The 275,660-nt window shown below is 38.9% G+C and overlaps 43 protein-coding genes, 3 long non-coding RNA genes and 1 pseudogene across 70 annotated transcripts; 20 read left to right on the forward strand and 27 right to left on the reverse strand.

Moving 5' to 3' along the window:
- The first annotated feature begins 7,903 nt into the window (after positions 1-7,903).
- LOC116189179 (apolipoprotein A-IV-like) lies at positions 7,904-12,202 on the forward strand. Its single transcript, XM_031518731.1, has 15 exons — positions 7,904-8,186; positions 8,681-8,808; positions 8,900-8,971; positions 9,055-9,168; positions 9,492-9,560; positions 9,667-9,723; positions 9,846-9,899; positions 9,967-10,029; positions 10,170-10,232; positions 10,362-10,526; positions 10,625-10,780; positions 10,906-10,986; positions 11,089-11,150; positions 11,266-11,397; positions 11,816-12,202. Exons 1-14 carry the CDS (start codon positions 7,979-7,981, stop codon positions 11,348-11,350), a joined length of 1,377 nt encoding a protein of 458 aa, XP_031374591.1. The 5' UTR covers positions 7,904-7,978; the 3' UTR covers positions 11,351-11,397; positions 11,816-12,202.
- Positions 12,203-12,323: 121 nt separating this feature from the next.
- LOC116189180 (protein CUP-SHAPED COTYLEDON 2-like) lies at positions 12,324-13,934 on the reverse strand. The gene is made up of 3 exons (XM_031518732.1): positions 13,613-13,934; positions 13,259-13,530; positions 12,324-13,050 (listed from the first exon to the last, which is right to left on the reverse strand). The coding sequence occupies exons 1-3, from the start codon at positions 13,791-13,793 to the stop codon at positions 12,679-12,681; spliced, it is 825 nt and encodes a 274-aa protein (XP_031374592.1). The 5' UTR covers positions 13,794-13,934; the 3' UTR covers positions 12,324-12,678.
- A 965-nt stretch (positions 13,935-14,899) lies between these two features.
- LOC116189182 (AIG2-like protein D) lies at positions 14,900-17,050 on the reverse strand. Its single transcript, XM_031518733.1, has 5 exons — positions 16,629-17,050; positions 16,459-16,531; positions 16,092-16,184; positions 15,427-15,510; positions 14,900-15,214 (listed from the first exon to the last, which is right to left on the reverse strand). Exons 1-5 carry the CDS (start codon positions 16,784-16,786, stop codon positions 15,071-15,073), a joined length of 552 nt encoding a protein of 183 aa, XP_031374593.1. The 5' UTR covers positions 16,787-17,050; the 3' UTR covers positions 14,900-15,070.
- A 240-nt stretch (positions 17,051-17,290) lies between these two features.
- Positions 17,291-21,422, reverse strand: LOC116189177 (pentatricopeptide repeat-containing protein At5g24830). 2 transcript variants are annotated; one of them, XM_031518728.1, is made up of 7 exons: positions 21,282-21,422; positions 21,032-21,186; positions 20,737-20,916; positions 18,796-20,455; positions 18,169-18,380; positions 17,961-18,034; positions 17,291-17,883 (listed from the first exon to the last, which is right to left on the reverse strand). In XM_031518728.1, the coding sequence occupies exons 1-4, from the start codon at positions 21,285-21,287 to the stop codon at positions 19,033-19,035; spliced, it is 1,764 nt and encodes a 587-aa protein (XP_031374588.1). In that variant the 5' UTR covers positions 21,288-21,422; the 3' UTR covers positions 17,291-17,883; positions 17,961-18,034; positions 18,169-18,380; positions 18,796-19,032. The 2 variants fall into 2 exon arrangements, with proteins under 2 accessions (XP_031374588.1, XP_031374587.1); XM_031518727.1 differs by having other exon boundaries at positions 17,291-18,034.
- A 440-nt stretch (positions 21,423-21,862) lies between these two features.
- On the reverse strand, positions 21,863-26,424 carry LOC116189178 (cryptochrome DASH, chloroplastic/mitochondrial). 2 transcript variants are annotated; one of them, XM_031518730.1, is made up of 13 exons: positions 25,919-26,424; positions 25,400-25,539; positions 25,124-25,318; positions 24,768-24,893; positions 24,606-24,680; positions 24,308-24,424; positions 24,181-24,227; positions 23,945-24,021; positions 23,760-23,835; positions 23,587-23,656; positions 23,383-23,506; positions 22,681-22,730; positions 21,863-22,440 (listed from the first exon to the last, which is right to left on the reverse strand). In XM_031518730.1, exons 1-13 carry the CDS (start codon positions 26,343-26,345, stop codon positions 22,219-22,221), a joined length of 1,746 nt encoding a protein of 581 aa, XP_031374590.1. In that variant the 5' UTR covers positions 26,346-26,424; the 3' UTR covers positions 21,863-22,218. The 2 variants fall into 2 exon arrangements, with proteins under 2 accessions (XP_031374590.1, XP_031374589.1); XM_031518729.1 differs by having other exon boundaries at positions 24,606-24,686.
- A 3,658-nt stretch (positions 26,425-30,082) lies between these two features.
- Positions 30,083-31,493, reverse strand: LOC116189211 (putative RNA methyltransferase At5g10620). Of its 2 annotated transcripts, XM_031518773.1 has the most exons (7): positions 31,359-31,493; positions 31,223-31,254; positions 30,858-31,000; positions 30,677-30,743; positions 30,491-30,568; positions 30,266-30,411; positions 30,083-30,181 (listed from the first exon to the last, which is right to left on the reverse strand). In XM_031518773.1, the coding sequence occupies exons 1-7, from the start codon at positions 31,411-31,413 to the stop codon at positions 30,142-30,144; spliced, it is 561 nt and encodes a 186-aa protein (XP_031374633.1). In that variant the 5' UTR covers positions 31,414-31,493; the 3' UTR covers positions 30,083-30,141. The 2 variants fall into 2 exon arrangements, with proteins under 2 accessions (XP_031374633.1, XP_031374634.1); XM_031518774.1 differs by having other exon boundaries at positions 30,858-31,083; positions 31,223-31,417.
- Positions 31,494-31,564: 71 nt separating this feature from the next.
- Positions 31,565-36,064, forward strand: LOC116189212 (protein FAM32A-like). Of its 8 annotated transcripts, none has more exons than XR_004152356.1 (5): positions 31,565-31,700; positions 31,815-32,008; positions 32,172-32,326; positions 32,713-35,000; positions 35,254-36,064. XR_004152356.1 is itself a non-coding variant. In XM_031518777.1 (4 exons), the coding sequence occupies exons 2-4, from the start codon at positions 31,852-31,854 to the stop codon at positions 32,978-32,980; spliced, it is 384 nt and encodes a 127-aa protein (XP_031374637.1). In that variant the 5' UTR covers positions 31,565-31,700; positions 31,815-31,851; the 3' UTR covers positions 32,981-33,179. The 8 variants fall into 8 exon arrangements, 2 of the variants coding, with proteins under 2 accessions (XP_031374637.1, XP_031374635.1); XR_004152358.1 differs by having other exon boundaries at positions 32,172-32,225; XR_004152359.1 differs by lacking the exons at positions 32,713-35,000; positions 35,254-36,064 and adding exons at positions 32,420-32,542; positions 32,635-32,669.
- Positions 36,065-38,996: 2,932 nt separating this feature from the next.
- Positions 38,997-41,262, forward strand: LOC116189210 (patatin-like protein 2). Its single transcript, XM_031518772.1, has 8 exons — positions 38,997-39,148; positions 39,266-39,389; positions 39,494-39,675; positions 39,787-39,976; positions 40,098-40,259; positions 40,356-40,658; positions 40,777-40,949; positions 41,079-41,262. The coding sequence occupies exons 1-8, from the start codon at positions 39,012-39,014 to the stop codon at positions 41,152-41,154; spliced, it is 1,347 nt and encodes a 448-aa protein (XP_031374632.1). The 5' UTR covers positions 38,997-39,011; the 3' UTR covers positions 41,155-41,262.
- An 8,625-nt stretch (positions 41,263-49,887) lies between these two features.
- LOC116189017 (flowering-promoting factor 1-like protein 2) lies at positions 49,888-50,532 on the reverse strand. Its single transcript, XM_031518499.1, has one exon. The coding sequence runs from the start codon at positions 50,460-50,462 to the stop codon at positions 50,130-50,132; it is 333 nt and encodes a 110-aa protein (XP_031374359.1). The 5' UTR covers positions 50,463-50,532; the 3' UTR covers positions 49,888-50,129.
- A 12,382-nt stretch (positions 50,533-62,914) lies between these two features.
- Positions 62,915-63,596, reverse strand: LOC116189086 (flowering-promoting factor 1-like protein 2). The gene has a single exon (XM_031518615.1). The coding sequence runs from the start codon at positions 63,529-63,531 to the stop codon at positions 63,211-63,213; it is 321 nt and encodes a 106-aa protein (XP_031374475.1). The 5' UTR covers positions 63,532-63,596; the 3' UTR covers positions 62,915-63,210.
- A 12,011-nt stretch (positions 63,597-75,607) lies between these two features.
- LOC116189009 (protein ACTIVITY OF BC1 COMPLEX KINASE 1, chloroplastic) lies at positions 75,608-80,830 on the forward strand. 2 transcript variants are annotated; one of them, XM_031518491.1, is made up of 14 exons: positions 75,608-76,050; positions 76,415-76,621; positions 76,722-76,811; positions 76,928-77,074; positions 77,161-77,325; positions 77,424-77,564; positions 77,660-77,839; positions 78,280-78,475; positions 79,085-79,212; positions 79,302-79,373; positions 79,471-79,583; positions 79,677-79,824; positions 80,119-80,188; positions 80,334-80,830. In XM_031518491.1, exons 1-14 carry the CDS (start codon positions 75,724-75,726, stop codon positions 80,396-80,398), a joined length of 2,049 nt encoding a protein of 682 aa, XP_031374351.1. In that variant the 5' UTR covers positions 75,608-75,723; the 3' UTR covers positions 80,399-80,830. The 2 variants fall into 2 exon arrangements, with proteins under 2 accessions (XP_031374351.1, XP_031374352.1); XM_031518492.1 differs by having other exon boundaries at positions 75,666-76,034.
- A 1,995-nt stretch (positions 80,831-82,825) lies between these two features.
- Positions 82,826-89,421, forward strand: LOC116188257 (elongation factor 1-alpha). 3 transcript variants are annotated; one of them, XM_031517491.1, is made up of 12 exons: positions 82,826-83,136; positions 83,246-83,340; positions 84,134-84,298; positions 84,789-85,010; positions 85,165-85,242; positions 85,763-86,166; positions 86,275-86,385; positions 87,091-87,578; positions 87,760-87,928; positions 88,265-88,504; positions 88,590-88,724; positions 89,123-89,421. In XM_031517491.1, the coding sequence occupies exons 2-12, from the start codon at positions 83,250-83,252 to the stop codon at positions 89,246-89,248; spliced, it is 2,229 nt and encodes a 742-aa protein (XP_031373351.1). In that variant the 5' UTR covers positions 82,826-83,136; positions 83,246-83,249; the 3' UTR covers positions 89,249-89,421. The 3 variants fall into 3 exon arrangements, with proteins under 3 accessions (XP_031373351.1, XP_031373353.1, XP_031373352.1); XM_031517492.1 differs by lacking the exon at positions 84,789-85,010 and having other exon boundaries at positions 82,827-83,136; XM_031517493.1 differs by lacking the exons at positions 84,789-85,010; positions 85,165-85,242.
- A 955-nt stretch (positions 89,422-90,376) lies between these two features.
- On the forward strand, positions 90,377-93,722 carry LOC116187632. 2 transcript variants are annotated; one of them, XM_031516481.1, is made up of 4 exons: positions 90,377-90,564; positions 90,983-91,979; positions 93,191-93,230; positions 93,400-93,722. In XM_031516481.1, the coding sequence occupies exons 2-3, from the start codon at positions 91,135-91,137 to the stop codon at positions 93,225-93,227; spliced, it is 882 nt and encodes a 293-aa protein (XP_031372341.1). In that variant the 5' UTR covers positions 90,377-90,564; positions 90,983-91,134; the 3' UTR covers positions 93,228-93,230; positions 93,400-93,722. The 2 variants fall into 2 exon arrangements, with proteins under 2 accessions (XP_031372341.1, XP_031372342.1); XM_031516482.1 differs by lacking the exon at positions 93,191-93,230.
- Positions 93,723-93,904: 182 nt separating this feature from the next.
- On the reverse strand, positions 93,905-96,747 carry LOC116187631 (cytoplasmic 60S subunit biogenesis factor REI1 homolog 2-like). The gene is made up of 5 exons (XM_031516480.1): positions 96,472-96,747; positions 95,435-96,019; positions 95,160-95,329; positions 94,789-95,007; positions 93,905-94,302 (listed from the first exon to the last, which is right to left on the reverse strand). The coding sequence occupies exons 1-5, from the start codon at positions 96,574-96,576 to the stop codon at positions 94,143-94,145; spliced, it is 1,239 nt and encodes a 412-aa protein (XP_031372340.1). The 5' UTR covers positions 96,577-96,747; the 3' UTR covers positions 93,905-94,142.
- A 2,002-nt stretch (positions 96,748-98,749) lies between these two features.
- On the forward strand, positions 98,750-103,987 carry LOC116187832 (protein KAKU4). Its single transcript, XM_031516792.1, has 12 exons — positions 98,750-99,098; positions 99,595-99,662; positions 100,569-100,684; positions 100,764-100,879; positions 100,981-101,096; positions 101,191-101,379; positions 101,553-101,859; positions 101,962-102,036; positions 102,284-102,326; positions 102,639-102,715; positions 103,169-103,265; positions 103,339-103,987. The coding sequence occupies exons 1-12, from the start codon at positions 98,843-98,845 to the stop codon at positions 103,631-103,633; spliced, it is 1,755 nt and encodes a 584-aa protein (XP_031372652.1). The 5' UTR covers positions 98,750-98,842; the 3' UTR covers positions 103,634-103,987.
- A 427-nt stretch (positions 103,988-104,414) lies between these two features.
- LOC116187833 lies at positions 104,415-109,357 on the reverse strand. Of its 3 annotated transcripts, none has more exons than XM_031516794.1 (13): positions 109,234-109,357; positions 108,975-109,014; positions 108,172-108,220; positions 108,022-108,070; positions 107,695-107,765; positions 107,420-107,478; positions 107,201-107,293; positions 106,661-106,718; positions 106,272-106,408; positions 106,141-106,197; positions 105,846-105,943; positions 105,215-105,429; positions 104,415-104,836 (listed from the first exon to the last, which is right to left on the reverse strand). In XM_031516794.1, exons 2-13 carry the CDS (start codon positions 108,984-108,986, stop codon positions 104,769-104,771), a joined length of 966 nt encoding a protein of 321 aa, XP_031372654.1. In that variant the 5' UTR covers positions 108,987-109,014; positions 109,234-109,357; the 3' UTR covers positions 104,415-104,768. The 3 variants fall into 3 exon arrangements, with proteins under 3 accessions (XP_031372654.1, XP_031372653.1, XP_031372655.1); XM_031516793.1 differs by having other exon boundaries at positions 109,170-109,352; XM_031516795.1 differs by having other exon boundaries at positions 108,172-108,231; positions 109,170-109,352.
- Positions 109,358-111,118: 1,761 nt separating this feature from the next.
- On the forward strand, positions 111,119-117,317 carry LOC116188062. 3 transcript variants are annotated; one of them, XR_004152182.1, is made up of 3 exons: positions 111,119-111,495; positions 111,780-113,852; positions 114,574-117,317. XR_004152182.1 is itself a non-coding variant. In XM_031517178.1 (2 exons), exon 2 carries the CDS (start codon positions 112,188-112,190, stop codon positions 113,421-113,423), a length of 1,236 nt encoding a protein of 411 aa, XP_031373038.1. In that variant the 5' UTR covers positions 111,515-111,672; positions 111,780-112,187; the 3' UTR covers positions 113,424-113,967. The 3 variants fall into 3 exon arrangements, 1 of the variants encoding a protein (XP_031373038.1); XR_004152181.1 differs by having other exon boundaries at positions 114,577-117,317; XM_031517178.1 differs by lacking the exons at positions 111,119-111,495; positions 114,574-117,317 and adding an exon at positions 111,515-111,672 and having other exon boundaries at positions 111,780-113,967.
- Positions 117,318-118,176: 859 nt separating this feature from the next.
- On the reverse strand, positions 118,177-122,307 carry LOC116188478 (E3 ubiquitin-protein ligase MBR2-like). Of its 2 annotated transcripts, XM_031517863.1 has the most exons (7): positions 122,062-122,307; positions 119,711-120,649; positions 119,479-119,626; positions 119,341-119,388; positions 119,166-119,264; positions 118,922-119,086; positions 118,177-118,542 (listed from the first exon to the last, which is right to left on the reverse strand). In XM_031517863.1, the coding sequence occupies exons 2-7, from the start codon at positions 120,625-120,627 to the stop codon at positions 118,393-118,395; spliced, it is 1,527 nt and encodes a 508-aa protein (XP_031373723.1). In that variant the 5' UTR covers positions 120,628-120,649; positions 122,062-122,307; the 3' UTR covers positions 118,177-118,392. The 2 variants fall into 2 exon arrangements, with proteins under 2 accessions (XP_031373723.1, XP_031373722.1); XM_031517862.1 differs by having other exon boundaries at positions 119,479-120,649; positions 122,062-122,306.
- A 7,644-nt stretch (positions 122,308-129,951) lies between these two features.
- On the reverse strand, positions 129,952-130,740 carry LOC116189054. Its single transcript, XM_031518579.1, has one exon. It carries the CDS (start codon positions 130,561-130,563, stop codon positions 130,183-130,185), a length of 381 nt encoding a protein of 126 aa, XP_031374439.1. The 5' UTR covers positions 130,564-130,740; the 3' UTR covers positions 129,952-130,182.
- A 9,688-nt stretch (positions 130,741-140,428) lies between these two features.
- On the reverse strand, positions 140,429-141,339 carry LOC116189337. The gene is made up of 2 exons (XR_004152379.1): positions 140,916-141,339; positions 140,429-140,734 (listed from the first exon to the last, which is right to left on the reverse strand). It is a non-coding gene; the product is annotated as an uncharacterized LOC116189337 (long non-coding RNA).
- Positions 141,340-142,092: 753 nt separating this feature from the next.
- LOC116189652 (54S ribosomal protein L24, mitochondrial) lies at positions 142,093-144,032 on the reverse strand. Its single transcript, XM_031519410.1, has 2 exons — positions 143,724-144,032; positions 142,093-142,774 (listed from the first exon to the last, which is right to left on the reverse strand). The coding sequence occupies exons 1-2, from the start codon at positions 143,918-143,920 to the stop codon at positions 142,348-142,350; spliced, it is 624 nt and encodes a 207-aa protein (XP_031375270.1). The 5' UTR covers positions 143,921-144,032; the 3' UTR covers positions 142,093-142,347.
- Positions 144,033-144,600: 568 nt separating this feature from the next.
- Positions 144,601-146,994, reverse strand: LOC116189093 (F-box protein AFR). 2 transcript variants are annotated; one of them, XM_031518622.1, is made up of 2 exons: positions 146,740-146,994; positions 144,601-146,120 (listed from the first exon to the last, which is right to left on the reverse strand). In XM_031518622.1, exon 2 carries the CDS (start codon positions 146,072-146,074, stop codon positions 144,944-144,946), a length of 1,131 nt encoding a protein of 376 aa, XP_031374482.1. In that variant the 5' UTR covers positions 146,075-146,120; positions 146,740-146,994; the 3' UTR covers positions 144,601-144,943. The 2 variants fall into 2 exon arrangements, with proteins under 2 accessions (XP_031374482.1, XP_031374483.1); XM_031518623.1 differs by lacking the exon at positions 146,740-146,994 and adding an exon at positions 146,252-146,724.
- Positions 146,995-148,654: 1,660 nt separating this feature from the next.
- LOC116187527 lies at positions 148,655-150,678 on the reverse strand. Of its 2 annotated transcripts, XR_004152082.1 has the most exons (5): positions 149,950-150,678; positions 149,572-149,625; positions 149,286-149,439; positions 149,088-149,133; positions 148,655-148,980 (listed from the first exon to the last, which is right to left on the reverse strand). It is a non-coding gene; the product is annotated as an uncharacterized LOC116187527 (long non-coding RNA). The 2 variants fall into 2 exon arrangements; XR_004152081.1 differs by having other exon boundaries at positions 148,658-149,133; positions 149,950-150,675.
- A 1,272-nt stretch (positions 150,679-151,950) lies between these two features.
- Positions 151,951-154,019, reverse strand: LOC116188297 (putative peptidyl-tRNA hydrolase PTRHD1). Its single transcript, XM_031517564.1, has 2 exons — positions 153,629-154,019; positions 151,951-152,897 (listed from the first exon to the last, which is right to left on the reverse strand). The coding sequence occupies exons 1-2, from the start codon at positions 154,001-154,003 to the stop codon at positions 152,715-152,717; spliced, it is 558 nt and encodes a 185-aa protein (XP_031373424.1). The 5' UTR covers positions 154,004-154,019; the 3' UTR covers positions 151,951-152,714.
- A 1,589-nt stretch (positions 154,020-155,608) lies between these two features.
- Positions 155,609-156,990, reverse strand: LOC116188298 (guanine nucleotide-binding protein-like 3 homolog). Its single transcript, XM_031517565.1, has 2 exons — positions 156,483-156,990; positions 155,609-156,149 (listed from the first exon to the last, which is right to left on the reverse strand). The coding sequence occupies exons 1-2, from the start codon at positions 156,740-156,742 to the stop codon at positions 155,765-155,767; spliced, it is 645 nt and encodes a 214-aa protein (XP_031373425.1). The 5' UTR covers positions 156,743-156,990; the 3' UTR covers positions 155,609-155,764.
- Positions 156,991-161,803: 4,813 nt separating this feature from the next.
- LOC116189150 (probable WRKY transcription factor 17) lies at positions 161,804-163,849 on the reverse strand. Its single transcript, XM_031518694.1, has 3 exons — positions 162,985-163,849; positions 162,348-162,473; positions 161,804-162,243 (listed from the first exon to the last, which is right to left on the reverse strand). Exons 1-3 carry the CDS (start codon positions 163,704-163,706, stop codon positions 162,066-162,068), a joined length of 1,026 nt encoding a protein of 341 aa, XP_031374554.1. The 5' UTR covers positions 163,707-163,849; the 3' UTR covers positions 161,804-162,065.
- Positions 163,850-170,537: 6,688 nt separating this feature from the next.
- Positions 170,538-172,308, reverse strand: LOC116189071 (probable sarcosine oxidase). The gene has a single exon (XM_031518601.1). The coding sequence runs from the start codon at positions 172,054-172,056 to the stop codon at positions 170,788-170,790; it is 1,269 nt and encodes a 422-aa protein (XP_031374461.1). The 5' UTR covers positions 172,057-172,308; the 3' UTR covers positions 170,538-170,787.
- A 5,586-nt stretch (positions 172,309-177,894) lies between these two features.
- LOC116188926 (EG45-like domain containing protein) lies at positions 177,895-178,860 on the reverse strand. The gene is made up of 3 exons (XM_031518378.1): positions 178,650-178,860; positions 178,212-178,494; positions 177,895-178,082 (listed from the first exon to the last, which is right to left on the reverse strand). Exons 1-3 carry the CDS (start codon positions 178,771-178,773, stop codon positions 178,076-178,078), a joined length of 414 nt encoding a protein of 137 aa, XP_031374238.1. The 5' UTR covers positions 178,774-178,860; the 3' UTR covers positions 177,895-178,075.
- A 5,341-nt stretch (positions 178,861-184,201) lies between these two features.
- LOC116215863 (EG45-like domain containing protein) lies at positions 184,202-185,285 on the forward strand. Its single transcript, XM_031551658.1, has 3 exons — positions 184,202-184,412; positions 184,539-184,821; positions 184,919-185,285. The coding sequence occupies exons 1-3, from the start codon at positions 184,289-184,291 to the stop codon at positions 184,923-184,925; spliced, it is 414 nt and encodes a 137-aa protein (XP_031407518.1). The 5' UTR covers positions 184,202-184,288; the 3' UTR covers positions 184,926-185,285.
- On the reverse strand, positions 185,199-189,472 carry LOC116215862 (lycopene epsilon cyclase, chloroplastic). The gene is made up of 11 exons (XM_031551657.1): positions 188,974-189,472; positions 188,289-188,460; positions 187,769-187,904; positions 187,559-187,669; positions 186,873-186,975; positions 186,602-186,745; positions 186,398-186,505; positions 186,216-186,312; positions 185,987-186,115; positions 185,663-185,795; positions 185,199-185,571 (listed from the first exon to the last, which is right to left on the reverse strand). The coding sequence occupies exons 1-11, from the start codon at positions 189,265-189,267 to the stop codon at positions 185,406-185,408; spliced, it is 1,593 nt and encodes a 530-aa protein (XP_031407517.1). The 5' UTR covers positions 189,268-189,472; the 3' UTR covers positions 185,199-185,405.
- A 3,936-nt stretch (positions 189,473-193,408) lies between these two features.
- Positions 193,409-195,075, forward strand: LOC116188117 (protein ALP1-like). Its single transcript, XM_031517274.1, has one exon. It carries the CDS (start codon positions 193,503-193,505, stop codon positions 194,937-194,939), a length of 1,437 nt encoding a protein of 478 aa, XP_031373134.1. The 5' UTR covers positions 193,409-193,502; the 3' UTR covers positions 194,940-195,075.
- Positions 195,076-195,289: 214 nt separating this feature from the next.
- Positions 195,290-199,517, forward strand: LOC116188116 (serine/threonine-protein kinase 38-like). Its single transcript, XM_031517273.1, has 14 exons — positions 195,290-195,423; positions 195,784-196,042; positions 196,224-196,398; positions 196,539-196,622; positions 196,716-196,957; positions 197,340-197,589; positions 197,677-197,756; positions 197,849-197,933; positions 198,051-198,182; positions 198,284-198,397; positions 198,594-198,641; positions 198,779-198,863; positions 199,084-199,144; positions 199,233-199,517. Exons 2-14 carry the CDS (start codon positions 195,843-195,845, stop codon positions 199,234-199,236), a joined length of 1,560 nt encoding a protein of 519 aa, XP_031373133.1. The 5' UTR covers positions 195,290-195,423; positions 195,784-195,842; the 3' UTR covers positions 199,237-199,517.
- Positions 199,475-202,093, reverse strand: LOC116188118 (pre-mRNA cleavage factor Im 25 kDa subunit 1). The gene is made up of 7 exons (XM_031517275.1): positions 201,540-202,093; positions 201,399-201,444; positions 200,754-200,847; positions 200,594-200,667; positions 200,414-200,500; positions 200,208-200,318; positions 199,475-199,810 (listed from the first exon to the last, which is right to left on the reverse strand). Exons 1-7 carry the CDS (start codon positions 201,707-201,709, stop codon positions 199,736-199,738), a joined length of 657 nt encoding a protein of 218 aa, XP_031373135.1. The 5' UTR covers positions 201,710-202,093; the 3' UTR covers positions 199,475-199,735.
- Positions 202,094-203,524: 1,431 nt separating this feature from the next.
- LOC116188276 (60S ribosomal protein L18a-like protein) lies at positions 203,525-205,811 on the forward strand. 4 transcript variants are annotated; one of them, XM_031517524.1, is made up of 5 exons: positions 203,525-204,596; positions 204,695-204,799; positions 204,956-205,085; positions 205,173-205,290; positions 205,404-205,811. In XM_031517524.1, the coding sequence occupies exons 2-5, from the start codon at positions 204,703-204,705 to the stop codon at positions 205,461-205,463; spliced, it is 405 nt and encodes a 134-aa protein (XP_031373384.1). In that variant the 5' UTR covers positions 203,525-204,596; positions 204,695-204,702; the 3' UTR covers positions 205,464-205,811. The 4 variants fall into 4 exon arrangements, with proteins under 4 accessions (XP_031373384.1, XP_031373380.1, XP_031373383.1 ...); XM_031517520.1 differs by having other exon boundaries at positions 203,525-203,851; XM_031517523.1 differs by having other exon boundaries at positions 203,526-203,751.
- Positions 205,812-206,396: 585 nt separating this feature from the next.
- Positions 206,397-209,977, reverse strand: LOC116188275 (uncharacterized membrane protein C776.05). Its single transcript, XM_031517519.1, has 8 exons — positions 209,666-209,977; positions 209,455-209,574; positions 208,789-208,846; positions 208,589-208,689; positions 207,977-208,072; positions 207,802-207,895; positions 207,443-207,680; positions 206,397-207,063 (listed from the first exon to the last, which is right to left on the reverse strand). Exons 1-8 carry the CDS (start codon positions 209,972-209,974, stop codon positions 206,697-206,699), a joined length of 1,383 nt encoding a protein of 460 aa, XP_031373379.1. The 5' UTR covers positions 209,975-209,977; the 3' UTR covers positions 206,397-206,696.
- A 2,649-nt stretch (positions 209,978-212,626) lies between these two features.
- On the forward strand, positions 212,627-215,602 carry LOC116188303 (vacuolar protein sorting-associated protein 2 homolog 1). The gene is made up of 5 exons (XM_031517568.1): positions 212,627-212,902; positions 213,469-213,599; positions 214,046-214,150; positions 214,379-214,639; positions 215,242-215,602. The coding sequence occupies exons 1-5, from the start codon at positions 212,866-212,868 to the stop codon at positions 215,377-215,379; spliced, it is 672 nt and encodes a 223-aa protein (XP_031373428.1). The 5' UTR covers positions 212,627-212,865; the 3' UTR covers positions 215,380-215,602.
- Positions 215,603-215,935: 333 nt separating this feature from the next.
- LOC116188304 (RING-H2 finger protein ATL39-like) lies at positions 215,936-216,696 on the reverse strand. The gene has a single exon (XM_031517569.1). It carries the CDS (start codon positions 216,597-216,599, stop codon positions 216,045-216,047), a length of 555 nt encoding a protein of 184 aa, XP_031373429.1. The 5' UTR covers positions 216,600-216,696; the 3' UTR covers positions 215,936-216,044.
- A 7,532-nt stretch (positions 216,697-224,228) lies between these two features.
- Positions 224,229-228,079, forward strand: LOC116188653 (mechanosensitive ion channel protein 10-like). The gene is made up of 5 exons (XM_031518139.1): positions 224,229-225,993; positions 226,209-226,332; positions 226,504-226,797; positions 227,183-227,385; positions 227,530-228,079. Exons 1-5 carry the CDS (start codon positions 224,606-224,608, stop codon positions 227,786-227,788), a joined length of 2,268 nt encoding a protein of 755 aa, XP_031373999.1. The 5' UTR covers positions 224,229-224,605; the 3' UTR covers positions 227,789-228,079.
- A 2,241-nt stretch (positions 228,080-230,320) lies between these two features.
- LOC116187865 (mechanosensitive ion channel protein 10-like) lies at positions 230,321-233,994 on the forward strand. Its single transcript, XM_031516863.1, has 5 exons — positions 230,321-231,893; positions 232,131-232,254; positions 232,370-232,663; positions 233,040-233,242; positions 233,387-233,994. The coding sequence occupies exons 1-5, from the start codon at positions 230,494-230,496 to the stop codon at positions 233,646-233,648; spliced, it is 2,283 nt and encodes a 760-aa protein (XP_031372723.1). The 5' UTR covers positions 230,321-230,493; the 3' UTR covers positions 233,649-233,994.
- A 371-nt stretch (positions 233,995-234,365) lies between these two features.
- On the forward strand, positions 234,366-234,978 carry LOC116187868. The gene has a single exon (XM_031516865.1). It carries the CDS (start codon positions 234,453-234,455, stop codon positions 234,825-234,827), a length of 375 nt encoding a protein of 124 aa, XP_031372725.1. The 5' UTR covers positions 234,366-234,452; the 3' UTR covers positions 234,828-234,978.
- Positions 234,979-235,192: 214 nt separating this feature from the next.
- On the reverse strand, positions 235,193-238,416 carry LOC116187866 (replication protein A 70 kDa DNA-binding subunit A). The gene is made up of 2 exons (XM_031516864.1): positions 237,911-238,416; positions 235,193-237,071 (listed from the first exon to the last, which is right to left on the reverse strand). The coding sequence occupies exons 1-2, from the start codon at positions 238,168-238,170 to the stop codon at positions 235,412-235,414; spliced, it is 1,920 nt and encodes a 639-aa protein (XP_031372724.1). The 5' UTR covers positions 238,171-238,416; the 3' UTR covers positions 235,193-235,411.
- A 4,653-nt stretch (positions 238,417-243,069) lies between these two features.
- On the reverse strand, positions 243,070-243,426 carry LOC116187878 (protein ELF4-LIKE 3-like). Its single transcript, XM_031516875.1, has one exon. It carries the CDS (start codon positions 243,424-243,426, stop codon positions 243,070-243,072), a length of 357 nt encoding a protein of 118 aa, XP_031372735.1.
- A 2,778-nt stretch (positions 243,427-246,204) lies between these two features.
- On the forward strand, positions 246,205-249,654 carry LOC116189096 (pentatricopeptide repeat-containing protein At5g50990-like). Its single transcript, XM_031518627.1, has 3 exons — positions 246,205-246,396; positions 246,914-247,070; positions 247,170-249,654. Exons 2-3 carry the CDS (start codon positions 246,962-246,964, stop codon positions 248,690-248,692), a joined length of 1,632 nt encoding a protein of 543 aa, XP_031374487.1. The 5' UTR covers positions 246,205-246,396; positions 246,914-246,961; the 3' UTR covers positions 248,693-249,654.
- A 5,455-nt stretch (positions 249,655-255,109) lies between these two features.
- On the forward strand, positions 255,110-256,290 carry LOC116187879 (transcription factor MYB1-like). The gene is given in 4 exon segments (XM_031516876.1): positions 255,110-255,541; positions 255,859-255,894; positions 255,897-255,987; positions 256,164-256,290. Coding segments are annotated over 4 exon segments (384 nt in total). The 5' UTR covers positions 255,110-255,411.
- Positions 256,291-261,555: 5,265 nt separating this feature from the next.
- LOC116187880 lies at positions 261,556-263,104 on the forward strand (annotated as a pseudogene).
- A 324-nt stretch (positions 263,105-263,428) lies between these two features.
- Positions 263,429-264,513, forward strand: LOC116189423 (stress-response A/B barrel domain-containing protein UP3). The gene has a single exon (XM_031519080.1). It carries the CDS (start codon positions 263,524-263,526, stop codon positions 264,328-264,330), a length of 807 nt encoding a protein of 268 aa, XP_031374940.1. The 5' UTR covers positions 263,429-263,523; the 3' UTR covers positions 264,331-264,513.
- Positions 264,514-270,690: 6,177 nt separating this feature from the next.
- LOC116187508 lies at positions 270,691-272,460 on the reverse strand. The gene is made up of 2 exons (XR_004152076.1): positions 271,591-272,460; positions 270,691-271,483 (listed from the first exon to the last, which is right to left on the reverse strand). It is a non-coding gene; the product is annotated as an uncharacterized LOC116187508 (long non-coding RNA).
- Between the last annotated feature and the right edge of the window lie 3,200 nt (positions 272,461-275,660).

The raw sequence follows: 275,660 nt of genomic DNA on the forward strand, positions 1-275,660 counted from the left end.
CCCCCCCCCCCCCCCCTTTTTTTTTCCCAAGAAAATTCAGTTAATTTTATGCATCAAGAGATCATGTGATTTCGATGGTTTGTGGTTATCACTCTTGCTTTCAGTAATTACTTTTATTCCACTCCATGTGGGTTTCCCGTGTATTCAAATATCAAAACCCGAATGCCAAATCTCGACGTCCATTCCAAATCAGATTCATAGACAATATATAGCTTGGAAAGGTTATATCGTTATATAGACCATTCTATGAGATGCATAGTTGTCTACGTACATAGATTCTTTGATTTACGCATAAACAATCATGGATTGGAAGAATTTTTGTTCCATGCAAGTTGAAAAGACATACGGCCTTCATCATGTGTCTCTCTCACACTCGAAAGTAGAAGACAAGCGGAATGTATTAGTAACCGTAATTGTGTCGCGTGATGCATTCACCGCCCCGATAGGAATGTTGTGTCCATACCACAAGATGCGTGCAACCTAACATTCCTTCATATTGATCTGTCTTATATCATGATAATTACGCCGAAAGTTACAAAGAATCATATCCGAAAATTAGGTTTTCTCCTATCAGTCAAGGTTTTACAAAAAACGACTGCTCTTGCCGGCTCTTCTTGATTGATCGGCTTGTCGTCCCGACACATAGGTTTTCTTAGTCGTCGATTAGGGAAGAGGAGAAAGAAAAAAAGAAAAAAAAAAAGGACATGGTCCACTTTATGAGGAGATGAATGGGGAGAAGATGCTCACAGGAAGGGCAACGACAAGACAAGAGCCCCCCCACTCCTCTCCCATCCCTTTGATGCCTCCCTCTACTAAAAGATGTTCATAAAAGGCAAAATCCCCACCTCGTCCTTCTTCCCTTATCTCCTCCCCTTCCAATATATATGACAGCTACTTACTTGCACATGTACATGCTCAGTTATCTTACTCGACCACCGATCCATCAATCGATATATGTTGCTATTATATGTCGATTTGGTGTAAAGTTATATGTAATCACATGGCGAGCAGAAATACGCCTGTCGGGTAGAATCAGACCTACTGCATGCATCTCCCTGCCAATCTAGCGGTAGGCCAGCCATGCCTCTAAGCTATAATGTGATGACACACACTGAATGCAGACTAGGGTCCACTAACGGATACAGCCTCCATGACATCAAACATGCCAAACATGTGATAATTGTACGATGCATGTAGGTCGGGTAATTACTATATAATAAGGGCTTTTTTATGAGTTAAAAAAAAAAAAGAAAAAAAAAGCTCATTGTTCCGAGCTTGTTTGCGCGTCAGCTTCCTATTAATGGCACTCCGTAAAAGCACAATCAACTTGCAAATACTATCCAAGTAAGGATGACTGTATGAGGTTGCTATTTTCGTCTATGTCATGAGACCCGCATACATATTCCCTTCCAACCTTATGTAGGCCCCAGAAATCTCGGCTATGGGCCTGTCCTAATCCCATACTGCCATCCCACATGGACTGAATTTACAAACGAAGAAAAAAAAATCATATAAATAATAACCCCATAAAAATTTAGAAAATAAAACCAAAATTATGTAATTTTGCATGAATTAAGATGCTGCGGAGCTGGAATTGGTCCCTCGCAGATAATGTATGGATCGTTAATGTTCTGACAACGACGAGCTTGAAATTGATACTGAAATTTCTTCCCGAACAGTTGTCATTTGTTGGAATAACTCCAAACCGAGGTATTGTGATAGGCTTGTCCGAAATAAGTCCTTAACAATTTAGACAGGATATGGTACTTACTTTCCGACGCGTTACACATGCTCCAAGAGTAGCGGATAAATGTTCATCGCGTAAGGTTGGGATTGGGGAATTTGGCACGATGTGCTGTGATATGGAGGGGGCCGGGGGCGGTGCCTTTTTCCAATCGATGCGGCCTTTGGCTGTCAATGGCGGCCACTTGCCCCTTTTAGAAATCTTTTGTGATTGAAGATTGCGTTTGATATAATCTGATTCCTCCCCGCCGTTGGAATATGAGCGGCTACCATTTGCCCATCTCAAGCCACCCTTATCAGCTATAAATATAATACCCAGTCCTCCTTTTCATACACCCCCTCCTCCTATCCTCTTCTCATGTCGATTCCCGGAGGTCGACCACCGAAGGGAAGACGATGGTTTCACGCAGTGGAGATCGGTGTTCGATGAATGTGTTTGAAGGTGGTTTGGTGCGGGGGTCTTGCATGAAGAGGGTTAGAGGGTTGAGTGCAGCCAAGGATGACTTGCCGGCCGAGCAGCAGCAACAAAGCAGCTTGAGCTAGCACATGGCTTGTTCTATCGAGCAGCCCGGCAGGTTGTCCTTGGCTACACTTGGTTCTCTCCTTCTCCCGTGAGACCTACCTTGCACTCTTCCGTAGCATATGCCTTCGGTTTCCAGCAGCACACAGGACCATGGAGTGCACATGGAAATCGAAGTCTTGCCCAAAAACTATCCTCAATGCTACAGCTAACATCAGTCATTCATGGCTCTAAACGTACCGTTTCTCGGATCGTAGCTATTATTATTTTCATGTAGGTTTTTTCCGAGACTCGTCGTTTGAACTCATTTAAGTTATAAGGTACATGCACGTCATGACTTAATTAATTTGTTTAGTGCAGCGGCTTTGTCGATCGGGTATGACTATACAAAGGTAATGCATTATCATTCTTTCCTCATTGGCAGCAAAGGCTATGCACTACATATCGTACACACGTTAACCATAATTACATGCAGCTAATGCATGTCATTATCATACGTCCTTTGTTTTTTGTTTTTTATTGTTTTGAAGGAAATAAAGCAATAACCCCATAATGTCGTTTCTCTTTCCATGTTCTATTAAACCACGCCATATCAATTCGTACAGGAATTCTATGGTTGAGACTACTATCAGGATCAAGTAAGTCAGTTTTATACTGATCACGAAATTCTTTCAGTGAATTTTTAACTTTCGTACTGCAAATAAAGTTAACGTTGTACACACATTAACAACATAGTTTGTCAATTACGCCAAACCACGTTGATTATCACTATAATTAGTGTCTTTGTTGCAGCTCTTTTTTGGGAGCACAGTGAGGCCCAAATCAAAGCAACTTTTGCATGAAAGGACATGAAGGAGAAGGCGATCATGATCATGGCCCGATAATTTAGTGAAGGCTCTGGTATATGTTCTTCTCCATTGATGTAATTAGAGTCTCGTATGAGGGCCATATGATTTGAGAATTACTGCGTCCGTGATGCACGGGCGTAAAATCAATAAAGCACTTATTGGAAAACGATGTGAACAAAGCCGATAAAAGCTAATCAAGATATTCAATAAGTATCTTAAATATCTCTATTAAAAGCAAAGCTTATCGTAATGGGTACTATCTTATCTCATGGTAATTATATACTGTGGCGAATAAAACAAAATTTATTGTGCATACAATGGGCACAGCACCGAGACTACCAAAGAAAAGATGGCGCAACCATGACCCTGCCCGAAAAATATCTAACAGCCAAAAAAAAATAGGAAAAGAAAAGAAATGGATAAGCTCTAGATAATATATTTGGACTCGATTCTAATGCCCTATTTGAATTTCTAAACACTTAATTTTAATTTTAATTTTAACTTTAACTCAACACACTAGATAACAAAAATACACATTTCTCAAATCAAAATTTTTAACTTTAACTTTAACTCAACACACTACATAATAAAAATACACGTTTTCCAAGTCAAATTTATAATCACATCTCATTTGTCCCATTTTCACAATTAAAATCAAAATAAAAAATAAAATTACTTTAACTCTGAATTAATCAATGATACTTTTTAAGTTTAGATAGCTTCTTTTTTTTTTCTTCCTCATTTCTCGGTCCGTGGATTAAAAAATTTTGGACCATTCCTCGAATTGTGTGTTTGAGTCGTCATTCTGACTAGGGGGTCATGTTGATCTTTTATGTAGAAAGAAAGAGCTAGTATATATAGGCTAATTAATTAAGTAACGATTTTTCTTCTAGTTATTAACAAAAAGTATAATCACGTGTTTGGTTTCAAAATTAAAATAACTTTGATTTTGATTTTGATTTTGATTGTGGAAAAGGACAAGTGAGATGTGATTACAAATTTGACTTGGGAAACGTACGTTTTTGTTGTATAGTGTGTTGAGTTAAAGTTAAAGTTAAAATTTTTTACTTGAAAAATGTGTATTTTTATTGTGTAGTTTGTTAAGTTAAAGTTAAAGTTAAAATTTTTTATTTGAGAATCCAAACGGGGCCAATATTCAACCTCGAACGAGTGCGGTTGCCTCAATCAGCACCATACTCTTCACATGAGATCGTGAAGACCGTTGAATATATATATATATATATATATATATGGGTAAATTGCATTGGTGGTTCAAAATGTTTTACAAATGTTTCATTATGATCCAAAAAGTTTTTTTCGCTACATGATAGTACAAAATGTTTCAAAGTTATTTCATAATGGTACAAATCGTCAATTGGCCCTAACGCCGTTAACATTTTGCTGACGTGGCGCGTCCTATGTGTCACTTTTGTTACGTGGAACTAATCATAGTGCGCCACGTCATTTAAGAGAAAATAAAATTTTAAAAAGTCCCAAATAATACAAAAAATAAATATAAAATATAAAAAAAGAGTAAAAATTTTGAAAAAATAAAAAAATATTTTAAAGTTTTCAAAATTTTAAAATTATTTTTAATTATTTTTTAAATTTTTAAAATTTTTTTAAAATACAATAAATAATACAAAATACAAAAAAGAGTAAAAATTTTGAAAAAAAATTATTTTAAAATTTTGAAAATTTTGAAAATATTTTTAAAAAATTTTAAATTTTTTAAATTATTTTTTTATTTTTAAAAATAATTTTATAAAAAATTTTAAATTTAATATTAAAATTATTTTAAATTTAAAATAATAAAAATTATTTTAAATTTTAAATTAAAAGTTTAAAATTGTTTTTAAAATTTGAAATTATTTTTAAAAGTTTTAAAATTTTTAGAATTATTTTAAATTTTTCGGTCACGTCATCAATGAGGTGACACGTAGTAAACACGTCAGCGTCGGCTTGACGGCATCAAGCTCGAGTTGACGGTTTGTACTATCATGAAACAACTTTGAAACATTTTGTACCATCATGTAGTGAAAAAAACTTTTTGAATCATAATGAAATATTTATAAAATATTTTGGACCATCAGTGCAATTTATCTATATATATATATATATATATATATATAGCCACGAGCATCACAAGAACCAGAATTTTTTGCTCCAAAACATGTGATATGGATACCGATCTCGGATAACACCGTCCTTACTCACAGTCCGGCTTCTGACTCATAGGCTATTTGCAATCGGCGTTGCAATCGGTTAGAGGGTCCACTTACATGGGACCATTCCACATGTTCGGCCCAATTTCTGAGCCCGTGAAATTATAGCTAAAGAGGCCCATTGCTAATGATCATCTGAACAATGGGGCAATCCTGTCAACATATATGATTCAAATTCAACCTTTCTTTTATAACTATAGATATAGATAAATAAATACATTGCTCGATCTTGTCTCAGTCAAATAACTTTTGCAATTAAATAATTTTCAAGAGAGGAAGTGTCCAAAATGGAGGGCTTGAAAGATGATTTTTCTATATGTTGAAATTGAACTTACACAACAAAAAAATTCTATTTCTTACCTATGTTATTAGCTTTTAAAATATTTATTTATTTATTTATTTATTTGTGTGTTTGAGGTTTGAATTCCCATCCCAAAGAGGTCTTCCCTTTCTATGCCTTCCCTTTTAACTTTTGCTGGCTGTCCCTCACCTACCCACCTATCATCATCCCCCCACTTTCTCATTCCTTTTTCCTTCTTTAATTAAAGAAAAGAGAAATCTTTAAAATGAAAATAATAGATCTACATCATCTACTTTCTCATTACAAGCTCTAGGCACGTTAAGATTTGAGATCCTTATGACTAGCTACAATTTGAAGGAAATCGACTGCCTGGTGAAAGAAGAGATGGCCTCTCTTCTTATACAGCCTGAAGTTTTTCTGAAGAGTTTCTCATGTATCACTTTATCAACAATAATTAACTATTATATGCTCTATTACATTCGTTACAAGTTCGAGAAAATTTCCAGTATTGCAATTTGGAGCTGCTCCATGCAATCATGTACGGTGATCGCTATCTGCATTGGATCTAGATCTTTTTTAAAAAAAATTTAACCGATAGTTTTGACCCCATTTGTATTCGATAACTTTAAAAAAAAAACACTATCTCTTTTTTGATTTCTAAATATCAATTGAATAATGTCGTAGATAGATCTAAGCCCAAGAATGAGAGTTTAAAATTGGAGTAGTGTGAGACATGTGATCAAAGTGGCCAGCCAGCCAGTCGTGTAGAGGGAAGGGAGCCAATCTATCTGTCTATGCTGATGAGCTTCCGTCGGCCATTCAGACGGCCATTAATGGTCGCCTTCCTCACCTACCAATGCCACCTTTCCATATTTTACTAATTAATACCCGTATCTTTTTTTTCTTTTTTTTAATTCTTAATATCGTAATTATCCCATTAATGTCATTCAACATTAACCAAACAAGAAAAGGACAATTTTTATCTTTCACGGTTTCAAACCCCGACACGGTCTTCTCCCCAAAAAATTTAAAAAAATGCGTCCATCTATTAAAAGAAAAGGAAAAAACACTTTATTTTTCTTTCTTTCCTAGAATCCTATTACACCCTTATCATTACACCATTCATAAGAATGAAGGGAATGGAGAAAATGGAAAAGACTATTCTTCTTCTTCTTCTTCCTTTTGTTTTGTTAACTTGGGGTTTTCAAGCTTCGCTTGACTAATTCCCGAACTCCGTGAACTCTTGACGACGCAACGAGCGGATAATCACTTCAAAAACGTTTCGGTGGCTCCAAGGGGTTTCGAACCCGAGATAGGGCGAATACATAAGCTCCTAATTAACTATTAGGCCAAATCCCTTGTTAAAGATTATATTTCTTCTTTTCTCAATCGGGTAGTCAACAGAGAAAAAGGAAAATTTTGTCGGTGTTTACACGTTGAAGTTTATATGAAAGCTTCTACATTTAAAAGTTTATAATGCATCTAAAAAACATTTGGAAGTCTCTATTTTCAACTTGTTCCGTTTCACATCCTAGTATTGGTTGTGGAAGTCTGTACGGCTAGTGGTACGAGTTATTCTATTCAAAGATGAAATCTCGTCAAAAAATTTAATCGATTTGATCATGCTGCATGTCGTGCGGCTCGTAGATAACTTTCTGAATCATACCGTACAAGTTTTTACTGGTCAAATTTCCGGGTGCAAAATGAAATCAATCAAAACATATATATAATAACAAACCCGCAAGTATACATATTACGCTGTCACCTCATCAAAATTAAAATCGTCTTCTCTCACGCTAGTATCGGAATTCTAGACGCTCTTATGCCATAATGTCATAATCTTTATATTTTTAATATTTTTAAAATGTAAAATGATATAATTTCAATGTATACTTTCCTCTTAAAATATTATACCCAAAAAATTCTAGCATCATTATACGCTATATATTTTTTATACAATAGCTTAAAAATATCAGTAGTCTATTTAGAAAAAAATTATTTGATAAATAGTTCTCATGTATATATATAATTTTTAAAAATTATTTATTAGTTTCCATGCAAAGCACAAATATTTATTTAGTTTCAATTGAATGAGAAAAAATGAAAAGAAAAAAAAAGTTTTGTTTTGATAGACAAGAAAAAAAATAACAATATATTTTTTTTTTCTGTCTTTGAACTTGGAACCACCACGTAATAAAAAGGACTGATGGGCTCAGAAGAAAAAAGGAAAAAAAATCAAATCAAAATAAATAAATATCTAATAAACGAAACAAAAACCTTTGGGGCAAGTTTTCTTTCTTTCTTCCTTTCCCCCTCTCAGTCTCTCTCCCATTCTCTCTCGATGATCTCCTCCTCCTCCGCCATGGCGACCTCGAAGTTCACGCTCTTATCCCTCATCCTCGTCGTCGCCCTAATCCTCACTCCGGGGATCAGGGCCGACGCCGCCGCCGCCGATGAAGGAGGGGTCGAGGCCGTTGCCGCCGACGGATCCGATTCCTCTGCCCTGAGGGCCGAGCTCGGCCAACTCAAATCCAAGATCCACTCCCTCGGTTAGCTCCCTCCTTCGTTTCTCTTGCTAGTTTGGCTGTAAAGTTTCGGGTTTTATAAGGTACTTTGACTGTCTATTCTATTCTCGTTTTGGCCTCGGTTGAGTGCGAGTAGATAATTTGCTTGTGTTTTGGTCTTGGAATTGGCTTGTTGGGACGTAATTGAAGAGTCTTTTGCCCATTTTGTATGGCAATGTCCATCCAAATCGGTCTCTGTCACTGTTGCTCTCCTTGGAATTATCGAAACTTTGCAGGCCAGTTATCGTACGGACGAGTTGTTTTGATTTGCACTGAAAAGTTTGAGTATTTTGGATCAATGCTTAGTTGGGTAATGGAAATGCCAATCAAGGTTCGGACTTTTTGAGCAAAGAGGAACTTGAATCAGCTTGGCCTTTCTAGATATGTTACAGTCTTGTCTTGTCTGTTTCCTCGTTGGTTGGTAACATTCTTTTCCGACATTGGGTTTGCTCATGTCTGAATGGCTTTTGGTGGTGCAGAATCCCTTGTAGATGAGAAATCCCGAGAGCTGAAAAGCAAGGATGAGCTGATAGCGGAGAAGGAGAAGCTCCTGCAAGATAAGTTGGATAAAGTAGCATCCTTGCAGGATGAGATATCGTTGCTGCAGGTAATTGCAACTACTACTTCTGGTTTATAAGTCGCTCACTTACATATGGTTTGTTCTATAAAGAATCGTTTTACCTTCTGTTTTCTTGCAGAAGAAGGGAAAAATGGACGCTGCGGAGCAGGTCGGAAAGGCTCATGCACGGGCTGGTGAATTGGAGAAACAGGTTACATATTAAGTCATGTTTTGCACCAATTTCCAGGAGAACTACACCACAAATTATTGACATTGTCTTCCCTTCGAATGCAGGTTGACAAGTTAAAGAAGGAATTAGAGTCACAGCAAAAGGAGAAAGGAGCTCTGGAGACTCGTGCAGCTGAAGCCGAGAACAAGATCCTTGAATTGAACTCGAAACTAGAGAAAGTGAGTCTTCTTTCCCCACAACCCCCCCGGTTTTTAATGAGTTCATGTGACAATTTTCTTCCATCTGATTTTGTAAAAAATATAGATCTTTTATGACTTTGATGGAGCCTTGAGCTTAGACAGTTAAACCTATACCATATTCCACACGAATTCATGATTATTATTTTAAACCCTTGCATTCAATCATCCGGAGAGTTGTATGTTTCTCTAGAGTACGTTATTCCCTCATCCATGAGCATAAGTTTTAAATAATGAAATTTTGTTCTAATGAAATTATGTTCTACTAAGGCTTTTTATTATGGTGCTTATTCTCTACGGAACAGCTTCAACGGACTAATGATGAGCAGAAGGCCAAGATTCTTAAAACTGAACGAGTGCTTAAGGTTGCTGAGGTATGTGAGCTGTCTGCTATTTGTTTGTGTTTAATAGTTGTAATGTTTCATTTGGATGCGTGGTTTAGAAAATATGGGTACTCATTATCTCTTTTGTAATTTCTAGGAAGAGATGGTGAAGGCAAAGTTCGAGGCATCTTCCAAGATAAAAGAGCTGTCAGAGGTATTGAATTCAGTTTGTATTACATTATAGGGTGACTGACTGGTGTAACCTCTTCAGAAATGTATTGTACTGTTGCTCTAATGTAATTGCTTATGATTGAATGATGGTGTGTCTCTGTTCAGGTCCATGGTGCATGGCTTCCTCCTTGGCTTGCTCTGCACTGGAAGTGTCTTCAGGTAAACTTTCTGTCGAGTTCATACAATATTCACTGTCATGTTATCTTAACTTATCATTTATTTCCAGTCCTCTGCGGAGAAACATTGGAAGGAGCATGGAAAGCCGGCTATGAATCTGATGATGGAGAAGGTACTATTTTTCTATTGCCCATATAAATTAGTTCCTCACTTTGCGATATGCTGAGGTGCCGTAGATCCCATTTTAACCTTCAAACTTTCTTGGTTCTTGTTAAGCTCTGACGGAGTTCTCTTTTGTTTGAATTTGCTCAGACCATGGAGAAAAAGTCTCAAGCTGAGAAATGGGCCGAACCACATATTGAGACAATTAAAACTGTAAGACATCTTGTATCTCAGCTGATACGGATTTTTGTGCATCTGTATTGAGAATGACTTGATTTCAGAACTATCTAAGGTACTTTTCTCATTCTTCTTATTTAATTTCAATTATTTCTACTGCTTCAGAAATTGGTTCCTACAATAAAGGAGCAGTGGGTGGTGGTCACAACTTCTCTTGAACCACATGTGAAGACACTGACTAAGAAATCAGTTGAGGTTTATGAGACATCCAAGACTGCCATCACTCCTCATGTGATCCAAATCCAACAGGTTGTTGATCCTTACTACCAGGTATACCTTCTTCTAGATGCATGACTTTTTTTTTTTTTTTCCATATTATTATACTTGGGCACAAATCCTAAAGCTCTGATCTTTGTTAATGCAAGTAGGAAGCTAAGAAGATCGGCAAGCCATATATTGATCAGGTGGCGACCGTAGCAAAACCTCATGTGGAGAAGGTGAGGGTAACTTTGGAGCCCTATACCAAGGAGGCAGTCCGTGTTTACAGCAAGTTCTTGGAGTCTGCTTCTATTTACCACAAGCAGGTAGTTGAAGCTCTCAACCCCCAACCCCTGAAAGGAGGGGAAAGAAGTCGATGTCTCTATTATTTTTGCTGTTACAATCTATGAGTTGTTTAGTATGTTAAGAGTATGTTGTTACCTTGTTTAAGGCGCAAGAACATGTTCGAGGGACACTGAAGAAGCATGAACTGACCAGACCTCTTGCGACTAAGGAGTTTGAGTGGTTTGCGGTATGTCCTCCAAGAATTATGCAAAATCTCTTGCAAGTGCTTTTCCTTCTTGCACACTGTTTTCTGACTTTCTGTTTGGTCCTATTGAATTACCTTTTCTAGGCATCTGCACTGTTGGCGCTTCCAATAATCTTGCTTTCTAGAATCTGTTCAGCCCTTTTCTGGTGAGTCACACAGATGAGTATAAACAGAATGGGCTAGTTTTGTGTGTGTTTCTCGTGAAACATACATATTTTTTGGGATAAGTAACTTAAAATTGTTTTAATCTGTACTCTGTAGCAAGAAAGCGAGGAGACCTGGTCGACATGGCCATTCGCATCATGGAAGGAGAAAGGCCAAGCGGGGACACCCCGACAACAAGTAGAGAGCTTTGAGATTGTTCTCAAGTTCTTCCATTGGCACCTTTTACAGGTATTCCCAATATATTGTGGCTGGTATTTTCAGGCGTGTTCAATCCCGGGGAAGATATCTCTGTTTTTAGCTTTTTCAAGGGAATAATGGAGAAAAACATGTTTGGCAATGACCTGTGCTACACAAAATTTCCTTATTGTTAATGCTTCCTCTGGTTGTTTTTGTGGGGTGGGTGGGGGGGTTTGTGTTCGGTGTGGTGGGGGTGGGGGAACTAGAAAATGCTGGAAGAGTTCTAGATTCCTGGAACCCACAGTTGAAATTTACTTCCTCACTCTACTTAGACCTCTGAAAGTATATTCCATAAACACCATTTCCAAACTTGTAAGCATGATTGTATTATAATTATGTACATATGAATATCCAGATAGTTTGGACCGGTTTATAATCCATCATTTGGAATTGTGTTTGCTTTCTCCAGGTGGGGGGTGCTGCTCTTGGAATGGTTTTTTTTTTTTTTTTTCTTTTTGGAGCTCAGATCATCTCCTTGTCGACTACAACAGTTTCCTTTTTGAAGCTCTCTCATGCCCGTTCATTCTGCGGAGAGAAAGTTTAGAACCTTTTCACACGACATAGATGCATAGGACATAAGTAGAATTTCGTGTAAGTTATATACTGTTGTCATATGGTTAGTGTCTTAGCACTGGTATCTTGGTGTGCAATATACGATTTTTCTCTTTTGGGATCTGCTCTGCATTGTTCTTTGTTAGAACAGATCTTGTGCCCTTTTGCACATTAATTTATTGCCCACACTTTAGTGGAGTTTATGGACATAAATCTTTTTTGTTACTCAGGGTTTCTTGATTAATCATCGGTTTGGTTTGATGTAATGTCCTGAGAATGGAATGTAACAGTCTGCAAATTACTCTATTTTCAATTCTTCATTCCGAATGCGATATGATGAGTTTGGCAACAGCAAAAGGGGAACAGAATCCAAAACAGTATTCAGCATCTATATCTGGTGATTGGTGAAATCATAAGTTCTACTGACGACAGTCTTAAGCTGGAAATAATCTTCATGTATGCATAGCTAATCAGAAACTGAAAGATTCTCGAGTTTGCCGAACAAACTCGGGACTATGCCTTCCCGCTTCAATATTGCAACCCTTTCCATCCCCTCTTTCGATTATCGATCCATAAATTGAAGCTGGTGATCTTTCGCCTTTGCCAACTCCAGGGCGTGTCAAGATAGCTGTAGGTCTTAGCAAGTACATATAAACCTTCGTGATTCTGGGGGAATCGTGTATCTCATGCAAGACCGAGCTCTCTTTTGCCTAACGACTATTAGTTCAACAGGAATGAGGTCCAGTAAGTATGAAGATCGACAGAGTGTTCGAATCCCAAGCGTCCATTGCTTTGCCCATTATTAGCAATGTTCGGTTCTTCGACGTAACCCATCTCTGCATCGAACGGACTTCCAGTGAAATTGGAGGAAGCAGCAGCGTTCGATAATGTTGGATTTTGTGGTAGCTTCAGAGCTGGGATCATAGCCCCCAGTTCCACGGTTGTATTCGTTTTCAGCCCCCCGAATGAGGAGCTTCCAAGAACGAACGACTCTGGATTCTTTATAAGTGCTCCAATCCCAAGCTCATAGCTCGGATTGCATTTCTTCGGTGTACCGCTCTTCTGGAAGACACGGCAGATCACCCATTCTTCCTGCATACAGTAATCCACAGAAGGCCAGGTTATCAATCGAGGCTCCAATATCCTTTCGTGCCTCATTAGGACCAAGTCAATCACAAACGTTGTTCAGAAATGCATTTACAATTATCAAGCTCGCAATAACCGACTGTTCCGATTTTACGGGTTTGATGCCGCAAGATATCACCTTGCAGGAGAGGTCTAAATGCAGAACTCATGTTACCTTGGCAGAGGGGAAAGTGGGCTTGGAATGAAGGCGGAACTCGTGCATGACCCAGTTGGTCTTCTCTCCTCGTGGAGCTCTCCCTCGGTAGAAAACCAGCGTCTTCTTCATCCCGATCAGCTCCGACGTGATGCTGTTGAAGATCTCCTTGTCCTTCCCGGTTGTTTTCCAGTAACCGGTTTTGGTCGCTCGGTTTGTCCTCACTCCTGTCGGGTACTTCCTATCCCTGTGGCTGAAAAAGTACCACTCCTTTTCTCCGATTTTCGCCTTCCCTGGTCGTGAAAACAAACAGGTACAAAATATCCTATGAATAAACGAACCGTCCGGATAGTCAGATGAGCTGAGACACATCACCTGGAAGGTCCCATGGCTCGCATTTGTTGAGATCGACATCAACTAGGGCCGCAGCTCCCGTCGAATTGGGATGGGATATCTTGCTGATGAGGTAACAGGTCAGAAGCTCCTCGTCCGTGGGGTGAAACCGAAACCCGGGAGGCAACATAGTACCATTAGTACCACAACCATCTCCTTCCATGTTTCCCAAAACAAGGAAGTGAAACCAAAGACACTGCAAAGATGTCTTGTTGGGGCAATGCAAAGGAAAGATTGGAAATTTAAGGTCTGTCAGGACAGAGAGGAGAGTGCCTCTCAAGTTCTCAACTGCTTTGGGTCTTCACATACAAGTTAACATGCTATCTAGCTACTTCCAAATGCTCCCCCTTTTATAGCAATAATAATACTTGCTAATCTATATAATTATATTAATACATTCGTATAAATTAATAATCGAGATATTTGAGTCTCATGCCGAGCACGGGCAGCTTCCTACGTCACAAACGGACAGATCTCAGAAGAATTATGAGGTAATTAAGGATCTGACGTATAATGAGAATGAAAAAGAGACCACAAGAATAACCAAATGATTATAATGGCTGATATGTGAGTTTAAATGCTTATTGGCATAATACAATTGAAGCAGGTCGACCGGAAAAGGAATTACCGATGAAGAAACTATTCTTACCGGACCTTTTTGTAGTAAAATTAACAGTGATTGAAATAGTTTGAGTGTGAATGAGATAATAAGGATATCGTAACAGACGTTCTGTCCCTATAATTCACTCCAATTCCAATAATACTGCCATCGACTGATTCACGCAATATCCTCGTTTAGATTCGAAACCAAACACGACCTTGCCACGTGACAGCTTTGACCCTTGACCGCAGCCAGCCACTGGGGTGATGCCATGTGGATGGTCAAACTCCGTGCGGAGAAGCAGGAGATCAAGGGAAAAATAAGACCGTTCCCCGGGATTCCCTTCGCCTCTGTTTCCTTTGGCTCCATCTTCATGAATAATGCTTCATCGCAAAGTCATGAATCAAGCACGACTTCGTCGTTAAAAGCATCTCGTGTTCGGGATAGCTGGATCTCTTATAACATCGACAGACTGTCACGCAACTTATCTCGAGTCCTTGATCTTGCATAAGTCCATGTACATGTAATGCAAGTGAAGGGAATTACGCATTTGCTTCATACGAGCCTTCCACGGAAGAATGATCATCATCATCAGACAGAGAAAACAAAGATGCTAGGGGCTGAAATTGGGAGAATGAACTCATCCCGTGCTGAGCCAAGAATACGCATAAGTTAAACGCATAACGAAGATATTGTATTAAAATCACTGCCTCAATGTGGTCTCGTCATTATTAAGCGGTGCCATTCAGTATCCGAACTGGCAAGAATGAAGGGGGAAATAATGATCCCGAAGATGGTTATTTCCAACATGGTTTAGAATTTACACTTGATAAATGAAGTCAAGATGCCGGGGAATCGTTGCCATTCTTCTGATAAAAGGTCTCATAGGTTGTAACTCTGGTCTTGGAGTCAGGCAACTCAAGCTCCTCTATGAAACCTGCTGTCATCTTGATGAAGTCCTCCATGTGCTTCCTCGTCCATTCCTTCACGTTTATGATGGAAAAGACAAATAAACATCACAAATGAAGCGAAAGTGAGAACTTGGTTTAGGCGCTCAGACTGAAAACACAAACGGACAACACTGAGCATAAGTCTCGACCTAAGCGGGCAAAACTAACAGTGCTATGGAAGCAGAAACAACTTACAAACATCGACCAACTAAAATAGACTACGTAAAAGAAACAGGAAGAGCTACCTTGAAATCCCACTCGCCATACAAGTTAGGATCAGAACTGTTGCTCCACACATAAGCTGCAGCCCTCAACTTTTTGGAACTCTCCTGCAAAATTTCCGATTTTCACCCATCCAGAAAGGGTTGCAGATAGTGCAAATGTCAATACATATCGAAAAAGTACACACCGAGCAGAAGTCAATGCACATGACTGCTTAATATTATCTGATTCCAAGTACAGCAACTTTCTTTAACTTATTTTCAGTAATATACCCAGTCATTTCAGCCAAAAGTAATATACACGGTGATCTTTCTTATTACTTCTACGCGAAAGAAACTTAGGCGACTGACTAGTTGCAGCCCAAACAGTCAATTCCAGACCAACCAACAGCTCAAGATTTGCATCCAAAGGTAGAATTGTACTGTAAACTGGACAGCTCCTACTCGTTTAAAGAATTCCCGTGCTATCTCTATTTGAAAGAGTAATTATTGTAACTATACAAAGAACAGAAAGCAGCTAAGATTTTGCAAACGAATAGAGAGAATTCGATCTTAAACAGAACAATGAACCGAAAGCAGCTCAGCTTTTGCAGGTAGCATTTCCCTTGCTGCCTTTACTTGCAAAGATGTTTATTACAGCTGAGCATTGAACAGAAAGCAGCCAATCGGAAATGTAAAATTGAACTCACCACCAGTGTGACCTCCACATCTCTCCTATCATACTCGACATCCTCGAACGTGTCTAAGATATCTAATTCAGGATTGGTGATTCCCATGAGTACCTGCCATTACGAAATTCAAAGACAAGATGAAACAATCAGTTTACTTGATACAAAGATCACCATAGCACAATCATCGACCCGCGCTCCAAGCTGATAACTACTACTCTCAATCTCTGCCAATAATCCTAATCTTTGATCGAATTTCGAATCCCGGTAGCTGAAATGACCTTCAAAGACATATCCTTTGAACATGAAAACACGAAAAAAGACATACAAAGCCGTGAAATCCTTTCGACACAGAAGGAAATGGAGATGGAGATGAGCATGTACCGACCCTGCCGGTGACGCTCTTCTTCTCAACGGGGAGGATTGCCGGATAAACTCGCCCTTTGATGCTGAACCTGTGACTGCGCATCGGAACAAAAAATCCATAAGCCTCGGATAGAAACCAAGTAGCTGTGGGCGGAGAGAGAGAGAGAGAGAGAGAGAGGAGTGAGGACGGACAAGTCATGGAGGACGGCGGGGGACGACTGAGGGACGCGATTGAGGAGGACACGGACGACGTCGTCGGCCAGCAGGCTGCCGTAGACGAAGACGTTGTGAGCTCCGATTTGTTGACCGGCGCCTGAACCTAAAGACGCTGCTGCTGCCGTCACGTTCATATTCGACTCGCACAGCCAAACTCCGCTGAAATGTAGAACTGAAGATGATGCGACGGAGATGAGGAGGAAGAAGAACGATTCCCCTTCCACCGCCAAACTCTCGCTGCCGGCTGAGGAGAAGAACCAGTCGGATTGCGGCAGCGGATGGGGAGTGACTGGCCGTGGTAGAGGACGAGGACGAAGAATCGGAATCAGCAGGACGGTTGGAGGGAGGAATCTTTGACGAGGGATGTCTAAATTGCACTTTGCGCCTTGAAGTTTCTCATTTGTACCAACTCGCACCTCCAACTTTGTGTCCCGTTGCGTCGACTCCCTCCACCTCGTTGTGCGATGTTAGGGTTGGGCTCATTTCACAATCCCAAAGCTTCGCATACCATCGATTTATAACTAAGACATTTGACTCGGTTGCCAATTTTGTACCTTTCGCAATAAATTTGTACATATCTTACACTTATTTGATTCATAAAATACAATTAAACTATGAAATTACTTTTTCTGCAAATCTTAGATGATGTCACGGATTTGATAGAAAAGTAGGAGAAAAATCCTATACTCCAATGCACCAATTCATTGCATATATACAACCCCGGATGCGCGGCAGTCCAAAACTTCAAGTTCGTGGGTGCAAATTGGTGCAGTCGCAAAGTTGAGGGTTCAAAATGGTTAAGACTTGAAACTTCAGGGTGAAAAATCTAATTTAACCTATTGCCGCTCGATTTGCCGCCTTGGGCAGTCGGAAATCGCCACCACGTCCGCCTGCAAACGTTTTTGTTTAAGCACCCATGTCTTCCTTTGCTCCTTCAAGAAATCTGGCCTTCAAGCTTCCGACATGTTCAACCAACACTTACGGCGCTTCGCCTATCGTCCATAGGTGCTTCAGGCCACTGGAACCAGAATTCCTAGTAGTAGAGGCCACAGTTACTCGCGTTTCCTCGACCTGACTCATGATCTTGGAGATATCATTATTCTGTGGAAACAGTGTCACCTTACGAACTATGATGCTATTTGGCGCCTCCAGCAAATGCTGGTACTATTTTATTTAGGTAATTCCTGTTATTTCCTTTGTGACGGAATGCGTGTTCGTTCATCACCTCAACCTGAAAAGGAACATCACCCGACTCTATAAACTCATCTCATGTTTCTAAAGCTACTAACGAGAAGTAGAGAGTTCCACCATGGAGCTTTTCAGTTAAAAGCAGTAGCATTCTTGCAAGCTGCATGAGAAGTCTGCATATGAGGTCCCTCCATCTGAAATTAAAAGCCACATGACTGTTATCGCTGCTTTCAAAATGCGTGCTATCATATAGCAAACATTTATACAACCAATAAATTCATCACATACGATTGCTGGTTAATTGATATATATTACAGGATATACTTACCCTACTGCTGACAACAATTATGTGAAGTTGACCACCTTTCTGAAGTGCTGGGAGCAACTTGTTTCCATCTGGGATGATCATGCACCGATTGGAACAGGAGAATTCCAGGCTACATAAAGATCGGTCCGCATCATTGGAAGCATGCCCCTTATACATTATTTCTCCCAATTGAAAGAGCATTCCTGACTGTTGGTTTTCTCTCTCCAGGATAACTGTACGATAATAACATAAAAGATCACAACGATCAGCACCCAGAGAATTACCGCATCTCAAGAATTTAAGCATCATGAAAAGGCAATTAAATCAATGGCCCTTTTTTGCTATACTGGTATGAGCACAGTATTATAACATGCAATAGCAACTGAGAGGAATAAATTGAAATCAACATGTAACTGATGTAGGCTTTCTTGAGTAGGAGAACAACAGAGGAAAAGAAAAAGATAAACAGATTAATGGTCATAGCTTCGTTCAATAAATATACAGCTCGAACACAGGTAATAGTGATGATATCCTGATTTCAGACAATGCAGCATGACCTTCGGAACAAGAATGCCACGATTTTCAAGAATCTACCATTGAAACTCTACGGACAAATGAGCACAAAATAGCATAAAAGTAAATGCATACCTATGAATAAGTAGACATGGAGCAGGCAGATAAAACCCAATCAGTCACCGCCAATTGTGGCTGAAAACCTTCAAGCATGATGCTAAGATTTCCAAATCACTGATGACTTGCAAGAGATGAGAAAATCCAAGTTTCTAGCATAAAAAATGGGTCTGAGTAATTCTTCACCTCCACAACTCAGACGTGAAGAGGAAACTCAATTAGACTGCAGCAGGTCAAGTTGAGGTAAAATAAGTATCAATTGGACCTCGTCATCCACTTGTGATAGAGGTTAATTGCCTTCTCATGCTGCCACATTCTGCCATATGTGTTGAAAATTATCTTGAAAGGAACATGATCAATTGGGATACCCGATTTGCCAAGCTGGGTGAAAAGCTCTTCTGCCCGATCCATATCACCTCTAATACAGTAGCCTCTAATTAACTCTGAATAAGTAATCACGTCAGCTTGACATCCTGTTCTCCGCATCTCATCATATAACTGAAGTGCAGAGCTTATTTCCCCTAAATTACAGGCATTGCCTATTAACAAATTGTAGGTTACCACATCAGCAAAAATACCCTTCAATTGCATCTCCTTTTTGAGTAAGCAAGCACCATCAGTGTTCTCTTTCTGCAGTTGTGCTCGTATTAATGCGTTATAAGTAAACACATTGGGTGCGATACCAAAAGCCAGCATCTGGTCCTTAATGGAGAATGCTTTATTAATATCTCCAGACCTTCCATAGCCGTCAATTAAACAGTTCCATATAAGTGGATCAGGCACCATTGAATTGTCCAACATTTGCTGCAGAAACTCATTTGCTCTAATAGCATCTCCTTGAATACAAAGACCTTGAATGATTGTTTTGTATGAAATCTGGTCTGGAGGAACTTCGCTCTCTGACATTAGATTGTGTATGTCAGAGGCTTCAGAAAAGTTTCCTTCTTTGCAAAGGCAACTTATGAGGGTATTATAGGTAAAAACATCAGGAAGAAACCCCCTTTTCAGCATTTCACAGAATGATGCATATGCATGTTTTATCTCCCCATTCGAGCAAAATCCATGGACAAGGACATTATATGCAACTAAATCTACCTTCTTGTAATCCCTGGACATCTTATTCCATATATGGAGAGCTTCAACCATGTTTCCATTCTTAAAGAAACCATCCATCAGTATAGTTAAGGTTATTAAGTCCGAACTGACACTATCACCATCTTCATCAATTATCTTCCCAAGAACCTCCCTAGCATCCTCCACAAGGCCTCTATTGCAGAGAGCATGCACGAGTATGTTACAAGTGATTCTGTTGGGCTGAACCCCAGCATTCACCATGTAGGAAAAGAGGAAGAGAGCTTTATCCACGTTACTAGCGAGACAGTAACCTTTGATATAACTGTTGTAGGTAACACAGTTGGGGTGGGGACCAATTTCTTGCATCTCCTCAAAAAGCGAATCTGCCTTCTCCAGTTTGCCACTTTTGCACAGTCCATTCATGAGATAGTTGTGAGAAACTACATCAGGAACTACACCTCTTTGAATCATCTTTTGTCGGAGCCATAGAGCTGCCTCCACCTTACCTTCCGCACACAACTTCCTAAGAGTACTGAAGTGTTCCCTATAACCAGCTCGGGAAATGCAAGCTGCATCACTAGTCCCCACAAGTGATATGCTTCCCCTGCAAAGTCAGATAGCAAACCGAAGTATAAGATTCAACAGGTTAGAAACATCAAATTGCAACGTCACATCCTCAAACCCCAAAATAAAGCAAGATGGAATTCACAATGAATAGAAATTTCATCGACAAATCCTGGCATGAGAAAAGACTTGTTCTTTTCCTTATCTATCAACTCAATGCGTCTCAATAAAGACAGCCCTCAGAAACTCATTAATCACCGTCTCCATCAGACCAGAGCATTTGGTTCAAAATTCAAACTTTTCCGCACCGAAGAAGCTAACCTCATTGTCCTAAGCCGTTCCAGGCTGCCCTTGAGCAGACCATCCAAAGCATTGTAAACAGCCTGCGGATCTCCCTTCCCCCCTAATCCCCCGTCTCCCGAAAACCAATCCTTGGTTTCCAACCACCATTCAGCATCATCATCTCCCGCCGTATCATCGAACTTGTTCTGCGAACTAACCCTTCAAGGAGAAAGTAGACGAGTTAAGTCTTATTCTATTGAGCTGAATAAGCAACAAAAAAAAAATCTTGTTCCAAACTTTGGATCAATTCCAATAGAGTATGAGAAGGAGGTGCCTGGAGCTGGGATCAATGCAGGCTCTCGGCGAGAGGATATCGGCTACATTGAGCTTGATTCTGTCGAGGGTCTTGTCGATCAGACGGAGGAGGAAGACTTGGGCGGACAAAAACAAGGAAGGAGACGATTCCCCGCAAGCGATTGAGAATGACAGCTGAGGATTCGCACGGAGAGATGAAAGAATCAGAAGAAATCAACGGAACAAGAATGGAAGAAAAGGGTTTGTTTGGGACTGAAGGGTTCACTGACAGCCATTGAAGTGCCCTGCGAACCGTCTCCGTAGCTGCGTCTTCTTTGAAGTGAAACCAACAATGGAGGCTCGAAGCAGGCGAAAGGGAGAGGCAAAGGCTGCCCTCAGTTCTTGGAAAAATAATTGGTACAGTTTTTGGCCCCTCAACTTGTACTTTTTGAACTTTTATCCCTGAACTTTGAAGTTGAATCTTCAGATACAAGTCCGGTTTTGGGAAGATTTCACACCTCCATTGGATCGAGTTTGCAGGTAATTCGGATTGGATTCCTTCCCTCTTGCTAAATAATCGAAGTTCTCTTCGGCCTCGGCCTAGATGAAACAGAGTATGCGAATCGGAGCAATCGAATTGTTCACCATAGTAAAAATTTATAACAATCAATGATTGTGATTGATCCAATCTAAACAGACAAAATCTCAATGTGATTCTTTCATGCAACATAGCAGCATTCGAACTTCATTTCCATTTCATTCACTCTCAGTTCTCTAATATTTTCTTCTTGTTTTGTGCCAGTTCGACGACTTCAAGTCAAGGAAATTAAGATATATAAATGGCAAAATGGAGGGAGAAAGAATAAGAGAGTTAAACTAAGAATTGAACAAGAATTTGCATATACTTTCCTCTGTAAGAAGATTGTACACATGATGAGAATCGTCCCCTTCCTTTCGCGTTTTGATTCTTCATATTGTTCATCACAAACACAAACATATTCAAATGGAATAGAACGATGATACTGCAGCTAAGGAAGGTGAGTTTTTTAGTCGGCATAAGTTGAGTCATCTCATCTCGCAGTTCATCCATTTTTCTTGATCTGGAGCCCAGGCCATGTATGATGCATTGGACCATAAAGAACATCCCAAGATGGTCCCATTTTGTCGATTCCATATGTTCCGAGCCGCCTTGCTTTCATTCTTCCCCTTAGTTCCTCTTAATTCTTTCTATCTCTGGTGGCTTCTCATATGTCTTCTCGTCGTCGAATCCCTTTGTCTAGTTGTTCGGCTCGGGTTCCCACTCTGGTGTCCGCGCGTGTTTCCAAACTTGAGTTGTACAATTTGTGGAATGTATGAGTTTCCAGGGAAGTGCCTTCGGTCTTTCGGCAATGATTGTAATTGAGGCAACCAAAAAGCCACATATTCCCCCTCGGGGTCGTACGTCTGCGACTGAAAAGAAAGAAATGATATGCACTTAACAAATTTCCTGATACCATCCCATTCCAAACTCGGACCTCTAGATGACTCCGGAGTTTCGACCAACTAGATCAAGAACTAAGAAGGCCACGAGAAATCCTTTCATTTGATAATGGGAGGCTCCCATCTCACCCGTAAAGATCTTTTTATCTGTAGAGCCCTTTATTCTTCTTTAGGAATACAAATGAAAGTGTCAAGCAAGAGGAAGCAAACCTGTTTCGGGATGCTGAAGTAACGATCCTCTCTGGGGTCATTCCCGACTCCTGTGCACAAAGAACAGAATTCATTACTATAGCTGAAAATTTCAGTTGAGAATATTAATCCTATATGGAAAAGATGCATCAATATCCATTGGTTTAGAAACCATCACTTATTAGCTTGAACTTCTAAATGAAAATCCATAGCATATATGTTGCGTGCCCACGCAACACCACGCCAAGCCTAGTATGTCCGAGAGTAGCCAAAAAGAGTGCCTTGTGTTAGTCCCCCTCACTCGAATATGGAAGATGAGCCCGATTTGAGGTCAGATGTTGAGAGCGGGTGTTTAATTTAAGAGCACACGATAACACGTAGGCACAAATAGACCATACGTTGCACGTGAGGACAAATGTTTGAGTTATTAACCCACATGAAAAATATGTATCAATATTCATTAGTTTATATGAGACTTAGTAACCGAGTACAGAAGATGAGCCCGAAGTTATTCCGGCTCAAGGTCAGCTGTTGAGAGAAAGTGTTTAAGTGTACGTGACAATGTGTAGGTAGAAATAGACCACACGTTGCACGTGAGGGCTAATGTTGAGGATATTGGGACTATTTCAAAAGATTGCAAGATTTCATAATTTACAATAATGACCATCCTAAATCACATACAGATGATTGAATGGATGCGAGAAACAAAATGAGTAGTATCACCTGCTCCATACGTCCAATTCCCATAATTAGAACATGGATCATAATCCAAGAGGCATGTCTCGAACCATTCAGCTCCCATTCTCCAATCAATGCCCATATCACGGACGAGAAACGAGCACACAATCTGTTGCAAATGACTTTCAAGCTGAATCACACTAGCCAACACAAAACAATAGTAAAAGTACCAATTTTTCTTTTGCTTACTTGTCTTCCTCGATTCGACATGAATCCTGTAATTGAGAGTTCGAGCATATTTGCATCAATCAGAGGATACCTGAGCATTAAGCAAGTGATGATAATGTAAGACCTGGATTACGGGAAACCAGAAATGTTATAGAATTCTTCATGGTTATCAATGCAAGAACAGTTCATTGTACCCGGTACGACCCTCTCTCCAGCTCTCGAACAGTTTTGGGTCTTGGCTCCACTTATGCTGCACTTTTCTCGGACCGCCTGGAAAAAGACAGTAAAGTATTTGCTCATGGTAGCGATTTACATATGGGAGAAGACTTCTGCTATTAATGGACTACATCAAGCACCAACGAACAGAGTAAAGACTAACCCAAATGAAATAGTGAGTTCCCGCATTTGATTGAAAGGAATCTGAAGTAGTCCCTCCATATCAGTTCAAACAAAACCCTGAAGCAAGGAAGAGACACCTCGATAAGAAAATGGTCTGACAATACGCAGATCACAACTTCAGAAGCATGAGAGTCTGATAATTCAAATCAATGCAAAGAGATGTGCTATATAACGATGGATATCTGCACATATATAAGAGAGGAAGGAAGATCGAACCAGTATGTGGAATCATTTGCCTGCCTTTCCTTCTCGTATCTCTTCACCTACATTAAGGACACAAAATCTCAACCAACATTGATTTCAGTGGAATAATATAAAACGTGCAGTGAGTCCTGAATGCAACCTCTTCATATATAAATCTAGGTGAAACGCATCCTGTGGCAAGCCATGGAGAGAATTTTGTCGAGTAGTCAGCCCCTAACATCCCATTCCTCGTATTCTTGTACACCCGTAGTAGATCCTATGCAAAACACCCAGAATAACACTTTCAACGATTATGTTGCTCTTAGCAGAAGTATAAGAGGTTGAGAAGCCATACGAAATATGTTGGAAGGAAGAATAGTCTCTTTCCATCACACATCACTTCGTGAACTGAACGGGAACATGATTTATTTACGAGTTGCAATGGTAATTTCGGTTACCTTCTTCCAGAAGTACTCAAATACTCTGCCCAGTGCTGCACTTTCGCCACCCAAGAATCTTATTCCCTTTCTGACCTGCATCTACTTGAACAGTCGATCTTAATCGTCTTACAGAGGCACTACTAACTTGCAATTTATTTCACTCGAGAATATTTGACTTGCCTTGTCAAATTGAAGGCCAAGCTGATCAATTGTAGGAACAGAACCCCAGTCAGTGACACTAGGTGTGGGTCCGAGTAACTCTGGAACCTTCACACAACCTCGGACTTTGCATTTAGATTCAACGGACTGCAATTATCATGATTGTCAAAAGGCAATTCTGAGTTCTCATGGGAGTCGATGCATATAGAACTGATCCTTTACCGCAACATCGTGTGAGGAGGAACTGATGCTCTGAAGCAGGTGAAGTTGTGGCCCACACAGCACGTTGTATGGGCCGTAATCGGTTCTTCCCACACCACATTATCACGAGGAAGGATCAGTGAGAACTTCCCTATATAAAATAGAGACATACATACCTTACGAAACTGAGTATATACATCAGGTAAATTCTCTGGATTAAATGGTAGGTCATCTATGTGGTACATAGTACTTCCCCAGATAAGTCGCAGCTTCGGATTCTTCGAATTGGGTAGCACTACTTGCTGCAGAGCTTTATTTACCCGTTTCTCGACACTCAGTTCCTCACTGCAAGTTTCTTGCTGGGCATACACCTGACTACAAAAAGAACTGTGAGGGCATGTTTGGCATTACCAAAATTAAACCGACTGCTAGCAATAGTTTAATGGCTCAACTGTGTGTGCCCCATATGCCTTTGCAACAGAAGGAAGGATCTCTTCGGGTTTCCCATGCTTGATGAGCAAATTAAGGCCCCGCTTCACGAGATTCTTCTTCAAATCATCCAAGCATTCGAGGAGAAATTGAGCTCTTAAGGCTGCAAATAAAGAGAATTAGTATAAAGTCCTTGATCTCACGAAAGTTCAGATCATTTGATACGCTTCATATGCGATAGAAAATCTTTAAGTATCACCATATAAGTCCGTGATCATTGCTATTTAATATAAGTGACTGATGATACTGAATTCTGTCCGACTGTTGGTTCCATCTCATTTGTTTGACACATCGAGAACAGAAACAGGAAAAGGTCAATACAATCGAACAGTTTACATTTACGAAGAACTTGTTGCACAAGATCCAACAGCATATATAGTGTTGACGTGTGTTCGATATACTACCTAGACGAATCTAAGCCAGCAGGCCAACACAATGAGCAACTCCATTCCAGTAAGCACGATAAAGAAAAACACGAGTACCTCCAGTTTTAGGGAACCCGAAATAATGGGTAGTCCCAAAGAGCCTCGGATCGACGCAGTAGACAGGCAAGACAGCCTCAGAGGAACTCCAGGCCTCGTACAGGGCCTCGTTGTCGATGACCCTCAGGTCGTTCCGAAACCAAAAGACAACAGTCCCTTTACCGTTTCTCCGGGAATCACCGGAAGCCGAGCAGTACCTGTGAAATGCCCGATCCGCAACGTGCTCCATCTCTCCGCTGTCAATGTCAGGGACATGGAACAGGACATTCTCCTGTCCTGCCTCGGTTCTCGAAGAGGAGCCCATGATTTGGGAGAGGAAGCAGAGTCTGATTCGGGAAGAAAGGAACGATTTTGAAGTGGGGATGGAGAGGTGATGTGTGAGCTCTCTCAGGGGGAGAAGTGGCAATGGAGAAACAGATATCGCCATTGTCGTTTAAGGATGGAAAGCTTCTCTTTCTCCTTCTCAGAGAGAGAGAGATGAGCTGAGGAGCTGGGAAGCTGCCACGTGGGCGCGGTAACTACCTTAGTAGAGAGAAAAAGTTCCTGTCGTTTTAAGGATGGAACCTTCTGTTTCTTCCTGACGTGTACAGTTCCTCACCTTGCAATGGGTTGCGGGTAATGTCGCATTTGCAAAATTGATTAGATGCTTAATGCATTTGATGGGAATCGCTTTGATTGAGCTCAGTTCACGGACTTAATCAGTGGGTAGTGATTAAATTTTGGGACTTCGATCGGAGTTTGAAGTGACTTCTCCCTCAGGGTCGTGCCTCTCGGTATAATAGCATAGAACATGTAGGCTATAGATGATTCTGTGCACCGTCGTGAACTCGGTTCAACCTCGCTCCTGAAACGGCCGGCCTTAACTCAAAGTACATGTGTAGTTCATAGCCTGAACTCAATCCCGCATCGCGCATCTTCATTTTTCTTCCCATTATTAGATTTCTTAGTTTCTCATCCCAATTACTTCGTATCGTAACAGCTAATGTTGTAAGATAAATGCATCTCCGGTATTTATTCCAGATGGTTGTTGTTTCCTGGACTTTGTTGCACCAGGTTGAGGTGCTCTGTTCTATTCTACTTAGAACCTTGGGGAAATATTTTTTTTTTCTGAGCCCAACTCTTTTTTAGAATCGATATAAGTTGTTTTGCTGGAGGTTGAGTTCATTTGCATTTTCTTATTATGCATCGGATATCTAGAGGTCTATCGATCATCTGACGAAAAAGATCTTGCTCATTAGCATATGATTAGCTTTATTTGTCATTAGGCTTAGAACTGCTTGAAATGGATAGAGTCATTAAGCAAGCTCACTTCAGCACTAATGTATCAAAGTTAGCTAGGGAGCTGGGCACTGTCTCTTATTCTAAAGTCACTCGGCGTATTTCGTATTTCAATTTGTGCCCTAGATGCTTTTCCCTAACGGCTGAATGTCTAGAAGGAATGGGTGGTTGCTGTGGATTGTTACTACCATAATAGTCGTCCTTGCACTTTGAGTTGCAGCAAATGCAGTTTGTATTCATGATTCTATTTATCCGGTTTCAGATAAACTGAAGGTGAACTCAGACTCGATCGCATAGAAAGAGGGTGGATCTGTCTGACCATGTAGCAGCCATATACGTCCACATTCCGTGAACTTGCTGCTGCAACCAAGATTTTCAGGGCTGACTGCTCGGCGTGGCGAAGGTGATTTTGGTAGAGCATATAGAGGGCCGTCTGGAGAGCATTATAAGTTCAAGTAAATTTATGACAGACTTATGGAAAATTAAGCTCCGAAGACATAAATATATCCTATCCTACAGCTTCATTTCGCTCGGGCAGATATCTACGGGTACGCCTATTTCATTTGGTTGTTCATATTTCAGCAAACCTTGAACATTTCTGGCTGTTTTGTAGGTGGTCGCGTCGCAATCAAGCAACGTGACCGTAGTGAGCTGCAAGGGAACAGGGAATTTCTGGTAGAAGTATCCATGCTAAGTCTACTTCACCATCCGAACCTGGTTAATTTGATTGGATATTGTGCTGATGGGGACCAAAGACTGTTAGTTTGTTTGTGAGTACATGCCTCTAGGCTCTTCGGAAGATCATTTACACGGTAAAATAACTTTGTAATTAAACTCACACTTTGAAGATGGCTCCCCTCTTTTTCTTTTTTGAATTAATAAAATTATAATTTTGTTTTTCGTTTTTGGTTCGTTTTGATTTATCATTAATTTTTCTGACGCTGTTAAACCACGTCAGATGTCACGTAGGGTTTCCGTGATAGTAGCTTGACGGTTGGACTTTTTTATAAATGGAATCGAATGTTGTGTATGAAATTGATTGCAAAAAAATTTCGATGTACCAAATTGATGGTTAGAGACAAATTCATATACCAAAATGATAATTCTCTCTTTAATTCTTTTCCGGGGAAGGCTCATCACTTGCACGATGCTATTGATCATGGCATTCTGCATTTTTTGGTTCATAGGAATGGAAAATAAGAATGCAAAATATTCTCGGTAGGCAAGAAGGCAAAATATTCGACGTCAAAGAAAGAACATGAAATTCTATGTATCCCCTAAACAATCTATATATCTATCTATAGGTATTGTAATAAATGAATTTATCAATCATGAATTTTGAGAAAACCTGACGAAACCTAATGAAATACTGGTGAAGTTTTGTGAATCAACCAAATTGGTGTAAGATACTAGTATTAGTATATCAAATAAACATGTACAATATATATATATATATATATATATATTATTGCAAAGGTCATACAGATTAATAAGGAAATTTCCTATCGAATATGAAAAAGTCAATATAATGAAATTTTTTATCTCAAAAAATAATAGTCTAAATTCCACTATATAATATATATGACATATATATAATCGGTAATAATGTTTAAGTCTCAACATATGATATATATATATAGAAATATATATATATATATATATATATATAAAAAGTTAATATAATGAAATTTTTATCTCAAAAAATAATAGTCTAAATTCCACTATATGATATATACGACATATATATAATTGGTAATAGCAGTTTAAATCTCAACATATGATATATACTGCAAATATATATATATATATATATATATTTAAAGTAAAGATTGTATGTATATGTTCCAATGTTTATATGTTATTGTGAATATATTGATTTTTATTAAATAGAGAAATTGTATATATGCACATGTTGGTTTATATGCAAATGTTATGTATTTTATTTGTTGTGTAATATATTTAAGTTGAATGTAAACGGCATCAAATTATTATATAATATATTTCTCTATTTGACATTTAAATTTAACTTTATTAAGTTGTAGATAATCTATATATTGCGTAATGTGTATAGATAGTCTATTGTATATCTTATTCCCTTGTATATATTATCTTGGGCTGTATACATATACTGTACATATTCTACTACATAATTAATGATAACAAAAACAATAAAAGATTCATGTATAAGATTGTTGAACACGTTTTAGATCTCAACTATAAACAAAATTATCAATTTTGATATGATTTTCCTCGATAAAAACATATACTTTGCGTGTTTGACTAAGTATATTATTTCATCAATAAAAAATAAATTATTACTAATTTATTATTTATAATGAAATTGAATTTCATTAATACATGTGAGTATAAGCCCAACAAATTTACAATCTAATTTTACAATGGTTCCGACATTTTATAACTCTTTTCTCCTAAAAAGGCTGGGAAAAAACTAACATAGAATTACTAGCGATTGCCATAGCGAATAACTACCTTATTCCCGAGTAGCGGAGATTCATTTATGCTTTGCCCCTTCCAAAGAGGATAAGCTAAGCGTTGGGCATTGGGCCATCTCAACATAAAGCCCGAGATTAAATTTCGGTCATAGGCAATACGATGGTGAAATTACGGCAAACCGAATGTTTGGGAATTGAGTAATTTTTCTTTATTCTACTCCATTTAACGTCACTTATTTTCAATTCGGCAACATAATTATTACATTTTCTCCTTTTCTTCAATTTTTTTTATATCACTCAATTAAAATTTTAATACTAAAATCTTTCAACTTTTCATTACGTTTTTCACAATTCAACAACACAATTATTACTTTATCTTAACTATTTATTACTTTTTCTCACTTTTTTTCATAATACAATAACACAATCGTTATTATTCAAAATAAATATAATTATTTATAGTTGGAGTAGAATGTCATTCCCAAATAAAGCCTAATGGTGGTACTTTTGACCCTTGATGATCGTCCAAGACCTAGAAATGGAAATCGAGTGTAAACATAAAAAGAAAACATAAACCGAGTGTCATAATCGATATAAGGGATTGCACCGCAGTTACCGGTAAAGTTGCTCCATCAGCACAACTAGAGCAATCTGATGGTTCAAGACCAGAGAAGATAACTTGACAGATTTATCGGCACGCTCACGCAACTTCTGCCCATGACCGTAAGGTCCACCGACGCAAAACGTTATCTTGGAAGCTCCCTGAGAAGCATATTCAAAATGCCCATTCGTCGCAAGGTTCCTAGACATGAATTACGTCGGGTTATAAAATGGTTCTTACCTTATTCGCAGCATCCCCAATCAAATCGGCCATCCTTTCAGACCTAATGTCCACACCACGCTCATCCAACATCACCACCTACATAAAACAAGAATCCAAGAGCCTTGGCTTATATAGACGACGAATTACGAACCATTTTTTGGTCGATTTGGTTTTGATATAATCATTTGCTTGTTAAGAACCTACCCATTCTTCGGGTCTAATGAGACTCGTAACGGCTACATCTTCATCTTCAACCTGAGCTTGCACGTCCCTAAAACCAGACCCGAACACACACTTATGTAACACCGAAAGACCGCACGAGCTCGAAGTAACAAAACAGAACACCATCTCCGATAGACGGCAATTCAAGAAAACCGGAACTTACCGTGCATTTTTAGGATTGGGGCGGACTAGAACGTCCTCGACTGCACAGTAGTGCCTAAGCTTGTGCATGTACTCATCCACTATTAGTTGAACTCCAGGAGATCTCTTTTTGCCTACGCTCAGGATCCGTATTGGGACTGCCCTCTGCGGAAAACCGACAAGAAGCGTCATCTAACCATTCCCAGCTTGTCCGTCTTCGAATTTCAGATAAGAATATATCATCATTTCTGGACAGTGAAAGAAGAAAACTTCGGTTCGACGAGCCGAAATAGGAAACGGGAATGGGAAAAGAATCGCTGAGATTGAGAATTGTCAAAACGAGCATGGAAGAATGGCATTAATGAAGTGAAGAGACGAGTGAATTACAACTGATTGGCCTGTGTATTTACATCCCCTGCCTGCAAAATACAAGACTTCATGATGTCCGACCAAACGTTGGAAGAGATAGTGAGTCTGGGAAGAACCCACAACAATGAGCAGAGAGCTATTCAGGATGAAGAACCTGGAGAGGTCGTGGAGCTCGCTGTGCAGAGACCGACAGTTAGCAAAATCGCCATTGACGAGCTCTAATGGCAATGGCGGAGCACAGCAAGCCCGATGATGTCTGACTCTGGCATCACCTAATCATGGGCTTGGCTGAAGGACAAAGAAAGAACGCAGCCCAGCAAGAACAGCCCAGACAATCTTAAACACGGTCTCAGATTCAGCCCACCGTCTGTCAGGAATTCCACACGTGACTCTCCGGAGAGTTCTTCCCTGTCTCCTCTTCTCCCCTTCTTACACTCCCCTCTCTGGATTATTCTCGTGGCAGGCAATCTTCTTAGCGTCAAGTCGCCAATCGGAGGTACGGTTTCTCTTCTATAGCCATCTTGATCACAATCCAAGACTGCCTTGTGGATCTTCTCTCTGTTTTCTCCGCGAAGTTTGATTGTTTTCGGGTGTGTTGGTTTTGCTCCAGAGCGCATGAATCTTCGGTGATTGGTGCCGGGTGAAACATGACGGCGGGGTACGAGAATGTGGTGGTGGGGAAACTGAAGCTGAAGGGGAAGCCCCTCGACGTGAAGGGCGGTGGTGGGGTTATTGGTGGCGGTGTTTCCAAAAAGAAGAAGAAGAAGCCAAAGGATCATCACCTCCTCTCTCAATCCTTCACAGGTTGTTTGATTGTCCAAATCCTTGACATCTCTACGATTTCAAGGCTATATTTGTGTTTGTCTTTGATCTTTCGCTGTCTTACGTTTTCTGTTTTACAACATTAACGATTGTTGTTTCCTTGGTATACTGCAAAATTTAGCCTTTATCTTCTTTGTAATGGAAGGGATCTTGACAGAGATTAGCTGTTGACCTGTGGGAGTTGGAGAGATGATTTTAGGTAATGATAAGGGCACCCAATTGCATATCGAGATGCACCTTACAATTCTCGAAACCTTATGATAGCGGCTGTGGATTTAGCATAGTTAAAGACCATGTTTGGTACGTATAACTGGAAAATTTCCAGAGTTGAATTCCCTCTTCCAGTCCATTTTCTGTCTGCATCATACGTGATCTGACATTATGCCTCATTAGGATTCTCTGGTTTTTCACTGGCAAAGTGTGTCTTCCAACGGAATCCTGATATCTTTAAGCCATTGAGTTACTGATCCTCGATGATGAGAACAGTTTTCTGATCGCAGCTCAGTGATTGTGGTGGTATGAATGTGAATTGTTTTTGAGCTCGAATATGCCCCGGGAACTTTTTGTGATTTCACTTCTTACTGGTCACACTTAATATGAATCTGCAGCCTATATTTCTTTGGAATTCCTTCAGCTCTTGTGATCGAGTTATTTACAAGCAGAAGTTTCTTTTTTCTTTTTTGGAGGCTGACAGGTGGAACCGGATTGGTATCGTCGGGCAACAATGCAAATGTGAACGAGACAGAAACCGATGGTGGAAGAGTGAGTCATTCCACATTTGAAGATCGCCTCACGCCCGCTGAGAGGCGATTCCTCCAGCAGAGGGAGAAGATTGAGCTGGAGAGGCTCGCAAGGATGGCGAACAAGTCTCACCGCGACCGGATCCAGGAGTTCAACCAGTATCTGGCGAACCTCAGCGAGCACTACGACATCCCTAAAGTGGGGCCCGGTTAACTTATGGATCGTGTCCGGAAAATTGTGCCGGTCATCTTGTTTACGATGATTCCAATTCTTTGTTCCATTGTTTCTGAATGTTTGTGTCGGACAATGTCATCGGAATATCTTGAATGCATATTGATGGTGCTTTGCAATCTTACTGTACCATTTGGGATCCTAGAATGATTAACTGATTGGTTCTTGCCATCGAACTTCAGAACTGTGACTCTGAGAATTTTTTTTAAGAATGCTTTTTAAGTATTTTATTATTTTTACTGAGATCGAATGATGATTTTGCCCTTAAAAAATATCAATCGTGGGCAAATTACCTAATTTCAGGATGCAAATATTTCTTCTTTTACCTATAGAAAAAAAGTACGCAAATATTTGTTACCCCAAAAGGTGAGAGGGCGGATTGCTTTTTACTTGTTTGTTGTTCATTCATTAACTGATTCTCACCTTTGCCCTAATCTCTAGTTGTGTTGTTGCTTGAAGAAAAATATATTGATTTGAAATAAGTAAAAATATTTTAGAAGTAACAATTTGAAACTGCAAAAATTAAATTTAATACCTGAACTAGAGAATAATCAGAATGAAGCAATTACGCAGCTGCTATCACGCTCACAAATGAAGCCAGTGCTCCTTCTCCTAGTCGACCTGCCATTCGCAGGTCGTGCGATACCTTCACCGACAAGGATCTTCAAATATCTTCAAGGTGAAACGTTTTTATGTTCATCTTTGTTTGCTTTGCCTGATTCTGAAATTGAGTAGGTGTTCTTGAGGTTTGATCTATCTATTTAGGGGATCTTGTTTTTGTGTTCTTCGGTTTGGTATTCCCTGACAATGAAATCTGTTGCTGTCTTATTAATTGGTTTGCATAGACAAACCTGTATGTATGATGGCGTAGGTCTGATTTTTCATTCATAATTGGTTTGAAGCCGTTCTTTGATTGTTTTGCTGCTTAATCGATTGCACGCGTAATCGGCTATTAGGGATGGAGAAAGGATCCTCATCTGTGTGGAATTATTACTTGTTTCGATCGCATCGCCTTCTCGGTAGCTAGCTGATTAGTTGAAGGGAAGCCTGTGTGACCTCAGAGTTCTAATTCAGCGGTGAGTGTAGTTTTTAGCGTGCTTGATCACTGTTTGACAAAATGTTAATTAACAGATGATGCATAAGAAGAAAAAGATCTTTTCTACAGCTATGTACGTCCCGGTGTCTACAGCATCAGTGCCATAGAGGTCCCGACCCAAAGCCGATGCAATGCTTCTGAGGATGTTACTGAAATTGAGCTGGTCCCGGCGCTCGAGCTCCTCGTGGACATGGCGGTTCAATGGGTGATGATGAGTTTCCTTATGGCATGGCCTTTGGACAGCTGGGCAACCGGCTGTATATGATCGGCAGTGAGTATTTGACAAGGCCTTTCGACAGCGAGCCTCAAGTGTCCTCTGATGTTTTTGTTCTCGACCCTTCTTTCCTTAAGTCGTGGGCCTATTCCACTCGGAGGGTCACCAGAAAGTCCTTACTCGCCTGGTCCAACGCTCAACGAACCCAAGGGTTGGCCGTCCGTGATTGCATGTGCTGATAAACTCTACGTGCTGCCCTATACCTTCTATCCTTTATCAGCTCCATATTCGGGTTCAGTAGTTAAAGTCCTCGATCCACTTTACAATTCCTGGACCGATTTCTAGCGCTGCCCCTTGGTCGTGGCTCTAGTTATCCCACCCCATGACTACAAGCTGCAATCCTCCGCAGCAATTGGAACAAAGATATATATATCTTGCTTGGTCTCGGAATATATGAGCTGGATACGCTTTATCCCGACCTTGGCTGGAGGTTTTTTCATGTACTCGGTGGAGTCGATAGATTTCCTCGCCACGAAGCTTCTATCTTCATCGACGACCTGTGGATCATGCCACGTGGGTTTTGCGGCTCTCTAGTCGCCTACGATATTCGACGCGAGAGCGGGTTGGCCGAAGCGGTCGAGGTGAAGGGTACTAGAATGCTACCAGCCAAGTCCGATTAACCCCAGATAGAAGTATGTTTGCTGGTTTACTTACCGAAAAAGAAACTGTTTCTGGTTTTTTCTTTTCCCCGGTTTTGTTTTCCTCTTTCAACTTAGTTTAGAGTACCACTTTTATATAATTTTCTCTTCTATGCTGCTGGGGGAAATGCAATGGTGGTCAGGGCCCTCTTGATACTGCAAAATTGAGTTTTGTTTCATTTTTGGGACTTACAAGTATATTTTATATGGACATTTGTATGATTTGCTTTTGCTTTTGCTTGTGCAGTTCGATTCCACCTAGTCTCGAGTGATTTTGCTGAAGCATGTGCTGCAGCTGAGCTGGTATGATGTTCCGTTCATACCAAACGTGGTCCGACATTCTGCTGAAATGCTCTGTTTTCGCACCATGGAAGTGTATTTTCTGATGGAATCCTGTTCTCTTTACACCGTTGAGTTGATGATCCTCGGTAATGAAAACAATCCTGTGATTGCAGCTCGGGTGATTGTTGTGGTATGAACGTGAATTGTCTCTGAATTTGAATATGCCCCGGGAGCTTTTTGTGATTTCAGTTCCTACTGGTCACAGTTAATACCATTCTGCAGCTTATATTTCTTTGGAATTCCATCAGCTCTGGTGATCGAGTTATTTACAAACGGAGGTTTTTTGGTATTTAGGAGGCTGACAGGTGGAACCGCATTTCAACTATAGAAATGTGATAGAGATGGACACCGATGGTCGAAGAGTGAATGCTTCCACATTCGATGATCGCCTCATGCCAGCTGAGAAGGGGGTCCCTCCAGCTGAGGGAGAAGATTGAGCTGGAGAGGCTTGCGAAGATGGCGAGCAACTGCAAGTCCAAGTCCCCCACGACTGGATCCAGGAGTTCAACCAGAACCTGGCGAACCTCAGCAAGCACGACGTCCCCAAAGTGGAGCCTAGTTAACTTCACCGATTGTATCCGGAGATTTGCGCCAGTCATCCTGTTTTACGATGATTCCTATTCTTTGTTCCATTGTTTTCCAGATATTTGTTTCGGAGAATGTTGTCGGAATAACAGTGTCATTGGCATTTTTAAGCTCCCAAGAATACGATTAACTGATATATTCTTAGCATCAGACTCCACAACTGGGAGAGGTCTTTCATAGTTGTTGGCCTTCTAAGCTAGCTCCTGATCTCTGTTTCTTTCCAACTCCTCCCCGACGGAAAGACCGAGCATGAGAAGATTGATCGAAAACAAGACAATCATATTTTTCAAAATGAGTCTCAATCAGTGTGAGAAGCTCATGTCTTCAAATGATTGAGATATGACGGGTTAAAGATAAGCCCTCGGATTATCTGGATCAAGTAATTTTACTTGAAAAAATATAAGTAATATATTTGAATGCATCAGTCATGCGCGTAGCCATTTTGTGAAGTATATCCGATTTGACTGAGGGAGTTCATGTAAGTCGGTCCCGATATGACCTCCAGCACTTTCATGGTGGATCGCACCTTATGAGAGTAGTTATACCAGTCAAAACTGCAAAGATTCAGAAATTCAAAAACTAATCGTCTGTTTATCGTTTACAAGTGAGACTTATAGTATGAAACGGACCGTTTGTTAATCCAAACCAAATATTGTGGGTGCTCAGGCATCCTTTATTCATCCCTAAAGGAAAAAAAAAATCTCCATCCCGTGAGAAAATCCTTAGGTAGTTGATATATAAGCTACATATTGAGAAAGCTGATCTCATCACTGTTTTCATGATCAAACGTATAACGCATTTGAAAGAAAGCAACAAAAGAGTACCTTTACGAGTCTCTCAGTTACCCGAAAGAGGAGCCAAACAATAATGAATCGTGAAATCAATATATAACTCAAACATACATGGTTCTCGGTCAATCGTGCGCGCGAGTGTTTAACGAAACTTCTCGGAACCTCTCGCGGTTGATTAAGGATTACAAAGCAACCAATTGGACCCCGTAAAGGTAGGCATTCGTCGACTTTCTCGAACCCAATTATCTGCAAGATAGTCTCATTACGATTCAAATGTTTCCCTCGGTTTTGAGATGACCATGTCAGAGTTATGTCCGAGAGTATATCATGCCAAGACATGTATATCCTTGATCTAGCCAGGGTTTCCTTCCTTCCCCTTGTATGTTTAATTAATATAAATTATAATCTTATATATATATTCAGCCTATTTTATTTAGTATATTTCGGACCCTTTCGACTCATATAGGAGAACCGTTCGTCTCTCTTTGACTTGGAGCACATGCATGCACCCAAACAATAATCACGCGGCCGTCATCGTAACCATCCTGATTTTGAATTGACGATCTAATGATGTAATCAAAAGGCCTTCTACTTACCGGCTAGGCTTTCTTCTCTTAGTACTATCTTCTTTTGCAGACGACTCTAACGTAATTGTTTTATAATATACGCGTAGTTTTAATTTTATTTGTATTCAATCGTTTTGTTCGTGTGGATGTTCATTTGTATAATATAAAGCTTAGGGGGACGTGTTTAATTGTAATACGGCTACAGCTTGATGCCATCTAGTCGTTTCATCACACCAATACATAATCAAGGCTCTTTCTATTGATTGAGGATGCCATCATCTGTAATCTTAATTTCGACTTATCATATTAATAATTAAGACTTGCTTAATTTGCAAAGGATAGACTCTTAAAATTGATTAAGATCCATATTTTAAAGCTCCCTCTCTCTCTCTCTCTCTCTCTCTCTCTCTCTCTCTCTCCATATATAATTAATGTTATCTGATTCGTACAGGACATTATCCGCTCGATGATGTTATAGTCATTCAAGTCCTGCGGTTTAAAGCTTTTTTTTTTTTTGGGCCATGAACACATCTTCATTGCAGTTTTAAGCTTTTGACCGCAAGCTATATGCATAACGTACAACAACCGTGTGGCCAAATCATGTTGAATAGATCAACTTACACGGTTCGGTTTGTATTGCTTACTATTTGTAAACAAAACTCTTTTTTTTTTTTTTCTTTTCGATTCATATCATCGATAGCTCGGTTTTGAATATTTTCCAACAGCCTTACTTGTTAAAGAGCGCAACTATAATCATCCTAGCGCATGTAATTCATTGTCGATAAGCAATCGAAACCAATACACGCTTGAAGTAATCGGGTAGCATCCCGTCGAGAGTTTAATTAATCACATATTCTGCACTCTGTTTTGGATAAACAATTAACCAATTGTGCTACCATTATTTAAAAACAAAGTTGCTGTGAACTGTGGTTCTAAACACATATGTTTCACGCCTGCGCGGATATGATATATTAAGAAGCAATTTAACTGGATTCCTAACAATATGAGTTCATCACGTGCATTAGTCCTTATTAGAATCTCTCACGAGGAAATTATTCAATTGTGTTGAATTCTTCGTCATGCTGCTGCAGACGAAAGAGCCCCTCAGCCATTCAAATCTACAATTTCTTTTCTTAGTTTGCCGCCTTTTGTGAATCAAAGTTGCTTGACATCAAAGAATTAATAAATGTGTGTTCGACAACAGTTTCTGATCCACAATGACCCATATCTACATAAGCAATACACACACACACACACACACACATATATATATATATACATATGTATACCTTTTTCTCTTAGTTTAGTCAAGAATAGCATGAGCCGCATGATCGAAAATCTGAGTCGATCTAGACCGTTTAGATGCTCGAAAGGATATGGATATGCAAAAGGCTCTATGATGCTCAGGACCTTTATAATATATGCAATTATTCAACTACAATTCTACTCTCTTCCTGATTGTCCAACCTACAATTCTCACATGACCTTCTCTGTCCCTAGGGACCATTTTCCATATCCATAAGCATCAACAGAAATAGTCTATGACATTTGCACGCCAGGGCCATATATAGAAACTCTATTTAATTTTATAGGATATTGACAATACAAAATTAAATATTATATGTAATTAATATCCAAAATGAGTGAAATTCTCCAATTTCCATCGTGATTCATGTACGTGCATGACATGTTTGCAAGTTGATCGGGTGAAGAGAAGGTGAATGAGGTGGAGAAGAATCAGAAAGCCTACAAATACCCCCTTGGTCGATCTCATCCTCAACCTCAAAACATATAAGCTCGAACAAAAGCTTCTCTTCTCTCTTAATATCTCCTTTGGCAAGCTATCTCAGGCATTAAGGTCTTTTGAACTCATCATATAGAGGCCTTCTTGGTTGCCCTCCCTTAGCATTGATATATTTGATATTAATTGTACGTAGTTCACAATTCATCTGATATCCCATATGGAACCATCCAGCTCTTCGACACATTTGCAGCCTCCAACATATGGGAACCTAATCACTGTTCTCAGCATCGACGGCGGTGGAATCCGAGGGGTCATTCCCGCAACTATATTAAGCTTCCTTGAGTCCGAACTTCAGGTGTACACATACATATGAGATTAACCTAAAGTTCCTGCCCCATGAAAAGATCGTTCCAATTTCATGACCCTTAAGTAACTCTTTTTCGTTTGTTCTTTTGATAGAAGCTGGATGGGGAAGAGGCAAGGATTGCAGATTATTTTGACGTGATTGCAGGAACAAGCACTGGCGGTCTAATAACAGCAATGCTCACGAGCCCTGATGAGAAAAATAGACCCATGTTTGCTGCCAAGGACATTAAGGAATTTTACCTTAAGAACTGCCCTAAGATATTTCCTCAGGACAGGTGATCAACAACAATTCATTTTGTATACATTTACGTGGGTCCGAAAACGTACTATTGTTATATGTTCTTACAACTGTATCTCTAGTGAAATTTTTGCTTCTGAATTTACAGTTATACTCCATTTGCTTCCGCTGAGAAGATTGTGACAGCTGTGATGGGGCCAAAATACAACGGGAAGTACTTGCACAGCCTCGTCAAGGAAAAATTGGGAGACACGAGACTGCACGAGACGCTGACGAACATTGTAATCCCAACGTTCGACATCAAGCAGCTTCAGCCGACCATCTTTTCTAGCTATCAGGTTCATCATCTAGTCATGAGATAGAATTTGGGGTGTGTGTATGTATATATATAAAATTAATCATTTACATGTAGATTTTCTGTTCACTTGGAATAGTGGTGTTTCTTGGTTGATTGCTCAGTTGAAGAAGAAGCCCACCCTTGATGCAAAACTCTCAGATATTTGCATTGGGACATCGGCAGCACCGACTTATCTCCCTGCACATTACTTCCAAAATGAGGATCACACAGGGGCCGTAAGAGAATTCAATCTCATCGATGGTGGTGTAGCCGCAAATAATCCGGTATACACGTGAAAAACATATGCATCTATTATGTTACGTTTTCTACCTTGTTCTGTCCAACAATCTTATTTTGTTCATTTTCTGGACTTCTTGCAGACTCTAGTTGCAATGAGTGAGGTGACAGAAGAGATAAACAGGGGAAGTCCCGACTTTTTCCCGATAAAGCCGATGGACTATGGGAGGTTTCTGGTGATATCACTGGGAGCAGGCTCTGCGAAAGCTGCACAAAAGCACACTGCAAAAGAAGCAGCAAAATGGGGCGTACTGGGTTGGCTAACGGCCGGGGGTTCCACACCGCTCATCAATGTGTTCACTCAGGCCAGTGCCGACATGGTCGATCTTCATCTATCAGTGGTCTTCCAGGCACTCCACACCGAGAAGAACTATCTTCGGATTCAGGTACACATACCACAAAAATTTATTTGGCTTCAGGTCTTTGATGAGTGAAATTGCAAGAAGACTTTGATTAACATACATGTGCGCACACGAGGAAAATTGATTGCCCGCCTATGTACAGGATGACACATTGCATGGAGTAGTTTCTTCGGTCGACATAGCAACGAAGGAGAACATGGACGATCTCCTCAAAATCGGGGAAGGATTGTTGAAGCAGCCCGTCTCCAGGGTGAACCTGGACAGGGGTCTGGTCGAGCCAACTGATCGGGAGACAAACGAAGAGGCTCTAAGAAGGTGCACAATTAATCGATTATTTTACAGCATGAAAGATATAATTGTCATAAATCCCACTGCAATAATCTGTCTGTGTGTATATATATATTCTATTAATATATATAATTGAACTTCGATCTATATGTGCAGGTTTGCAAGGCTACTATCTGACGAGAGGCATCTTCGTCTTGCTAGGTCACCCCATGGCCGTGCACATAATCCGTAGTCGCGTCCCGCAACATACCAATTATTAATCCTCTAAATTTATTTATTTTTGTATTATTATTCTTTTGTATTTCAATAAAGCGATTGCAAGGGAAATGATGTCGATCCACATGTGTTTTTTTTCCAGTTATAATAAATGCTCATGAACCTAATATAAGGCGTCGACTTGAAACTAAAAGGTCATGTATTCGACTATCGTCAATAGGACTTGTGTTTATGCATAAACAAATATTACTCACAGCAAACCGATTTCTTGAAAATATATCCAATGATGCGTACTCGTAATCTAAGCTAACTTACTAGCTATAGTACATTCCCTTTTTAATATAATTATCTCAAATAACGGCAAAGGCGTCGAAGTTCGGTTTAAATTATAAAATCATCTGCATAAGTTATGACCAAGGGAGAAGTACGAATTAGCCTTTCTAATTTGATCATAAAGGAAGAAATTGGAACCATTATTATTTTATCCTTTTTGGTCTATCTGTTTGCTTCTATTTTGTCTCTTCCTTTTCATCGTCAATAGTAAAATAGTCCAGGAAAAGGCAATATCTATGATAGAATCCCCACACATCATGCAATTATGACATACAAACTGAAGTTTTTTGTTTTGTTTTTCTTTTTTTCTTTTAGGGTAAATTACAAAAAAAAATTCAAATTTTGTAAAATGTCTCAATTTTGTCCTAAATTTTGTTTTGTAACAGAAAAAATCATAAGTTTTCTAAAATGTCTCAAAAATGACCTCCGTTATAATTTCCGTCAATTTTTGCCTACGTGTGACCTACGTGGACTGTTAAAGTGACCCACCATCAGTAGCAAAAGTTGACGGAAGTTATAACGAATGTCATTTTTGAGACATTTTAGAAAACTTATGGGTTTTTTTGTTACAAAACAAAATTTATGACAAAACTGAAACTTTTTACAAAATTTGAGTTTTTTTTTGTAATTTGCCCTTTCTTTTAATGAAATTTGAAACAATTCGTTCACCTAATCATTCTTCTACTAGTCAACTTCTGTTCATTAATCATTAGGTCACGCCCTTTTTCTCCAAGAGAATCTGAGGCTGTTTAGTCATGCATTGAATATAATAAATAGGTGCATCTATAATAACAGGATCTAACTCGGGTTTACTCTTTGCTCTTCTTTGATTAATAACGATATGTGCTCTACTGCATACACTTATCTCACGGTCCTGATTATCGTAGACAGCGACTACTTATTTGCATCGAGTGCGCTGTGCTCTCGCAGCATGCAGGAAGGTCAAATTTTCCAAATTAAATGTAATGATATTTTCAAATCAACATTAAATAGCTTTGTAATCAATCATGTAAAGGACTCGTCTCATGTACATTTACCTATTGTAAATATATATGTAATATATATTTCGTTGGTGAGCCATGCAGATAGCATAGCCCTATATATATATATATATATATATATGATGAGTAGCACTTAAACATATGCCTGCATATGTGTCATATCGTCACGACAAGATGGCCTCAATTCGTGGTATCAGCAGCGATTGGCCCCCATTACATAGTAAATATATCCATTTTTTATAGTATGTTACTGGTCATATATACGGTGTAGTACATTGAGGAGGAAAGCAACAAGCAAAAAACCATACCATTTCGCGACCGGCTAATAAATTTCCAAAAAGTGGTACATAACTCGGGAGAGACTTATAGATGGAAGTTTGCTCACAGTAGCTGGAGTCACATTTCTCTAGCGTATTGATGACTATTTGCGTTTTTGAGACATGGCATGGCCGTGGATGTATACATACTCATAATATGCCACGTCCTAACTGACAGTTTTGATACTAAAAATTTGGGATTGGGTAAGGAAACCCCTAATGGCTGACCAATCCCGAGCAATAACACAAATTAATAATTATAATTCGACATACGTATATAATTTCTCAGTTCTAAGATGGCGGTGAGCATACTTTCCCCCCCCCCCCCTTCTTGATGGATAACTAATCGCAAATTAGACCTCTGGCTAAATACTTGCTGCAGATGATATGGTTTTTTTCCGACTATATATAAGACCGCAAAAGTTTTTGCTCTCTTAAAGAAGGGAAAAGATTCCTCGGTGCAAAGCGCTCCGGTTTCAAGCGGAATGTGCCTCGTTATTTTGCGTGTTGGTTGGCATTACAAAACAAGTTGAGCACAAGGAATAGAATGAAAGTATTCAGCTAGTTGCCCATGGGTGTGGGTACTTTGGGAGAGAAAAAGGAGCAAGAGCGCACCTGTTATTCACCTGCCAATTAATAACAAGAAAGGTATATATATGGGCTAGTCTTCTTGGCTTGGTAGGGTGGGGATCGAAGGGTGGAACTTTGAGCTAGCTTGAGTCGTGTCTTTCGAAGGGAGGAAACTTGATGGAATTGTACGTCTAAGGTTGATATGCACCGCGTATATCTACCATGTGTAGAGGGAGCGTAATATGAGATTTTGTAGAAGGAAGACCTCCGCTGTGGCTGGTCTAATTCAACGAATTTTGCAGTCCGTCAAGCTGAGAGTATATTCCGTGAATAACTTTGTGAAGAAGAGTTTCACTTTAATGCATGAAGAACTTTTCATCTCTCTAGGTGTTTGAGTTCCTTTTTGACATCTACCTTTTATCAACCAATCAATCAATTCATCAATTTATAATATATAAAAGCAGAAGAGTGGGACTGTGAGAGCTTCATTTGAAAATCCTCAGTTTTAGGTGAAATAAGATAATCACTTAGTTTATTGTTGAACGACGTTTTACTAGTACATTTAAGAGGAGGTTGTTTCATGTATAAGAATGAAAAAAATAATCAATTCACCCAAAAAAAATTCAGTTTGTTCTTTGTCTCTCTTGGGCAAAAAAAAAAATTGTATAATTAGATTTTCATTATATTAAACAAATTCAGAGACTCGGCTTCAAGCGACCCGAGCTAAACAATTAATTCCATGCAATTTCCAAGTCCATTAATTTAACAAACTAATCGGCCCTCCTAAGATCCAAAAGCTAACCAATCTAATCAATATATATATAAATATATATATATATATATAATATTAAAGTGGAAGAGCGATATCCATAGAGTTATATCCGGGAACCCTCATCTCTTGATGAAGTTACGAAAATTCTCATATCATGGCACAATGTCCATTCACGTTCCCCTCATCAAATTCTCGGTACTAAAAAAATGAATTTAATTAGATTAAAAGAAACAATTGACTACCATAATTTTGATTAAAATACATGTTTTCCACTTTAGTTTACTTCACTCACAAAATCTAACTAAGGTTAGATTTTAAAATCTTAAAGAAATTAGTATATTCATATACTGAAAGAAACTGAAGAAAAACTCATCTCTAATAAATAACTTGAATAGAGGTATTGAATAAGAGATTCAAAAAATTTTAAAACAGAATTAGCTTAAAGATTTGTACTCCTTTCTTAAATAAATTTATTATATTATTTTTTATTAATAATATTTCTACGCAACATGCGAGTATGATATTGGTTCGTAGATATGTGGTGTAACTTGTACATTTCTTTTTATGGAGGACATATCACCACCTATAAATATATATATATATATATATATTATTGTGGTAATACCTATATATATCCGTAGAAATTAATCACTCCACGGATTCCAATTTGTTTTTAAATTCTGTTTGAAATAAAAAAGATACAATATCCGGGCAATAGATAGAGAATTCCATTGAGTAAAGTAATGAATAACTTCATGATCATATATAAATATTAAGGTATGCCCATTGTCTATATTTTACGTACTATTGCTCTCGTGATAACCTTGGTTGAATTGAGCGTCGGAGAGGGAAATTGGACCACCGCCATGATCTTCCCCTTTTGCAAGTTGTTTGAGAGCACGGGGATCGCAGGCGGATTCAACCCAAATAACAGGTCCGTAACATATTGTCTGATTTATTTTTATGATGAACTCAGGCTTCCGCTCATGATTCACCCCCAAAAAAAAAATTCTTCCATATGGAATTTCATTCTAACTTATATGAAAGTGTTACCCTATGAGCAAATAGAGGGAATGGATGAGATTTTTATTTCATTATATTCCATTTTGATGTACTAAACGGGACATTTTATATATGCAAGATAAGATAGGTTATATAGTATGACTTCTGGTCAATAGAGTCAGTTATGTATATCGGGGTTGCTCATGTTGTATAGTCAATGATCACATTAGAATTCTTAACAAATCTCGAATGAGAAATGCAGTTTTTCCAAAAGAGTTTGTCTAACTATGTGCATGTATAATCCCATAAAGTATCAATCAGCAGGATGGCATGCTTAATAACTTTAAAACCTACTGAAATTAAAGGAAAACTAGTCGTCGTTTCACCAGTGTCTTTGTGCGAAAATGTCACTCATAATAGTTTTTTTTCATATTTTATAAAAATATTATTTCAATGGGTCCCTGAACATATTAACTAATTTATAATTACAGAATTAACTCTTTAATAATTTTCAAATTAAACATAAATAAAAAATGTTAAATTCATCATATTGTATAAGCTCTATTTAATATTTTATTTATATATAAGAATAGAACTTTATTCACTTAACATGCATTTATATATACATATATATTGTCAGTATGATTCCTTCAAAATTATAAATTATTTTTTTCAATGTGAACTGTGGTGTTCGAAAGTCCAATTTGATTCTTGACTGATCTAGTCGAGTTAAGTCGGCCTATTAAAGGATAAAACTCTCTCACTACGAATGTAAAAAGAAAAAAATATTTTAAACAAAATTAATGTAATTAATATTTATAATTATCCAAGAATTTTGTGGTTTACTTATCATTTTAGCAATGTATTTTATTTGAAAATCTGCATTTACAATCTTATTTCTAAATTCTTTGGCAATACTTTTTTATTTACTAAAGCAATTACTTATTAAGTGAAAAATCAAGGATAGATATTAATTATTATATTTTTGCTAATGAAATTTTATATATAGTTTACAGCCCTTGCATTATATGTTTATTGACTAAGAAATGTTAAAATTGAATTGTAAAATCAAATGAGATTAGTTGAGTTCAATAAGTTGTTATATATTTCTATTTTCAAAAAAAAATTAATTACTTTATTATGAGATTCTCCTTTTAATTTTTATCGACGTTTGTTAGTTTACTCCAAGGTACTAATTAAGTCTGAGTCTCATATGTAAAATTAATCAGGCCACTCCACTTGACAAGTCCGACGTCACTCCATGAGTCAAGTCTCAAGTTGCTCCATGTTTCAAACTCTCAACACTCTATTACGCGACTTCTTATTTACTCTATGAAGATAGTTTCCCTACAAGGAAACTTTACCCATAAGAATTAACTCTCCCTTCCTGTCTTTGAACCAAGAAAGAAAAAGAAAAAAATCAAATACTCATCCAAGAAGTTGCGGACTTCTAATTAATGATGAAGTTAAATTCCCTAAAATATTAAAAATAATTGTCTAGGGAGTTATATTTTATAGCTTCATGCACAGAGTAATTAAGCCCGATGGCCTTCACGAATTTCTAAGTTAAGATCAATGAAAAAAGCTACAAATAATTAACAATAGATGATTAAAAATTCTTGCACGGAGGAATTAAGTCAGATAGCTTTTGCGAATTTCCAAGTTTTGATTAAATGAAAAGGCATTACAAATAATTAACAACAGATACTTAAAAATTTACACGGTGTTTGGGAGTGAAAATTTGGACGAGAGGAGCTAAGTCTGCATACTTTGAAATAATTTTATATTCATACAAATATCTATATATATATATGTATATGAGACTTTGACTTGTTTGATTTTTATTCATACAAACATATAAATATATGTATATGAGGCTTTGACTTATTTAGTATATTGGTGTAAACTAATAAATGTCGGTAAAAATTAAAAAAGAAGTATTTCAGAATAAAGTAATTAATTTTTTATAAATAAAATATAACAATTTAGTCGAACTTGATTGATGTTGAATGTAATTCTACAATTCAATTTTACCGATTCTTAGTCAATAAACATATATTCCATGGGCCATGAAACTATATAACAAATCCAATTTGCAAAAAAAATTTAAAAAAATATTTCATAATAAAGTAAATAATTTTTTTAAAATAAAAATATAGACATTTATTCGAGTTTCATTAATCTTGAATTTAATTCTACCAATTTAATTTTGTCAATTCTTAGTCAATAAATATATATTTCATAGTCCTCTAAAATTTACAAAAAACCAACTTGGAAAAAATATAATAATCAATATTTTCACATAAATTAATATGCTATCCATAATCTTTTTCTTAATAACCGGCATTAATTTGATGAAAAACATTACTTGAGTAAGAATTAGTAATTACTTTAGTAAATAAAGAAAAAGATAAAATATTGCAAAAGAGTTTTAAAATAAGACCATTATACAAGTTTTCAAAATAAAATACACAAATAAAATGGTAAGTGAACTGTAAGAGTTTTGAATAATTAAAATTTTTAATCAATTACCTTAAATTCGACTAAAACAATTTTATTTTAAGCTAATCATACTGAATAATTACATTTTGTTATTGTGTGACTATATGTGTCTTTTTCTTTTAATTCATTTCCAATAGAAAGCATGTGTATTTATGTAATTTTTCACTATTGTAAGCATTCAATTTAAAGGTTCTTACATCCAAAAGTAAGAATCAATTACTTTAAATTTTTTTATTGTTCTTTTCCCAAAAGTGTTTGGGAAAAATTTGCAGCTGCCAAGATTTGGAAGAGGCGCGTTGATCCGCCATTAGAAGATTAAAAGGAAGGTCCATACAGGCGCGTCGATCGGGAAAATTGGCCTTTCATGTCTACATTTATTATATCTGGAAGACTCTAAATGACTGAGTACATTCATCAATTGTTCATTCTGTTGAGAGTACTCTGGTCTGCATCAAATCTACTGTCAAAGGAAGGTTGTTGGGCAACAGGGATCTGAGGAAGAGAATGGCAAAGAGTAAGCACAAGAGGATGCTAGAGGGTTGGGGATATTATATGTACGAGATGAAAATTTGTATGTTGTATCAGTTTATGTATCTCGGTACTGATTTGAAGTTGCATCAATAAAGTGAGCACTTCGCATTGAGCAAAAAAAAATATTTAATTATTTGTAAAGAAATTATTTTTTTAGTCAAAGAGGAAATTGGGAATGCAAATGAGGCCTGGGTTGCTAAATATTTAATCAAAGACCGAAGTATTTGGTCTTTAAGGATACCTGGTGATTGTTCTTGGAATTGGAGAAAACTTTTACAGCTGAGGACTTTGATGTCTCCCTATATCCGCTATTGTGTTGGCCCTGGTACGAACGTATCTTTCTGGTATGACAAGTGGTTACCGGTCGGTTCTTTAATAAACTATTGCACCAGGGGGCTCCAGTGCTTTCCGTCGATTAGGGAGCACGCAACAGTTAGTTCGATTCTGGTTGATGGATGCTGGCATTGGCCTAGAAGCTCGGATCTGCAAGCTGGCCTGCTCCGTGATCTCGCTAATGCAATTCAACTCTCTGATCGTGATAGGGTCACATGGACGGCTCACAAATCCGAGACATTTTCTGTTGCTAGTGCGTGGAAATGCTTTAGTCCCAGAAGCCAGAAGATGGAATGGAGGAACGCAATCTGGTTTGAGGGGCAGTTTCCTCGATCCTCTTTCATTAGCTGGCTTTGTATTCATAATAGATTGAGTACAAAAGATAGGCTTATGAGTTGGAGAATCTCGATTACTGCTCCCGAATGCGAATTCTGTAGTTTGGAATTGGAGACCCGAAATCACCTCTTTTTTGAATGCCCTATCACCCAAGGGATTTGGAGAAGTTTATTAGACCGTGTTGGAATGAACAAACACAATGTCGACTGGAATACGGAACTTTGCTGGGTCTCCTCTCTCCGTGGAAAGAAGCTGGATATTATTTGTCTTAAACTTCTCTGGACTCACTACATTTACTGCATCTGGAGGGAGAGGAACGCCAGGCTCTACCGGAATCAAGTCTCACCTCCAACAATTATAATACGAAGGATCTTCTCGGATGTGAAAGCAAAGTTGTCTGTTCTCCCTCGATTCTCATGCAAAATTGCACACTCTATCATTGCGAGGCATATGTTTCACCATTTTGATACTGCAACTAGTTGACTTGGGAGTAGCTCTTGGGTATTTTTTATTTTACTCCGTATAGAGGAAAATGGTATTGGTTTCTGATGTAAATTCATCTGTTATCAATGAAGTTTCATCATTTATCCAAAAAAAAAAAAATTAAATAGTGTGTGTCACTTTTCAAGAAGAAAAAAAAAATTCTTAATCCAATGAGAGAGATAGAAAAATGACTAATTTTCATTTTTCTCTTATTATTTTATCTTTTCTTTAGATAAATAGAAAGATGAGGGCTTGACACGTGGCACTACCTTATTAATCGTAGGATGAAATGTGGCACAGCCTCGTTAAATCTCATTTTCCGTTTTGCTATTACAGATCATATATAGATGCTTGATTTCCACTGGATTTCAGTATTGCCGGTTGAAGTTGGAGTACCTCGTGCATCTATATTTCAATTATGAAAAACGAGGCCTATAAGATTAGAAGGAAGTAAATAATATAGGGGCAAATGATAATAATTGAATTTAGGACTTCTTAATCTGTCACTTAGAGGGAGATGGCAATAATCTATTTCGACAAGATTAAAGCAACAATCCTACATGTTCATGTAAACGAGACAAAATTATATCCCTTCCATATCATTACAATGGATCGAATTGAACTGAAACATACATATATTTGAAACATTGCCCCTAGCGAGGAGATCGTTCTGGCAATCTAGGATGAATCAAAACATGAGAATACAAATTATTATACAACAATAGCATGACACTAATCAACACACAGGAAGCTGAGTGCGGTCGAAAGGAAGTACGAACATATGATGCATGACTAGTCCGAGGATGACAGCTCAGGATGACATATCACGGACGTGAAAGGTATTAGGGTTCTTCACGACGATGTCATACATGTGCACCGAGTTGAAACGGGAGAACTGGCGAGGGAGGGAGATCAGGTCGATGGACGACTGCTTGTGGAACTGGTAGAGGTCTGGGTCGCCCATGAAGTACCTCTCCCATCCCAGGCCCCTCAGGATACGCTCGAGCGACTCATAGGAATTCACAACCTCACCGGTCGGCAAGTGGACCAGGACCTTCCTTCGGGAACTGTTGCTCGAAGCCTCCGCCTGCGGGTTCTCCACGAGACGGTACACGCCTTTGTTGAATACCCAAACGCCTGACATTGTTCAAGATAATCTGTGTATGTATATATATGCTTTCAACAGATCAAGGGAGATGAAGATTTTGCCTGCTTGCTGATGTCGTGAGGGTTTAGGAGGTTTATATAGGTGTCATTGGCGCACATAAAACAACTGCCAAATACTATGGGAAGTGGATTGAGGTCTAATGGTGGGCCCTTCTCTGAAAGTATGCAATACACAAGGAAAAGGCTCGATCCTACTTCAATTATAGGATTCCACCAAAAAAAAAATAAAAGGCATTTGAAAACAAAAACAAAGATTCCATTTCCAGCTAAAGGTGGCATAGAATCCAGAATTACCGAATTATTCGATTTAAGATTGAATTCAGTGTAGTGATACTTACGTTCATGGCTATCCACAATTAACTGGATTTCGGTTTTCCTACACCAAGCTTAGGGTTCGAGTATTTCGTACAACTTACAAACTCGATTGTCTCATTGAACTTTCTGGAAACAATTAATTATTAGAACTATAGATATCATCGGATCCGGGGAGTAATTTTATACACAATAAACAAGGAATAAAGATTATGAATATTTATTGAAAAGATGTGCAATCGTAATAAGAAGGGAATCTTCTCGTTGTTTAAGCAGATTTAGTACATGTCTTACAATGGGAATCTAATTAGGCTGTATGGTTATTATATATTTGATAAATTATAAGAATGTTCTTGGCAAAGTCAATGAAAAAATAAAAAATAATGGAATATCACACCACTTAGGTCGCGAGAATTAAGTACACATGAAGAAAGCTCATAAGATTGGGGGATATATATTATGATCTATAGGTGTAAATATTTATCAACGTACTTTGCATATATGGGTGGGTTGGGAACCGAAAAGAAAGCATCTTATTTCTTGTTAGTGTTTAATTAATTCTAGCATATAGCATGAAAGGAAAAATCCATTACATGCCTCTAAAATGTAGATTTTCCTTTTTATATATAAGAGATGCCCTAATTAATTGGCATCAAATGGGAAATACGTCGATATTAGTTGGGGAAGAGAATGAACACATAAATATCCATGGATGAAAATTGAACGGTAAATATAAAATATCATATAATCGATATTGAGATGGATCGCCGCATTAAATTACAACCTTAAAAGAACACAAATTTTCTTCTATTATAAAATACGTTCAACCTAGTTTTTATAAGTTCTAGAACTATCGCAAATTGAATTTTGGAGTTAGTTTATATTGGGTAGTGCAGTTTTAGTGTTAGTTATCAAGCCACTAATTGTAAGAATCGATTTAGCATATGCAAATACATGTATTAACAACATATACAAAACATAGAATCCCATCACGATACGTATCGACTGACTTTGCACGTAGATATTTTATTCCTCTCGACTTCGAACACACACACATAAATATAGAACATTGTAGATCACTCTAGAATAATTTCCTAAAAACAGCATTAATCTCGACATATATACCACGAGTGACTTGAGGCTAAAAGTACCCTATAGATTTAGTCATGAGGACATGCACCACTCACAATTAGAAAACTCAATGGAGTTATAGGAAATATATTATGATGCATCGAGACGACAACATCTATATGTAAGTTTCCTCTTCCGATGATTGATCGATGACATAAGCGTCTTGAGCATTCATATATATATATATAAATATATATCAATGTTATTTATATGATATGTATCTATTGGTACGTGTGGACATGGAGTTTTAGTGTGAATCCACATGAATAAGTTCACGGGCATCATACGGTCAGCTTGTTGTTGCCCATAGGGCATCACATGGGCGTTATGGTCCAAACACCTATAGAAGCCCCCCTTTATATACATAAGGCTAGCCTAGCTTTCCCTGTCAAAAGTTTCTCACCCTGTCAGTATATATAGTGTTATAGGCAATTCTTGGATGTAGTGGCAAAATATTCAATCGGTGCGCTGGTACGAAATGTTTTTGTACTCGGAGAACAATATTTTGTACAAATACAAAACGCTATATATAGTCTTATAGAAAATTATCGTATTAATCACAAAAATGTGGCTCAACGAGAGAAACTGAGCTCCCTAGCAAAAAAATTTATGTGCAATACCCGGGGTTTAATATTTACCAGAAGAGTCTTGTGTTTAAGGTTAAGTCGAGATACGAATGAGAATGAATTTCCGTAATTAATAAATTTAGAACACCTTTTGATTATATATATTTGTGAAAAAAAATTCTCTAGATAATCACTCTATAAATCGTTTAACCCTAATTAGATTTTGAAATGTCACATATATCAATAAGTTTTCGACAAGGATGAGCTATATTTGAAGTGATCACAATCAGTCACGACCAGCTCAATTTCTTATCCCACCAGTTGCATATTTAGATCCGATGACTTGTCACCTATTATAGCTTTTTTACTTTTAATAATGATGACGAGGTTTTCTTTTTCGGATCCTTATATGTATCCCACAAACTCATCGATACAGCTAAGGTCATGTCGTGGCGTTTGCAAGTGGCGCACAAGATCCCGCAGACTGCTCACGGGGGCATTTATGTAGCTTCAATTTTTCGTCAGTTTCTCTCATTCGCATACGATTCTATAAATAGAATCATAGGGTCGTCAAACATGGAAACTGAAAGTATGGATATTGTGTAGTGAATATATATACCAAACGTGGTCCAAGGTGAACTTTAGTGTTTGGACGAAAAGGGTCGAACAAAGTGAACACAGACCCTCGTGCGGGGAGATATTATGGATGAAATTGTGAACCTTTTTGTAGGGTTTTTGGGCATCCAAGTTTTGAGGATGAAGGCTTAGTTTGGCCGTTAGTGTCCCCTTCCGAGCAGGCCAGTTTGGTCCCAATTGATACATACCTATCCTTCATAAGCTTCCACCCCCACGATGGTCCCCTTATTGGAAAATGTTTATCACAAAATTCTCCTGACTATTGAATGATCGACCGACGCGTGTTTATTCCTGTCCATGGAGATTCTTCTTGGTGCTAGGTCTAAGCAAGATTATCACCCCTCTATCGATTGGATCCCCCAATTTAATTTTTGAATTAAAAAAATTGTGAAAGATATTGCTCTCACAATTATGAGAGATCGACTATTAAAGGTCAATTAATTTCCCGTCCCAAACTGCATTTTTCAAGACTTGAATTTGCATTTACGAATATTAGAACTGCTCGCCATTCAATCAATATTTTGTCGATCCAAATTCTATGTTTTCAATTGTAACATTGTTGATCGACCTACCTCTCTCTCTCTCTCTCTATATATATATATATGGATCCTTTTGAGCATTAAGACATTATGGTTTTCGAAAATGCAATAATAAAATTCAAATATACTTTGTTCCCGTTACAAGATTCAACTATACTTCCCTTGATGTTATTTTCCATGGCTAGGTTCGTATTTATATAGCTCGAGCTTATGTTGATAAAGTAATCTAGGGCAGGAAGTTAATGTGGCAAAACAAGAATGTATCAAATTATTATGGTCAGTCAACGTCAAAATATATTTAATGAGTGTTACTCGGTATTTATTTTAGCACAGAGTTTTTGCTAATAAAGAAATCTTTATTCATCAGAATTATTAGCAACAATTCAATCTTCTGAACTCAGTAATTTTTTTCAATTATAAATGAAGTTCATCGATTCCAGTAAAAAAAGTAAATAATTAAATAGAATAACGAGAATTAAACTTAGAATCCTTTATTGTTAAACGAGGGCGGTGTGTTGTTCCGCTCGAAAAAAAAAAGTATCATAATCTATATATCACACTCTATATGTATATATATCAAGATGGCGAGTGCTCCTTGTGCATGAACTACGTGAGTAGTACACCTAATGCAAAATCATTAGTGATGATTAAAAGAAAGATTTTTGTCCTTGTAACAACTTTTATTAATGTTCTATAACATTGTGGAACTCATCTTTTCACCTAATTCTCTCTTTTCCTATGGCGATTTTATTCGCAAAACAAATATCGTTTTATATTTAATTATGACCGAACACTCTTTATTTGTGCTCCACAAATCTCTGCTTCAAACTTCATTTTCCTTGACTCCTCTCTCATCATCGAGTCGGATTTCAAGATTACTTTATCCTAGATTACTAAAGCTACGGGCTCACCATGGAAATATCGGAGCATACTCGTGGACATTAAGTTGTCTGCTATGCACTTCACTTTTGTTCGGTATCACATTCTCCTAGAGAATCCAATGATTTTATGAACTGTTTAGCCAAATCGAGTGTTGATAGGCTTTTAGATTTTATTGTCTAGTTATAGGGGTTGTCTTGTATCTCTTTTGTAAGTGTCTCCTTGTGATTCTCCTTGTTTGTAGTTGTAGGGGTTGTTTCTGATCTTTTTGTAAACCTCTTGTATTCACCTTGTAAAATCACCTCTATTAATGAAATTTGAATGAGTTATAAAAAAAAAATCGGAATCTTCGAATTGTGGTTCTTGCTAAAAGAGGTTATCATTGGTAATGTACGTATGGATTGGTGCAATTATTAAATAATAGGAAAGTTAAGGGCATAGATACTGTACATATTAATTAAAAATTTAATACGTGGTCATATAACAAAGTTTAAAAGGATAATATTCCTAGGGTGCACATGTGGGATTAATTAATGGTAGGAATAACTTGTATCACTATAACTCAAATACCTTTGAGGAAATCATATCTAACCATACGTAGGAGGAATATTTCAAAAGTTTCGGGGAAAATTATAAACATCATTATTTAATTTCACTTTAGTAGAAAAGAGAAATAAATAGATTCCCATATTTGTGAAAGGTTAAAGAAGTAATAGAAATGCGAGAGAAGAGAATAATCGAGTGCTTATCTAACTTTGTGTCGAGTTTTTTTTTTATTGTCCAATTAACGAGCAATTAGTTTGTTAAGAATGTTTAAGTGGACGGGAATGTGCATATGTTTAACAGGTTAATGTGCCATTATGTGTTAATTAATTCATTAAATGTCGTAGTTGATCGAGTATAATAATTGGTGCGGGAGAGAATAGTCATCTCTAACACGGCATAGCTACATATACATGACATGAGAAAGAGTTCTAGAGAAAGAATCATTAGCAAAATTTGGTAGGAGAATTTAAAAATAATAATACTAATTTAAACGGTAAAAATATATATCTTTACTAGCCAATGCTTTGTTCTATATATAACAGAGCAAACTACGCTATATCGTTAGGAATTACAACTTTGAGAACAGAACATTTAATGTGATCATAACGTTGTAATATTATAGGAATATAAATGTAAAATATATTATTTACATATATATATATATATGTATGCTAAGTTGTATACATTGCAATAAATAGTTGGTATCATTATAAATATATATATTAAAATTAATTTGGACTAAATTAATAATAATTGCACTTATAAGTTTATAAACAAAAATACTTAATAATTTTAATATATATCAAATACATATAATTAGGATTAAATATGACTAAATTAATAATAAATGAAAATAAAAATTAAGAATTTATAAATAGAAACACTTAATAATCTTAATGGACATGCTTAAATATGTTTAAATGTAAATATTTTAATTTTAATACATCCTCAAAAATTAAGATAATTACAAAATTATCTTCAAAACTTGGCATACTAATTTTGAGTTGGAGAAAGATAATTTTGAAAATATGACATCACTACTCCTTCTCTTAGATAGTAGTCATATATGAATTAATCACAATTCCTTATGATATTTTAAATTATTAGATATTATATACTATAGAAAAAAGAATTAATTCTTAATTAAAATTTTGAATTTAATTAAAAATAATTAAAGTTTGAATAAGTAAATACAATTATAATTGTAGTAAAAGTTCCGTGCAACGCACGGGTTAAGAAAATTAGTTTAATATATAGAGAAAAGTAAATATCTATATTCCTATAGTATTAAAAATATAGTTCATAGAAATTTATCTATTAAACTAGACAAAAAATAGAAAGAAACACACACACATATATATATAAAGAAAATTCAAGCATTTTACAACTTGGAATAAATGAGATGATAAATCCAATTTTAAATTACAGCAGGAAAATTATATATTGTAATGTGTGTTCTTTCATTCTCAATTTGAAATCAAGAGATTGTGGATTCGTTCTTATTGGTGAGACTTTTCATATTCTTTATTTCACTTACACATGTTATTAATTAATTGTTATGCCTATGGTCCTCTTTTATAACCTACCTTCACAGATCTTAATATTGATATATTGGTACAGCAAAACACGGAGTTGTGTATCTCGGTGTAAAATTTAAGAGCAAACGAATTAATTATATCAGGCTCGGTTACATTTTGCAGAACAATTTCACATTCAACAGAAGATGTGATATATATGCAACGAACAATCAATCCCTCGATAGGAGGATTACTCATGCGTTCTTCTCTTCCTTATGTCTGTGCATTCGTTGCATCCTACCGTATTAAGCTATCGTAGGCCGTCACTAGCATAATACCGAGATCATTAAGTTCTGGATTGCTTTGATTTGAGAACATCTGTCTATCCAACTCATATGTTCAAACGAATAGGAATATACATAAGTTCCGTGCATCGCACCGGCATAAAGCGAGTTGTAACGACTGATGAGTGACTCTTGATATTGGGCCTGCCGTCTCCGAAACAAAAGCAGCCCATGATGCACTTCTGTTCTGCTTTAAATTCGGATGACATAACATTGGGCCACGAGACAATATACAGTAGGCCCAAAGGTCCAAAAGGCCCATACCTGGCGGCCCATAATTTTCGCGGGAGACGACGAAAACGTTGTCGTTCGTATCTCCCGCTCCGCTACTTTCTTCTGTAGCTGTTTAAAGAAGGGAAAACGCGGGCTACCAGATATCAGAGTACCTACCCAAAAAAAAAAAAGAAAAGAAAAGAAGGGAAAAGTTTTTTTCGTGCAAAGCTTTCTGGTTTCAAGCGGACGTGCCTCGTTATTCTTTATTTGCGCGTTGGCCGTTGGCATTGCAAATTAAACAGGTTGAGCACAAAGGATAGAATGAAAGAACAAAGTATTCAGCTAATTTCCCATGAGGTGTGGGTACTTTGGGAGAGAAAAAAGAAGCAAGAGAGCACCTTTAATTATTCAGCTGCCAAATAACAAGAGAGGTATATGGGATTGATCTTCTTGGCAGTTGGCAGGGTGGGTGTATATATATACACTAGTCACTGACCCCGTGAGTTGCACGGGAGAGATTATTATTTTTTTTGCTAATTTGATTATATAAAATATGTATTATAAATAGTTGAAAATAGTATTTTATAATCAATAATGATATACTATTAGATATATAAAACTAATGGTAATTCAATTTCATGAATAATATAAGGAAAAAATTACTTTAAAGAAAGAAAAAAACAATATAAGTCTTGAAAATTCCAACATTGTCGACATTAAGCACAAAAAATTCCATCTGATGATGAATTTTTATCTTCAATGTTGTCAAGATTCATATAGTGTTAAATCGTATCTTATGTTAACTACATACATAAAATTGGAGAACCCAAAACTTCTACAAAAATATGTATGAGAAAAGCAAAAAGTTAAAAAACTCACCTTCAAAAGTCTAATTATAAATGTACTACAGTAAACTCGCGCATGCACAAAAGCTTGAAAATTTCCGTTAGCAATAACATTGTTCAAAGTCAAATCTGTCACAATTTATATACGGTATCAATCTCCACTATTGATAACTTATCATACATAATATAATAAACACATCATATTTATATCTATAAAAAATAGGATCAAATTTGTCTTTTTAAAGCATATATATACTACATCATATCTATGAAAATATGATATAATTTATTTTTTAAAAATCAACTATGGTTTTACGTGATTTAATCTATCTAGATCTCATAAAATATTTAAAATTTTAAAAGATTCAATAAATGAAAAAAATAATGATCAATACAAGAAAATAAAAATTTCTTTTCTTAGAAAAATTACCGATCCTACAAATATATATTTATCTTTAACAAAAAATTATAATAAAAATTAAAAGCTCGTTTTCCAAAATATAATCTAAAAAAATCGACAAAATATTGACCGATGCCTTAAACTATATTTATATCTTTTAAAAATTTTAAAATATAAAAGTTTTAAAAATTATATTTTAAAGAAAAAGCTAAAAAGTAAAGAAAATAATTATCGATCCCACAAATTCATATGTATATATCTTTAAAAATTAAAAAATATTTTAAAAAACTCAAATAACTAAGAGAATTCAATTTAACAACCGAGCGCTCTGCGGCTATCTAGGGCCCATTATGTTCTTAGTTTCATACATATATGCATAGATATAGATGACTATCTCGTACATATATTTTCAGTGTTTCTACCATGGTATTGAGAGACCTAACTGATCCCGACTAATTCAATTTGAGCCGAGTCAGCCACTAAAGGAGTAAAGCTCTCCCCATATGAATTTTCTCCGTTCACAAGCTCGAACTCGAGATGTTGCTAAAGAGAATAAGTATTGAACCGCTTGAATCAACAAATATTGATTCTTGTATTTATTTTTCCATCACTAAAATATCTTCATTTATATAAATGAAGATATTTTAGTGATGGAAAAATAAATACAAAAATATTTTATTGTGGTAAGACCTATGTCCGTAAAAGGTAATCAGAACATGGATTTTTTTTTCCTTCTAAATTCTGATTGAGAGGACGACATACATAAAGAGGAGAAACAAAGGCATAAAGAATATGGTTGAGGATAAGGAAAAAAAAAGATGAAAAAGATGTAAATGGATGAGATTATGTTTGTAGATTGAAGAAGATTTTTGCAATAACTGTCCGCGGGGAACAATTGAGGAGGTTCCTGGACCAGTTTTTAAGGAAAGACAAAAAGAAGGAAAAAGGTAAAACTATGCACGTGGCACATTAAGAAGGTTCCTGGACCATTTTTTATTTACGTTGCATATATAAAACCTACCGGCCAAGAAATTATATATGAGGTGGCCTGTTATCTTATCAAAATGTATATCATATATATATATATATATATATATATATAACTTGGCTATTTTCGGAGTACGCTGGGAAGAGTACGATTCGAATTTCGTATTTTTGCGACTGTGATTCTTTTTCGTTTATTTTTATTATATTTTTAATATATTCGACTTTCGATGAATAAATAAACGCAAATAATAAGTGCATTCATATTGCTATTTTTTCATATTAGGCAAATAAATTCTTAATGATGAAGTAAATAATAAAATTATCAAAATAATATAATAATAAATACGTTGCTTAACACTAAAGCAAATAATAATATTACAAAATAATATATTAGTATATAAATTTACTAAAGATGAAGTAAATAATATTAATATGCATTTTTATTTTTTTATAAATTTTACAACAAATTATTTTTCATGAATTTCGTTGTAAAATTGATTGGTAGCAGATTCGATCAAGCCGGTGATTTTCTCGCATACTACGTACCACATTCTATTCTTCCGGATCAAATGTTCGGATCTATTATAACATAATATTTTAGGATTTAGGATAGTATGGGTACATACGAATTCTACACTATCGATACTTATATTTTTTATATATTTTATTGAAAAAATAGTAAACTTTAATTGATTTTGTTACATTTACTTAAATAATGTATAAATTTCAAATTATTTTCCATAAATTACATAATGCGTTGTTTTTTGCTATTTACCAAGTATATGTTAACTCTGACATTATTTAAGAAGAAGGATTACTAGCTTCATTAATTGCTTCAATTTAATTTTCACCGCATAACATTAATTATCTTATTAATTTAAAAATGATTAATCTCACATGATTTTTTTTCACTAACTATCCTATATTAGGTTAAATGTCACAATAAAAAATTTTCATAATAACATCATTAATAACCGTGCGTAGCACGGGCCATCACCGTGGTATGTATATATATCAAATCACACGTACAAATGTTGTCTCTCAGAATTAGGGGAAGGGACAAAGACGAACTTCTACTTTCCCTAAAACTTTTCCAAGAGGTGCTAGCTCCCCACTTCAGCCAATCGAAATGCGGTCATATCCATATCCATCTTCTCGTTGATTCCGATTATAATTGAAGCCTTTGCATAACTAGTAAAGTGAAACTTGAAAGAACCATGATGATGAAAATTAAGTCCTATACAATCTTAAACTTCTGTTTGGTACACGGAAATGAACCATGAATTAATAAATTTTTAACGGTGAAATATGGTCGTATTGAGAGAGAACTAATGATTTCTAAGGTGAATTAGAGAATAAGAAAGTGTTTTATTTTTGGTGGATAAATGAAAGAGTAATTTTATTTTTAAAAGTATCATTCTATACATCATATTATTAGATATCTTATACTATTGTAATATTTTATAAGTGAAAGCTTGATTTTATAACCACCACCAAGGATGTGCTTGAAAAGTCAAAAATGCACCTTATATTCTTAATTTAAATATGATACAATTTAATATAAAAAGAGATGAGTAGAAGAATGTTAGGAAAAATCCACAGGTCTACTTTGGACTTGGGCCCATCCGCAACCCAAAAGCTTAAGCCAATGGGTTACTAGACCATTATCTCTTATAAACCTATGGATTTCCTCTCAACTTTTCCATGTGGGATTACTTCCAACACCCGCACTCACCATTCTCCATATAGGAGAGAAACCGGCCCAACAATTCCCCCCTTCTCGACTATATGGAGGACTTCGAGCCGGGCTTCCACTTCCGGACTCGGATACCAATTGTTAGGCCCATCACTAGCCACGAGTTCCACACTCGGGCCTTGGCGTGGTGTGGGTTTCCACGCATAGCGTGTGCACTTCCCCAGGATCGTTACCTTGGGCTCTGATACCACTTGTTAGGAAAAATCTACAGGTCTACTTTGGACTTGGGCCCATCCGCAACCCAAAATAATAACGCAGCGATTAATCTTCCTCCCCTTCTAGTGTAATCGAGATAGGAACTAATCAAATCAACCAACAAGCAGTAAAGTAAAAGAACACCAATAATTTTACGTGGAAAACCCCGATGTGGGGAAAAACCACGGGACCAACTCCGAATCAACGATCCACTATGAATGAAGGTTATACAATGTCTTTCATCAAGGGTAAACCCTTGGATCACCAAACTCAAGAGAAACACTCTCTTGGATCACCCAAATACTAAATTCGTCACCCACACCGGGTGGTTCACAAAATCAGCTGAAACAGCACCTACAGAGCTCGAATATAAATTCTGACCGTTCAGAAGTTAGCCCCACGTGTTGTGAAGCTGCTGTCAAAATTTCGTCCCAATCGGAATTCGTTTGATGTCCCGATCGAGGTTTGATCTCCAGCTGCGCGCTGCCCCTGTTTATCCGATTTTGCTCTGTTCTTTTGTTGCTGCTTCTGCTGATCTACTGCTTCTCTTCTACCGCTGCTGCCGCACACCACTGATCTGCAGCTGTTCTGCTGCTATTTATTCCTCAGCTAGTTTGCTGAAATATTAACCCTAACAAAAATGGGTTCTTGGGCCTATTAAAGCCCGATAAAAGCCCAATACAATTTGAGCCCAACTTCCTCCAAATTGGAGGGATACCCAACAAAGAATAATATTGTCCGCTTAATATTATTCTTTCTCTTCATTTTCTCCCTTGTGCCAACTTCTTCTTATTCTTTTTCCTCTCAACTGTCTAATCCCACGTTCTATCACATTATTTTTTTATTTTTTCAAATTCTATATTCAATTTTTAACTTTTTTTAAAAAAAATTCCCTATCCTGAAATAGATTTAGAAGTGGTTGTTTGCTTACTCAATTTCCCCCGCGAGCTAGCAAGGCAAAAATGAAAGCCATAGCTTGAGATAGCACCTTCGGGACTCATCATGCGCTTACGCTCCGCCAGTTGGAGTTTATAGATTTAGTCTTTGCCATCAGGTCGTACCTCGATTTTGTATCGTTTGATTTGCTTTTATTATGAACTTGGGTTTCGGCACATAATTCACCCAAAAAAAAAAACCTTCCAAATTCGATGATCACATGAGAATTCTTAATCATTCTCAAATGAGAACTGTAATTTTTTAAAAAGAGTTTGTCTGACCTTATATATACATATAATCCCATAAGGAAAAAAGCAGCACGATGGCATGCTTAATAACTTTGAAACTTTCTGCAAATAAAGGAAAATGCGTCATTTCAACAAGCTTTCTGCTGCCGGTTGAAGCTGGCGTACGCCTCGTGCATCTATTTTTTGATTATAAAACGACGCTTGTAAGATTAAAAGGGGATACATAAAGGATGAAGAATATAGAGGCACTGGGAGTTTTATTAACAAGAATTGAATACAAGACTTCTTAATCTTAAGCTTAGAGCGATGTCGCTGTACCAGCTCTTTTTCTTTCATTCATGCATCTTCGACGGGATAAAACAACAATCCAACACGTTCATGTAAAAGAGACAATTTATGTCCCTTCCATATTATTATACGATGGATTGAGTTGATCTGAAACATACATAAATTTGAAACATTGCCCCCAGCGAGGAGATCGTTTCCCGCAGTCTAGGATGAATCAAAACACGAGAATACAAATTATTACACAACAAGAGCACGACTCTAAAAAACCCACCATAGAGGATACAACTGGAAGACACGATCTAAACACACAGGAAGCTAGCTGAGTGCGGCTGATTGATAGAAAGGAAACACGAACATATAATGCATGACTAGTCCGAGGATGACAGTTCAGGAAGACATGTCACGGACGTGAAAGGTATTAGGGTTCTTCACGACTATGTCATACATGTGCACCGAGTTGAAGCGGGAGAACTGGCGAGGGAGGGAGATCAGGTCGATGGACGACTGCTTGTGGAACTGGTAGAGGTCCGGGTCGCCCATGTAGTACCTCTCCCATCCCAGACCCCTCAGGATGAGCTCAAGCGACTCGTAGGAGTTCACCACCTCACCAGTCGGCAAGTAGACCAGGTCCTTCCTTCGGGAACTGTTGCTCGAAGCTTCTGCCTGACGATACATGCCTTCTTTCTTGAACACCCAAACGCCTGACATTGTTCAAGATAATCTGTGTGTGTATGTATGCTTCTATGCTTTCAACAGATCAAGAGAGATGAAGATTTGACCTGCTTGCTGATGTCGTGAGGGTTTACGAGGTTTATATAGGTGTCATTGGCGCACATAAAACAACTGCCAAGTACTATGGGAAGTGGATTGGGGTCTAATGGTGGGCCCTTATCTGAAAGTATGCAATACCCAAGGAAAAGGCTCAATCCTACTTCAATTATAGGATTCCACCACCAAAAAAAAAAAAGAAAGAAATTCCAACTAAAGGTGGCATAGAATCCAGAATTACTGAATTATTGGATTTAAAATAGAATCTAGTGTAGTGATATTTACAGTCCTTTTTTATCCCTATCACATTCATGGGTCCCCAATATAATTAGTTGGATTTCGGTTTTCCTACACCGAGCTTAGGGGCTCGAGTATTTCCTACGACTTATGAATACAATTGTCTCATTGAACTTTCTAGAGACAATAAAATTATTAGAAATACAGATATCATTGAACTTTCTAGAGACAATAAACTATTAGAACTATAGATATCAGGGGATCCAATGAGTCATTTTATTATACATGATAAAGATTGAATAAAGATTTTGAAGGGAATCTTTCCGTTGTTTAAGCAGATTTAGTACATGTCTTACAATGGGAATCTAATCAGGTTGTATGGTTATTATATATATATGATAAATTATAAGAATGTTCTTGGCAAAGTCAATGAAATTTTTTTAAAAAAAATGGAACATCACAACACTTATATCACGAAAATTAAGTACACATGAAGAAAGGTCATGAGATTGGGGGATACATATTATGATCTATGTGTATATATATTTGTCAACGTACTCTGCATATGTGGGTGGGTTGAAAACCGAAAAGAGAGCATCTTATGTATTTGTTAGTGTTACATTAATTCTAACGTAGCATGAAGACAAAAATCCATTATAGCACAGCATGAAGGAAAAAATCCATTACATGCCACTATTTAGAAAATGTAGACTTTCCGTTATATATATATATATATATATATACACACACACACATATGAGGGATGCCCTAATTAATTGACCTACAAATGGGAAATATATATGTCGATATTGGAGGGGAAGAGAATGACTACATAAATATCCATGGATGAAAACTGAACGTTAAATATAAAATATCATATGATCAATATTAAGGTGAATCGAGTGTCATTATATTAAATCATAATCTAAAAAGAATATAAATTTTCTCTTTCATTATAAAATACGCTCAACTTAATTTTTATAAGTTCTAGAACTATATCGCAAATCGAATTCTGGAGTTTTTTTTTTTCGGTAGTGCAGTTTTTATCAGTAGTATTTAGTGTTAATTATCAAGCCATTTATTGTAAGAATCGATTTAGCATATGCAAATACATGGATTAACGATATATATATATATATATATATAACACGGGTTTCCAGTCATGATTCGTATCGGCTAATTTTGCTTGTTGTTATTTTATTCTGCTCCACTTTGAACACACACATTTAGAACTTTGTAGATCACTCTAGAATTTCCTGAAAACATCGTTAATCTCGACATATATATCATCGAGTGACTTGAGAGAGAGATGACATGGAGCCAAAAATACTAATTCCATCATTAGGACATGGACCACTCACAATTAGAAAACTCAATGGAGTTATAGGCAATAAATATCATAATGAACCAAGACGACAACATCTATAAGTAAGTTTCCTCTTCCGATAATTGATCGATCACATAAGCGCCTTGAGCATTCATATATCGATGTTATTTATATGATACGTATCTATTGCTGCGTGCGGATATGGTGTTTTAGTGTGAATCTACATGAATAAGTTCACGGGCATCATAAGGTCTGCTACAGCTTGATGTTGCCCATATGGCATCACATGGGTCGTCTGGTCCAAACACCTATAGACTAGCTACAAGCCCCCCTTTACATACCAAAGGCTAGCCTAGCTTCCCTGTCAAAAGTCTCTCACCCTGTCAGTATATATAGTGTCATGGGCAATATTCTTGGGTCCAATATGTTGCACCTGATATACGATAGTGGAAGACAATATGAACGAAAAACAGAAAGGACACACGAAATTGATTACCCAGTTCGTCAGAAATTCTGACTACGTCTGGGTGCGCCGCCAAATTAGGTATTCTACTATTTTAGAATTAAGATTACAAGAGATATAAGCTGCTACTTATAAAGAGAACAAACGCTAATTACATCACCAATGGATCGACGCTCTCGATCTGAAATCACAGTATTTCAGGCTCCATAACTCAACATAATATTCTGTTGGTGCGTTCGTACAAAATATTTTTGTACTTTTAGAATAATATTTGTACAAGTACAAAATGTTATTTGAAATTATATGCAGTTGACTGAAATGTACATGTAGCCGACTGACTCGGACGAAATATTATTCTCCGAATACGAATACATTTCATAAGGGCACACTGGCTGAATATTCAATCGCTAGACATAAGAATTCCCCAAATTCTTATAGAAAATTATCGAATTTGTCAATCACAAAAATATGACTCAACAAGAAATTGATCACCCTTGTGAATAAATTTTATCTGAAGTACATGGGATTTAATATGTACTAGAAGAATCTTATGTCTAAGGTCAAGTCGAATACGAATGAGAATGAATCTCAATAACTAATAATTTTAGAACACATTGTGATTTATATTTATTTATAATAAAAAAATCATGGTAGTCACTCTATAAATCGTTAAACACTAATTAGATTAATTTGAAATGTCCCACATATCAATATCTAGATATTGAGTCTTCGACAAGGTTGAGATATATTTTAAGTGATTGGTTATTGCCGGTCACGGACCGCTCAATTAATCATTTTTAATTTCTCACGCCAGTTTTGCATATGTAGATCCGATGACTTGCCACCTATTATAGCTTTTTACTCTTTTTTTTTTTTTCGGTGTGTTGTCATGCATTTTTCGGTGTGTTATAGCTTTTTACTTGTAATAATAACGATGAGGTTTTCTTTTTCGGATCCATATATATATATGTGTGTGTGTGTGTATAGCACGAACTCATGGATACAGCTAATGTTATGTCGTGGCATTTGTAAGTGGTGCGCGAGATCCCCCGTACTACTCACGGGGTCATATATGTAGCTTCAATTTTTTGTCAGTTTCTCTCGTTCGAGACCGTTCTATAAATGGAATCATGGGGTCGTCAAACGTGGAAACTGAGTAAATGGATATGTTTTAGAGTGGATATATATATATATATACCAAAAGTGGTCCAAGGTGTACTTTAGGGTTTGGATTTAAATGGTCGAACAAAGTGAACACAGGCCCTCGTGCAGGAGACATTATGGATGAAATTGTGAACCTTTTTGTTGGATTTTTGGGCATCCAAGTTTTGATGATGAAGGCTCAGTTTGGCTGTTAATGTTCCCTTCTGGGCAGGCCAGTTTGGTCCCAACTGATACCGACCCTTCATAAGCTACACCCACGATGGTCCCATTTCTTGGAAAATTGTTTATTGCTAGCCCCAAGCTTTTCTGAAAAGAAAATATCACAAAATTCTCCTGACTATCAAATGATCGATCGACACGTGTTTATTCCCAAATTCTATATATGTTTTCAATTGTAAATATTGTTCATCTAGCTACCTATATGCATGGACCCTTTGAGCATGGTTTTCGAAAATGCAATCATAAGGTTCATGATATTTCACTTAGGGGTATTTATATTGATAATGGTCTCTATAGTTAATTCCAGGGCAGGAAGTTAATGTGGCAAAACAAGAATGCAACAAATTAAGGTCGTCGAACGGTGAATATATATTAAAGGTGTGTTATTCGCCTTTTTTTTTTCATTACAAGGGATGGTCATGTATCTAATATAATGAAATAGAAATCCTAATAACTAATAAAAAGACACGGATAGTCCCATTGAGTATCGAACCTGAAACCTCTTGATTGTTAGACGAGAATGTACGTCACTACGCTACACATTCTTTGAATATTCGCTATTTATTATATTGAATTGTTTTGCTAATAAAGAAATCGTTATTGATCAAAATTGTTAGCAACAATTCAATCTTCCAGACTCAAATTCTAGTAATTTTTTTCAATTATAAAGGAAATTTATAAAAAAAAGTCTATATTTTTAGTAACGAAAATCGAATTTAGAATTTTTCGGTTCAACAGGTATGATTATAGGTGCAGATAATTTATGTGATGCAGGTTAATATATCATCCTATCCAAAATATATATATACATATATCATACTCAAGAATCAAGACGATGTGTTCCTTGTGCATGTACTATATGAGTAGTGCATCAACGTGCAAAATTAATTAAACAGCGATTTATGGTCCATCTCGCCATATATGACAAAGGGGTTGGGACCGCAGGGACCCACCTTACTTTTTCTTTTCTTTTCTTTTTAAGTTTTAATGCTTTATAATTAACTAAAATTTATTCTTGCCCCACTCCACTTCTTTTTTATTTATTTTAATTTTAACATTTCTTAATTGTGCGCACCCGAATTTCGTCTCGTCGGGGCCCGCATGCGCGCGCCTAAATGCAACGCGGCTTGGGAGTATCCACCTTCCCGGGGACGAGCGACGGACGCACGTGAGAAGGAGTCGCCACTTGCCATTTTATGATCCGAGGGTCGAGGGCCGGCAAGTTACCCAGGTCTAGGGGTACAGAGTACACCTAATTGCTAAGGCATATGGTCTGCGAAACCCAAGGTTCCGAATTCGGGGGTTCTGTTACATGCGAGCCTATATCTCGCATGCCCTATCGGTACTCTAGCTTGTCTAGGCTTGCCATTTTATTTAATTACCGCTTAATTAAGTTCCGCTCATCTTACGCGTTTTGACACCGTAAATTCGAAGAAACACTCCGACCGTCTGCTCTCCGACCGGGATTCTTACATGAATAAACATACAACATAAATCCTCACATTGTTCTCTCAAATAAATAAAATACAAATTATAACAATTGGATCCCGGTCGGTTTGCATTCGGTTATTATTTCACTTGTGCTCACCGTGTAGTTTGAAAAAAACTGAAATTGAAATTAAAGTGCGCACTCAGTGTATAAGGGCATTGGACCCCGTAATCGACGGTTATGGGCGTTGGACCCGGTGTGAATCGAGTCCTAAAGGATCGGGCTCGATCCGCATAACAATCAAGTGCAAAAGATATAACAAGCAAGCTCAAATAAACAATCAATGGGGTTTTGTTATCACCAAATTTACGTGGATTAATTGATTATTAACCGAGGTATCTTGGCATACAAATCCTACCCTAAAACAAGCAAAAGGCAAGAGGGGAATGGCATGTAGCATTCAGCATCATTTACCGGACCTGACAGATTGTATGTGTCCGTGATCAAGTCTCGAATGTGTGGGTTGATTTTAAATTGTTATGTATCGTGACACTTTGATTATGATAGGTTATTATAGAATGTGGATTTTGACACGAGAATCCTACAACCTAGTGCTTAGCCCGCTATCCCCATTCTGTTTTCTATTAGGCCGAGTATACGATTAAGTCGAATGTTGGTATCTTAAACCGTTATTCCCGATCTAACTACCCAAGATCATGCAGAGATAACAATAAATTGTAAATACGCCTTTTTGCCTTTGTATAGAAAATTTATTTTTGAAAAGAGAGAGACTACGCAATGCGGGCCACCTCGGCCTGTGACCGGCGCTGACTGATTCCCTGATTCTTCTAGGGTTATGCGAGAACCCCAAAAAAGTCAAAAAAACGGTCAATCTATCCGGAAGTGATCTAAAAAAAAAACTTCTACACCCCGACTTGAGTTACCTAAAATTAGGAGGCCTCGAGTCAAAACATGCAAGTTCTTCCCAGACGTCCATGCCACATCCGATCACGAGTCTCAGATTTTAGTATGAAATTTGCGAATTTTGAAAAGAAGGCGTCAACACGTATTTGCAATTTATCGACGCGCATTTCCGATTAATTACCAATTCGTGCAAAATTATTAAGGTCGAGTGAATTAATTAGTCAAATAAACGTCCCGTTTACCCGATAGGTGAAATCATTAAGTTTAATTAAAATCTGCTGAATGCTTTATTTTATTTTTTGGGTTTCAAGCCGTCGAAACGATCAATAATAGATCGCCCGATAAACTCTAATTTCCAGTCATCTCGAAAAATTTACATAAAGATCGAACAACGTAATGTAGAATAAGAAGGACTAATAAAGTAACGGAGAAAGGTTTCAATGACTAAACTGAAACAAATCAAAACAATTTGGAGAATGATTTTTTTTCTAAATTCTATAAAATTTGGAGAATGTTCGGGAAAGTATAAAATGGGCTAGGGTTTATTTGAAATTAATTATTGAAATTCAGGGCTGGTTTTAAAATGAATAAATGTTGCAGAGACTAAATTGAAACAAATTGAAAAGTTTACTGGAACGATTTTAAATTATAAAAAAAATCAGGGAACGTTCTGGAAAGAATGAAATGGCCCAGGACGCGTTTGAAAATAATTTTGAAACTCTGAACTGATTTTTAAAAGGGATATATGTCACAGGGACTGAATTGAAACAAATGGAAAAGTTTCCTGAGATGGTTTAAAATCCTCAAAAGTTTGTAGGATGTGATATAAATAATGAAATAGCCCAGGGTATGTTTGAAATGAATTTTGAAATTTAGGGCTGATTTTAAAAATTAATAAATTCTCTAGGGACTGAATTGAAACAAGTCAAAAAGTTTACTGGAGCAGTATAAAATTCTAGAAAAAATTAGGGACGTGATAACAATGTTAAAAATGTCCTGGGACTGATTTAAAATGGATTTCAGAATTTGTGATAATTTGAAAAATAAGAAGAGTTGCGGCAGGATTAAAATGAAACAAATCAAAAAGAAAAAATAATCGAATTAGACATAATTTCGATAATCTATGCAAGCAACAAGCAATTATTTCATGTCATCATCATCCAAGCAAGCACGATATTTAATATGAAGCCCTAAACATGCCGCTAAGTTGAGATTTTACCTAGTCCGAAAGTTTGGGGACGTTTCTGTAATATAAGAAAATTGCCGGACGGACGAGTCGGGTCGGATCGGATCGGATCGGTCAGCCTATCCGAAGGAGGAAACCGCCCGGAGAGGTCTTGGGCTGGACTGGATTTAGGACCGGACTGGGCTTGGGCCGCGAAAGGCGTCGGGCCGCGGCTGACGGGCTGGGCTGGCTGGGCTGACGGGCTGGACCTGCAATGAAACGCAATGGGCCGAAGCCCGTTAGTGGCGATCGGACGGTAACACGGGCGGCGCCGAGCGGCTGAGAGCGGCGATTCCGGCCGTTGGGCGCCGCAACGACGGCACGAAGGGGAGCGTGTGAGTGTTCTGAGCGCCGCCCTGGGGACGCCGGTTCCGATCTGGGCTTCACCGGTGGCCGGAACGGTCGGGATTGCTGAGATTTCACGATTTTCCGGCGCGGTTCCAATCGGGCTCCGATTTGCAAAATTCTCCCAATCCGAGAGGAATTTCGCGATTTCTTTCACTGGGTTCTGTTGTGTCCCTGCCGAATTCGATTTCCCCCCCTTTAATTGCAATTTTTGGTTGAGATTTCGACCAATTTGGGGAGGAAATCGCGGAAATCTGCGATTTCCTGTTCTGGGCAGGTCGGGGATCGCGGGCAGCCGGCGAGCGCTGCCCGGCCTGCCCGAATCTTTTTTTTTTTTTAAATTAGGGCCGGCGGGTCACGGGCAGCCGGTCAACGCTGCCCGGCCTGCCCGGCCCTGCCCGACTCTTTTCTTTTCTTTTCTTTTCTTTTCTTTTCTTTTTTTTGAATACATATTTAATTTAATTAAAAATAATAATTTTTTTTAAAGAAAAGGTGATAAATTGGGAAATGACAATTTTGCCCCCCTCGGAGCCGATGGATCGAAATTAGGTGCTGACATTAATTAATTAAAATTTCTTTTTTCCCATATTTTATTTTAATTTTGCTCCGAATCCGAACCCGAAACACTTTTGAATTCGGCCTCGATCGGAATGAAAATTCTCCTAATCATGAATTTTTCTATTTACAAAAATCGAACTTGAAACTTTACTTAAGAGAACATGTGCCAAACCACCTAAATCAACGTTGATATTTTTATTTAAATATGAAAAATAAGTATTTCAATTTATCATCAACTTAATTAGCTTATTTATATTTATGACGTTAGAAATGTTCAAACTAAAAAGGTCCTTTTTTTTTTATTTTGAGTGAAACACAAGATTACGCCAACGTATTGAGTGAGACTAATTCTCGCTTGTGCATTAACCTAACAATGACCAAGAGATGCTTTTAATGAACTTTGAACATGTGCACTACGAGTAAAGTTCACCACTTAAAATATTATCGAGGCCACTTAAGTTCTATTATATTGAGGTCATAGTTTTCTAATTAAAAATATTAAAAATTCAAGCGAATTTGGTGAAAAAAAAGTTAGCTTTTATACATGACATATTAATTAGTGTAATTTTTTAGAAAATATGAATCGAGAGATCATAATTTTTATGTATAAATAATTTTATGTCAATTATACTCTATATTGGTTATTATGTAAACTAATATCATTAATCAAAAGATTGATGAAAACTTTTTTCACTTGCGGCGTTGCGCGGATTGTTAATTCCTAGTCATGAGTAATGATCAAAAGGAGGATTTTTCTTATAACGAATTATTTTTGTGTTTATCTTTTATTAATATTCTATAATGTTGCGGAACTCATCTTTTCACCCAATTTTTCCTTTTGCTATCGCGACTTTATTCGCAAAATAATATCACTTTATTTAATTATGATCCGAACATTCTATACTTTTTTCTCGTCCATATGCACATCTCTCTTAATCTATACTTGATTTGGAGGATATATATGGACGTAATTAAGTCTGAATCTTCGAAATGTGTTTCTTGCTAGAAGAGGTTATCACCGGTAACGTATATATAAATTGGTGCAATTACTCAAGAATAAGCAAAGTAAAAGACATAGATACTATGCACAATAATTAAAGTTTAATACCTGGTCATATAACAAAAGCTTATAGGGATCATATTCCTAGATGTGGGATTGATTAAATAGTAGGAATAACTTGTATCACTATAACACAAATGCCTTTGAGGAAATCATATCTAACTATACGTGGGAGGATTATTTCAAAAGTTTGGGGGGAAAATTGTATATATGCATTATTTAATTTCACTTTTATAAGTCGAAAAGAGAAATGAATAGATTCCCATATTTGTGAAAGGTTAAAAAAGAAGTATCTAACTTCGTATCGAGTAATTCTTTATTGTCCAATTAACGGGCGATTAGCTTGTTAAGAATGTCTAAGTGGGTTAATAGATTATTGTACCATTATTCATTAATTAATTCATTAAATCTCGTAGTTGATCGAGTATAATAATTAGTATAGGAGAGAATAGTCGTCTTTGACACGGCATAGCTACATATATATGACATGAGTAAAGAGTTCTAGAGAAAGAATCGTCTGAGAAATTTGTTAGGAGAATTGAAAAATAATAATACTAATATAAACGGTAAAAATATATATCTGTACTAGCTAAGACTATATATGTTCAATATATATATATATATATAGAATTATAACTTTGCATACGCAAATTTGGAGAAAACTATACATTTGATCCTTTCGGTTTGGATGTTTTTCTATTTTCGTCATTTTTCTAATTTTTTTATTGTGTAGATCCTATACTTCATATACATTTTTTCAGTTCTTTTCCTTTTTCTTGATTCTGTTTCATCAAATACCTTTGATTACTTTTCTATTTTCGTCCATTTATCAGAGATTTTATTAGAGAAAAAATTTAACTTTGGTCCTCAACTTTTTGAAGTTATTTTTTATCATAATTCTTTTATTTTGTTCAATTTTTCTTAATATTAAATGTTTTGTTTCTTATACTGTTACGGTTCTACCCCTGAATTATCATAAAATGCCCACACAACATTTTTAAATTTGAAAAGATTATTTATTTAATTTTAAAATTAATAAAAGAAATATCGTGAACCTACTCGAGAGAATGAGCAGGGCTAGCATTTAGGTCACGGGCAATCTTGACAGGGAGTGGCGGTGTACGCTGGAAGAATCGGTATTCAAATTTGCGAGTAACAGATTGGAAAAATATAGAAAAAAAATAAAGGCGATTGTGGTTCGATAGCCACGAACCATACTTATGAGGTTGGTAGTACACACCAAGCAAGAACATGGTAAACCCTAATGCACAGAATGATGTTGCAAAGTGTAATCGTTGATAGAGGTATAGGCTTAAGGTGATCTCTCCTAAGATGGTGGTGCCCGACTTCGTCCTATACTGGCTACTGCCGTCTCTCTCCCTCTTAATTTACCATCATCCCCATCTAAATATATTTCGATAGATTTTGTTTTATTTTTGAATTTTTAATTATAAATTTTTATAAATTTCAAAAATATCGCGTGGGCATTTTTATGAGAATTTGAATGATAGAAGTATAAAAAACAAAACATTTAATATTAAGAAAAAATTGAACCCAAAAAAAAATTAAGATAAGATAATAACTTTAACAGGTTGAGGATCAAAATTAAAATTTTCTCTATTAAAAAAATATGATAAAAGGATGAAAATATAAAAGTAATCAAAAGTATCGGATGAAAACGAATCAAGAAAAAGAAAAATGATTAAAATAGAAAAGTATTCAAAAGTATAAGATCTAAACAATAAAAACAAATAGAAAAAAGGCTTAAAATAGAAAACATCCAAACTTAGAAGACCAAATATGTAGTTTTCCGGCAAATTTAATATGTAGAGAAAAGGAAATATCCATCTCTACAGTATTAAATATACAATTCATAGAAATTTATCTATTAAATTAAAAAAAAGAAAGAAATATATCTATTAAGAAAATTCAAGCATTTTAAATCTTGGAATAAATGAAATGTGATAAATCCAATCTAAAATTACAACAAGAAAACTGTATCCTGTAATGCGTGTTCTCTTACCCTCAATCTGAAATGAATAAATTATTGATTCATTCTTTCTAGGGGACTTTTCATGCTCTTTATTTCACTTACATATGTTACTAATTAATTGTTATGACTGTCGTCCTCTCTTATAACTGACCTTCACAAATGTTAATGTTGATCTATTGATATGGCATAACACGGAATGCATATTATTTTCATAACTTTTACTAAAATGATTATTACTATTTTTATTATTATTATTATTATTATTATTATTATTGTTATTATTATTATTGTTATTATTATTATTATTGTTAAGTCAAATGAGATATATATAACTATCAGTAAGCCAAATGAGATAATTGTTGCGAAGAGTATTATTGTTATTATTATTATTATTATTGATATTAAATCTATATATATTATAATCATCGTTATTAAGTCAAATGGGATAATTGTTAGGGAGATTATTATTTTTAATTTACGCAGTGATTAACAGCATAAGAATGAACAAGTATTATAATGAGTTATCAATTGAAAATTTTCTTGATAATGACAAAGAACAAATCCCATGCAATACGTGGGCTTATCGGCTATTAAGTTCCAATTCAACCAAAGATGTGAGATATATGCAACGGAAGATCAATCACTTGATAGAAAAGGATTTCTTTTGTTCTTCTCAGCCTCATGTCTCTATTCGTTAGTACCTAAGCTATTATTGACTGTCCCAACATGATACTGAGATCATTAAGTTCGAGATTGTTCCTATTGGGAAGATCTGTCTATCCAACACACATGATCAATCAAACACGAATATACAAAAGTTCCGTGCATCGCACCGGCATAAAGCTGATTGTATCGAGTAACTCTTGATATTGGGCCTGCCGTCTTGGAAACGGGATCAGCCCATGATGCACTTTTGCATTAAATTCGGATGAGATAACATTGGCCCACGAGACAAAATAACGTAGGCCCAAAGGTCCAAGAGGCCCATACCTGGCGGCCCATGAATTTCGCGGGAAACGACGAAAACGTTGTCGTTCCTATCTCCCACTCCACTTGTGTGGCTCTCGTCTCCCCCTTCCGAGTTTGTTTCCTTCTGCAACTGAAACTCTCTCTCTCTCTCCATCCATTGATCGAAGCTGCCGAATGATTCTCCTCCTCTAGAGCTTCAACTCAAGCTCGACCCCATCCATGGAGCTCGCCTCCTCCAATGGCGTCCACTTCTCATCCAGTACTTACGGCTCCCTTCGGAAGAACCGCCGGCATGTGCTCTTGCGGCCTGAAGCTTCTCCCAATGTCCTCGGGAGGAAGAGGCGGAATTATGTTCCCCGAGTTCTAAGGATCGCTGCAGCTAGCACCGCAAATGGGGCCGCTGCGTCCGGCACCAATACGAGGACCTTGACGGTGCGGAGCGTGGCCGGCGAGGTGCTGCGGCTCGGCAAGTCGAGCAGTGCTCTGGAGCAGCTTGACATCGAGCGAGGAGTCTGCGTGCCTTTTCGCAAGTACACTCCCGAGACTGTACGATTACGGCGTACTGAAAATTTTTACCTTTTCGTCACTTCAATATGTTTGGTTTGTTTAGCTTGAGCTTGGTAACTGTAGAGTTCATATAGTTTGGGACTAGGAAGAGCATCAGCTTGCCCCTGGGAATGATTTAGAATTCATTTTCGAGTCGGTTGTCGAGTTGATAATTCCTCTTACCATGCTCAGTCTCTATAAGAGTATCATCAAATGCTTGCTGATTCATTTCACTTTGCACAAGACGTGTAATTTGATGAATGCGGAAAAGAGACTCATTGCTATGTAAATATTGTACATGAGTAACGCTGATCTATTTTATCGTGAAATTTTCAAACTAAGTCGGGTATTGTTTGGTTACTAGGTGAGGAACAAGGTTTTGGAATCTAGGGGTGCTATCTGGTCGCTTATTTTGCGGGGTGTTGAGATAGTGTGGAACTTGGGGTTTTATTGGTCGACACTTATGTATGACTGCTTCGTTGGACGGGATGAAGAGGTTGTACCTTATCGTGCCATGCAACTGAGGAATCTGTTGTGTGACTTGGGGCCTTCTTTTATCAAAGCTGGGCAGGTTAGTGCATTTCTCCCGGAAAATTTAGAATCACATGTCCATGGAGCATAGGTTGGTTGTAATATTTTGATTGGATGACATGTCGTGTTCATTTGAATAGGTTCTTGCAAACAGACCTGATATTATTAGAGAAGACTACATGAATGAACTCTGCATTCTTCAAGATGATGTCCCACCTTTTCCAAATCAGGTAAGAATTATTTACCACACTCGAGGCTGATCTTGAGCTTTAGCTAAACCAATTTTGGTAGACGGAGATTGGTTCTTGTTTTGTTATGTCACTAATGCACGTTAATGACATCACAGGTTGCTTTCAGCATCATAGAGGAGGAACTGGGGCGACCTCTTGAAGCTGTATTCAGCAAGATTTCAGCACAGACAATAGCAGCTGCTAGCTTAGGTCAAGTTTATAGAGCTACCTTACGGGAAACAGGGGAAGATGTTGCCATTAAGGTTGTATAAGGTCCACACATTTACCTGGTTTTTTTTCTCTAACTATATCTCTATTTTGGTGTAGATAACTGTAGGTCTTTTTACAGGTTCAAAGGCCTGATATAGAACCAATTATCTATCGGGACCTTTTCCTCTTCCGAACTCTTGCATCGTTTTTGAATGGTATTAGTCTACAGAAATTGGGGTGCAATTCCGAACTTATAGTAGATGAATTTGGCGAAAAGCTTCTGGAGGAGCTGGACTACACCTTGGTACCTTCTCAGATCTCAGTTTCTAATCTATAACATGAATTGAAATTAAACTTGTCTGTGCAAAAGCTCATATATGTCTTTCCTTTTGCGACGTACAGGAAGCACGGAATATTGAAGATTTTCTGGAAAACTTTAAAGATGATCCCACTGTTAAAATTCCACGGGTTTACAAGAATCTTTCAGGGCCTCGTGTCTTGGTAATGGAGTGGATTGATGGTATTCGTTGTACAAATCCACAGGTTTGACTTCAGCGGAACAAGCTTACAATATCAGTTCTCAAATTAACTACCACTAAGCCACATTTCGGTCTAAATCTGCATTCCATTTCTTTCAGGCCATTAGGGATGCTGGCATTGATGTCAGTGGGTTTCTAACAGTTGGAGTTAGCGCTGCTTTGCGACAATTGCTAGAGTTTGGTTTATTTCATGGAGATCCACATCCTGGAAACATATTCGCTATGCGCGATGGCCGTATTGCTTATGTGGACTTTGGGAATGTTGCTGTGCTGAGCCAGGTACATGCCAATAGGAAAAACTTGTTATGAAATAAGTAGCAGGAACATGCTAAACGGATTAAACAAGGGACTGATAACTTGAGGATGAAATATACAGAGAGCTTATGAAGGGTTGGTGCATAATGTGTTAAGACATTAACACATTATGCACATCTTTTGCTGTAAGAGTTAAGACTCAAGTAGAGAGAGAGAGAGAGAGAGCAGATCTTGTGCCAAGGAAAGTGAGCCAGAAAGTAAATTGAGGGTCAGACTGAAGGACACTAAAGCAAACTTTGAAAATTGGGTAAAAAGGAAAGAACGCGTAGAGCATACAGCCTCTGTGTGGGAGCATCATAAAGGCATCCATCTTGATGCCTTTTTACTTTAATATAAGCCTGGTGTGTTTCCTATTTGTCTCCTCTGCATTTGCTGCAATCTCATGTTATTTTACTTAATTTCAGCAAAATAAGCAGATTCTGATTGATGCTGTCGTCCATGCTGTAAATGAGGACTATGCTGAGATGGCAAATGATTTCACCAGGCTTGGTTTCTTGGCCAGCGGGACAGATGTCGCTCCTATTATTCCAGCTTTGGAAGCAATTTGGCAGAACTCTGTTGGAAAAGGACTCTCTGTTTTCAACTTCCGGAGTGTCACTGGTACTTCCATATTTAACTCCTGATTTGCTAACATCCTTGTTTTCCTTTTCCGTACTTGCTGCATCTTTCTAACTGCATCAATTTGTCTCAAAATTTTGGTTTTGTAGGTGTTAGTGGCTTTGTTGAATTAGCTTGCATAAGTGATATGACATATTTCTGTGTAGCCTTAGACATGCTGTAATTGAGTTCAAATAATTTTTGAACATGCTACAATATTGCATCATGACTTCTAATTAGGACTTTGACCCTCGCCTTGCATTCATTGATGCCAAATTGATGGAAGTTGCTGTTTACAGCAGCCACTAAGCTTCAAGGCGATGCCTCAAGCAATGTTCCTCTGTTGCATTAGAGGGGAATGTTCCTCTGTGGCATTGGAGGGGAATGTTCTATCTCCGTTAATGAGGAAAAAAATAAGGATCTGCAGAGAATCATCTTTTATGTTAATGTTTTGAATTAGAATCATAATCCAGGAGTAGTAGAGGCTGTCCTATCCTTTCATTTTTCATATTTCTATTTATTTTGGGATCTTGTTTGATAGCACAGGCAAACCAATGATCTTTTTTTTTTTTGGGTGATAACAAATGATCATATTTAAATTGCGTGCTGCAGGGAAGTTTAATCAATTGGTTTACAATTATCCCATCCGTATCCCTGAGAGATTCTCTCTGGTTATTCGGTCATTACTGACACAGGAGGGTATCTGTTTTACCCTGGAGCCAGACTTCAAATTTCTCGAGGTAAAGTTAAATTTATATTTCACATTCTTTCATCTTCTTGATATTTTCTTGTCTAGTTCTTTCATTCAAGTTGTAGATTTACTCAACAGGTGGCCTATCCCTATATCGCAAAACGTCTTTTAACAGACCCAAACCCAGCCCTTCGTGAACGTCTTATCCAGGTCAGTGTGTTGCAATCTGTAACCTTCAAAGTAGGCTGATGTGGTTTTTTCTTTTTTCTTTTTTTTTTAAATTTTCCAAAAATGTTTCTCTTGTCAGGTCTTATTTAAAGATGGTGTCTTCCAATGGAAGCGGCTGGAGAACCTTATTGTTCTCGCAAAAGAAAACGTGGCCAAGATGAGCAGCAACCCTGCGTTGAAAGGGAATGAAATGTCCGTATAACATCTCTTTCTCCTCTTTTACTTCCCGCTTTCAATTTTTCCTTATATTCACCATTACATATTGGCCTCTTGTAATTCTTATAGGCAAAGGTCGAGACAGTTGCAAGTCGAGAGGAAACTCAACCTTACAGATACCATCAAAGATGGAGCTCGCCTTTTCCTGGTCGATGAAAGGATCAGGAGACAACTTCTGCTTGCATTGACAGAAGATTCCAAACTTCACATTCAGGAGGTTACTGACCCAAATATTATTCTTTTTATTCACGATGGGGTTACCTAAATGGTGTCACCTAGAAGACTCTTTTTCCAAACGCCTTTTGGCAGGGTTAGGGGTAGTATTTGAAAGCAATTAACATCCAAAAAAAATTGACATTTATTTATGGAATGCATCTATTCTATATGCCATAATGGGTTAATTTTACCGAAAGCCTGAGTGCAGTCTTTAGCTTTATTAGCTTTTAGGACACTGCTGAGGTTTTTCCTACAATTGCCATGTAAGACTGAGTTCCAAGTATCTTGTTTGCAGCTTGTGGATGTATACAGACTGGTCGAAGACCAAATTGACATGCCATCAGTAGCTGCGGAAGTTGTACGAGGTAATTCTGAGTAATTATCATTTGGAGCAGTTTGTGCAGAGTTTCTCAACCTATAGCAAACACAAGAAAGAGGGCTGTACTTTCTTTTTCTTCTTTAAAAATGAACACTTTAATACTTCTATATACGTTGTGTTCATGTTCGCAGATTTCCCCAGTGTTGTCCGGGATCTCATGCTCTCATGGAGCGAGTCAGTTCTGTCCGAAAGATGATTGGACGAAGTAGGAGAGTAAGAAGAAGTTTCTCAATGACTGCCGATTTTGTTTCTATACACACACACACATACACATGCACATATTATTCGGGCCTCCGACACAATTTTGGGGCTAAGTTATTTTCTGTTTCGGTTCAAACTTCAAAGATAGCGTCTTGTAAAGCTGTAAGCTCGAGAGATATCTGACATGGTCATGTAGGGGTTCACTTGCATATTCTACTGGAAGTGAATGAAATTCTACCAACCTCTCTGTAAAGGTCTCTGACTCGTTTCTTCAGAAATTAGAGGGAGACGATCACTTGTAGTATGTCGAAATCCTTTTTTTGTGCATAAGGCCTGGTAGCGTAGGAGTCAAGTCTCGGTCCTTTGCCTCGATGTGGTGTTGAAATTTTTTATTTTTTTCCGTTAAAAAATGGGGCGTATTGTTGAATTTTGATGTGTGTGGGCTTTGCAGCCCCATGGTCCGGGCCAGCGAAGCTCATCAAGTTGGGACTACTATGATGATCGGATTAGGGACTATGATGAACTGATACGACAGTGAGTGAACTCATCTTGATCTTAGTTAGTCTGAGATTTTTGCCTGTGCGTATTTCCGTATCTTCTTAATATTTATATATCCTTGGGTCGATATCTATAATAATCTTCAGGGGCTCCTACTAGCAATCTGATTGCGAAAAAAGAATCCTCCGGTGTACCAGCCAATGGTGAAAAGTAATCAGTTTTACATAAGTGAAGTATTATTTTAATTTTAGAAATTAAAAATTAAAAATTTTCTATTTTTCAATTACATTAATCCAAGAACATTTATCAGAATTTATTGTTGCTCATGTAAATTTTACAAATTTATGATTTTATTTAAGCATTTATAGTGCTAAATAAATATAATAAGTTATATATATTATTAATTTCAATATCCTAACATTATCATCAATTTTGTACAGAAAATGCAAGTGTTAATCTAATAAATATCCAGTATAGTTTTAGTCATATATATCATTTTTAATATTATATGCTTTTTTTTGGTAAAATTTTAATATTTTCGTTGACATTAATGATTTGTTTTTGCTTAATTTATCAAATAACGGTATTTTATATTTTGTTAGTATTTGAATGTTTTCAAATTATGTTATTTTTATTTAATATTTACAAAATATGTTATTTTGCTAATATTTACAGATGATATTTCTATATCCTTTTATACGTTTTCAAATGCATTAATTGAATAGCATTTATTACACTTCAAGTTAATTTTACTAACATATCGATTTGTAATACTACATAAATATAATAAGTTATATATATTTATTATTATTTTGAATATCCTAACACGATCATCAATTATATATATAAAATGCAAGTGTTAATCTAATAAAATTAAAAGTACCCGATATAGTTTTATTCATATATATATATGTGTATGATATTATATGGTTTTTTTGTAAAACTTTAATAGTTTTATTGACATTAATGATTCATTTTTGCTTACTTTTGTCAAAAATGTTATCATATATTTTGTTAGTATTTTTATGTTTTCAAATTATATCTCCAAATAATATTTATATGTCTTTTTATACTTTAAATGCATTAGTTGAAGAGCATTTAGCGCACTTCAAGTTAATTTTACTAATTTTACTAATATATAAAATATTAGTGATGGATTTACCATTTTGTCTCGATTTATTAAGGTGTTGTCAACGATATATATATATATATATAGATTGATGTGCGTACTTTAAACTGTGACGGTCAATGAACACTATTATAAATGAAATATGATTGATATTGAATTATCAAAACATTCTTTTTTATTCATATTTCATCATAAACTATCTTTTAAAAAGTTATTAAGAAAAAAGGTTTTATTTAAAGCTACTATAAAGATTGAGTTTGGTTTCGAAATCATTATTCAACTCCAGCCCCACTCCACTCCGCATCATTTTCCCTTTAATTAATGTAATCATTATTTTTTATCTTTTTCTTTCATTTAATAATAAATTATTACTCATACTTTTTATAACTATTATCACAAATAATTTTTTAATAATAAATTCATCATTTAATTTTACATCTATATATATTTACTTTTTTATCTTTCTCTCCAATTTAATAATAATTTCTCAAATTCACTTTTTTATAACTATTATTAAAATTAATTTTTAATAATACATTTTTCGTATATTATATTTTTATCATTTAGGCAAGAACGAAGTGGAGTAAATTTCTAATTCTGAAACCAAATGAACCCCTAGGACAAGAATAAGTCAATTCATTATCTTCATCGATTCTCGACCAAAAAAATTTCTTAAAAGTATATTTTCCAACATAATATAATATTCGAAGAAAATTTTTTGTCTTTTATTTTAAAAAAATATCTATAGTTTTTTTTTGTATTTAATAAAAAAAGAATTTTTTTTTATACAGATAGAATAGAAGAGAATTTTGCTTGTCCCTTACCTTAGTTGAGCTGAGCTGAGGCATCGAGAGAGATAGAGAAAGAGAGCCATCGAAAGATTCGAAACGACAACTTCGTCTTCACCTCTCCCGATTTCACTTCCCACCTCCGGTTTTGCTTCTACATGAGAGTTTAACTGCTTCCCTCCATCGTCTCCCTCATCGCTTCGCTTTTTCCAAGCACTGCGATTTCAATCCGAGGTTCTACCGTGAGTAGGGAATTCATGTCCCTGCCGTGATTGCTGGCTTATCAGATTACTATACTTCAAAGCTTAGCTCTGTGAGGTCTGCTCTGGTTTGTCGATTTGCGTGTGGTATTTTATTTCTTTTTTTTTTTTTGGTGATTTCGAGCTCAGTGCCGATCCAATTTGGGCGCCTTAATTGGGTCTTGCAGGAAGATGCCGCGGAAGGTCTTTGATGGAGTTGATTATGATGATGGTTACGATGACGACTATGACTACGATGACCTCGACGATGCCGATTACTATGGTGAGTGAGCTTATCTGTCGTATGGGCATGCTGGTTTGGGCTTTCGCGAGCATTGGTGTTTAAAGCTGGACTTTTGGAAACTGTCAGTGCTGTGAAGATTGAATATTTCAGTCCTCCTTGGATGAATTCAATAGTTTTGAGTGCATTGTCCATTTAAAGTTCACATTGTTATCCCTATCCTTCACTACAATGGTCGATGACAATCGAGTTATGCTTTCACAGTTTCAAGCTTGCGGACGGATGTTAATGTCCACCTTGACTTTGTTTCCTGCATCCTGTCCTGGTTGCAGTGGATTTGGTGATTTGGGATTATTTTAGTCGCGTTCCGCTGTTGGTTTGCTTTGTCGGGTTTTACTTTGGCTGCATTCCTAAGTAAGAGTCATTACTTGGGGATGTGCTTGAGCTCCCCGCAGTGTTATGTTGGCCGTCATTGTCAGTTAATGATGATGAATATAGATTTTGTAATTTGAAATGCTGATCAAAGTTAATGTAGGGGTCTAATTAGGTGATGTGGCTTTTGTCATAAAGAAATTTTATGGTATCATTGGACTGATACTGGTTTGTAACTCTATATTCTTTTTCCCCTAAAATTAATTGTTTTATAATTTTGACCCGACGAACTATGTAAAATCATAGATCTACTGATGTGTGATTAAGATGACCACCTTAGTCATTCATTCTCATTGGGCTCATGTAATTGGACTCTTGTACATTTAGTCTAACTTTAGTTATATGTTTGCAGGTTGCTCATTTTCTGATCATCTGCTTTCTAACATTTACTTCCTTGAAACAGGTAAAGCACAACCCTCGGAGCCAGTTAAAGAAACTATTAAGCGGGGAACTTGGAGTTGCCCTATCTGTACATACGATAATGATGAGAGCATGACTGCATGTGATATATGTGGGGTTTTTCGAAATCCTTTGCCGCATATGAACAACAATCATGACAAGAAAACAGGTACTGGTGTCTCGTGCTCTGGAGGTGCACTATCCTTTTCTTTTTTTTTTTTTGGTCAATGCACTATCATTACCTGTAACATCATCTTGGGTACAGAGGATTGGACACATAATGAAAAGGAACTTGTATTTAAAATGTTTGAATTGCATTTGGCCTTACCTTTCTATTTTGTTTGTATTTCTTTGTACTAGACATGGCTGAATAACTAACTTATTGCATGAACCGTCCTTCCGTTGTTCTTATAATTTATATTATGTCAAACCCTAAAACACCCATTGACTTATCCTTTCCCCTCTTATTCGATCTTTCATGTGTACAGTACAATAAATGTATTCTGGATTCTTGCTCCCATGTATGTCTTGGCTTATAAATTGGGATGTCTGTTCTTCTAGCTATCCCACACTTGCAACACTTTCTAAACTAGCACGTTATAGTATTACTTTAGTCCGATGTTCTGTGTTCTGTTATAGATTAGATCTTTTTCATGCAGTTAATGGCATGTGTAAAGTCTCTGGAGTATCCAAAAAGGCCAGGGCACTCTTTGCAACATTGCCCCATCGGACACCCAAAAAGGTTTTATTATGTCAACAGCAGGCCGGTGATGGTTTGATGGAAGAGGGCCATCACTTATATGAGCCTGGAAGAATCCAAGGACCCTTGCATGAATTTTGTGATGTTGTCAGTTCTCAGTTCCGCAAAAATGTCAAAATAGGTCCGCACATTAGACATTGAAACCAATCTCTGAAAACTTGTAAATATTTATCATCACCAACAATAATATCTTGTTCTGGCATGTCAACCATTTTTCTTTTTTGGACCTTTAACGAATTATAAAAATAATAATCCACCCGTGCTTGTCTTTATAGTCCCATTCAAGTTTGATGCCCCATCCCCTGATGACATTGTCTCTAATGGGCTGCGTTCTTCAAAAACAGCTTCTAAAGGTATTCCTCTATGACTGATGAGAATCTCGATTTTAAATTAAAACTATTAATCTTCTTGTTTTACTTAATGATGGAATTAGACATTTGGTGAACTAACTCTGCTTGTTTGAAAATAATATTCTTTCTCTGGAACAGATATCTTGTGGTTTTAGATAGTGAATCTTTTTTCCTTGGAACTGTTATTTTGCTGTCTTTGGCTTTTTGGCCGCAGCTGGAAATGATCTTTCGTATCACTAGTGCAAGAAAAATATTTACATAGAAAGGGTCAGTACTGTCAAATTGGCTTATGTATTGTCTCATTTATAGGCATAAGCTGCACAAATGAGTTGTTTTTTTGGATGAATATTCACGGTATGTGGTCATGCAGTTATAGTGGACCTGTTTTCAAAAGAGAGTTGAAATTCCATCTTTCTGGTGGTGCTAGGTGTCATTGGATCTATCTTTAATGGTTATACATTCCATCTTATTTTATTGATTGAATTACATATATCATAATTTTCAAGGGTTTCTGCTGTTGCAGCCACTGCTAAAACATCTGATAGCTCATCAGCGAAGACACAGTGGAGCAAAACTAATAATGTTGAGGATAACAATCATGTGAAAGATGGAGTTCTGCGCTTACAGGCTAACAACAAAGCCTCAGCAAGCTCATCAATATCAAAGGAAAGTATTCCGAGTATGGAAAGCTCTTCAAAGCTCAGTACTGGGAATGAACAGTTGGGGGATCAAGTTTCTGGTGCATCGAGTAGACGCAATCGTATGGGCGAGGGTACTCCATCAGTCGAAGAGATAAGACCCCAAAGTCATAACCGAGGCATGAGCAAGTCGGATTTGCCTTCTAAATCACGAGCACCTTATAAGCCGGAAAAGTGGATGCTCCCAGAAAAAGAAGGCAGTGATTTGAATCAACTGAATCTCGCAATTGTAAGTCTTTCAATCTTGTCTTTTATCTGCTGTTGTGTCCTTTCAAAATATGAGTTCAGCTTGAGCATGATAGTGGTATTCCTATTGATGTTTTCGATGTCTGTTTAGGTTGGCCATGTGGATTCCGGAAAATCGACACTTTCAGGGAGACTACTGCACTTATTAGGGCGAATATCTCAAAAGCAAATGCACAAGTACGAAAAAGAGGCCAAAATACAGGTAGTGTCATCCTTTCGATGTGCTCTTTTTATCCAGGACCACCACCATCTGGGTCCTAGTCTCTCTATGATGTGGTAAAAGAGCCAACCTGGGTCCATAAACACCTCCCAAACCCATTGATCTGGGTAACCTGCCTTCTCCAAAGCCCAAGGCCATGTTTGCCCTACTGTGACAGGGGCCTTTCTTGTGGCTTGAGATGAGCCGCCGCTTGACTAGCTTGCTAGGCTCTCTTAGCTCATTAACTCTGAGGGTCATATATATAGGCAATTTGGGTTGATTCGTAAATCTCTCATGGGGTGCCTATAGCATATTAAATTAGAGGGTTGAGAGCTGGCCCTAATTGTGAGACCTTTCTTTTACTACTTGACCAACTTTCTTTTACTGCCGACTGACCCACTGTTGGGTTCTCTTGTCTCTCTCCTCTGATGATAGTACATAATGTTTCATTTTATTTATGTTGTTTAGTGCAATCAGGGCAAGAGCTCTTTAATTTAGGTCATATGTCTTATGCTTGTGTTACCTATACCATGTTAAATGAGAGGGTTGAGAGCTGGACCTTATCGTGAGACCTTCTTATACTGCTTGACCAACTTTCTTGAACTGCCTACCCACTGTTGGGTTCTCTTGTCTCTCTCTCTCTCTCTCTCTCTCTCATGCTAGTATAGCCATATGTACTTTTTAATTTATGTGTTCCCATGCAATCAGGGCAAGGGCTCTTTTGCTTATGCTTGGGCACTGGATGAGAGCCCCGAAGAGCGGGAAAGAGGAATCACAATGACAGTCGGTGTTGCCTATTTCGATACCAAGAATTACCACGTGGTTGTGCTCGACTCTCCGGGACATAAGGACTTCATCCCAAATATGATTTCGGGAGCCACACAGGCTGATGCTGCAATCCTTGTGATAGATGCTTCTATCGGATCTTTCGAGGCAGGTGTGGACCCCACAAAAGGTCAAACTCGGGAGCATGCCCAATTGATAAGAAGCTTCGGTGTGGACCAGCTTATTGTTGCAATCAACAAAATGGATGTTGTGGAATATTCGAAGGAGAGATATGACACAATAAAGCAAAAGTTGGGAGCGTTCCTTCGTCTTTGCGGTTTCAAAGACTTGTCTGTGTTGTGGATTCCTTTGAGTGCGATGGAGAATCAGAATCTGGTCTCAGCTTCATCAGATGCTCGTCTACGATCTTGGTGAGTGTCAATTATATTACTTTCCTAATATGTGGTTTGGAAATTAAAAATTTTAGAGTACTTACAAAAGTACTTCCTGTTGTTGGCGAAGTTCCTGTGGGATCGTTAGATTCTTAATACTTATATTATATAAAATATTATATATGTGTGTGTGTGTGTGTGTGTGTGTGTGTGTGTGCAGGTATCAAGGACCTCATCTACTGGATGCTATTGACAGTCTCCAACCACCGACGAGAGATATATCCAAACCTGTAGTCATGCCTGTATGTGATGTTGTAAAATCACAGTCTACGGGTCAAGTCTCTGCCATTGGTAAATTGGCATCAGGAGCACTTCGAAGTGGATCAAAGGTATAATGTGGTTTACCTGTGTGGTTATAGCTAGGTCTAGCGATTACATACACGAAATGCAATGTGATTTGGTTTGCCAAGAAGTTGCTAAAGAAACTTGAATGCTAAACGATGGTTTTCACTTGAAAGTGACTCGTTTTGTCCCAATTGGAAGATGAAATGATATGTTTACATCTCAATGAAATCTTATAAGCATTCCGACCGGTAACATTTTGGTGAGATAAGTTTACGATAAGTAACGCATTGGATCACTGTATCCAGTTTCTTGTGAACTATGCCCTCAGTTGATATTATATTAAACATTCAACTTGCCCTGACTACCATTATGATATACAGGTTCTTGTTATGCCATCAGGAGATGTGGGAACTGTTAGGTCTTTGGAGAGAGATTCTCGTCCTTGTACTGTTGCAAGGGCTGGGGACAACGTGTCTGTTGTTCTTCATGGTGTGGAGGAAACTAACATAATGTCAGGGGATGTGCTCTGTCACCCTGAATTCCCAGTTCCAACGGCAAAGCACGTTGAATTAAAAGTTCTCGTCTTAGATGGATCTGCCCCGATTGTAATTGGTTCTCAGGTGGGATTATCAACTATGCAATTTCCTTGAATTTAATCTTCAATCCGGTTGGAGAGATTATGAACTTATTTTTTGCAATGAACAGTTGGAATTTCATGTTCATCATGCTAAAGAGGCTGCAAGGGTCGTGAAGATAATATCGTTGCTTGATCCTAAAACGGGCAAGGCTTCAAAGAAAACTCCCCGATGTCTCGTGGCGAAGCAGAGCGCGATACTGGAGGTGAGAACTAGACCGAGTTTTGAGAATTAGACTGAGCTTTGAACCGTCTACAGGTTTCAAGGGTTCTGCCCAAATTCGTAGAAGTCACATAGTTCACCTGAAAAAAACACTAACTTAAGACCTAAGGATGATAAAGCCAATCATATTAAGATTTTAATGTGTTCATTTGGAGATCCTACCTTTTGAAGAACCATACCAACAAGCAGGTACATGCGTGGTGGGCCGGTTGTATGGGTCCTACTGTGTGGTTCAGCTAACAGTCATGATTGGAGTTGCAACGAAGCGAATGACAATATTCCAAACTCTCGAGATTATGTTTACTAGACATGTTCATACATTTGACTCCCTTGTATTGAACTGATGATATATTGATATGTTTGTATATTCTTACATTTCAGGTGGTTCTAAATGGATCCGTATGTGCAGAAGAGTACTCGAACTGTAAAGCTCTAGGCAGGGTGTCCCTGAGATCGTTAGGGAGAACAGTCGCCGTAGGAGTCATTACCCGACTAATAGAGGATTAAGAATAGGCCTCTTCATTTTTCTTGCCCTTCGCTTTTTGGCAAATCGTCATGTCTCGGTTTTTGATTCCCTGTGCATTAGATACAATGGATGTATGTATAATTTATTGATTCTTTTGAGTGATAACCAAATGTTTACCTCCAACATAATATATGGGTTTGAAGTTCAGGCCGAATCGACCCACTGGGCGGTCCTAACCATGCACTGGGATCCTCGGCAGTCCCGGTTCGCAGAAATGCCAAATATGCAAGTCCCGAGCTGACCGGTTCCTAATATTTGACGGATTAGTTTATCTTACATGTATATGTCGTTATCGAAAATCCGGTTGGAGCAACCGGGCCACTGGTGTACGAGCACATGCTGGCCGGTTCAATATCTGGTTCGGGTCGGGAAGTTGAACTTCTGTTCTCTCAATGGATAAACATGATAAGATTTTGACAATATATTTCCTTATTGGGCAAAAATAATGCAAATAATAAATATTATTTGACTTTTGTTTTTTCTATATTGAAGCTTTGACTTTGGGAACGCCCTGAAGCAGGCAGCTATTCTTGACTTCGGATTTAACGGGAAATGAAAAAGAGAAAACAAAATTCCTTTGGAAACAAGCAGTGAATCTGTTAAAGGACACTTAAGGAAAAAAAAATGAATTTTAGGGGTTTGGGAAAATTCCTTTTAGATTTTTGCTGGCAGTGAATAAATTCTCAATAAATCGATAATTCTTGAAATATGATGATGAGATTATCAGGATTTATAAGCTGAATATGCAATTATCTCGATGTTATGATAATTTCGAAATTATTTGTATTTATCTTGATTTCTGATAATTTCGAAATTATTTGCTATATTCGAGTGATTTTGCGCTAAAAGTTAGTTGTATTTTTCGGGAAAATTTTCGGTAACGAGTTTATTTTTTATCAATCAACAATGTTGAGAAAAATATTTTGAGGAGGGAAAAAAATATTGTGAAAGCATCAAAAAATTGGAAATTAAAAAGAAAAAAATGAATAAAAGAATGACTCGAAGTTGGAAATGTTCGGTCGGAAGGGCATATGCGTCATTCAACAACAAATCATTCCTCACTTTCCTGACCATTATATATAAAACGATGATCACAGAAATACGTAAATTCAGACTTTTTTAGAGAGAGAGAGAGAGAGAGAGAGAGAGAGAGAGAGAGGAAGAAGGAGAAGAAGAGGAGAAAGAAGAAGAAGAAGAAGACGACGAAGACCGTACATATACAGTGAGCCTGACCTCTCTCTCAGAGGAAGGAGACGGGACACTCTTCACTCTCTATCTTCTGCTTTCTCTCTCGGAGGTTTGTTCTTCTGGTCGGTCATTTCCGCTTCCGATTGACGTACTGGACGCCTTCGGTTTTTGTTTGATCGGTCGCGTTCGTTGTTCGTGTTGGTTGTGATGCGATTTTTCTGCCGATTGTTAGCTCCTCAGCTCGATTTTTTTTAGTCTGACGGGATTGCCCTTCGATCATTTGTCTCTGAGCTCATTTGCGATTAATTGTTTGGTTGCGTCCCGCGATTGATCAGTGGCGCCTGCACAGTAGCTTCTGTTGTCTCCTCGGTATTTTAGTCATTGCGTGTTCAAGTTGGACTGAGCATGCGATTGTATTCACGTCAATCGCTCTATCTTGTACTCATGAGTGCTTTCTGATGGTCATCTCTGACCAGTCCGGTGTTGAATTGAATCGAATCTGACGTTGTATCTCCTTGATTTTTCAGCTACGCAATGGTGCTTGTATGCTCATCATGCAAATTGGGTACCTTCAGATCAATCTGTATATATGATGTGAATACTTAAGGTGTGGTGTATAGGCTTTTTATGGTCTTCTAAGCTTCGGGCAAAGGAGAGAGACTGTAAAAGCGCGTTGACCATGGAAGTTCAGGTGAAGAATCCATGGGAAGATGTGGTTTGCCCCATATGTCTGGATTTCCCTCACAACTGCGTCCTCCTCCAGTGTTCCTCGTATGACAAAGGATGTCGTCCTTTTGTTTGTGATACAGACCACTTGCACTCGAATTGTCTGGACCGCTTTAGGAGTGCTTATGGTATGACATCAACCTCTCCCTCCGAGCATTCTTCTGTATCAGATGCCTGTCCAGAGAATCCTGAAGGTGATTCCAGGCCTACCTGTCCTTTGTGCAGAGGTGAAGTTACGGGATGGGTGATCATCGACGAGGCCCGTGCCTACCTGGACAGGAAGCAGCGGTGTTGTGAAGAGTTGCGATGTTCTTTTACGGGCGCTTTCCTTGAATTGCAGAAGCATGCCCGCCTGGAGCATCCTCATGCTCGGCCTTCTAAGATCGATCCTGCTCGGCAACTTGATTGGGAAAATTTCCAGCAGTCCTCCGAGATCATAGATGTGTTGAGTACCATTCATTCAGAAGTTCCTCGTGGAGTTGTTTTGGGAGATTATGTTATTGAATACGGGGACAATGATACTGGAGATGAGTTTGAGGATTTCCCAGGAGATGATGGCAATTGGTGGACATCATGTATTCTGTATCAGGTATTTGATAACTTTAGGAGTTCGAGGAATAGGAGAAGGTCAAGGGTTGGTGATGCAAGAAGAGGAAACCGCCGTGCCAGCAACGATGCCTCAAATTCTGACGAGGGTTCTGTGGCATCTGTAGAGTTTCCTGAATATAGAGCAGACGAGTTTGATGATGAATATGTCAGCTCAAGAGGTCCTTCATCGGGTCGCTCAAGGCATCGCAGGTCAGCCTCAAGCTTCCTTGTTTATTAATTTTCAGGTGTCTGAACCATGATTAGTTCATCTAGAAGCCTGAGTCTGCTCTGTTTTTTGGGTTTGTGATACAATATGATCCTCATGAACTTGAGAGTTCCATATTTGATTATGTAATTTAAGATATATCAGCTGAGAAAATGAGCCCTATCCACTATTTTCCCCCTCAAGAAAAAGTGAAGCCGAAATAAGAGGGAGAGGGGTTTAAAATTGTTGAGCAATGATAGCTGTAATAATCCTTTCTTTTCTTTATCGGCTATTTCAGCGTGCATGGGCCTATTACTCCTACAAGTAATCTATCTACTAAACTTCAGTTTGATGCTGATGGTTGATGTAAAAATTTGGCATGGTGAACTTGAGATTGGTGTCTTATTGTTCTATTAAACTGAGATATCATGGTTGGGATGAATGAAATTCGGAACCCCAATCTAATTCAGGGTGTACATAAGAATGATTCGTGTTTGCACAGGCCATCTATATAATACAAAAACTTGAAAACAGTGTAATAAATAGTGGCATGATTGTAAATATATATACAACTTGGGTTAAATATGATTAAATTAGTAAATGCATATAAATTAAAATCAAATTTCGAAAAAATAATAATTTTGAAAAAGTTACTCTACTACTTCAATATAGTAGTAATATATTAATTAATCGCAATCCTTTAAGATATTTGGATATAATTATTTATATACTATAGGAAAAAGAAATAGCATCATGAAATTTTTGAAATTTAACTAAAAATAGTAAATTTTGAATTAGGTAATTTCAATTATATTTGTAGTAAAAGTCTTGTGCAACGCACGGGTAAAAAAACCTAGTATAATTATAATAATTTGGGATCATATGGTGCTGCTTTTTGCCCAATTGAAATTTTCTTTACTTGGTAAATTCCATTTTAGTGGTGGAAGAAAATTATGTCCGTGGGATACTTGCAGCATAGATATTAATTTGGGATCATATGGTGCTTCATTTGCCCAATTGAGATTTTCTTTACTTGGTAAATTCAATTTTAGTGGTGGGGAAAATTATGTCTGGGATACTTCCAGCATAGATATTCATGTAGGTTGGCAAGTTTAGGGTAAGCTTGCTCTCTCTTGTCGGATTTGCCAAGTTAAATTATCCCTCAAGATTCTGTTATTCTACTAATGTTATACACTCTTTTCGTTGGATATCACAGTTCCCGTAGACGCCGTTCTCGCTTCTATGACAACTAGTAGGTATATGCTATTTCTGTACTTCTGGGCTTCTCCAGTTAAGAAATCAAGTCGGGGTTTTTGTGTTGTTTCTATATGTCTTTGTTATGGTTTAAAAGAACAAATGATCTCGTGAATAATGAGGCTTTCCTTCTGACTTTGATCATTCTAACTTGATCGCCACCCCTTGCAGATAGATGACTGGAGCCAAGCAGGAAAGGAAACGCAGTCCAGAAGTCGAGAAATGGTTGTTGTGGACAGTAGAGGGGAGAACTGTGGAACTCTCCATCACCATGGTAGTGTAGTAGCGTTTGGACTTGTTAAACGCCACATAGGGATTGCATGAAAGACGTGAATTATAGCCCTGCTTGGGCCACCAATCGATGTGGCTTTTGTCATGACTGTTTGATTTCGTTCGTTTTTCTCTTTTGGAGTGGATGTGATGGTTTTTGGATATTCTTTGAATTATGGAATATTTTGATGTCTAATTTCAGTCTGAATAGATTAATCTTGTCAGTTTCTTTTCTAGCAGCTGGTCAGATGAGGCCTTAGGCTGCAGATGTTATGTTAACAGAGCATTTGCAACTGTCAATCGGGAAAATCAGTTACGGACGTGGCCAACACTTCCGCAGATGATCACTTTCGACGTAACGCTGGCCTATTATTCAATTACCAGAGAGAGATATAAGGCAACTTGATAATTAACTGAGACAGATTCATTCGCCAGATTTTTCATTTGAAACCATGGACCATGGCATGGTAAGTCACTCGTTACAAGCCGTATCTGCGCCCAGAAAATAAGAAAAAAGAAAAAACCTTCGACTAGGATTCTTAAGAAACCGGTGTGCATATAATGCCATTTCCATCTCTGCATATTTATGTATGTTCTCTAAGCATATAATAGAGGCAGAGATAAATTATACAACCACCAGTGGACTAATACGGGACGTTCTTGGGCAGATTTCTGATGACATTACTCTTCATCCCGATCTTGGTTCGCATTGCTTCCACACCCGACCTATTCATCTCCTTCATGACCTTCATCCTCACCATTTGCTCCCTTGACTGCACAGTGGCTAATCCCATGCTCCGGTAACTGGAGAAAGGAAACAAGAGAAGGAACGAGCATTTTCAGTGTGAACCCTGGGGTATTCAAAAGTTCAATTGGGCCCCGACTAATCTAATCGAGTCAGGTCAATCCACTAGGGGGTAAAACTCTCCCAGCGTGAATTTTCTGCATTCACAATGACTCAAACCCGAGACTCTACTTAAGCGAAACAAGCGCCGAGCCGCTTAAATCAACCCACGTTGGTAGAAGGAACAAACATTTTCATCAAGAAAGAACAAGCATTTTAATCAACAGAGATTCTTGCCTAAACCGGATGTCATGGGTTCCTTTCCCCAACTAAATCACAGCAGGTGATCAGTATGGGTTCTGACATAATGATGCCAGATATGAATAATTAATGGCTCAATCTATCCTGGTGTACCGCAGATGCTAACCAAGAATTTTCATTGTCGAAAGTTTGTTCCTCATTACGTTTTCATACACAAGTGAGGAGGGGAGTTTAGAAGCACCAACCTTGAAGCCAGTGCGATAGTAAGAGCTGCATCATTCACAGATGATGGGCGAGGCTTTTGGCGATAGTAGCACATGTACTCTCGTGAGCCTAGGGATTTGGTGGAAACTCCAGCATCAGTTCTCCGAGTTATGATGAGCTCAGACCCAGCAGTTCCAAGTTGTACGTTGCTGCCCGAGTCCCCAACTGCAACCAGTTGTTTCCCATCCTCGTCCATGTAACTAAAAGGGAAAGGAAAATAGTAAAGAGACCCAGTAATCAAATAGGTAGGGGGAAATGAAAAAGAAGTTCGAAATAACAATCAGCTTCTTATGATTAAAGCTAGGCGGTCTGAGTCGTGGTCAGAATGAAAGAGCTGGTTGGACTTACGTACCTGCTGCTATAATCGTAGAACTCTTCTAATTCCGCTTCTTCCTCTTCCCCACCATCTCCATAGTGCACCTTGCAATGGCCTTTGGCAGCCATATGCTTTCGAACTGCTTCCACGCTGCTGAAGGGATGGCAGCGATCGTTACAGTACAAGCACATGTAATCTCTCTTCACCTGAAAAAACACAATGATCGTAGTCAACGGGTTAAATCAGATACCTCTGCAAAACCAATCGTTAGTAACATATAAGACAATGAATGACAAAAAAGTGATTCTTACTTTGAGACCAAGATAGGTGAGGAGCCCCTTTGGGTCTTTCAAATACGCAACATCGGGAATGAAGAACCCGTGCTGTTTGTGCATGTGAACCATGCAGCGGTCGATGCTATTATGCTTGTGATCGCACATAAAGCAACATGATGGGTCCAACTCAAATAAGTCATCATCTTCCTCACCGCTCACTTCCTCCATGTCATGGTCCTCATCCTCGTTCAACCCACTCATAGATTTTGTCGCCTCCCCAGCCAACTCCTCATCTGAACCAACTTCTTCCCACTCATCCTCACTCTCCTCGCTTTCAACATTGGCAAGCTGTTTGCGTGTGACAGGCTTATTCACAGCACGATGGGGTAGCGGTCTAACCGTTGTCCTCTCCTCTTCCTGATTTCCCGTACCTTGAGAAACCCTCGCGATATGATTCCGTGAATTGAGATGCTGGTCAAGGGCCTTATTGCTGCGGTATCCTTTGTTACAAATGCCACAGCTATAGAGCATGGGAGTTTCACTAGACTTATTCCTCTCTTGGGCGATTGCAGCTTGTCTAGCTAAGAACAGAGTCTCGGTCACCCCAGGAACTCCAGCGACCTGGATTTTTTCGAGATCAAATTGCATCAGGAATACTTGCCAGGATCCATTCGAATTCAAAACTGTTTGCCCAGCAAGACAATACGAATCTCCGACCAACATAACAAACTAAGAGTTCACTCGACATTCTAAGAATACACAGATGACAACACAAAGCACTGATTCATATTGAAGAAGAAGATACGAGAACACTCCCCAAATGATACACAAAGGCTATAATCACCATGACTGTCTCAAACCATTCAACTGTGGAATCGTATTACCAGACCATAGCGAGTTTCGGGCAGCCATGACTTTCTTGATATCACGATAACCATACATAATCCAATGCCTCTATCATATTGAGCTAATCAAACGAACCACCTCCAGAGAGAGAAAACATCGAACAACATCGGAATACGCGAAAAGGAAACAACTTTCGAGAGACAGAGAGGCAGAAAGAGAGAGGGGACCTTGCGCTTGAGATTGTAGCGGTGCCATTCTGACTTGTAATGGAGCTTCTGCTCAGCATCGTCGTTGAACTCCTTGTTGCAGGCGTTGCACGTCAACCCCGGCATCCTTCTTGCACAATCAGATTACGGGGCTGGTGATTGAATCGATTTCCCAGGTGAGATGAGCTTCCGGAACCCCCACAAGCAGGAGAGAAATAATGGATTTTGCGACTGCGAACTCTGCTCCTCTGTTCTGCGTTTCAATGGCGGACGAAGCAGGAAGGTACGATCTATAATATATAGGCGGCTCCGACAGTCCGTGTCGGTGTTGAAGATCCGATCTATAATATATGGGCCTCTTCTCAGCCCAATAATAATTCACGTTTTTTTTTCCCTCTCTTTTTTTTAATAATATCAGTTCAATTTCCATGTTTCAGGAGGAAAAAAAAAAGGTAAAATAAAAAATTCGGTGCAATTGCAATAATTTTTTTTTATACTTAAACAGAATTTTATTGAATTACTAAACGATATCCGAGATAAAAGAATAACTGACATGCAAGCATAGGAAATCAAAATCTGACATAAAGCCAAAGTGGACTAAGCCATGGGCAGAACAATTATCCGAACGAAAGGTCCAAGAGCAATGCCGATCTAATATCCGAAATAAGTAATCTAATTTCCCAAGGCTATGAATTGGGATTGGAGATGGCTTCCACAAGCAATAAGGCATCATATTCTAACCGTATCTTGTCCCAACCTCTATCGACAACAATGGAGAGCGCTTGTAATGCAGCCAATGTTTCTCGTAGAGAGGGGAGGGAGCTTCAACTGTGGAGTGCCAGGAGAGAATGGTCATTCCATCTAGCTAAGTTGCAAGTCCTACGAGACAAGTCATGTGCGAGCTCCATGCAGCGTCAGTGTTGATCTCGATGAAATCCCTGTGATGTCGCAAGACTGGCATGGAGTGAGCAGGGATGGGATTTCTTTGGGGGTTGGGAGCCTTCCTGGCCTTGGAATGTTCGTGATATGCAACAAAAACATGGTGAATTGCAATTGCAAGATCAAAAGTTTTGCCTATACATACACAATCATTCATCGGCTTCCAGAGCATATATAAGACAATGCAACCATATAATGTGAAATCATCACGGTCAATCCTATTCATCGCAAAGATAGTAGGTGGATTGAGAATAAAATCAACGAGAGCTTGCAGTGTAGAAGATGGAAAGCAACTATCAAGTAGCTTTCATGATGATTCTGTCCATGCAACTCGAAAGAAAATACACTCCTTAAAGAGATGCTTAAATTCATCGAGGTTGGACCAACAAATGGGGCATGGGTTGTCTCCCTGCACGAACCATGGAATATTTTCACTAGCAATTCTCAAAAAGTGGAATTTATAGTGTTCATGGATTTTCTTGGGCCAAATTGTCTTCCGTCTGAAGAAAGATGGATAATTTGTTTTAAAATATTCACGGTGCTTTTTCCTCCTATCCATTTAAAGATTTACCAGGATTAGAATACAACTCTTTTCATTGTATCTATTTTTAATTTTGGAAATACCATGGTTTTAATATGATTGACTTTCCAAATAAAATTAAACGTTCAAGTCCTTATTTTAACAATTGTTACATTTTTGTTTTAGAATCAAACCAAACAATTTGGCGACACTAGCATAAATTGTCTCGTATGGTGATTTTCTGGACAATTCATTTTAAAATAATACCAATAAATCTGGCCATATGCTTCATTATTGAGAAATCACACCAATAAGCTTATTTTCAAGTTTGCATTGTTTTTCTTTTATATCGTATTGGCTATACAAATTTAGCTTGAAGTCATAAAACTGTACAGAACATGAGAAAAATTGAGTATAATAAGACTACTAGTAAAGGAAAATGAGAAATTCTATCCTTTTTGATGAGTTTTCTTTTTGATGAATGAGAAATCCTATCCTTGAGTGTAACAATACATGTAATCACTTAAAAAAAATTTAATAATATGTAATTACTTCAAAAGATCTTTTATAGAAAATTAAGAGTGGATAGACAAATAAATAGAAAACAGAAAATAATAAAATGTACAATAATAAGAGTAATATAACATGTACTTACCTAAAAAAAAGAATCATTTAATAGCATGAAATCATGTAGAAAAATCTTTTATAGAAAATTAACAGTGGATAGACAAATAAATAGGAAAAAAATAAAAAAAAAATACAGTAAATAAAAAATGAAAAAAAGAAGAAGAGAAAATCCAAAAAAACAAGACAATTATATATCTCTCTCTCTCTCTCCCTCGCTCGAATTTACCTTAACCGCTCCGAACGAACCCCTCGTTAACCGCATTTTAACAGCATCCTCTCTCTCTCTCTCTCTCTTCCTGTTCAACAATGGCCGCTGCTGGTAGGTCACGCCCCGGATCGGGCGGCAAGATACTCCGGCCCCGGCGCGTCGCCCGGGTCGCCACCCCCTACGACCGCCCTCCCAATCCCAACCCCCGCCCTGAAAACCCTAGCTGGATCTCCAAGCTCCTCCTTTCCCCCACCCGGGTCATCGCCTCCGGTGCCGGCAAGTTCCTTTCTTCCGTCTTCGGGTCCGAATCTTCCTCGTCCTCGTCATCCTCTTCCGGCTCCGACTCTGGTTCCGGTAAGTTGTGCGACCCTCAATTTTGAGCTTCTCGTCGAATCTTTAGTTCCATTTTTCAGGTTCCTTCTAGCGGCGGCAGGAATTTGGTTATTTGAGGAGCAATGTAGGGTTTCTGAGAATACGCAAAGGAAATGGAGGATACATAGTTGAAAATGATGTTTTTCTTCCATTAATAGTGGAACTTGTAGTTTCTAAGTACACTTTCCGCCATGTGTTTCGAAGATTGTTTAAACATGTCCGATTTGTGTTGTCACCGACTCTTGATTATTTATATTTGCGCATTTCATTTAAAGGTCGGGTATTGGTTGATAACCTGTGGGTGGATCGTTTATGATGCTCTGGGAATACTTGATGTGGCCGTTTTTGTTGGCGCGATATCTGTTTGCAACCATGCACTTTAGTCTGTTACTCTGCCCATTTTGCGGAGGTAAAAGAAAATGATGGGAAAATGCCAGTTTTTAGTATTTGAACTTCAATTTTACCATTTTCTTTGCAGACAATGAAATTGATGAAGATGACAATGGTATTGATAAATGTTCAGCAGGGGGCGATGAATTGGACAAGGTTGGTACCTTCTTATTTCTGATCTCATGTAAGGCGTTGATTTTTAACTTCTTGAATTAGATTCAGCCTCTGCTTGATATTAGTTTGGATTTCAGGGAGATTCCTAGTTTAATAGATAGTTCTTGTTTTCTTTAACTAATTCGAAAGCATCAAATGAGCCCTGATTACCAGAGGCATTGTTTCTCATACAATAAATTTTATCTCTCTCTCTCTCTCTCTCTCTCTCTCTCTCTTTTTGAGTATTAAATGTAAAAGATTTTATCAGTTTCTCATTTGTATGAAGAGCTAATAAGGCGTTACATTTGCATTGAGGATTGCACAGTGATTCGGTTATAATCAGGTTGCTCTAAGCATATGCTTGAAGTTTAGCTTTTGGGATTATTATGTGAATTAGACAAAATTATTACTTCATACTGCTTGATATCATGTGTTTAATTATTGTTTATGGAAGTTAATTGTCTCATAAGTTGGTGATAGTTCATTGTTTTTCCTGTCACTTCAGCTTCTGTTATGCCTAAGTTGGTTTTAGCTGACTGTCATCTCAGAGTTGTCAATCTTTTTCTTAATTCTTAAACACCCAAGAGGCAAAAGTTCTATACGCTCCGCCCCTCCCCTCTCTTTCCCTCCATTTCACTCCTGTCCAAACAAAGCCTTATAGGCTAGTTTGCTGGGTTTGCAGTTGTTTTCATGTTCAGTTTGCTATATCTTTTCATCACCGTACTGTATGAGAGGAAATAGTTAGTAGTGCATTGGAATTTTTTCTACACTGGTCATCCTCATATTTGTTCATTAAATATTGTACAGTGGAGTGTTTTATAGATTGGTCATACTTATTTAATAGATTAACTACCGCGCCACTTGCAAGTTTTATCTGTATCTAGTGCTGATTTTTTCTGTTGTAATCAGGAGAAAGGAAATTCAGAAACAGCTGGACCTATAAGAAAAGAGTCCCAGCAAGCTGCAGTTAGAAATGAAAACAAGCTTTTAATTGAGCAGCTACTTTTGCGGGAGACTTTTTCTTGGTAATTGAAGATTCAATGATCCTTAGGATTATATTAGTCTTCTCTATCGGATTGCTCTAATCATCACTTTACTTGACAGGGAAGAATGCGAGAGGTTAACCAGTATAATTAGATCTAGAGTTGGGGAAGCTCCCGGGCACTTAGATAGAGAGGTTGCTATACTAAGTGATATGTGCAACAGAGCAGCTAACAAAGGTATCATTTTTTTTTTTCAGAAAAATATTTGAGATCATCGTTTTATTATGTGCTTACTATTGATTGCTTATTGATCATTGCTTATTCTGTTTAATTTTTAGATGTGGACATACCTGATCTCTGCAATACAGCTTTATTGGAGGCAAAAAAATGGTTGAAGGAGAAGAAATCAGCATTTAGTCCAGAGATAGAGTTAGATCCTAGTATATCCCCTCATGTTAGTGCCCATTTTCTGTTTCTGCTAGCCATTTCGATTGTCTATGGACAATGATTCCTCTGGCTCTGCATCAATTCTTTATACTTTGGCTCAGGTAAATGAAGGTCAAACTGGTTCACCAGTGGATGTGGCCAAATCATACATGAAGGACCGTCCTCCATGGACTTCTCCATGTTTTAATAGTGAAGCAGAGAAATCTGTATCGCCCATCGGCATACGGCTTTTTAAGGATGATGAACCATTGTCCATCGGTGGAAATTCCTTATCGTCTTCCAGGATTCAGGTGAGATAATGTTCTTTTTGCTTACTTTTCAGAAATTTCTTGTACACTTACCGGATAATGTACGAAACTTGGTCCTTGTAATCTTCAGCTTACATTTGCATCGTAATTTACTATGCAACTATTGCTGATTGGATCGATTTTTTTGCTGCTTTTCGTGTGAACTTGGATATTAGATGAAAAGGGATGCACCTATCATTGGATCATGGAATATTACAGAGGAAATACGGAGAGTGCGCTCTCAAGCGACAGAGCAGATGTTAAGAACGCCATCAACAAAGATGGATTTGACTGGATCTAAGCCAAGCTCTTCTGCAACAAAATTTGATTGGTCTCAATCTGTCTTGGAGTATAAATATAGTTTGAACTCCTCGGCGCCCATTAACTTAGAAACTGACATGGGAGATAAACAACGGACCTCTACAAATTTAATTGATGCATCATCCGACTTGCTGACATTGGACACTACTAATGGGCCCCCCAGTATGATATTTCTTGAATTTTTTCCATTTCAGTTCTATTGCTTTTGTAGCCTTAAGAGTTCCTCATAGATACTGATTATAGTTCCCGTTGGTTCGTTTGCAGAGACAACAGAAAATAGGTCGGACAATGAGCTGATATCACTTAATCCTCCAGTTTTGATATCGACTGACGATCAAGGTAATACTTCCAAGTCTCAGTGATAAGTTCCGGTTGTCTTGTTTCCTCTGCTTTTTGGGTGCTTGACAAGTGCTAAGTTTTGTTATCAACGTAGGATTTGCAATGTTATTTAATTTAGGTTTGATCATAAACCATCATTGTTGTAACTATGTGACAAATTGGTCAAATCTTTTGAGTATCTTATGAATGATTTAATAACCAATTAAAAATTGTTTTGTTGCGCTAACTCATGATATTTGTAATCTAGGTCTGGGAGATGGATCAGGAGATTCGAAAACCGTGGTGCCAAGGTGATTTGTTTTCTTGCGTTTAGTGGTGACTTGTGTCAATGTGCTTTCAATTTAGAGCTCATTATTCTCTAGTAAAATGAAATGATAAACCTTTTTCTTGTTCTTAATGCTTATTTTGTATTCAAGCGTATATGTTTTTAAGGGTCTCTTTTCATATTACAATGTCTCTGCCTTCCTTTCTTCTCCTTCTTCTTCTTCTTCTTTTTTTTTTTTTCCTTTTCTGTAAAACTTAAATTTCAGTTCCCTTATTTATTTACTTTACCTTTTTCCTTTATTTATTTATTATTTTATATTTTATATTTTGGTGTACAGTGACAATTGTGGTGTCGATGGGACTGCTCATAAGGACACCAATGGCAGCAGCCAGCAGCATGGTGACATTATACCTGGTAAGTTTTACGTGTAGGGTCCTTGTAAAGCAGCCTAGCCTTTAATAATTTTTGTGTCAGTCCTTCCTTCCGCATGACTTAACCAGTCAAACAATTGACGTTTCTGATGTGTGTTGTGTGTAAAGTGCAGTCACCTGTGCCTTACACTTCTTGATCGTGGATCTCTAATATTTACCAAAAGTAGTTATCTCTTGTATTCTTCATTTCTCTTTGAGTTGCATTTCCTCATGATCTTCGTCATGTTGGTTGATTTTGCTATCTAATTCAGTTAGTCACCCTATCTGTCAGGTTTACTATTGTTCTATTTAATGCATTTGATTTCACTTATATCTGTTGCTTTCTCCGAGTTTCATACCTAGGGACGGTATTACTTCAATTGTTTTCAGTAATATTACGTATTTTGGAATTGGGAGGGGACTTATTTGCTATCTTTGCCTTCTGGACCAATTCCAGATTCGAGGGTGAATGATGGGCCCTGCTCAATGTCGAAAGAAGGGACTGGGATTGGAGATGCATCTGCTCCTAATGGTCTCCCACATTCCACATCTAGGTAAAATCACTCTTATCCCTCAATTTTAAACATGATTTTCAAGTGAAGATTATTAAGATTTCCTCCCCTCTAGGTTGAATGCAGAAGAACGAGATATCAGGGCATATGACGAGGAGCAAAATCCTCCCACTTCAAGCCTTCCTACCTCCCATTTGGGGGAAACCCATGAGCCCCGGAATGAACCCTCAGTTGAGGCCCCAAACATGAATGAGAATGATGATATTGCCACTGGGTCGCAAAACAGTTCGAGTATGCAGTACGAGGAGATGTCGCAGGAAAGCCAGCAAAGTAGGAAGCCAGCTGCTTCGCCGAAACGGGGAAGGAAAGTGACGAGGTTCGGAAGGAAGGTCAGAGGTCGGGGCAAATGAATATGTTCAGTTTCCACAGCTCAGTTGTGTACTCGTTAGAGCTTTCTAAGTTAAAAGTGCAGGTGCAGGCTTAGACATGGGGTGTTAGCTAAGCATTAGATAGTGAAATGAATGTCATAATTTCCAGGTAACTTATCATCGCAGTTTGTTTTGTTGATGTTCCTTTTCCCTCTTGGGGGTCGTCTGAGTTTACTAGACTGCTGCCACGAGATTATTTGCTGTCGAGAGCTTAATCCGAAGAAAAGGTAGGGCTGATTTGTACAAGTAGAAGTTGGAACACTGTTTTGTTAGTCATGGACAAGATAGCCTATGGTTAACGTGTGAATTGTGAAATGTGGCAAAGCTCCTGATCCACTCTACGAACTTCACTTCGTTATGAACAGGCAGCCATTGTCTGGGTCCATAGTTTTCCTCATGATGGATCAGGTGGTCGGGATCACATTCCGATGTCCCGACATGTGGTCCTAGCAAGCCTGCTTATCGGTTGTCATAGGGCCAACCTGTTCTTAAGGCCTTGTCAAGTAATATAGTTTCATCACATTACCGAGACTTGCTACGTACTATGAAACTTTTCAAAGACAAGGCTAGCTTGAGGGAGCTAAGTACAACTCAAATAGTGGTCCTGGCTGGCACAAGATCATGAACCATGCTTCCGAGGGCCTGACAAAACCACAATGCAGAACCTTGGCCCGGAACTTGCAATGGGCGGCCAGGCTTGGGCAGGCACTTCAGCCTGAGAGGGCTTCGCCCGATGTCCTTTAATAACTCATGCTTGCTGCATAAAAGTAGGGATACCATATATACAGAAGTAAAATGTTTCTTCTGACAGAACGCGTTTCAGCAAAGGTCAAACGGCCAGGAAACATGAAGCAGGCCTGAAACTACAAAACATAGGCTTCAATTGCCACAAAGAAAGGCCGGCTTTCAATGTCCCCCGAGTTTTGCAGAAACGAGATCTTTCACAATGGCTCACATGATATAGAAGATCAAAATGAGGCAACGGTACTCCGTTCAGCAAATAATAAGCTCTGAACCAGAGGAATACATGACATTACAAGCCCATGATGTTTCAACGTCAACTATCGGCAACTACTTTGTACAGTCGGGCCTGAACCAAGGAAAGATTTACCAACTACTACGCACCCTTCTGTTGCAATATCTGTTCCAGAACTTGTGGCAGATTCAATACTAGTTCTGCATATGCTGAGACCAAGAAGGCATACACTCAGAATAAAGTTATGATGAGATTCCACATAAAAGTAACCAGAAGGGACAATTCCACAATAGATTGACAATGATGAGATCCCAAGACAAGCAAATACCTGAATTGAACTTACGTAATATTTTTAGATATTCAAGGAAAAATTCTCTGGTTTCTCCAATGAGCAAAAGCTCTATTTGTTATTCAAAGGAATTCACAGTTTTTCCTTTTCTTGTACATGAAATGATCTAACTTCCTTTTTCCTTCAAATTTTGAAAGAAAAAAAAAAGAGGACAGACTTTCAATAGAACCCACTGAATTGCATTTTGACACTTCCACGTAGAGGAAACAATGTTCAGCATTAGATAGGAAATAAGTACCTTCAGGCAAGCTCATCATCCGGAAGGCCTCCTCAGCATAAGAAAGACGAATTGGGGATGGTTGACTTCCAAAGACACCATTTCCTTTCCGGTTATAAATGGAACCCGGGCTAGGACAGTTTCTCCTTGAGTGATGAACTGGCCACGCTAAGACTCTGGCTCGTGTTGGGAGTACGCAGAGAAGGTCTGTATACCTCAGAGTGACAGTTATCTTGCTGCAATAGAAATCCTATCTGTTAGCAGAGAATAACTGTACTAGCTTCCAAAAGCCCTTATAATAACTGCGTTATTTAAAATGATTTATTAAAGAATTTTCTCCCCAACATTTCTCCCTACATTAATGCAAAATAACTTCAAAAATGTCCAAACTTTAATAGGTAGAGACTAGAATACTAGGAATTCTCGCTCAGCAAGTCAAGCTGAGAACTTGAACTCCCCAAACCCACCAACAGACATAAAGTCAGTGTCCTCAATTATCAACCAGAAAAAACACCTTTAATGTTTGAGAAAAAAATGAGCAACCATTATAAACTGAAAGTTCAAAATACAGAATTATTAGATAGCATCAAGTATACAGTTACCACACTCTAAAATATCGATGAACTTAGTAAGAAAGGTCAGGAGAACTAACCAGTCGGAGTCATCCAATACGAATTCAATCATGTGGAATGGAAGACTGTTATAAAGGTCCAAAATTTGGTTTCCATACAACTCCTTAATAAGACGAACCTGCAAAACGGTGACAAGTATGTGTGCAAACATGAAAAAGACCCTTCAAACTAGCTAGCCACTAATAAGTACTACATAGGCTAACCACAACTAGGGGGGGCAATGCTACTGTACAGCTTACTTGGGTTGAGGGTTATGGTGGTTATGGAGGGTCTTACATTGTTTGACATTTTGTAGTTGCATGTAATTCTACATACCTGTTCTCGTCTATCCACATAAGCCTGCAGAAGTTCTCCGACATGATCTATGAATTTCTGAGAACAAATTACACTAATGAGAAAGATTCAACACAAATCTGCTTCAGTGATAAGAATTAAGACCTGCTAACCATTGCATTGGAAGAAAGAAGATCATTTTCTACTTCTCGTATTGGCAGAAAGAAAGGAACTGTATGTTCCTGTACAGTCATCTTTTCAAGAAATGATTTGCTTTCGAGAACAACATGGTATATTTCACATGGCTCTCCTGCAGAAGCATAGAAATAATGAGTTTATATTTTTAGCCGAGAAGAGAAATAATTTAAATTGGTAGCATAGTAATAAACATAATTTCACATTCTTCACCCAGAACAGGAATGTATGACACATATGATCTAGACTGTTTCCTCCTTTTAGGTGGGGTCTTGTTTTTCTTTTTCCCTCTTTGGGCAGTGAAGTGTGCATGAAGCGAGGACGAGGACCCTCCACATCAGTAAATAAAATTAGGTTTGAGATTAACCTGCAAAAAATGTCTCATACTGGATGCCAATTCTGGCCCCTTCTAGACCACAAATTACCTGCTCAAAGAATGATATAATAATAACAAAGATGTAAGACTTCAGTGGCAGATTCAAGCACACAGCATGTCTGAGTAAGAAGTAAACTTCACTTTACATGCATTCGACTTGAATAGCTATATTTATTCATGCCCATATTAGAGGCTGCACAATATTAGTTCGCTAGCGGCAACTCAAGATAGCTATTTGACATAGTACCAATATATGTATAATGTATCCAGTGAGAACCAAAGATATGATACCCATATAGTGAAAGCAATGTCATCTGATCCCTAATGCAAGTACTTGATATCAGAATGTTGCATGATCTTAGCTGGAGAAGAATAATTTATCAAACTAGGGAATCTTGTAAAATTTTCACATATAATCCACTTTCAGACCTATGGGTTAACAAAAGCAGTTAAGATGTTTACCCAAAAAAAAAAAGAAATAGCATTCAAGTCTTTTGCATGCAGTAGCATAGTATATCAATTAAAACATACCTTGTTTCCAGCTTTATATGTAATCTTTTCCAGAAAGTCAGCACCTGAAGAGAAGTCCCCCGGCATAACCTTCCTATCTGCCTCCATATGAACCTTTTGTAAAGACCATATTAAGTTACAGTCTAAATAACATTTTCTAGCAGCACTGACTACCACAGATAGAACTTTGACATCTATAACAATAATTATTTGGAGAATGCAAGAAATAATGAGCAATACCCGCTCTCTTATAGTTGCTAGAAGGCCATCGTTCCACTGCTCACCATCCAGAAAAATCTCTACAACAATAAATGAAAAGCAAAGATTATCATAGTGGCGGCTCATCTCTATAACCAGATTAATTCAAATATCGAAAGAGATCATCGAATTCATAGATGGGTGGAAAATGGCAACTAATTCCAACATAGAGCAATCCAAATTGATAAAATCAAAAGGAAGAGGACAGAAACAATCTTAATACTATAAGAGTGGATTGTATAATCGTTGAGAGTTACCTTGAGATTGAGAAGTACGTACAGCATCAAATTCCTTTTGTAGATGCTCAAAAACCATTTTATCAGAATCCCTATACCAACATAATTTGTTTTATGATTCAATGTGCAAAAAATATTACAGATTCAACAGAAGGCATCACTTTGCAGAAATTAATAACAATTATTATAAAAGATAAGAACAAGTCATGAAACAGTATCAGATTATACAGTGCTAGCCCGTTGGTTGGATTGTCATCAAATTAATTAGTAAAACCATGGTATATGATTAACAACTAAAAACTGTGATAAACAGATGAACATAAAGAGCAAGTAATGAAAAAAGGTTACCTAGAAAGACGCTCTGATAATTCTGCATGCCTTTTAAGAACATCTGAAACTGCCGGTCAGAAAAAAAAGTTTATTTCCTGAAAGAGGGAAGATAGATAATGCCATAATGACACTATGTATTATGTAGAGAGAGAGAGAAAGAGAGATTACATCTGGCTCGGGTTGTCTCCAATCTAATATCATCCTCTTGATAAAAATTCTGTTCAGCAGCTACAATTGGTTAAAGTAATCAAAATAATTGAAATATTAATACCATAAAGCTACCACCAGTTTAACTGCATGGAGTAAGAATTTCATAATCACTGACAATTTAAGACAACGGACAGAAATGTCACATATAAAATTGCCGGATTTAACAAGTAAATAGAACATTTGAACTTAACCTCATGGACCCGTATATTCTCATGCCCTTCTTCCCTCCCGTGAATCTAAGACCCAACTTTTCTTTAGTTCTGGATTTCAGATGTGTCCCCTATAAATATCGCTCTCCTGACACTTATAGTTCTCTCTTCAACTAAACTTAAAAAAAGAATCAGCAAACCAGGTTGAAAAAATTGAGTTCACATAATGGTTTTTTTTTTTTCACTCACACCAAAACTTCTCATCCGTTTCCTTCCACCATAATACACCTAGACATTTTGCTCAGAATCCCTAGTGCATAGCCCATCCTTCCCATAATCTCCACTTTACACTGTAGATAGGCGAAAATTGGAAAACGCCCTCGAGAAAATAGATTTGACAGATCGTCCATATGCCCCAAGTATGCTCCTAAATATCACTTCTGTGTTCAGCTTGCACGGTTCTAATTCTAACAATATGTTCCTCACCCAGAATGTTCTCCGTAATCCAAAGCCTCGCCAAGTACCACATATTGTTCATTACAAACACAAGAAACTTCATTTTCACATCAATTTGCATGAATTCATGACGTAAAACCGTTACAGCTCAATTACCAGTTCCGCCATTGCCAGACGCAGCCGTGCTCCGCTCGAGCTGCAGAAAATTAACACGAAAGTTAAACCATTTGAGCTACAAACGAGGACCTAAGCTCCCGTAATGGACATACAGCATCACTAGACACATATGTTACAGAGCCACATGACCAATCAACTCATGTAAAGCTCAAATCAAACTCAATTAGCTCGTACAAAAATCAATGAAGCCACGCTACAATCTCCACATGAGGAAACTGGTGATGATCGATCCACTGACCGGTAACCTTCCGCAATCCGCAGATTCTACAACTGCTCAGCTCACCGCCCGCAAAAAGCTCAGAGAAAGAGAGAGAGAGACAGACAGAGAGATTTGGCTCATGAATGAAGAGGGAAGGCGCAGGGGAAGGAAGAAATCGGCATGGAGGAGGATGAGCTTGTCGGTTTGGACCGAAATGATGGGCCTGAAGCCCATTATCGAAATATTTTGGGCCTGAATAAAATGGAGGCCCATCAAGCGGGCTAAAGTCACTAGGTTGCATGTGACACATATTTGAACAGTGTCTGGCCTTGTCGTGCATCATAGCTAAATTATTCGGGTGACAAAAGTATGGATTTAAATCCCACATGGGTTATAGTTCCATGTCGTTTGACAAGCACGAGGTCCTAGGTTCGAATCCCCGCTATATATTTGTGTCAAAATATTTGATAGAAGTTTGCTCTTCGCTTAGACTTGAGGAACACTATTTTCTATTAAGTATACTAGGTCTTTGGTAGTAGTGCAATGACGAGGCTAATACTTGCGCTAATTGTTCGGTTCGTCTGATCTGTTCATGATTGAATACGAGAGGTCGAACATTGCTTAACGGGGTGACAAGGTTGTCATCATTGTTGTTACTCATTTTATCTATAAAAAAATCCCAAATTATTGGGAATCAACCGATAAAACGAACTAATAAAAATCGCTACAATTAATAGAAAGTACCACGCTTTACCGGTAAAATTTACCTCCATTCGTCAGTATGGTGCAATCTAATTGGTATTTCATCATATAATAATGTGAGGTAGGATTGATTAAGAATGGTTCGAAATGAAGATACTTTTGTTGAATTGGGACTTATTTTATACTAATTTTTTTAAATTGACGTATGATAATTATGTCAGCAAAACTTTATTTTCCTCCTAAGTTGGAGCATTTAGATTGATCATACTACTCTGGGATCTTGTTAATATGGTGTACACTATTTGATATCTGAAAATTTAATGAGTCTTGATTTATTTATATTTAAACCCGACTGGTCAACTAAAAGATAAAATTATCTTTAACTGTGAATTTTCTTTATTTATAACATTAGAATCTAAAACATTACTTTAGATAAGAGTGTTGAGGACAGATCTTTTTTCCCAAAGACATAACTAACTAGAGGTGGCAATAAGGTAGGTCCAGTCCAATTGGTCTAAGGCCAAATACTTTTCAAGAATTAGATGGTTATGAGAGTAATTTTGAGCAGATACTAAGACAAGCCTTAGGCTCGGCCTTGGCCTCGGCTCATTAAGCCGAGTATCATTAGCGCAAATTATCGAAGTGAGCATAAGAGAATTCCGCGAACGATTATTTCTCCAAATTTTACGTGTAATACGCGATCCATAGAACAACATAATATTCTCAGTGCAAGTAGAAAGGGAGAGTATCTATAAAATCTGAATTTATCCATTCCAAATTGAAAGAAAAAAAAAACTTAATTTACTTATTGAGGAGAGTATACATTCAATAAACTTTTATTTTATCAACTAATAACTTTTTATTCTTCGGTGGGCATGAAATCACGACATTGCAACTGAATTAACTGAAAAACCATCAGCAAGAAGAGGATTGGATGCGACCTTTCACGGACCTAAGCATTATTATGTCCAAAAAAAATCCAAAATCATTTTAAATAGATGAATTGAAGATCGAAAAACGAAAATAAAGCAAACTGACCCTCGAGTACAGATTAGTCTCAGCTTATCGGCTGAGGATAATTCGTGGTTTCACTGAAAATTATTGCTTTATTTGTTCGAAAATTTTGAGGGAAAAAAAAAGATGAAAAGGGAGAAAAATTAAGAATAATTGTTATGATATAATAATATTAAAAATTAAATTATTTTAACGTATTACTATTACACACAAGGCGAGACCGAAAGAGCGACCGAGAACGAAGAGTGCGAAGAGGAGAGAGAAAAGCGGGGAGAGAGAGAAGAACAGGCGAGCGAAGGATTAGCAGCGATCGAAGGATGCAATCTACTTCAGCATAGCAACCCATCTCGAATCCCTGCTCCTCCCTACTCTTACACCCAATGCACTGAATTTGCGCAAACCCACGCCGACCAGATTGATTATCATTCCCCCATTGAAGCTGTGTTGAAGAAGAACAAGAGGACCGAGGAGGAGGAGGAGGAGGAGGAGGGAGGGGAGGAAGGATTCGAAGAAGAAGGAGGAGGAGTAGATTCCACTCTACTTCCGGCGAACTTCTGCGCCAATTCTTGCGACCCCCCAATTCAGGTTCGAAACTCAATCAATCCCCGAACTTTGTTCTCGTCGTGCTCAAGCTCCAGTCTTTGGTAATCGCGGGTGTCTCTGTTGTTCGCGTTTGGGTTGAGCTTTTCTCCCCCTCTTACTATGTGGGCATGATCCCGACTTCGGGTTTAGCTCTGTGATCCTTGTTCTTGGACTTCAAAGGTTCGTCCTTTGAAGTGAATAGCACCTGAATTTTGCATATGAATGAGGCTGCTTGTTCGGTGCAGTGATGTTGATTTTTTTTTTCGTTTTTCCCAATGCTCGTGCAGTTGAGGAAGGTGCCCCGGTTTGGCAATTCAAAAAAGTTAGGGTTTTGGATAGAATTGGGACTTCAATTTAGGGTTTTTCAGCTTGCTTCGTGGTCAATTTGGATTCTAGGGTTTCCGGTTTGGTGTTGAAGATGAGATTCAGATTTGGGTGGGGTGGTCTCTGCAGGAGGGGTTTTCTCTTTACAAGCAGAGAAAATTGAATTTGGCTCTTGACATGGATGAGTTGAAGATTTCTGAGGGTGTTTCACAGTATGCGACGTTTAGCAATTTGGATTTGAATGGTGTACTGGAGGTTCAGTTTTGGTCAGTTTGGATGTGAGAATAACAGTGGCTAGAAGCTGAAGTTGGAGCTCTGGGGTTGGGTGATTTGGAGTTCTGTGCTTGGTGCATGAATCTGCTTCTCAAGAGATGCAGCCGCAGCAGCAGAGCTCGAGAATTGATTTGGGTGACTTGAAAGCTCAGATTGTGAAGAGGATAGGTGCTGAGAAGTCGAAACGGTACTTCTATTATTTGAATCGGTTTTTGAGCCAGAAGCTCTCTAAGAGTGAATTCGACAAGCTATGTTGCCGAGCACTCGGGAGGGACAATCTCCCGCTTCACAATCAACTTATCCGCTCGATATTGAGGAACGCTTGCCTTGCAAAAGCCCCACCGCCGATTCACGAAGCTGGTCCTACAAAGTCTACTTTAACAGCTGCTAAAGGTTCACCTACGTCAGAGGATGGGCATGAGCAGGGTGGATCTCTCCTCCAGAACCAGAATAATAATTCTTCCATTTGGTCCAACGGAGTTATTCCCACGTCTCCGCGAAAGGGGAGGTCTGCAATTCGTGACAGGAAGCTCAAGGATCGGGCAAGTCCGTTGGGGCCCAATGGGAAGGTGGAGAGCTTGTATCAGTCGATAGGGACAGAAGACGGTGGAAGCAAGATCGTCATGAAAAATGGTGTTTTGACGCCACGAGATTACTCGAGGTCCCTGCAACATCTTCACACGGTCCCTGAGCTACCTGAGAAGGAAAGAGAGGGTTTAATCCCTCAATCTTTAGACAGACCAACAGTGGGTAGCAAAAACGAGGCAGGATTAGCTTATGTGGAAGATGGGGAAGAAGTGGAGCAGTACAGACATTTAAGATCTTCTAGAACTCCTTTGCTTGCACCACTTGGGGTTCCCTTTGGTAGTCGCAAATTTTCTTCTGTGGGGACAAGTGGTGATGTTGTGAGCTGTCAGGATTTTGGTGGATTGTTCGATGTGGAAACACTGAGGAGACGAATGCAGCATATTGTAGCAGCTCAGGGCCTTGGAGGAGTCTCGATGGAATGCGCTAACGTATTAAATATTATTTTGGATGTGTACTTGAAGCGGCTCATTAGCTCCTGTGTCCAGGTAGCAGGGGCCAAATCTGTGCATGAGCCACAGAGGAGTGTTGCCCCTAGGCAGCAGATTCCTGGGAGAGTCCTTAATGGGATGTGGCCGACTAATAGCAGTCACTTGAATTTGCAGAGTAGTGGTGGGACCCTTGATGGAATGGAGGAGAGGAGACCTCACTCTATATCTCTACTCGATTTTAAGGTTGCCATGGAATTGAATCCGCAGCAGCTTGGGGAAGCTTGGCCCTTGCTGCTCGAGTTTATCTCATTGAGTTGATTTACAGAAGCAGAATTATCCCATGCTCTTGTTCCCATGAAAGATCTGTCCATTCTGGTTCAAAGGTCTGGACACGCTACTGGGGCCAGTTGTAATTTGATTACTCTACTGCTGCCTTGATAAGTCTGGCAGATCCTGCCCTGGTGGAATGATGGGATGCTTCACTCGGAGAAATCAAGTGCAGGCCTGCCTGCTGGGCATGGACAGTTCGGGGAACTATTGAAGAGTGACAGAGCATCATTGGGTACTTTCAATTCTTACGGTGACCAAAAAAATTTGGTACTTCCAGTTACACCCCATGATTGGCTGCTCTGTTGCATGTTGTGCATTGATGGCAGTCGTCCTGTCATCAAACATGCAAGCTCGTGTGTATGATGATGAAATTCTGAAGAAGTTTTGCAGGGATACTTTCATGTAGCTTGGTCAAAGGTATAAGTTACTTATGTAAGAACTGAAGTATCACTTTGTATGTACTTCTAGAACCTCAACATTTATTGAGATCGCAATATTAATAACACATTGATATCCATTTGATTCTCCCTGATTTTTTGAATTGTGCTAGTATCTTTATACATCAGGAATTGGTCTCTGATCACGTGCCTGTGAGGTTATTACTGGTAACAATTCAACTAGCAAGAACTGATTAAAAAATCATTAACTAATAAGGAATGATGCATGAAGCTGTCCCAATGGCTCGGTTTTAACTTATGCGGCAAACGATACACCTTTGCAACTGAAGACTGGAAAAGGAGACAGAGTTGAAAATTGGCAATTATGAGGAGCTAAGTTGCTATGCTATTTCATGAGTTCATTTTGTGGATAAAATATTATCCTTGTTTGAAGATTTCATGAACTTTTTTGTTGAATTCATGGAAAGAAAGTGGTGAAATATGAGGATAAGAATGGTTCAGACAGTAGGAGCTTCATATGTCGTTCTCTTAATTGGTAATAGAGGGTATTTGGAGTTTCTTTTATCTGATGTATACCTGTCTTCGATCCAGTTCCTATTGGTTACTGGATATGATGAGTCTTGGATTATCTCTGATCATCTTTGTTCTTTATTGGCTTTTTGTTTCTTTATTGGCTTTCTTGCTTTAACCAAAACATTTGGTCAAATTTGGACAAAGTATACTAATGAATCTTTTTGCAGCAGAATAATTCTGCCAGTTAAAACACTATGAATTGGTCTCTTGGGTTTCGGCTCCATCTGTAAGGTCCTCTTGCCTTGCCTTCAATTGTCAGACGAAGAAGCTGAGAACATGGATGTCAAGCTAAGATATAATGTCTTAAAGTTTCTTTAAGTTTTTTGTCAATTTTCAAGTGAACTAATTTAAATATTGTTTGGTGAATAAACATCCATTATTCTCTTTATCATCTAACTTGGAAGGTTTCGTCTTTCAGGGGAAGAAGAAGAAGATATCAACTTCTTCTTTTCCCAGTGACAGAATATTGTTCATTCATGACAGTGCTCCAACTGTCAATTCGCTTCTTTGATTGCCCTCAAAGTACAGCTTCTGCTCTAGTACGGTCTTAATACTTACTATTGAGTCTTTATTCAGCTTGTAAAGTGTACCGTGCCTGCATATAAATTACGGCTAAGGCAGTGTTTTACTAACTGCTCTCAATTTTAAACGCAATCACTGAAAAGTTGCTCTAAGTGTTTCGTGTGATTTGGACATTTTCTTTTAAGGTGATTTGGACTTTTTTTTTTAATGAATAGATTTGGACATTATTCTTTTTGAGTATATACCATCTCCTCAATGAAAGTTGAATTCGCCTTTTCTTCCTGTTGGTGAATCTTTCCTTCCTGTTGGTGAATTGTTTTGCCGCATTGATGGCGATGCTGCTAATACCTCTGGCATTAGTATTGACTTTTCATCAAATGAGTTCCCTTGAAATTCTCAGAGTATCTGTCACAGATTATGCTATTTACCTATAGGACGTTGCCCAATAATAAGCTTCAGGATGAAGAATGTGATTTTGAGCAAGTTTATTGACCAGCAGACAAAAGGATTTGTTTTTGATAGATTGACAAAAGGGTTTGTCCTAGATCTACTCTGTATTCTATTGCTTTATTCATGTAACCTACCTCTCTCTTTCTCTCTTTCTTTTTCTCCCCCTGCTATGTGATCACCTGAGCTGACCATACGTAATAAATATTTACTGGTTTCCAAGGAAAGTTATTCTTCTCATTGAGAGTCTTGAGTCATTTGTTCATATTTTTCTGATTGAGCTCCAATTTTGGTTCCTCTTTGTTAATCCCATGAACAATTGCTCTAGGTAGCCCATGATTGCTCAATTAACAGAAGGGATTTTGATAATAATTGTCCTGCACAGCTCTTGAGTAGTACCTGTTTGTCACACTTTGTGGGATGTAACCAAATGGAGCAAAAAGCCGTGGCCATATCTACAGCCTGAATTCTTGGATTTCTGGTCTTATTATTGTGCTGCAATATGAATATCAGCTTATTTCCTTAATAATGAGAAGTGCAGAATCTTAGGCTTTCTATACAAGCTACTGAATTTATGCTTTATACAGTCATTTCCCATCAGGGCTACTTCTGGCTTAATGTAGAATAGTGTTTAAACATTCATTCTGTGAGTTTTAAGCACCTGCGGTTGGGACCAGCAATATATTTTGGCTATGTGGTGACTTCTTATGCTACTCTATTGCTTTCAGCTAGGGATAACTGTATTCCACAACTATTATGCACACCGTACTTCGCAGGTATGAAGATATGCTCAACCTCTAGGCTTGCTTTGAAGAAACAACAGAAACAATTATTCCTGGGAGGAGAGTGGGTTAGCAGTCATGCAGTTTCATTTATATTGTATCTGCTTCCGCTCTTAATTTCTAGATTTCCTAATTATATTTGCTTGCTCACTGTCCTCGCTTCAGCATTAGTTGTTGATTGCACACTGCGTATACTTGTTTTAATTTCTTATTGTGAATATGCATGTCTGTGAACTTTCTTTGATATCATGTTGCTGGGTCTCTTAAATATCTCCCTTTCGATACTTCCATTGAGTTTGCTCCATGAATTGTGGGATAGTACCTTCATCAAAACAGAAAGTATATCTAACTGTTGCAGCTCTTGTGAAGGAAAGGTTGTTATACCGATGTCAGAGTTCTCGTGAAGCAGAGGTCCAGAGGAGATATTATTTGCTTTCTTCTTCGGTTTTAGCATTGTAGTCAAGCAGGATAAAACTGAGTTTCTTATTAGCCCCCGTCTAATTTGAATCCCGCCGTTATTCCTGTCATGGTCCCATGCAGTGGAAGGCAGTACACCTGCAAAGTATAATTGCTCTCTTTCACATGAATCGGTTCGAATATTGTATAATAGTGCACACAGCACGTCCACACTGACAGTTCCAAACTTGATGGTCCTATGTATTAAAAAGTTATCTCATTTCCCATGTATAATGGTTCATTTTCATTCAAGCATGACTTGATAAAAGCTGCACAAGGTGTCTGCGAAATCCAAGCATAGGCTTGCAAAATATGAGCACGGTGGTTGAAGAATGAAGAGATGCCTCGAGGTTAGGATCAGTGCATGTTTGTTCTTTCAACTTTGTTGCAGGAACTTAAATGGGATGCTACATCGATCCATCAGTGCGCATGCAGCTGTTCGCCTAATTTCTTTCCCAGGAGGGGTGGAGTGTTGGAGGGGAGAATGCAGCTGAGTCTCTTCGTGGAATCTCTCATTTTTTTGGTTCTTCCAGGGGTCGAAGTCTCTCTTTTGCTTTTGAGGCACAGTAGTCTTAAAACAAGGAACTCGGTTCAGTGCTATAAACTTGATGTCCTTGTAGTTGCTCATGATTCAAATGAGATGTGCAGGTCATGGTCAGGATGTTCTTAATCTGTTGCAGGATATCACCGATCACTTTCCTTTCCATCCAACTCTCGATTGTATGTATGATTCCAAATTTGTGCTCAGAACATAGTTCAAAGATCACAACGTTGTGCTAGCAAAATCTGTTGGTGAATAATCACGACGACATGGTGATACAGCATCGGTCAATGTATGCATAATCTCTGGAACACAGAAAATCCCTAAGAATCATATCTCTAAGAAGCCGATCAATGAAAAAAGAGTTTCCCAAAATGATTGTAGTTGATCAAATCCAAGGAGAGTCGATTAGGATTCATAGTCCGTATAACAATCACTCGATTGATGCACAATACATTATCGCAGTTGGATGAATTTCAGATTGATGCACAATACATTATCGCAGTTGGATGAATTTCAACTTTTCTGCCCAGGATCGATGTGATCAATAGCTTTACCTGGAAGAAACAAAGTTTGAAGAACAAGGCATGGCAACCTGTCTCAACATTCTCTGATCATTAACGCACGTGATCTAATTACAAGCTATGAAGCAACTGAAGATGGTTCTATTGAGTGAAAGATACCATTTTTGGAATTTTTTCCTCAAGCAACAAGAAGTTTCTAATTCACTCCATTAATTACTTGAAGAAACATGAAAGCAATATCGACCTAAGAAATTTTACAAAATCCGAAAATAGAGTTCTGCTCATGACAACACATACCCCAGTGGATCAAGACAATCTGGTAGTTTGCTTTGATTAGCAGAATAAGAGCACATCGGCAGCAAGAGAACCGGCAGTCGTATATAACAGTCGATTCTCATGGAAAGCTAGAGATATCTATGACAGTAAAGAGATTGATTGCAGTGACTTTGCACGAACGGAACTGCCTATAAACCAGAAATCTTGAAAGAGACTGCAAGAGAAGTACCAAAGTATGTCGATGTTTTCACTTGCATTATTTCCAGTGGTAAAATGAATAGTTCCCAAATTGAGCTGGTCTTACGGCTCAAACTAGCAAATGTTTCTGAGGTAAGAAATTCAGGTATGTACAGAATGAGCCACAAAGTAAATGGGCACTTGGAATGTACATCTAAGAAAAATAAATTCCTTCCCAACACAGTTGACTTCTATCGAAAATCACGGTCGAGGAGAGGAAGGTGAGGGCTCTGCTGAGCCTTTACAAATTGGACACCAGTTCTTAAGCCGAAGCCACTGGTTTATGCAGTTAATGTGGTACATGTGCTCACACTGCAGTCTCCCAACTTCATCTTCATCCACGTATTCTTCCTGTGAAATCCAACGCAAAGAGAGACCCATTTAAATTAGATATAAGCAAAACTCACTAGTATCAATTACATCCACCGGTTCAAAGACCAAGTCAGTAATATCATTTTCGTGCCTGTTTAGCTGTCCTATGCTTCATCTTGGAATTCTCTGACAATAATTTCATGAAATGCATTTTCCGAATAATATCAGGTCGAGTTCTGGGCTATGCCAGATTTTGTCAGTTTCAATTATATGAACATAAATTGAATTATCTGTTATGCAACAGAAAGATTTCAGGCACAATTCCAGGTCTTACAAACACCTTCAGTAAACACATTCAGTCAGTGAGCCCATATTTGATGTTAAATGCACAGGGGAAAAAGGAAGAGTCGATAATTACCTGGCAAATGCTGCATTTTGTGTCATCATCATTCTCTGTGCTGGCAGCAGGCTCATCATTGCCCTTTATTTTTTGGTATAGATCTCTCTTAAGGCATTTTGCTATAGCTTCCTCGGTCAATGCTGTGCTCACAGTGCCCATTCTTTCTCCCAGAGCTAGTAATTCCTGCAGTAAGAAATTTTTTTAGTAAGAAGGGAGTCGATGAGTTCCTAATACATAATATCTCCAACTCCATCGTCACAACCTCATAAGACATGTTGTCAATGTCCATCCTCATGTCTCGGTGTTGATCGTAGACATTCAAGCTGCTAAGAAACAGGTTGGTCTCCAGAGAAACAAGTTGCTGCAAAAGACAAACAAATGATTTTAAGTACAATGAAGACTCGAGAAGCCAAACGATACCTATAAGAGAAACATACCTCATAATTCAACTCATCTTGTTCAATCCTCTCGAGTGCCGACAAAACCTAAAGAATTCCATGAAATCCATTCTTAGGTAAGAGCATTTACTGAAGCGGGAAAAGAGAAAATGCAAATAAAAGTCGGACGAAGTCTACCTCTGCAATTCCTTCCATGGTGTACTGTTGGAAACTCTCCCAATTTACTGATGGGTGAGAGCTAAAGCCTGCATTATCAGGACTAGACGGTCCAAAACCTGGTGACAGCCCACTGCTACTCCCTGGCCGATTACTTATGGCAAAACGTCTAAACAGACTTTCATTAGACAACTCATAAGGAGAGCTACTGCTTGAAGCATTCTCATCAACAGGGAAATCACGATGAGCCGACCTTGAAAATGTAAATCTGGATTCACTCGAGGAAGAGCTCCTTGTATTTCTCTCGCTAGGACTCCCAGGAGACCTTCTGACCCTAACTGATGAAACACTTCTATGTGCTTCAGAGGGGCCACTATTCCTGGTCCTTCTTGATTCGGGGATAGATACTCCACTTCTAGAACTTGGCAAGGTCCCAGCAGTCTTCCTTCCCCTAGAGGAGCTTGTTTCCCCTTCAGAAATACGGCCTTTCAGCAAGTCTTTCCTCTTATTCAGACTTCGGTTAGGAGGGCTGCTATTGGGCGGAGCCACATCAGCTGTAGAATTGCATCTCAGGTTCCGCAAACCACACTGGCCCATGTTAGGATTCGCGGGTTGCTGTCTCACACTTTTGGCCTTAGACGATCCCAGATTCTTAGAATTACTATTATTCCTGGATTTTGAAATCGAAGCAGTTCCCGAACTGGAGCTTCCCACTTCCATTACTGTGACTCCATCCATGGATGATTCCTCAACTCCCTTTTGGATCTTCCCTGGTGGTGGTACAACCTCTGGCACCTCAAGCTCATCCCTAGTGCTGCTAGTATCTGATGAGTCAGTGTTGAGCTGCAGAACAATCTTCTTCTTCTGCGTTTCCTTCTTTGGAGTCTTTACCGCTAATACAGAAGGACCATTCTTAGAGGAACTTCCAGAGATTTCCTTGCCACCAGAATGGCAGACTGATGACCTCACCGATTTGGCCTTCTGTGGGCAGCCTGCGCCACCACCTTGACCACCCTTCAATATGTTTGCCCTGCTGCTGCAGCCAAGCCTGTTACAGGGCTGAGGACTGCGGCCCGAGAAGCTGGAAGTGTCCCTCATAACAAGACCAGACCTCTTCGTTGGAGGAAGCTTATCAACAGCCCTTTTCCCGGATATTTCATCCATCACCATGCACAAGAATGTACTTCAAATCCTGACATCAGGAACAATCACATCTTCCATCAGAAACTGCCCTTCACAGAAAACAAATAGTACGGCCGAAAAAAAGACTTATGAAGTAACGCATGGCAAAAATTCAAGAAATAATTTTCACGTTGCAAGGTTCCTGTTTTGAATTCATGTAGCCCTATAACACTATTAAGTATTGCCTACAAACCCTGTAACACTATTAAATGTGCAAATTGAAGAACTTTTAACATCTGGAGTTCCAATTCCAAACGAGCAGCACCTCAACTTCGGCACCTTATTGTTAAATTATCATATCATGGGCCATATCTCGCAAAGGCTCTATCCTGTTGTTTTGCAGCAACTAAGAGACGTTAATATGAATGTTATTTAAGCAAATTCTATCCTTCAACTCCATGAAAATTAAGGCTTCAAAGATCAACTACTCTACTAGTAGATATACTTATTGATACCCAAAGGGCATGTGCATTGAAAACTATTCATCACCAAACAAGGAATAACAACAGCAACAACCACAATACCAAAACAATCCCATTCACTGCACCAATACTCACCTAAAAACTACAAAATAATTCCACAATAAATCATAGAAAACGGTAAAAAAGATAAAGATGTATCACATCATCCAAGAGACCAGCCACCACCACACACAGCAAAATCACCCCGAATTGATTAAAACCAAGTAAAGACATCACTCCCTATCTAAAAGCAATCACGGGACTATGATGGGGGCGGTTAAGGTTTCTCGAAAAACATCATAGCTTGAGAAACATGGCAGACCTGTCTGATCAGTTCTGGAAATATCACCTCACAAACAAAGAAAACTTGAATTTCATTTTTTCCTCTCAAATCATCAAAGCAAAAAGTAGAAAAGAATAACAGGAAAATATAGAAGAGGTAGCCATAGAAAGGGCCATATGTCAACCCACAAAAAGAGGGGTCGCTTCGTATTTTCAGGGCAAAGTCACGTTTTTTAATTGTTCTCCACACGGTCTTCCTTCTCCCTTCCGAGATTAAAGGGCACTAAAAGCTGAATACTTCCCGGAGTTGAAAAAACAGAAAGAAGCCATGCCCTTTGAGAATTTTGTTCAGTCAAATTCTTCAACACATGTTTGTTATAGAAAGTCATACTTCCTTTCCCCAACCCCCACAGGGAAGAAGAAGAAGAAGAAGAAAGCGAGAGTTTTGACGTAATCATACAGACACCAACGAAGCTGGAAATCAGGCAAAAAGGGTATCAAGAGCTTCAGAGAACACGTAAGAGAAATCCAGAATTCAATTCGATCGGGAGAGACAGCCCCCGCAAAACGATGATCGAAGAACAACCCAGTTCCCAAAAACGTATGAACATCAAGAGAAAAGCGAACTTTACGAAAGAACAAGACAAACTCCGATGAAATTGCAGCTTCAATACGCTACCTCAATCAAGTGAATCCTCCTCCTCCTCCTCCTCCTCCTCCTCCCTTCCCTCCCTTCCTTCAAGCAGAGAAAGAAAAGCAACAGAAAGCTTCTTATCAGCGAGAAAAAAAGGGGTCTCAAAGAATCGAGAGAGGGAGAGAGGGAGAGAGACAGCGAAAGACGGAATTTTTTTTTTTTTTGGTCGGGGGACAAAACGTGAGGGGACGATCCAAAGCTTTGAGAAGGAGTAATTAATATTTGAAGTAGAGGAAGAAGAGGAAGCTCACATCCCCATTGATTCATTCCCAAATAGGAAGACATGGACGGAAAGATACTATACAAACAAAATCCTTACCAAAAATAAATAAAAAAGAAATTCACTCGTTTGGTATTCAAAAAAATCTTGAAGTATTCTTTACTTATCATCAATTCAACAATATAATTATTACTTTTTTTTTTCAATTTTTTTAATCATTCAATTTAATTAGTAATACTAAATTTTCTCAACTATTCATTACGTTTTCCACAATTCAACAACACAATCATTACTTTCTCTCAACTATTTATAATATTTTTACACTTTTATCATAATTTAACAATATAATTATTATAAATTAATTAAAATAAGAACTCAACTCAATTTTAAAATCAAACACAACATAAGTTGTTTCATGGCACCAACACTCCATTCTAAAAGAGCAAAAGGAAAAATAGAAATTCATTTACCCAAAGGAAAAGAAAAAAAAAAACCAAAGTAGGGCCGTCCCAACACTCGGTTGGGGTTTCAGTGGATACCGTCCGTTGGATTGATGGGTCAAAGTCAATGATCGACGGCTCGGATGGAACAGTGACGAAACATCCAAGGCAACCTTAAAATTTTGTTTGTTAGTTTTTCGTCCTTTTTTTCTTTTTTTTTCTTTCCAAATTTTCTTCTTTTTTTGCATTTATTGTTTTTTGTTTTTGTGGACGTGGAAAAGGTAATCCCGTGGTCCCCGCCTCAGCCGCCTTTTCCTCCTACCCCCTTCTTCCTTTTTCTTTTTTTTAGTTTACATTTTATATTATGGTATATATGCATAATTAATGTATTTAAACAAAAAAAAGAAAAATTTAACGAAAGAAAAGGAAATTCATGCCTATAATGAATTTTAGATAGAGAGGAGGTTGCATCGTGCAATATTACACGTGTTCGTCCAAAAAACGAGCGACTTTCTACTAAATTTTCTTCTGATAGAATTTTCTTTTCCCCTTTTATTTTTATTTTTCTTTTTCTTTCGATGATGATGATAATAATAATAATAATAATAATAATAATTGTTGTTTTATAGATTTTATTTTTTAATAATTTTATGTCGCATAGGAACTTATTTTGTGGAATAATGTGCAAGTACGATCTTGAAAATCAATTAAAACTAGGACAAATCCAGTAAACTTGGTTATTTATGCTTCTATTTTCACCAAACTTTCACTTTATTTGTATATAGAAATAATTGATTACTTTTCACAATTATATGTAAAGAAAGATTGAGCATCCATAAATATGTAAAATTGCAATATTGCCATCTTAGATCGAATTAATTAACAAACCGCTCACTAAATGACGCTGGCATAAAATGATAATAATTTATAGAGAGAAATAGCACTAATAGGAAAATTTTAAATGTCCTCATTTATTTATTTTCCTCTTGTTTACGAAAATGAAATTTGAGCCTACCAGAAAAAAAAAAAGAATAAAAAAATCGAATATTCAGTGAACATTCATTCATTACTTTTTTTTCTTATTTGTTAGAAAGAGAAAGAAAATGAAAAACATGGGTACATGAAATCGAATACATAATATATTAAGTTTCAGTAGGTCTGCTTCCCAACTTATTGATATAATCTTTTATCTGAAATTTCGCAGGGATACTCAAATATGCTCACCCCCTCATGATCTATCTTTTTTGTTCTTTATATTTTTCTTTTAGGTAATGTATGTGAGTAAAATAAATAAATATAACAAAAAGCAATTATATGCGCTTAAATATTTGCCATAGTATTGTCAAGCATTTCGAAAAAGAAATTATTTTTATGGGGAAGGTATTAGTTCTCTTTGCCTAAAATAATCCAACGAATACACATAGTAGGCCTTGATGATGCATAAAGATATCCTTATGTTGCCTGGTAGCTAGTAATCTACGTAGATTATCGGGTATCTTTTTTAAAATTCTCATGGCCCACTTGATTATCACGTTTGGGTAAAAGAAATTACTGGGAATCCATATTACGATCAAAGTGGCTATCTACGATACCCTGTGAAAGGTGTCTATCTAGATTACTAGATAAGTGAGAAATCTTTTTTTATTTCTTTAACAAAAATACCCCTCCAAAATCCTACCGATCGTTCACTCTCGTCTGCTCTCCCTCACACCTCCTTTGCTCTTCACAGCTCTTGCTTCTCTTTCTCATGCGTCCATCTCAGATTTTCCCCCCATGCTCGACTCCGCCGGCTGAGTTTCTCTCCGATTTAGGTGCTTTTCGACCAAATTTTATAGCTCGAATAATTGAAAGTGATTGGGAATACTTCCGAATGAATGTTTTGTTTCTTTCACTTGCAAGGCTATGTTCTTATCAAATTTATTTATGGGAATGTTTATGTTGATTTCGCTGGTCTAATTATAGAGTTTGGATTTATGAAGAGAAACTCAGATCAGCCGAGTGGAAAAGAAAATTAGAAGAGTGCGTGAGTTTGTGGTACAGACATGAGGAACATTGAGAAAACAAAAATAGTTCTATTTCTTCTGCAAAGAATGGACAATCTTTCATCATGCAATTATTATGAAGAGGCAAAAGCAACTAAATATCTGGCAATTTTGATTTATTTAATTTATTTAAGTATTAGGTTTGCTTTGTTTAAACAAAGAAATCATCTTTTCTTTTCCTGTTGAATATGATGAGTACGTAAAGGTTTAGACTAGCGTTCTGATTTCTCCGTTGGATGCTCAGGTTGTCGAGTAGCTCCGCTTCTTGTTATTTCTCTTGAAGGTATTTTTGTGAAAGGAAAAAAATTACCCAGTTATCCTTTTGTTAGAACAAACAAGATAATAAAGATTACCAGTGAGATTATCCGTGCTTACCAAACACTGTAATTTAATATTACCGGCTTTCTAAAATGTGGTAATCTATCTAGGTGGTAATTCACATTATTAAATAATCTTAAAAGTAATTCACCAAACGCAATTTTAGGCATATAACAATTCAATGTGACTAGAAAAGAAAAAAGAAATTATATATATATATATATCAGAACTTTTCTTTTCAGAAAAAAGATAATTTTAATTTATAGAATAATGTATTTCTAGTAGCACTCCAAAGTACTTATTATCACGAATTGCTAATATGAGGGTTCTACTAAGTCAACAGCTCTATCTATTTCCTCCTCGCGTTGTATTTTCATTTTCAGATTTTATTAAAGTTGATTATACAGATATCGCTTTCTTTGGTCAAGTACCTAATATTTCTAATTTTGTCATTTATTCTTCCTCATGTATGATAGGAGCAAATAATAATGCCTATCATTATGAATCATCATTAGCTGCATTAAAAAATCATGTCCTCGTGTTCTAATTTCACATCATGGCAAATCAAATCCATATTTGATATCCTAGTTGAATAAGACCACGTATACATATAATCAATTGCATAAGAAAATTTTCGCAAAATTGAACTCTATATATATTAATTTAAATTACATGAGAACTTCACATTTTGGACAAATCCACCGTTTGTGATCGATTGTCCCTTCAAATTTCCTTGTTAAAAAACTATACCAACATAATATAAAAATCACAATTATTCATGCAATGCGCGGGTAATATGACTATTTAAATTGTAATTTTTTAGAATCAAGTCTCATGTTGTTTGCTCCGACTCTTCGGTCTGAGAATCACTCGAAACAGAAATGTAGAAAAAAGATTATTCACAGAAAGCATATTTGTGCATTCGATTGTTTCCTTTTTGTTTTTTTAGCATAATTTTTAATATTTGATGGAACGAAAAAGGAATAAGGTATGTGGTCCTTTCGAGTACTTTCACAAATTTTATTACCCCCAATTGGAAGCTTTTCGGGCAAATTGGATTCTCTTCCCAAATGGAATTTTTGACCGCTCTCAGTTAAAAGTGATGCACTTTTTCTTATATTCTTGTCAAAATTTTCTTTTGTAACTTTTGATAGATATCAATGATACATGAGATCGTTAATGTTTTAATATGAAATAACAATTCCCATGTTTCTTTCTCTTTTCTTTACAGGTGACGGATAAGTAAAATATTTGAACCATTTCTTGATTTGCTAATCCTCGTGCACTATCATTCCGATTTTATCGAATCTCTTCAAGGAAACATGAGACATTCCTGTGGTTCTTAACCCCACATTTATTTTCTTATGAATTTCCCCCACCTAAAAAGATTGGGTCCTTTTCTTTCTTTCTTTTTTTTTTGTAGAAAAAAGTTTTTTTTAATATATAATGTCATTGCCATTGATCGATGTGGTCCAATTTCTTCTTTATGAAATGTAGCAAAAGGATCAGAAATTCCGGTTCCTGATTATGACCCTCTTCGACCTTTTTCATCAACAACAGTCTTTTGCTAATTATTATTTTCTGGTCGTCCCTAAATAATTACTAAAATGAAATTCTATCATTAAAGCCAGCCAGCACTTTGAACCATAAAACAAGTAGCTTTAGAAGTCTGGTTATTGAGAGAAAAGGTGTTCGAATGTCTACTTTCTTCATTATAGTTTTCTCTTTGTTCCCCTCTTGTTGTTTTCTAGCGGAATATAAGATAAGGTTTCTTTTTATAATAACTTACGAGATATGATCAAGTTATTAATCGAAATTAATCAATATATGACTATTGATTTTATCCTGACCAAGAAGTTCATATAAGATAGATTTTTGACATATTGATGTATACATATATAGAGTCACCTGCACAATTTGTGTAGTTAGACTAATCGATATCGTAAATCTGTAGGATGTTTGTGTGACCTGAAATTTGTCGGGAATCCGATACTCCTCATGATAATGTATTTATCTATAAAAAGAAAGATTTGTTAATAATAATTGAGTATAAAGGAAAAGCAATGTTGATTAGTTTTAGTAAACTGGGTAAACTTAAAAAAAAAACAATATATATAGGCTAAAGAAAGAGATGACGTGGCACAATTTGGACTATATGGCCGAAATTAATTAAGTTGAGGATTGAAAAGATGATGACATCCAAGTTGGTTTCTTCCACTAATTTGCCAAATGGCTTATTGGGATATGTCACTCTCTCTCGATGACGTGGCGCCAAGGGAAGGCCTCACGAACTAACCCAACACTTCCTCCTACCAACACAAACCTCGGCCTCTCTTTCTCTGCCTTATATAAGTAGTTAATCAATCAATTGATTGATTAAAAATCAAACAATTAATTAACTAATTTCGTGAAAAGATATAGCTAAAAATCCGACTAATTACATTCTTACTAGCATCTATTCGTTTTATCGAATGGGTAATGTGTTTATAATGCAAAATTCGATAAATGTGGTGTTCGTATTCCAAATTGTTATTGATAAGAAATTAAAATGGTGGCTTGCTTTTCGGGAAAAAAATGATGGCGTACAAAAATATAAATATAGGAAAATCGAGAGCACCTCTTCTCTTTGATATCCTTAGCACAATATATGAAATAAAAAACTATGCATATTACATAAGGTAAGAGAAATATTAAGATTTTTCTTCTAGGAGGAAAATATTACACCAAACATGCAATCACATATATGTGATATTAATCAATAACCCTATAATATATGTATTATGACCCAAATACATACCAAACTTATAAAATATTTGGGCAATGTTGGTAGTGAATATCAAATAGTGAGGTGCATGATACACACAAATATATATATATATATATATATATATATATATATAATATAAGGCAGAGATATAGTTAGCCTGGTCATATGGTCTCAAGATGCCCGGATTGCTGAATGAAATTTTCTCGACTTTTTTGGTTTTCTTATTTTTTATATCAATTTTTTAATAAAAATATATTTTTTTCAAATTTTAAAAGATACGGTATGATAAAATTTGATTTTCTTTGCTTTTGAGTTTTAAATTTTTTTATGATAATTTTTTAATAAAACTATTTTTAAAATTTTAAAGATTTTTTTGACAATTAGAGTAAAACAAAATATTTGTAATTTTCAAATAAGATATTATTGATTATACAATATTTAATTTAATAAATCGCGGATATTTGAATTTTAAAAATGAAAGGAATTTTTTATAAGATATCGACATAATAAATGAAATTTAGAAGATTTTATTATCTATATAATATTTGATAATCTTGAATTTTTTTTATTTAAGATAAAAGTTTAATATCTAATCATATAAATATGAGTATTAAATAATTATATATATTAAAATATGATTATAAATGTATTTATATATTCTTTATTGGATAATAATTGGTATTATAGAATATTTTTAGATGATTTTACAATTTACATAATCTTTTACATGATACTTTCTTTCTCCAAATCCTAAATGGTAATTGAGTTTTCTATTTCACTTTATGTCTATAACATGACACTTTCTCTTTCATAATCAAAAAATGGTAGTTGAGCTTTTTATTTCACTTTTTTATGTCTCTAACATGACATTTTCTCTATCATAATCCCTAAATGGTAGTTGAGCTTTTTATTCCATTTTTTCTCTCTGACAGGACATTCTCTTTACTTATCCATACATGGTAATTCCGTTGTTTATTTTACATTCTCTCCATAACATAATATTTTCTCTTTCCTAATACGTAAATAGTAGTTTTGCTCTCTGTTAGATGACATTTTCTCTCTCTTAAGTCCTAAATAGCAGTTACGTTCTCTATTCAACTTTCTTTTATAAAAAAATTGGAATTCCGCTATCTATTTCACATTTTCTCTTTTTAACATGGCACCCTCACTCTCATAAACTCCGAATTTGTAGTTCTGCTTTAAAGTTTAAGTTCTATATCGCGTAATGTACGGATTTCGTGATTAGTATGTGTGTGTGCATGTGTGTACACAGCTGTATTTGTGGGTCCCAGTCATAGGTAGAGATGAGCATGAAATCACTCCATAATTGATATGACCCATGGAATCTCCACCAACCTTTTCCTTGCTGACACTTGACTGGGCCCATGTCTGATCATAGGCTTTGATTCAGCCCAAACAGCGGGCCTTGATTTGGGCCCATTTACCAGTCAATATTCGTGGTCTCAGTCTCATACTTTCTCGCAACAATTTCTTTTCTTTTGGTAGGAGTATTACAATTTTAACCTTCTCAGTGCAATTATATCTTCTTCTTTTTTTCGGTTTAAACCCTATTATCTAGAAGTCCAATTGGAATTCGACTAATCCAGTCAAGTCGGGTCGGCCCACTAAGAGATAAAGCTCTATCAGCGTAGATTTTCTGCATCCACAAGAACTCGAACTCGAGACTTTACTTAACCAGAACAAATATCGAATCGCTTGGACTAATCCATGTTGGTTGCAATTATATCTTTTAATAAATATATTTTATGTGTATTCAGGTCAGTAATTATAATATCTTATTGTTATCTATTTAGTTTCGATTGAACAATGTTTTCTTAAAGTCAGATTCGCTTGAGGACTAGTTGAACGTGCCGGCATTTTCTCAAGCAGCGGATGTCATAGGAGACTATTAGTCTTTGATACAAGTAAATAATTTATCTGCGTTGAGTTGTGCAAAAAAAGAAAGGAATATTCTTCCAAGCATCAACAATGTGATACATACACATAACTTTCCTAGCTGTTGGCATGTATATATATATATATATATATGTATATATATGAGATTCATACATGTATATATATTTTGTGGTTTGCAAAGACATTTATATAGGATTCAATTACAATAATGATCAACAAAATATCGGAATTGATGACATGAATTATGAGCTATTCTGCCTATATTATCTTCTCAACAACAACAACAATAATAACAATTACACATTCCTTTCTTTTTTATTTTCATACTCTCAATATAATAATATAGGTTCAAAAGTAAACCAATAAGGTCGTAGCATATATATTATATGAACCTCGCGTCTCTTAGAAACTATTCCCTCGTTTGTAACGTAGAGCCAAAGAAACCTGCCTCTCCATTAGGAGTCGGCGTCTAAACCTTGCGATGAAGTCCTCCGCCCTCTCGTCTATATCTTCTTCCGCTCCGCCATCCTCATCACCACTCTCCTTGCCGCGATACAATTGAGCTCTCTTGAACTGAATTTCTTCGTGCGTCGAAGTCACGGTATCTTCCATGATACTTCTGTGTACACCCAGCAAAGAATTGCCAAACGACCTAAGCCTCCGTATTTCGTGATTATTGCTACCGACTCCACAGCAGCCGAGAATGGAAGTGGTGCGACGGGTGAATCTGAGCACGGCCCTCGTCAGGTGGCTTAGCAGTGCCCACTTTCTGTTCTTGCCCATGGGTTGATCTCGTTAGTGAAGTGATGCTCAAGAAATAGTGATTGTGAGGATTGAGGAGTTAGTTGAAGTAAGGCTTGAGATATATATAGGAGGATTGGTGGGAGGATTCCATGAGAAGATACTCGCTTTGGCTCTTTTTTTACGAGTGGCGTGTTTGTATTGTTAACAGACCTGGATACGTATGTGGTTGCCTTGAAGTTTCATGGAAAATTTGAACAAATTACTTAAAATTCAGTTGAAAAAGAATTACCAAATGAAAATGTGTCAATCAACTCGGGTTATTTCAGGTGATTCGACAACATTTGTTCTCAAGTAAGATCTAAGATTCGCATCTTGTCGATGATACACAATCCAAATAATTGGGAGAGCATTATCTATTAGTGGATTGATCGAGGTCGAAATTTGGACTAGTAAGAGACTATTGGACTTCCGAATTCCAATTCATGCATTGGAAAAAAAAAAGGAGAGACTCTGTAAATTTTTGAGTCCTGTCAAAAAAGTAAATATGAAAGTATAATGAGTCCCAGCATCTTATAATCCAGAGAATATTCTTACTAATTCTCCGTGTGGAAATCCTAATTGTTAAATTAAAGGAATTACCTAAAATTGCGAGTGCTTTAGAAGATCATATGGAAGTGGGCTCATTGGCCATTGATGTGAGATGTGCTCGAGGAATTTCCTCGTAGGCATCGTTCAAAGTTTTTGTTAATTAACTGTGTATGCTTAGGTGAAATGATGGACATATGATAAGCAAATCAGATCGAGCGTGTATCATCATAAGCTCTTGGATATTATGTTAGCGTTGCATTAGACTGATAATCCTCGTATAGGTTTGGACATACAATACACATGAAGTGACTAGCTTGGTCCTGATTACTATCTCGGTATCGTCTCAGTAGAAGGATTGAAACGAATATAAGCAGCAGGAGGATTATCATCATTAATCATTTGGAGGCCACATGATCTTCCTCGAGTACTCAAGCATTTGATGCGCATTATCCATTAGTCTGATAATGTAAGCATAGAAAAAAAATGCCCCTCCATTCGATCTCATTATCAGAATGGGGACTTACAAATGCAGCGCCCGAACCCCTCACAAACACCGGCGATCTCTTTAACATGAGCTCCGAGAATGGCCTTACATTGACTGGGATGCACTGTAAAAACATCTTACAGAATTTCATAGGCCGACTAGGCTCCTTATTAGCATCCACACCTATCATTCCGTGGTTCACCTTCAAAAACAACCATAAAGCAACGCAATATTCTTATCTCAGATTGTCGAAAATTCCATAAGAATGACGCTCTTATTGGCTATTTTATCTATTTCCTGGACAAGGGGGTGTGGTCTCAGCTGGTACCACAACATATGCATCATGCTTCTTTTCCTTGCCTTCATTGCAGTGGCTGATAGCTAATTTGCAGGAGAAGGACTTTTGCCAATGTGGGACGCCTCGGTCCTCTATTTTTGGAACTGGTTGTTGGTTATTACGGGGTTGGCGTAATAAAAATCTGTTCGAACCTCAGTTTACTTTTCCCGCTTCCCCTACTGCAGTTATCTGCAGAGTTGCGTTCAACTTCAACCAATCATCTGCAGCTCTGTCTCGTGGTTTGAAGCAGGATCGGGTGCTGCGTTCGACTCGAAGGTCTCCTCCTTCTTCGGGTTGGATTAAAATCAGTACTGACGGTGCTTCCTCGGGTAATCCCGTTGTCGCTGGGCGGGAGGGCTGATCCGAGATGATAATGGGCATTGGGTTCTTGGTTTTACTCGTAAAATCGGCTATGCAACGGCGGTAGTGGCTGAGCGAGGAGAACTCTCAGATGAAGAATATTCTCTCAGACTGTACGGGCATAAAAAGAAATATTTATGAAAATTAATGGATAGATAAAGCAAATCGACGTTTCCAGCCATTCTTATGTAACCCCCCACTGTTTCTAAAGTGAAATTTAATTATATATATAAGCTATTAAAAAATTATCATATTTTTAGACAATATATTGACAATAAAAATTTTAAAAATCCAATACTCTATTAAGGTCTCCTCCATTTATTATCTATTTTTAAAAATTAATAAAGAAAGGGTTAAAAATGGAGATAAGTTTACAAAATCAGAATTCTTGAGTTGGTGCAGGAGGTTCATAATTATATCAATATAAATACTATTACATGGTGTTTATCCGACTTTTCTTTCAAAATATTCATATCCCCGGTAACTTACTTTTCTTTTCATGTCTTTTGTCCGCACACCATTGACTATTGAGTCCTATATATCTATATAATTTTCGGACACACATTTTTAGCTCTATCTACTCATCACTCATTTTTGATATTTGTCCCTCGCAGGTTTTATCATACGTCGTCTCGACTGAGTGAAACCTTCACTGTAAGTACATCACTTAGACTACCTCTAGTGAGTCCCTGCACCTGGTCTCTCATGACCACGTGGTAGGGAGAGAGACCGCATCAGAGACGCATTCCCATTGGAGTGAAAGGAGCGCGTTTCTCATTCGGGAGACTCGTCTCACTTTTGAGAGACCGTCTCCCAAAGGAGCCGCCGAATGGGGCGTCACCGCATGGTGCCGGTAGGCCCCACACGACAGCTGCTCTATCCAACCTTTTTTTTTTAAAAGTATTTGTGAACTTTTATGAGAGATCTAAAAAGAGAGACACCTATTGAAGTGAATTTTTTTTTTTTTCACAATATGTCTCTCATTTACGTGGCAGTATGGGCCAACTCAGAGGCAAGGGAGAGACACACTCATTGAAGATAGTCTTATACTGACATGCCTTCTTATTTTTGTTTTAATTTTTAATCCCTCCTTTCTTTTCTCCTTATAGTCCAAAACGTCCAATTATTGCAACATTTTCTAGATATTGCCATTGCCTGCTGTGTTCCCTTGTGAGAGATTAAAATAAAAAAAATAATTGCTCCTCTAAAATCACTCTCCACATGTCCATTGTAAATTAAATTTTACCATGTTCTCTTGGCATTGCTGAATGCCCAAAGCCAAACATTCCAATCAGCTCGGCGTGGTTCTTCTGTTAAAACAAACTGTCAATCAATTTAGAGATTTTGTCAAATGTTGATCGGTATTGCAAATTTTCAACAACAATATCACCGAACACCACCATGAGCACTAATGCTTTTCGGTCTTTTCGATTGAAGATTCAACTCTATATGTTAGCAATCTCAATATTCACGAATGATGAAGTACAATACCAATTATATTTTAGTTGAATCCTTAGAATTTGTTCCTCCCCTAACTTCATTGTTATTTTCTTTTATAATATTAACCAAAAAACAAATCTTTGACTTCGTGTACGATACATACATGCATGTATTATATGTTAATGGTATTATTGAAAGTCTTTGGTTTCAGATGTTTAACATAATACCAGTGGTGGTGAAGAGAACGAGGAAGAACATGAGGCAGACTGATATGCTCTTCACGGTTGAGCGTTAGCGTCGGCGGCCTCTTTCTTTCTGTGTCCCTCAACCTCCCACTATATCTAGTCAGAATAACAAATCAAAATGTTCTTTATTGTGAAGAGGAGGATCATCCGCCAAAGTGGATTGGTTCAAATGATTCGAGATTTGTTCCCTTTAAATCTTCAATTCTGTGAATGGATAAAATTCACGCTTGAGCAACTTTACCTCATAGGAGGCCAACCTAGCTCGAACTGGATTTGATAGGACTCATATTAGACTTTCGGATGTTATGGTACACGTCAAAAAAAGTAGGATCATATGTTCATGAACATTGGCAATTGAACTAGGTAATGAAAACTAGGCTTCAAGGCGGGATATTAACAACTTTAATTAAATTTACTTGAATCCATTATAAGTTTTTTTTTGCTAGGTAGAATCCATTATAAGTTGTTTTAACTATATGAATAAGCTTATTTATTTAATATTGGAATGCAATGTTATTGGGCTAAATTGAAAGTCCTAAAACCATACAAAAAGTGAAACTCAAGTTCAAAATGTATGGGTTGGCTCAATCCGTCCAAAACGTTTTATCTATTAGACATTTTTTTTGTCCAAATCTATTACCAAAAAAGAAAAAGAAAAAACTGTTGAAGGATTAGATATAGTAGGTTGGTTTAGATGGTTTGACATTTCTTTCTCCTCAAGTAGATATTGGATTCAAATATTTTGAAGGGAGAAAATCCATGATAGGAAGAAATTTACTCCTTAATGGATAATTTGAACATGAATTAATTTGATCATATCGAACTTCTGAATACTAAAAGTTGTAAATTAAAAAAAAAGAAAAAAATTAAGGTCTATATTTTAATTATTTTTGTGAAATACCAAATTGTAAAAGTTCGGTGGTACGATTGGAAAAATATATCAAGGATAGATTGAGAAATGGATTGTGATACAGTAGCATTCGCCTGTGAAACTAATTAATAGATTTTTAATTTAGTTCTCCTCAATAGGGCTTCTGTCCATTTATTTCTGCTTTTCAAGCTACGATCCTCCCCTAGGAATCATCTCGATCGGAGGCCCCATTGAGAGGTTTCGATAATTATGCTTCCCATTTCAAGATGTACCTCTCTGTTTACTATTCATCATATCCCGTCTATTGTATATGTATAAGCTCTTGATTTACCCTGGCATCGCTTTAGACTTCGTACATATTTGAAAGTAATGGATTCGATACACACCTACATGAGGTATAGGGCACGATTTTTGTCATCATCAGTATCCTCATCGCTATAAGATATAGGAGCGAAAGTAATATGAGCAAAACGGGATCGGAGGCGGATAATATTGATTATTGATCATTAATCATTTAAGAGTACTACTTGATGCGTTCTACATAGTTGATAATATGAGCAAAAAATGATGACCCACACCCTCTCATTATCGGGCGCATGGGAAGCTACATGAGCAGTGGTCCACATCGATACAAGTGCCACTGGCCTCGGCTGAGAAAAATCCCTTACATGCATCGTTGCAGTATTTCTCGACGCACTGCAAAGGGGCCGTACAACTTCGGACTGTATGAGGCTCCTCAGTTTCCGTCCGGTTTATCACCACACAGTCACCTGCAAAGACAAACCAGAAGATTTTCATACTGTCAGACTAATCGAAAGCTCGACTAGAACAGTACATACTCGATATGACTACTATTGGAATTCATCAACTAATTAGTGTCTTTCAAAGTTGCACGTGGTGTATTCATATCGTTGTTATTGATTTTGAAGATTTACTATAAGGATGATTTTAACATATACCAGTGGTGGTGAAGAGAACGAGGAAGAAGATGAGGCAGACCAATACGCTCTTCATGGTCGAGCTTTCTGCGGAGGTTTGTGAGAAAAGATGAGAATTGAATGAATGGAAGATAATAATTTTCATTGATGTGTTCACCATACACATGTATAGGATGCTCATCGACTTCTATGGTAAGTGTGAATAAAAGGAAACTATATACACTATACAGAGGAATATCCTGGAGTATCCTAATATACAAGAGGATTCTAATGTAACAAATCTCGGGGAATATATGGAAATATCCCAGAAATCATGCATATCTCGAAATAGTTTGCTCTGCCGAAAGCCTAAATGCTCCGATCCTTTGCCGCCATTTATATGGATAAAGTTATTGTCATATAAGGCATGGAAGAGCTGAGCTGACTCATATATATATATGTGTGTGTGTGAAAGGGATGAAAGGAATTTGCCATACAATTTGCATACAGGCACTGATTTGTTGAATGCCATATACAGTAAATATATGAATTCATCCTATAAGGAAAGATAGCCATTATTCTTCTCCATATAAATGGCAGGAATTACACTACTCTTCTCATTGTGTATGTTGACGACATTATTCTCACGGGAACTCCGAGTGCTCCTTTTGATTCACTGATGACTGCTCTTCATCAGGAATTTGCAATGAAGGACTTAGGACCGCTCAACTATTTTCTTGGTATGGAGGCTACGTTTGACAAGGCAGGACTCCATCTCACTCAGGCGAAATATATCCATGATATTCTTTCGCGGGGTTCCATGTTGGATTGTAAGCCCATTAGTTCACCTGTTACCTCAGGTGCTCGTCTTTCTCTCCATGATGGTGACCCTTTTGATAATCCTTCTCTATATCGGAGTGTTGTTGGGAGCCTTCAATATTTGACTCTCACGAGACCCGGTATTGCATTTGCTGTCAACCAAGTGTGCCAATTCATGCATAAACCTACTACAGTTCACTGGTCGGCGGTAAAGCGCATTCTTCGATATCTCAAGGGTACTATTACTACTAGACTTCATTTTAAACCGGGCTCTATATCCTCCCTGCATGGCTTCTCTGATGCAGATTGGGCGGGCAATCCCGATGACCGTCGCTCTATCAACGATTTCGCTATTTTTCTTGGTCCCAATCCGATTTCTTGGAGTTCCAAGAAGCAGCGAACTGTAGCCCGCTCCAACACTGAGTCAGAATATAAGAGTCTGGCTAATGCCACTGCTGAAGTCACTTGGATTCAATCCTTACTTTCGGAATTGGGAGTTTGGTTATCAAGTCCACCAATTCTATGGTGTGACAATCTCTCGACTATCTATCTCACAGCTAATCCAGTGTTTCATGTTCGGACCAAGCATATTGAAATAGACTATCATTTTGTTCGCGAACGTGTATCTCACAGGCAGCGGCTCATCCGCTTCATTAGCATCGATGATCAACTTGCCGACTGTCTTACCAAAGGACTTACTAGTTCTTGCTTCTCAGCACTTCGGTCCAAGCTCAACGTTGTTCCCTCCCCGTTGTGCTTGCGGGGGAGTATAAGGAAAGATAGCCATAGCTAACAAGTCATTAATTGTATATAATCAATTTGATACACTTTCCATACTTGTATTCATATTTTGTACACTACAATATAAATACCAATATACAACCTATGAACAGTGGGTTGGATTTCTCCCAAATACTCTAAATTTCTTTACATCTCATAAGGTTATGCCAGCCTGCCAGCCAGCTATAATCTACATAAGATATGATATGATCTTACCCAAATAAGCATAAATGCACAGTCTGGGAAGAAATAAAGCACTTTAATGTTTATGGCAAGCTTGAGTTGGTCCGAGTTCACCCGACCAAAGATCCCCGAGTTCACGGATAGAGCCCCCCCGAGTGCTATTGCATGACATTATACGCCATCGATAGATATATATAATGAGAGTTCTAACATATATGTCCTTTTGTACATTACAAGAGGAAGCAGAAAATAGTTACGATCGCTAACGTTCCACTGACATCGTAGAATTTTTCCATCACTAATAAAAACCAGACTAACCCATGCAATGCTTTAACGGGATATTATCATATGTAATACTTCTATAAGCCACAAAAGCGCCATCTATATATGGAAGTGGAAAGTCCCCTAAAAGACTAACAGAAACTTTCTGGGGCACGTCGGTCATTGATGTGAGATGTGCTCGAGGAATTATCGTAGGCATCGTTCAAAGGTTTTGTTAATTAACTGTGTGTGCTTAGATGAAACGATGCTTGTGATTCCCAAATTAGATCGACTGTGTATCATAAGCTCTTGGATATTATGCAGGCGTTGCACTAGACAACGATAATCCTCGTATATATAGGTTAATTTGGACATACGGTACATATGAATTGACTTGGTCCTGGTCATCACTATCTCGGTGTCGTCTCAATAGAAGGATTGAAACGAAGATAAGCAGTAGGAGGATGTTCCATTCAGTAAATCAGTTCATTGAAATGACTTGGTCCCGATCATTATATCGGTGTCGTCTCCATATAAGAAGAATTGAAACAAAGATGAGCAGTAGGAGGATATTCCATTCAGTAATTAAATCATTTTCATTATTAATCATTTAAGGAGGCCACATGATCTTCGTCAAATACTTCAGCATTTGATGCATAGAATGTCTACACTAAACTCGGACCATCCGACCGACATCTAGGCAGAATTATTCATCTTTTAGGGTGAACTCGCTTGACCTTATGTATTATCGATGGAGTGTCATCTAGCTTCTCTTAGTCACGAAAACTAGAGATGGATCAAGGGGAGCTGGGGGCAGTCACCTCCTTAAGAATTTTCACGTGTGAGGAAATTTACATATAGTTTTTTGTATTTTGATGAAATCTCTTATATTCGTCTTTTAACTCGAAAAAACTATCTTATTATTCGCCCCTCCTAAATTCAGATCCGAGTCCAACCCTGACGAGAAGCGCATGAACTATGTTACGGTATGATAGGCCGGCCTCTGATTAATTTCTTTTCTTCACGAGTGGGATTATATTAGTTCTTTTTATATAGGTTTGGGATTATAGAAGTTGATTAATTATCGGCTCTTGGATTTTTTTTTCTTTTATGCAATGTTAACATTCTAAGAGATTCTGAGATAGATAACCTACTTATCATTCATTCATGTAACTTCTCTCACGGAGTTCCATTATTGTTTGAATTTTGGTATCTATTTATAAAATATAAAAGCAGACGTGCAAGATGTGGGAGCTCCATTGACTAGCCCTCAACTCTCTAATTTTTCTCAATTTTTCGACTAACTCTCAGCTCTTAAATTTTTTCGATTTTTTATTATTATTTTAATTTTAGAATAATTATGATGCTTAATTATTATTTTGAAAATCTGAGTAATTTTTAATATTACGAGAAGGTATATGTGATATTAATTCTATCTATACTTTATATGTTTAGGATACCGAAAGGACTTCAACACATTTTACTAGTAGCAAACATATAGCCCGATATTATACATGAGGGCGGAAAATTTTTTAATGCATGCGTGCACCTATCAACACGTCGATTTCTCAAAATTTATATTGATTTCTCTTCTTTTATTAATTTTTTTTATTATAGTATTTGTGAAATTAAATTACCGTTTGTCTTATATATGTAATAATATATTGCTATAGATTGTAAATTACTATTTTCAATAATTTATAACTCATATTTTATATGATAAAATTATTGAAAAAAATCACGTTTTATCATGTGCAAAGCACGAGTTTCACGGCTATTTATTTGTTACCGTGGGAAAACGCTACTTGTGTATATATTTTTTTGGATGAATGAAAACGCTACTTGTGTATAGGGGATACATATAGGTGGTCTAGCTATATGTTAAATCTATTTAATTTATCATTTTTTTATGAGCATTTAGTTTATCAATCGTTAGTAATTTGTTGAATCTAGATTATGTAGATGATAGTTTAATTAAATCAGCTAAATTTAGGACGCTAGCACAATTTTATTTACCATTTAAAATGCGATGGAAGTGAGAAAAAGGGAGTAGTATAGTAATACACTTTTTCGCTTATTAATAAGAGGCTTCTAATTCGACTCTCACTAATAGGATTAGTAGTGTCTCTTTTAATTAAATTTCTATTTCTATTTTTACATTCTAATTTTATAAAGCTCTCTTATAATCTAAAAAAAGAAAAAAAAAAGATGAAATGTTGTTCTCATAGGTGGGTGCAACTAATAAATGGAAAGATCATACTAGTTTAACATGAAAATAAGAGATTTTGCTTTTAATTCTCGTTGGTAGAACTTTCGTGCCCGCCTCTTATTTTTGCTTTTCTACTACTCTTTGAGAAATTCTCCGAGGCACCACCCTGAAATGCTTCGATAATTACGCTCACATCTGTTATTGAATTATATGTATAAGCTATTGAATGATACTAGCTTCGCTTTGGAGACTGCATCCGAAAGGAATATATTTGCTATACGCCTAAGGCAGTTAATGTACAAACATGGCATGATTTTGTCAACATCGTGTATCCTCATCGCTATAAAAAGGATCGGAAGTAAAATAAGCAGATCGGGGTCAGAAGGAGGATATGACACTGGTGGCAAGTATATATTGAAATAGATCATTCATGAAAGCTGCAGGGAGGGAGTAGCATTTCGGATAGTAGCACTTGATGCATTCTACATAGTAGATAAATAGTATAAGCGAAAAAAGAAAGATCCTGATTCATTGTCGGGCGCATGGGTAATGACACGAACAGCGGTCGACGTCGATACAGGTGCCAGTGGCCTCGGCAGAGAAAAGGGCCTTGCATGCATTGTCGCAGTCGATCTGGATGCACTGCATCGGGGACGTACAACCTCCGACTGTATTAGGCTCTTCAGTTCTCGTCCAGTTTACCACCCCACAGTCACCTGTGAAAAAACACCCAAAAAGCTTCGTACTGTCAACTCATCAAAATCCTGACTAGAACAGTACATACCCCGATATGACTACTATTAGAATTCATCAACTCAGCATCTTTCGAAGTTTCACATGTTGTATAATTACCGTTGTTATCGATTTTGGAGATCGTAGGGATGATTTTTAACATACCAGTGGTGGTGAAGAGAACGAGAAAGAAGATGAGGCAGACCGATACGCTCTTCATCATTAAGCTTTCTGTGGAGGTTTGCTCTGCTGAAATGCTAAATGCTCGGACGCCATTTATATGGAAAAAGGTATATCACATAAGGCATGGAAGAGCTGAGCTGACTCATAGATGGAGGAAATAAATGGAAGCGATGAAAGGAATTTGCCATAATAGAATGGCTAAGGCATTGATTTGTTGGAAAGCTTTTTTCTTCCCATAAAAACTTGAAAGGAATTCTTTTTTAATGTCTTTTGGATTTTTAAACCATACGCGGTCTTTAAAAATTTCGAAAATAAATTTTTCACAAGCAGCTCCTGTAATGTAACAAGAGTCCCATTCTTAAGTTTTGATTGCTAATGCTGTTATGTCTTTTTTCAACATATTATCTTTTATAATAATAATTAAAAAGCTTAAATAATTTATTTCCTAAAATAATTTGTGTTTAAGGCTTTATGTTGATTTTATGATTGATTACTTCCCAATAAATCTTAATTCTTTTAGAAAATATATAATATATCTATGATAATACACGAAATATTGATTGTAATGTTCAAATTTGTAGTAACGGTGTTGATATTTAAAGTTAAAGGGCATTTGTCATGATTGTAGGAGGCGCTCGTCGAAAACCTATTTCCACATGTTATCATACTGTATAAAATTCCATGTCTTTTCTACCAAAAAAAAAAAACCATGTCTTTTCTTTATATTTAAAAAAGAGAGAGGAAAAAGGGAAAAAAAAAAATCTTTTCCGGCAAGTGTACAATGCCACATGCAATCCATATGTGAAGTCATCCCATATGGTTTTGCCAGCTATAATCTACATATGATATGATACGATGTTATACCATAAGCATCAATGCACATTCTGTGAAGAAATAAAGCACTTCAGAGTCTATATAGGAAGCTCGAGCAGGGCCGAGTTCACGCGACCGAATACCGTCAAATTCGCAGATAGAGGTCCCAGAGTGCTACTGCATGACAGAGGTCCCAGAGTGCTACTTCATGACACTATATGCCATTGTCATTGGTAGAAGCAGTCGACCGCCCCAAACCCCCGATATTTCGAGAGTTCTAAAGCATGTGTTTCCTTGCTTTTGTAAGAGATGAAATCGAAAAATAGTTCCAGATACCCTCGCAAACTTTCGACCGACAATATCGTAGAATTCTCCCATCATTAATGAAAACCAGAATAGTTCATGCATTACCAGTATACTATCATTACAAATACTTCTTAGGCAGCAAAGCGCCATTCTTTCTAATGGCAGTGTATACAGCTATGCCAAATCTAAAACTGGCAATCAGGGGAAGAACAAGAAAGAGATTCTAATAGTTCAGCAACCACCTGACAAAATTGTTTGAAAATAGCATTATTTGGAACCTGACTAGTGATCGCGCTCAAGAATTAGCTGCTACCTGATGCGTGTGAACATCCTCTTCGTGATTGTCTTCCGTTCTGTCCTCGCCCAGTTTCGGTTTGCTGGAACCACCATACATCTGCCTCCTGAACTCCCTGCGGGTGGCTCTCTCTTCCAGCTTTAGATCCTTGAAGCCCTGTTCGAATTTGGCTTCATCCTCGGGGGAAAAGAACACCACCTCCATCTTCCCGAGCTCTTCGTAGAGCTTCTCGATCTTGGCTTTCCAGTAAAGACCCAACTCTGTGTCCATCTTGTGGTAAGGAGTCTTGAGAAGGTACTCGTCGATTCCACCTGCTTTATCGATGCAGCGGAGGGCGTGGGTGGTGACTTTCACACGAATGTGGCGGTCAAGGATGTAACTGAAGAGCCGTTTCTCCTGCACATTAGGCTTCCAACTCCTCCTCGACCTGCATTGGACATGTAAAGAAAATCTCTAAGTAACCAAAGGAGGAAATTCCATTCTTATTACTTTTACAGGGCAAATATATGTGAAGATCCACACTTTTCACTTCACATAAGAGTTCAGCTTACAAAGCAACTCCCCGATTAGTTAAGCAGTTCGTTGCATCCAACGATACAAAAATTTCTCCAAAAAGCGTCCCAAGATACTACCCATAGAGAGCCAGTCGGAGCGGCCATTGGTGAGAAGCATTTTTGACATTAGATTGTTCACCGAGAGTGGCATCACAGAAAAGGGCTCAGCAAAGTAATTTGAAGTAGTTAGACACAGAGAAATTCAAAGTCGAGGCAATAACACATTGATCAAATTTCGAGTTGTGGAGCAAGATAAAAGCAGCTTCCGCTTGAAGCCGAAAATGACACGCTATAACACAAGTAGTTTCAAACCTTCGGACATGGATAAAGTACTTTGAGCTATAGTTCCACTACGACCCAACGCCAACAGACGACGACGGGTAACAAGCCAAAAGAAGGCCTAAAATAATCTCTTCACTACGTAAACACACTGCAACAGCTCTTGCAATATGATGATAGTGTGTCAATTTGCAATAGAATCTCGGGTGATTAGGGGCTTAACAGATAGATCATAAAGGTTCACAGTTTCAACTCATCGAAAAATTGGAGATCACCGAATCTGGATGATAGAATCACTGCACGAAAACTTCATATAGCAACAAAAGACCGTAAATTGATGGGCAAAACGTTCTGGTTCTGCAATAATTTCACAAAATTTATCTTCCTCCATAATCAATATCTCATAAACCCCAGCAAGAGCTTATACACAAAATCTAAGCCCATACACGACAGGCGCAGCTCCCTCCTTGAGGTTCTAACAGCTCGAGTATCGAAATGAATCGACGCGCAAGAAGGAAGGGAGAGAGAGAAGGAGGTGATTACTTGTTGCCGCCATCTTCGCTAACGCGGTTGCCGAAGCGGATGTGACGGCCGGCGAAGATGCCGCGGTTGGCCCGCCCCATGACGATCTTCGACTTGGGGATGCATTTCTCGAGGGACTCCTTCACTCCCGGCGCCAGATTGTCCTCTCCGACCTTCTTCAGCACCTTCTTCATCATCTCCCTCCCTCTGAATGCCATCTCCGGGCAACGTAGATCTCCCTCTCTCCGTCGATTGGATACGTTCACGAGGAGTTCCCTGCTCTGATTTGACGGTGGCCGACACTGGCGGTGGCAGAGCTTCTGCCAGCCAGAAGGGGGAGAGGGGTTTATGAGTTTCTGGCTACCGCCGGCGTATCGGGTCGGATCGGACACTGTCTGCGGTAAGAAAGCCCATTTCTTTGAGCTGACGGCCCACCATATTTTTTCTATTCAAAGAAGGCCCAACATAAGCTCAGCAACCCATTGACTGATTGGGAAATTTCGATATTAATAAGGGAAAAATATATATTGAATTTCGCCTAGATTTTTTGTTTATAGGAGAAATTTAATTTGAAATCTTGAAATTGAACTTTGGCCCGTTTTGCACCCTTTTTTTACAATTGTATCAAGATATCTAATGTCTTCGCATTGTTCTTTCATCTAGTAAAGTTATTACAGGTATGATCCATATTTATATAAACAATTCTTATACTTATGTCATTCCGCGGTACATGCCCCATTACGAAGAAGTATTTCGCTGCAGTTTGTGTCGGTTCAGAACGTGTAAACTAAAACTTACGAAATCGTCACAGACATCTTAAGTCGGGAATATAAACTAAAGAAATCGTGGCATTTGAAGACAACATGAACATGCTGAACATGGTTAGACATCTCACGACTTGTCAAATCAACATTGCTACTGTTAGAATCATCCACTACCTTTGCAAATCACAACGTGCACATAAATTTGTACTGCAATACTAATGTTGGCTTATAATAAACTAACCAAAAATTCCAAGACAGAGACATTATCAGTATATCCACCCTGGCCCCTCCTTTCATCTTTCCCAACCAACAAAAAAATAATAATAATAATCATTCCATCGCCTCGACGTGTATCAACTTACACAATAATCTCTCAATCGAACGATCTAGCAGTCGGATTCCAGTGTCGTTTCGGTACGAACCGGGCGGTTTCTCAGTCCCTTGGGGAGCAAGGAACTTATTATGTATCCAATGACTCTATGCGTAAAGTAACTGAGCATTACAAGGAGAGAAGTCGTGGAAGGCCTTCGGGGCCGCCGCCACCTCCCAGGTCACCGAGAACTCCCCGTCCTCCATTTCGAATACTCTCCCGACCCCGACATGGAGCCCGCTCGCCACCACATATATCACTCCGTGGTCCCCCCCACTGACTGCAAATGGCTTCTTCAATGCCTCGCAGGGGAACCGGTCCCCATTGACATACTTCCATGTATCGCCCTCGGGGCAGTACACCTTGAGCCGGTGGTCACCATGCTCCGACACCACGAACAGCCTGTCTTTGAGCACGACCCCGATCCCCGTCCACCCTTCCCTCATCCCCGCCCTCATCTCCTGCCACGTGTCCTTGTCGGGATCGTACACCAGTCCACGCGGCGTGAATGTGAAAGGCCACGTCCACCCCTCGGTCAGGTAGAGCCTGTTGCCCACCACAGCGGAGTCATACTTCACCAGCCCGGGTCGCATCGCTGCTGCCTGCGACCACGTGTCAGTCTTCATGTCGTAGCATTCGACCGCTGATAATGTGGTGCACAAAGGAGGTCTGCACCCGCCCGCAGCCACAATCTTGCCACCCACGCAACCAGCTGTGAAAAATGCTCGGGGGTTCCGCATTGGAGCCAGCAGGGACCATCGGTTTGTCGATGCGTGGTACATGACCGTAGTCCCCATGGCAGACTTCGTGTCTTTGTGGGACCCGCCGAGGACGAAGAGCTTCCCCTGGCGAGGAGCCGACGCAAAGGCAAATGCAGGCGCGCTGGCACCCTTATGGGCTGGCATGGGAGGGAGGACGAACCAGCTGCCGGATCGCGGGTCCAGGGCCTGCCACTGGATCCTGGCCGTTGATTTGTGGAATGAGCAGACGAAGAGGTACCACAGAGAGAGGGAAAGGGATTTCCGAGACACGAGAAAGTTCGGGTCTTCGATCACTCTGTTCCACGAAGAGCACACTGACCGTACAAGAGCTTGATAGGGATACGGCACGTGGAGCAGGCAGAGCTCCGCAATGTCGTCCGGCAGGCCCGGGATTATGGGATTCGAGTCCGATCCTCCGATTTCAGAATCCTCGGAATTAGCCAGCTCGAGAGATGGCAAATTCCCGGAACCTGACATGTCTGAGGTCTTTAATGGAGCAGTTCTTTCAGGACTTGGAAACAATCTGCGGAGGATGCAAACTTATAGCGGTGAGGGAGAAGACAGTGAAGGAGAACAGAACAGAACAGAACAGAACAGAAAACTGAAGAGAACATGTTAGCTAGCTAGCACACTGCAAGTGGAGCAATCATATACCATACTCCCTAGGGCCCGGGCTACTCCGGTACCGCCGACTTCCACGCCGTGAATTCTGAAATACTACGGATGCTAAAGAAGATATCGGAATTCAAAATCAACCCGAGACTACTCTCGCCGTAAGGCCGCGAAACCCACATTAAATTTCAGCTCGAATTCTGAACTGTGAAGGGATCTGTATGACATATATAGCTGGGAGGTGATGACGAGGCGGGGGCTTGCTTTACAGGGAAGGCTAGCTAAGGGGATACGAATACGATGATTGGATTGGACCGTCAGAAAGGAATTCGAGGTTTTTATATCTTGGGAGTAGTTTAATGTATGTGTAAGAAAAAGGGAGTGTTGTTTTGTGGGGATTTTTATCCAGAAGCCGGAATATCGGGACGAATGATTATTACTATTATCATCGATTTAGAATAAAAAAAAATGAGGGGATTAGAATTGAATCATTGAATGACCTTGGCTCGGATAATATATAATATATGTACCTGCAAATCTGAAGAACAAAAGACGTGTGTGACAGAACAGGACAGATCACAGCAGGGGAGAGGTGGGGGGAGGGAATTGTCCGCAGGCGGCTGGAAGACGGCGGCGACGGTGGCCGGAATCTGCAGAGGTGTAGATCTGCGCACAGTATTTCGTGGCTCGATTAGCTGAAATTATTGGGGGGGAAGAGAGAGAGAGAGAGAGAGAGAGAGAGAGGCGATGGTGTGTTTGGTATGTTGTTTGTAGCTGCCTTTAATAATTGAGAGGGATGGGGCCAGCTATGAATGGTAATGTAATCACCCAGGAATTCGGCACGATAATATAGGCTAATGCTAATCAATGGAAAAAGAGGGTGCACCTATGGATTTCTAGGTCGGGTCGGAGAAATTAACGAAATTTATGTTTACTGGCCGTGGTAGTTCCGAAAAATTGCCCTGAACTAGTTGAAGAGTGCAGCGGGACGGAGAATCGAATTCTTATCTTATCGAAACGCACTTACGGCGAGGTTAAGGTAGTAGGCCAAAGCCTGTAGGATCTCTCCCGCCTGGTACGATACCTGAGGAAAATATAGCGACATGGCACATTGGATAGTTAAGGAACAATATCATATGATGCCGAAACATAAGTATAAGATGTAAGATCAGTCAAGATTTGAAAAGACTGAACCGTTCCATCGTAATTTATTCAAGTGAAGAGATATGGGCAAGGTGAGGGTCAATTACCCCCTCGACCCTAACCACATACTTACTAACCATAATCTCCAGTTAATTTCGATATAGTTCTCGCATGTGGTGCCATTAATTCTGAAAGTTCAATTAAATCTCGACTAATTAAGTCGAATCGATTCGACTTACTAAAAGATAAAACTTTCATAGCATGAATTTTCTGTATTCACGGGTATTTGAATCTGAGACTTAAGTAGAAGAAGTGCCGATTCTGCCTGATTTCGGTTTGGTAGTTTTAGGCGTCGAAGAAAGTGCCACGTGAGACATGAAGAACCGGAGGACGATTGGCCACAAATTATTGACTAATATAGTGACGGCCACATTTTTGTTAGTGGGAACGCGGTAGCTTAAGTTGCAGCTCACGTGACCAAACACAATACGTTGTCTTCTCCGTTATTTATTTACTTTTAGCAAGAAGAAAAATGCCAAAACTTGTATATATATATACAATGATATTTACTATACCGGTCCGAACAGGAGATCTGCTGGAGGCACGGCATAATTCGTGTCGTGGGAATTGATTTCTACGACGTTCCTGACATGATTCGAACTCAAAATCTCAATGCATTATCACCGGGGGGGTCGGTCTTTTATTGGTTAAAAATATATAAAGGAATGGATGAATTTGAAACCCCGAGAAAAAAGTTGCAAAAAATTGACACAATTGGTCATATCAGCCCGTCATCCCTAATTTTAGGAAGGTCAAACTTTTCTCTCGTACTCGCACACATATTGAATATTATGTCCTTTTCACCTTTAATTTTTGTCGTTTCACTTGACTCGGAGGCACGCGATTCATCACTAAGAGCATCCTTCTTCGGAATCCTGTTACGTACCTCGGCGATGATAAGGTTCCGATCACATCTCTTTGATCTCTGACCTCGATGATGTTAACAGTCCGTTTAAAAACCAAATGATTTTAACTCTAATTTTAATTTTATTCACTATAAAATAAAAATCAACAATATAATTATTACTCTTTTTTAAAAAAAAAAAATTTAATCATTCAATTTAATTTTTAATATTAAATTCTCTCAATTATTCGTTACTTTTCCACAATTCAATAATACAATCATTACTTTTTTTCAACTATTCATTATTTTTTCACATTTTTTCTCATAATTCAACAACACAATCATTACAAATCAATTAAAATCAAAATTTAACTCTACTTAACTCTAAAACTAAACACATATTCTCGGAAGCAAGATTGATTCGGACAACATCAACCGAAACGCAATGCCTCTGCAGTGGACAAATATCTGTGTCAATCCTGTTGTATTAGTATATAGGCATACTTGCATATTATTGTACTTCCAACGTTTCACATTTACAAGAAGATTACACGGGCATTACGCCAGACGATGTGCTTTCACATGGGGCTACCAGTGCTACATTTCCGATTTCGAGTAGGACCTAAATCACTGAATAGGAGAGTAAATGGTGTCCTCTATGATGAAGCACTGGGAGTCGTGTTGGAGATTAATTTCACTTCATACAGATTGTCTTCTCCTTTCCCTGCAATCAAATGTCCATCATCATCAAGAGCCTGAGACAGCACTGTCTTTTGCCCTCAGAGAGATGCGAGAGCCGTGAAAACTTTTTATTGATAAATTGGACTTCACCGATTTCAGCCGCAATCCCAGGTCCAAAGAATGAAGCAAATTTTGCCTGCAAGAAAAGTTATGTTGCTCATTTGATTTGTGGCCTGCTGGAAAAAAATCATACGACTGTCCTATCTACTCAACTAACACAAGGCTAACGATGGAAATGAGATCATCTTATGGCATGTTAATAGAACATCGGCTTTCTGTTGGTTCTACCTGTCTTTGCTCAAAATCAGACAGCTGCAGCTCCCTTGCCTCGAATGCCAAAACTAAGCAGTATTTACCTTCCTTAGTGACCTAAACAACCATTTCGAAAGAACTCAGACGTAATCTTCACTCGACCGCTCCCAGGTAGTAGATATAGTATCCCCTTTGTTATTAAACACAAAAGCCATTAGCTCAAAGCAGGATATATTAGAGGAAGATGTAGAAACAATATTTTTAGATGGTATTGACTCAGAAAGGTCTTTTGCTTGAAACTGAAACTTTTAGAACTACTTACTTCTTCACAGATCATTTGCAATTTAGGTGCACTCCCTCGCGGGATTCCTCCAGCCTAAGAATTATAGAGCACAATTATACTCTTTTCCTTGACTACAGAAATAGAAATTTAAAAAAAAAAAAATGTAAGAGAAAATTGTGCTCCCGAAACTGCACTATTGTCCAGATTGTTCAGTATCCGCAAAATCCAGCAGAACAAGAGGACTTATACCCGACCATACAGGAAAGATTCTTTTCAAAGCTTCATCCAGATGCTGCTCATCCCCATAACATACCCGATTTTTTTTTTGCTAAGACATTGGCTCGGATAATATATAATTATAGAGGAAAAAACAATTTGCCCTATGATCTTAAAGGGTGAGTTAGCTCTACCCCTCACCTTTAAATTTTTGCGCTTTACCCTCCAAGCTCATTGAAAAATAAGCAAAAATGGCCACACGATGAAATTCGTATTATTTTTTTGGCCAATTTGGGTAATGTGCCCCTCACATATCCCTTTGAAAGGGCAAAATGGTATTCCAATATCACCTTCGTCCTTCCACAGAAAAAGAAAAAAAATAAATTAGGGGACGGAGGGTGGCTCTGTAGTTTATTTGTTGGTGTAGCGCTGATTGGGAAGGAATTGTACAGAGTCAGAGCTAACTCTGCAAAAGAAGACTTGTATTCTTTCTCATGTTCAGTGTTTAGACTCTAATAAAATTTATGGTTAAGAGGGAGAGGTTTGAGAACTTCGAATGAAGGATGTGGTGGGAGGCCTGCAGTCGGTGGAGGGTGGAGAGGAGGAGGGAGGGGTCCCCAATTTACTAAGTAAGAGGGTGAGAACGGTGACACCGGTGCCAACGAGGACGACCTTGCACCAGTTGTGCTCAGACCGCAGAGTCATAAACTCTCGAGCCCCAGAAGGGTTTAGTGGTGAGCTCAATTTAAGACTAAGCTTTGCCGTCACCGTCGAGAGAGATGGGGGGGTGGGGGGGGACACTGGTTTGTCGCGAGCTCAATTTGGGGCCAAAGTTTCCCCAAGTTTTTTTTTTTTTTTTCTTTTTCAGTGGAAGGAAGAATATGAGTATGGAAGACTATTTTGCCTTTTCAAAAAGGCATGTGAGGGGCACATGACCCAAATTGGCCGGAAAAATTACCATAATTTTCATCAGCTGGGCACTTTGCTTATTTTTTAATAAGCTTGGAGTAAAGTACAAAAATTTAGAGTGCGTTTGGATTTAGAGTTGAGTTGAGTTGAGTTTTGATTTTAATTGGTTTGTAAGGATTGTATTGTTGAATTATGAGAAAATACGTGAAAATATAATGAATAGTTGAGAGAAAGTAATGATTGTGTTGTTGAATTGTGAAAAGTAATGAATAATTGAAAGAATTTAATATTAAAAATTGAATTGAATGATTAAAATAAATTAAAAAATTATAAAAAGTAATGATTGTGTTGTTCAATTGAAAATAAGTGGAGTTGAGTTGAGTTGAGTTGAAATTTTTTTATAAAACAAACACACAAAGTTCAAGAGTAGAACTAATTTGCCCTTATGGTAAGGGAGCAAACTGCTTTTTCCCCTATAATAAGATATATACTTGCAAATCTGAAGAAAAAGGCGTGGTTGACAGAACATGACAGATCACAGCAGGGGAAGGGGGAGGGAATTGTCAGCAGGCGGCTGCGGCGACGGTGGCCGGGATCTGCAGAGGTTTAGATCTGTGCACACTTAGGGCGATGGTGTGTTTGGTTTTTTGTTTGTAGATCACCCAGAATCAAATTCTTATCTTATCAAAACACACTTATGGCGAGGTCAGGCCAAAGTTTGTGGGATCTTTCCCAGGTAGGATACATGAGGAAAATATCGTGACTTGGCACATTGGATAGTTAAGGAATAATTTCAGGATATACACGACAAGGTGGCTCCCATACATGGTAGTATTAGCCTATTAAATTGAGGTTAGCAAGCAACAATATCATATGATGCAAAGCATAAGATATAAAATCGGTTAGGATTTGAAAAAATTGAACCGTTCAATCGTAATTTATTCAAGTAAAGAGATATGGGCAAGGCGAGGGAGGTTCAATTACCCCATCGACCCTAAACACATACCTTAAACTAATTACTAACTACAAGCTCCCCTTAATTTTGATATATTTTTCTTGTGTGGTGCCATCAATTGATGGTGATCGTGGTGTCGAAGAAAGTGCCACGTGAGATATGAAAAACCGGAGGACGATTGGCCACAAATTATTGACCAATATAGTGACGGCCACATGTTTGTTAGTGAGAACGCAGAAGCTTAAACTTACAGCTCGCATAACCAAACACTACACTTTATCTTCTCCGTCATTTCTCTTATTTTTATTTTTATTATTTACTTTTACCAAGAAGAAAAATACCAAATAGACATATATTGAATGGACGAATTTGCAACCCCAAGAAAAAAGTTGCAAAAAAAAACTGACGCAATTGGTCTGATCTAATGACGAACATGTCACGGTTAAAGCCCGTCATCCCTAATTTTCGGAAGGTCAAACCTTTCTCTCATACCCGCACAAATATTGATATTATGTCCTTTTCACCTTTAATTTTTGTCTTTCCTCTTTACTCGACGATGTGTGGATTGTACTTATTTCGGCAAAGGGACTATCAACATACACGCGATGCATCCCTAATAGCATCCTTCTTTGGAATCCTGTTAGGTACCCCGGCGATGATGAGGTTCCGATCACATCTCTTTGATCTCTGACCTCGTAGATGTTAAACGAACGGGAGCAAGATTGATTCGGACAACATCAAGCGAGACGCAATGCCTCTGCAGTGGACAAACTGGAGAGTTCATATGTTACTGCAAGAAGAGATGGCCTCTGCGAGAACACACCGGGGGACAAGCCAAAACCTCTCCATCTGTAACATAATTTTCAAGAACTCATCTATTTCAGCAGACTAACTGTAAGTTTAGGAAAACTCGAAACTGAACCAATGCGAATGGCAGACCAGGACTATCAAGATAAAGGGGATGTCCATTCGACATCTTCCCAATGTATCGTGTTCAATTTGGTGTTGTTTCAGGGTGCAATGCAATTCTGAGAATCTCGACTGACGAGTTCGAGGACAGCTACCAATACCACAGCCCAGAAAAGGAAAATGTGGAACGGACTCACTTGCAGAGTTTTAACTTCTTAAAGTACGATGACACAGTTGACTTGGCGTAAGGCTTTGTGGCGAGACATGTTGGGATGTTCTCAGGCTGTTCAATCCACAACTTATGAGCGATGCCGCCGGCTTTGAGCTTTTCCGCTAAGTTCAGGATCTGGGGTTCCCCTTTTACCTCAAGAGTAACCTGCATGACCAAGAAAAGGAAAATACATAGATGAACATATGATTCAACTCGATTCAACGAATTCAAAATTCAAAACTTCATACTCCACGAGGATCCCCAGTGATGGACATTCAATTCAATCAAGGAGAATCCATTGATGAACATTCCATCCGATTCAATGAATAGCTCCATACATTGATAACTAATTTTCTAATCTTAAACTGATTACTGGTCAAGAACTCTAATGCTCTCTTTCGTCAAAGATAAGCACGGAACAAACGCAAAATGTTTTTGGCAGCAACATTTGCATACTCGAGTTCTTCTCAACTTCTCCATTTCTCTTTTTCCTCCGTTCCCAAGCGGAAATGGAGAACAAAACAATGAATGTTTCCGAATGCAATGACGGAGGACAATGCACTCGCACACTACATGATAACTCAAAAAATTCTCTTCTGATCAAACACATCCAATCAGCCTAAGTCAATAGTGCATGAAGAATACCGAATTTTTAGCAACCCGACTAGATTTCAATTCAATGGATTATCTAATCTATGTCGCCATTCCATTGCCAAATCCAAGCAGCTCTACGATATTTTCCTACATTTTCCGAAGATTCAAACACGATTTCTACTAGGCACAAATCAAATCAGAGACTTGTATGGTGAATGAACAAAGCATGCAGCATTGATATCTTCAATTCAAACAACTCGAATTAAGCTCAAAAGGAGCATTGCGAGTAAAGAGCAGATCACCTTGTGCATAGAATCGATTTTGTCGGGGCTACAGTACTCTACGGTGAGGGGATCGTCCCGGTGCTCCCAGACGGCGGAGACGGAGGCGTGGCAGCCCTGCGTCACCAAGCTTCCGAGCGGCCACGTGCCGATCAGGTCTCGCCGGAGCACCACGTACTGTACGATCACGTCGTTCTCTTGCTTATTCTCCTCACCGTCACCGCTGCTGGCGGGAGCGTCCGGCAGCGGCGGCGGCGCCTGACTCATCGTTGAGCTAAGGCGAAGTCGAGTCTGAGTCCGGAAGGCCCTGACTCGGCTCGGGAGTGAACGGAACGGAGTGAGGGAGGGACTGAGAGTGAAACGGTACGACGGGGAGACGAGAGACGCCATGGCCATTTGCCGCTTGTCATTTGTGCTAGGATGGGGTTGACCCGACGAAGAACGGATCCTCCGAACTGCCTTGCTAGTATTCGAGTTATCGGGCTCGGATCCAAGTCCAGGGCTTCGCGGTGTTCACTATAATGGGTCGGGCAATGGCACGTCTTGACAGTGGATGGGCCTTATAGAATTGGGCAGCAAGTTTATGTTTAGTCTAGGAAATTTGATTTGATTTTGCCCCTTAGAAACTTGATTTCGACTTCGTATAGTAACTCCAATAATAATTTCTCGATGGCAAAAGCAAAAAGTGGACATCTAATGATATATTTACGGATTTTCAATCAACACCTTTGTTGATTCTAATCTAATTACAGAGACATAAGTACATTAAATGTTCAAATTTTACCTATAGGTATATACTAATTCACATAAATCCAATCCCTTGTGGATCCAACGGACGCGCCTCCCAACCGCCCTAATAATCATCATATACTTATACGTTTTAAGTTGGTTTCTTTGATTAAAAAAATAAACACTCTTTTTTATTAACAGAATCTATTTTCCATCTTACATTTCTCCAAAGACTAGAAAGAACATCCGCTTCCATAGACCACAAACAAAGGCAAGTGCCTTCGTCCATACCTCTAGATTGCGACAACTTTTTTTTTTTCCCACTTTCTCTTAAGGGTCCAAATTTTCCTTTACACAATGAGATGGACATGAAAGCATCGATGGGTGGTTGAGGGATGTGGAAAAGACTAAACAAGCACAAGCCTACACGCAGATTTTTCCACTATGTGCATCCAATTCCAACCTTAAGGCATGCAATTTAATGCAAACCTCAAATTTTGCTTTGTCAGAACCCCAAGTAGTTGTCCACTCAAACCAACCTAACAATGTTGGTTTTATCCAAAACACAAGAATGAATTTGGATTCAAAGCACGGTCAACGCTCCCTCCGAAAAGTCAGTTATGTCCCCCCGTCATAGCGCCATCAGCCAAGCGGGCGAGGGAGGTCAATTTTGTCTTTTCACACGCAGCAAAGACACCCTCCACCACCACCCCCACACACTTCCGCGAGAAATCTTTAATCCATACCTAATCTAATCTGATCGCATCTCCACTCATCTCATCTAATCTTCATTTATATTCTATTCCATCTGATGCCCTGACAAAAAATATATTCAAAAAACAAATGAGCTAAATATATAAAAAAAAATCCTTGCAAAACAAAAATTACTCGAGATATGATACAGTTCAGAACAAAGCTCGAGTTCGATGAAATTTAATTGCATCGTAGAGATTAAAATCCGAAAGCACGTCTTTTTTTTTTTTGCTGTCGATGATATCTTACGCCGTAAGACGGTGTATTGTACGACCTGTGATCCGCCATTAAAACCCAAATGTCGATCTCCGAGAGAATCGAATCATAAATCTTGCCCACTGCTTGTTATCAGCTTACCAGTGAATCCAACCCCTTGTTCGACTCTAAAGCATCTTTTAGCTACGGCAATGTGGACTCTCGATAGTGACTGGCAATCGTGCATAAGGCTTAGATCTCACCGAAAAGATTAGAGAAATTAAAATTTTAAAAAAAATTTAAAAGGAAGAAAAAAAAAAGATAAAATTTTATCCATTTATTTATCTCCATTTTTATATATTGGGAAACAAACACCTGTCAGAGGGCAAAAATAAGAAAAAAAAAAAAAGGAAAGGATAAAAAGAAAGGCAAATAAAAGAAAAGGAAAATAAAAAAAGGAGAGAAAAATGGGCTAGTTTACTAATCATCATCATCTTCTTCCTCAGGCAAATCTGCAAGGGCGAAACAGCTTCTGGACTTCAACACACGGTGCCTATGTCTCTGTTTGCTTCCCGGGGAGCTTGGGTCCATGTCGGGGGATCTGTTGTTGTTGTGGTCGCCTCCTTCCTCGTCTCTCTCGTCGTCGTCGTCTTCCTCGTCCTCGATCAGGGGCAAGACCGGCATCGACCTGGGGTTCGACCACTTATAGTACCCGGAGAAGTTGTTCCTCGACCAACGGAGCATCCGCCTCTTCTTGTTGAAGGGGTGCTCTGTTTTCTCCAGATCCTTCACCGTCCCGATGCTCGCCTCCGCCAGATTCGTGAACGACTTCGATTTCCCCGAGATGTGGAGGGACAGCCCTCTCCTGAGACAAAAAATTATCGACCCGATTCGACGATTAGGCCATTTCTGTGAAACTGATCCCCTCGGATCTGTAAACATCAAAGAACCGTTTTTGTTTCCCCAAATCTCGTTTTTCCTCCGGTTTCTCATCCCAACTGAGCAATTACGACCCAAGAACACACCAAAAATGGCAGATTTTGGAAGACCCATCAAGATAATCAAGAGATCGACAGCAAATCCAACAACTTCTGATCACCGGCAAAGATTTGGCCGACCCAATGGTTCTCAAAAGAAATCGCAAAGGAAAAGATGAGTGGAAAATGGAAAGAAAGATGATCGGAAAAAAGCGATTTACTTGATGGGCAGGGAATCTTCGAGAGATGCCAAATTGCCGAGAGAGCCGGACCCTTTCCTCAGCTTCCCCTTATCCGACGAGGCGCCGCCGCCGTCGTCATGTTCGTCGTCTCTCTCCTCTTCTTCCACCTCCTCGTCCTCCTCCTCGCTGTCGTCCGGCGCACCGATTGAGCTGTCGGAGGACTCCTCCTCATCGATGCCCGAGTCGAGGTCGCTCCTCACCCGGTCGATCCGCAGAGTAGGCCCCATTAGAACCTCCATGGCTGCTGCTGCTGCTCTCGGATGGATGGATGGATCAGATGGGGTATGATGGATGGATGGATCGGTCTCTGCCGCCGACGGATTCGGGTGCTCCCTTCCGGGGTTCTTGATGGGGGGCTGGGTTTGATGTTGCAGCGAGCAAGTGGACGAAAGAGAAACGGAGCCAGTCACACAGGAGGAAGAAGGGGGGCTGGGTCGGGGCAGACTTCTTTTTAATGGCCTCCATTTTCGGGAAAGATAATAATAAATCAAAAAAAAAGGGGGATCATAAAACATCAAAGGGAATATTAAATACTACAATATATAAAAATCGAAAAATAAATAAATAAATAAATAAATTAAATAAATAAAAAAAAAAGAAGAAGAAGAAGAAGAAGGAAAGGGCCAATTGGATAAGGCCGAGCTGATATTTATGAGAGGGGAGCTTACTATGTACAACTCCAACACGGAACTGTATGTGTGTGGGTGTATGTGCACTTCTGTCCTTCCCAGCCAAATATATTAATCAACCGAACTAACGTGCCCAAAAGAATATTGCTACATATTCATGGCATACACTCGCACTGCTAAATTCGAAATCGACCCACCCCGCGGTTTAAATCCGGTGCAGTTTCGCGATATTACGGGCAATAATTATACGTCGGGTACGGGATTTCATTGATGCAGTCGGACGGCACGATCGGAGCTGCATTGAGATCGTCCAGTTAGTCCAATTGGATCTAAACAATATGTCTAAGCATTCGAGGGATCTAATTGTTATAGCCACGACATTACTTAGATTCTTTCTTTTTCTGGAATTAAGGCTACCGAGGTTAAGATGTTCACGACGAACGCAATATTAAGCGAGTGTGCAGATCAACAATTGGCATCGCGTAACAGCTCATAATGATTGAAAAATGTTTAAGAAAATCGGCATTTCGTTGGTTGTTTAAGGAAAAACAATAATAAGATGAGGAGTTTTATCGCGGGTTCGATTTTGTTTTTCTATCTCCTCTTCAAAAGGAAAGCGATGAACGAAGACCTCAACCATACCTCCTAAACCCGAACGACCGAATCCAAAAAGATCTCGCGATAGACTACGGACATATAACGATACGTCGAGGATCTCATTATTAGCCCGTCCGTATAAAGATACCGATAGAAAAATTATTTATAACCGGTCGTGAGATATGTGGCACTTCGACTGTGATGACAGCATCATTAATTAACCTTTTTTTTTTCCGGGCATTAGTGTCCCATACCAGTACTCCCTCTAAAATGATTAATTGTGGCAATAATTGGTCATACTTAGGCTCAAAGAAAATAAGAGCCATGCTTTTTAAATTTTTCTCGTTAATCGAGACACAACACACAGTCAGGAAGCCGCGAAGATAACTTTAAAATCACATTCTTTCAGTATAGGTTTAGCAGATGATGGGTCCCACTCATCTCGATTATCGGGGTGCATTTTTACAATATACTAAAAATTTGGTACCTCGTGTTAATCAATTTACAGAGTACCACAACTAAGCATATGCAATCCCTAGCTCCATATGCACATAAATATTGCATACATTTAAACAGCTGCAAATTGCAGTCGATAAGTAGTTTCTATTGTTTAGCAGTAAATTTTATTTACAGAAAAATTTAAAACTTACTGGTGCATAACATGACCTAATTCACGCGTATAGCGCTCCAACTATAATGATTTTCTTCAATACCCTCATGGATGGATAGATGGATACAGAAAATAAAGAAAAAAATTAACGGTGAAAATATAAGAGGTGAGAGTCGGAGATATATTTTTTTTAAAATAATATAATAATATAATTGAATGTCGGATTAAGAGGTTGATAGATGATAGAGTAAAATAAGAAGAGATTAATATGTGAGATGTAATAGAAAGTGAAAAATAATATTAAATGGTTAATATTGTCCTTTAATTTCTCTTTAAAAATACACGATATTTTTGACTTTTTAGCCCCTCTATAAATGAGGGTGTAGTTACAAAGTAGAAATCTTACTTAAATAATGGTTACGAGAATAGTATCAGATATAAGATAATATAAGATAAGATATACAGAAAAATAATTGCAATCAATAAGCAGTTTCTGTTGTTTAGCAATTACTTTTATATATATATATATATATATTATCCTTCGAGATGTAAGGAAAAAAATCGATATTCGTGTTATCTTTAGACGCTTCATCTGTGCATTGCGCGGGATTATCATTCGACCATATATAGATCATTATTAGATAATAATTCTATTATATTGTGCATTGAATAAATAAATATTATGGATTAATTAATATCAATATGGCAGGTTAATAATGTCACCGTATAATAAATGAAAGTACTTAATTAGTATCATGCGATATGTGAAGAGTCGAACCATGAGGAACTGGGGATTAAAAATTAAAGCGATCTCTATTTCGTAATTATATATTATATATAGGTTCGTGATCTCAAGGGGTGACTTCTTTCTCTTTTTTTTTTGGCCTTTCCCTATTGAAAAAAAAAAGAGAGTAGTTTCCTTGATATTTAAGAAACTTGAATTAGATTATCTTGTTATTGGTGATGAACACTAATTATAATTAAAAAAAATGAAATGGAAAAAGTGGTGATAATCTTGAGTTGGTATTTTAGTCAATCTCCATTGGACGGGCCAAACTCGAAGTCCAATGACAGGTTGATTACAAGTAATAAATGAAAATATTTATTAAACAATCACCATTCAATTAATTAATAATTTAAAGCGGAATGTTATATTAAAAAATTGTCATTAATTAAAGAAAAACCTGTCTGTTGATAAACAATGAGCTGGGCCACAGCCAATGGCCGTACGGCCCGAATAATTCTAATATATGGACCCTCCACTTGTTAATACTCAAAACCGCCATTATTGTTTTTGCTTGGACCCAAAAGGAAATGAAAGGGAAATTACCCCCAAAAAAGAAAAAAAAGCTAAAGGATCATTATTGGTGTTTTTATTTAAAATGGAAAATTTTCAGTCAAGTGACTGGGCATTCAGCCTTATTTTATCTTTTTTGAACTTGGCGTACTCTAGTTCATTTGTATCGTAATCGAAGTACGAGTAGGTCAGAAAAAATAAAATAGAGCTGGAGGTCCAACCACTTGACTGAAAAATTTCCGTTATTTAAGAAATTTCTTGGATTTGAAGGGACAAGGGAGATTTTTTTTTTAATAGATACAAATTCTCACTAGTTCATGAAACCTCGCTCAATCAAGCAGTTCTTTTACAAGAAATCTTTATCCGAAATATAAATCTCACAAGAATCCATATGCAAATGACTCATCGCATGACTTTGTTACACATTTTCCGCTCCAAGTCGACTTCCTGCATAAGATAAGTTAGGATGTCTTTCTCCTAATTTTTGGTGAACCAGAACTCTATCTCGTTTGTCTTAAACTAATATGCTTCACCATGGCATACTTCGGGTTCGAGAACATATACTTTCTTAAGTCGAGTATGAGGATCCCAATGATATCGCTTTAGTTTCAACGAATACCATCTTAGGGGGCTCAAAATTGGTTCAACTAGTCGCAGCACCGCCGCCACGGCGCGCTGTAAGGCTTTTTAATATATGCGTCGATTATGTGAAGATAATTTGAGAGTTGGGAGTTGTTTTTCGAGGTTGGCATATGGGCCCGAAGGCCCAATTTGAGGCCCATGTAAGTTTTGTTGACTTGAGAGCTGTGACTTGTAAGACTGGTCTTTTCACAAACCCATGCATCATATACTAATTACAAAACAAAGTAATTTGACTTCAGAGCATTGGGACCTAAACTACGAAACAAAACCATGAACGACATGATGTTCCTTGGACTGGGTCATTCAGTATAACCTCAGACGTTTGAGGCATGTTGAGATTTACTCGGTGTAAAAGGAATGTACTTAATTCCAGCGCGAGCAAGAATTCCTAGTAGAATTAGGATTTTCCAAAGTTCCGACTTTGATTATGAAACATTATTTGACCTCTCTTAGCTTCATTTTGAAAAATGAATGGCGAAAGCAGAAGATAGTTGAACGGTATTTGACCAAATAATCTTTTACCTATCTACACTCATGATATCTTAGACGGTTCTTTTCCTACGTCATGATTATCTATCTTCAATTTAGACACTTCGAGTCTCAAATCACAAATAAAAAAAAAGAGACTATTCTAGTACGTGATAAATTTCGGTCAATTTGGATTCAAAGGAGAGCCATGCGTACACTTTAGTTTTGGGGCAAGAGAAGAAAATCTTCGACATTCAAAGATAAGAAGATAGTAGATTTCCAAAATTTTCCATTATTGCATATCGAATGGTTAATTTATCAAGAATGTATATATGGTAGCCTCTAAATATGTCAATTCCTTCCATTTTTATTTTTATTTTTATTTTTCATCAATAGATTAGATATCTTAAATGGTTGATTAGCAAAAGGAGAAGCCTTATAATTAGGTTTCCTATGCAGAAAAGAGGAATCGAAAGTCAACAGTGTTCTTGGTAAACGATGAAAGGCAAGAAAGATGCCCTCGCTGCACTGCCATCATTGTACTAACCCCAACTTGCTCCACTTTTGACTTAATCCATCAGATTCCTTACTTTCTCTTGTCCTTCCTTCATTTCGAATTAAAAGAATCCTAGGTGGCCGACTGCCCACATTTTCTTTATATGTATATATATATATAGACTTCAAAATTTACTTGTCACGAAATGTAATACAATTGATAAATTATATTTTATATGAACAAATCTTTTTATAACAAATGTAATACAATTGATAAATTATATTTTATATGAACAAATCTTTTTATAACAAGAGATTTGAAAATCATAAACAGATATTTGGACTGGGGGCTACGGACGATCACGAAAGGATAAGTGACGGAAAATGTTCATGCAATTGCAAATAACCCTCCATTACTCACCATTCCGAAATTATCACTAACCCTCAATTTCGAAACTATTACTAACCCCCAATCCAAATAAGCTATAAAAGTAGAGCATGTCTCAAGGGTAAATTCTTCCCCTAAAAAAGAAAGTGAAAACTTATTTAATAGGGAATCAAAAAAATAAAGAGACTGAAAAATTAATTGTATAAAAAATTCCCAATTATTGCTAATTGAAAGGTCTAAGTCAAATTAAACATCTGCTGTTGATTTGAATTTCTCTATTCCCCCTTAAATTCCACATATTTACATCCAGCTCTCCAAACTACCTCAAATTACAAGATGCCTACATGATTAATTTTCTTTTTCTTTCATTTGCCCCCCCCAAAGCTTCGCCTCTCCCCCTCCTCAATTTCCTCAGGCTCCTCCTAGGTCACGCGAGTCACGAGGAGTTGAACACGAGGCCAACCCCGCCCGAAGCCACGATCTCCTGCGACGCGGCCTGGGAGTGGCGGTGCTCCCCCTCATACGTCACGATCAGCATTGCCGGATCGTCGGGGGCCCTCTCCACATGCTTCCTTGCCGGGCAGCCCCTCACCGAGCTGCACCTGTAGTAACCCCTGCATCACCCAAACACAAATACATCGATCAGCCATATTCGATCGCCCAATCAACAGACCGAACCAACCACCGAGACAAAAGTATCGATCGGAAAAATCCTCACCTTGGGTAGGGTGATCCTTTGATGGGCTTTTGACCATACTTCCTCCATGAGTACTCATCGGCCGGGATGTCGGCGACTTTGCTGCTGATCGCCGGGACTCTGATGACCTTCTTCTGCCGATTTTTCCTGTACATCAACAGAAAAATCAGATATTTCAGCTAAAACATTCAAAACCCGGCCGACGTGACCGTACGCCGGTGAAGCTTAGACGGCGCCATGTGATTGGGTCTGGATTTTCTACGAGGGGTCAAATGAGTTCGGCTCCATTTGTCTCCTCCAACCTCAGATAAGGACAAAAGGTTCTGTTTTTTCACTGGGTAAAGATGGGGAAATGTGAAAGGCACGATTTTGACTAAACAACGCCGACTGAGGAAACAGTCATTTGCCCTGATTTGTTCCCTTGTCGTCGTTGTCACGCGTGCTTGGTAGGTCTATTAATGGCGGACTGTTGAAGCTTCCCTACTGCTCGTTGACCTCGGACTCGGTTTAAGCAATAAAGTAATACACTGAGTTAACCCGCCCGAGTTAAAAACCGATTTGGGTTTGATTGAGTCAAAAGCACGGAGTCCGAGTTGACTCGGCGTTTGGTGGGGGTTAGATGCAGGGTAAGGTAAGGAGGAGGAGAAGGAGCGGTTACCTTCTCTTGGAGCAATGGCACTTGCCGCTGGCTGAGCCGGAGACCTTGCCGGAGACTTCCTCGGAGTGGTCGTGCTCGTGGCACCTCTTCTTGTACGGGACGCTCGAGATCGGCGGCTTCCCGGCTGAGACAGCCGGCGCGGCAGCAGGAGCTAGGAACAGAGGTGCAATTCCCTGCTTGCCGTTGGAGACGCTCCCGTCGCCGGTGATCGCCGACGACATGAACGAGGAGCTCGAGGAGACACTGAAGCTGTCCTTGGTGAACTCGATCTCCGTGCCGCTCTTGGCACTCGAGCCGAGGATGCTCGGCTTCGTGAAGTCCAGAGTCAGGCTCTGCTTCGAGTGCGGCGGGACGAAGGTGGCTGGCACCGGTGGCACCGCGGCGGGCGGCTGGATCGATGGCGACGGGGTGATTGGGCTCGGGGTGAAGGCCTGAGCTGGAGGAGGCCTGGCAGGGGTCGAGACAGCATGTGTGGCCGGAGGATGTACGGGACCCCGCCGGAATCGGGCGTGGCCTGTCCGGTCCAGCAAGGAGATGACCTTCTTGAACTTGGAAACGGTGTGATCGGCGAGGTTGGAGCAGTCAACGTGGCTCGACTGGGGGTTCTGGTGGGACGACAGCAAACCGATCAAGCTCTCCATGCTCCGGAGCCCCTGAGACGCTGCCTGCTGAATCGCCATGTGATCCTCCATCTTCGGGAACCCAAGCAGCTCAACAGCCATTTACACGCACAGAGAGAGAGAGAGAGAGAGAGGGAAGGGGAGAGAGAGGCGGGGGTTAGAGAGAGAGAGGGTGACGAGCTCAAGCTTCCATGGGAGAGCGAACGGAGACGAAATAGAATATGGAAGAGGAAGAAGAGTGAAGGAGAGGGGAAGACTCGGTGCTGATATAGAGCGGGGTGGGTGACCGGTTCACCGGGTCACGGAGAGACAGAAATGCCGGTCAAAAGTGGTTATGTAAATGGACGGCCGAGATGGAGTTGAGGATTTCTACGGGTATGTCGAAATCAAGGGCTAGGATGGTGCCTCCCGGAAGTGGTGGGCCCCATTGGTCTAAAGTCAGACTTCTGATTTTCGGGTAAACGTCAGTATTTGCACTCCACTGTTACTTTGACAAGTCAAAAAAAACTTGCGAAGCCCAAAAAGAAAAAAGAATATATGGAAAAATGCCTCGAAGTAAATCGAAAATGTATGGCATGTAATTTATAGCTTATTTGGTTTACAAATGTGACTTTAAAATCAAAATTTTAATCTAATTCTATTAACAATAAAACAAAATAACTTATACAAAGTTAAAGAGTGGGCCACATTTATACAACATTTTTCCACAACAAAATAAAATAACTCATACAAAGTCAAATAGTGGGTCTCATTTATACCACTCTTTTTCAAAATCAAAATCTAATTTTAAAATCATATTTTAAAACCAAACGCAGTATTAAATTTCATCTCGGGAGTGCACTTTCTTTTTCTTTTTTTTTGCTAACCTGAGGTGTCCGGATTTTGCCTGATTAATCCCCGAGACTCTGTGAACCACCGGCGGTGCACGGAACGGATAATCACGCCAAATGCGCTCCGATAGTTCCAATGAGTTTCGAACCCAGAATCGGGTAGATACTTAAACTTCTCTTTTCCACTAGGTCAAACTCTTTGGAATTTCCTGAGAGTGCCATTCGCTCGTATATGTAGCATGGAGTAGTACTATTACATACTTCTTCGATTTGATGTTTGTTTCTACATATGGTAACATAATTCAACTAATCAAATATATTTGACATGCATGATGACCAGGGTAGTTTAAGTATTAATGCTCCATTTGGTTTCGCAATTAGATTTTAAAATTTTACTATAATTTTAACTCTATTCACTACCTAATAAAAATCAACTCTTCAAAATTAAAAAGGTGGGCTCTATACATAAACTCACATACAATTCCATTATACTCAATTCAATTTTTAATACTAAATTCTCTCAATTATTCATTACTTTTCACATTTTTTCTCATAATTCAACAATACAATCATTATAACCCAATTAAAATCAAAATTCAACTCAACTCAACTCAACTCAACTCTAAAACCAAACACACTATAAACATTTCATGATAGTGTTCGACATACTTGTTTATATATGGAATGCAACTAACTCCATCCAAAACATTGAAACTTGCTAACACGGCTCATTAAGTTGGCGTGCTTATTTAAGTTGTACTATAAGTGAATTTCGAATTGCCATAGTGATCCGTTTAATGTTCACTTTACGACTTTCATATCGAGACTATAGCCATATTTTAAGATGATTCACTGCATACCAGTTTTGTCAATGGTATTTATGAACTTTTTTTTTTATCAAATTATGAAGTGCGTTTTGAGATATGAAATCCGAATAAGAAATTCGTGCCTGCGTGCGTAATCATGTCCATTTATGTTTGTAGTAATTAAACGTTTGACCTTAAAAACAAACTAAAATCCCAAGCGTTGAGATTTTTCTTCTAGAAGTGGTTGACCTTGTACAATATATTTCTGCAAATCCGTGATCCAAATTATTCTAAAAAGTAAAAACATATCGAAATTCCAATAACAAATTATGCATTCGTGGGAATTGTGATTTTCAACCCATAGTTGGAATCAACTGACAACTAATGAATCCCAAAATAATCCAAAGATAATAAAAACTATTATATTATATATCAAAAGTAATAATGGACATAGAAAAATGGCAAAGCTGACCAAATGCAAGGATCATTATTTATTTCTTTTAGGATTATTAAATTTTAAAATCTCGAAAATGTTGACCAGCAAATTTCAGCTGACCTGCCGGTGGCTTCAATCCTGGCCGTTGGATGGGCTCCGTCCCCACTTGATCTAAACGAGAGTTGACTCTGGGCACTTCCTAAATTCCTCGAGACCCCCGAAACCAATCTATCCACTGGGTTGTCGACACTTGGCTTGCCGATTAAACGAGCGAAAGAAAAATTGAAAAATGAAGGAAAAGGCAATAAATAGCTGGCAATGGTTGATTAGGATTTCCTCTCCTACGTACGATGCCAAAATTTTCATACACGTGCCTCGATCTAATAAATATATTCATTCGTGCCATGGATTTGAATTCATCTAAAGTCTCGGCCAAAGAAGCACAATGAAATAATAAATTGAATGATGAATGAATTAAGTGATACCTTATTCTCGAAGTGGTGGCAAATCATATCATCTCTTCGTCGGACGGTACCTTAGTCCCTCATAGCCGTTACATCAACAGAGATTTGTCGCTAGAGGCCCTTAAAAACTATGAGACGGTCTAACTAGGAAGAATTATTTTCCCTAGAATATCGCTCTTATCTTATAGGAAATTCTAAAATTCATGGATAGAATCGTGAGTTTAGCACTCTGTCATGCTGGATTAGCAGAGAGACACGTGGTCTAGCTGCGGCCATGAAGGGTTTAGTACATGAGCGATAACATTTCTCGTGAAAAAAAAAATTGAGCATGTCCACTATCTATTTCGAGTCCGATTCACCATATTCTACCACGTACCGATCATGATTATCGGTGATCATATGCATTTACATGTTCATACGGCAGGGTAATCGGATTTCCGTTGTCTTCCTATCAAATCGATATTTGTATAGAAGTTTATTCAAAACCATTCGATTGACAAAACAAATAAAATGATAATTGAGTTAATATATTCCAAGCTAGCGTGTAGAGTGGGGCAGCAATGGCATTGACAATTTAAGCGGAGTGTACATCACTCAATTGTTTCCCCCATAGCGTGCCAAAAGGATTTGGTTCCAAATTCAGCACAATTTAAGCGTGTCTTAGTCAACGGGATTGAATGCATGAATTCATTGTCATAATTTATGTTGGGGGGTTGACCCGACCAGGTGAAGCTGAAGCTGTGGCCAGACAACTGATACGGCATGGCTTCCTGTCGTTTCTTACGTTCCCTAAGGTTGAATTTGAATAGTCTATGCCAATCCAAATAAGCTGGTGACAACAGAGTGATTTCCACGTGGGTCGAACATGCAGTGTCTATATATATATATATATATTCATTTTCTGCCACTATATTTCCTATTTTACAAGATTCTGTAATTTTGAGATATTTGTCAGAATTAGTTTTTTGGTTCGATGGGTTTTGAGCTCTCCGTTCGCGGATCTAGCCTAGCTAATTTTCGCTTTGTACTAGTAATCAAGTCTCTCGGTCTCCCGATTTGTCTCGATGCTCCTTGAGTAATCATTTTTTCGAAAAATAAACTTAATCGGATTGATGATTCATAAGGCAATGTATGATTTAGAGGCTTCCGAATAAAAGGCAATAGTAAATCCCAAATTAGTGAAGAGCGGAAGACGTTAAATAGCTGAAAATTTTATGTTTTTCTATGATTTAATTTCGTAAACATTTTTTTATTTCCTCCTCATAATTTTCGATTTTTTTTTCAAAAAGCATAAGATGCAATGATGTTCTTTTCTCATGAATGATAAAGATTATTTATTTATTTATTTTCTTTTTGAAATGAATGATAAAGATTAAAGAGTTGACTTGGGGCATAGTTTAAAAGCATATGCTGTTGGTTGCATTGCTTTAAATTATGCTTTGGAAGATTGGTTCGCACTTAGCACATATATGTGATTCTCTTTTATTATTATTTCAACTTTCAAAAGCTTCACCAAATTATAAAGGAAGCAATAACCATGGTTCATAGAAAGGAAAATCATGCATTCTTAGACGAATATATCATAGTCTCTTGATTTTAAATGAATCATATGTATGATAATTAAGTGTCACGGACGTTGATATAACTTCTGAAAAATATAAGCGGATTTTCAATTGCCCATCGCAAAAGTTTAATCGAAAGAACCTCACCTTCAGTTATATGATTAGTTTAACAACAATTTCTTTCCCTGTATAATTGTATAAAGTTGCATGTCACTTGATCGATGAACTAAAGATAATCAATGAATACTCATGTTTTTATTATGAGAAAATTCATGATTAATTAGCATTCAATTTCTTTTGACATATCAAACCGGCAATTTGTGTAAATTAAGTGCGAGATTAAAATACGAGTATCATAACAAATTTTGATAATATATAAGAAAGAAGAAAAGATTATAGGCTACAAACAAAGGTATGCACTAGAGGCAATAATTTTCCATCATAATTCATAAGTGGGTTGACTTTTTGCGCACTTAGGAATATTATTGTTATTTTTTGTTCGACTTTATTGATAAAGTGGTTGCTTTAAATTATGCTGCAAGAGATTTGGTCGAGGATTTTATTCTTTGCTGCTTTTTATGATAATAAGGAAAATACATAAAATACTAGAAAAAAAAAAGAAAAAAAGAAAAGGAGATACTGCAATAACCACACAATCCACAATCTCTTATCTCATCTCATTATTATATTATCCAACTCCTATACTTCTCTTTCATGAGCCTATACAAAAAATACAAAGAAACAAATAAATGAATCCAATAAAGTAGAATTTACAGCTTTGCAAAGTTGACCTTTGTTTACAACTCCTGTGAACTTTGTCCTTTTTCTCCTTTTAATAATTACATTTTATTTTTTTCCTAAAAAGATAATTATATTTGAACCCAATTTTTTCTCCTACTGATAAGAAAATTTCCACTCACCCTCTTTCAAATTCCCTAGCCTGAAAATAACCTCGTGATTTTATCATCGCCTTTTATCCTTGCGTAAATATTTTCACATGCTATAAAGTAACATGTTCAATATAAAGCAATGAAATGGAACCGTTTTATAGCCCAGTCTAATGTATATAATAATAATAATTTCATCATATCAGAATTGAAAACTTCGTTGGTAGAATTAAGGTTCCCATGAGAAAAAAAAAAGGTAGAATGTGGAATCCATTTTCGTGGTCCAGCGATGGCAATTTCGTTTATCAGAATAGAAGAAAGAAATTACTAAAATAAGAATATTAAGTTTGAAATATCTAGATGGTCATTAGTTTATAATTTCCCATTATGAGAATTTGTTTAAGTCCATTCAAAGTAGAAATTGAACGTGAGGTCGCCTTGACCATGGAAGGGATGAATAAATGAAATGAATCGGTTAGGCTGAACGACGATTTTGAAGATCACGGTTGAGGATTTTGATTCCTTCAACATAATCATCCTCCTTATTATCAAATTATTATCAGGATCTCTGGTATATCACCGAAGAAATATATTTCTAGGGTCAACAAAATACCATTAGTTCTACCAAAGAAAGAATGATACCGATGTTCGGTTCCATCCGAAGCATTGTGTCTTATTTGCATATAAATGTTAAAAATAAATGACTAAACTGGAATAACCGGTAGAACTGTTTTGATTTTGCTTACATAGTACATGAGGGTCGTCCCAATAACCATGAATCGGAGACGGATTGAGGATGCCCTTTTGGGATCAGGAAATTAGGCTTATACTTTTACACGGTAATTAATTTCGGATCAAGTAGTATTGTTTTGTTTTGTCTAATTTAATCTCAGTATTTCACTCCTGTCAGTCTAATCCATGAGGAGGACAAGGACATCTTCCATTTGGAGTCTGGATATTCATAGGAGATATTCATGGGCCTATGGCCAGTAGCGTTCTTCCTTCTTAAGGCCCAGTCTAGGGAATTCCATAACATTTTCGACATTATATTACAGAGAAATCAATTTTAATGGAGTTGCCTTTGCTGGCAGAAGATGATATCATCGTATATGCTGACTTTATCACATCCCTTTTCCATTCCTTCGCGTTTTCACGTGATGATATGCTAGCAATCCGGCTGCAGAGATTGCGTTAATGGTGTTGTGTATTGGAACAGTTAGATTTGCATTAGGTTCTCGAATGACAGTAAAAGGTGATTAATGTTCCAGTGATTCTGGTTGTAGAGCGATGCTAGCATTCACGTCGAGAGACAATCCTTTTTTTGCCATCCAGGGCATGGGCCAGTGCCAGAAGATGATGGATCCGGGGCAGGCTTAGCCTGATGGTAGTGGTGGAATCAAGTTCGAAATGGAACTTCTGGACAACTGTGGAATTTTTCACCTGTGATCTGCACGGAATCATGTCCTCGCCCTTACGGAAAAAGGATGCATGAACAGAGCCTTGGAGATTGAATGGGAATGAGCTGCTCTGGCTACCTTCAGGAATAAGCCAAAGTATATTTGCGGACCAGTTTGGGATATTTCTCACATGTCGATTTGCTCCCACAAATTAGAACCAAAAGTCAGAGAGGCTGAGTCATCAAAAGTATGATCCATCACACTTTGGGGGACGATCTTATGACTTGACTGAGGATTCTCCATGCATTTGTTCACCACATGGTTCCGCCGATACAAATAAAGTCGGAGCAAAGTCATTCCTTCTCTATATTCTGGTTTAAAGTTATCAAATTCAATAAACTTCACATTCCGAATCAGGTTTATGGAAACTCAGATCGTTCCATGAGTTAGATGACCAAGAAATGGATCGATTAGCAAGAGACCGTCGATATCTGCGAATTCCTGCAGTAAACTTTGCCCAAACGCCACAAGTTCTCGTTTTCATTCGGTGATTTCTGCAGTGGCCAAGAGACAGAACGCAATAACATCACGAAGAAATTAAACACCAGAATACATCAGTTATCCAATTACAACCTAAATTATTCCATTTGTATCAAACCATGACTTAGGGCAAAACAAATTACAGATTCAACTAATGTTTTTGCATTCAATCCCCCCAAACCTCTGCGGTTCAACTGGGACAAAATGAGTCCAGAATTCCCTGAGATTTCTATATGATTTTTATTCCATAAGATTCATTTGTCATTCCATACAACCGAGTTGACCATCTGGATTCAAGGAAAAGCTGACTTGATCTTCGTAGTCCTTCGCATTGCCTTTTGGGTTCTCCTGGAACCTTCCTATCTTAAAGTACTTCAACTCCACTCCTTCCGTCTTCCCTGTGAATGCAAGATCGACCAACATCCTCCCCACGATCGGCGCCATCTTAAACCCGTGACCAGAAAACCCACCTCCTACAACAACATCCTGTCCGAACTCCCTGCCCAAGAAGTCAATCACAAAATCCTCATCCGGGGTCATCGAGTACATGCATGATTGGTTCAATACGGACCCAGATGAATCCACTATACCCTGAAATCTCTTGTCGATCCACTCCTTTAGAGCATCCAACTGGAACCCCTGTCGCCAGGGCCTGTTATCAGGGTCACATGGGCACCCTCCATGAATGGCGATCTTGATTAGCCCAGGAAATTCCAAGCAGGGGGTTCCATAAATATAAGGATTGCCATAGCTTGCGAAGGTCGGGAAACTATCAACTCCTCCGATCGAGTATTTCTCTTCATGTCCCGGTTTGATCCTCCAATAGGAAACTGGTGTCTCCACTGCTTGAATGGGCAGCTCAAGGCCACAAACTTTCTGAACCAACTTTTTAGCCCAAGCCCCAGCAGTAACCACACATTTTCTCCCTAGGAACTCCTCTCCATTGGAAGTATACACCCTAACTCCTCCCCTCACTTCATCTCTTCTAATATCGATAACTTCTACGTTGTCCCTCAAGAGGGCGCCCTTTTGAAACGCTAGCGTCTGGAACATGGAAACGGCCTTCGTGGGCCTGATCACACCGCCGAGCTCCGTGCTCACGGCGACCCAGTTCTCTGGTATGCTCACCCTGCTGGAGAATTTCAGGGCAAGTTGTTCATGGTTGAGGATCAGATGCGGCAGGGAGTTTTTCTGGCAGCTCGATGCGACAGCCTTGAGGCTCTTGTTGTCCGCAGGCCCAACATCGAGCTGGCTGGTCTTGGTGTAGACTCTGAACCCGGCATCGGACTCAGCCTCCTCCCAAAGTCTCCACGCCTCCATGACCATCTTGGAGTAGTAGTGCTCCGGATAGGTTGCACGGATCGTCCGAGATTCACCATGAGAGGATCCTCTGTGGTGCAAGAAATCAAACTGCTCGAGGAGGAGAGTCCTGTAGCCACGCTTTGCGGACTGGTACGCAGTTGAGCTGCCCATGACACCTCCGCCAACCACAATTAGATCGAATATTCTGCTTCCCGAGCAAGAGTCCATCTCCCTATTGCTCTCTCTCTTGCTCTCTATGTGATATTGTGTCTTTAGTCTTAATTTATGAGAACCTGATAGAAATGTGGTAGTTTCAAGGGAAAGCTGAGTGGGAAGGTTAATTTATTAGGGGATAGCCATAGCTTGATGACTAGGAAATGACTCAACGACCATAAGAGCGTCTTTGTTGGTGGCAGGTAAATTAGATGGAATCGAATCGCTATAAAAAAAAAAAAAATCTACTTGAACCTCAAATTTTGTATGGCGATTCCATCCTATTCTGTATGTACTCCCGGCGCCAAAGGCTGACGTAAATTATTTTGTTTTTGCTGCGGCTTATGGGCAAATGCAATGGGGATTCCATTTAGGGACATGGTAAGTGAGTTGTCACAAGTTGTCTTTTACCTTAGATCTTCACACGCTTTCGAAAGATGGCCTCTGAGCAACAATCTTGTTTGTAGTTTAGCCATGTCACATGTGACATCATGATATAATTCAGCGGAAAATCCGAATATTGTTGTTTCGGCTTGTAAATTTACCCTTTGGTTGTGAAGCCAAACTAACACGTTGAAAGAAATCCGATTGATGTATGAGTTAATTATGTCGTCATTATAATATTAATCCTTGCCATTGCTGATTGCGCTGATCAGACACGGATCTTGAGTGTAAAATATTGAATCATGAGTGCACTATGAGCCAATGGGGTGATAATGATATGTGGTATCCAAGTCCGAAATGCAACTCTCACGTTTTAGGATATTCCTTCCAATGAGATGCTTCATTCAAGAATCTCACCCGTCCAAATTGGACACTTGTATGACCCCCATCGATGCAATGATAAAAGGATAAAGTGCAGTGAACGGCTCATGATTTGAACACGAGAATTTTCATGCTCAATATGATTAATTGTAGCACACAGTGTGGGACATGAAAATCCGAGCAGGACACATGCATGGAGATGACCTTGATTTTGTTTTTGCTCTTTGGTAGGATGTGCTAAAAAAAAAAGGTTATCAGCAACTCATCAGTGATCAGACAGTAACACGACAAGAAGAATCTCATCTAGTCATCTTACCATCTTCCCCATATGTGGGCGCGGCAGCAGCTTCCTTCCCCTTTCCTATTTTGTTCTACCTATTATGGTGTATATATATATAAAAAAGTGCGGACAAGTACCTATAAAAATTATTATTTAAAAACTCTCAGCTCACATTTGATTATCTTCTTGATTTCTCGGAGTATCTTATTCTTGTAATAAATTTGTGTATTTGTCCATTCGTTCTCCTTGATACTTCGTAAGTAGACTATCTCTTGAAAAGTTTCTCTAATAGATTTTAAATTAAAAGAAAACTAATAACTTAAAAGATTTTTTGTTAAATTAATATTTTTTCTGTGAGATATGGGACTGAAGTCCAATAAATAAATATTTTTACATACTCGCGCAACGCGCGGACTGGCACCTAGTTAATAATAATTGCAAGGCCTCCCCGAGCTTGAACCAATTCATCCATGGAGTCCAGGTTTCTAATTTCATTCACTTAATAGTATCGATATAAATACCGCTCATATTACAATTTACAATACCGCACTGCTAGATTCTTTTTCTAAGCTATCAGACAATGTTTAAGTCGAGTGATTAAGATTTGCATTCGCGACTACTCAATTTTTGATCTGATTAGTGATTACACTGATAAACACTCGAATTTTTAATTCATCTAAAATGTATGTCTCTCTCGTTGAGATCTTCTTCAGCATCCCATTACATTACTTCAGCTGATGGTGACAATGAAAAACACCTCATCCATGTATACTCGAGGTCCTATATGGGCAACTACGCGCTACAAGGGCGCAGAAGCGGGATGCTGAAACTGAACACGAGACTTATCTTAAATCGTGCATGATTCGAGTTTAGTCACAATCGAAGGTCTAGAACTAAGATGTTTTCTCCTTGGATGATTGTATAAAGATAAACATATCATGTCCAATACTGTAATATCTAGTTAAGATATATTCGCAATATCATTTTTTTTCAGGAAAAAACGTAATACTTGATAGTTAGGAATTTAAAAATTGTGTCAGTTACCAACCGGATTGGTTTAAGTTGGAGAGTCTTGTGAATGGTAAATCCATAATTTGAAAAGTGTTACCTTTAATGGACTGACTCGACTTGAATCGAAATTTTTGAACCGTTGAAAATCAAATAGTGCACACTGAAAAAAAAAAATCAGTTCGGATCAGGAAGCCACCGTTTCGTTGTCCATTTCCTATATGTTGGGCTCCCGTTGACGCATGCATCACGTGTTTTTATTTTTGGATTGTTTCTGCAATTTGCTTTTTGAAATTGGGTTCTTTTGGCACTTACCTGTTTGGATAAACTAAAGAAAAATTGCTTTGACGTCGTCACGAATACGGCTGGTCCCAATTGGTTGGCCCTATTTGTGCTTAAGCATCGCCAGCAGAATATTACACTACTTTTTTTCCCGTGATTTGCATTTATTAATTTAAAGATATATTTATTTAAAATTTTATAGTTTAATTATAACGGATGCAAAATAATTCTAGCTAATATGATTGATTTTAAGATTAGATATTTTAATAATAATTATGAATTTTTCAAATATTTTCAAATTATTCATTAGCTAAAAGGGTTTTAGCTAGAATTTTACATATATTTTAACAGAATATGTTCCTAGAGGTAAATTGTGGAACATAAATTGTAGGTTGATGGAAAAACTTATCTCCAAATTTCTTCTCAACTTGTCTTCAATTTGCATATAATACACGTATTACTTCAAATGGTTTTTCTATGATACATTTTATGTAATTTTAGTAGTTGTTTTTGTCTGAAAGAATTTATTTATCATATTAAAAATTATTATCTACGTGAAAATACTTATACTAACTAATTGGGTAGATATATATACTTCTACTTATCCTATAAAATTATTATCTTGTACGTACTAGGCTTGAAGCTTCCTTTATAATAATAATAATAAAAAAATCTTTGCCATCATCTTTGATCTCCGTTTCTCAAAGCTGCAAGCTAAGTCGCTGTTCTCTTTAAGGTTGCGAGTGGTTTCGTTCGGGGGAACGGGTCTCTGTGAATGTTTCGGGATGCTTGTGGGGTGGTTGAAACCTCACCAAGGATGGCTGGAACTCAACACATACACACGGATGGTTCATCCAAGGGTTATCCGGGGAATGCTACCGTTGTATGTGAGATTCGAGCACTATTGGTCTTGATTGGTCAGTAATTTTGGAACATATATATCGGGAAGGAAATAGATGTGCTGATTAGTTGATTAATCAAATGCTTTCGCTTCCCGTTGGAGTTCATAGGTTTGATGTGTGTCTGGTTGATCTTGATTTCTTTTACTTTTCGGGAATATTATAGGGACCACAATGTCTCGTTCTTGTCATCTTTAATTTATTTTAATGCATTAGGACTTCGACCCCAAATTTATATATAAAATAATTGCTGTCGAGAAAGTTGAATTATATACTTTCCTAATAAATCAGGACACTCGTGTTATGAAATTAAGGTGATACAAAATCTAATAAAGAAATGGTTATCCCTTCACTGGGGAAAAATGGTCATCTAACCCTTTTTTTTTCGATATGTACCATGGTTTCCAAAAGTTCAACATGCTCTGATGCAGGGAGTCGATGACTTATCTACCGTTCAAGTATCCCGAATTCAAGTTGATATATGTTGGATTAATCGAATAAAGATTCTCGTTGTTTGAAAAGGGAAGATGAGATGTCTTGACCCTGTCTTTTGGGATGTTGATAGTGCGGAGAGAACGTCGAATAAGCTTATGGAACGTTGGCATCATCGAAAGGCAAATAAAGTAGTCTTGACCGAGGAGCACCAACAACCGTGCAATAGCAACAAAATGGCCAGCATGCTTGGTGCCTTTGCACCGAATATTCAATGCTTTGGCATCGGCTAAGCTACCTTGAACCAGTAAAGAAAACGCTTAAGCACCGAACTTTCACGCCATGATACCGACTATACTGTCTCTGAAACCCTGAAAGAAATTTCCTTTTTATTGTCAAGATTTCCTACCACTATACTTTCTATTTAGTCTAATATTGTGTTTCCTTATTTTAGTTGATTTCCTTTTGTTAGTCATATCGATGTCCTTAGGAATTAAAATTTTTTTATTAGCTGTATTAGGATTTCTATTTAAAGCATTGTAGGCCTATGGCCATGGATATCAATGAATGATTGACTATGAATTGATTTGATATAGTTTTGAGAGATTTCTTGGCTATCATGGCCCCTTCGGGTGTCTTAAGGATTAATGTTGCATAATCCTTATTTATCATGTTTACCCCGCTGCATCACCCGACTAATTCAATTCAAGCCGGATCAATTCACTAAGAGAGTAATCCTGTTATCTAACTCTTTTTCCTGTTGAACTTGTTATCAAACGACGACTTTTTTCTTTTCTTTTTCCGGTTATAAAAGAAGATCAAACAATCACTTTTTAATTCTCATAATGCGTTTTTTTGTTTAAAGAAAATTGTGCTTGGTCCCATATTAAATATAATTTTCATTGTAATCTATATCTATATATACAATGTAATTCAAGCTATTTCCACGATATTCTTCCATATATGCGTTTTTCTTAAATCTCCATCTCACGATAAAGCATCCTTTCACAATTCTGCATTAAAACATATATACGAATTTCAACTTTCAAGTCAAATTATATATATTTTTATTTTTATCTCATCTCTTTTTTTCCACATGTTTTAATGAATTTAAATTTGATCATTTTAATCATTTTTAATTCCATTTTTTTCCTCATTAGGCCCACGCAACAAGTGGGCAAAAAAGACTAGTTAATGATTATATTTGTTTACAAAATTATTCAGTTAGCGGGAGAATTGGGATCTCTATATTGCAACTGCCCCAGATATAGTTGAGTTCTATATAAAAAAAAAAAAAAGAATTGGCCGACACCAATTAACCATTTAAAACTCATGTTGCCCATCTGACCAATCGATTATTTGTGATAATGAATTGTTAACAGCAAGCTACGACAAGCACTTCCAATTTGATAATAGATCGATTTGAGTTCAACCGTTAACTGTATGAAATCCTGCTGGGGCTAAAAAAAATCACAATCACAGATGACCAACAAATGCGCATGCGGATATATAATGTTAGCGGTGTGGACGACTTCTGATATGGACGGTATAACTTTTCTCGTGGCAGTGGTTCTCATATTTGTATGATGATGGGTGTAGGGACTAGGGAGTGCAGGTCCACCTCGTGGAGTATTCTAAGATACAATTTAATCAAATGTTAAAAATAAGAATTCCGCGGTTGTCTTTGTCGAAGGAAAACTTTATATGTAGGGACTGAACTATCCAGGCGATGGTGAAATGGGAGGACAGACAGCCCTCTCTGATAGGGGCCTCCCGCTAGCGGTTCACAAGCCCATTGGAGTCGGACGGTATGGCCCCGGTACCGCAGGGGCTGCACCTGCACTAGTACAATCATTAGCATACAACTTAATCTGTGTTTGTTATATGCCAGCCTTCTCCGCCAACCGTATTGACTGCTAGGATCCAATTAGTCGTGTCTGTATCAATTGACTGTAGCATCTGAAGTTGCGAACTTATAAAATTCAGCATCCATAACCATAACCATAACAAAGAACATCGTCCGGCCACGTCATTTTGAGATCAAAGATAAACGACACTAGTAATTCTGACAGCATTAATCTTTGGGTTGATCATTTTCAATTTATGGATGGAGATGTCGACAAGAGTTATTAATTAGAAGAATAATCCGGCAAAACTACGAACAAGTCCACAAACATTCTGGTCCTGTATGAATGTAAGATCGAAATATTATTGTCATTATTATTGAAGTTGGTGGAATACAAAGGAGCCACTGGAACGGGTTTAACATGACTATCGGTTTTTACGGAAAGAGAAGTCGGGGAGAGTTCGTTATTCGAAGACTAATCTGGCGAAATTAAACTTCTTCCCTGACCCAGTCCTTCAGAGTTCAGAGCCTGCAATCAGTCCATTGGAGAAACGATTTTCAGGCTGATGTGATAGAAGTGATTGTAAAATGAATTGTCGATGAGAAGAAGGATAAACTTGTTTATATTAAGAATGATCATAGTCGTAGTTTCACGTACTGTTGGTAAGAAATGTGGATTCCCCCGGCAGCAGGATCCGCTATCGAGGCGAATGCTTCCTGGGACAGATCAATGGTGCCTCGGCACCCTGGAGCAGGGCAGCGGTCAACGATTGTCACAGTTACAGTTCCACTGCCTCGGCAGGGCATCGGGACTCCTTGGTTCGTCCCGCTGAGGCATGTAACCTGGAACTTTTTCCCACAGGCTGCCCCATTTTTCCACAGTGCCTCACTCGCTGCTGCGATCATCGTTCCTTGGACATCAAACCCGTAACATGCCGAAGCTGCACACCATGACAAATAACGTCGACAGGTGACTACTTGAGACATATACACACACGGATACTTCTATCAAATAACTGATCTTTCGAAGCGCAAGAGCATCTCTAGTTTTTAAGTACATGGGTTAACTATCAGTCATATGAAGTGTGTGACTTACGGACATAAGGAGGAGTATAGTAGGTTGCAATGCCGTTGCTATCTGCAGATGCCGAGATGATGAAGCTCGACGCAAAGTAGATAAGTGCCACGACGGCCAAAATGTTCTTCCCTTGCATGGCCATTGCGATCTGATTGCTATAGAAAATTGAGCAAAGAAGCTAATACTGACAAGTTACTCCTCTACTAATGGTTGAGATGATTGCATTAGGGCAAGAGGGAAGGGCTTATTTATAAGGGAGGTTCATGGCTCGAAGATGAAAGTTGTGAACTCGGGCCTCATCGTATATTACAGACCGGATTATTCATTCCGAAAATAGAATAATGTTTAATTAATTTATCTTACGTTGTTCTCGGTAAAAAGGCTAGGTTTTATTTGCAGGCCTCGTTACAATGTTTGCACCATAATATAATAATGCCATAATTCTCTTAGATATGTCCAAATATATCAAATTTTTTTAAAAAATTCTTTCTTGATTACAAGAAAAATCCACAGGTTTAGTATTGGGTAAAGCAGGGGAAAATAATTTAAGCGGCACGATAAAAAAGGTTGTAGCGCAGCGCAGTAGTGCGCGATCGCCTAATAACCAAAGAGGTTTTAGTTTCGGTACTTATTGCGGGACTATTCATGTTTCTTTATTTGTTATTAGGATTTTTATTTCATCATATTAAGTCCATGAGCTTCCTTTGTAACAAAAAAGAAGAAGAAGAAGTGGTGCGAGAAAATTGATCTCAGCTAATGAGAATAATAAACTCATGCATTTATCAAGGATGATGTAAAGCAGTGGCTCATGCCTTCACTTGGTAATCAAACAATTTCATGTTCGATACTCATTGTGAGATTATTGATACTTTTTTATTATTTTAATTTCTATTTTATTATACCAAATTCATGAACATTCGTGGTAATCGAAAAAAAGAAATTCATACATTTATTAGGGAAAAAAAAAGAAACTCGTACATTTCTTTAGAGATCTTGAGGATCAATGAATTATTAAAAATAGATAGATGAGAGCTTAAACGGCAAATGCCATCCTCTTCTAACAAATTGTCGCGTCATTTGAACGATATGTTACCGCATCTTATTACCTCGTTAACTGTGCATAAGTAGAAAAATAATTTTTTTTAGCACTGTCGCCGGAAAATGACTTTAATTATTATCAAGGAAAAGGAGTAAAGGACACATTACATGCAAGAGTATCAGTAAGTCTTCCAAGAGAGGGAAAATTATCATGTCCCTCTACAGAATAGCTGACAGTATTGATCAGATGGTTCGGATAACGAGTAGAATACCACTCTCACCACCCACTTATTCATTAGCCACCGTTTTTGCCATCAACATATTTTTACCACCAATTAGCCTCAAACGTTGGCATTTCGTTTACCATTTATACCATTCCGTTAACTTCCATAACGGAAAATTCATGAACGACGTTACATTTTCCCTCACTGTTCCGTTACGAAATGGTATAAATGGTAGACGGAATGCCAACGTTTGGGGTTAATTAGTGGCAAAAATATGTCAGGGGAAAAAACGATAACTAATGAATAAGTGGATGGCGACAGTGGTAGTCTACTCATATACCTAATATACAAGAAAGAGAGTAAATGACACTTTACATCCTCACCTTTGGACCTAATGGTGAAGTATCTTCTATCTTTTGGAATTTTGCACTACATCACCCGAGTTATTTAACAAGAAGCACACCGTCACTCTGGCTATTTTTTCGGCCATTTTTCCGGCCAAAATTACTTTATTATCAATTTATTAATTTTAGATTTAAGAAATTGTTTAAAATCTAAAAACTTGATAATTAGGGGGAAAGAAAACAGAAGAACCTAAGATAGAGAGAGGGAGAGGTGAGATCTCGGAAGAATAAAACAATGAGCGACACATAATATGGAATTTGATCAGATAGGCCACAAAAGGTGAGATCTTTTATAATCTAAGACTAGGATGACCTTCCAACGACGAACAACTCAGAAATCAACCTGATCTAAAGGCGAGACTTTTTATGTGTCAAAATGTTGGACAGTCATGGAGAAAAAAAGACTATGGTGGAGATTTTCCGGGGATGAACAAGACGACAACGGGATAGACTTTGTGGTGCAAATCTTTGGAATTCGGGTGGAGAAGGGGACAACTCGTGAGATTATTAGGGGAACAAAGAATGAATGTTCTATTGAGTGAACAAAAGAAGAACTCAATTCGCTTTTTCTTCGACATTTCCATGCCAAAGAATGAAGGATGGAGAAGAATTTTTTTAAAAATTTTTTGAAATTATTTTTTCAAAATCTGAATCAATAAATCAATAATAATTCAAGTTTTGGTAGGAAAAGTGAGAGAAAAAGTAATTGGGTTGTACTTTACTTCTTTTTGTATAGGTCGGGTGGCATAGTGCAAAATTCTAAAAATTAGAGGCACTTTACCCATAGGCTTAAAAGCGAGAGTGTTAATTGCATTTTATTGTAAGAAAGATAATGACCGTGGATGGTTTTTCATCCCAATCACTTTTCATTTACATGTTTATGAAAATGAATCCCTCAATAATTTTCAGAAAATCCTACTAAGCTCTTTTAGGAAACGTTTAACTTCAACAAAAGAAAAGTAAACAGAGAGGAGAGTTCGGTGCACATTATAGCATCACTCTCGATTCGAAGTCAACCAAGTCATAACTTTAATCTATCAATAGAACTCGTGCCCATTTATTTCTCTTTCATGTTGCCTTTCCTCTGCTTTGAAGTGGTAAAAAAAACAAAAAAAGGAGACGAGCAGTTGGGGACGTACGGGCGACGTCAAACGCAGCATATTCAAATAGAATATTACAATTCTCACACCAATGAAAAGCAATGTTGCAGATTACACATTGATCCTGACGGCTCCAAAATCTGACAAATAACATTGTTTTCTCGAATATCACAGTTTCCACCAATGATGAGCGAGGTCGAAAGTATGCACTAACCCATATATAATTTCAGCGAATCTGACCGAAAAAATCCTTGTGTTTCGATGATTTTGTTGCAATCGGTCGCCACTAACTTCAATTCACAAGTCAAGTCAAAGTTTTGGTAGTCTTTGTTTATACTTATTTTCCGCACTTAGCTGTAAATGTGGGCCTTGACGTGTAATAGACCGGTTGAAGTCCATGAACCCCACAATTGAAGCACCCTATGGTCGAATTATTGATGAAAACCGACCCAAGATATGTGGCATTACCCGTTTGGATAGCCGCGTGTGGGTTGGCGACTCATGAAAGGAAGTAGCGGGATATTTTCTAGCTGGGCGGAATATATGGAAGCGGCTGAATTACATAAGGGAACTCTGATTCTTTCCTGGAAAGTAGATGGGCCTGCATGCAAGATATCTTGATATCTCTAATATGCCAAGGATGATGTTGACATTCTTACACATAGAAAGAATTGTCGACTTCGTTCAAGCACAAGGCAGAGGACGTCCATGGCATTAAAGGAAAGGAGAATAAAAGATTGCACATGGAATGGCAACAAAACGTTGGACGGCTTCAAGCATGGTCGGCCAATGGGTGGATTTCCGTAAGTATTTAGATTTCATTACTCTATATTAGGCTATTAGAATGAGTGGAAATTATTGTTTCCACCTTATCCTAGGGTTGGCAAGTTACTAAGTTTGGTCAGTTATTTCCTAGTTTTACTGTCTTGAGCAGCACACATATTTAGCCTATACAAGTCGAGTCTTTTTATTGTATTCTCCTCCTTGTACACATCAATCAAACATACTATCTTTTCTATTCTTACTTTTATCACACCGCATTTTCAATATCTATTTTTCCAGTACCTTTACATACCATGCACTAAATCGCTTTCTGGAACAACCCTATAGACCTTTCGGAGTCATCATACAGCCGATCCATCGGCTACCACAAGTAATCTTGGCTTCCTGGGTCAAGGTAGTCACTGAGCTAAGGTTTCGGCCTTAAAGTTCAATTCTCTCGACTATCCATAGCCAAAACCAGCTACTTCATTGGCTTCCTTGGACTGTGAAGAGCTAGCTTCGAGGTCGCCTCCTACTACAAGTCAGACTACAATAATCACCAGAATGTTTGGAGAACCATAGCAGCCTTCTTCTCGTGGCCGCGATATTGTCTGACATTCATCCAACCATCATGCCCCCCGACCTATTCATCTCCGAGGAAACCCATCCGCCGGTTAGTCCTTCGGACCTCAGGGACCAAGGAACTATGCACTAGATCGATGAGGACGGCTGGTGGTTCCGCCACCTCACTATCTTGGGACTGCGCCCTGGCACACTTGACATTCTAGCCACCATGCGCATGTGCCGAAGAGTACCCGCAGAACATCTCAGATGGCACAGTCTCACAGTCGTTTTCTTTTCCATTATAATGCAAACCCGTAACTAATAAGGCTTCATTTAAGCGGTTCAGTATTTGTTCTCCTTAAATAAGATTTTACACTCAAACATTATGAATTGATTAAATCCTTAATCATTCATCGAAAAAATCATTAATTACTTGGGAGAGTTTTACCTTGAAGTGAACCAACCTGACTCCTACTGGATTAGTCGGAGTCCGTTTGGCCGACTCCCAAATACTAGTGGACACATCAAAAAAAAGAGAGAGACTATCATAGAGCTACTAAATTTTATTTTTTTTTTCGATGGGAGAACTAGAAAAATAAAAATAAATAGACAAAAAAATTTCCCTAATGATGATCAAATTCAATGTTTATTAATTTTGAGTTAGGACGTATGACTGTACTAGACTCTATTTCTCAACTCTTTCTTTTTTTATTAAAAACAAGACTCGTGGGCACCAAAAGGGGACGGACAAGGAAAGGTTATATTGAGATGCTGAGCGTCCTGCTAAAGTGAATCAAATTAAAAACCTCTTGATTCCATGTCGAGAACGGTACCACTGTATTAAATTCCTTTCTCTTTTTGGACCCTTTCTTTGGTTCGTGTTGTACAAGTCTGATTTCGTATTAAGCAATACTGCTACTTATTTGTGTGGGTCGCCGCAGTCCCACCTTGTTGCCCCTTTACTGTCCTTGGGAGCCATCGGATGTTACGATGTCAGACAGATAAACCCAACAACCCCGAATACATCTCGGAAGCAATGGACGCAACATATGCTATGCCATGCTACAGTTGCCATCTTTCCAAGTCATCGCGTGCGATGTGGTTGTACGGCTATGCACCGAGCTATGTGGTTGTACATTCTCTTCATTCCCCAAACCATCACAGACGTACTATCTCTTGCAAACCAATGATTCGTGAAACTGGATGATCGCTTCCTAGCCAAAGACTATGCCTTTTGAGGCTACGAACTGACCTGCTCGTGATATCAGGTGTAGTCATATAGCACGTTTCGAGGAAAACACATCAAGGCCTTTGATAAAACTATAGAGCCGGCCAACTTCAACACATAATAAATTCAAAAAATTGGAATTTATTTTTTCCTTTCTAATTTTGCCTTGAATTATGTAAATATGACGGCTTTTTAATTCCCTTTTCATGGGCAACTGGCCATTATAAATAGACCCGACCCTTCACCAAAGCCAACCATCACTAAGAAAACACATCACCAGCTTCCGTAGTTCATTAACTTAGAGGCTAATCACTCCCCAGAAATTCAGAAAAAAAGAATGGCAATGCAGCTGAAGAATGCTCTAGCCCTCATTGCATTGTTGTGCTTCTCATCGAGTCTCGTCCTTTCGGTGTCAGCACAGAGCTCTGGAATCGCAACCTTTTACACTCCGCCTTATGTTCGTAAGTCGCAAATTATAGACTGGCTGTCAGTTGCCAAATCATCGATGCACACTAGCTAGTATGTTTGGTAATCGCAGTCATATGACTAGGAAAAACGGTTTGATTCTTATTCTGTGCATTTTGCAGCTTCTGCGTGTTTCGGTTTCGATGTGCAAGGGACAATGATTGCATCGGCAAGTGAATCGTTGTGGAACAATGGGGCAGCATGCGGGCAAAGATTTGAGGTTACCTGCCTCAGCGGGACCAATCAAGGCGTCCCTAAGCCCTGCCTTGGAAGTGGATCTGTAACCGTGACAATCGTCGACCGTTGCCCTGCCCCTGGCTGCCGAGGCACCATTGATCTGTCCCAGGAAGCATTCGCCTCGATCGCCGATCCCAATGCTGGAGCCATTAACGTCTCCTTACAGGGGTACATGAAACACCGATGTCAACTTATGCTCACCGATTATTTCCTCTGCCACCACTTTGTTAGTCTAACTAAAACTGTTTCATTGAACTTTTTCCAGGGCCTGAAGGACCAGTCAGAGACGAAGTTTAACGAAGCCATTCTTTTAAATCCTAATAACGAACTTTTTCATAGAGTTGTTCTAATTCGAATCCATTCTGTCTGTCATCTTAGTTGTATTGTTTATTCATTTTGGACATCGGTTTTGTAATCCTTTCGAGCTAAATAAATCTCGAAATCTATAATTCCATCCCCACTTTGAGTGAGGTATAAAGCTTTATCTCTTGAAGAAACCCGTAACTGACACATTCCAGAAAATAGGAAATCGTACGAGGATAACAAAAGGCAAGTTGACCCAGTCATCTTTCACATATAATACTGCCACTTTCAGAATCATAATCCAAAATTTGCGTCATTGACAATCTTCTTCACCATGAAAACTCCATCGGTGAGAGTTCGATTGTCGTGGACGGAACCGGAAAAGCATAGGGCATAGTGTATGGTGATAGATATATATATACATGATGGTTCAAGAAGAATACTAGATCCTAGATAGTGAGATATGTTCTTATCATAGTCGAACCCGTCGGATCTGAGAGTAGATGTCTGATGAGGCACATCCTCAAGTCTTTTGGTGCTATAACAAACATGTAGAATGCAAACAGCACGAGGTCGGCTGAAGATAGAGTCGACCCAAGAAATCCCCACCACATCCTGAATCATAGCACGACTTATATAACTCGATCTACAGGATAACTAGAACTCTAAAATTCGGAAAAGATAAATTGATGGGAAACAGGCATACCAGCGGGGCAACCGGAAGAAAGTGTGGAAGAATGTTCGGATTCCCTCAATGTCGAACTGCAAAATAAGGGCCAGCCCAAATAGGAAAAACGCCCTCTGCCGCTTTCTTTCTGGAGGCCATAAGGTGTTCCATGCTGAAAATTAAAGGTTTCACTGTCAGATACTAAATACAACATTGCATCTCCACATGTATTTGTTTGATACGTAAACAGACTAAATAAGTTTGCCCGCAAATTGGAGCAGTGTGACAAACTATATAGCTGAAAGAAGGCAAGTGAATCCCACTAAGAGAGATTCAATGAAATTGATGAAATCACATGAATACCTTGCATTGAAATGTTCTTGCTAATTTTTCCATTAATAAGCATCGGTTTCGTTTGATCCTGCCTCATTATATTTGCAATTGCGGAAGCATATTTAGGAGCCTCTGACAAGGATCTGACCACTGAGTAACCTGATCAATAAGGTGGACAGAATCAAGCATAGACCCGAAAAAGACGAAAAGGAATCGAAAAAGAAGGGGGAAGAGGATGTCAGTTCTGCTCCCTCTCAACCTGTTGCTGGGTGGACCATACTGGCAGCAGCACCGAATGCAAGATTTTTCTGTTCCGTGTTCGGTAGGGACCCTCCCACGGGAATGTAAGACCATTCCTTCAACATAGTCCAATGGGAAATCGGAAAATTCATCAGGAACGTGATCTACACAGAGGAAGCCTCAAAATGTTCGATTAGTTACCTCTTCATGCACTTTTTTTATTCGAATTCCCATCGTCTCCAGCCTCAACATCAGCTTCTTTTTAAGCAGATCAAAGGGCATTGCGTCTTTTGAAGCCAGACATGTTTCCTGCGGCGCATTTTTGACATCATCATGAGTACCGAGAAGGATACGGGTAATTTATGTAATATTTTCAAGTATAGCGAGTATTTAAACTTAGAAAACCTCGAAAAAAACTCGACTTGGTGACATAGGCATAACATATAAGAAGGTTGGATACTCTGCTTCCGGAGAGGGAACCTTCTGCTTGACATAGTCTCGATAATCCATAAAGACCATCAATCTGGGATCATATGGGCTATTTTCCACCTGTCATTGCCAATGAATAATTGAAGAACAACATGACGGAGCATTAGTACATAAGATAAAAATTGAAGCTTCTGGTATAATGGAGTTCAAAGGTTTAGTCTGTAGGGCATTTTTCTCTGTGCCATACCTCTACCTCGACTCCATAAGCCGTCTGTACAGACACTCTGGGACCGCCTACCTCGTACTGCAACAGCCTTCCCGAAGCTGCTCCCGATGCAACAGTGGCAAGCCTACAATGCTAAGTTAGTTGCTTCACACAAAGGAGATGAACGTAAGCAAGCAGGGCTGAACTGACATTCTGAACCAGATGGGTTTAGTTCTATAGGGTTATTTTTCACGGAAAGAGCAGTTAGGGAAATCCTGAAGCCCTTCCAAGTTCTATACTTCTAGAAATGGCAATAAAAAAACTAACAGGCCATGATTAAACTCGTTCACTCAGTGAAATTGAGCCAACTTGCATCAACTGCATAGAATACGTCTTGGACCAGTCAGATTTGCTCGTTGATCAGTTGTATCATAGACTTGTGATTTCAAGCCTAATCCACCGAGACAAGTTTTGGTGAAATCGCCCAAACTGATTGGAACTTCAGTTTATCGAGCTTTGTGAAAAACATATTGATATGTAGCCAAAACAACTATTACCGAAGATTCTGATACTCTTAGCGCTATATGATCGTATGATCCTACAAGAAGTTTACGGCGTCCACCATTGGAGCTTACGGTGCTGCTAGATAGAATCTCGAGTTTAATAGCTTTAAGCAGAAGTCTCATCTCGTACAGGGTAAAGATGAAAAGATGAAGATCCACTTTTACCTGCAGGGAACAACGACGTTGCATTCACATGCAACGAGACTGTGCCCTTCAGCTGCTTCAACGATGCTCTCCACTTTCGAGTTGAGATATGAAACACCTGCCTCGACACACCTAGTGAAATTAATATTGATTATGATTACAGAATCAAGGTGGTTCATAAAAAAACTGGTCTGGGTAAAACCATCATAATGAACTAATGGCTATGCCAACCTTTGCAATAACTCTTCGTGAAGCAGGTGGCGGCTGACTCGTCCGTATGCACGACCAATCATAATGGGTTCACTGTCATCAAGGTATACTATAGTGTCCTGCCACACATGCTCGATACATTTTGCAAGCCCGAGATCTGAGAACGAAGAAATGTTGTCTTTCTAAACAACACCGAAGCAAAAGACAGCTTGTGGTAAAGGAACAAATTACAACATCTCCTAAGTGAAGGACCAAGGAACAGGTTTCTGGCGCATAAAAATCGAAAAACACAATCTACTTTTTTGTGGTTTTTTTTTTCCTGCTAGAATTTTTTTTTGGATAAGTGTTGTTCCTTCATTTCATTAATCAACATTGATATTTACAAGCACAACACTCTTCCAAGAAACACAAAACTGCAGAAACTAGCTCAAGTCTAACAAAGGAGCTAAGCTAGAATTACGAAGTTGAGTGGTATAATTTGCATCTCGAATATGCAACAATTGCACATAAGGATCGTGAGTATGAAAATGCGTAAGCGTACCTTTAAATTCATCCTCCCATACGCCATAGTTGTTCGTGAATGGGAGATCAGGACCGATCAGGCCAACCTTCAGACCTAATTTGGCCGATTCTGCTGCCAGGGCAAGCCCGGCTGGACCACAGCCAATCACCACCAAATCCAAAACATCACTTCCAACTGGTATCGGTAGTAACTGTGGAATTTCAAGTCACGTGTCAATCATCTGGAAAAAAAAGTTCATAAAAGGACGGCCATATCGTATAGAAAATGTACCACAAAGGTAATAGTTGGACAACAATTTTACTGAAAGATGTAAAGCTGTCTAAACTCAGAAACAGATGCGAGAACGGCATTGCACATTCAACTTGGAAAAGCATAGTTTTATCCATTTTTCGGCTACATAATTTAGTACTTTTTGTAGAGTGACAGAGCGCAACAACAGCTCGGCAGAATCAAGCAATCGGGAACGAATTGTCACCTAACAATCTCGAGAACTAGCAATTTAGCATCGGAGTAAAACTAGCTGTTGACCACAAACTAAGGCAATTTTCCGATCATCACAACATAGTTTCATCTCCAAAAAGCTGACAACATTCAGAACCTACAAAACTCCACCTAAAACATCGGCTCTGCATATTCATGTTCTGCAACAGATAATCCACGAAAGTAAATAAAACCCCACTAGCTGACATCCGGCAAAGTTCACCTTATCGGAGATTCTCGACTGCTTTTCCATGGTCTTGTTCTGCTGCATTTGCACAAAGTAGAGCTCCGACCCACCGGCCTTAATGTAATCCTCCCCATCGGCAAATGCCCCTTCTTCGAGGGCCACGCAGCTATCGCCTTTGGCAACACCCGCCTCCACTCTGCACCTCCGGAACGCCGCTCTCCTCCACGTCCTGACCGGTCTTCTCCGGCAATCGAACCAACTCGAAGCAGGGCAAGAAGGGGCTCCCGCCATTGCCACCGAGAAGTTCCTAACTCCAAAGACACACTCCATTGTTCACTTCCCCTGCTGCTCCACTTGCTCGGCTCTCTCCAGTAAAGGTCCAACCTTTCATGCCATATCTATGGAGCTTTCATGCTCTCTCTCTCTCTCTCTCTCTCTCTCTCTCTCTCTCTCTCTCTCTCTCTCTCTCTCTCTATCTATCTTGACTGTGCTGCTCAGTGCAGAGGCAGATGACAGTCGTTGCATTGGGGATAGGGGAAGGGAGGGACGAAGAGCTGTCTGGTGAACTTCAATCTGCTGAGGTCTTCAACTGTCGCCCACTTCGCGCCACGTGGAAGTAGTTGATTGGACTAGTTCCATAAAGTGCACCTACCTACGTTATCCTTAAACGACCCGTTTTACAGTTTCCCTCTAAATTTGCACCAGAAAATTTTCTTATAATCATCACTGCTCGAACCCTCACCTAACGTAATATGATATTTTTCAATTAAATCACGGAACATCTCCAATTTTCTCGAGGTCCGGTTTACATTGTTTCTTATATAGCGCGGTTTACATCGGCTTGAGCTACTGTGGATTCTTCTGGCCCTGCTGAAAATTCGATTATTGGTGGGATTTCTCTAGTCCTCAATGAGTATGTTAGCACAAGACCAATGAGGTGTAGCACAGTCGGTAATGCATTAGTGTTCAAACACTAGGTCGGGAGTTCAATTCTCATTGGAGGCTTGGGAGCAAATAAGGGGGAAGGTCCCCCTATTTATTATCGAACCCGCTTGTTGTAGTAATATTCCGACTATATACCTCTGGATGGATAGTGTTCCTCTGATACCTCATTGGGTCGCAGTGATTAGCTCAGACTCTCGGATCCCGGTGTAGTTATGGCTCAAATTAAACATTTTGTGGTGGAATTCGGGCTCATATGATTACGCAATTCTCATTGGAGGCTTGGGAGCAAATAAGGGGGAAGGTCCCCCTATTTATTATTGAACCCGCTTGTTGTAGTAATATTCCGACTATATACCTCTGGATGGATAGTGTTCCTCTGATACCTCATTGGGTCGCAGTGACTAGCCCAGACTCTCGGATCCCGGTGTAGTTATGGGTCAAATTAAACATTCTGTGGTGGAATTCGGGCTCATATGATTACGCCTTATGAGGGTTGCTACACCAATCGCGCCCGACCTCTAATTATTCAGGCAAAAAAAAAAAATAGTATGTTAGCACAAGTCAATTGTGATGACATTGTTAGAATAGAAGAAAATACAAGGAGACCTCCCTATGCAACCTGATCTTCCTTATGTAAGTTCGGTTCAAAGTTGAAAGAGCTCAGGGCAGGCCTTTCATGGTCATATGCTCGGCCATGTCTAGTGGCACAGTAAGGTCATTCTGCTCGTATGTCGAAAGGTAACAACATCGATTAGTCCAGGTTCAACGTTAAAGGATAAATTAAGTAAACATTTATGCTATTCTTTTAGTAGATTAAGGATGATTTATCAACAGAGAAAGGGGGAGTACGTACTACTGGAGTAAACTATTCATTGCTAGATCTGGAACTAATAAAAAGTTGAGTTTGATTTCCATCAATGAGGCATATGTTTTCTAGTCCCTTATTTTCTTTTACGTCCAATAGTGTTCCTCCTAGCCCAAAAAATATTTCAGGAAGACAAGACACCGCATCCAATAGCCTGTCAAATTCAGTCATTTATACCGGAAAGAAAATCCCCTTGTGAATTCATTGACGAGGTGGTCGTTGAGTTTACCTTTGGCATTGCATGTTTGCCACACAACTCCAAACACTGTCAGGACTCTACTTTCTGGAGATCTTATTGGAGCTATCCTTACACAGATTTCTTTTAATTTAATCAAAATTTTATGTATTGTTATTATTTTCCTTGTGCCTCGGCCTCGTTTATATATATACCTTTAAAAAAAAATAAAGGCACATATAGTTTGATTGCCTTCCCAATCTAGTAATGTTTCCATTCAATGATGTTTGCACAATATCCTAATTGTTAAAAAAAAATAAAATTAAATACAAACCATGTGCATCTCGTCCAGAGGAACATTTTAGAACTTGACTTCACGTTTTGGGTCAATGTGGTCAAATTACTTGTATGAAAACAAAATCAAAATTCAAACGTGTCAACAATCATTAAAGTCGTACGTTCTTTTAGTACATATTAATATGATACGTCACACGTGTTTGTCGACGTTGATTATTCAATCAATGATATAAATCGGGATGACTCCTCCAATTTATTATTACTGGCTAGCCAATTAGCATATGCTTTTTTTTTTTCTAACCCGGGGCGTCCGGGCTTCGCCCGACTAATCCCCGGGGCTCCGTGAACCCCCGGCGGCGCACGGAGCGGGTAATTACACCAAAGGCGCTCCGGTGGCTCTAAGGGAATTCGAACCCGGATCTCGGTGCAAAATTAGGTGCACATTAATCATTAGGCCGAACCCCTTGGAGTTGCCAATTAGCATATGCTTAAAATGACCAGTAGGCTATCTTGTTTAATTTATGGTTGGTAAGATTGTTTCTCTAATTCATTTTTTAAATCAGGTAAACCGGATAAGCCATGCATCGTTCAACTAAGGAGATTTTGTTTTCTTCAAAAGAAATTAATATTCTTATTATTCGGTCAAGGTAAATTAAGGTAATATAGTATCTATAGGTCAACCTATTCAATATCATTATTTTCTTGCTGGCAGTATGTAAGCGCGCATGTAACAACCTTATTAGGTGAACATAATATTTTAGGAATGTGACTTAGTATAATGATACAAGTTGTTAACTCGGAACCAAAATTTTCGAATTAAATCATTTCCAGTTAGACTCGTACATGCCCACTAATTTCGATTCCCCATTTCTATTATATTAATACAATGACTATGAATTTTCTTTATTAAAAAGAAACCGTAATCCACCGAAAAAAAAAAAGAAAAAAGAAAGAAAGAAAGAAAGCTGTAACATGCTTCCATATGTCTTAAGTTGGCCATGCATCGAGACCAATAGCAAGGGACATACTGCCAGAACATCCACCCAGTGCCCGCTGACTGCGCCGCCCAGCCTAATCTTAGGCTCGTACTTACCTCCATGGACTAACCATGCGGAGAACCCTTAAGTTTTCAGGGCATTAAATTTTCACCAATATATGCGTTATTCGAGTCGATAGTATTATTTCAAGTTATTCATACTCTAGTCAATTACTATAGGGGGAAGTTCATAAATCTAATATAAGATTAAGAAAAGTGAGTCAAATGGTCACAGAAAATTCCATTGACAAGAATTGAACATGAAACATCTCGATTCGTAATTGGCTATTAGTGTCGCTAAACTGGTTCTCCTGTCTCATTGGGATATCATGTAGGAAAATATTTATTTAAAAAATGTACTCTTCATTTTACTAGGTCCAATTTTCATGTGATGCTCAATCTACGATTAAGAGAAGGGGTTTATTTCCAAGCACAAAGCTACAGATGGCCATATATAATTCATCAGTGCCATGTGAGATAAATGGGATGTGTGGTTTGGTGAGAAATGAGGACTCGTTGCAATACCACCCACTCTTAGCTTGAAAATAAGTTGTGGTAAACATTTTTATCTAAAATTAGGAAGTTCTATGTTTAATAATTATCATTGATGCAATCGGTACCTTTTATTTGATTTTTTTCTTATTTTTAGTAGGTTTATTTATAAACGTGTCTTGTAACCAAAAGAGAGATTCTTCTTCGAACCCTTTGGGGCATCAACTACAAAATTCTCCTTTCTTTTTTTCTTTTTTCTTAATGTTGCCGACTTATAAAATGCAAAAGTTGCCATAAATAAAATATTGAAAAGAAATTAAAAAAAAAAAAGAGCTGAAATTTCCGGAGGAGGGAAGAATAGATGACTGAGGAAGCTTCTCTCAAACCTTCCATAAATATATATATATATTCCTATGGGCCCAATTTCCTTGTTTTTCCCTAAAAACCCACTTCCCCACAAAGCCCCACCGCGTAAGTAACCTTTTCTTTAATCGCGAAGGAACCAAATCCAAAAGTCAAGTCAACTTCCAATGGGCCCCACCTTCCCTGCCCCACCCCCGTTCACACAGACGCTCTCTCTCTCTCTCTGTTTCTATTCTTCTATTCTCTTCCCTACGCGCCTCCTGGAATCGACTCATCCATAGCCCGTACATATATATACATAAATCTCCAGCCCATCTCTTGGGGAGATTCATCAGTCAATCCTAATTCAAACTCATCTCTGCGTTCCCACACCCCACCCATCTGATATTTGAATGGAAATCACGCCTTTCCCATTTCCTAGTCACCCGCAGGACGACCCGGAACAAGTAGAAGATCCCTCCAAGTTCTATGCCCTGTTCGACGACAACAGCGATCACTTCTACGAGCTCGCTAACCCGTTTAAGCGGTTGTGCGAGGTCCACGGGGAAGCCGTCATGCCGCTCAAGGAGGACAGCGATTGGGTTATGGACTCCAGCTTTTTCCTGGACGAGGAACAGAGTTACGGACAGGGACCGGCCGGGGAAGATGAGCTTGAGGTTGTGAGTGCTCCCGCAAGGACCAATAAGCGGGCCCGCCCCTCTTCCTCGTTGCCAGTCTCGCCTGGGGCAGAGGCGTCGGGGAGTGGCCACCAGCAGCAGCAGCAGCAGCAAAGGAGGCTGTGGGTTAAGGACCGGTCCAAGGACTGGTGGGAGAGGTGCAACCACCCGGATTTTCCGGAGGAAGAGTTCCGGCGCTGCTTCCGGATGAGCCGGGCGACATTCGACCTCATCTGCCAGGAGCTCGACCCTGTTGTCACCAAGAAGAACACGACTCTCCGGGACGCCATCCCTGTACGTCAGCGAGTTGCTGTGTGTGTTTGGCGGCTTGCGACTGGGGAGCCCTTGAGGTTGGTCTCGAAGCGGTTCGGGCTCGGGATATCCACCTGCCACAAGCTGGTCCTAGAGGTCTGCTTGGCGATAAAGAATGTCTTGATGCCCAAGTTTCTCAACTGGCCCGAAGGTGAGAGGATGAAGGCCATTAAGGACGAGTTGGAGATGAAGTGGGGGATTCCAAATGTAGGTGGAGCCATGTACACGACCCACGTGCCAATCATCGCACCGAAGGAGAACTCGGCAGCTTATTTGAACAGGCGGCATACTGAGAGGAACGGGAAGACGTGTTATTCAGTCACCGTCCAAGGCGTGGTCGACCCAAAAGGAGTGTTCACGGATGTCTGCATTGGTTGGCCTGGTTCGATGCCGGATGATTTGGTCCTGGAGAATTCGGCTCTCTACAAGCGGGCTTCCCAAGGCCTTCTGAGGGACGTCTGGGTCGTCGGGAATTCCGGGTACCCTTTAATGGACTGGGTCCTCGTCCCGTACACCTACCCGAACTTGACGTGGGGCCAGCATGCATTCAACGAGAAGGTCGGGGAGATTGGGGCCGTGGCGAAGGAGGCCTTTGCCAGGCTGAAGGGAAGGTGGTCCTGCCTGCAGAAGAGGACGGAGATCAAACTACAGGACCTGCCGGTTGTTCTAGGAGCATGCTGTGTATTGCACAACGTCTGCGAGATGAGAAACGAGGGGATAGACCCTGAGCTGAGGTTCGAGCTTTTCGATGATGAGATGATCCCTGATAGCAACGGTATTAGATCGATGAGCGCCGCCCAGGCCCGGGATCACATCGCCCACAATCTACTGCACCATGGCCTTCCAGGAACCTTTCCTTAGCGTTAGTTAGTGTTAGAGCGAACCGACATACTTTTTTTTTTTACCCCCCTCTTTGATTTGATATTTTCTTGTCATTCTTTTTGGCTGCTGTTAGTCATTAAATACGATAAAGTCAACACAGTTGTTCCCGAGTTCCTCTTTTACTTTTTGCCGATCGAATTGTTGTACAAATATACCGGGAAATTCTACGGTTGCCTTGATGAGTACTTTTACCTCGAACTCATAGGATTTGACCGACCAAAATTTTCAAACAAACCCAATTTTCTCTTGCATCTGATGGGATTTGTCCCATTGGTTTGTTCTGTTTTCTCCCCCAGTTCATTGACATCTGACTTGCAACAGAAGTACATGACGGACTACTTTTCTCCGGGGTTTGCTTGACTCCTAAGCAAGGGCATTATATGGTCCTTGAGAGGACAGGGCGCTAGGAGTGCTGGGTGTCGCAAGTGGACGATCCCCATTAAACTCGGAATCTCTTAACCCGGTAATATTTTGATTTCCAACACGTTTTGACGTTAGAGTGGCCATTCATTTTAATCGTTTTCAATAAGCATATAATCATATATGTCACGGTAATTCCTCTTAACATAAAATTAAACAAGTTAGCCCTCCATATGCTTTATAACCGAGCTAGCCCTTGAGAAGGTGCGACTGGGCCTAGTAATCCGAGATGGAGCAACAAACCTAAGATACTCTTCCCAAGCTAGTGCAAATCTAAAAATAGGCTGTCAAATGAGATAATTATTGTTTTTAAAAAAAAAAACTTTCCTTATTTTTGCCGAAAAATAAATTGAAGAACGGCCCGAAATTGTGCTCCAATTTGTCACACGGATCATCATGGCAGGAAATTCACGACCACACAAACGAGGGGGACGCAGAGAGAGAAGATTGCATTAGCAGGCCATGGAAATGGCAAATCACCAAAAGGACAAGGAGGAGGAGAAGGGCAGAGGAGGCAGCAGCAGCAAGGTGGGGCCAATGGCGATGGAGGACGAGGAGAAGGTGGGCTCCACCTTGACCATGGAGAGGGTCGCCGCTGCCAAGCAATTCATCGAGAGCCACTACAAGGCCCAAATGAAACACATCCAAGATCGCAAGGAACGGTAATTAAACTAATTAAATCAACTGATCTTATCAGTAATTGCTTGTACCTTTAATTTTTATCGATCCTGGAAATTGGAGCAGCGAAGTTATTCGGAGAACTTTCGATATGTAATGCTCCTTCGGGGATGTGCCGTGTTGTCTGCCTATCCGGAAAATAATGTACCTCGTCACCAATGACAGGCGGTCGGAACTGGAGAAGCAGCTTGCGGCTCTGCATGTATCGGAGGAGGAGCAGATGAATCTGCTTAAGGATCTTGAGCGGACAGAGACCGAGTACATGAGACTCAAGAGGCACAAGATATGCGTTGACGACTTCCATCTACTGACAATCATCGGGAGAGGGGCCTTTGGAGAGGTTAGCATCTAGCATGCTATATACGGGATACGCATATCCTCCCGTGTAATTCCGCTTATTAGCATGAACCGCATTATGCAGAACGTGTTACCGTGTTTGTTAGTAATTGTGGCGAGAAATTTAGTGGTTTCATGTTATAGGTCAGGCTCTGCCGTGAGAAGAAATCGGGCAATATTTACGCGATGAAGAAGCTGAAGAAGTCAGAAATGCTGAGCCGAGGGCAGGTATAACTGCTCTAGCCTCTGTAATCATTGGCATACGAAGTGACATTGATTTTTCGCCATTGGTGCTTGATTAAGATTTATACGTATGAGTAGGTTCAACATGTAAGAGCCGAACGGAATTTGCTCGCTGAAGTCGCGAGCCACTTCATAGTGAAGCTCTTCTATTCATTCCAAGACGCCGAGTATCTCTACCTGATCATGGAATACTTGCCCGGGGGTGATATGATGACTCTGCTGATGCGAGAGGAGACCCTCACTGAAACCGTCGCAAGATTCTACATTGCGCAGAGCGTTCTCGCCATTGAATCCATTCACAAACACAATTACATCCACAGGTCGGTTCCTTTTCCTTCGATACTCTGTTATCATCGGCATCTGATGTAGAATATGCTTTCTACACATAACCCCTTTCTTAAGCGCGTGTATCGGTGAATTCTATATTGGCCATCCTAGACCAAGATCAGGACATCTTCTGTTTCGACCTGTGTAGACATGCCCAGCATGATATGCAGCCGGAATTGGCTCCACTAAGATCCTGCTCGGCCAGGCTATGACTAGCTGAAGTCAGGTTTCATCGAGATTATAACTGATATCCCATGATTGATTGAAAGCATTTTCCAATCGAGTAGGAGTTTCTTGTCTGAACACATGGGAAAGTTTCGTTTTCAATTCTTTTCCGAGAAAATGTCTCATGAGAATCGAACCATTTCATTGCAGGGACATAAAACCGGACAATCTTTTGTTGGACAAAAACGGTCACATGAAGCTATCAGACTTTGGTCTGTGCAAGCCCCTGGACTGTTCGATTTTACCTGCAATACATGAAAATGAGGCTCTGCCGCCACAATCCGATGATCAGAAGTCAGACGAGCGCATCAGCAAAGATGGATCCTTGCCCGAGAACAATGGTCACTGGAAAAGTTCCCATGAACAGCTCCAACATTGGCAGATAAATCGGAGAAAACTGGTATCATTCTCGCTCTGATTGTCATTTAATTTGACCAAATTCGTGCTTTTATTATAACTTCTTCCCTCAAATTGTTGCTATGGGCAGGCTTTCTCTACTGTTGGCACTCCGGACTACATTGCTCCTGAAGTACTGCTCAAGAAAGGATATGGCATGGAGTGCGACTGGTCAGCTCGTCATAAGGACTTATCTTTCACTCGGAATATACAAAGAAATTTAGTTATGTATGGAAATTACTCATGTAGCAAATTGCATGCAGGTGGTCACTTGGTGCTATTATGTATGAGATGCTTTTGGGCTATCCTCCATTTTTCTCAGACGACCCGATAATGACATGCCGAAAGGTCAGCATGTAAATTCTGACCGCCTTGTTCATTTTTCTCAGCATCATACATCTTAGTCAAGTGTCGTTTTCGTAATCCTGTTGTTGTACTATGAGATCCTTCTGATGAATTATGCAGATTGTGCATTGGAAAAATCACTTGAAATTCCCTGAAGACTCGAGGTTGTCACCTGAAGCAAAGGACCTGATCTGCGGGCTTCTTTGCAACGTTCAAAACAGGCTTGGTACTCATGGGGTTGATGAAATTAAGGTACACATCGTATTTCTTTTCTTCGTTTACTACAAAGTAAGGAGAATCGTAATCTCATTTGATTATTGATCGATGAGTTGGTGGTTTGAATTGTATTTCAGGCTCATCCCTGGTTCAAAGATGTTGAATGGGACAAGCTTTATGAGATGGATGCTGCTTTTAAGCCACAGGTTGACGGGGAACTCGATACCCAGAACTTCACGAAATTTGATGAGGTGAGGGAGTCTGGACATTCTCGGAAGATCTTTACTTAGGAGCACAAGTTCTTTTGTCTTCCCAAGTTATGTTTCCTGTTAGTCTACACTGTTTTGGCTTAACGCCTATGAATAGCAGTGGAACCTCAGAATATTTTACGGGATCCCAATTTATCTGTCCCAAAACAAATGATGTTTCTGGACATGCGATATACAGGTTGATCTTCCAGCATCTTCTCGGACAGGATCTGGACCTTCGAGGAAGGTAAGCATCTAACTTCTCATGCGGAGAAATCGATCGACCACTCATCACAGTTAGCACAGATGAACACCATCGCGCACATCAGATTTCTGGGTATTTTCTTTCCTGATTTTATGTCAATTTAATGGCTGAAACCGCAGATACTTTTGACCCCTGAGGATATCAGTTTCGTTGGCTATACATACAAGAATTTCGAAGCTGTCAAAAAGTCGCACAATCGACCAGGTATAGAGCATCAGCCTCGCTCCTGCTTGTAGATATGTGGTAAAGAATTGACTGTAAGGAAAGAGCGTCGATAAAACTGAAGTCATTTGAGGAGTGAATTGTTAATGTCGTCGAGCAAACTATCATACTGCTTATCGACTAACTGATGCATCAAGATTAGATAAACCTTTGATTATTTCCTTAATAACATGGCTTTTATTTCGTGGTATCCCCTTCGCAGATAAGAAAACCAACCCATCATCGATCAAGTTGGCAACCAATAGTTCATCTCCCAGTACAGAGTACGAATCCAGAACTAGAACTCTGTTTATTCTCTGTTGTCTGTTTGAACCATCAAGAGTTTAATGAATTATTCGTTGCTTTGAACAGGTGACCAAGGAACTGGCTGCCCTGCTAATACAAAGACGCTAAAAATGGCACAAAACGATCTTCTGTGTCGTCCTGACGGGTACTTCTATGTGTTGAATAGATCGTCAAGTATCATCTGGAGAACTGGAAACACTATTCCACGAGGACGACTCACCTTCATTTTAGCGAGTACTCTGATATAGGTCGGCTTGACTACACATAACACTTTTGCAGCACTTACATTTAATGTACAGAAGAATCAATTTTGAGAAATGCTTCAATGCATGATAACATATACTATGCCTCCTCTCTACTTATGCCTCGATGTCTTGTTAAACGCTTATTTATACATTCGACAGTGAACACATTTCCTGTTTTGACATCAAAATCCGTACAACAGGCCCTCTTTCATAATATTTACAAGTGTGTTTATATATGCCAGCTAAAGCGACTAAACAAAAAAGATACTCATATTTCTACAAAGACAGAACCGTCCCAGCAGAAGTCACTCCGCTCCTTAATATTTACTCCACGTCAACAATATTGAAAGAGTACTTTGATAGCAGCTGTGGAATTCCCGATATTATCGGCCCGTAAGTCTGCAGAGAAACAGAACTTTATTGCATTAGGAGAATTGTGACAACGTAACTCACATTAAGAAAACAAAGTCTGTCCAACCACAGACAATCATAAGGTGCTAGTTAAGAAATTACATACAAATTACAGTTATCATTCAATTATATTCACTTCCTCGTCCTATAACTAGTGATGTGGCACAATTAGCGAAAATGCGAGTGGTGGCATCCTGAGTGAGATTAATAATGATTCATGAACCAAGAAAGAAAATCAGTTCCCCGTATCTTGAATCTTATTGATCAGAACTAATAACTTGGTGAATGGCAGTCATGAGAAAAATCAGATCACACCATAATAAATTAAAACCTCTTTATATGAGAGTACGACTATGCACGGTCCATGGGGTGGGGAAATATGCACCTTGGAATTATCATGGATCTGGCACAATGGAACTGCAAGCAATTTCAGGTTTCCGGGCACGATGAACTTCCGACTCACAGGCAACTTCACAAGAAACAGCTTTGTGCACTCCTAAATATCACAAGGGACAAACAAAAACATGTCATCAGATCAGGTCATTAAATAGAAAAGAACCTGAAGAAACCATTTATCAGAAAATGAATGACCTTTGGCTTCTTGACATTTGGGGGCAAGTAAGGGTATAATAACGTCTCAAAGTCGGGCCTCCACCACATCCCCAGGCATTCTCCAATCTACTAACAGTAAACGAAATATGGATTTGAGGGAAATATAGCACAACTTGAGACTTTTGATTAAATCCAGCATTGCCAGATAATAGTTATTACCTCCCATTCCTTCTCATCACCGCTGTCACTAACAGAAAGCTTTCTGGACAGCTTGCGTCCTAGCCCTTCAATCTCTGAGGAAAAAACCTCACCAATTGAAATTCCAAAATTAGATTTAAGGTAAATAGCCGGGTCGCTTATGAAAGGGAGGGCAACTTACCCGATTCTCCTGGCCTTAGGCGACCGCCAGGCAGCTTAAAGGTGGAGTTCCTTACTTGCAACAGCAAGACATGGGGGTGTTTGAACAACTCGACCTGATTCAAAGAACATATACAAAGACAATTGCGCCAAGAAGCACCACGTTTAGAAGACACATCTAACAATAGCCAAGAATACAACTTGATGACCCCTCTTGCTCTTTCAAGCACATGAGGTGCCAAGATGTCCATCTGACGGGACATGGATGAGCTCCGACAGACTGAATTAGAAGGGTATCCGTTTTACGATTTTCATGATCTGATCCGCAATAATCTTCTTCGCTCTCGACTTCAACTTTCACAATAATCACTATTCCTTAACCTCATTTGCCAAGTAAAGTTCCTATTTTTAACCCAACTCCACAAACAACTATCCTTGGAATGGATTTAGCAACTTGCCGCCAAACAAAAAGCAGATCTTTTGGGCATAAAAACGCCCATAGATGATCACAACTTTGACAAATTCCTAAGAATCGCCTTTCGAGATCATCTAACCTAAAACATTAACTGCCACCGAACATCTCAAAAGGAGACTAATTTGCAAGTATGATCACAAAATGAAGCATGAAAGAAGGGCTGATTGTTTCAAACAAGAACTTGGAACTGACCACAACAACCGCCTCCACACAGGTCCTCATGCCATGAGCTGCATAGCTGATCATCAGCGAGATCAAGAAAGATCAGCTACGGCAGAGAAAAAGCAGAGAAAGCAGAGGTGAAGTGAACAAGAAACGAGACAAGGGGGTTACTTGGATTTCATCCGAAGGACACGATCCGCTATTGTCTCGTCTCTGAAAGAGATTGCCTCCTTGGACCCGAAGTAGTAGCCGCTGAGCGGGTAAATGTCCAGCACCGAGCCGCGATCACTCCTCCCGCCAACGTCCCCGTTCTCTCCATCCACCCGAGCTTCGTCTCCCATCTCCGAACTTCAAGAACTCCCTCGCAGAAAATCAAGAACCGCCAGCGACCCAAAACCCAGCTAGCAGAGCAACCCAGAGAAGAAGGGAATAGCAGACACAGACAAATGTGGTCCTTCTCTCTCTCTCTCTCTCTCTCTCTCTTTGCCTGGGTCGACTGGCGAATATATTCTGTTTTTGGCTCGATGGTGATGCTCACCGTTGAAAGCAGTCTCTGGAATGAACGCGTGAAGAAAAGGTGGATGCTTTCTCTTGGAGAAGGGTCTACGAGGAGGGAGGAAGGACAGGGGGCGGTGCTTCAGTGGTGTCGGCGGCGGCGGTAGTTATGACGGGGTACTTCAGATTCTAATTGGGTGGGAGAAAGGACGGTTGATTGGGACTTCGAGGAAAGTGCTTGTTTGGATACCGGATTATTGACCTCTACGATCGCTCCAAGTAACGCCCTCGCGCTTTCAATCGCTAACCATCGGATATATCCTCAACGGGACAAGATATGGCTTAGCCGGATTCGGTGTGACATACAAGGACATAATATGCTCTTTCTCGTCGCGTCACGCAGCTTAAAATATTTTAGGAACTCGTCGTATTACTTTCAATTAACTACGCGAAATCACAGAGAGCATAGGGATATTACATATATGAGATTTGATTAGATTTAGAAGTTTTTGCATATTCTTAATATTTACGAGATCTGTATATTAGGTAGACATTATATGATGAATCATGATCTATAAATAATAGATATCCTTGTTGAGCTCTTTCACGGTTGCACGAGAGTTTCCATCAATATCTCTCTTTTTTTAAAAAAAAAATTCCAATGCAAACCATGCGACTCAACCCCATGAGATTCCGATCGGATCGTACCAGGTGTTTATGCAACGATTGACTCAACTCGACCCGACCTGAACCGACGAAACCAAATGTAAATCTCTCCGGGTAAGAAGGGAATGCCAAACAAGGTAGACGTGTTTGTGGGGGCCCACTAACGGTGAGGCAGAGTGTCGGCAGTTATGTGGAAGCTTGAGCAAGCAACAGCACAACAACCTTGGCAGAAAACAAGAAAGTCAAAGAAGGTTCCTCTTCATCGTTCTGTTGACCAATGGGTGCCTTTGGTCGGTTATGGTTATCCTCTCCATTCGCGTCGCCTTCTGTCTTACCGGTCAAACCTTTAACTCAGATCAGAAGCAACTGTGAATGAATGGTCGATATTTCCATGCGCCGGGTGCATGCTCCCACTCAGATATGGAAGATTAGATTAGATTAGATTAGATTTGATCCATCCCTTTGCTAGGAACCGCGCAAAAGCTTGACAAAGAAGAGTCCTAACTCCTAATCCAGCAAAAGAAAGTGTCCTAACTCCTAAGGCTAATGTCGTGCATAATTGGGTAAAATCTACCTGAAAATTAACCAGATGACCGTCACGAGGGATGCTCGTGAGCTCTCCACTCCATGGACATCTCAGAATGAACAGTCTCAACTCGAGGCTCCGAAACCTTGCTGCTCTAGGACTCATTCGAGTACGGTAGAAGGATATTAAAAAAAAAAAACTGAAACCCATGATATCGCATGATCTAATTATGTCATAACGGACCGAATCGGCCCGGTAGTAAAGGCCATTTAGTTTCGGCCCAGAATAAGAGGGTCCAAATTTGACTATATGGAAAGAATATGTGCTTTTGGCAACGGCAATGGAATTCCGATCCACCTTACCAACATTTTGCACAAGATGAAATTGAAATTCCATTTCCAACCGCCAGCCCCTTTAGGGGATAAATTATTAAATAAATAAAAATTGACGAATAAATCATTTTCTGGCCATGATTGGAAGAAAAGACACACAGAGGGAGTCAATTCTTCATTCAGCTCTCAAATTTTTTAATGCTTGATGATTGAGAAGAACCATTTTAATTTTAATTTGGTTTGGTTTTGCTTGACATGTAAAACACTCATTCCCCTTCCAATCCCAAAAAACCATCCCTTTTCTTGGCTCTTTCTTATTCTTTCCATCCCCCAATCATCAGAAGGGGAACCAGACCAATCCCAGGTTCATCGCCAGGGCTGTTCTCGCCTTCGATTCATTTTTCTGCTTTGCTTGTCCCATGATTGTTGTTACTTTCTGCGAGTTACTGCATGTTTGCATAAAGGTAGTTTGTTTTGGGTTAACCAGTCATGAATGGATTCTGGGATTCTGCAACCACCGGTTGTGATGTTCAGGCACACTGTTTTGTAAAGTTTTGGCACGTCAGTGTCGAGCTGCATAGGGTGTGGGGATTCCTGTCGACACACCGGGGTTGGTATCGGGCCCGTTTTGTTTACTGAAGTCCATGATGAACTTATCCAATTTGATCGTGTTGACGTTGTCTGGATTGCATTCTGTTCTGGATTTGCTCTCCGTAACCTCTTGTCGGGTTCAAGCATGTTCTCATGTCAGAGATGAATGGGACTGGATTCCGGGAAAAGAATGGACATCTATTAATGGAACCTTTTAGCAGGATAAGAGCATTGCTGAGAAGTAACATATGGACTGTCTGTACAAAAACGTGTTCTATTGTTTTGTACAAGTCTGCCTTTATATGTCCCTCTATAGCTGCGAGGTTGTCATTTCTCCATGTCAACAGCAACCTGCAACTGGTTAGGCACAAAATCGAGCTAGCTTCAATCAGTCCTGTCCGTGAATTTGCTCTTGCCTCCGTTATTTTATCATTCTAGAAATGGATCTACGTTAGCCTCTAGGGGTTTCCCGGCATATTAATTTTCCATTTGATTAATTTAAAAACTCGATTAGGTGGACTTGCAGAACTCTTAGCTTGATCAGCTGTAAATCCCGTAATTGTGCGACTTCTATTCCATTTCGAAGTTGGTGTTGCGGAAATCTGCAGCCGTGTCCCTGTGCGGTCACCAACTTCTGCATCCTACATCTTATTTAATGTTCGTGAACGATATATTTCATTATTTCCCAACTAAAAGATATCATTCTTGATTCACAGACACAACAATGGATGAGACAGAGGGCCTGAAAAATGGGCGCGAGATGGGAAGAACTGCTTCCGAGAAGCTCTTACGGCCATCAGCTCGGAATTTGGTATTCAAAGGTAGTGACAAGCACCGAACTCCAATAAGAACTTTTGAGATGAAAGTTTTCACTTAGTTTTCGTGCTGGCGAACCTGTTTTCGTTTCATCCACTCAGTCTCATATCCGCTACATGTTCTCGTATATGAAATGGACTTGTTTGGTGTGTGAGAAACAGGGCAAGCAACAGATGCAACCGACAGCGAGAAGATGAAGTACATGCTCATCAAAGACCCCGAAGACTACCAACTCGGGGGCATCTATGATAAGCCCCTCCCTTGTTTTGGGTGTGGAGTCGGGTGGTTCTCGTAAGTACCCTATTGATCTAAGTCTTTCCTATTCTAAAATTGTACAAGAAGCGTAAATCGAAGGTAAGATCTTTCTGCTGCTCTCAGGTTTCTTCTTGGCTTCCTATGCCCGTTTATGTGGTACTATGCCACAGTCCTCTATTTCGGGAACTACTACCGCAAGGATCCTCGCGAAAGAGCAGGCCTCGCTGCATCTGCTATTGCTGTACTCACTCTCTCTATCTGTCTTCATTCCACCCATCAAACATTTTCATGAAAGTTCATCGAGAACGATAGCATGAAAATGCAGGCTGAGCTAGTTCAGGTTCATTTTTGCAGGCAATGGTCTACTCCATCCTCCTGCTGGTCATAATAGCAGTATTCATGCTCCGAAGCTAACTTCAGGTCGAAACAGCGAGAATGAAATGCAGAAATTCACGTTCTCTTGTAGATATTGCTTTCTCCATGGCAAAATGCAGGAAGTAAGCTCTGTTACAGATTCAACCGAGAACCGAATACGTACTGCACAGTTTTTCAGTAAATATTAGTCCGGAAACAGAAGATATCATATAATGTGGCCAGAGTATATGTAACGTCGTCATTTGGTCGTAGGAAGACGGGGATATAATTATTGTTTTTTCAAGTGGTGAACATAAATAATTGCAGATCGATGTTTCGGTGAGAATCAAATCACTGTATATTCCTTACAAAAAGATGAGACTCAGATTCGTCAGTTTCTTTTTGGCACATATGGCGGATTACAATGACATATTTCGATTTCTTGCTCAAATCATTGCTATAAGGCGAACATATGTTCCAATGACGTCCATTTGAATTCCTTCATGCCATCCCGATCAATCGCCGTGGGGTGTTACGCAGTGTGAAAGTGATGATAATGCTTGCAGCATCATGAACAGATCTTTCCTCGGTTCAAATGCGCTACAAGTATATCGAGATCTTCCACTTGCATAACACAGAGAGCGAGAGTACCCAAGAAGCTATTACTTCATGAAAAACCTTTATTTGTAGAAACTACAAGCTCCCGATTTTGTTGACGAGAAATCACCAACCCCAGGGAGTTGTTCACTTGCATAACAGAGGAAGTTGTTAGCCTTTTTTCCGAGCATTTATTCGGTTTAGTACTCTTCACGGAAGTAACAGTGTACGCTAAGTTCGACCAAAGACTATATACACACTTTGTATGTGGTGTCCTGCACACTTTGTATGTGGTGTTCGCAGGACGAAAACATGATAACAGAGTTCTAAGATATGAATATAGACGGGCAAATTGATCTTTGGTGATCGAATTCAGGTATATTCCTCAGTAGAAGATAAGATCATGCATCAATTTTTGGCATATATGATGTATCGCACCAACCACATTTGCTGTAAAACTGTTGCCTGTACTACAAGTCCCAGTCTTCGATCCGAATTACCTCCAGGGTGTTAGCAAAAAAGCAAACAAGGTCATACAAGTCTATGATAAGCAAAACAAATCTAAACTTGTACACATTTCCCAATTAAACAAATGAACACCACTGATTTCGTAAAATCGTAAAACTAACCATGAAAGCAAGCAATCAGTAATACACCAATCAATTGAATAGTGTTGAAATTTGAGTAACAACTGCGCTATGACTCATCCCCCTCAGACGAATTCTCTACCTTGGTCGGGCTATCGCTCTCTGTGGGCTGGTCCTGCTGGGGCTGGGCTGCTGCTGTGCCCCTTTCAGACTTGAGCTTCTCTTTGAGGATGACCTGCCTCGGCATCACATCTAGGAGGAAGCTTGCACCATTCCACACAGTTGCAGACACTTTGAGTATCTGAAAAACGACCGATAGTCTGTACGACAAGAAGATTGGGACTGTGAGCGCCATGGTAGCCACAGAGAATATCGCCTGGAGGACGATGAACATGAGCATTCGATTTTGGTCCCCAAGTATGCCGCTCAGTCGCCACCATATGTTATTGGCTTTTTGCGCTTTCTTGGAGAGTTCCCTGCCAACAAAAGAAGGAAAAGAAGAGAAGTTGAAAATACTTCTTTAGTTTATTGGGCTCTATGAATGTCCAAAAGAACCTTCGAATTATACAAATAATTTTTTTCCTACTTAATAAGATCCAAGACTCCTACTAAGACCGCAAAAAATCTATGGTCCATATTGTTCTATGGAACGACAATATAGACTGGAAGATAGGGAAATTTTACGTCATGGAATTGCAAATGGTACCAAATACTCAATGTGATCACTACACTAACAGGTTGACTGGAAAAGGCCCTTTAATTCTGGCTTGTAAGCGCCCTTGAACAGGACACAGACAACCTCCAATGAATTAAAAGACGAGTGGAATTGACACCATTTATAACAATCGAGAGTACCTGTAAGAAGTCATTACTTCAGGATCTCTCAACAGCCTCTGTCGACGCAGGACATTGACTATGAGAAAATAGAGGATCTGCCAGAGTGTGTAAACGAATAAGGGAACCAAAAACAGCCAAGTCCAGAGATACGACTTGTCCTCTACATAAGGCCAAGAAACTCTCTTGGCCGTTCCCTCTGGGTGCATTGCAGCAAAGGTGGTAGGATTCCACCATCTTATCGTGAAAAACACCAACCCTGCAATAAAATATTACTAAGAAAATTATAGAAGAATGCATGATATAGAAAATCCTCATGAGCTTGAATAACTTTATATTTGAAAGTCAAAACTTTGTTTACTTGGGCGGATCAAACTCACCAGGTAAAAGATGAATAAGGACACTGATGATTTTATCTACAGAGCTGAATACCAAGCTACAACGCCAAATGATTAATGCCCAAGCCAAAGGCCCCTGAAAAGCATTCAGTAGACCTAAGAGGGAGGACTTGTATCAGTCTGAAAAATAGACTAAATTTAAAGGTTAATTGCTCACCTCTGCAAAAGAGAAGCAGATCATGAAAAGCTTTTCATTTTTCGGGTATAGAAGAAGATCAACCAAGAAGATGGTGTTGGCATAGTAGCAGAAATCCTGTTGAAATAATACCAGGGTATCAATCCTTACTTGTCATGCAACTGCAATATGATGGGTATATAAAGGGAATTGATACACTGAAACAGATCCTGGGAGAGTTGAAATCAGAAACAAAGTAGAGACAAATAGTGAGGTAAGCAATGACAGAGATAATTTGTGGAAGACATAAGCTTCAATTACTCCAACATATTAGTTTCCGATTGGTCAGATTTTACTTAATCCACATCAATTTTCTCCCGAATCCTTTCACCAAGTTTTAAATGACTTCCACATCACAAAAAAGTACAATTAACATAATCCCAAAAGCACCAGAATGTCCAATTTTCTAATGCATCGCACGATGCAACGTCTGTTAACTTGCCTCTTGACCCGCAAAATAGATCAGAGTGAATGAGCATTGCCCATAACAACTTGATACACTATTCACTATGAGAACCCAAGTTGGACCTAAATCAAGCCGAACAGACACAGCAACCATAACGGTAACTTCTCTCAGGAAATGTCAGGGCTTACCAGGAGATAGTAATGCCACTTCTTGAACCGGTAGTATATCCATCGAAGGGGGACAAAAGTGACGTAGAAAAAACAATATACGTAAGGAATGTCTTGCGGTCCTGAACAAAAAACCCGAGGGAACAATCGTGAAATCCAAACCACAAGTATGCTCAAATCCATCTCCATGAGACAAAAAAGAAAAGAAAAGCTCAACTTACTGGCTCCCAAGAGGAAGCAGAACCCCCCAGACCCGAGAACACCAAAAAAATGAGTTATCTGAAAAACCAAGACAAAGTGAAATTAGGATCTTACTAACTACCAATCAGAGATAATTGATCACAAGACTTCTCAGCACCCTGCAGGCTATCTGCTAAATTCATAGCAACTGCCTTCCAACACATTACTCATTAATCTCAAGAGAGCCAAAGCATATCCACCGAACAGAAGTATGAACTAGTCAATATGAGGAAATCTTCCATGACTCGATTAAACCGATCACATTGCATGCTGTGCTGGTAAAAACACCGTGGGCCTCAAGAACAAAACTCGGGTCCCACTCTGGTTCCAAGAATACCATTCCATGGCAATCCTTATGTTCTAGGACCACCCATACTTTATACTCCCTGACATCATAATTGGAAGAGATGGATTGACTGTGGCATTTAACAAGATCCACTGGTTGTCCTTCCCAGCGGCGCAATCTTCACGTGTTACAATCAATACCCAGGGAAGTGCCAATCATTGAAACACGACACAACATTAAGGTTCCCTCTCGAGCCTCAGCTCTCAACCACACCGAACCAAATGAGAAGCTCCACAAGACAGGCTTCTCCTTCCTCATGCAGCAGCTCTTGAAAAAGGAAAGGCAGAAAGAAAAGGCTTGCCTTGTTAATGAATCTCTCGTGCTCTTCAGCCTGCTTGGCGATCTTAACGGCCTGCTTGGAGAGGATCTGCTTGGTCTGATTGGCCTGCTTCGATATAATCTCCTTGGTTTTGGCAACCCTCTACACAAAAGGGAAGGACACCCATCTCAGGAAACGGAATCAATCCCACGAAAGTCGAAAGCTTTCGAAGAAACAGACACGAATTTTCTACCTTGGATCGATCCTGTATGCCCTGCTTCACTGTCTGGGATGAATCATCGCTCGCCTCCTCCGTTGGGTCTCTGCCGTTGTCCATCGCCGCCTCTGGGTTATCGGGGAGAGCAGAGAAGAAGCAAGCAAGAAGTGATGGATTCCCGGGTCGCTCTTCTTCCGAGTATTGTATGATGAGAGAAAGGGAGAGAGACAGAGAAAGAGAGGGGTGGAGGGAAGTATCAGCTCTATACAATGGCAATAGCAGGCCTCTAGTTTCTTCTTCTTCTTCGTCATGTACACAAAAAATTATATACAGAAAAATTAACATATCGTTCTTCTTTTGGACCAATTTCAGAAGAAAGATTTTATTTGACTGCGACTTGATAGACAATATAACATAATACAACATTATTTTATAACAATAAGTATAATATAAAAAAAATAAAAATTGGTACCTTAACAAAAGGCTCGGGCACGGGGCCGCCAGTCGAATGGTGCGAGTACTTGTAAAACCCAAGTTTGAGTCACTGTGGTGTTATGGAGGAGCAGGGGTGGCAATTCATGTCGTGTCGTGTTTAAACGGGTTCGTGTCATCGAAGTCATAATCCGTATACGACACGATTATTAAACGGGTCAGGTTTTGGAAACCCATACACGACACGTTTATATCTGTGTCAATCCGTTTAGACACGTTTAAACCCGTTTATCGAAACGTGTCATAATAGGTACACGTATACATGACACGATTATAAATGTTATCAGGACACGTTAACCCAACTTGTGTATCCAATCAACTCAGTTACTCGGATACATTAACACGACATGTTTATCCGATTAACTCGTTTACCCGAACACGTTAACACGACATGTGTTGGATTGGGTGAAAGAAAGGAAATTAGGTTAGGGACTTAGGAAGTTAGAATTACATGAGGATATTTTGGTAAATCCAAACGAGTTAACGGGTTAAATGATTATAGTAACACGATTAAACATGTTTAAATAAACAGATTTAATCGTGTATAATCGGGTTACACGGGTTCAACCCGATAAGACACGCTTATTAACCGTGTTTAAACGGGTTGGATCCGTTTAGACCGATTATAAAAAATGTCCAACTCAAACCCGTTTAATTCCGTGTCGTGTTATCGTGTCGTGTGAAATATTGCCAGCCCTATGCAGGAGCATAAGTTCGCCTTCATGGCTTGCATAGTTGGGCTTGCATGGAGTTCACGTGTGCCGTGAGAACTGGTGCGACGAAGACGAAGCCGGGATGCCTGACAAAAGAAAAGGAAAAGAAATAATTCTTAGAACTTTTTTTTCTTGAGTGGGAGAGGGTGCGAAGGATTTGGAGGAACGACATATTGACGTCCACATCTTGGTTTTCAAACATTTGCTTCCGTGTACGCGGCTGTCGATAATAGGTGCCAAATCTAGCATTCATTTGTTTGTTCGTGCCACTCCCATGACCACGACCTTGTTCATCCCAACTTAGTTTATTTATTATTTCCTTTTCCTTTTTCCTTTCTTTTCTTGTTTATTATAAAGTTATAAACTATATTTTATTTTGCCTTTGAATTTGAGACCATTACTAATTTAATGATTGAAGGTTTTGATTGTAGCAATTCGGTCGCACCCGAGCTGGATGGTAGGAAGTAGGAACTTCCTAATCGGTCTCGAGGGATTTATCGTTCTAGACGTCGACAAATTGTACCATTTCAATCGGTTATTCATGCAGAGGTTCTTTACTAATGGTATCATTTTCAATAGTTCATATTTTTGATAAAAAAAAATTTGAACTTCTCCGAATATGAAAACTAGTATTGATCTTAGATTTAGTATATGTCAACCAACTTATCTTATACATGATTCGAGTAAGAATTTCTCACTTTGGATTTGAATTAATACAAAATGGGAACTTCTCCGGTCTCTTTACGGAATTGTCCTTTCCTCGCTTTTATCGGCCTATAACTTTACCTACCTAGGGCTGGGCCTAACTTTTCCTCGGACCTAAGTGATTGTGCCGAGCCCAACAATTCGAGTGCCAAAGGGAGGCCTAGCCCATTGACGGCAATGAGAAAGTACGCTGGAAAGAGCAAATCTTTAGTCTTCCCATTTTACCCTCAGAAGTTTGCCAATGAACCACTTTACCTCCTCAAGTCCATCTATCGTCAATTTCGAGCCCCGTAGGTCCTAGTCTAGGACAACCTTGGACACTGAACCTCACATTCACAATGCGTATCTTCCCCATCCATATAAAGATTTTGACAACCATTTTTTCACCAAGTGCAATATCTTTTAAATATCAACAATTATTTAGTTCATAAAAAGACTTGTTGTTTTACTCTAGTGATTTCTCATTTTTAGTCTAAACATATCCACAAAATCAATCAATGGAATGGAAGTTCTATGCTAGGCACTTGGAATTTGGATAGTATCAAAAGTCATATCATGTAAAATATGGTTCTATTGAGAGAAAATGAATTTTTTTTCTAGTTGAACTTAAAAATGTCAAAGAACGTAACTAAAAATAATTAACTTATTTATTAAGATTTCTATATATATATATATATACACATAAAGAATCTCATATATATATATATATAGATATAATACTTAAATAAAAAGCTAATTGAAATGATAAGATAAACATCACTTAATTTTTTGATGTAAGTATTATTCCATCAAATTGGAAAAAAAAAGGAGATAATTTTAATGTAATACTCTTTTCAATTCATAAAAGTGATACTTGAAAAGAAGATGGAGGAAAGCATGAAATATCCATTCAATTCCATCTCATTCCTTTCGATTTCGATGTACCAAACACAACCAAATAATTCTTGTAGTGTAATAAAAAAAAACTTCAGGAGCTAATTGGTTAACATAGAAACATTAGGAGCGCAAAGTGGTCAAGGAACAAAAATTTGGGCCGAAAATAAAGTTTTCCCGAATGCAAATGATATTCTGCCAGATTACTTTTCTCATCGAAGGGATGGTTCCTTGGTGATTCCCATTCCTTAACCACTACACTATCTTCTGTTATGGCTGTTAATGCCGCGTAAAGGACATCCCCAATCAAGTTGTAATCGGGGAAGAAGACCCGTATAAGAATTCGGCTCTGAACGAAGATCAGAGACCCAATTTTCAGGTCAGACGCACGATTTTCATCGATTTCGATTTCTGGGTCTTGGTGTGCTTCCTATCATCCATTCAAGAAGCAGCATGAGTTTCATATTCGGCAAGCGGAAGACACCCGCAGGTTCGATCTTCACCCCCATTTACGATGGTCTCTGTTCTTTTTATATGATTCGGTCCTGGGGAAAAAAAAAAATCGGTTCTTGATTTAGTTGTTTGGACTTGCTGATGGATTAGCTGGGGAAAGAGATCATCTTTGTTCATGGGGTTGGTTTTGGAGGTTTTGGGGTTTCATTTAGCACTGGAAGGCAGCAGTCAACGGTTTGTTTCGACTTCCTGGGGACGATCATATGACATCTGTGTGTATTCGGTGTCGGGGATTTATCCATGTTTGAGGTTGTTCCCTGTAATTCTGGATCATAACTAGTGAAATACTATGGTCAAATTGATAGGACCTAGGATCGTTGGCATGCTCGCGATCATATTGGTAGACAATTCCACTTTATTGATGGTCGTATCAGTTCCTCACTACACGAAATAGTAAGGATCACATGCTGCTGAGAAGTATATGTCATGATCTATAGTAAGAAGGTGCACCGGAGCTGTGACTTTTGCTGCTTCTCTACTTTCCATCGAGATACTTTTTTTTAGTATGGACTTAGTTATTATTGCATGAACTGTCCTTTGCAGAGCTCCTTCGGGAGAATAAGAGGATGCTGGACAAGTCCATAAGGGAAATTGAGCGGGAGAGGCAAGGTCTCCAAGCTCAAGAGAAGAAGCTCATTGCAGAGATTAAGAAAAGTGCCAAGCAAGGGCAGATGGTATGATTTCTATCAGGCTGCACTGATTGTTTATCACTTTATCTTGCGTTACTGTCAGCTGATGATTTTGAGGCTTAGATACATTTTACTTATTCCCTTTTCAAGTTGGTATCCATCAGTTCCTTCGATCTCATGAGAGGAATCATATGAGCTCATCATTGACCTTTTATTAAGTGTATGTGATTGCACTTGCTCCAATTGGAGTGGTTTAAGCTATATCATATTATATCTTCTATGGAAACTGGATTGTTTTCTCATGATCCTCTGGAATATCTTGCGTAAGTGGGTTGGGCCCTACAGAATTGTTTCCACTATCATCGAGTTTATGGTTCATCCCGGAGCTCTGCTTTTTCTACTGTGGGCGGGCTTACTTCAGAAATTTTCTGATCCTATGCTTACCCTGATGTCTTATCTGATTGGATGTGTTTTCTTAATTTTCTACTCAGGGTGCTGTAAGAGTGATGGCAAAAGATCTTATTCGAACACGCCATCAGATTGAAAAGTTTTACAAGCTCAAATCTCAGCTTCAGGGCGTGTCTCTTAGAATTCAGGTACTTCCAATTCTGGGTTATTTTGATCCTTCGCTCCATAATGAAAGTCTTAGATTTTGCTTCTCTTTGACAAGCACTTTGTAGCTCACTGATTTTGATGATTTTCCTTCCAAGTTTATCGTATTGTTTGTACTATGGATCTGTAGGATTATACTCTTTTTGGCCATTGTAGATTCTCTCCTTTTACTCTTTCTACCTGTAAATTTATATGTAAAACAATCTTTTCAGACCCTGAAATCTACCCAAGCCATGGGGGAGGCAATGAAGGGGGTCACAAAGGCCATGGGTCAAATGAACCGGCAGATGAACTTACCATCACTTCAGAAGATCATGCAAGAATTCGAGAGGCAGAATGAGAGGATGGAAATGGTGACTGAGGTGATGGGAGATGCCATTGACGATGCTCTTGAGGGAGATGAGGAAGAGGAGGAAACTGAAGATTTAGTGAACCAGGTCCTTGATGAGATTGGAATTGACGTAAACCAAGAGGTATTTGCTCGCTCAAGTCTTTGAATCTCCACTTTCGCCCTCTTTCCTTGGTATTGCTCTTTGAACTGGAATAGATTTTCATAGTATGAGATACCCAACTGAGACCGGATTTTCGAGCAAGATAGGATAGCATTCCAAGAACTTTAATGACCAGAGCATCCTAATGAGTAAGTAATAAGAGAGATTTGGATGAAAAATCTGAAAATTTGGAGTGACTGAGATTATATCCTTGTCGGTCTAGCAAAGGGCAATGTGAGGGGGAGAGGTTCAATCTAAGCTCATGGAGAAGTGTGTCAACTTCGTGAGGCAAGTCCATGACCTTGTCATGGCCATGCTAGCCCTGCACTAGGCCAATTTCAGCCTCTCCAAGCCCAGATTTGGCCATCTTTGGTGGTCTGAACTGGATCTTGGTTGCTTTGTATCCCCGATTATTAAATCCATGCCATGAAAAACGATCCAGAAAATGCATTCTTTTAGCTTAACCCTCTGACTAATCATTTTATATTTTTTTAGTTTTATCTTTTCTCCCACTTTCAAAAGAATAAAGCATAAGTACATCCGTCTTCTTATATGGTGGCTGATCTCTTGTGTGCGATGCGCAGCTTGTGAATGCGCCCTCTGGGGCCGTCGCCACTCCCGCTGCGAAAGGTAAAGTGGCCCAAGCAGAAACCATGAGCAATGATGACGGCGGAATAGATAGCGAGTTGCAGGCGAGGTTAGACAACTTGCGGAAGATGTAGTTTCATGCTTTTGTACATAAATATATGCCTATGTAACCTCTGGTTGGTAAAACCTCAAATTTGGATTTACATCTACATTATTCGATAACCATTGTGATTTTATATGAGGTTTGGAACGAGGAGCTTCTTTTTTTTCTTTTTTTTTGTGTGTAAAACACTATTGTTGGATGAATCTGTAGCTTGAATTTCTGATTTTGGTTCAGAAATTTTTTACTTTTCTATACATCTTCTGATGGACTAATCAAATAATGTTCTACTTTCTTAGACATATACCCTTCATTGGGTCTTCTGCGATGAGCATTCCTTTACTTATGGCACTAAAACCCGATTGATAGCATGAACCCCTTAAGGGTTGTTGGATCATGCTGCGTCCTATGCTTATCTAATAGTCTGCAAGGATTCACGAATATTTCGTCAACTGGACTGGAGAACTTTTCGCGATGACATAGTCGATTTCGCATATCATGTTTTCGCCAGTCTGTCTGTTGTTTCCTTGTAATTGCCGTTGCGTTTCTTATCAGTCTTCCAACAAATGGAAAGAAAACAAGAGAAAAGAGAACGAACGGCAAACAACTAACCGGATGCTGTGGAATTTTGCGCTGTCAGAATTATACGAGAATACAATACAGACAAAAATGGAAAATGGAAGAGAACAGTCTGAGAACTCAAAATGTCATGGCGATGGAGCGTGGCAACAACCCTTCCCGGGAGTTCTCCGGCGAGTTTGCAGGTTCCCGCAACCCGCGGGACAGTGGAGGGACTGCCGGAGCACGGCAGAGCGGGCAGTCCGAGTGAGAGTAAAGCCACATATCTATACATGAGACATGGAATGTGTGCTTGCACCGTGGCAAACGCCGGATCTCTTCCCCATCCTCCACCACCGACAGGCACACCGCACACTCTAGCTCGCCGTTCTCCTGTGCCGCCTCCTTCTTGTACTTGAAGCTCGAGAGGAGGTTCCGACCGGGGTGCTCAAAGCTCTGGGAACCGCCCGTGAGCTCCACGAACCGTGGGCCGGCCTGGGCTGAGGCAGACGAGCGATGGGTGCACCACTTGATTATGATGAGGTTGTACACTGCCAGAACCACTGCAGCAGTCCCCACCACAACGAGGCCGTAATAGAGCATGGGGAGGTTGGACTTGTGAGGCAATGAAGGCGATGGCGGTGGCGGCGGGAGGGGCGCAGGCAAGCCGTAGGGGCTCACGGGACTGTCTATCATAGGAGAGGGAGACAGGAAGGAGATTGAAATTTGAGTGTATGTGGGATAAGCACGGAAGAAGAAGAAAAAGAAGAAGAAGAGAACTATTTTCTTTCTTTTTCGAATGTCTTCTCATATGATAATTATTATTATTAGTTAATGATAAAGAATTATTTTTCAAGGAAAAAGAAATAAATAATTATTTTCTTTCGATAAGATCACAATATGTCCACAGCTTATTACATAAGGCTAATTTATAATCGGTGATAACTTTGGCTACAAAATACTTTTAATATGGATCACGAATCTCTTTACTACAGGTAAAGTCTGTTTACTAAAAGTTCAATTAATCATATTTTTGTGGATAATAATGGGGAGTTATTGATAAATATAAGTAGTAAATTATGTGGAAGCCGTGGTGTGTATGGACTTGGGGAGGATTGGAAAAGGAAAGGGGGACTTGGAGTGATATGAACGAGGAAGGGCCGAAGGAATAAGGACAAGGCAAATTGTACAATCACTAGACAATGAGCAAAGGACTTGCCCCTGCCCGGCTAGAAAATGATTGCATCCTAGATTGAGACTTGTCCAATCTGTATTTCGAAAAATTATCGAGTGATCTTAAAACATACAAATGGGCGTTTCTTTTTACTAAGGTTCGATGTGGAACCGATAAGACTGCATGAAGGACGGATCATCGTCTCCCCGAATTTCATTTTCTGTTTGCTGGATGTGATTGGATAATACTGTCCAATATGGTAGTTTAATCATCTAGCGGACCTAACAGTTGGTGACAGCCTAAGTCAAACAACTTAACTTTTTCTATCCAGATTTATGAAGACAGCGCACATTTGATCTCACTCACTGCTTAATAATGTGGTCATATCGATCGTACGTCTCCCCTATTGATGATAAGAGATGATGATCGATGCTTCGACATGATTGGTTCGTAGAGCGGGAGTTTCATCACGCCCTATTATATTGAAGTTATATATTTATATTTCACAAATGAAATTTCGATCGATTTTTGTGTTGTAACAGTACTATACGATCAGAAGAATTATTTTATTTTCAGTTCCTAGAAATTTGTATCTTACATTAGCAAAGACACGCAACATAGATTGATCATCAACCTGCTGCCGGGAAAACAGAGGTGCTGCCCGTTTCGAGCTCTAAACGAAGTAAGGATTAATGAACATCCCTCGACTTCCCCCATTCAGCCTCTTCACCGAGGTGTAAACTGCCAATTCTGTTGGCTGTATACACTACGCAGAAGCTTCAACATCGCTCGCCAAAGTTAGTATATGAAGCACGGATTAATTAATATGACTCCTCCATTGGTAGTTAAGCTTTGGGTGTTCCGACCGGGCCTGCACATGCTTGGTCGACCGGTGTTTGGTGTTTGTAGCTAGGCAGAACTGGAACGGAGATGGTTCAGAACTCGACCGTGTGATCTTGTCCGTGCTATATGTATTTAAGATTGGATCGGTGAGTACTGTGTTTCACCCTGTTTTTGCATCCCTCCTCTCATTGTTAGCTTCCCTGCATACCTAGTGATCACCTTGATCCAGTCCGGGCCATGGAAACTGATCTGTGGCATGTACCTTGGGGTTGCATAACTAATCACATGGAACGAGAAAATTATCAACCAGCCTAAGTTTATAGGCCAGGTCGATTGCTTGCATCCACAACTCGGAATCGTAAACTGGTCTTATTAGGTAAGAACTCGCGGTGGATGTCATGCCGGGCCTTGATATCTATGATTAAATGACGTTAGCCACTGTAAAGTTTATAGCCCAGGTCTACCGGACAACTCTCCTATATATGTCAGCTTGTCCAAGCCCACTCAACGCTCGAGGGCCCTTAGAAGTGTGATTTGTATGAACTATCAAGATACATGTATACTACTCTGAAACGCGTACATTGTTTGGAAAAAAAAAAGTGCATTACACGGGATAGCACTTGAACTTGTGTTCTCTCCGTATAGGTTCGTATTGATTACTACATACCTACCATTAATGGTTTAAGAGAGAGAAAGTATCAAGTTAAAGAGATAAAATACAATAGAGAGTGGAACTATCATTTAGGGTTAAGAGAGAAAAAAATGTAATTTTAGAAAGAGAAAGTGGAACAGAAAGCGCAACTACCATTTAGGGTTCACGAAAGAGAAATGATCGTGTAAGAAAGAGAGAGGGAAACTACTATTTAGGATTTATGAGAGAAAGTGTCATATTAGAGAGATAATGTGAAATATATATTGAAACTACCATTTATTGTTTATAATGTAAGAGAGAGAATGTAACTATCATTTTGGGTTTATGAGAGAAAAAATAATATGTTAGAGAGAACAAGTTGAATAGAGAGCACAATTAATATTTAGCGTTTATGAGAGAGAGTTATATAAGAAAGAGAATCAAATTACCATTTAGAGTTTAGGAAAAAGTAGTGTTATGAATATGTAACATGACACTTTCTCTCTTCTAAACTCCAAATAGTAGTTGCACCCTCTGTAGCACTTTCTATCTCTAACATAACATTTTCTATTTCATAAATTTTAAATGGTAGTTTCACGTTTTATTCGATTTTCTCTTTCTAATACGACACTTTCTCTCACATAAACCTTAAATAGTAGTTTCGCTCTCTTCTTAACTCTCTCTCTCTTAAACCTTACATACTAGTCATGCTTTCTATTTTACTTTTTCCCTCTAATATGACACTTTCTCTCTCTTAAATCACATATGGTAGTTTTTTTTCTTCATTCTACTTTCTTTCTCTAACATGACACTTTCTCCCTCATAAAATATAAATGATAATTTCGCTCTCTCTTGCACGACATTTTCTCTCTCCTAAACTCTAAATGATGGTTGCGTTCTCTATTATACTTTCTCTCTTTAACATGACATTTTCTCTCGCCTATACCCTTTATAGTAGTCCTGTCATCTATTCCACTTTTTCTTTCTAATATAACACTCTCTCTCTCCCCTAAACTCAAAATAATAATTGTCCTGTCTATTCCATTTTTCTCTAACACGACACTTTTTCTATATATGAAACGGCCTCTATAATCCATATATATTTTGCTATAATATATTACTAGATCAAAAACCCACACTTCGCTCGGGAATATTTATTTTTATTATTTTTTTATGGTTTATTAAATGTAACTTCATTTGATTTAGCATCATATATTATCAAATATATCAATCATTTGTGGGGTTGAATATTATGAGGGAGTTATCCAGATGATCATGCGCAATGAATCAACCTGGAACAGGATGGCATGTCCCTGAAAGTGAACCTAATAAGAGAAACCAGTAAGCAACATGCGGAAAAAAAGAAAAAAAAAAGTATCTTGAATAGGAAGGTGAGTGGTTGTAGTACAATTACATGAACAACAGTAGACGAATCAGGAATAGAGTTCCCAAGACCCAAAACTGGGTCGATCCTTCTAAATTCTTGAGGTCGAAATCTAACCCCGATTACGTCCAACTCTAATTGAGCTGAATGAGACAATTTCATTAAACAATCATGCGGTATAATATATACAAGTCGTATGCTACTGTGATAAGGAAAAATCCTAGAAATTAAGTACTATATGACGGGCCGCACATGTGTGTGAGTAAGAAGTATTGGTGGCAACAAGTTTTCATTTAATATAATTTAAATCTATATATATAAAACATATAAAATTGATATCGTGAATGGACATATAAGAAATACTAAGAATGACAGAAAAATCGTTTTCACTTTTTCCAACCACATTATCAATGTCATTCTACACATATTGTACATATAAATGCAAAGAAAAAACTTACTTTTTCATAAAAGATTATGTACAAAGGTGGAGAATTTTCTATAGAGTAAAGAATTTAATATAATTAAAGTGACGAGTTATAAATCTAATAACTAATATGAATAATGACAAATGAATTCTTAATGTTTATAAAATTAATGACAAACATTTGGACTTCCATAATAAAATCAATTGAAGAGGTAGACTTGTGGATTTCTCTAATAGTGTGGTGCCATATATTTCCGCCATTTGTCGATTTTATTAGAAACATTTTAGGTAGGCGTGAGTACCTCCAGTTGAAGGTCTCGGACTTGCTCGTAGCTATGGAGGACAAGCAAGCATCTATCCTGATGGCCATGAAGGAAGTAAGTAAGTTGTTGATTTTTTAGTAAGTTTGATCTAAATCTTCTTGCAGATCAAGTTACCGATTATTTTTTAACTCTTTACTGTTGGTTTCCAGCTCCCGGGATTCGGTGATGGGTTGTGAGGAGTTTATGCTGGAGATTATGATGGTTTGCTTGGCTTTGGGAGCGTTCTTTGCCTGTTTGCTTGGCATGAACCTCCAATCTCATGTACTTGCTATCGTGGCCTGCTACTATTGTGGATCTCGTGCGTTGCACGGGAAAAATGTTACATGATATACATTTTTGTAATTGATTAAAAATCATAATAATTTACCTACTATCAATAAAAAAATATATTGTTAAATATATGGATAATGGTAATTTATATTGAAGAATAAGATATGAAAAAACTATATTGAAGAAATATAAGAAGACATCCTTCTAATGTGCATACGTAACAACATTTTTTTATTATGAATTTTGACGTGATATATACATAAAATTAGAGAATCTAAAAGTTTCACAAAATTCCATCTAGCAATCCAAACATTCCAGACATATTAGACGTACATAAGTGACGAAAAGAAAAACAAATAGTTGAAAAACTCACATTCATGTCTCATGATAAACGTATTTTTTGAAAAATTCACCTACAATTTTAATATGTATCAAGAAAAAAAATTCAAATCACAATGTATTACATGCATATGGAATGAAATTTAATGAAAAAGAATTCTTTTCGTAAGAATTTAGGTAGACATACATGAAAAATAAAAGAGAAAAATTGAGATTGATTTATCATAGTTTTCATACTTTCGAGATCGAGAATTCAAAGTGAGACGATAATAAGCAAAAAATTTAATCTATCTTGTGATAGACATACTTTTTGAGAGCTTGTAAACGTATTCTTGAGAGTTGAATAGGCCACTTTACGTGAATGGTGGTTTTTATTTATAACATATTATACAAAATCTAGGAAGAATATAATCTGATATGGTTTTTGAAAATTGCTTCATAAATCTATAAAGATGATGATTCATTTATGAATTATAATCTCTCATTAAAGATAAATATATTTTAGAGTATATCGTAGATAAGACATTTATAATTTCTAAAAATTCATTAGAAATAATTTTTTTTAAAAAAAATACTCAAAATTTTGAAATAATTCCATTTATAAATCAAGCGAGGCATCTGGTCAGGCCCCACATTGAGTATTGATCAAAGGGCCTTTTCTAGTCAACCTGTCAGTGTACTGTTCACATTGACTATTTGGTACCATTTGCAATCCATGACATATGATTTCCCTATCTTCTAGTCTATTTTGTCGGTCCAGAGAAATATATGGACCATAGATTTTTTGCAATCTCACTATCTTGATACATTTGGGCTTGGATCTGCGAGTACTGTGTTTTACCCGGTTTCCGCATCCCTTCGTTGTTAGCTACCCGACATACTTAACGATCACACCTTGATCCTAGCCGGGGCATGGATACTTAATCTGTGGCATGTACTTTGGGGTTGCAAAACTAACCACATGGAAGGAGAAAATCAACAACCTTAAGTTTATGGGCCGGGGGGTCTATTACTTCCATCCACATCTCGGATTGTGAACCGGGTCTTAGGTAAGAATCCGCTGTCGACGTCCTGGGCCTTGGCATCAGATGAATAACATCGGCGTTTAAAGGCCAGCTCTACCGGACAACTTTCTTATGTATATCTAACTTGTCCAAGCCCACTCAAGGCTCGAGGGCCCTTAAAGAATGATTTATATGAACTATCAATATATATATATATATATATATATATACACCAACGAAGAAGGGTTCATAGCAGAATATTCAATGTTACCTCCCTGTCACGAACCAATGGAATTATATTAGAATTTTCCCTTCTTTGAATAAGAAGTGTTTTGCAGCTGGGCCCTTTCTTCCTCAGGTCAATCCTGGCCGAAGCTCATGGCCATGGCCCCAATTTCAAACCCTAATCATTGCTTTTATGAACCTAAAAAGGAGAAAATTATTCATGAAGAGTGATGGGAAGTATTCACCATTGATGTCCAGGTCATATATCATGATGCATCCACGAAAGATGAGCAATTTTTCGGTTATATCAATTATCACTCAGTCATTTTAAACTTTATTTTAAAAAGGTATACTTTGGTTTCGGTTTTCGCTGCACAAACTTATAATGTCATACATGGATCGGATTGAGGACGGGGTCAGGACTCGACAAAACTGGCCTAACAATTTCTCGACAAAATTGATCATCTTATCTTACCTGAAAAATAACAATATTTTACAAGAGGGTACTGTTATTGATCATTAATTAAAAATAAATACAAAATTGTTCAGAGGCAAAAAATAAAAATAAAAAAAGATTGTAATGCAGCTAAGGAAACCTCGCGGCTACTCTGTTTTAATCTCTAATGCTATATTGTCTTCTTCAAGCCCCACACTGGAAAAACAGATCCAATGAAGAAAAATATGCCCTTTAATTTATTCATTCATATATAATTAATATATTTATTTTGCTAACAGCTCTTAATTTGTATTTTCCAGAACATAATATAATATTAACATGTTTATATATTAAAGTCTAGCCATGCTGTCATTTCACACTGCAAAAAAACGATATATAAGATAACCATTTGCAAATGTTTAATCATGAACTTTGTAAAGAAATATGGAAGGATTGTTCGTGCTTCTTCCTCTCTGGCATTCTTGTAATTTCGTCAAATTAGCTTTTCGCATGAGCATAAATATTCCGACGAGCAAACAAGTCGATCCGAGCAATTTTTTGCAACCAGTGTAATGTACATGCGGTTCTCGACTATACTTACGTGAATTGACATGAATGTAAGAAAGGCAACCGTACGTTGGATCTATGGAATTCCCAATTTGGTATACATCACCAAACAATCATGCCATAACATTATTCATTTTAATTATTGGAAGGTCCAGTTCAAATGATCTAAGCAAGTCAAGTTGCACTAGAAGGTGAATAAATAAAAAAATAAATAGATAAATTTATTCTCATTAATAAAAAATGAGTAGAAGCATCAAATTGACTCGGATATTTATATTGCCATTAAACATTACATGGCACTGAGCTCTCCGTTCTTCTTCGTCGGGCCGAACAACCTGACCACTGTGCACCCGGTGCATGGTCACTCTGTAGTCCATCCTCCAGCAATGCAAGAACATCAAAGAGAATATAGTACAATAGTACACTCTATCGTCCGATAATAGAGAGAATTAAAATTTGATATTCATGTGAGACCAATCGTGCATCTCTAATAGATATTTATAATGGATTTATGTTTCATTGTATAATTAGCGGGCGTAAAAAAAAAATGAGGCCGTTGGAACATGCACCCGGAGCAGCTAAGATTCAGCACCATGGTAGCTCATATTTAAATTTTAAATAACCTTTTTAATTTTTTTTTTACCGGGAACAAAGAAAGAAAGAAAAAACATGACTGAATGTTTTCTACTCCAAACCCCTATCGAGTCAACTTTATGCAGCCGCAGGCAGCAACTCATCCCCGTTTATATAATCTCGGCGGTGCTCCGTCCCTTCCTCCATCTTCTTCTTTTTATCTTCACCATCATTAATGAGCTTCCGCTGTTTGGAGACCAAGAATCTTGTTGTCGGGCCCTCGTCCTGTTCTTGAATGTCAGTAAAACTCCCGACTTTCTGTCAAGAATCTCCGTTAGATCTCCAACACCACTTTTGTCCTTCGTCATCTACGTTGAAAGAGAACCCACTCTCCTAATTTCATCAATTCCCTGCTGGGTTCCTCTCTTTCTTCCGTTCTGGGAGGAGGGTCCGGCTAAAGTATTCTCCTTTCCTTGAAAGAGTCCTCTTTTTGAAGGAAATCAGCTCTCATGGAGAGGAAAGAGACGAATGAGGTGGTGGTTGTGATCTCAGGCAGTGAACGTGAGAGGAACTCGTCGCCGAGTGCTCAGGTAGGTACATCGTTAAGAACCAATGTTGAGCTGACAGAACTGAATACTCGCTCGAGTGGCTCTTCTCCGCAAGAGTCGAGCAAATCGAGCCAGTGCCCGACTCCGGGTAAGCCCCCGAGGGCCCCGGGCGACACGCTGACCAGGAGGACTCTCTCGAGGTCCTCGTTCTCGAATCCGAAATCGAGGTTCGAGGAGCCCACGTACACTACTAATGTGGAGGAGCCGACCCAGCGGAAGAATGCGAGTGGTTCGCCCTTTAGGACCTCACCGATGGCATCTCCTCAGAACACGAATGTGAAAGCGGGCTCTCCTAAAGAGAATCTGAAGTCGGCCCCGGTCACGCCCCGGACACCTTTGATCCCACTCGGCGTTGACGGGGAGGACGATGAGGACGAGGGTGATGAGGTTTACCAGACAGCAAACCTCAAAGTTCAGGAAATGTCTGGTAAGAAGTTCAAGAAGGTTGTCTTTTTGGAGTGGGCCGCTTTCGCGTGCATAATGGGTGTTTTGATTGCTAGCTTCACGGTCCACAGAATGCATCACGCGGAGATTAGGGGCTTGAGACTGTGGAGATGGTGTGTTCTTGTTTTAGTAATATTCTGTGGGAGATTGGTCACTGGATGGTTTATTAATGTGCTTGTGTTTCTGATTGAGAGAAACTTTTTGCTCAAGAAGAAGGTTCTGTACTTTGTTTTCGGGCTAAAGAAGAGTGTCCAAGCTTTTCTATGGCTCGCTCTGATCCTCTTAGCGTGGGGCCTTCTAATAAGTCGGGGCGCTGAGCGGCCGAAGAACACGACCAGGATACTAAACTATATCACTAGAGGTCTCGCTGCCTGTCTAATCGGGGCAGCTATCTGGTTAGTTAAGACTCTCTTGATAAAGCTGCTGGCCTCGTCTTTCCAGTGCACGAGATTCTTTGATCGGATACAGGAGTCGATCTTTCATCAGTACATCGTGAGGACACTCTCAGGCCTGCCGCTAGTGGAGATGACTAAAAAGGTTGGGAGGTTGAAGTCTGATAATAGTGGGAGGCTGAGCTTTAGGAAGGTGAAGAAGGATAGTGCCCGAGAGGATGTGATTGATGTGGACAAGTTGCACAAGATGAAGCAGGGCAAGGTCTCTGCCTGGACCATGAAGGGTTTGGTCGATGTGATTGGCGGGTCCGGGCTTTCTACACTCTCTGGGACGCTCAATGTGGATGATGAGGATGACGATGAGAGGAAGAAGAATAAGGAGATCACGAGTGAATGGGAGGCCAAGGCCGCAGCATATCGGATCTTCATGAACGTGGCCAAGCCTGGTACCAAGTAAGAGCCTACTAAGACCTGACAATCTTATGCAATATATGCTTTGCTTTGTTGTGCATTAAATCCTTTTGGGGAAAACAGTTTATTCATTTGTTAAGCTGTTTAACATTTAGCTTAAGCAACTGTTTTTTCTGTGGACTGAATTGCAAGAGAACTCATAAACGTTTGAGCCTCAGGATAGAAAAGTTTTACAAATTTTCTTTTGTCATTGCTAGATATATTGATGAAGAGGACCTCTCACGATTTATGAAGAAGGAGGATGTCGATAATGTAATTCCTTTGTTTGAAGGAGCAGCTGAAAAGAGAAAGATCAAGAGATCAGCTTTGAAGAACTGGTTGGTGAGTTTCATTCGATAGTCTCTGTTCATTTTCTGATGGTGATCTCTTCACATGTGGGTTATCAACTGGTTTTTCCAGTTTGGTAAATCTGGAGACATTCTTCAATGTACTACAATGCAAATAACGATGAATTATATATTAAGACCCACCGCTGTAATCCGTTTCTCGCAGATCAAGGTATACTTAGAGCGCAAATCCCTGGCCCATTCCTTGAACGATGCCAAGACTGCAATAGAGGAGCTGAACAGGCTGGTTTCAGGAATCCTAGTAATCGTGGTCATTATAGTGTGGTTGCTAATGATGGGATTCTTGAACACTAAAGTGCTTGTGTTCCTCTCATCTCAACTCCTGGTTGCGGTGTTTGTGTTTGGCAACACTGCGAAGACTGTATTCGAAGCAATCATATTCGTGTTCGTGATGCACCCATATGATGTGGGGGATCGTTGCGTGATCGATGGAGTTCAGGTGAGCTTACTAACCCCGAAAAGTTTCTATGTGAAACCATTGTGTAAGTATGTATTATCATAGCTTTGAGCGGAGAGCCATTGGAAAGCTTAAACTTAAGCTAACCAATGAATAAAATGATACTTTCTTCTTTGAGTACAATCTGTTGGCCAGTTTGGTTCTTCCAGAGATGATTCATCTATGCCTTAAATGAACCAGCCAGTAGTTAGGATGACACAATAATTTAGTAGATGATGTAAAAATCAGAGGCTCAGAACTTGATCGTGAACTTGGTCTCATGGCATATGCCACAAAGTCATTTAAAAGATTATGCTTGATAGCAAAAGCTAGGTGCTGATTTCATCTCATTCAACACAATGTCTTGTTTGTCTATTTCCTTGGGCAGATGGTTGTTGAAGAAGTGAACATTCTGAATACTGTCTTCCTGAAATACGACAATGAGAAGATATTTTACCCGAATTCGGTCCTCTCGACAAAGCCCATCAGCAACTTTTACAGGAGCCCTGAGATGGGTGATGCTGTGGAGTTTGCTATAGACTTCTCCACTTCCGTCGAGAGTATTGCGGCTTTCAAGGGCAAAATAAAATCGTAAGTATTTCAAACATTCTAAATATGTACATATCTATTCATTTTCCGTTGTGGTAATTAATTATGCCAGAATTTATGCTTCCTTTTGTCCTTATGACTCCTCTGCTTGTCATTTTACTCACAAGTTGATACTGAATATTACAGGTACATAGACGGCAAACCCCAACACTGGCGTCCCGGGCACAGTGTGGTGGTTAAGGAGATTGAGAATGTGAACAAGTTGAAATTGGCCCTCTACGTTACTCACACGATAAACTTCCAGAACTACGGTGACAAGATCAATCGGAGATCTGACCTCGTTTTGGAGCTGAAGAGAATCTTTGAGGATCTCAACATTAAGTATCATCTCCTGCCTCAAGAGGTTGTCGGTAATATCGGGCCATTAGCTGCCTCCACCCGGTGACGTTGGCTTCATATCAGAGGGCAACATATGTGCCTTGTTTCGGGAAACAGATGTACTTTGACAGTCTGCTTGCTTACTGAAAGAATTTGTCGTTGAATCCCACTCTTGAGAATAATAAGATGAATTATTGATCAATACAAGTAGCAAATTATGTGAAAGCCGTGGCGGATATGGAATTGGGGAGAAATGGAAAAAGGAAAGGGGAACTGGGAGTGCAATAAGGACAATGCAAGTCGTACAATATCAATAGACAATGAGCCAAGGGCTTGGCCCTCCCTGGCTATTCTCCCTCGTCTCATGTTTCGAAAAGATTATCAGATGATCTTAAAACATATCCGCCACATGTAAAGGACGGATCATCGTCTCTCCGAAGTTCATTTTCTCTGCCGTTTGATGGATGTGCTTGGATAATACTATCCAATGGAGTCCTTAGTCATCTAGCAGACCTAACAGTTGTGAGAGCCCAAGTCAAACAGCTCGTCATCTCCATCTATCCCGAATTATGAAGACAATACATATTTGATCTCACTAACAGGTTAACAATGTGGTCATATCGACCATATGCTTTCCTGCTGATAATAAGAGATGACACAATCGATAGTTACTTATCTTTTGTGATTAGAATTCTTTTGAGATATTACTTATCAAAATTCTGTTCTATTGAGATATTTGTGTTGTAACAGTTACTATGATCAGAATGATCATTTTACGTTGGGTTAATCCCAGACATTTGCATCTTTCATTTGCAGAGACAAGCAACATAGATTGATCATCTTTAGCCTGCTGCTTGGAAAACCAAGGTGCTGCTCGTTTTGAGCTCTCAACGATGTATGAATCTATACAATCACACAGAAAGTTTGCCAAATCGGTTGGCTCTATACACTCCACAGGCACTTCAACACCGCCTGCCAAAGTTAATATGCATTTGAACCTGTTGTGAGCGGAAATGAAGAAACCGAACTCGAGAACGACAAAGTTGGGGAAGGAGAGAAGAACAACAGATCAATTTACATGGTAAACCCCTCTCGATCAAGGTGACCAAGAGGGAAACATCATCACTAACGAGCAAGAAATCGGAGTACAAGTGGTGGAGAATCAGAAGGAGCAAGTTAGTATGCATTTGAAGCTGTTGCGAGCTGAAACGAACAGATTTCTTGCTCGCTGGTTCTTAATTATTAACATTTTTCTTGTAATTTGTTGTCATTTCATAACACTTTGAATCCGAATGGAACTAATTATATGAATCCAATTTTATTTGAATTTCTAAGTATATCTTATCATAATTTTTGTAATGATTTTTCCTTTTAATTTTTTTTATTTAATTGTAATTTGAAATTTTCAATTGAAAAAAAATTAATTGCAACAGTCATTAACTTTGGGAACCAATTCTCATTCCTTCTATCTTGTTAAAATACTTTTAATTATCATTTATTTTACTTGAATTTTCTTGTAATTATAGTTATTAAGGAATTCGGTTACATTTAATTAGAATTATTGCATTCAAGTTTATTCATCAATATATATATATATAAATATAGATTCGTAGCTTGTTGCTTAGAATAAGTTATAATCTTTCATTGATCCAACCTTGTTAAAATAGACTAAAAATATCACCAAATGAAAATATAATCATAAGATTATCAAATTTTTAGTTTTATATTGCCATAGCAAAATTTTCAAAGAAATTAAAAAGCCATATAGTATTATGAAAAAAAAATTCATGATTTTGAGTCTTGCAAAGTCCTCTTTCATATTTTGTTGGTTCTTACTTTAGTATTTTCAATCCGATTGCAAGTAATACATGAACCCGATTGTATTTAAGGTTTTAAAGTGTAGCATATAATCATTTTCTGTAATATTTTTCCCTTTAGTTTTTTATTTTCTTGTAATTTGAAATATTCAATCTGAAAAAACTTAATAATATCCGTTATTAACTTTAGGAACCAATTCTCATCCTTGATTTTATTTCAAATTTTTAATTATAATTATTATTAAAGAATTTAGCCACGTTTAGTTGCATTTATTTGCACTCAAGTTAATTTTACTATACATAGAGATAGAGATGATAATGATGAGGAGAAAAACAATCGAAGCGACCTAATACCTATCCTTTTTTCTTTTATGCTTTTTTTTTGGTTATAATAGAAGACTACAGGCATAGTATAATGAAAAAAAATCTTAATAACTACTGAGGGAAGGAATAGTCCCAAACAATGACCGAATTGACTCACATATATTTATCTCTGTCATTGTCATCACATGTTACGTGGCTTTGAGCTGTCCTGTTCATCTTGGTCAGGACGTACAATCTGACTTAGACCACGGTGCACCCGGTGCGACTACAGAACACGCGTCCCCGGAGCAGTCGAGATTCATAATCTAATTTTAAAAAACATGTTCCTCATTTTTTATTTTTTTCACGGGAAGACAGGACAAGAAGGTAAAACGAATGCCTAAAAATTCTTTCCTCTCCAAACATGTTCATGCATGCAGCAACTCACCCCCGTTTATATATATATATATATAGTTTTGTGCTCTGTCCCTCCATCCATCATCCTCTTCTCTTCACCATCATTAATTAATGAGCTTCCTTTTTAGTCTCGAGAACAAGAATCTTGTTGTTGCTGGATCCTCCTGTTCTCGTAGGTTGATTAACTCCCAACTTTCTGTTAAGAATCTCCATTGAAGATTCATTTCCGGGTCTCATGGAGGTGACGAACAGAAGCGGTGCGGAGGGGAAAGAGATTAATGAAGTGGTTGTCGTGATCTCAGGGGGGGAACGTCAGTGCAACTCCTCCCCAAGTGCTCAGACAGGTCCTTCCTCGAGGGCGACTGCCGGGCTGACAAGGCTCAATACTCGCTTGAGTGGCTGTTCTCCTCAAGAGTCTGTCAAATCCAGCCCGTGCCCGACTCCGGGTAAGCCCCCAAGGTCCCCGGGCCCAGCCGGCACGCTGACCAGGAGGACTATTTTGAGGTCCTCGTTCTCGAAGCCAAAATCGAGGTTCGAGGAGCCCAAGTACACAACTAATGTGGAGGAGAAGACCCGGCTGAAGAATTGGAGTGCTTCACCCATTAGGAGCTCGCCGCAGAACATGAATGTGAGAGTGGGCTCCCCGAAAGATAATATAAAGTCCGTCCCGGTGACGCCCCGGACACCTTCGATCCTGCTGGGCAGTGATGGGGAGGACGAGGAGGACGATGAGGACGATGAGGTTTACAAGACAGCAAACCTCAAAGTTCAGGAAATGTGTAGTAATAAGAAGTACAATAAGGCTGTCTTGTTGGAGTGGGCGGCATTTGTGTGCATAATGGGTGTTTTGATTGTGAGCTTAACGGTGCACCGAATGCGTTACACGGAGATTTGGGGCTTGAGACTGTGGAGATGGTGTGTTCTCGTTTTAGTAATATTCTGTGGGAGATTGGTCAGTGAGTGGTTTATTAATGTGCTTGTGTTTCTGATTGAGATTAACTTTTTGCTCAAGAAGAAGGTTCTGTACTTTGTTTTCGGGCTAAAAAAGAGCGTCCAAGCATTTCTATGGATCGCTCTGGTCCTCTTAGCATGGGGCCTTCTGATAAGTCGGAGCACCAAGCGGTCGAAGAACACAATGAGGATCGTAAACCATATCACTAGAGGTTTGGCTGCCGGTCTCATCGGGGCAGCTATATGGTTAGTTAAGACTCTCCTGATAAAGCTGCTGGCCTCTTCTTTCCAGTGCAAGAGATTCTTCGATCGGATTCAGGAATCGATCTTTCATCAGTATATTGTAAGGACGCTCTCTGGCCTGCCGCTTATGGAGATGGCTGAAAGGGTTGGGAAGTCTGATAGTAGTGGGAGGCTGAGCTTTAGGAAGGTGAAGAAGGATAGCGCCCGAGAGGATGTGATTGATGTGGACAAGCTGCACACAATGAAGCTGGGCAAGGTCTCTGCTTGGACCATGAAGGGTTTGATCGATGTGATCGGTGGGTCTGGGCTTTCTACACTTTCTGAGACGCTGGATGATGAGGATGATGATGAGGGGAAGAAGAATAAGGAGATCACGAATGAATGGGAGGCGAAGGCTGCAGCATATCGAATCTTCATGAACGTTGCCAAGCCTGGTAGCAAGTAAGGGCCTACTAAAACCCTACAATCTTGAGCAATTTATGCTTTGCTTTTTGTTGTGCATTTAAATCTTCTTTGGGAAAACAGTTTATATTCATTTGTTAAGCTGTTAAACGTTTAGCTTAAGCAACTGTTTTTCTGTGAGCCGAGTCGCAAAATAATTTATAAAACTTTGAGTTTTAGGATAAGAAACTATTGCTAGTTTTACAATTCCTTTTTTTTTTTTCCTGTCATTGGTAGATATATCAAGGAAGAGGACCTCTTGCGATTTATGGAGAAGAAGGATGTCGATAACGTGATCCCGTTGTTTGAAGGAGCAGCTGAAAAGAGAAAGATCAAGAGATCAGCTTTGAAAAACTGGTTGGTGAGTTTCCTTCCGTAGTCTCTGCTCTTGTTTTCTGATGGTAGGCTTTTGACATGTGCACTCTTAACAATGAATATATATACTAAGACCCAGCACTGTAATTGGTTTCTTGCAGATCAAGGTATACCGAGAACGCAAATCCCTTGCCCATTCCTTGAACGATGCCAAGACCGCGATAGAGGAGCTGAACAAGCTGGTTTCTGGAATTTTAGTAATCGTGATCATTATCGTGTGGTTGCTCATGATGGGATTCCTGACCACTGAAGTACTTGTTTTCATCTTATCTCAACTCCTGCTTGCGGTGTTTGTGTTTGGCAACACTGCAAAGACTGTCTTCGAAGCAATCATATTCGTGTTCATGATGCACCCATTTGATGTGGGTGATCGTTGCGTGATCAATGGAGTTCAGGTGCGTTTACTAACCCCGACAAGTTTCTATGTGCAACCATTAGGTTTAAGTTGAGAGCCACTGGAAAGCTTAATTATAAGCTAACTGTTGGACTGATGAATACTATATGTCTTCTTTGAGCACAATGGACTGTGCTGGCCAGTTTGGCTCTTGCAGCAATGATACATCTATGCCCTCCAATGAACCAGCCAATATTTAGGATGACACGAGAATTTAATAATGGTATACATATCAGAAGCTCAGAACTCAAATTGAGAACCCGGTTTCATGGAATATGCCACGAAACCATCTAAGACTATATGCCTAGTAGCAGAAGTCAGGTGCTGAATCCATCTCATTCAACAAGATGCCCTGTTTGTCTGATTTCCTTGAGCAGATGGTGGTTGAAGAGGTGAACCTTCTGACGACTGTCTTCCTGAAATACGATAACGAGAAGATATTCTATCCGAACTCGGTCCTAGCGACAAAGCCCATCAGCAACTTTTACAGGAGCCCAGAGATGACCGACTCTGTGGAGTTTGCTATAGATTTCTCCACTTCCGTCGAGAGTATTGCCGCTCTCAAGGGTAAAATAAAATCGTAAGTATTTAAACATTCTGAAAATGCACATATCTATTCATTTATAATTGCAGTGGATATGCCAGACGCCAGAATTTATTCTTTTTGTGCTGATGGCTACTTTCCTGTCAATTTACTCACTAGTTGATACTGAATTTTTTACAGGTACATAGACGGTAAGCCCAAACACTGGCATCCCGGGCACAGTGTGATGGTTGAGGAGATCGAAGATGTGAACAAGTTGAAATTGCGCCTTTCCGTGACTCACACGATAAACTTCCAGAACTACGGTGACAAGAGCAGTAGGAGATCTGACCTCATCTTGGAGCTGAAGAGAATCTTCGAGGGGCTTAACATTAAGTATCATCTCCTGCCTCAAGAGGCTGTTGTCAGTAACGCCGGGCCATTAGCTGCCTCCGCCCGGTGACACGACCAGAAGGCAACATACGCCGCACTCGTCCAAGAGGATGTGCCTTGTTTTAGGAAACAGATGTACTTTGAATGGATTGCAGAATCAAACTGTGAAGGAACAGAAACTCTGATGCGATCAACCTCGGAGCAGCTCATGAGGGATTTCATGTTCTGTATATTTCGGGGTCAAAATTCATCGTCCTATGCTTTCTTTCCTTGTCGAGAATTTTTTACCGATGGCGCAGTAGTGATTTTCGCAATTATACCTGACTATACTCTCGTCCTTTTGCTCCTTTACGGTTCAAATTGAACCTTCTTGTATTGGGTAATGGTATCAAATGTCTTCCCATCTTCGTCACAAACTCGAACTCCTATCATGTGTACGTCGAAACAAGTTACATTCAAGATTTTCCGGGAAAACAAAAGTTTATCACTCCGACACAAGCGAGTCTCCGTGAAACGAACATCGGAAAGTGCGACCTCGAGAGATGCCGAACCTGAGGTGGGCTCAACCGAGGGAGCCCATCGGCCCAAGACGGCCCGGCAGCCGACCCATTACATCAGGACCACGATAATTTCCCACAAATTGATCCCATGTCTAACTTGATGTTGATTGGGCAATTGGGGTTAGATGGGGGATAACCTTATCCACCAATCCCAAATGGACAGTCTGCCACGTGGACAGATCATTCCAGCACTCAAGATTTCTCCATTCTCCACCTCTCAAAAGACACACTACCCCCAAATTTAACACTAGCAGACTTTTGCAGAAGCCCAACGATACAAAACATCTGAACCCAGAGGATCAGTTAGCACAAAGATGGCTTCAACTTCTGCTGTCTCGATGGCAATGCCATTGACCACCGCCTCCTCGGCGCAGAGGAAGCCGGCCGAGTGCTTCTTCAAGCCGCTACCCGCGAGGCTGTCGAAGAAGAGCCCTTTCGTCGGAGCATCGAAATCGGGCGGGAAGTTTGAAGTCAGGGCCTCCCTCAAGGAGAAGGCCATCACAGGGCTCACGGCTGCTGCCCTCACGGCCTCGATGGTGATTCCGGAGGTGGCTGAGGCTGCAGGATCCGGTGTATCCCCCTCTCTCAAGAACTTCCTCCTCAGTATCGTCGCAGGCGGTGTTGTGCTCGGAGTGATTGTCGGGGCTGTGATCGGAGTCGCCAACTTCGACCCCGTCAAGCGGACTTAAGATGGATAAAGAGAGGAAAAGAGTTCTTCTTCCCATCTAAGCTATCTGCTGTATTTTTTATTTTTCTGTACTGATATCTGTACTCTTTTTATCCGTGATATGCAATTCTCTTTGAACTACCCAAAAATCGTTTAATTTCATTTTGGCCCGACAGTGGAGCATATTCCCTTTGTGTTTCTCCACTTCATAGAAGAGCGACGCTGCTAGGATCATTTGAGACGTTTCAATTGTGTTTCGTCGTACATGGGGACAATGTCTTGGATGTTAACATCGACAGAGGAATGAACTCCCAATCGAGCGCCATTTCTGTTCCATTTAGTTCACGGCCACTTCCCAAATATGGATAGTCGGATCGAAATTCAGACTAACAAGAAGAAATTGAGCAGCTTAATCTGATATATTCTAGCACAACATACAATCTCTGACATTAATCTCTAATGCATTCATTTCCGAGCATAAATCTAATAATCTCGGTGGTGCCTATGCCAATATAAATCTTATAAATCTGCTAAACAATACTCCATGGTATCAGAAAGAATGATCCATCCAACACTGTCAATTCGATGAATTCAGCAACTCTAAAATCACCTACAAACTTTTGAGACAATATCGAGTAAATACTTGCTCTCCGAAGTGTAGTTCACCTTCTCAGCCTTAACTACAGTGATATTCACCCTCTGTTCGTCTCCATACATTTCCTCTTTAATCTTAAGCCTGAAGAGGAACTGACCGAAGAGCTTGTTCCGAATGACTTCCCTGAACCGGTCATCGTCTTGCTCTTTCAGCATGAACAGCTCCTTCGCTGAGCATCCCGTGATCTCCTCACCTGATTCTTGAAAAGCCGTGACCCAAGTCAACCCAGTGTGATCTTGAATCTGGACTTGAAGAAGGTACCTGTACTCACACTCCTCGAATTCTTGATTACACCGATCACAAGCCCATCTACTATTCGATTTTGTTACCTTCTTATTGCATTGCCTGTCTCCGATCATCAAAGGGCAAGCTGTGTATAAAAAACTGTCCGTTTTGATGAAAGTTATGGTCGCCTTTATCGTAATCCAGTCGGGCTTGTCTGATCTACCGAGACCTTCATCTTTAATCTGGGACACAGTCTTCCGGATATCATTTTTGGATGCCCCAGGCATGTTTTCCCTGGAAATGGACAGAGAAGCCGCATTTTTCCCTCCAAAATCGAACCATTTTCTCAGGTTTTGAGCTTCTGGAATATCAGGATTTATGAAGAGCTGCGTCGAAGAAATGGTCCCTAGAGACTTCCCACTGAAGTCATTAACCTTCCCAGCTTTCACAGCTAAAACTGGATAGAACCCAGAGTCGACCATCTCTTGAAGCTTGTGACCTTCCCTGTTGCAAATTTCTCCCCATAGGGTTACTTCCACAGTCCTGCCTGATCCATCCTTTAGATTCAGAATTCGTCTCTGAGTTTCCATACCATTCTTCCGCAGAATAGGAACAGAAGGGTTCACAGATACGACAATCCCAATAACATCAAGAATATAATTGTTCTCAGCATTTTCAATATCACTAATAGGTCTGAAAGAGAATTGCTGCTGTGGAATAGATACATCTTCATCCTGACAAAGATCTACTGTTGAAGTTGCCTCCAAGAATATCTCCCACTCATTTTTCAGGTGGTTGAAGTTCTTCTGTGCAGGTTTTAAGCTACCTTTTGATATTAGATAGACCTTCCCCACTTCAATAACATCATAGAAGCGATCAACAACAGCATTAAAACATGTCGCCCGAATCTCCCCTCCATCAGAATCAAGGAGATCGAAGGAAAACACTTTTCCATCTCCTCGGGCATTGTTATAGCGCCGGATATCTCCTTTGGCAGTCACTCTTGCCTTGATAGCCCACCGGCCCTGATAAGGGTTCAGAGCAGATATAGGTATGATTCTTGCAGGTGCCTCATTCTTCATAATTGCTCCGTGATTTCTATAGTTAGGTGGTGGCTGGTAAGGAGGTTGAACAGCAGGTCGGAATGTCTGCGCATTTTGACCCGAATGTTGCTGGTATTGAGGTCCAACAGCTGACTGGAAGCTCTGAGTATTCTGAACAGGATTTCTAACAGGAATACTGCTATTAATGGTCCTCTCGCCATTTCCGTTGCTGGTATTAGGCAATGTTTTCTGAGCTGCCGTGTCAGATTCAGAGCACATTCTTGGGTTTCCAACAATCTCACAATCTGGTATTATGGTTTCCATGTTCAGTACGACAATGATCCTGCAAGTGAAAATTAATGGTCAATATTTTTCTCACCACATCAGAAGAAACTATATATTCAACCTCCTATACCTACAGAGACATGAACGCGGTGAACTCGATAAATACAATTTAGTAAAGACAATCAAAGTATGCAATAGTACTTCACTCAAAAGAACCTTTTATGAACTGATACAACAAACCCTTTCAAGCATGAAAGCCTGAGGATCCTAAGTAACACGCCCCTCTGCACAAATAACATAACTGGTACAAGAAGCTTCTCCTGATTCACAAGCACAATCCAAACTCCAGATATTGATTCCAATCTGCCTCTAGAAGCACTGAAACCGATACATCTGAGTAACCCATGTGATAAACTGCAAAGAGCATATCTGTCCTCCATCTGTCTTAAACAACTACTAGAAAGCACAACATCCGTACCACCTATTCGATAAACTCGGCACAACAACTTATCTTTTTGTGGTACCTTAATTTCACTAAAATGTAATACAATTTTCAACTGAGCATGAGAATAACATATTCAGGACGAGCAGCCGATGTTCCTCCCAACTCCATATGAGCATCTAACTATAGCTTTTCACCATGGATACTCCATTCTAGATTGAAGATGGATCAAAAATTACTTTAATGCAATTTACTTCTCCATTAAAACATGCCGTGAACTGCTAGAATCATAGGCAGGAAAATATTCATTTCCAAATAGCTCTAGCTCACGAAAGCTGTTATCAATCTGTTCATTGATCAAAATTTCATTGAAGTAACAGCTACGGAAATGTTTGTGACTTTGCAGAACGATCAAATGCGAACAATGAGCAACTAAGAGACTAAGCCAGTCTTACTTGCGATTCTGAACGGTGCTGCAGATGTAATCGATGAGCTGAACGACGGAGCCTTTCTTCACTCGCCCGGACTTGATTTGGTCATTGAGCTGAGTCGCGAGCATCGCGTGCTGAGTCAGGGCGGAATCCGACAGCAGGAGCCGGTACCTCTCCTGCGTGGTCCCGATCAGTTTGATGTCAAGCACCTGCACCAGCGGCTTCGAGTTCACGTCCCCGCCGTTAATGGCGGCGATCGCGTTCGGCGTCAGATTCACCGGCATTCTGATGTCGGAATCCGGTGTCCCGGGGAGCAACTCGCCGGACAAATCAACCCTAATATCGAGCGAGAGGATAAGCGGAGAACGGACTGGAAATGGAGGAGGAGGAGGAAGGAACTGAGACTCCGGCGAACGCGGCGGGCTAGTTCGAGTGGCGACGATGAAGGAGCTGAGAGCTATTTGATTCCATTGATCTGAATTTGGATTTGCAGAGATGGCGGGGACTTGGCCAACTCGCGGGAGGCGGAGGCTTTTCTTTATCGGCAGTTAACGAATGAAAGTACAGTCATACCCTCCCAAGTTCGCTCACATTCCATTCTACTCCCCTAGTTTTCACTTCTAGGTCTAATTTCTTGGTTGATTTCAATGCGCTCCCTTATCTTTCTCGGTTTCTAAGTTTGCCCCATATGTTTTCTTTTGGCCTCTAAAGTTTTTCTTTCGATAAACTTGGCCCCTATTGTTTCAGTTGGCTCAATTCGCTCGAACACTTTGCATTAGACAGATGATAGCAATCGAAACTCAAGTGAAATGATCAGGAAGGGAATCGCCACTTACTTGACCACATTGTACAGCTCGTCATTAGATTTCCTCGTCTGACATTTTTATGCATCGATTCATCCATGAAAATCGTCTTTAATTTCTAAAAGACTAAAAGTATAAAGTTGTTTTTGTGAACCTTAATGAAGGGCCATAAAGATGGACAAAAATGAAATTCCATTGTCATCCGAGGTAGAAGTTCAAGCTTCATTTTCTTGTTGTCGATTCACTAATAAATTTATGGTAGATTTTACAATGGAATTCCAACTTATATTTCATGATAGAACATTAACTTCAACCATTAAATTCCACAAACTTTTAATCTCATTCATTCATTATTTACATATTTTGGCCATAGTAGTTCTAGTTCTTCATATTTTCATTTCATATTTTTTGCCTATAATACTATACTACTGTTCTCGAATCTTCCCACCACATGTACCAATCACATTCCGGCCACATCACCCATCATCACCACGTTGCCGAACCAAACCAAAAAAATTGATTTTTTTTATAGAAAATCGGTCCAATATAAGTTGGACTCGTTAGTGACATGCCATCGACGTGTAAGCGGGTTTTAATTTATGGACACATCAACGACACGCCATCAATCCGTAAACGACCATACAATTTTATTGTACTTTACATGTGACTTGATGGATTTGTGACGCCATTAAAAGATCTGTCAGACAAAAAGTTGTCTTTAATATTAAAAAGATTAGAAGAAACATTGATGGATTTGACATTCTATTGTAAAATTTGCATAAATTTATTAATACGTAACAATGGATGTTTAAAAAGTTGCCTCAATCCAAGTTCAGCCCATCTTAAAGCCCATGGCCCAAAAACAGAAGTGTAGGCCTTTATCAATTTGTTTGAAGGTGGGAAGTGGGCGACATCAGCTCAATAAAAGTCTTACAAACTTCTAAATCCATCTTTAATTACCTATGTAATGCAATACGATACACTTCTGGATCGCCGATTTTATGTTCTTAGACAAATCGAATCGACTGATGGCTCGCCCAAAACACTTCATTGATGATATATAGCTCCTGAATACATAGTATTAACTTTTAGGTCTTGTGCAGAAAACAAGCAACCATACAGCTATCGCAAGAAACGAGCTTGACCAGTGGTATGGATAATTCCTCTTTTTATATCATATTGCTACGTGCGCCACTAGTTTGCATTAGATGCATAATTTTCTAACATCTAAGTCCAATCATTAATTGGTTAATATTCATAACTCTCATTGTCTTGACTTATTTAAGTACTTGGCCACAAACTATGATTAACTAATGTTATTAGGTTAATGATTGGACATTAATTTTTAGTATTCTAGACAAGCAAATGAAAACAAAACATAGTCTAAAATTAAAATCTCTACATGGGTCCAATTGGTAATGAAGATAACATATGCCTTATGAAGGCATTATTTAATTGTGTAAAAGGTACAAAGCAAATACATAGAAGACTTATTTAAGTGAGTGTGCAACTTTCCAACCAATATGTTAGAAGTGCAAGCAACAAGAAAAGTAGATTCCCCACTCCACAAACATAGCATGCTTTGTTTGTCTTGTCTCGTTTAATTTAGGACCCCACCTTGTTTGATTTCCTAGCCCCTTGATCATCATTGCCGTAACCCTAAGAATTCTAATCTAGACAAAGCACAATAAGAAAATTTTAATTATGATAAGGATTTTTATTTTAGTTTAATTAATAGGAAAAAATACAATTTAAAATTTTTAGCAAGTTTTATATGGATCGGTACGACATTTTGGATGGTCTATTGGAATAAGTTATCCAAATCTATACGAACTTTGTCTTGGTGGCAGGAAGAAGTGATCCACCAACTGGCAGTTCGGTCAAGAAAATCGACTAGTAGTGAGGAGGGAACTGCTTTAACGAATCATATCATGAGTTCGAGAATAAGGCCACGTTAAGTTTGCGTGTTACCCAATTAGGTTGTAGATGGTCCCCAATCGTGGACAAAATAAAACATAGTACAATATTTTTCTTTTTAAGATATAATGGTTAGAGCTATGGTTTGTTAAATCCTATATTATATTTGAACTGGTTCACATAGGTCATTTATATTAAAAAATCATTTGATTTCATGAAAATTTTGGTCGCTCCATTCCGACTAGATTCAAGCTTGAGACTATCAAGTAATGACATGATAAACGAAACTTTATTTGCTAAATGACTAAATCATCATCAATTAGCTCGTAAAGATGAAAAAATTTTATTTTATTTAGTATTACGAGTAATATATATATATATATATCAAGTTTTATTTTACTAAATAAACTTTAATATTCAAACAAACATAAGGAAAATATTCTTTAATTCGAAATAGAAACATGCAATCAACCGGAAAATATAATATGATCCATTTAGTGTCTATGCATAATTAAGGCGTAATAGAATTAAAAATGCAGTTCTTCCCCGCTCATCAACTAATATATTATTCAGGAGTGACATCCATATCAAAAATATTTAAGATGATAAAATTCACCAAATATTTTAGATGCAATATACACACTAAACCTTGCTTTAGCACAAGCACCACGGGATGAAGTCTGCCTAATATTCGACCAAGACACCACTAACGTAGTCCCTCCATAACAACTGTTTTTGTCATATTGTTTGATGTCACTGTTCCGGGCACCCGTCTGTCTTCATCTCCAAACTGCATCATTTGAGAAAAACTTTCTTACAGATTCTTTTTCCTTTTTTATATTTTTCTTTTCTATTTTTAAGTTACATAACAGACATACGAGTCCTGTAAATGAATACGAAAGAAAAACAGATGGACACTTTATGTCCCGTTTGATAAGAATTAGATTCAAACATACTGGTTTTAAAGGAGAGCGTTTGTTAATGGATAATACGCCAAAAAAAAAAAACAAAGGGTGCTCGAACTTGCCTAATTAATCTCCACGATCCATATAAACACATTGCAAGTCACGGGATCGGGAGTATTATCCTATATATTTTTAGTTGACTCAATTTAAAATTTTATTAAGAAAATCATTATTTTAAACATCAAGCCAATTCTATAGTGTTATTTTCTTTCGGTGGGTAAAAATTGTGGAAGATATTGTTTTCACGATTTTAGAAAATCGAGTATTAAAAGTTATTTTTTTTTGCCAACAAGTGCGCTTCTTCATATTCGTATTTGTATTCTTCTTCTTGCGGTAGTTAAAGCTGCTTACTGTTCAAATTTTGTGGTAATTCTACAGTGTTATTTTACTTTTATTTTAGATTTTTTTTTCTATAATTTTCCTTATTGGTTCGGACATAGAGGACATGAAAAAGTGGACGCTGGTCAAAAAGGCCCATCATCTCCAATCTGAGATTCTGCTACTTTGGTGGTGTCTGATAGGGAACCATAAAGTTTTGTCAAAAGCTGCTTTCTTTCCCCCTCCCTGTCATTGCTTCAGAGCATCTTTCTCTACCAGACACAGAGTTTTATGCAAAGTACATAACATGCTTCAATTCTCCACAAAAGCACAGTTCCAGGAATCACACACGCAGGGCATCTCATTTGTCCTCCCTCGATTACTAGGATGAGATAAATGCCTTTTCCTCCTCCTATTGTATTGATACCGATTACGGTTGTTCCAAGCTCATCTTAGGTGTTAAACTGTTGTCTATTTCCAAGTCTTAGATTGAAGATGATGAACCGTGCCCACTCTTATAAACCCAGTGGTACTTTACATTTATGTTGATTGAAGATAATTTCCTCTTTATAGTATTGTTTGCGTGTTAGAGATTCTTGTCGTATGTGGACAATTATTCCTATGCTTAGGGCCAAAGACTTCAGTTCTCTGTTTAACGTGTAGCAAGAAAAATCTCCTTGGCTTTAGTTGATTCCAAGAAGCAGATCGAGGAGAGGTATCGAGAAGAGAGGACGGGAAAATTCCGCTGCCAGAAAGGAAAAAGATTACAATAGTTTCGATTTCAAGTAAGTGTAAAGAAGATTCTCTTGCTTGCATCGAGCCAATCGTAACTGCTTAGTGATATGATATGATCGATGTGGCCTACAGTCCGAACTGATGACAAGGTGAAAGGAAAACCCAGAAGTCCATGGCTATGCGATTTGATTTCCCACTTCTTGACGAGAAAGAATATTTATCAGCACTGAAAACCGATAATGGAAATGGAAGATCACAGTTCTATTAGATCCAAGCTCAGCTAGCTACAAATGCGGATTAATCCTGGATGATTATTTCGTCGCTGAGCTAATACAATATCTAGCAATCTACGATTCCACGACCTTGATGTGCATCAGCGAGAGTCAGAATCTTCCTTCCTTCATCAGGGGAAACCGATTAGAAGTACCACCGAAAGTTCTTCCTATCAGGTCCTATACCTTTTCTGCCCGGTTCTGCTGTCTAATCTCAGTGTGCCGATCGAGTTGTTTTCCTCTGAGGAGTTAGGCACGTCCATGAACCTGGAGAAGTTCCCCGACAGATCGGCATACAAATCCACGACCCTCCTGATGTTGTTGTTGAGCTCACGGATCAGGCCTACATTCCTGCTGAGGTTGTCGGGAATCCTCGACTCGTGGTTCTGGTTTATCTCGTTGATGAGCAGCCTGTTCTGGTCCAACAGACTCTGGACCTGCGCAAAGTTCCTCTGAAACGTCTGCAGAATCCTCCCGTCTACTTGTGCCCTGCCGTTCCTGAGCCCCGATGACAGTGTCTCTCCCTCCATCGATCTTCTTCCCTATTGAAGCACAACCCCCGCCTGCATAAGAAAAAAAGACCAATAAGATTTACGGCTACTTTACCCCCATTTTTACAACAATTTTTCCGGTAGCTTTGCTTTCTTGCGTCATTTTTCAGAAAACCGAAAGAGTCAGCGAAGAATTCAATCGCATTCAACATTTTCCGGAAAACTAGACCGATTTCCTTACCTAAACAACTTCAGCCACTTAGTTTACGCAAATGCTTTCAGCTTCCTGTTCCTTGCGCCGGTGACCTGCTCGGGAAAAAACATTCTTATGCTTTCAGAAAACAGAAAAGGGATCCTCATGTTGTCCAAGCAGAAAATTCAACACTTTTTTCATATCTTCCGGAAGAGGAAAACCAAGAAAACATCGACAGAAGTTCTTCACCCATTAGGAAATGGAAGAGAGGAAGAAGAAGAAGAAGAAGAGGAGGAGGAGGATTGAGGAAAAGAAACCAAGAGCAAAAGCTGAGACACATACCAAGAACAATCTAATCTGTGATAAGCCCTGACCACTTTAATCAAATCAAAGACTCCATGGATAGAGAAGATGTAGAAAGATGGGCAGCTCTGAAATTGGCTGAAAAGAGATTTTCTTTTTGGTTTGTTCAGAAAGAAAGACAAGACCCTGATATTGCCCAGATCAAGTGCTGCCCGCTACGCATGGCAATGGCATCTAGGGAGAGGGAGAGAGGGTTAATAAATACACTGATCGATTTCTATCATTATTATGATATCATTTATGACGAGGAAAAGCAGATTCCCGTTTCCATAAAAAGGAAACCTTTTTATCGTACTCTGGGAAAATGCCCACCTAAAGTTTGGCGTCCAAAAGAAGAATCACAGACAGACAAGGGAAACATTTCTAGTCAACGATGCCTTGAGGATAAGCCCATTTCCGGCGCCATTGAAGAGACATCACTGTTGACTGAAATCACAGCGTAAAAACATTCCCAAAAAATCCAAAGCAGATGACCAACCAAGGATGCTCTATTTTCCATTCCATATGCATATTTGTGAAAACAGAGCTCATGTATGTGTTTGGCATCGTACCTTGAAAATGCTGAACATGGCAACGATGGGTGAGAAGACCGATGGAGAGAGGACAAGGGACAGAGAATTGAGTAGAAAGTCTCGTCGGCTGAATCGAATCAGGAACGGGAACAGAGCTTCTGCTTCTTTACTCCTCTGCGATGGAAATTCTAGTGAGAGAAACCTTTGCAGTGTGTGGGTGTGGGGCAGAGAGAGAAAGAGAGAGAGTCACGCTTTTCTGACCTCTCTGCTGAAAGTATATGGAAAGATTATTACTATGAAATTTGAGAGGGATTTTGGCTTTGGTGGTGGGGGGCAGGGGGTAAGGGTGCTCATGTAGATCATGTGGGGTCCGGACGCTCTTCATGTTTGTACAGTGTGATTGGTAGATCGTTGGACCGTATACCCGGTCACGCGGTAATCTCTCTTCTCACATGGTTTTGCATCTCTTATGCATATGATGTTCACTTCCGCCTTTGTTGTCTCGCTCGAAGTTAATGGTCCTTGGTTCGTCGTGTCCTCGAAGATATTCTAGAAGATATTTTCTAGTATTCCCGATTCAATTTAAAAATGAGAAGACGTAAGTTGGGTCATTTTCAAAAAATGGACCGATTTTCTTTAATTGATTGTATCTATTTCTTGTTGACTAGAGATACTGCGTATAAATGTATATATTTTTTGTTATGCACTACTTGATATTTAGAAGTTCAATCAACTCTAACTAATTCATGTTTGAGCATGATTCTCCAATTAAGAGATCTAACTCTTGTAATCGTGAACCACATGAATTAATACATTTCGATAAATGGATATATTTTTTTGGTGAACCTAATAAATGGATATATTCAATCAAATAAATGGGGGTCGAGTCAAATTTGGCTCAGAGTGTAGCTAACTTTGACCCGGTGGGTTTTGTTAATAAGTAGGTCTTATTGACTTATTTTGTAAAGGGGTTCTCTTTGGAGATATCTTTAGGTGACGAGGAAGAAGATAAATTCTACTGTTGTCCTTCTCTCTTTGTTTTTATTACTGACTTTTTAGTTTTTCTTGAACTTTTGCTCCATTTAATCTACGGATAAATAATAACAATTTTAAGGAGGTTAATAATTTAACTTGCGATGTCAATTATCAACATGTGCTGATTCAAGCAATTCGGTGCTTATTTCTTTAGTAAGGAATTGCTTTTGAGTCTTGTGAATGAAAAAAATATATGATTGAAAATTTTTTACCCTTTAGTGAATTAATTCGGTTCGGATTAAATTAGTCAATGTCCATTGAATTTTCAAATATTAAAGCACATGTCGAGAAAATTTGCAATTTCATTGACATGGTTGATAAAATGACCTTGTATTTGGTATTAGAATTGAATTGAATTGAGTTTTGATTTTAATTAGTTTGTAATGATTGTGTTGTTGAATTACGAGACAAAATATGAAAAAGTAATGAATAGTTGAGAGAAAGTAATGATTGTGTTGTTGAATTATTGAAAAAATAATGAATATTTGAGAGAATTTATTATTAAAAATTGAATTGTATAGTTAAATTTTTTTTTAAAAAAAATAATAATTGCATTTTTAAATTGAAAATAAGTGTTGTTAAGTTGAAAAAAATTTTTAAAGTTAAACTGGCATAAAGATTAAAGAAGGGTAATATCGAAAGTAGGAGGGACTAAATTCGGCCAAACACTGAAGTACAGGGACTAGAACGGGCAATTACCCATTTATGAATTCTTGACCGTTCCCGGAAGAAAATGAAATTCCTAACGGTTGGAATATTTGCGGGAATTATTTTCCCGCCTGAACGGGCGAGGTTCTCTTCGTATTGTTGTCGGGGATGATCCCTTGATACCTATTTCCCCATCCGACTTATATCGGTTGGCCCGTTCTAGCTTCGAGTGCTCGTCGCAAGTGTACAATTCGACTGGTGATTGATGCCTTCTTGTCATCTGGCAATTTCCCGATCTTTCGTTGTTCTTGGTGTATAAGAGATTCTCGAACATAGAATTGTGTCTCGATGTGGTCATTGGAAGGGTTGCTTTGGTTTCTATCTGATTGAATAAGTGGCATAAGACTTGATTCTCACGCATTCCACCTGTTTGTGGAAATTCCTCAATGGAAGCCGCACGTTGACGGATGTCGGGACTGTGGTGGGCTTCAACGCTAGTTTTTCTATCAGTTGGGAAATACTACGATCACACTCTCTTTATTGTATGAATATTCGAGGGATATTGTACGATAGATCTCTGTAATTTGGCTCATTTTGCATATTCTTTAGGGCTGCTGATGAGGTTGATCTCTTGCTGTACAGTTTTTGTTGTTTCTGCTCTGAGCCTCCCTTCACCATTGAAAACTGGGAAATATTTTCATCGAATCTGCAGTTCTGTTATCGGTTTCTTCAGAATCATGATGTGACTCATTCCTACTATTGTATCTTCTTGTAGGTTGAACATCCTGACCGGATTGTTTGTACCAGTTAACTTAATTAGAGGATGCACAGATGGGAGAAGACTCAAGAGTTTCTTTTGGGGAACGCTTTGTTTCGCATTCCCAGATGTATTCCTTCTCAGGTTTCTTACTTTCACTCTTCAGGGTTTTCAGGTAAAGAGTTTTATTCGATTCCATTTCCTTTCTTTAGATTATTCTTCTCATTGTATTACATCATAACCGAATGACTCGTCTCTCATTGTATTGTTCCAGATGAACGAGCGCTTCTTCATGCTCTTGAATCATCCAAAGCCTCCTTTGATCTCAGAACTGCCACCAAAACCCATGCGAAAATCCTCCAATGTGGGTACGGGACCCACCCAACTCTTCTGGCCTCCCTGTTATCAACATACATCCGCTGTCATCACCTCCATCTAGCCCACCAGCTTCTCCATGAGATCTCAACTCGATCTCAGCCTAGCACTTTGGTGACCTTCAACTTAATTATCAGAACTTTAACAACAGCTGGAGAATGTGATATTGCGGAGAAGGTCTTCTGTGGCATGACAGTTCGAGATGCCGTGTCGTGGAACTCCATGATTAGCTGTCTTGTGAAGGATGGCCGATATGACGTTGCGATTGTCTATTTCAAGAAGATGTTGGACTCGAATATTGAGCCCGATGAGTATACTTTTGCATCTGTTATCTCCACCTGTGCACACCTTGGTATGGTCAGTCATTCTCTATGGGTTCATAGACTGATGACTGAGAGAAAGATCGAATTAAATTCCATATTGAGCGGGGCAGTCATCAACATGTACTCCAAATGTGGCAGAATCCACACTGCACGAGAAATATTCAAGAGTTCTCCCAAGAGTGATGTGTCTGTTTGGAATGCGATAATCAATGGGCTCTCAGCTCATGGGCTCGCTTCGGATGCTCTTGAGGTTTTCTCAGACATGGAGTCAGAGAATATTTTACCTGATTCAATAACCTTTGTGGGGTTATTAACGGCGTGTAGCCACTGTGGTTTGGTTGAAGAGGGTAGGAGGTACTTTAACTTGATGAGGAATCGCTACTTGATTTATCCGCAACTCGTGCACTACGGAGCAATGGTCGATTTATTTGGCAGGGCTGGGCTGCTTAACGAGGCTCTTGAGATTATAAAGGGAATGCCAATGGAGCCCGATGTCGTGATATGGAGGGCCCTTCTCAGCGCTTGCAGGTTCCATAAAAGGCCTGATCTCGGTGAAGTTGCTCTTGCTAATATTTCGAATATCAACAGTGGGGATCTTGTCCTGATGTCGAATACTTACTGCTCTTTGAAAAGATGGGATAAAGCGGAGATAGTAAGAGACTCGATGAGAAGGAAAGGTATTCATAAGAGCCGAGGGAAAAGTTGGGTCGAAGTAAGAGGTTCCATTCACCATTTCAAATCAGGTGACACGTCTCACCCTGAAGCGAAAGCAATACAGAGACTGTTGGACGGGCTAATGAATAGTGCTAAGTTGTTGGGATATGTCTCTTCAGCAGAGATGGTTCTGATGGACGTCTCCGAGGAAGAAAAGGAAGGAAATTTGGTGTGGCACAGTGAGAAACTGGCGCTAGCCTACGTGCTACTGAAAACCACCCCGGGAACAGAAGTTACAATTTTCAAGAACCTCCGGATCTGCTGCGACTGCCATGAGTGGATGAAGTTGGTTTCGAGGATGCTGAGGAGGGTTGTACTCGTGAGAGATCGGATTCGGTTTCACAGGTTCGAGGGGGGCCATTGTTCCTGTGGTGATTATTGGTAGTAGGAGCACGCCTTCTTTTAAGTAAGCTGATCCAAGAAATGGCATGAAACAAATCGTTTTGACAAGTGACCAGATTTGATAACATAAGTGAACCTCAGAAATGAACCACAATAAAGGAAAAACAGGATCATGCTGCAGAACCACAATAAAGGAAAAACAGGATCATGCTGCAAACACATGGACATGCTGACACTCTAACATGGTTTCCGTATCAGTTCCAACTAGACGGAGGGCTTTCGAATAGTTCTAATAACAGTGTGTGCCACAGCACAGGAGAAGACAACACCCACCTTGGCAGCCCGTCTAGCGAGCTTCATCCGGAATGCCAGGCACCATATCGAATTCTATGCTTCTCAGGGATCTGGTGGGTGCTACCGAGAGGTTGATGTGTTCAGGATTGCCCGGATGTTCAATTTCAGCCCATTGTGATGGGCCATGAGCTCTTTTTCAGCTCACCATCTGCGAGGACATCATGGCCGTCAATTGGGTCACCGATGGCTTCTCTGGCCCCCTCGCCCTGCCCTGGGGTTCTGCCCTCAAGGTCAGCTTCCTCAAATTGAAGGAGGATCTTGGGGACGCCGTCAAGGATGAGGTCCTGGGCGTGATCCGGGGGATCAAGGATGGCCCGACCGCGGTTGAGTAGCTCACCTGTGGGGAGAACTTCTCCCCTGCCAGGGCCAAGGGTTTCTCCGTCACGTCCCTTGCTGTGTTCAAGGGAGCCGCAGAGATGGAGGCAGCGGAGTCGAACAAGGAGCTTGTGGAATCCTGCAAGGAGAAGGTCCGGGAGTACCTGGACGGGGTCATTGTGATCGATTTTGTGGTCCCTGGGTCTTCCAGCAACCTTTGATTCGGCTCCTTGATCATCAGCTAAGCTTCTTGAAAGTGTATGATTTTAGGGACAGCCTTTGAGCAATTGAATGATGAATGATTTAATCCGATGGATGAAGATTTTCAGTCCTCAATTCGATGTGCCTTGGTGCGAAATAATCGATAATCATTGCATTCGTGTTATAATGCTTGTGTTTTGTGACTGGGGATGCTATGATGATTGTTGGCCGTGGTGGAGTTAGATAAAGCCCTAACCTTTGCCGATGTTTTCGTATGAATAGGTTGCGGTAAGAAGTAAGTCTGAAATTTCCCAGAGCAAGATTCAAGAATTGTTTGGGCATGATGATTAGGTTAGGAAGAGTACTGAAGTATATCTCTCGGTTTCAATGCAAGTAACCAAAATGGTATTTGGTATGATTTGGATGGAAACGAGATGGAATGGTAATACCCAAAACGCTGATTCTGTTTCCAATCATTTCCTTAGTGGTTGAACTGAACGAGTTGAGCCTGTGAACGGCTACCTCTCCGGTGCTACTTTGTGTCAGCGCGTGTCATATGCATATTGCTTATCAACATGGTCTGATTCTGATATGAAGTTCTCTTCCATTTCCTTGTTGGAGATCACTTGCTTGGGCGTTTCATGATCTTGACAATTATCAGATATTAGTTGTCTACTTTTCTGGTAAGGAGCCTGGTCATTTACACGTCGTTTGGATGGAGAGATTTGGAGAGGATCATAGGGAGAGGAAAGCGTACACTTACTCTTTGTTCCTTCAAGTTCATGGAATTTGAAGCTGGTAGGAGAATTTCACTGTTAAAGAGAGGCGGAATCGAACTTTTGCGTCCCTCCACATCTCAATAACAGCCCTTGAAGGAATCAAGTCCTTACCCGAATCTCAAAATTCAGAAATCTGAAGGGATAGGAAACTTTCATCGATGAGATGTGTTAATTCCCAGTCGACGTATTAAATAATACATTGTCACATGATATATCTTTAACACACAATAGCTTCGCTTAACATTCATCTGACGGACTTGATTTGATTTGTTCTTAGTTAAACAAATCGAAAAGTGCCGCAAAATTAACAAACAAAAATCAACTTTTGTTTTTTTTGGGATAAAAAAATGTGTTGCTTCTCTGAGGATTATTTTAGTGGCCTCGAAATGATAGAAAGTGAAAGGCCGAGGACGAAAGAAAAGTACAGTTGACTGATACATGCCAATTCCTCTCGATTATGGTGATATTATTTTTATAATATTTTATTAAATTTTCTATTTTATTGTTTTAAATCTGTGAATCTTTCACATAACTACTATCGTGATATCTATAAAAAAATAATTATAATCAGAAGTATTCGGTATATTAACTTGTCAAAAGATTTGCGTGTAGGCGGAGATTGGTGAATAACCGTGTTCTAGAAAGTGATCTATCAAAGTGAAGAGATGAATATTGATAATTGTCTATCTGCGTATGGAATGATAAAAATCGTCCATTAGCAGTCATGATGTCCGTTCTTGGTGAATTCTGTTAATCTTATGTGTAATTATGGTTTCCGAGAGAATAAAATTGCTCAATAATATTGACAGAAGTGAAAAACTGAATGTACATAAAAACAGTGCCTTCTTAGAGTTCCTTTATCTAATTAAGGTTAAAATACATACATAGGAGGACAGCGTAATGTTTTTTCCCAAAATTTCTCATAAAATTCATAGAAAATGGACATTGCAATAATAAAGAATAATTTCTTTTAAGATTTCAATATTGTTATATTAGACTATGCAATTTTTCCTAATCAATACTATTTTTTGGGTGAATTCCTAAAAACAGTTAATTTAATTATATTTTCTGTGTGTACTATGGTATCAAAAGTGTAACGGACTCCGACTAATCCAGTTTGAATTGAATCGTTTCACTAAGGAGGTAAAACTCTCTCAACATTGATTTTCTTCATTCATAAAACTCAAATTCGAGACCTTATTTAAGGAAAAGAAACGTCGAATTGCTCGAATCAATTTATGTTGGTTTTAATTACATTTATAAACGTGCCATTGTACCATGTATGCCTCATTCATCTTCCATATATTAACTATGAAATGACATGAAAATGTCCCCGATGTGAGGGAGTAAGAGCCATAGTTATCCTACTGTAGAATTTTCATACCTTATTTTATCCACTATTTGATTTTAGCTAAGTTATTTCAATTGTCAAGCAAAATAATTCATTAATTTGGACGCACTGAGAAAGATAACGGGCCATATGGGGAGGTGCATCCCATCTCTGACCATTGAGGTCACGATCATTAATAAGCCTCAATTTTAACATGTTTGAATGCTGGCATTTGTCTCCTAATTTTCAAATTTCCATCAATAGTCAGAGGTTAGGTATAAAGCCAAAGGAAGAGGTAGGCCATTAGGTAAAATGCATGCAAACGCATGCATATGCATGTGTGGCTTCCTTGAAGGATAGATGGCACCGCGTTATCCTTTGAAAATTTGATTACAAAGAGGATTATATATATTAATTAAATTTAATTTATTCGAGACAATTGGGAAGATATTAACTAATATGCAGTATCGTCTCCCAAAATTTCAAAGCTGAATTATTCAAATTACTTGGATTAATGTAGCTAGGATTGGTCCATTATTCAGTTGTCTGTTAATGCATTTCTCTTTCCATATACCAATTAAGCTTTGGCTATAAAAGAATAAAAATTTAGTACTTTTTACCAAATTACGAGTATTTTTGTTTGTCGTATCGTTATTCATGCATGTCATGAAGGTTTTAAATAGTTCTTTTTGATAATGATATGATGAAAATAAAGTAGTAAATTTTTTTCTTTTTAATGTACTAATTCATAGCTTGCAGTCAATGTTCTTATGATTTATTCGAGTGTTGTAATCTAATTGATGTTTTCTCACATCACATAATGAAATATAGAACCTCATGCTATTCGTAGTTGCTAAAATAAATATGCTTAAAAGCCGCAACGGCAAAGTTTCAGATTCATCAATCGTTTTATCTTGTAAATGACCAAATCACATTTTCTTGTAAAGACAACTATTAACTTAAACTAAGTTCTAAATGAAATCCTAACCTTATATTATAAGTCATATTCGTTCACAAAAAATGTAGTTAATTTCACTTTATCTTGTGATTTTAAATTTATAATCAATGTTTTTCGATGTGAAGTATGGTATCCGGAAGGCCATTGGGTCCCGATTAATCCGATTTATTTTCATTATTCATTGTGATAATGATGAGAAGCAAATCCCTAAAGAAAAAAGCCAAAGCTAGGAAGATCAATTGCTACTTACCAAAACCTCGAAAATGGAAAATTAGGCACTTCACAGGCTTCTTAAGAGATGTCAATCATTGCTAGGTATCTGTTGGAGTCGCATGCGACTCTCATACACTATATCATAGCCCTAGATTGAACGAATCCTATACATTATGTCACACCCAAATATGGGTCACATACATTGGTATATGTTTGTCAGTCATTATAATGACTGTCAGGTGTGTTTTTCAAAATTTTTGACATTATGACATGGCCCTAGATTGAACGCTCTCCATGCTTCTCGTCATTATAATTCCTATATAAGCGAAATTATGAAATATCATAGATACCGCGCAAGAGCCAATAATATTCACCAGTTGTGATTCACGTATATGTTCAAAGAAAGACATAATCTGAGGCAAACATTTTATATTCTTATTTTTTTATTATATTGGCATGCCTAGTTAAATTATCAGTGAGCAATAATACACATTTTTAAAAAAAATTTAGTTATAAGGAAAGTTCATGGATCACAAGATTCGTGAATTCTAAGTCGATGATCCATTTCTCGACGACATTATGCAAATATATTAGCTTCTTGACAATAGAACTCGCATGATGCATGTGAGCAATATTATAATAGCTAGGACTTGATATTGGTTCAACCATAAAGTTAGAAAAAAAAAGGGCTCGATGTTGTTTGGGTAAGGGATCATCGAGCTGTGAGACCCGTAGGCATTATGGCGTCGCAATATTGTGAGAATAGAAACTTTTATCAATTCTCACTGGTTGAAAAGACATTAAAAATTTTACCAATAATTTGATACCACTTCTCCTTAATTATTATATTATAGTATATTTTATATAACTATAATTATTACAAGTCCGTGGTATTGCAGGGGTGAGTGGGTTTATTTTTCCCATCCTCAGCTTCCACCTTCCTCCCAAAAAAATAAAAATAAAAAAACTATATTGACTACTATTTTATTTTATTTGGTGATATGTGCTAAACTTGTTCTCGGTTAAATGCAAGATACAATAGTAGAATGTAATTTTACCGTGACTGTGAAATGCTTTTAATGAATTTTGGACCTACACTTCAAATATAATTCGTTACATTACTTTAGCTAGCCATTAAAAGTCTATTATATAGTTTGTTCAAGTGTGCATACACCACCATTTAGGAAAAAAAATGTTAATTCATATCAACATTTTTTTTCATTTCTTCGGTGAAATCCAAGATTATTTCAGTTAAACACAAGATACAGTATTAGCTTGTGATTTTGCCGGAACTATGTGATGCTTTTAATGAATTTCGAACCTACACTTCAAGTAAAGTTCGAGTCGTGAGTATGTGATGCTTTTAATGAATTTTGAACCTACACTTCAAGTAAAGTTCGTTACGTCACATTAGTTGGCCATTTAAAATCTATTAAATTGTGATCAAGCCTGATCGACCACCATTTAGAATATGAATATGAATATGTTTTCTTTTTAATTTTTTTCATTTCAGCACAAATTTTAATAAATGAAAATGCCATATTCTTTTTCTAGTGAAATGCAAAAGTACAGTTAATAGCCTATGATTTCGTCCTGAATACATGATGCTGTTAAAGAATTTCAAACTTTGTACTTCAAGTAAAGTTTGTTATTTCAAATTAGCGGAACCACTTAAAATCTATTATATTATGATCATATTTTCTAATTATAAATATTGAAATTTTAATCTAATATTGGTAGGGAAAAATAAGTTTAATAGTGTATTATATATTAATTAGTATAATCTTTTAGAAAATTTGGATCATTTACTAACAATGAAGAGTTCATAATTCATACATATAAGTGGTTTTATCATTAGTTTCAGTTATATTTTATGTTGATTATCACATAAACTAATAATAAACCAAAAGATTGGTGAAAACATTTTTCAGCTCGCAGCATCACGCATGAGCATCATAGTTAAATAAGATTTCGATTTCAAATCTTGTTAGTGGAGAAAATTCATGATTGAAATATTTTACTTTTTCGTGGATCGACCTAATTCAAATATGAAAATTAATCTTTTTCAGTAGGAAAATATGAAGATTAATGGAGTCCATTGAGCTTTTAAATACTAAATGATCCATGCTGAAAATACAAACATTTCTATCTTTTACCTCATTATTGATTCTTTCTCTCTATTTCCTCGATGTACTAATCTAGTATATATTCATTATTGCCGTGCTTGTCCAAGCAAATGGATTCCAAACTGATTGGATATCCAGCATATAAATCTGCCATTGACGATTGACCCAGAGTACTTTGTTCTTCGGTAGGATCTCTTTTTGTCCTTTTTTATTTTTTTTGACAGGATGAGTCGCTCTACTTCATTTATTACAGCCAACATACACACATATATACATATATATTAATGTTAATATATGCATGGCCTATGGGTTTGGTTTGAGTATAAATAAATGATAAGAAGTTTAAGCCGAAGCAACCATGTTTCTGAGAATCTCTGTGCATGATTAGCTTATGGGTTCGATGCGAGGATCGCGATCCAGCTGGGTCCTCCTTATCGGAGTCCAAACTAACTCTTGTCTGGTAAGAAAGAGAGAGGGAGAGAGAGAATGAGAAGGCCATGTTGTGCTAAAGAAGGGCTGAATAGAGGAGCATGGTCTGCTGAGGAAGACGAGATCCTCACCTACTACATCAAATCGCATGGTGAAGGCCAATGGAGAGACCTTCCACAACGAGCCGGTAAATTCCTGCTTTCCTTAATTTTCATCTCCGTGTGTTAACCAGTTTGGATTAGTTGTTGGAACGACGACATTCAGAGTTTTTGTTTCCGTTCTTGTGCTCTGGTAACAATGACATTGGTTTAAGTAGATTGATTCTCGTAAGTTTTAGAGGATTATTAGCTCAGTTACGCACTAGAAAATGGCAGCATTGATTCTGAGGGCTTGCCCGAGATGTTTTTTTTTTTTTTAAATTATTATGATGACACATATATAAATAAAAAGTGTTATCCATATACATTTGCATGTCATTCAATCCTTTTTAAATTTCTCTTGTAGGGTTGAAGCGTTGTGGGAAGAATTGCAGGTTTCGATGGGGAATTATCTGAGTCCGAACATCAAAAGGGGGAACATCTCCGAAGAAGAAGAAAAACTCATACTTAGAATGCATAAGCTCCTTGGCAACAGGTACTATAACGTTTGATACTTCTTGAAACAGATCGAGCATGTTAGTTATAGTACTATTAAGGGTTAATGAGGGTTTACATTGGCATTCCTCGAGTAAGTTTGTCAAAATATGCGAGAGGACAATGTTTGATAGAATGAAAAATTGAAAATGGCGCGTTGCTTTTCCAAAATTCCAGGTGGGCTCTCATTGCTGCAAGATTGCCAGGGCGAACAGACAACGAGATCAAGAATTACTGGAACACGAATTTAAGAAAAAGGGTGGGGACAGAGAGAGAGACAGAAGTTCGGAATGCGAACAGATAATGAATCAGGACAAGGTAGATTGAGGATGGCGAACTCGATGGTATCCGGAGAGGCACACCAAGTGATTCGAACCAAGGCAGTACGTTGCACAAAGGTTCTCTTCCGGCCACAACCACTCGAAAAGAAGCAAAGCCATGCAATGCTTTCAGACGTCCCTTTGTCGCATAGCGGAAACCCTCTATCCTCTTCTCATTGCCCAAATGACAAAAACATCGACTTTCTTGTTGATTTTGGCATTGACGACCTCTTGGTTCCGGATATTGATCTGGTGATTAGCTCGGATTCATTGGTCCATGCAGACAAGGGCATCATCAATGAACATGAGGATGTAATACATGTCAATTTTCCGGCTGAGGAAATACCTTGTCCCCCTACGGGCTGCACTAGGAGATTTGTCGTTGGAGGTGAACATTTTGATTTAAATTGCGAGATCGATTTCAATGCATTGTCGTCCGTCTTAAGACATGGATGTGCTGATGAAATATTTGCTCACTGAATAGCCATAGCAGTATGTTCGTATGGATTCCCACTGTGTCCAAATAGTTTTTGACTAAACACGATGAGAGAAAAAAAAAACTGTTAAGGAAAATATTTTGAAGCACTGTCTATATTATTTTTAAAGTTTATTTTTCCTTTTTTCTTTAATTTACCTTTCCATAAGTTTCACGTGATTAATGAAATGATCGAAACATGAGGGGATTATCTATTCTGACGAGCAAATTTGGCCAAATAGTTTTCGGTAATAAATGTATAAATGTAATTCTTTTATCTATCAATTATGGCATATAAAAAACCAAGTAGCATGATTATAATTGCGCCATATAATAGCAATAACACAAATTGTGAATCTTCAACTCGACGTTTCATGACCTTTTGAGAATAGGATCTAATAAATTAAGAAAAAATTTACATATTTATTGATTGAAGTTGAACGATTTTTTTTTTGCCGAAAAATTTCCGCGAATTTTTTCAAATTTTTTATGCGTTCAATTTAATGAATTTTAGATATTTATCTATATTATTTGTTTTTAAGGACATAATTAAATTTTTTTTGAAAAAATTAAATGTCATCTCAACAACTTAATTTTTTTTTCAAAAAATGAAACATTTTACTAAATTTAATGTACTGAACTGAATGTTCTATAAATTAAACAAAAAATCATTTTATATAATAGTTTTTTTATTCTTTTCTTTCTACACATTGTTATGACTAATTTCTATCATGATCGATATGTTTTGATTTTTTTTAATATCTTATGACGATGATATCTAATGCAAATCAAGTTACTTCTTCGTATCAGTACAAATTTATTTTATTGGATAATTTTTCCTTTCATTGAAAAACAATATTATATATTTTACAATAACGTTTTGGTGTAATTCGATCATCCCAAACAAATCCTCGTTGCTATATATTTGGGTGATTGCAATTTCATTAATACTTCAAGGATCAAAATATACAGAGCACAAGTCAATAAAGTGCTTTACTAATTACATTAGGTCATGAAAACCAAAATTAGAGACTAAATAGCACGATCTGACTTTGTGAGTAAAGTTAGGCAGTGAAATTGCTCTTAGACGAACCATCTCTATAATCTGAGGAACCAAGGCTTTATGATCCATCTTCTTGCCTTAAAAACCCTAGAATTCCTCTCATTCCGTATTATATAAATGTAACAAGTCCAACATAACTTTTTGATAATTGTGTTCAGTGTTCTTCCCTTCCAAGAAGTAGCAGAATTTAGCTCAAAAGTTCAATCACCCGTCGAGCGAACTAGCTCCTATTTATGTTGGACACTAGCCCAAACTTCTCCAATGATAGTACATGAGAAGAAAAGGTGGTCATGAATTTCCACTTCAGTATTACAGAATTCACAAAAATATGATTCCTCAAAGCACCCCTAAGACAACAATCTAGATTTCGTAGTATCTAAGAATGCAAGCCAAGAGATGAAAGATACACGTGGGATATTTCCCAAGAACCATATAAGTTTGTACCAAGGAACTCTTGGCTTCCTCGGCCTTAAATCAAGCCAAACTCGAGCCGTAACAAAATGAGGACGAGAATTCCAAAGCACAATATCAGAGCTAGCATATTGAACATCTTGAGAAGTTAAGTTTTGTAAAGCTCCGGCTTATAAACCACTGGATCTCGGCCAACTCTATACGCCCTCTTTGAAAATATGATTGACTTTCTCGAGAAGGCCAATAGGGGGAAAAGATTGGGCATCTCTATCGCAAAAATCAATAAGTGGGCAACAAACATCCATTTATTAGACCATACATATATGCTTTGTTCATCCCTTACTCTGTGGCTTATAAAAGATCTGGCTAATTCATGAAGTTCCAAGATCTTCCTCCAACTCCAGGAGCTAGATCTAGAGGGATTTAACAGACATGCTTCTCTTTTTCAAAAGAAACTTTTATACCCAAGCAACCCAAAGTGAACCAGAACTTACAAGGATCAACCAAATATTTCTCAATACGCAAGTAGAGTTCCAAAGTTCTGACTCTTTAATGCCTAAGTCCCCCTCAAATTTAGGAAGGCAAATGTCAAGCCAGCTTACCTTTGCACCTATTGCAGAACCTTTAGTACCTTTCCAGAGAAAAGCATAACACTTTTGTTGTACCGTTTTGATTACTTTCTTGGGAAGAATAAAGTTAGCACACTGAAAGTTCGCCGTACTGAATAAAACGAAGTTGAAGAGTTGGAGACGCCCGGAGTGTGACAAATATCTGGAGGACCAACTTCTGATTTTGCTAGTAATCTTATCAGTCAATGATTCACAGTCCTTAGTAGAGAGGTGTCCATAAATAAGGGGAAGACCGAGATATCTTACTGGGAGGGTGCCTTTTTTGAATTCAGTCATCAATAGAAGCTCCTCCACTTGAGATTCGCTTAAACCGGCACAAAACAACTGGTTTTTTCTGCATTTAACTTCAAACTAGACAAAGAATAGAAGTTCTCTAGAACTTGCATCAGAGCTTCAAAAGAAGAAATAGAGCCATCGATGAATGTAAGGAGATTGTCAGCGAAACATAGATGAGTCTGTTGAACACCCTTGCAACGTGGATGATATCCCATTTTCCCTGTGACGGCATCATCGTTCAAGAGTTAGGAGAATACCTCCATCGCAAGAACAAATAAATACGGAGATAATGGGTCTCCCTATCTCACACCTTTTGCACCTTTGAAATACTCGGCTAGTGAACCATTAACAGCAATAGAAAACTAAGGGGAGGTTATGCAAACTCGAATCGAATCCACATATAAAGCAAGAAATCCAGAAGCAACTAAGTTCCAATCTAGAGAGTCAAAAGCTTTCATCAAGTCTATATTTACAGTACACCTCGGAGAAATACCAGGTTTATGGTAATTTCTTATCAACTCATGAGCTAATAAAATATTATCAGAAATCCTTCTAGTTTTAATGAATGCACTTTGGTTTTTGCTAATAAGATTAGGGAAGACAACCTTCATCCTATTAGCTAAGACCTTAGCGATGCATTTATAAAGAGTATTGCAACAGGAGAAAGGACGAAAATCTTTCATATGCTCAGAGTTAACCTTTTTTGGAACAAGTGTGAGGATAGTAGAGTTGACCTGTCGCAGAAGGTGTCCAAAGTTGAAGAAGTGATGGATAGCCTCGAGCACAGAATCACCAATCATCTACCACGAGACTTCAAAAAATTGGAAGGTATATCCATCAGGGCTCGGAGATTTGTTTCCTGCCAATGAGAATAATGTAGACTTAATCTCATGAGAACAAATCGGAGCAACAAGAAGCTCTTTTTGAGAGTCATTGAGAAAATGTTGCAAGATTCCTCTAAGACGAGCCACAATAGAGTGAACATTAGCATCTAAAGAACCTAGAAGTCCCTGCAAGAAATTCACAGCTTCGCATTTAATATCCGAGATCTTACTGAGCTTGACTCCTAGCTAGAGCTATTGGATTCTAGATTTTTGTGTAAGGAAGCCTAGTAGTGTTCTTGGAATTCCTAATCTTCACAGTTTTGTGAAAGAACGAGTTATTCTGATCTCCTAGCTAGAGCTATTGGATTCTAGATTTTTGTCTTAACGTCGCTTCCTCCATTGCAAACTCGTCCATCAATTGCTTTTTCTTCTCTTTTTCTGCCATCAAAAGTTCCTCATCCACGTTGCCCGAGAGGATAACAGCTTGCAAAGAATTCAGTTCATCCTGTAATTGCTTCAAATCACCTTCCAAGGCCTTGTCCGAGCTGAATAAAGATTTCGGCTTCCCCTTCAGTTTTTTAATTTTAAGATAAATATAGGATTGCTTTTATCAGTTGAGTCCTAAACTTCCTAAACTACCTGTAAAAACTGGGATGATCGTACCGGTAGTTATAAAATTTGAAAGGCTTAGGACCTGAGGTTTCATGCTTGGAAACCTTGAGAAGAGCCGAACAATGATCAGACACCCCCGGATGTAAGAATTCAACAGAAGAGAAGATCCTTATATATCCATTCCTCGTTAACTATGATTCTATCTAGCTTTCTTTTTTGAAACCCAATAGTCTTTTTGTTACTCCAAGTGAAGTAACTCCCAGAAGAAGGATGGTCAGACAGCTTTAGAGCATGTAAGCAATCATCGAATTGTTTCATCCCCGTATCTTTATCAACCATCCTATCGGGGAAGTGGATTTCCTCAAGGCTTCTCACTGCATTAAAGTCTCCCATGAGAGCCCAAGGTTTATTTACAGAGCAACTAATACTCCTTAGCTCATGCCATAGCCTCACTGTCTCCTACTGTTGATTCGAGGCATAAACAAAAGTTAGGAAGATATCCACTTTTTGCTCAACCACTAAGTGACAATGGATGAGCTGATCGGACTTCTTCAACACCTTCAAAGAGACAGCAATCCTTCCCTTAGCCCAAATCCTACCATTCTCCGCAAAAGCATAGTTGTCGTCAGGATTCCAGTCGCCCCATTTCTTCAAAATATCAATCATTTTGTGTTTCTTAACTCTAGTTTCCAGCACCCATCACACTTACTTTGTTATTATTCATGAAAGCCTTCAGGGCTCTCTGTTTTAAGGGGTAATTGAGGCCCCTAACGTTACAACTAGATATTATCATTTGACGAGGAAGGACATTCCTTACCTCTACCCTTCTCGTTGTTCCTTCCCTGCCTGCTTCCTTGGGCTTTCTGAACTGCTTCAGAGACTCCCTGTGCTGCTGATCGAGTTCTTCTTAGACTGTCAGGAATAACGACTTCTTCTTCAGTAACTTTCCCTGTAACTGATGCATCCTCAGATTTGTGCTTAACCCCTCTTCCACTAAAGCTTCCAATCTATTAGGAGATAATACTTGTTCATCCTCAACGACATGTACTTTCTTCTTGGAACTACCGCTCGTTGCATCAGTCACAGGTTTCTTGCCAGAGCTATCGGAAGTCTCAGAGAGAGAGATCGAATTAAATTCCATATTAAGCGGGGCAGTCATCAACATGTAGTCCAAATATGGCAGAATCCAAACTGCTCGAGAAATATTCAAGAGTTCTCCCAAGAGTGATGTGTCCGTTTGGAATGCGATAATGAATGGGTTTTTGGCTCATGGGCTTGCTTCTGATGCTCTTGAGGTTTTCTCAGACATGGAGTCCGAGAACATTTTACCTGATTCAATAACCTTTGTGGGGTTATTAACGGCGTGTAGCCACTGTGGTTTGGTTGAAGAGGGTAGGAGGTACTTTAACTTGATGAGGAATCGCTATTTGATTTATCCGCAACTCGTGCACTACAGAGCAATGGTGGATTTATTTGGCAGGGCTGGGCTGCTTAACGAGGCTCTTGAGATTATAAAGGGAATGCCAATGAAGCCTGATGTCGTGATATGGAGGGCCCTTCTCAGCACTTGCAGGGTCCATAAAAGGCCTGATCTCGGTGAAGTTGCTCTCGCTAATATTTCGAATATCAACAGTGCGGATCTTGTCCTGATATCGAATTCTTGCTGCTCTTTTACAAGATGGGATAAAGCGGAGATAGTAAGAGACTCGATGAGATGGAAAGGTATTCATAAGAGCCGAAGGAAAAGTTGGGTCGAAGTAAGAGGTTCCATTCACCATTTCAAATCAGGCGACACGTCTCACCCTGAAGAGAAAGCAATACGGAGAGTGTTGGACGGGCTAATGAATAGCGCTAAGTTGTCGGGATATGTCTCTTCAGCAGAACTGGTTCTGATAGACATCTCCGAGGAAGAAAAGGAAGGAAATTTGGTGTGGCACAGTGAGAAACTGGCTTCTCACTGTGCTAGCCTACGTGATACTGAAAACCGCACCGGGAACAGAAGTTACGTTTTTCAAGAACCTCCGGATCTGCTGCGACTGCCATGAGTGGATGAAGTTGGTTTCGAGGATGCTGAGGAGGGTTGTACTCGTGAGAGATCGGATTCGGTTTCACAGGTTCGAGGGGGGCCATTGTTCTGTGGTGATTATTGGTAGTAGGAGCACGCCTTCTTTTGTAAGCTGATCCAAGAAATGGGATGAAACAAATCGCTTTGACAAGTGACCAGATTTGATAACATAAGTGAACCTCAGAAATGAACCACAATAGAGGAAAAAAAAGATCATGCTGCAAACACATGGACATGTTGACGCTCGAACATGGTTTCCGTAACAGTTCCGACTAGACGGAGGGCTTTCGAATAGTACTAATAACAGTGTGTGCCACAGCACAGGAGAAGACAACACCCACCTTGGCAGCCCGTCCAGTGAGCTTCAGCCGGAATGCCGGGTTCTATGCTTCTCGGGGATCAGGCGGGTGCCACCGAGATCTCGACGGGTTTGGGATTGCTGGGATGTTAAGTTACTTTGATTTTGATTTTGATTTTGATTTTGATTTTGATTTTGATTGTGTAAAAGGACAAATGAGATGTAATTATAAATTTGACTTGGGAAACGTGTATTTTTGTCGTGTAGTATGTTGAGTTAAAGTTAAAGTTAAAATTTTTGAATTGGAAAATATGTATTTTTGTTGTGTAGTGTGTTGAGTTAAAGTTAAAGTTAAAATCAATTGTCCTTGAATCCAAACGAGCTTCAATTTCAGCCCATTTTGATGGCCCATGGGCTCTTTTTCAGCCCATTAGATGGAATATAAACGTCACCATCAGCAATCGTTTGAGTCTCAACCTCACCACACGCAAACACGCACGCACGCACGCACAGCCGCAGTTGACTTACACAGTCTGTCTTGACCACATTCGACGGCATCGGCCGATGATGCTTAGCCTTAGCCTCCGGCTCCGTCCACATACTTTCCCTCTCCTCTCCCCACTCTCAACCACTTCCCAACCTGCCAAGCGCGCTTCCCTCACCTTCAGGAATCCCTACTCCTCCTCCCCGAGGATGTCGTCGTCCTCTGCCTTCCCCCAGCAAGTCATCGAGCACATCGTCCTCTTCAAGGTGAGGGAGGGGACGGAGCAGTCCAAGGTCAACGCCATGATGAGCGGCCTCAACGGCCTCAACTCCCTCGACCAGGTCCTTTACCTCACCGCCGGCCCCGTCCTCCGCTCCGCTTCATCCCTCTTCTCCTTCACCCACATGCTCCACAGCCGCTACTCCACCAAGGACGACCTCAGCGCCTACTCCGCCCACCCGGAACACCTCCGCGTCGTCCGCGAGACCGGTCTCCCCATCTGCGAGGACATCATGGCCGTCGATTGGATCGCCGATGGCTTCTCCGGCCCCCTCGCCCCGCCCCCGGAGTCTGCCCTCAAGGTCAGCTTCCTCAAATTGAAGGAGGATCTCGGGGACGCCGTCAAGGATGAGGTCCTCGGCGTGATACGGGGGATCAAGGATGGCCCGGCTGCAGTCGAGCAGCTCACCTGTGGGGAGAACTTCTCCCCTGCCAGGGCCAAGGGTTTCTCCGTCGCGTCCCTCGCCGTGTTCAAGGGAGTCGCGGAGATGGAGGCAGCGGAGTCGAACAAGGAGCTCGTGGAATCCCGCAAGGAGAAGGTCCGGGAGTACCTGGACGGGGTCATTGTGATCGATTTTGTGGTCCCTGGGTCTTCCAGCAACCTTTGATTCGGCTCCTTGATCATCAGCTAAGCTTCTTGAAAGTGTATGATTTTAGGGACAGCCTTTGAGCAATTGAATGATGAATGATTTAATCCGATGGATGAAGATTTTCAGTCCTCAATTCGATGTGCCTTGGTGCGAAATAATCGATAATCATTGCATTCGTATTATAATGCTTGTGTTTTGTGACTGGGGATGCTATGATGATTGTTGGCCGTGGTGGAGTTAGATAAAGCCCTAACCTTTGCTGATGTTTTCGTATGAATAGGTTGCGGTAAGAAGTAAGTCTGAAATTTCCCAGAGCAAGATTCAAGAATTGTTTGGGCATGATGATTAGGTTAGGAAGAGTACTGAAGTATATCTCTCGGTTTCAATGCAAGTATCCAAAATGGTATTTGGTATGATTTGGATGGAAACGACATGGAATCGTAATACCCAAAACGCTGATTCTGTTTCCAATCATTTCCTTAGTGGTTGAACTAAATGAGTTGAGCTTGTGAACGGCTACCTCTCCGGTGCTACTTTGTGTCAGCGCGTGTCATATGCATATTGCTTATCAACATGGTCTGATTCTGATATGAAGTTCTCTTCCATTTCCTTGTTGGAGATCACTTGCTTGGGCATTTCACGATCTTGGTAATTATCGGATATTAGTTGCCTACTTTTCTGGTAAGGAGCCTGGTCATTTACACGTCGTTTGGATGGAGGGATTTGGAGAGGATCATAGGGAGAGGAAAGCGTACACTTCTCTTTGTTCCTTTAAGTTCATGGAATTTGAAGGGGTAGGAGAATTTCGCTGTTAAAGAGAGGCGGAATCGAACTATTGTGTCGCTCCACATCTCAATAACAGCTCTTGAAGGAATCCAGTCCCTCCCCGAATCTCAAAATTCAGAAATCTGAAAGGATAGGAAACTTTCATCGATGAAAGTTTGTCCCTGCATGCCATAACAAGAGGTCTTTCCTCACCTCAGCTGCTTCCCTTTCCTTAATGGAGATCTTCCAAGCAAGAGAAGGGAAGCATTTCCCTTGCCTTTCCATGCTATTCCTTCTTTCCTTTCTTTTCCTTTCCTCTTCCTTGTGGTCCTTTCATCTTCTTTGTTGGTAGGCATCCAAATGGAGTTAGGAATTTGTATCGTACATATTAATCAATCAATTTGGGCCGAAATTGTTAACTGGTCCATTAGCAGACTGCGACGGTGGTGATTGCTCATTGATGCATCTTCTGCCTGGTGGATTCCGGAAAGGCATGCTGATACTTAATTGGTGCGAGAAAACTAGTAAAATGATCATTGAAAGCTTTAAAACTAACAAATTACTACTTAAAAGATTTTTTTGAAACAAAATAATCATTACAGACTAGTATCCATAACATTTTGGTACCACTATCAAAATTTCGTAAGTACCGTTACCGAAAAATGACATGGACGTTTATGTAGCATCTAATTGACAAACTACCCCAATTGACGTTGCACTTCATCACGTACGACGCTGTTTTTTTCCTCCAGTTAAAAAAAAAAAGATCTGGCTAGCTCTGACTCCGTATCGAGTCCCGTCTCCGATTGTCTCAAGGAAGTGGATTTTATCGTAGGAGCTATTAGAGCTAATTGGTAAGTCTCGGAAGTCTTTCTCGACTATAGATTGTCCGATTGAAGTCCGATTGGAGTTCGATTTGCTGGCCCTAAGTTCGATTTGTGGTTTCCTACAGCCCTACCTGAAGTTCATCTATGACCTTGCTTGCAATCCAAACGAGTTCAACTACAATCCCTTCAGCGAATCAGCCCTCTCTTTGCATATGCATCTGCCACTTCTCCCTTTGTAGTTCGAGCAATCTTCCCTATCCTTTAGCAATGGTGCTGCCTCTCTCTCCTCTCCACCGACGCTTTGTTCCTTTTTGGTTTCGTTCCCATAATTTTCTCCCATGTAATTTGATAGAGCACAGAGATTTACTCACTCGTTGGCACGACCTGAATTTCGACAGAGTTTCTCCTATATTACGTCGATCTCCATTATCACATACACTAGTCATATAAAAACCCGCTTTCTATAAACTCCCAAATAATTATATATCACCAATCCAGCAAACTCTAATATTTATATAAATTTCGAGAGAGTAGTTCTTCTCAATCACACCACTAAACCCACTAAACAAAAGTTTCAAGTCCTAACATTTTCAAATACATTCTATACAAAAGAATACCTACTAAATAACTAAGGTTCCTACCTAACTATTCGAGCTGATCCCCGATGTCCAAAAAGTTCTCATGTGCAGATAGAAACTTATCTAGAAAAATATATGTAGGGTGTGAGCTACATCTTAGTGAGTACTATATTTCAAAGTAAAATGAATTAATCTTAAGTAATAAATACATTTTAAAATGAATAAAGATAATACCCAAGTCATTCATTTAATTCACCAACGCACCATATTATATAATATATACAAATAATTACTAAAGCTCATTCTTAAAAAATCAATTATCTTTATAACTACGTAATAATATTAGAGTTAATCATTAACTCAGCACCACTTAACACTCATATACTGACTAAATCAAGCTGTAGCAATAACACTACTTTCACATAACAATTTCAGATAATCTCAACAATCATCACATCTTCAGCAATCTCAACAATCAACGCTTCTCCAACAATCATACCAGACAAACACTATACAACACAACTAATCAATATAGCCATAGAGTTGCATTTTCTCGCAACAAAGTTGTGATGGTACCGTAACCCCGCACTTCTCACTCATATCATCATCAACTCCCAATATCCATATCTCATAAGTGGGGCTGCCTATTAACCTCTGGCGGTAAGAGTTGACCTCAATTTGTATTTCGCTGAGTCTTAGCGGTTGATCGGGCCCCTTTTTCTATTCCGCCGGGTCCAGCGGCCGATTAGGCCCTATTTGTATTATGTCGGGTCCAGTGGCCGATCTAGCCCATTTTGTAATCCGCCAGGTCCATCGGCCCCATGGCTATAGTCAAACAATAATCACAAGTACCATCAACTACAACCATGCCATCTCACATCATAGACCCACACCAAATTCTTATTCTCAAATTGTTACAATATTTCCTATAATAATAACATCCATACAATTCATGTCTCATAAATGACGTCATAATCCATCACTTATCATATATTCGCATAAATCAATTTATACACTCCATACAATTATTACCAACTAAAGCTCTTGCAATAATCATAATAATCACATAATTTCAAACAGATGACTACAACACAAACATAAAACATCTGTCAAATCCTCTTATTATAATCAATCCTATTAATCCCACCAACATTACCATCCACTTAACGTAATATATATATATATATATATATATATATCATTTCACAATGGAATAAGCTACTCACCGAACACCCTATGTATGGTCCACTGAATCGAGCCTTCAAAATGCTTGCTTCCGGTCTCGTCAACTTTTGCCCTTGAGAATCTCGAGAATTAACCAACTTTAATCTTTTATCATAGGCAATGAATAAGTTATTCCAATAAAAGATAACTTGGGGCAGCAACTATCATTTAACAAATAGCCAACCCTATTCCATAATCTATTATATTAAAATTTACAAATTTACCCAAGCTGAAATGGTAACCAAGACTTAGGAATCCAACAAAACCAACAATATTATTCGAAAAGAGAACGGGTGGAAATATAGCTTGAAGGTACTGACTCTAAATTAAGTTATACCATCAAGGGAATGAACTCATATTTATCTGAAAGAAAAAAATGACAACAATCAAAGAACGAAAGATACCAAATCAGTGGCTAGCTTTTGGTCTTTCTCAAATAATCAATTATATAGCTTTCTACCCAAAATTTGTCGAAGCAAATGAACGTGAATAATTTGAAAATCAGTTGATATATCAACAATAACTCCATAGGAGCACTTAACCTGCTTCCTAGCTTTCCACTCAAAAGAAAATCTTGATTCAACTATTACTTCTAACTCCAGCTAATTAACCAATTCATTTCCCAATTTAGTACTTCGGGTAATAAATTATCGATTAATTTACAACAAGAAATATCAAATCAAACACAAGAAGCTCAACACAAGAAGAAATTAGAATCATTAGTGTACATTCTCAAGAAAATTTGTTCTTACACTTAGCACCAAGGCTCAAGACCCAAATGGATATTTTGGCCATAAACTAACACCAATAATACTACTCAAACTCCTCCATTGAAATATATTTCTATATTCAATCACTTCAAACCAGCAAATGCAGGTGGTTCGACATTTCATCGCTAATGTGCGCACCCGAATTTTAATCTCATCGGGGCACGCATGCGTGTGCCTATGCAACGCGGCTTGGGAGTGTCCACCTTCCCGGAGATGCGTGATGGACGCACGTGAGAAGGAGTCGCCACTTACTGTTTACGATCCGAAGGTCGATGGCCGTTGAGTTGCTCGGGTCTAGGGTACGGGGTACACCTAATTTGTTAAGGCATTGGTTTGTACGGAAACCGGAAAATTCGAATTCGGGGGTTCTATTACGTGCGGGTCTATATCCCGCACGCCCTTTCGGTACTCTAGCTTGCTGGGCTTGCCATTTTATTTATTTACCGTGTGATTTAGGGTTGCACTTGACTTGCCCGTTTTGACATTGTAAATTCGGTGAAATGATCGCTTCGGGCCAAGGCCTCGAAAGAAGAGTAGGTTTGCATCTCAAGGAATCGGTTCATTATCTTCGCGTTACAGTTCGTCGAACCGTGGTGGTCAATTCCCTGCACGAACCGAGACTGCGAGTGTTCGGGCTTACTCATCTTTAGGTAGCAATAGACCGACTTGACCGATTCGACACTCGGACCTCTCGCTCACCGATCGGAGATCCTTACAACTAAATGAATAAGTGCACAAACAAAATCCTCGCAATATACGCTCGAATAATTACAAAGTACAACTGAATAAAGTAAACGGATCCCGATCGATTTGCATTGCCACTCCGGCTCGCTGTGAGATTTTTGAGTGGCCGACGAATAAATTAAAGCAACACGGGCTCAAGGAGCAGGGGGTCTGGTCCGACTGGACCAACGGGTGACACGAGAATCGATTGATTCTCATGATAACCATTGGACCGTTCGAGCTCCCGAGTGATGTATAATGGCGATTCACACACCCGATCCGAGTCGTCTTCCACATAGACATTACTCAGAGTAGAGTAGTGACTCGGGGCTAAATCCCATTTCGCACTCGGGTTGCGCGCGCTCGGTGTACATGGGGGTGTTGGACCCCGCGGTCGATGGTTTGGGGTGTTGGACCCCGTGATAAGCGTGACCTATGGGTTCGAGTTCGAACCGCAACAAATTAGTAAGCAATAACAAAAAAAAAAGAGAAAAAACTGATAGAAATAGATGAAAACAGACAAAAACCGATAAATACAGACAAATACAGACAAGTTGTGTATTAAGCCGAATTTACGTGATTTAATCAGTTATTAAACTGGGGTTATTTGGCAAACAATTTATCTACCCTAAACAAACAAAAGAGATGTACTAGTATGCAGTTCTAGGTCAACTATGTGCGTGGGTTTCTTTTAAGACTTTGTTATGTTAGTGACACCGCGGTTTCACTGAATACGCCAACCTCGTGTTTTGACTCTAGGTTTAGAATTTTGAGTTCCACCTAACCATTGTCTAATGTTTATATAAGCCGAGTTAATGATTAGTCCGGTTTTACACGTTTTGTGATAGAAATAACAACGCTAACTACCGAATTTACGGTAAGATGACAGAAACACCGAAAATGGATGAAACAGGCCATGCGAATAAGACTCGCACCCGAACGAGCTACCTTTTCCTACCCATAGATCAAGGTGTTTCGACCTCCTTAACGCCTAGAATGTCGGCAAATCACGACATGTGTAAGAGTTAGTGAAAAGTTGAGATTGCGTGAGACGAAGGGGTCTAAAGGAGACTTGTGTGCTTCAACTTGAGCCGCCTCAAATTGGGCCCGGACTCGAGTCAAAGTGCACAAGTCCACCATAGACATCGACTCTATTCGTGTTACGCATCTTGGCATTTTGAAATTGTGAATTTTAAAAGGGCATTTCCGTCGGTTCATGATTCGTCAACGAGTTTATAAATTGATAACTGGTTCATACAATTTTATTTAAGCCAAATGATTTAATTAACCAAATGATACGTCACATTTCCCATTTGTGGAGTGATTTAGTGATTGAGATCTTAAATCTCAATTGTTATGGTTTAATGAGATGGTTGTTCAAAATTAACGCGCCTAACATACAAACTAATGCGAAACTGATGATTAAATGAAAAATATAATTGCAATTAATTCCAAGAATCGGTTTTGACCGTTTCTTGCATGCATAAGACATCAAACACAATAATAACGCACATTTTATAAAGTTGATGCCACCATGATCTTAGGAACGCAATCGAGCATACAAACAAATACAAACATGATATTTAAGGAAATCAATAAAACGACACCAACTCATGGAAGCGGAAAAAAGTAAAAAAACCTCTGGAAACGACTTAAATTGAGGCATGGAAACCACATACGGCCCCTAGAGAGTCGATTTTGCCCCCTGGAGTGAACGGACCCGAATCAGTGAAGTCGGGTCAGCGGTAGACCCGATTGGCAGTCCGGCTTGTCGGGGCTGTACCGGTTGATTGTAGTGGCCTTTTCGCGTGGGGTCAGTTGCCTTGGATTTTCAAGAGACTAAGGATCACGCCTGTGTTGATATCGTGAAGATTGCACGCGTAGATTTTTCGAAAATCAAAAGCAAAGTCGGATCAGTAAAAAATGACAAACCCAATCGGGGCAAAACAGACTCGACTGCCACCCGATGAAGAAACGGGTCTACAGGAGGCTTCCGGTGGTCGTTTGATGCAAAGTCGATGGAATTGGACTCCTAATTGACTGAGGATCACGCCTGCGCTAGTTTCGTGAAGATTGTGCGTGTAGATTTTCCGAAAATTAAAAGCAAAGTCGGATTAGTAAAAAATGACAGACTCAGTTGGGTCAAAACAGACCCGACTGGCACCTGACGAAGAAATGGGTCTACAGGAGGCTCCCGGTGGTCTTTTGATGCAAGGTCGGTGGCATTAGACTCTTAACTGACTGAGGATCATGCCTGCACTAGTTTTGTGAGGATTTCGCCCGTCTGGAAGATGCAAAGAAAACCGGTAAAAAAACTGGAAAAATCTGTAAAGGGAGAAATGAGGGAAATAGCGGTGGTGCACAGTTGAATGGCTCTCGACATGCGACCACCTTATTACGGGGGAGAGTGAGGGTTGTGAGGAACCCTTAGAATATGATGGCATGACTCGCTGAAGTCGTGGGAAGGTAGGACACGTCTAGGACCCAAAAGTGACTGATAGAACCCGGTTGGGCGCTATTTCTGTGCCGAACTGAAACGACATGCTGGAAGCTTCGAACACTACAACTAAGTCCGAAAATGGATTTAGAAGGTCGAAGACATGGGGGGTAAGAAGTTTGGGCAAGTTTGGTTCGGGTTGAGGGGCAGTCGCTTGAAAACTATTGAGTTTTTGGGCAAATCGGCCTTGTGTTTGGGCTCAACTGAGGCTATCCGAAATTTTGGAAAATGAGAGGAGTTGGGAGAGTGTTCTTGAGTGAGAAAGCTGGAGAGATGATGGGAATTGAGTTGTCATTAAGTTAATGATGCAATGGATTTATAAGGGCAAGCTTAATGACAAGGTTAAGTGGAGTAAGTGCAATTGAGGTGTACTTAGAGCATCCGAATTTTTTGAGGGAAGATTAAGGTGGGGAAATGTCAAGGTAGAGTGTAGGGGAAGTTAGGGAAAGAGTGTAGGAGAGGTTGAGTGTGGAGAAGTTTGAGTGTAGGGGAAGTTAAATGAAAGAGTGAAGAGAAGGAGAAGCTTGGGGAATTTGAAATTTTGGTCGGTCAGGAGGGGTGGCCTGCAGTCAACATGGCGGACCCGTGGGTCCCGCATGTGCAAGGGGAAGTTTGGGAAAGCTCGAGTCTTGATTAGTCATGCGTTCAAGTTCCGTGGCTCAAATGAGCGCCGAATTGGCAATGCTTGTGCAAAGGCGATTCTATCGAGCCTAATGTTGCCATGCTTTACATAAGAGGATGAATGGGTGGCTCGGAGGCTCAGAAGTTGGTTTTGCTCGATTTGGACGATTGGAGTGAAGCTAACCATTTTTCTCTCTTATCTGCGTCTCCGCGCGCCGTAAGGCTCGCGTCGATGTATTTTCTGCATTGAGCATAACCGTTGACTCGTTGGCCTTGAGTGAAGACTGATAACTGGAGACATCCTAGGAATCCGCGAATGAGACTCTCTCAGTGTTTCCCAAGTGTTCTGATGCGTTTGGAGACCACTGCGATCTCTGTTTGTCAAAAATGAGTCCCGAAGGCTTGTCGGGAGGCATTCGTGACCATTAAAAGTCACTTGGGAAGCCGATATGCTTTGCTTGGTTCGAGCCAAAATGATTTCCTAACCCCTGGGAGTTGTTCGGAGTGGGTGGTGCAAAGCTCAGACGTCAACATTTCCCCGAATGAGTTTTGAGCGCAAGATTCCACGTGAAAAGGGCTCTTTTATTGTCGGGATGGTACTTAGGAAACCTAAATGGATTGTGCGATGTGATTAGGGTTTATTTCCCAAGCCCTTGGGATCCCTGGGATTGGTTGTCATAGATTTCGTGTATTGACGATTTGTTAAAAGGGTCTCCGGCTATATTTTTCTGTAGAAATGATCCCTTTTTCCCGGGTCGAAATTCACTTGGGAGATCAAGATGATTTTCGAAAAGTAGTCTGGAAGTTGTGCCTCCTTGGTCCTGGTGACCCTTAGATGTGTGCAGGCCTGTTTCCGGGTGCCGTTTATCTATTTGTGGATCGGACGTCCCGGGAGCCCCATCAAAAAGACATCTGCAAATGTTCGAGAGTACCCTAGCTTAAGTAGGAGACGTCTGAAATGTGCTCAGGGGTGCCATTGGTCATTTTGGTACCAAGAGGGATTTTTAAAGTCCCATATTGGATATCTTCTGACGTTTCGGTGATCCGGCGGTGAATAGTGCCACAGTGCCAGTTTCTGCTGTTTTAGGGCTCGTTGCTTGTTTGTTCTTCTGATTGCCCCTCTTGCGCCCTTTTGGTGGCCCCTGCCTCATTTCTGTAGCTCATGTCTCTGAGTCCGCATGTTTGCATCTGTCGGCCCGACCATGAATAGTGACCCGAGCTTTTGGTTGGGTGTTCTCTGTTTGAGCCGGTAAATCAAAATGGGGTGCTGACAGCTAATATAAAGCAACTTGATTGACAAGGAAAAAAAAGTCCGCTAGTAAGCCCAAATATAAAATGAGTTCTTTATGCTTAGTTAATTAACACCGGAAACCTTTAATTCTTTCCACATAGTGCTTTAATGAGCTCATATATACATACAAACTTCATGAAAAAAAAAACACAACGGTATTATCAAACAATCCACCATTTAAGAGACCTCAGCTTTCACGGATTAGCTTTCGCACAAACAATCACATCAATTGCAATATTCAATTATAAAATCAACATGTGAATTCCATCCTCCATTGAACCCTCACGAAGCTTAAGCAATCTCATCTAATCTATTCCTTTAGCTCAAAATAAGACTAAACCCAAACAAAAAAAAGAGGGGAAAATGATAAATTGCACTGGTTCAAAAAGTTTTACAAATATTTTAATATGGTACAAAAAGGTTTTTTGCTACTTGATGTACAAAATGTTTTAAAGTTGTTTTAGTATAGTATAAATCGTTATCTCGCCATTGACGTCGTCAAGCCGACGTTGATGGTATAAAATTGATTTTTGTGAGACGTTACATGATGGTGCAAAATGTTTTAAAGTTGTAACTTAATATTAGAAAATGTTTTATATAAGTTACACGATGGTGCAAAATTTACAGATCTTATAAATGACGACTTGACGGCGTCAATGACGAGATGACGGTTTGTACTATACTAAAATAATTTTGAAACATTTTGTACCATCAAGTAGAAAATTTTTTTTTTGTACCATATTGAAATATTTGTAAAATTTTTTGAACCAACAGTGCAATTTATTCGGGAAAAAATCTAAACTTAAACTCAGTAGATATCGGTGCAAAGACTATGGAAGACCAGCTTACCGTGAACTTAGCAATTCGTCTACTTTGTGGTTTCTGCAACTCAAGCTGACCCCCCCTCTCTCTCTCTCTCAATCTCTCTGTTTCCCCAGTTTCTTCTTCGACCCCAGCCAAGAAAAAAAACAGAGCAAAACAGAGGGAAAGAAAGAAGAAAGAAAACAAATGAAATGGAAAAGGCAATGGCGGTGGCAGGATGGCTTAAGGGGAAATGAGGGCCTCGTGGGGCCCTTTTCCCCCCTTTCTTTTCTTTTTTTTCCCTTCAGCAACATAAAATTCCAACATATGATATATACATATATATGTATGTGTATGGATGGATTTTTTTTTTTAAGTATGCCGGGTCTCACACTCGTAATGAAATTGACAAGAGCAAATGAAGGTCGGATTGTTTGCTTCGAGATTAGTCGATTTTCACTTGATTTGGGATGATTTGGTGATGAATGATAGGTTTGACTGGTTGGTGTTGCTCGAAGTTGTGGTCTTCTATTGCGTTGTTGTCTCTTGCTTTTACTATTGGTCTGCTCGAAGTTGTGGTCCCTAATGCGTTGTTGTCTCTTGCTTTTATTGTCACTCTACTCAAAGTTATCTGTTACTTTTACTGTCGGATGCTTTGTCGGTACGTTTGATTGAAAATTGTTTTTTTATGTTTTAATTTAGCTTATGGGCTCATGGATGATCAGTACACCATAGTCTTATGCCATGGGGGCAAGTTTGTATCAGAACCTCACTTAAAGTACGTTGGGAGAGAGATGCATGGGAGATGGTGGACATTAGCAAACTCTCCATTACAGAGCTTCAATACTACTTTCAGCAACATTGTTATAATATTGAGTCTTACAAGACGGTTTATTGGTTGAAGTATGGGTTTGATTTAGAAGATGGGTTGGGAGTTCTTGAAACAGATGAAGACATTAAAAGTGCGTTTGGATTTAGAGTTGAGTTGAGTTAAGTTTTGATTTTAATTGGTTTGTAATGATTGTATTGTTAAATTATGAGAAAAAGTGTGAAAAAGTAATGAATAGTTAAGAGAAAGTAATGATTAAATAATGATTGTGTTGTTGAATTGTGAAAAAGTAATGAATAGTTGAGAGAATTTAATATTAAAAATTAAATTGAATGATTAAAAAAATTAAAAATAAGTAATGATTGTATTGTTGAATTTAAGATAAGTGGAGTTGAGTTGAAAATTTTTTAAAAAACAAACAC

This window comes from Punica granatum, chromosome 8 (genome assembly GCF_007655135.1).
Source record: "Punica granatum isolate Tunisia-2019 chromosome 8, ASM765513v2, whole genome shotgun sequence".
Taxonomy (NCBI): domain Eukaryota; kingdom Viridiplantae; phylum Streptophyta; class Magnoliopsida; order Myrtales; family Lythraceae; genus Punica; species Punica granatum.

Coding starts and splice junctions, on each gene's coding strand:
- LOC116189179 (XM_031518731.1), top strand. CDS start 7,979: ATGATCTCCTCCTCCTCCGCCATGGCGACCTCGAAGTTCACGCTCTTA. Junction 10,527..10,624: donor TTGTTGATCCTTACTACCAG/GTATACCTTCTT, acceptor TAATGCAAGTAG/GAAGCTAAGAAGATCGGCAA. Junction 10,987..11,088: donor AGGAGTTTGAGTGGTTTGCG/GTATGTCCTCCA, acceptor TACCTTTTCTAG/GCATCTGCACTGTTGGCGCT.
- LOC116189180 (XM_031518732.1), bottom strand. CDS start 13,793: ATGGAAGGAGATGGTTGTGGTACTAATGGTACTATGTTGCCTCCCGGG. Junction 13,531..13,612: donor CGAGCCATGGGACCTTCCAG/GTGATGTGTCTC, acceptor TTTCACGACCAG/GGAAGGCGAAAATCGGAGAA. Junction 13,051..13,258: donor CCACTTTCCCCTCTGCCAAG/GTAACATGAGTT, acceptor TACTGTATGCAG/GAAGAATGGGTGATCTGCCG.
- LOC116189182 (XM_031518733.1), bottom strand. CDS start 16,786: ATGAACGTGACGGCAGCAGCAGCGTCTTTAGGTTCAGGCGCCGGTCAA. Junction 16,185..16,458: donor AGAAGAGCGTCACCGGCAGG/GTCGGTACATGC, acceptor TCGTAATGGCAG/GTACTCATGGGAATCACCAA. Junction 15,511..16,091: donor ATGTGGAGGTCACACTGGTG/GTGAGTTCAATT, acceptor GAAATTTTGCAG/GAGAGTTCCAAAAAGTTGAG.
- LOC116189177 (XM_031518728.1), bottom strand. Junction 20,917..21,031: donor TGCATTGATCCCAGCTCCAG/GCACCTCCTTCT, acceptor TTCTCCTTGAAG/GGTTAGTTCGCAGAACAAGT. Junction 20,456..20,736: donor GAACGGCTTAGGACAATGAG/GTTAGCTTCTTC, acceptor CTGACTTTGCAG/GGGAAGCATATCACTTGTGG.
- LOC116189178 (XM_031518729.1), bottom strand. CDS start 26,345: ATGGCGATATCTGTTTCTCCATTGCCACTTCTCCCCCTGAGAGAGCTC. Junction 25,319..25,399: donor AGGCATATGGGGCACACACA/GTTGAGCCATTA, acceptor TTTTGTAGTCAG/GTGTATGCCCAGCAAGAAAC. Junction 24,894..25,123: donor TATATACTCAGTTTCGTAAG/GTATGTATGTCT, acceptor TGATAATTGCAG/TCCGTTGAATCTAAATGCAA.
- LOC116189211 (XM_031518773.1), bottom strand. CDS start 31,413: ATGGCGATTTTGCTAACTGTCGGTCTCTGCACAGCGAGCTCCACGACC. Junction 30,744..30,857: donor CCCAATCCTAAAAATGCACG/GTAAGTTCCGGT, acceptor GTCTGGTTTTAG/GGACGTGCAAGCTCAGGTTG. Junction 30,569..30,676: donor TCATTAGACCCGAAGAATGG/GTAGGTTCTTAA, acceptor TGTTTTATGTAG/GTGGTGATGTTGGATGAGCG.
- LOC116189212 (XM_031518775.1), top strand. CDS start 31,852: ATGACGGCGGGGTACGAGAATGTGGTGGTGGGGAAACTGAAGCTGAAG. Junction 32,009..32,720: donor CCTCTCTCAATCCTTCACAG/GTTGTTTGATTG, acceptor GGAGGCTGACAG/GTGGAACCGGATTGGTATCG.
- LOC116189210 (XM_031518772.1), top strand. CDS start 39,012: ATGAGGTGGAGAAGAATCAGAAAGCCTACAAATACCCCCTTGGTCGAT. Junction 39,390..39,493: donor TCCTTGAGTCCGAACTTCAG/GTGTACACATAC, acceptor TTCTTTTGATAG/AAGCTGGATGGGGAAGAGGC. Junction 40,950..41,078: donor AACGAAGAGGCTCTAAGAAG/GTGCACAATTAA, acceptor CTATATGTGCAG/GTTTGCAAGGCTACTATCTG.
- LOC116189017 (XM_031518499.1), bottom strand. CDS start 50,462: ATGTCAGGCGTTTGGGTATTCAACAAAGGCGTGTACCGTCTCGTGGAG.
- LOC116189086 (XM_031518615.1), bottom strand. CDS start 63,531: ATGTCAGGCGTTTGGGTGTTCAAGAAAGAAGGCATGTATCGTCAGGCA.
- LOC116189009 (XM_031518491.1), top strand. CDS start 75,724: ATGGAGCTCGCCTCCTCCAATGGCGTCCACTTCTCATCCAGTACTTAC. Junction 76,051..76,414: donor GCAAGTACACTCCCGAGACT/GTACGATTACGG, acceptor TTTGGTTACTAG/GTGAGGAACAAGGTTTTGGA. Junction 80,189..80,333: donor AGCTGCGGAAGTTGTACGAG/GTAATTCTGAGT, acceptor TCATGTTCGCAG/ATTTCCCCAGTGTTGTCCGG.
- LOC116188257 (XM_031517491.1), top strand. CDS start 83,250: ATGCCGCGGAAGGTCTTTGATGGAGTTGATTATGATGATGGTTACGAT. Junction 85,011..85,164: donor CCGCAAAAATGTCAAAATAG/GTCCGCACATTA, acceptor TTGTCTTTATAG/TCCCATTCAAGTTTGATGCC. Junction 88,505..88,589: donor CGATTGTAATTGGTTCTCAG/GTGGGATTATCA, acceptor TGCAATGAACAG/TTGGAATTTCATGTTCATCA.
- LOC116187632 (XM_031516481.1), top strand. CDS start 91,135: ATGGAAGTTCAGGTGAAGAATCCATGGGAAGATGTGGTTTGCCCCATA. Junction 91,980..93,190: donor GGTCGCTCAAGGCATCGCAG/GTCAGCCTCAAG, acceptor TGGATATCACAG/TTCCCGTAGACGCCGTTCTC.
- LOC116187631 (XM_031516480.1), bottom strand. CDS start 96,576: ATGCCGGGGTTGACGTGCAACGCCTGCAACAAGGAGTTCAACGACGAT. Junction 96,020..96,471: donor GCTACAATCTCAAGCGCAAG/GTCCCCTCTCTC, acceptor GAAAAAATCCAG/GTCGCTGGAGTTCCTGGGGT. Junction 95,008..95,159: donor TTCTACGATTATAGCAGCAG/GTACGTAAGTCC, acceptor TTTCCCTTTTAG/TTACATGGACGAGGATGGGA.
- LOC116187832 (XM_031516792.1), top strand. CDS start 98,843: ATGGCCGCTGCTGGTAGGTCACGCCCCGGATCGGGCGGCAAGATACTC. Junction 100,880..100,980: donor CAACAGAGCAGCTAACAAAG/GTATCATTTTTT, acceptor TTTAATTTTTAG/ATGTGGACATACCTGATCTC. Junction 101,380..101,552: donor TATCGTCTTCCAGGATTCAG/GTGAGATAATGT, acceptor CTTGGATATTAG/ATGAAAAGGGATGCACCTAT.
- LOC116187833 (XM_031516794.1), bottom strand. Junction 107,766..108,021: donor TTATCAGAGCGTCTTTCTAG/GTAACCTTTTTT, acceptor ATGTTGGTATAG/GGATTCTGATAAAATGGTTT. Junction 106,198..106,271: donor TTCTTTCTTCCAATGCAATG/GTTAGCAGGTCT, acceptor ATTTGTTCTCAG/AAATTCATAGATCATGTCGG.
- LOC116188062 (XM_031517178.1), top strand. CDS start 112,188: ATGCAGCCGCAGCAGCAGAGCTCGAGAATTGATTTGGGTGACTTGAAA.
- LOC116188478 (XM_031517862.1), bottom strand. CDS start 120,627: ATGGTGATGGATGAAATATCCGGGAAAAGGGCTGTTGATAAGCTTCCT. Junction 119,265..119,340: donor AAGATGAGTTGAATTATGAG/GTATGTTTCTCT, acceptor TGTCTTTTGCAG/CAACTTGTTTCTCTGGAGAC. Junction 118,543..118,921: donor CAAAATGCAGCATTTGCCAG/GTAATTATCGAC, acceptor TGGATTTCACAG/GAAGAATACGTGGATGAAGA.
- LOC116189054 (XM_031518579.1), bottom strand. CDS start 130,563: ATGGGCAAGAACAGAAAGTGGGCACTGCTAAGCCACCTGACGAGGGCC.
- LOC116189652 (XM_031519410.1), bottom strand. CDS start 143,920: ATGGCATTCAGAGGGAGGGAGATGATGAAGAAGGTGCTGAAGAAGGTC. Junction 142,775..143,723: donor AGCGAAGATGGCGGCAACAA/GTAATCACCTCC, acceptor TGTCCAATGCAG/GTCGAGGAGGAGTTGGAAGC.
- LOC116189093 (XM_031518622.1), bottom strand. CDS start 146,074: ATGTCAGGTTCCGGGAATTTGCCATCTCTCGAGCTGGCTAATTCCGAG.
- LOC116188297 (XM_031517564.1), bottom strand. CDS start 154,003: ATGGCCATGGCGTCTCTCGTCTCCCCGTCGTACCGTTTCACTCTCAGT. Junction 152,898..153,628: donor AAATCGATTCTATGCACAAG/GTGATCTGCTCT, acceptor TTGGTCATGCAG/GTTACTCTTGAGGTAAAAGG.
- LOC116188298 (XM_031517565.1), bottom strand. CDS start 156,742: ATGGAGGTTCTAATGGGGCCTACTCTGCGGATCGACCGGGTGAGGAGC. Junction 156,150..156,482: donor GAAGATTCCCTGCCCATCAA/GTAAATCGCTTT, acceptor TTTTTGTCTCAG/GAGAGGGCTGTCCCTCCACA.
- LOC116189150 (XM_031518694.1), bottom strand. CDS start 163,706: ATGGCTGTTGAGCTGCTTGGGTTCCCGAAGATGGAGGATCACATGGCG. Junction 162,474..162,984: donor TGCCATTGCTCCAAGAGAAG/GTAACCGCTCCT, acceptor GTTGATGTACAG/GAAAAATCGGCAGAAGAAGG. Junction 162,244..162,347: donor AAAGGATCACCCTACCCAAG/GTGAGGATTTTT, acceptor TGGGTGATGCAG/GGGTTACTACAGGTGCAGCT.
- LOC116189071 (XM_031518601.1), bottom strand. CDS start 172,056: ATGGACTCTTGCTCGGGAAGCAGAATATTCGATCTAATTGTGGTTGGC.
- LOC116188926 (XM_031518378.1), bottom strand. CDS start 178,773: ATGGCCATGCAAGGGAAGAACATTTTGGCCGTCGTGGCACTTATCTAC. Junction 178,495..178,649: donor CTATACTCCTCCTTATGTCC/GTAAGTCACACA, acceptor CATGGTGTGCAG/CTTCGGCATGTTACGGGTTT.
- LOC116215863 (XM_031551658.1), top strand. CDS start 184,289: ATGGCAATGCAGCTGAAGAATGCTCTAGCCCTCATTGCATTGTTGTGC. Junction 184,413..184,538: donor TTACACTCCGCCTTATGTTC/GTAAGTCGCAAA, acceptor TGCATTTTGCAG/CTTCTGCGTGTTTCGGTTTC.
- LOC116215862 (XM_031551657.1), bottom strand. CDS start 189,267: ATGGAGTGTGTCTTTGGAGTTAGGAACTTCTCGGTGGCAATGGCGGGA. Junction 187,905..188,288: donor ATGGGAGGATGAATTTAAAG/GTACGCTTACGC, acceptor CTTCGTTCTCAG/ATCTCGGGCTTGCAAAATGT. Junction 187,670..187,768: donor CACGAAGAGTTATTGCAAAG/GTTGGCATAGCC, acceptor TAATTTCACTAG/GTGTGTCGAGGCAGGTGTTT.
- LOC116188117 (XM_031517274.1), top strand. CDS start 193,503: ATGGAAATCACGCCTTTCCCATTTCCTAGTCACCCGCAGGACGACCCG.
- LOC116188116 (XM_031517273.1), top strand. CDS start 195,843: ATGGAAATGGCAAATCACCAAAAGGACAAGGAGGAGGAGAAGGGCAGA. Junction 198,398..198,593: donor ACTTCACGAAATTTGATGAG/GTGAGGGAGTCT, acceptor TGCGATATACAG/GTTGATCTTCCAGCATCTTC. Junction 198,864..199,083: donor AAAGTCGCACAATCGACCAG/GTATAGAGCATC, acceptor TCCCCTTCGCAG/ATAAGAAAACCAACCCATCA.
- LOC116188118 (XM_031517275.1), bottom strand. CDS start 201,709: ATGGGAGACGAAGCTCGGGTGGATGGAGAGAACGGGGACGTTGGCGGG. Junction 201,445..201,539: donor GTCCTTCGGATGAAATCCAA/GTAACCCCCTTG, acceptor GCTGATGATCAG/CTATGCAGCTCATGGCATGA. Junction 200,848..201,398: donor GTGTGGAGGCGGTTGTTGTG/GTCAGTTCCAAG, acceptor TCTTTGAATCAG/GTCGAGTTGTTCAAACACCC.
- LOC116188276 (XM_031517520.1), top strand. CDS start 203,593: ATGATTGAGAAGAACCATTTTAATTTTAATTTGGTTTGGTTTTGCTTG. Junction 203,852..204,694: donor TACTGCATGTTTGCATAAAG/GTAGTTTGTTTT, acceptor CTTGATTCACAG/ACACAACAATGGATGAGACA. Junction 205,086..205,172: donor TGTGGAGTCGGGTGGTTCTC/GTAAGTACCCTA, acceptor TGCTGCTCTCAG/GTTTCTTCTTGGCTTCCTAT.
- LOC116188275 (XM_031517519.1), bottom strand. CDS start 209,974: ATGTTAATTTTTCTGTATATAATTTTTTGTGTACATGACGAAGAAGAA. Junction 209,575..209,665: donor GCATACAGGATCGATCCAAG/GTAGAAAATTCG, acceptor CCTTTTGTGTAG/AGGGTTGCCAAAACCAAGGA. Junction 208,690..208,788: donor CTGCTTCCTCTTGGGAGCCA/GTAAGTTGAGCT, acceptor TTTTTTGTTCAG/GACCGCAAGACATTCCTTAC.
- LOC116188303 (XM_031517568.1), top strand. CDS start 212,866: ATGAGTTTCATATTCGGCAAGCGGAAGACACCCGCAG. Junction 213,600..214,045: donor GTGCCAAGCAAGGGCAGATG/GTATGATTTCTA, acceptor TTTTCTACTCAG/GGTGCTGTAAGAGTGATGGC. Junction 214,151..214,378: donor GCGTGTCTCTTAGAATTCAG/GTACTTCCAATT, acceptor CAATCTTTTCAG/ACCCTGAAATCTACCCAAGC.
- LOC116188304 (XM_031517569.1), bottom strand. CDS start 216,599: ATGATAGACAGTCCCGTGAGCCCCTACGGCTTGCCTGCGCCCCTCCCG.
- LOC116188653 (XM_031518139.1), top strand. CDS start 224,606: ATGGAGAGGAAAGAGACGAATGAGGTGGTGGTTGTGATCTCAGGCAGT. Junction 225,994..226,208: donor GTGGCCAAGCCTGGTACCAA/GTAAGAGCCTAC, acceptor TGTCATTGCTAG/ATATATTGATGAAGAGGACC. Junction 227,386..227,529: donor TTCAAGGGCAAAATAAAATC/GTAAGTATTTCA, acceptor TGAATATTACAG/GTACATAGACGGCAAACCCC.
- LOC116187865 (XM_031516863.1), top strand. CDS start 230,494: ATGGAGGTGACGAACAGAAGCGGTGCGGAGGGGAAAGAGATTAATGAA. Junction 231,894..232,130: donor GTTGCCAAGCCTGGTAGCAA/GTAAGGGCCTAC, acceptor TGTCATTGGTAG/ATATATCAAGGAAGAGGACC. Junction 232,255..232,369: donor CAGCTTTGAAAAACTGGTTG/GTGAGTTTCCTT, acceptor GGTTTCTTGCAG/ATCAAGGTATACCGAGAACG.
- LOC116187868 (XM_031516865.1), top strand. CDS start 234,453: ATGGCTTCAACTTCTGCTGTCTCGATGGCAATGCCATTGACCACCGCC.
- LOC116187866 (XM_031516864.1), bottom strand. CDS start 238,170: ATGCCGGTGAATCTGACGCCGAACGCGATCGCCGCCATTAACGGCGGG. Junction 237,072..237,910: donor AGCACCGTTCAGAATCGCAA/GTAAGACTGGCT, acceptor TTTCACTTGCAG/GATCATTGTCGTACTGAACA.
- LOC116187878 (XM_031516875.1), bottom strand. CDS start 243,426: ATGGAGGGAGAGACACTGTCATCGGGGCTCAGGAACGGCAGGGCACAA.
- LOC116189096 (XM_031518627.1), top strand. CDS start 246,962: ATGCACAGATGGGAGAAGACTCAAGAGTTTCTTTTGGGGAACGCTTTG. Junction 247,071..247,169: donor TCACTCTTCAGGGTTTTCAG/GTAAAGAGTTTT, acceptor GTATTGTTCCAG/ATGAACGAGCGCTTCTTCAT.
- LOC116189423 (XM_031519080.1), top strand. CDS start 263,524: ATGATGCTTAGCCTTAGCCTCCGGCTCCGTCCACATACTTTCCCTCTC.